The 288,358-nt window shown below is 40.8% G+C and overlaps 7 protein-coding genes and 8 non-coding genes across 18 annotated transcripts in view; 8 read left to right on the forward strand and 7 right to left on the reverse strand.

The window, feature by feature from the left end:
* The first annotated feature begins 253 nt into the window (after positions 1–253).
* Positions 254–81,437, forward strand: LOC125010409 (neuropilin-1a-like). Its single transcript, XM_047589004.1, has 18 exons — positions 254–1,080; positions 1,944–2,124; positions 28,108–28,289; positions 37,113–37,340; positions 42,833–43,003; positions 48,090–48,256; positions 59,214–59,369; positions 59,490–59,634; positions 62,767–62,942; positions 63,838–63,993; positions 66,753–66,894; positions 71,171–71,341; positions 72,021–72,059; positions 74,971–75,108; positions 76,331–76,635; positions 77,558–77,654; positions 77,793–77,828; positions 78,398–81,437. The coding sequence occupies exons 1-18, from the start codon at positions 1,014–1,016 to the stop codon at positions 78,670–78,672; spliced, it is 2,832 nt and encodes a 943-aa protein (XP_047444960.1). The 5' UTR covers positions 254–1,013; the 3' UTR covers positions 78,673–81,437.
* Positions 81,438–84,475: 3,038 nt separating this feature from the next.
* Positions 84,476–99,394, forward strand: LOC125010704 (integrin beta-1-like). The gene is made up of 15 exons (XM_047589466.1): positions 84,476–84,635; positions 88,992–89,058; positions 89,428–89,513; positions 90,334–90,556; positions 92,027–92,197; positions 92,460–92,641; positions 92,735–92,890; positions 93,016–93,111; positions 93,224–93,313; positions 93,605–93,745; positions 95,595–95,797; positions 96,314–96,552; positions 96,640–96,862; positions 98,016–98,248; positions 98,343–99,394. The coding sequence occupies exons 2-15, from the start codon at positions 88,992–88,994 to the stop codon at positions 98,384–98,386; spliced, it is 2,154 nt and encodes a 717-aa protein (XP_047445422.1). The 5' UTR covers positions 84,476–84,635; the 3' UTR covers positions 98,387–99,394.
* A 5,997-nt stretch (positions 99,395–105,391) lies between these two features.
* On the forward strand, positions 105,392–126,468 carry LOC125010703 (integrin beta-1-like). 2 transcript variants are annotated; one of them, XM_047589463.1, is made up of 17 exons: positions 105,392–105,682; positions 114,489–114,555; positions 114,925–115,010; positions 116,966–117,188; positions 117,872–118,042; positions 118,304–118,542; positions 118,636–118,791; positions 118,889–118,984; positions 119,085–119,174; positions 119,457–119,597; positions 120,268–120,470; positions 121,030–121,268; positions 121,361–121,583; positions 121,992–122,224; positions 122,312–122,478; positions 123,700–123,777; positions 125,215–126,468. In XM_047589463.1, exons 2-16 carry the CDS (start codon positions 114,489–114,491, stop codon positions 123,775–123,777), a joined length of 2,412 nt encoding a protein of 803 aa, XP_047445419.1. In that variant the 5' UTR covers positions 105,392–105,682; the 3' UTR covers positions 125,215–126,468. The 2 variants fall into 2 exon arrangements, with proteins under 2 accessions (XP_047445419.1, XP_047445421.1); XM_047589465.1 differs by lacking the exon at positions 123,700–123,777 and having other exon boundaries at positions 105,394–105,682.
* Positions 126,469–127,296: 828 nt separating this feature from the next.
* LOC125010702 (enhancer of polycomb homolog 1-like) lies at positions 127,297–154,587 on the forward strand. 2 transcript variants are annotated; one of them, XM_047589462.1, is made up of 15 exons: positions 127,297–127,679; positions 130,945–131,032; positions 140,739–140,898; positions 143,761–143,906; positions 144,425–144,631; positions 145,344–145,492; positions 145,661–145,808; positions 146,055–146,219; positions 146,774–146,863; positions 147,153–147,301; positions 147,488–147,936; positions 150,023–150,144; positions 150,231–150,369; positions 151,105–151,489; positions 152,676–154,587. In XM_047589462.1, the coding sequence occupies exons 3-15, from the start codon at positions 140,799–140,801 to the stop codon at positions 152,746–152,748; spliced, it is 2,322 nt and encodes a 773-aa protein (XP_047445418.1). In that variant the 5' UTR covers positions 127,297–127,679; positions 130,945–131,032; positions 140,739–140,798; the 3' UTR covers positions 152,749–154,587. The 2 variants fall into 2 exon arrangements, with proteins under 2 accessions (XP_047445418.1, XP_047445417.1); XM_047589461.1 differs by lacking the exons at positions 127,297–127,679; positions 130,945–131,032 and adding an exon at positions 132,644–133,117.
* Positions 154,588–163,021: 8,434 nt separating this feature from the next.
* LOC125011427 (arylsulfatase I-like) lies at positions 163,022–175,098 on the reverse strand. The gene is made up of 11 exons (XM_047590644.1): positions 174,802–175,098; positions 172,428–172,621; positions 170,787–170,926; positions 170,496–170,645; positions 169,402–169,476; positions 169,149–169,323; positions 168,635–168,871; positions 167,466–167,612; positions 166,499–166,637; positions 164,593–165,188; positions 163,022–164,521 (listed from the first exon to the last, which is right to left on the reverse strand). Exons 2-11 carry the CDS (start codon positions 172,602–172,604, stop codon positions 164,099–164,101), a joined length of 2,259 nt encoding a protein of 752 aa, XP_047446600.1. The 5' UTR covers positions 172,605–172,621; positions 174,802–175,098; the 3' UTR covers positions 163,022–164,098.
* Positions 175,099–179,546: 4,448 nt separating this feature from the next.
* Positions 179,547–200,791, forward strand: LOC125010643 (ABC transporter F family member 4-like). Its single transcript, XM_047589404.1, has 16 exons — positions 179,547–179,651; positions 181,024–181,079; positions 183,485–183,654; positions 183,901–184,026; positions 186,342–186,345; positions 187,100–187,277; positions 189,247–189,348; positions 190,390–190,486; positions 194,141–194,196; positions 194,306–194,378; positions 195,831–196,532; positions 196,630–196,762; positions 197,027–197,379; positions 199,341–199,417; positions 199,488–199,533; positions 199,682–200,791. The coding sequence occupies exons 1-15, from the start codon at positions 179,547–179,549 to the stop codon at positions 199,521–199,523; spliced, it is 2,268 nt and encodes a 755-aa protein (XP_047445360.1). The 3' UTR covers positions 199,524–199,533; positions 199,682–200,791.
* A 6,220-nt stretch (positions 200,792–207,011) lies between these two features.
* On the reverse strand, positions 207,012–207,084 carry trnaf-gaa. Its single transcript has one exon. It is a non-coding gene; the product is annotated as a tRNA-Phe (tRNA).
* Positions 207,085–221,415: 14,331 nt separating this feature from the next.
* trnad-guc lies at positions 221,416–221,487 on the forward strand. The gene has a single exon. It is a non-coding gene; the product is annotated as a tRNA-Asp (tRNA).
* A 4,381-nt stretch (positions 221,488–225,868) lies between these two features.
* Positions 225,869–225,940, forward strand: trnad-guc. The gene has a single exon. It is a non-coding gene; the product is annotated as a tRNA-Asp (tRNA).
* Positions 225,941–226,478: 538 nt separating this feature from the next.
* Positions 226,479–226,550, forward strand: trnad-guc. The gene has a single exon. It is a non-coding gene; the product is annotated as a tRNA-Asp (tRNA).
* A 10,037-nt stretch (positions 226,551–236,587) lies between these two features.
* trnad-guc lies at positions 236,588–236,659 on the reverse strand. Its single transcript has one exon. It is a non-coding gene; the product is annotated as a tRNA-Asp (tRNA).
* An 802-nt stretch (positions 236,660–237,461) lies between these two features.
* Positions 237,462–237,533, reverse strand: trnad-guc. Its single transcript has one exon. It is a non-coding gene; the product is annotated as a tRNA-Asp (tRNA).
* Positions 237,534–244,934: 7,401 nt separating this feature from the next.
* The window catches only part of LOC125011413 (contactin-associated protein-like 4), a 117,148-nt gene continuing 73,724 nt past the window's right edge, over positions 244,935–288,358 (reverse strand). The window contains exons 11-24 of one of the 2 annotated variants that reach the window (XM_047590624.1): positions 280,687–280,793; positions 278,459–278,578; positions 277,164–277,364; positions 273,589–273,751; positions 273,279–273,406; positions 272,588–272,758; positions 267,409–267,627; positions 258,737–258,976; positions 257,204–257,428; positions 255,945–256,078; positions 253,134–253,221; positions 250,177–250,395; positions 247,547–247,618; positions 244,935–246,010 (exon numbers count right to left, since the gene is read on the reverse strand). In XM_047590624.1, coding sequence (XP_047446580.1) covers positions 245,814–246,010; positions 247,547–247,618; positions 250,177–250,395; positions 253,134–253,221; positions 255,945–256,078; positions 257,204–257,428; positions 258,737–258,976; positions 267,409–267,627; positions 272,588–272,758; positions 273,279–273,406; positions 273,589–273,751; positions 277,164–277,364; positions 278,459–278,578; positions 280,687–280,793 — 2,284 coding nt within the window. In that variant the 3' untranslated portion in view covers positions 244,935–245,813. The remainder of the gene's footprint in view (positions 246,011–247,546; positions 247,619–250,176; positions 250,396–253,133; positions 253,222–255,944; positions 256,079–257,203; positions 257,429–258,736; positions 258,977–267,408; positions 267,628–272,587; positions 272,759–273,278; positions 273,407–273,588; positions 273,752–277,163; positions 277,365–278,458; positions 278,579–280,686; positions 280,794–288,358) is intronic. The other variant, XM_047590625.1, reaches the window with a different exon arrangement.
* Positions 276,069–276,151, reverse strand: trnal-uaa. The gene has a single exon. It is a non-coding gene; the product is annotated as a tRNA-Leu (tRNA).
* Positions 279,931–280,013, reverse strand: trnal-uaa. The gene has a single exon. It is a non-coding gene; the product is annotated as a tRNA-Leu (tRNA).

Here is a 288,358-nt window from a genome sequence, read left to right on the forward strand (position 1 = left end):
ACGTAGCTCACCTCCGACTGAACCAACAAATCTTCCTTGACTCAGTTTCTCTTCGTGACTTCGCACCAGAAGCGGCGTCTCGTCAGCGACTGTCCGCACCTTGAGCCAGACCCGCATGCCGAGCGCGAGTTTGCGTGCGCGTTTTTATTTATTTATTTATTTATTTATTTTTTAAACCTTCCTCCTTCCCAGTCTCGCACACACACACGCACGCACGCAGGCACGCACGCGTCGGGAGCGCACGGAGGGCGCACCGCCGGTGTCAGTTTGTTCCAGCCCCCTTTTTGTAGCGGTCGCTCGCTGCTGCTGCTGCTGGTGCTGGTGGTGGTGGTTGCGCGCGGCTGCGGCGTCTCGGAGCAGGAATTTGGGGAGTGGAAATTCCACTGTTACTTTTCACGACTCGCCTCGTATTTCTGACATTTGTGCTGCGGCGCTCGGTCAGTCAGTCAGAGAGAGAGGGAGAGAGAGACGCTGGGAGCGGAGAGAGGCGGAGACAGAGCTCAACTGAAGCTGGAGGAGTAAAGATCTGGAGAGCGGCGCTCCGATGTTCCCCGCGGTTGTTTTTCACTGAACACCGGTCAACTGTGATTTCTCTTCTTCTTCGTTTTTTTTTTTTTTTCCCCCAGTCTCCCGTTTGGAAGTATATCCATTGGCCCTGATTGGTGTCAGAAGTGAGAGGGTTCTTTGAGCGAGGATCTTGGGCGCACAATTGGCACCACGGATTTTTTTTTTTTTTCTGTGCTTTTCTCCCTTTTCCTTTCTGCGTTCGGATTATTTTTTTTTTCCCCGGAGATGATGGGAAGTTGTTCCCTGACAGACACAGGGAAGCTCCGCTGCTGAGGCTCGCAGGATGCAGGGGACCCTACAACAACCAGACCCCTCACTTTGAGACAGATTCCGGGTTATTTTTTCCTCCCTGGACGTAAACTCTTCGGACGTTCCTTCTCTTTAGTATTTTTTTTTCTTTATTATTCTAATTATTATTTCAGTTTGGGGTTCCCCATCTAATAACGATGCCTTCTGGATTGCTATTGTTCCTTTTCACCCAAGTCGTCTTGGCTGCGTCGTTGACTTACACTGGTAGGTGTTGACTGGTCTTATGAATACATGTGGCTTGACAACAGGCAGCCTGGCTGTATATTGATCCTTTTTTGCTTCATTTTGCACCATTGTTGCCTCTCACCTGTTATTCCTCGGCTCGTCGCTTTGAGGCGGAGGGCTTCAAGTTAATAATAATTGCCATAACAAATGAGGAAATTCTAAGGACATTGCAGAAAATCAACCGGAATCTGCTTATAGCGCACGCGTCCGGCTGTTCGCAGCGATAAGGAAATATACGCGCAATTCCCTTAAAACCGCCGCAGAAGCACAACAAGTCTCCGGGAAGATTTCTCCATTCAAATAGAAATATTTGAATAATATTATAATATGTCTCGGAGCTCTTCAGTCGTTCCAGGCTTGTGCCGCTGAAGCGTGATCCGGCCAATTTAATAAATCATTCATTGGGAAAATTAAATGTAATCACCCTGCCTGTTTGCTGCGGCTGCTGCTGCTGGAGGTGGAGGTGGTGGTGGTGGTGAAGCAGCAGAAGCAGCAGCAGCCAACCTCACCTTCATGGGCGTACTCGCACCTTATGGCGCTGGGATGCGGAGGAACAGCACTTTACACGCTACCGCACCTTATTCCAAAATAAAGTTTAAGCGCATTTTATGAGTTTATGCTTCTAATGTGTTATAATGCGCTAAATCCGTGCCTTGTATTTCTATTTATTTGCGGTGGAAAGTTTTTATTATCATTATTATTATTATTTTATCATGTTGCCAAGCTTTTCATAACAAAACGCGACACCTCTCATAATTAGCCTACACTTCCCATAATTCCCACTCGTCTAAATGATCAACTTTGTGTTTTTTTTTTTCTTTTCTTCTTCTTCTTTTCTTCAGGTGTGGATGATTGTGGGGGGAACATAGAGATCCACGCCGCGGGCTACCTGACCTCCCCGGGCTATCCCGGCGCGTACTCGCCCTCCCAGCAGTGCGCGTGGGTGATCACCGCCCCTGAGTCGGACCAGAAGATCCTCATCAACTTCAACCCGCATTTCGATTTGGAGGACAGGGAGTGCAAGTAAGAGTTCACTCATCTCCGTCTCTCCGTCTCTCATTTCTCCTCACACCCTCTCTCTCTCTCCCCCTCCCAATCCTGCCCGGATACAGTGGGGAACTCTGCCACCTATTGGCCAAGGAGGGGAACAGCCTCTCCCAGGATAGTGTGAGGTGTGAGGATGAGATATGGCTTTTCAGGGTGCTTGGCAATTACTTCAGAGGAAATTGGGTTTGATGGGTTTTATAATTCATATTTGATAAGGAGGGAGCGTTTGTGTTTGGCTTTTTTTTGTTTTTTTGTTTGTTTTTTCGTCACAAACTGGTCGCGGCAACTTTTGATTGATGTAAGTTTGCTCACTGTCGGGAACAGAGGAAAACGGTGTTGACTTTTCATTTGGAAGGTTTGCCTGTTTGTGTTTGGAGGAGTGAAAGCGTTTCCCGTCTGGCCGAGCGCAGGACCGAATACGATTTTTACTAAACAGTTTGAGAAGCTGCTGCTGCTGCGTTAGAGTCTCAGCGGACGCTCACAGAGAAACGGCGCTTTTATCTGCAGCTGTGCTCGTCGTTTGTCATCTGTAAACAGAATATCTGATGAACGGAGAATGAGTCTGCAAAGAATCTTGACGATTTACTTGTCAAATAATCTGAGTCCTTTCTCTTCTCTTTATGTCGGTGTTAAGGGAGGGTATTTGGGTTTGGTAACGCCACCATCATGGATCGTGAAAAGTTGTTATGACATTTTATGACTAAACAGCCTGGAAGAATCATGACAAATAGCCGCGCAGCCTCGTTACTCATCTCTCTCTGAGGTTTGCAGGACTCGGTTTGCATCATGCACGCTGAAAAAAAAAACTTGCATGTTACTAACAGACTCTCATTCCTGCACATGTCTGATGGCGCTTTGCTGTGCATCACTCTGCAAAACCCATAAACAAACCCCCCCACACACACACCATCCCTCCTCTCTGACACAGAAACACGCTCGTTTGTTTGCATCCACACAATAGTGTTGCTCTCTCTTCCATAAATAAGCCTGTTTTTTACGCCGGGCCCCCCTCTCGTCCTTTTTTTAAAAGCGCCATAAATGGCTCCTGTGTAAATCACGGCTCTGTCTCACAGATGGGGTCCTCCAATAGTATTGGATCATGTTTCACCACCGAGGGACTAATAAAGCATTAGTGCTCGGGACAGATAGTGGATATCGTGTGTCTTTTCAGTGGATTACACACCTTCTACAGCCTCCTTCTTCCAGAGCTGATGCTGCAGTGGCTTTATTTTGTGTGGTAACCCAGGGAGCTGTGTGTGAGTATGCAATAATGCTGTTTAAGTACTTAATGAAACGTCATAAATCCAGGTGATAAAAATTTTCGACGGCGGCTGGCACCCGTAGGACACCGCCGACCGAGCCTTATTGTCAACCTAAATTACTCGCTCACAGGTTAATGTGCGCGAATGAGGCCGTTGCGACGTAAAATATTAGGGTTTCGTCAGGGTTTTTATCGTGAGCTAATCGTTTTCGTATTAACTAGTGAGAGCAGATACGCTTCCGGGCGTCTGGCGGAGCTCCAGCCCTGGTGCTGAGGTCATGTGTCTTGATTGCAGTCGAGAACGTTTCCACATTAAGACGGTGACAAACGGCCCGACCACCCTGCTGCAACCTACGACGTGTCACTCGGCCGCTTTCTCGGGGGGGGGCCCCGGCTTTGCTCGATTGATTTCACTATTTGTTGTGCGAGTTTACGTTGGAAACGATGATGCGGTGCAGCTTGTAGCTCTCTGACTTGGCAGAAGCCGTGTTGTTTTTGGGAACGAGTCAAACGCTCGAAATATGGCCTGTTGAGGCGAGGACGGGGGGGGGGCTTGACTTGAGGGGCTCTTTGGCGAGACCGCAGCCCCTCTTAAAAAATTTCCTGAGATGATATCGCAGGGTTTTCATTTTGCTTACGGATGGCACAACGTCAGCACCGAGGACGTGAGGCTGCAGTCAGTCAGCGAGGGCATGACTCAATCTAAAAGTCTGAAAAGTTAGACTCTGGACAGAAAACAGCTGCTGTGCTGGACTATAATCAAGAACCAACTCTTCTATCTCATGTGGCCCGCCACCCTTTGACTTTGGAAGGGATAACGTATGTCAGGCTGACTGAACCCCCAGAGCTGGAGACCAGAACGTGGGCGTAACATGACATCAGATAGCTACTGTTTGAAAGAAACAGAAAATGATACAGACTGGAGAACCTCAGAGAAACATCCAGCGGCTTTTATCTGCGCTATTCTGGGTCATTCTTCCTGGTGTGGACACAAAACCTTCTCGTCACGTCACACTCGGGGCCGGACTGGTTCTTCTTTGTCACTTTAATCTTCTCCATGTCAAAATATCAAAAGTTACTTGGTTTCTGGTTTCAGCGCTACGTTTACTATTTAATATCTTTAGGTTTTGGGCTGTTTGCTGGATAAAAAACAAGTGTTACTCACACATCTGCCACCCACCTAGACCAGACCAGACCAGACCAGACCAGACCAGACACCTCCACCCCATAGCAACAGCAGCAGGATGCAGCCTGACACAGACACACAAACGCTTTGTCGGTGTCGATCTGGCCTCCAAATTCACTAGATCCCAAACTGATCGAGTATCTGTGGGATGATCCACTAAAACGGCCCCTCCCCTCCACACCATAGCACCCAAAGGACCCACACTAATAACACTGTGTTACCAGACTCCACAGGACGCCCTCAGAAGACCCATGTCCACTCTCTGATGACTACACACAACTATTTTGGAGGCACCTACACAACATGAGGAAGGTGGTCATAATGTTATGCCTGATTGATGTATATACTTTTATATATAAAAGCTGCAAAGATGAAGAGTCTTGTTCTCGATCCACTTTAGTTTACTTCAAATACATTCTCCTGATTCAGACTCACTGTTACTTCCTACCTTCTGACCTCCTCCATCATCAGACGACGTGCCGCTACTTGCCCATTTCTGCCGTAATTAAAATTTTGGACCAAAACGGGACAAACATGCTCCTGTTGTTGTAAAGCATGTCTGCACTTAACAAGCCAAACGGAGGAAAAACACAGCTCTGGCATCCGCGAGGAAAAACGCCGGCTACGTATCCGACGTCTGTGTCACGAAATATCTTCCCCCCGTGCAACCTCACGACCTGAGGCCTGTAATTATGATCCCTAATTACAGCATTTTTAAAAATACATATTTGTGAGGCAGGAAGTGGAAGTTTTTTTTTTTTTTTTCCTGCTGGATAGACACTGGGGAGGAGTTCTGTGCTAAATTTACATCAGTGAGGACACAATGACATTATTACGTAAAGCACTGGAGCGTAGCTTCATTTTATCTCCGACTGTCATTTGCTCAAAGTTGGAAATAAAAAGCTACTCTGAGGTTAAGTCGATGAATCAGTGGTTCACGAAGGCGTCGTACGCTTTCTGGAAAAGAGTCGGCCCGGGCGATAGTTCCGCCGGCGACCTTTTACTTCCACAAGCTCTCGAGTGACAAATTCTGCGCTCGGCGAACAGACGAGAAGCAGTAACACTTTCCCTTCAGACACATTAAGATCCGTCGGCTCGGCCTCTGCAGCCAATCTGGAGCGGCACCAGGACGAGTCTCGTCTGGCGTCGGCGTCCGAAATAGCCGACGGAGCGAATCCCCGCGGAGCTCGGTGAAATGGAGCAGAGGCAGAGGGTGAGGAACACGCGCCGGTGGCCGGATAATTTGGGACATCTTTTTAGGAGCTGGCTGAACTTGTTTCCTCCTACACGAGGCTGTCGCTGGCACAGTCTGCAACACAGACACACACAGACACACAAACACACAGGCAGCCTGAAGTTTGTGTTGCTTACAGTGCGGGATGCACGGCGACGATACAGACACTCAGCAGAACTTCGTACAGTCGCGCCGATGCACAGGAGGGAAAATCCACCTTTTCCACTTCCCTTTAGGTGATGAGTATTAGATTCAGAGATCAGACGACCGAACTCATGACACAAAATCACATAAACAAAGGTTCATTTTGGACTTTTAACCGTCTGGACGTAGCTTCACCTTTTTGTGGAAAGCGCTAACTTCAAACTGAATACCGGTTTTTAAATTCACAGGCTGATAAATAAGTGAAACTAGACTCATTTTAAATAATTCACACCACACGTTTTCCTGAATATTGGCGTCGCATTGGTTGCGTGGGAGAGACGGTGAAAAAGCAGAACGCCAGCAACAGGAGATCACTAGCCAGCTTCAAATGCCCGAAAGCAAAAACAAAAAAAAATGATACCCCCACCTTTTCCAATCATTCGGGAGTGACCCGCTCTGCGCTCTTGCTTCCTGGCCTCCCGGCTAATAATAGCACTTCTGGTTTCCAGTTTTCTTTTTAAGTGACAAACACAGACGGCTGCAACCTGCTGCTGTGAGGAGTTATTTCCTTTAACGCAGGTTCAGGACGTACGTGCCAATTGTTTGATCCAAACGGAGGCGACGTCAACCTTCACTGGTAGTTCTTCCATTGGGGTTTGGTTAGTCCCTGCTTTAATATTAAGATCATGTCACTGATAATCAGTTTATGAGGAGCAGTTCATGTTCATGTCAGGTCCTTGTTCTGACTTTGCTATTATTAGATTCGGATGCAAGTCATTGCTCTACATTCACCATGATTTTGACGCTGTGGTTTGATTCTTTTTATAACCTTCTTCTCCATGAAAATCCAGGGCTATTACTGGGTTGTTGTGTTGATCTGCATTGTCTGTGGACTTGATAAACTGTGGGTGCAGAACCCACCGAGTACAAATGAGGCTGGTTGAGGCAAAGTGGGTACAGCTGAGGAGATAATTACAGCAGTTCATCACGAAATAACCTCAGCGTCTGGACCACCCCGTGATAGCAAATAAAAGAGTATCTGAGGTTTTTCCTTCTCCCTTAAAGCACTCTCTTCCCGGCAGCGCATTTTATATTTGCAGCGTCTTGACATTTCAGGGACATAAACAGTTGAGCTCTTCATCCTAAAGAAGAGAAGCAGGAGGGAAACTGGAAGAGAAATAAACGGGGAGGGGGGGGGGTGCTATAAATTCCTCCAGACTGTCACGGAAAAGACCGGTTGCTCTTAACGGCAGCGTCCCGAGGCGAAGAGCTCCATGATTAGACAAAAACTTTCCTCAAGCGGAGACACACGGTCATAGGACCGACGTCTCACAGCCCGGAGGAGTCACATGAATGGAAACACATTCGGAGGGTGTTTGTGTTTGTGTGTGTGTGTGTGTGTGTGTGTGTGTGTGTGTGTGTGTGTGCGCATATGTCTGGTGGCCTTAGAGAACTGGATCAGGAGAGACTGAAGCACTCACTTCACTTTTCCCGTCAGATTCAAGATTAACTTTATTGTCTCCCGAGAGAGACACAGAACAAACCATACAACACAACACAACACAACAGGCAACACAACACGGTAAAATATCATCAAGGTGCCGAGAAGCGCCAGAGACATGATGAATACATTGTACAAAAATAAATAAATAAATTTAAAAACACCTTCTGCCTGACGATAACAGCATGATATGTGATGGATCACTGATTATCTTATTTGCTTGTTGCAAAGTGGCCTGTTCATAAATGAATCTTTTAATAGTGATGATCATGGTCAGTGGTCATAATGTTGTGGCTGATGGGTGTACACATGTAGATAGTCGGATAAGTGGATGATGGAAGGATTTATTTGTGGATGGTTGACGGTTGATGGATTAGCAGTTCACAGATCGATCGGCTGTTTGATGGATAAATGAATGAACGGCTGAATGAGGGACACTGGATAATATATCGACACTGTCGATGAATGAATGAATGAAAAACAGATGGATGGACGATTGAGAGAATGGATGAAAGTCGATAGACAAAACGGGAGAGCGTAAATCTGGACCGATGCCTTCACGGATGGTTGAAACTAATGGACGGACTAATGGCTGCACGGGTCAGATGGTGGATAGATGGCGCATGAATATGGAGACGGATGGAAAAAAGTGTGGACTGATGAACAATAACATGAATTGATGCCAGAATTAAAGAGGTGAACCAAACATAGGTGAATTATTTGGCAATTTAAAGATGAGAAGACGGATGGTTTGATAGATTATGTCAGGAGATAGTTGGAACTAGAATGAACGTTGTTATTAAATCACGTGTGGCTGAATTATTTGGCAACGGATGAATGATGGATGTAAAGATAACGGGATGGATGGACGGATGAATCACATGATGGCGGGCCTGATGAATCGGTGGATGAATGGATGGATAAATGGGCGGCAGGTATCCGGAGAGCGGATGGATTGCCCGGGTGATGATGTCCGGACGGTCGCGCTGCCCGTCCACAAGCAATAAACCCATCGGATGAGACGGATTCTGAATAATGGATGGACGGATAAACGGCGGCGGAGATAAAGAAGTCTGCAGGACGGTGAGGGGACGGCAGGATATGAATGCTTCAGTGACAGATAGAAAAGTCAGAGCGTGATTAAATGGGCGCATTTCTAGGTGACGGACTAACGCGATGAATGAACGATGAACGTATGGACGTACACTCGCGTAAACACGCCGTCGGCCGTTTAGCTCATGTCACCGTATCGTCTTACGTCTCAGCCTTTCATGTGCGGCTTTGGACCGAGGCGATGTTTCACCCCGTGGTCCCGCGCTCAACATTCAGGCTGACGTTTGCATTTTTTTTTTTAGAGAAAAATAGAAGAGAAGAGTCCCCTCCAGATGGTTGTGTTTTTCAATTCCACACAACAGGAAGACTGAATGTGCTGCTGTCGCAGGACGATTAGCCTGTGGCCGGCATCCAAGGAAACTTGAGGTGCGAGCCTCCGAGAAATAATTTAGTTGTTTGTTCTGTGTTTTGCAGCGACGTGTTTTTCTTCTATTTGTGTCAGTTGAAGTATAGAAGAAACCACGGGAATTAGGTCACGCGTGATCCTTGTTTGTCTTCCCGCTTGTAGTCTGAATGAGCGGTTGTAGTTTCTCGTAGGTTCTCGGGAAACTGAATCACGAGCGTCATCTCAGACTTGGAGGTTAAAGACACTGGAAACGGAGATGAAATAAAAAAAGAACAAGGAGAGTTGATCTCTGTGATGAAAAGTCAATGAAATAAGAGAGAGTGGAAAACAACAGAGGGATAAACAGAGAGATCAGGAGGCTGCCCAGACAGACTCGCTCAGGCTTCAGGCTGGTTGTCATGGTCGGTCTAATCCCGACCTCAGTGACGGACCTCTCGCTGTTTCTCCTCCTCCTCCAGCCTCAGGCTAATCTGTCACTTCTTTCCTCCACCCTCCTCTTGCTCCATCACTTTCTTTTCGCTGCCCTTCTGCCTCTGAACTCCATGTTCGCTCGTTTCATGTTTTCACCCCACTTTTTCTTGCGCTAGCCACAAAATCGCTCTCACGCTGCTCGATCGTAACTAATGACGGTGACTTTTACGCTGTTTCCCCCAGAGTTCTGTTTAGCGTCGCACACAAACTGATGGTGGAGCAAACTGGAGCTTGACATTTCAGTTGTTTATGTCTTAACTACATTATAACCAAATGTCATGTGTTAAGGATTAAAAAAAAAAAAAAAAAAAAAGCTGAAATGTAAGAATGTTAGCATAGGCTACACACCAGAAAACAACATAGCATAATTGTTGTTTGTTCTGTGGCTAAGTTATTAATTGTCCCATTAGTGACATGTCTGTTTTGGTGGCCTTAAGTTCAGGAAACACTCTTTAACTAAAGCTAATACGTCCCTTTAGCATGTAGATAGCCGCATTAGCGTTGATTTGTAGTCCTGTTTCTGATGGCCTTGTCGATAAACACTCTCTCCCTTTTAACTCCATTTTACTCCTGAGGAAAAATACATCTGTAGCTTGACATTTCAGTTGTTTATTACTTAACTACATTATCACCAAATGTCATGTGTTAAGTATTTAAAAAAAAAAAGAAAAAAAGGCTGAAATGTAATGTAAGAATATTGACATGGCTAACATGTTAGCATAGGCTACACACCAGAAAACAACATTAGCATTAATTTGTAGTCCTGTTTCTTGTGGCCTTAAGTTCAGGAAACTTTAACAAGCTATACGTCCTTACTACAATTACTTTGAATGGTACCGTAGCACACTCAGCATGTAGATAGCCATTAGCATTAATTTGTTGTCTTTTTGAGCCTTGTGATAAACACTTCCCTTTTTACTCATTACCGAGAAATACTCTCTTTAGTTGACAAATGTTCTGCCACGTTCGCCAGCTAGTTGCTACATTTGTCTTTTAGCTGTTTTAGCCATTGTTAGCTGTTGTTGTCCTGCTTATAGCAGCAGGATTATCAGAATGTTTTAAGCTAAACAAAGTTAAACCAAAATGGGAACCAATAATGTATCATGTTATATGTTCATGTTCTTGTGTTTTTTTTTTTTAAAGCAATGTCAGTGTTTTATATTTAGCTTTGAGAAACTCTTGGAAGTTGTTCACACTGATGTTATTAGAACATTTTAAGCTAGCAGCAAGTTTGGTCTTAAAGCTGAAGTGATAGACTGAACCAAAAATGTAATTTAAAGCTCAACATGCTGAACTTTTCTGACCTAAACATTTGCAGTTCCTCCTGCTGTTGCTAACATTACGAAAAACAGTATCAGTTAGCTATTAGCAAACATTTTATTTTGTGTTTGTACAATACATTTTACCGTTTAACTTTTAAATAATGTCTTCTAGGGGAAGCTACAAAATGCTGCATTAAATCCTCACCTCAGTCATAATTGATATTCTTTAATTTTTTAATGTTATTTAAGCTAAAAAGCTGGATCGGCTCATGAAAAGCTTCTAAAATGAACTTTTAACCTTCATTTGTTTTATTTCAGTATTAAAATTCACCGATACCCCCTTTAAACACACAGAGAGTCGTATTCAAACCGTTTGAAAGAACTTCTTTGACGGCTTTGTTCTGAAAGAAAAGGTTAAAAGGCTGGAAATGCAGAGTTTACTTAGCAGCAAATAGAATTATTGACTTCCAACATTTATATTGTCGGTCAGAGTCAGAACAGGGAACAAACACTGGCGAACAAATGGACTCTCACCAGCAGACTCTTGTCTTTCAGCAGCAGAGATTTGTTTAATCTGCGGAAGGGTGAACTTTGAATCCAGCTATTGTTTCTCTTACATAAGTGAATATTGTTTGGATTTGCTTTTCTAAACAATTATGGCAGCAAAAAAACTCCGTGACTCACATCGCGCGCATACGGAAACACTGATGCACGACGCGCTGCGCCGAGACATGAGACAATGGCGCACATGCACCCGCGCACACAAACAGGCGTCGCACACCCGAGTCCACAGATGCCACAGTTTGCTGCGAACGTAATCAGACCTTTTCGGTGGATCCGCAAAAACTTCACACTAAAGCGCACTCGCACTTTCACACACAAATGAAAACACATGTCAGATTAGAGCCTTAATGAGCAGATTAACGAGGAGAGAGTTTGGCAGCGAGGAGGAGGGGGAGGTGGGGGGGCGGGGTGCCCAGTTCGGAAACACAGCTGCAATCCCAGGATTTAAGGAATACACTGGCTGATGCAGTCCAGATGTCGTCAACACAAAATCCCATGCACAACAAAAAGGGCATTTGTCGGGAGTAAACACTTGGACTGACGACAAAGCTTGTTTTCGCATCTTATTAAGCTGTTATTTAATATCGTGTCAAAGCTCAGCGTGTTTATATGCACAGCGGACGTGTGTTATAATCGTGAACATGACAGATGTTTCATAAATAACGTCTGATAGATCGGTGGATCGGCCGCTTCAGGACGGTGGCTCTGCTTTTTACCCCGGGAGGCGTCACTTTTGGGATTATGTTTAATGTGGTGACTGGCTACTGTTAAATTTCACGGGGGATTAGCTTTAGCTGCAGCCACACTTCACGTCCGTCGCAGGGAAACACAATTAAGATTAGCTTTGTCTACACGGACACTTTTATTACTGCTCTAATAATCAGGATTAAAATTCAGAATTACACTACAGGTCAAAAGTTTTAGAGCAATATTTCTTTGTTTTTTGTTTTTTTGAAATGTAGCAGTTTAACGTCTCATTTTACTCTAAAATAAAAGCATAGACCAAATAAACAACTGAGGTTAAAATAAATAAACTCTAAATTCTAAACTAAAGTAATTTAACATGTGAACACAAATCAAACATTTTTATTCCCAACTTTGTTCCAGAAGTTCCCAGAAATGTGTGTAACTTCTGTAACTTCATCACAAACCAGCTCCATGGGGTTAAAGTCTAGAGACTGGGCCTTGGTCCACTCCATGTGGTTTTTATCCTGAGGTAGTTCTGGTTTAGCTTGGACTAAAGTTTTGGGTCATTATCTGTAGGATGAAGCTCTGACCAACTATACCAGAAGATACTGATCTAAAAATTTGTACGTGTTGTTTATATTCAGATAAATCCATTCGTTCTGAACGTGTTCGTCCCACCTGGGGTAAACTCCACTTTGCTCACCTTCTGCTATTGAATTAACTTAATGTTGTAGACAAAATTAGGACGTAAATCTGGAAAATGAATGAAATTTAATTGTGATTTATCGTATTTCTTAGTGTTGAAGGGTTAAATTCAGAATAATGTGGTAAATATGTAAGATATTTCTCTTTCTTTTACCAGAATTTCGTAAAATGAAACACCTTTAAATTACAGGAATTCAGAATGTGTTGTGGTTTTATTGCACGTTTCCATAATGTTAAGAAGTAAACGAAGAGACGCCTCAACCCACTTCTTTCTGTGTCAGATGCCTAAAAACCCAGCCGACCTACATGTGTCATTGTGTCCCAAATGTCACAAGACATCACTCAAACTTCAAGCAGTCAAATCTTAACGACTGCGACTGATCTTCTCCACGATTCAGCTCTGCGTTTTTTTTTTTGAAAAAAACAAAAAAAAGCTCCACGAAAACAAGATGTTGAGGCCGGGGAGCAGGTCGGCGTCAGGATACGAGGGCGGGAGGTCGGTCGTCGGGTCAAACTGTGTCTCGCACGGGGAGAGGACGAGCAGCCTGGGAGGCTTTGTGCTTCCTAAATGTGCGTGACGGTGGAAGTCAAACCGGTCATTCAGTAACAGGACGGACAATAAAGCCTTTTTTATTTCTCATCTTGTAAGGGAATGTATCTGTCTGGCTAGAGACGCCCGAGGCTGACCTCCAACATGTAGAGACGTCGGGTGGAAGATACGTGCTGCAGGCAGATGATGAAGAGATTAATGTGTGGGATGTATGAACAGCAAAAAAATAAAACATGGATTCAGCAGATACAGTGAATCAGTTTTGACGTTTTATCTCAAAACGAAATCGGGGGCTTTTATTCAGATACAAGTTGTGCCTGTTTCTGAAGCCTTGTGATTTTGTACTTTCCAGCAGAAGCCAAGTAAACGCTGGAGTGACTCTGTGTCATGAGCTCTTAATAACTTTGAATCAGGCTGCTGGGAAATAAATAAGTAAACAAAAAAAAAAAGGAAACTCAGCATGTTTTTTAAGGAATTGAATGTATTAGTCATGAGCGCATCACAGACGTGTTGTGTGTCGTAGCGTCGTGCACATTATGATGAGGGATAATACGAAGCTGCTGTGTTACCAGAGAACTGTCACGTCCTCTATTAACACATAAAAGTCTTTATTTAATCCCTGAACATGTAAAAGCCTTTATCTTTGTGTAGCTGCTAGTTGACCTCCTAAGCTAGAGGCGTTGTCACAATGTGTGGTAACGAGTGATGTTCGATACCACAGATTTCCTTTCTGATCCGATACTGGGTGAAACTCAGGCGATACCGATCTGATATCGATACTTCGTGTGATTACACCCTAATGTGTCTGGTAAACCTAATAAATAAATAAATAAAAAGTAGTGTATTTCAAATCATAGCTTCATAAAGAATACAAGACGTCAGAGTAATTTATTTATTTATTTTAAACCCTGAAGTATATTGAGGTATTTGCCTCATTTACTATATAGACCAGCTAATACATCAACAAAAAAAAACAGAGACACAATCATACACAATATGTGAAAATGCTGCTTCAAACACACAAAGGAATAAGTAAAATAATACGACCATTAAAATAAATTATTGTTTAACTACTATAAAATGAAAACTTGCAACTTACATCACCTCCAACGACTGAAGTATCTAAAGTATCAATATTTTGTTTTGAGAATCAATTTCAGAGCATAAAGACTTGGTATCAGAAGTATCGACATTCCAGTATCGATCTACACGTCATTAGCCGTCACATTTGTGTACATGAATCCTCTGTGTTGTCGCAGTAGCTACACTGTAGCCTAAACCACCTATGAGTCCCGCTAACGTGGCTTCTTTGCAGTCAAAGTTAAGGGAACTGTTCATACGTCAATCAACTCTGTCAGTTCCTCCCATTTTATCGACGTCTAATTTCACGTGTTCCCATTGACAGGCTTCATCTCTCTGGCTTCATCTATTGCAGCTTGATGCTCTCACTGTTTTATTAATTCAACTTCAACTTGGTACTGTCCCCTGTTCCTGTGTTTACGACCCTTGAGTGTCAAATTGGAGCTTTTTTTTTGTGCCTACATTTAATGTGTGATAGCAAAACGTTTCATAAACTTGAATCAGTGCCGCTAACTCTCCTATAAAGTTAAAGCGTTAGCACGTTAGCTCCGGAAACAGCTATCCCCCCAAAAGAACCAGTTTGGTGTTTATGCTTTTTATTGCCGAAAAGCTAATTCTCCAAATGGGCTAATCTCCATATAACTTGGTTTATTTTTTCAAATTTTAGTCATTAAGTCCCAGCGGCGTCAGGCAGTTCTGCTCAGCAACATCTTTCTCTCGTAATGAAGACGGTTTCTCAGCCTCCAGCTGTTTGCTCTTTATCGCTCTGTCTGACTCTCTGTCAGCTCGTTGCTCTGACTTTCTGCCGCTCGCATCTGAACAGAGCTGGGTAATTAATGTCACATGTGTTTTTTTTTTTTTTTTTTTTTTTTTTTGTGCATGCAAATGAACTTGTCGACAGCCAAAAACGTGTCAAAGTGCAGTGGAAGTGACACAGTGTTTATTGCTTTGCCCTAAACTCTCTTCAGAGAGGTGTGGACGGAGCGTCGGCTGACAAAGGGCCTTTTTCCTCCCAAATCTCTCAGGTACGAGGCCGAGGAGTTTTCCCCTTTCTCTGGATCCAGACTCGGAAACGCCCCTCTGTGTTTATTTAAGTCTAAAGTTACCCAGGCGTGCTCAGGATGTAGCAGCTGATTCAGCGTTGACACATTTTCTGTGCACAAAGGAAGAACTCGCACTTTCAAACCCTGAGAATCTTGTTTTTCTTTTAAAAGAAAAAAATAGTTAATAAGACTTTTTTGAGGGGCACGGAGAAACTTTTCTACTCTGAAGAAAAAAAAAAAAATGTCGACTTTCAACTTTTCCGCTTTGAACACCAGTGAGTTTGCACCAAATCTCATTTCATCCTTCAGGGTCCCTAAACAGTCTGTCTGAGGGTGGGGGTGAAAAAAATAAATATATATATATATATATAAAAAAAAAAAGGCATTCTCCTTCCCTCTTCTGTCGGATTAAGGTTTCCTAAATGAGAACAAATTCCACCTCCTCCTCGCCTCCGTTTTAATTTCCCAGCAGGATTGCGCTGCCGTGGCTTTGTGTCTGCACGGTCGAGGTGAAGGATGAGGATATTCTTACTTTGGCTGCTTGGCCCAATTTATTTTATTTTATTTTTTTTTTTTTCTGGGCAGCCGAGGGACTTTTTTTATTTCTTTTATTTATTTTTTTTTTGTGCTTGTATGGGTATGATCCCACTGGCTTTAATAGGATTTGCTTGAATATGTTTTTTTCCCCGTGTTCTCCATCATGATATTGCAGATAGGGAGCTTTAGGAGCGTTTATCGGTTACGGTGTCTGGGAAACAGCCACGGCCATCGGGCGACTTAAATGTGCGTGGGTGGCTTTTAGTAAAAAAAAAGTGATTATTTCTGCACGTATTTACATATTTATGTGCGAGTTCAGAGTGTGTGAGATCAGTTTTTTTGTGGGAAGTGGGACTCGTCTGCAGGTTAAAATGTGGGTTAAATTTTTAAACTATATTTACGATGAGCTGCGTTCAGACTACAGGAGACTCCTCAGATGCTCATCTCTAATTTAAAACTTGTGCACACTACTGGATCTGGAAATAACAGCACACTGGAGGATTTGACGCTGAATGAACCGCCTCATGTGAAGTCGATAGGAAGCAGATGTAGCCAGAACTTGCTCTAAGGTCATAACAATCTGGGAGAAAAAATACAGCTCCTATCAACGGGAGTACGCTAGCCGCCGTTAGCTGAGGGGCCTGGAGAGGTCCTGATAACCCCATGAGCTTCTCTGTGTCCGTTTAACTTTATCCAGAATCATGCAATTACTCTTATTAATGCAGTTCAGACGACAGGAGTTTTGAAATCAAGTTGCTTCACACACAACATTCTTCTCTCTAATCTGATTTCCATTATCGTAGCAGATCAGAGAGCAATGAAAGCACCATTTAGCCTGACCTCACGGAGAAGCTGATGTAAACTACAACTTAAGTTAAGCAACAACTTGCAATATTTATCTGATCCACACTCCAAGCTGGTTTGCCAACTTCCCATTAAAGAAAAAGACGTACGGGGGGAAACTTCTGCTTCTGCTCTTGGCTAATATTAGCTTCAAAGGCTACGACCTAACGCCGTCACATGCTCAGTGTCTCATTGGTTATTGTGGAAGTACCATTCCCTAAATATCAAACGATACCACGTGACCTGGGACGAATCTCAGCGAATTGAGAGGAGTCAATGGGGTTGGACACATCTGTCCAAACATCTGGTGGACTGGTCCGAGCGTTAGAGGAAGAGTCTGGGTTTATCTTTTACGCGGTATCTTTTCACTCGTCCAGATCACGGTGGGAAAACTGTGGTATCTGGAGACGTATCAGCGTTTGCAAGTGTTTTTAATCAGTAAGAGAGGAGTCGGTTTCTCTGAAACCTTCTTGACTGTGTGTTAAACGGGAGTTTATATCCGTCTCGACGAGAAGTTAGAAGATAATGCTGGGTGGTACCGAATACTGGTGTTTTGTTTCATCCATTATGATATGAGTTTTTAATACACCAGCATACCGGTGTGGTGAAGATGGAAAAGTCAGAACAACGAAGCAGCAGAACTAGAAAACTTGCCCCCAAAAAAGGTGCTGTTTTGGTTGTTGGGTTATTTTTTTTTAGTGTGACCCGACGTCTCTGATTTCTGGGGACAGTCCCCATTTTGGATGTTCTGTCCCCCGGCTAGAGCTGTCCCCGAAAATGTCCCAAATTTTACCTTTTTATGAATGAGGAAAAAAAAATTTGCGCGCAGACTACCATCATTACGGTAGCTGGTTACAGCGCAACCAGCTACCGTAATGATGGTAGTCTGCGCGCAACATTTTTTTCCTATATCGTGGTACTGTCAGAATTTTGTAAAATACCATGACATAGATTTTTGTGGTCATACCGCCCAGACCTAAGTGAAGACCAGAATAGTTGTGAGCTGTCCTGAATTCAGTATCTAAAGTGTATAAAGAAAGTATTTTAAAAGCAAAGCCCTGATAAGTATCCTTTAAACACCAGGTTTATGCTGTAGATCATGTTGTCCTTTGTTTGGATTAATTCAACATTATACACGTAAGATGAGTAAAATACTGTTTGAGCTTAAAACAGAATCAAATAAAGTACATATTTGGTAAAGTATTTGGGAAATCGTCAGACGACTTCTAGACAAATTGACCTTTCCAGTCCTTACTATTTGTTCCCATAACTCCCACAGTGATTCAGTGGCATCAAATTAAAGGAAAGCTGGAGAAAAGGAAACGTGATTATCTCCGAACATGACAGTCATTTAGAGAGGAATGTGAGTACTTCCGCAAATATGTTGCGTTTGCGAGCAGGGTAATGACTACGAGTATTATTCTAAATCCGGTGAATAGTGGGTGAGTAAGACAGTGAGGAGGGGATGATGTGGAGTTTTTGTGGCGAACACGGGGGAGGTGAGAAACATGAAGGGATGGATTGGTATTTGTGTGATGGCAGGTGGCATCGTAGTGTGTTTCCTGCTCACAGTCTCAGATACAAAACACACACACACACACACACACACGTACGGACACACACATACTGCATGTGTGCCATCTGCAGCCTCCCAGCGGAGCTCAGAACGTGACTGGTCAGGCCCAGTTTGTCTGCGGTAAAACACAGGAAGCGTCCGTGTCTTACGAAATCTGAACATTGTAGCCGTCAGCGTCCCACGTGTGTGTGTGTGTGTGTGTTTGTGCGACAAAAAAAGAATCTGCTCACATTTGGCTCAGATTTGGAGACAAAAGCTGCTCCCAATAAGGAAAGTCGTCCAGTCTGTTGAGTTTTTTTTTTTTTTTTTATAGAGCTGTGGGTCAGACGTGCTCTGTAGTGGTCAGTGTTCAGGTTGGGATTCTTTAAAACCAATTTACAAAGACCATAAGTGGGACTGACTGTGGCTCTGTTTGCATGTATAGTGGTTCTATGGGCATAGCATTATGACCATCTTCCTGATATTGTGTAGGTCTCCCTTGTGCCTCCAAAACCGTTGTGAGGCTGGTCTGGTCTAGGTGGGAGTTACATGTCTAAGTAACATCCACATGAATGAATTCCAGGTCCTAAAGTTTCCCAGCAGAACACTGAATTGTCAGAAAATGGTTTAAATGTTATTTACTTCTCCAGTCACTGGTCATAATGTTGTGGCTGATCCGTGTCCATCTCATCAGATCATTTTTAGAACTTCTAATTTCAGTCGATCGCAAGAATTATTGTCCATATTCATGTGTTTCGCATCATACGAAAGGTTTTAGGTGCAAATATCTTAGAGGATTCGGGCACAACCTCAGAAATCTCTTAATCACTTACTTCCTGATTCGACGGCGCCTCGTGTGACGCGTGCACATGAATGAGGGAGCTGCTCTGCAGGAGATAACTGTGGCAAACTGATGCAGAAAACAGATGGAACGTGCATTGTCCCCCGTGCAAACTGCAGCTCCATTGTATCGTCTCGCAAAGAAAAGCAGGAAGCAACAGAAGACGAGTTTACATGTGTTTTACCTGGGACTCGTTTCCAAAGAAAACAGTTTAAGAGCTTTTTTGTGCTGACACTGCGTTGCCTTACAACTGTTTCCTGAACTACAAGTACGGTGCTTGACACACTTTTTAAATCATCTAAATGTAATTGGCACAGTCGCTCTCTGTGTGCAGCCGAGTGCAGCGAGAGTCGGTCCAAGTCCTTTCTGGATGAGGTCTGTTGGAGAAATGTGGCGAGTTCACTGCAGCGCTGGATCGAACCCGTAACACCTGAGAGGTGGGCGTCTTTTGGAAGAACCCGTTCACGTCTGGAGAGGAAGGTGGAGGGCAGACGGTGTTTGCACAGACGGATGTCAGCGAAGGGAAAGGGAGGTGAACGTCTGACGGCGCTCTGCAGAAAAACTGAGTCATTCCCGGTTTTAGCTTTGCGGGAGGCAAATGCAACAATAACTCAAACAGCTCCACATAAGCTCCTTTGATACCTTCCAGATGTTGCTTTACGAAAATCAGCTGCAGGGGCAACACAACATGGCACCACCAGCATGTTAATGAGTTGTAGTAGTAGTGTGCGCGGGGAGCGGGGCGGGGGTTAGCGCTTGTAGCTCGGGACTCCAGTAGCTTGGGAAAGAGGTGGAAAGGAATTCGGGAGTGTGTGAAAATTCCCCTTCTCCATCTGGATCTGATTTATTTAAGTGGTAATCTGCCACATCCTCATTTGTGTTAAATTTGGCCAATGCGCTGTCAGCGCTACGCGGCCACCGCTATGGTCAGTTCACTTGGCACTTTCTTATAAAATCATTCACCAAACAAAGAGATGGACCTTCATGGATTTTTCTCAGGGTTGAATTGAATTATTTGTTTTTTTTGTTGTCTCTTAGGAAATTAAACACATGACAGCTATTGATTCCTCTTTGTTTAAAGTAAAGCTTTACCGCTGCTCTTTTCGGCCAAGAGTGTAGTTTAAGAACTGAAAATGTGTAAATGTTCCTGAAAATGAACTCTCGGTCCACTTCCTTTAATGTTCTGACACAGTTGCCATCACCACATTGACAAGTTGCTCCAGTTGCCTCATACATGTTGGCTAAAACGTTGAGTTGTTATTTTGTAAGTTCATACCAACCTAGCTTGACCTAGGTAGTTAATTATCAAACTGATCGCTGAACGTAATTAATATTGCTCAAATGTTGATGGTCTAATTAATTTGCTAATTAATACATTTTTTTTTTTTTTGCACAATTTGTTGTTCTGGGATTGTTTTTTCCTTTTCTACGGAAGCCCCAAGCTGCCATGCCTTCATATATTATTTGTTTCTGTTTTCCTGTGATAACGAGTTATTTTCTTCCGTTTTCTCGAGATCGAGAGTTGTTTATCTCGTTTTCTCAGGAAAACAAAGTTTGTTTTCTCAAGATCTCGACAGATTTATTTCGAGAGAGTTCCGTCGTGCTTGACCTGCCCTTAACACTGATAACGTAGTAAAATAATAGCCCAATGTAATAGGTCTGCTGTGAGGTGAGCCGTTTCTTTGGTGCTTTAATGATTAAGTGCCTGTAAATCTTGAAAAAAAACAAAGCTTTGTTTTTCCAAAATAACAAGATAGACATCACCAGATCTTGAGAAAACTGAGGAAATTAACTTGTTATCACGGAAAAACGGAAAAAAATCTGATGTGAACACATGGCCACATTAGAATAGGAAAAACAATCCCATTACAACGTACAACAAATAGTGTAACAACAACAACAGAAAATGAATTAAACCCTGGCGGGCGACCGTAGTATTGGAGGAAGTAAAACTGTATGAATTCATGGCCGCTCGAGGCTTCCATACAATTCCTCCTTATAGAATATCTCCTATTAGTCAGATCCTGTGCCTCCCTCCCCCCCAAAAAGCTGCCTACCCCTGCTCTGTACTCAATTTAACCTGATGAAGAAAACACCACAGAAAACTCACACGGCATTAGAAGCTATTGGTGTTGTTCACTCTTAAAAATTGGTGCCGTTTTTAAAACTTTTAAACGTTTACCATGGAGATTTACAGTTATTTAGAGAGACTTGGTCAAAATCTAGAGGAAGCTCAAGTGGAAGCTCAAGTGGAAGCTCAAGTGGTGTCACTGGCCGCCGCCATCTTGGCTAAACTGTATACACGCTAGCTAGCAGAGTTAGTTAGAAGTCAACTGTTTGGTATAAAATTCTATTTATTAACTTTATTTAATCTAACATACATGTGTCCATAAAATGCCACGTCTCAACTGCATCATGTTTAATATTCATCTGTCTGAACTGCACAGGCTGCTGCCGTTTGTCGCTAAATCCAAATATCCGCGTGTTAACAGTAATTTAAAGATGGACTCATTGTTTTTAATAGCATCCTGATTAAAGACAGTAGAACCCTGAAATCTCGTGGGAAACGCTGTGATCTTGTCACATGAAAAGGATTCTGTCCCAAAATGCAGTAAGACAGTTCATCTTGTTAATTAGCATATTGTCAGAGAGCTTTGTTTCAGGCTGTGTGTGAAACCGTAACAAACTCCACTAGTCAGACACATAGAGCAAAAAGCCCGAGAGCTATAAAACCCAAAGAAATGTGAGCATATCTGGTCCTTTAGGAAGCTACAGTTGTTTTTATATTTATCAAGCAGCGACCTGAAAAATGAAGCTAACATGTTATGAGGTATGGAGGTTACACATAATTAGGGGGCGTGGCTTCTTTGATTGACAGGTAGATGTCAATCAAAGCAGCCATGGTCCTATAAAACAGGTTGCTAACGGTGTTTTCTGGACGTCACCCACCTGCTTTAGCTCCACCTCTTTGATCTTCAGACAGTTAGCTCGGAGGTGGGTGGAGTCTGCCAAGATGGCGGCCGCCCTTGACACCACATTGAGCTTCAAAACCAGTCTTTAAGAAATCAGGTGACGTCACACAGGTTTTGTTTATTTTTTATTCATCTTTATGCGCAGTAAGTGATCTGGATAAGGATATGAGGACAGCAAAATGTCACAATTTATTGTTTTTTTTTATTGAAAAAGTGAATTATTATTTTTCGCCATTATTAGCATGTTATAGAGAACTCTCCTTGAAGCTACAGCAGTATTTTCATTCATCCCTTTGACCTTCCCTCGCTCTTCCTCCGACCTCCGCCGCTTGTTACTCTTTACATTTACCGTTGTGGACCTCGCTGAGGGGAGGAGTCCCGGTTACGAAGATAAAAATGTAAATTTAAACATCTGCTGCTGGGAGTCCAGACGGACTGGCGACTCTTCTGCCCTTGAGCAAGGCATTCGCCACGGACAGCTGCATTTTGGAGGGCGCGAATAGCCCGTGTGGTTAATGAGTGATGTGAGGGGAGGAGGTGGAGGAGGTGGAGGAGGTGGAGGAGGCTGCGGGGCTGCAGCATGAGACACTCTCCTTAACTAGAGTGTGAAGAGACAGACCCACTTCATTAAACGGCCTGTCTGTGTAAACACCGGCTGCCTGCAGGACTGATTGGAGTGACTGAGAGAGTGAGTGTAGCCATCTGCATGCAGCCACGCACAAACCTCCCCGTCCTCCTCCTCCTCCTCCTCTCTCTTTCTCTGTGGCTCTTATTTTATGAGCCTCTGTAAGACATGAGTGGGACATGGAATAGGAACGGTGGGGTGGGGGGGCGGGCCGGGGGGAGGAGGTTCGATGCTATGAATAAAAACGCCATCACCTAAACATCACCGCCGGCACTTAAAACTTTACAAGTGAGCACTTAAATCCAATTCTCGCTGGGCGTGTGAGCACAAGGAGAGAAGGACTCAAGAGAAGGAGGGAAAAATAAAGTTAGTTGTTTACCTTCATTTAATCACTGTTTGGGTCAATATATAACTGAGGGACTTTGAAGTCTATACATTTTCATTAAGTATTTGTTAGGAATGCATCTTAATTTCTTTAAGATAAGATTAACACCTTTAAGTAGGTGGACACAGGGATTATTTCACTTTATACTACAATTTAAGTCCCCAATGGGAACCAGAATATAAATGTTTTAATGCAAAAGAAATCTCAACGTCCTCAAATGTCTACTTGTTAATTTGTTAAATTTTCATGTCGTATCAAACTAGAAAAGTCAATAAGGATGAATAATCAAGTGTATTGACCCTTCGCTGCCAGTACACGGCGGACAAAAGTGTCTCCTTATGAAGACAACAGGTCTAAATGAGGCAGAATAAGCTGCAACAAACCTGAAACTTAATGTCCCCATATGAGGTCGCCGGGTCTGAGGAGGTTAAAAATAAGGCAAATAATGTTTTTGTGCTCATTATTATCACGTCTTTACAAAATCCTTAATTATTTATTATGGAAACAATCACCTCTTAATTAGAAAATTATTAGATATCACTAAAAATGTCAACTAAATATCCAGCAGCCACTTTCTAATTAGCCAAACAATAATAGAATGAGTTCAAAGTTTGATTTGATTGTGTTCTTTTTGTTAAGTCGAGATCATTGTGAAAGATTTTTCTTTTTTTGGCAATATATCAACCTTTAAATGGAAAATAACAACTTGTATTTGTGTCTGAGAAATCACTTTCAACTAAGTTACACATTCCACCTCAATGAAGTGTGTTAAATCCAAATCACATGACTTGCTCCAAGGTTTGTTCTTCCTCCTCCTCATTAGTTACTGAATGTAAAATAGTGTGTGAGTCAATAAATAACTTTCAGTTCACTCAGTTATGTACATATAATATTTAGAAGAATCTTTCCATTTGGTTGTAGGCGGCCATGTTGATTTTAGGCCTGAAAACATCAACTATGATACCTGTCAACTATGTTAAACTCCAAAATTCCCACAGTTGTATACTGACCTGTTTATCCTCCAAGCTTCTGAGAGCTACTGTATTTAGCTGTAAAGTGACGTAAACAAGTCAGATGTTGTAGACATCGCAGATGTAAGCGCGGACAGTTGACTGGTCTTAATATTTCTACGTTGCGTGTTTCTGTTGCTGTTGAGCACTTGAATTATTGTATTAGATTCTTCTAAAATGTGCAGATTTAAAGTACGAACACACAGAATCGACGTCAAAGAACGATAAAGTCAGTGAAGGCCGACTGTCATTCAGGTCCAGATTCAGACACTGAAAACTCTGTTTGTCCCCAGAGGCCACATGACCTGCAAAGACAACACACTTTTAAGGGACAAAAATAGAAAGACACACAGCATATACAAACAACTATGCCACAGATGTTATGTCAGACGCATACAACCAATGACCCCATGGCCTACTAAGAGGAACTCTCTCTTCATACAAACAAGTTTCAGTCTATATCTGTGATTTAAAAGAAGAACTGTGACATATACAGATGAGGTGTTACATTATGACCACCTTCTCCCTCATGTCTCCAAAACATTTGACTCATCAGAGAATGGACATGGGCCTCCTGAGGTGTCTGGAAACACAATGTTATTAGTTAGCTGGGGCTGTTCTTCATGTTTTGTTTTGTTTTTTTTTGAGTAATGTGGTCCAAAGTTTTCCCACCAGAACATAAAATTGTCACAAGATGGTCATTTACTTCTCCTGTCAGTGGTCATACTGTTGTGGCTGCAGCTTTGTTAATTCGTTCTGCATCATTAACATTGACCGAAACCTTTGCATTAAAAGCCCTGTAACAGATTGAGGAGGGAAAAGCAAATTTACCATGTCCGTCTCATCAAGAGACTCTTTGAAGACGTCCACCTAACAAGCTCTTTCTCTGTGTGTGTGTATGTGTGTGTCCATGCTAATGCTGTTAGCCACGAGGAAAGGCTGTCAGCCTGCAGTCTGAGACGAGCTAAGTGACCGCACGCGCTCCAGGCCGATCCTGCTGATAAAGTTTCTGCGGAAGCGCTGTCTGCATTTTTTGAATCTTTTCTGGTTAGATTGTAGTTTTCATGGGTATTTCACTGGTTGAAATGAAGAGGCGTGTGTGTGAATCTGTATTTCTGTGGAGTCTGAATTGGACACACATTCCATACGTTCTCACGCGAGAGCTGCCAGACTTTAGGATTTAGATTTGGTATTTAGATGTCCTGACTCGAAGTGGAAGCTGGTTTTCTTTTCTTATCGCACTGGAGTCATTTACCTTTATAAAATGGAGTTTTTGTTGCAGCCTGAAGTTTTACAACAATCCTGAAATGCCCAGTGGTGGATAATTTGTGTCAGTTGGACGTGATAATAACAAGACAGTTTTATTCCAAACTGGGTTTGGGTATTGGCAAGGACTTCATAATACGATACGATTCACGACACTTGAGTCACGATACGATACGTTATTGCAATATTATGATATCGCGATATTCTACGTAGTTCACTGAGAAATGCAGCTTAAAATCCAAGTTGCATATATGCAGATATGGACAATATTTGTTCTAATCGACTGAAATTACAGATTCTAAAATAATCTGATGAGATATATACGCAAATCAGCCATAACATTATGACCGGAGAAGTAACAGTGACAGTGACAAGTCAGTGTTGTGCTGGGAAACTTTTGGACCTGGTATTCATTCATGTGGATCTTACTTAGACAAAAAAAAACTTGAAGAACCCTCAGAAGTAGGGGTGGGTATTGGCAAGGACTTCACGATACGATACGTATCACGATACTTGAGTCGCGATACGATACATTATTGTGATATTATGATGTTGCAATATTCTACATAGTTCACTGAGCAATTTTAAATATAGCTTAAAATACACATTGTATATATGTACATCAGATGACAGTGATAATTCATTGGACAAATTGAGTCAAAAAACAATATTAATCCAAATTATCCATTTCCAATTTACTGCACTTGTACAGAAAAAGCGGTGGTGGGGGTGCAGAAGTCGTTCACAATCAGCCCAAAACATGATTTTTTCTTTTTCTTTTAAAATCAATATTAAGACATTCAAAAACAATATTGTATCGGAAGAAAAAATATCGCGATATATTGCCATATCGATATCGTTTCACATTTCATCTCTGCATTATTCAGGTCTAGAGTGGCTACAATCATTGTAATCTAATAGCAGAGGTTCCACATTGCGACATAAATCTAACCTCGAAATCTATTTTCTAGGTTGAGCTTCAAACATAACAAGAGATAAATTTGAATCTTATCGAGAAAGAGCAGATACTGCAAGGCTGAAAAGGAAACAATGTGCAGAATGCCACATAGAGATTTTTACTGTTATTTCCGCGGAGGCTGAATCATATTGAAGTCTGGATTCTTGTGTAGTCTGGTCTCTTGTGCAAATAAGCTGTGAAGCTTCTGCAGACTCAGTGATTCAACGTAGCACGAACGGATACAATCACAGGCGCATTTTTGAGTCGTTGTCAGCCTTAAAAAAATCAACTTGAACTCTTGCAAATACGTTAGAGAATCAGGTACACTTGAGACATGGCGAAGCGGACAGTGGGTGGACAGAAGGGTGTTGGCCGGTGAATGATGAGGTGCTGCAGCGGTGGTGGGAGGTCCCACTGCCACTACTGCAGAGACTGATGAAGTCTCTCGGTGGATCCGCTCACCTCATACCACCATGTGTTCATATTTCTGTTTAGAGTAGCCTCTAGTCAAATCTCCCTATGAGTCACTGCAGGTTTTTAGAAATCTGATTTTCTTTCAACTTGCACCCACACTTAACCACAAAAAAAGGTTTGATATGTTCCAGTTGGTCGTGATGGATACGGAACACATCAGCAACAATATGTGAGGTTAGAAGCATAACATTATGACCACCTTCCTAATATTGTGTAGGTCTCCCATATGCCTCCATACGCACAGTTGTGACTCATCAGAGAATTGACGTAGGCCTCCTGAGGGTGTCCTGTGCTGTCTGGAAACAGGATGTTGTTACTGGGGGGCTTTGAGGGGAGGGTCCTCTCTCTGTGGATCATCCCACAGATACTTGATCAGTTTGGGATCGAGTGAATTTGGAGGCCAGGTCAACACCTTGTGATGTTCTTCGTGTTTTTTGAGTTACTCCTAAAACGTTTTTGTGTGCGTCCGTGTCAAGGAGGCTATGGGGTGGGGGTGTCTGGTCTGGTCTGGTCTAGGTGGGTGCTACATGTCCACACAAATGAATACCAGGTCCAAAAGTTTCCCAGCAGAACACTGAATTGTCACAGGATGATTAATGTTCTTTACTTCTCTTGTCCTCTCCTTGGTCATAATGTTGTGGCTGATCGGTGTACCTATATATGTCTAAAAACACGTCAAAAAAACATCATTTTAGTTCTCTCTCTGGTTCAAGTGGCTTTTTCAGCCCTAAATATCTATTAGGGAGTTCATGATTGTCTAAGGAACATCTCCAAACTACCAAATACTCACCTGAATTTGAGAATGTTGGTCAGATTACACTTAATTTTTCCCATTTAATGGTTTTTACACACTGGAGGTGAAACATTTTTGGGGGGAGGTATTAAGATGCCTCTTGGGTGAGCGGGAAGACATCTTCAAGAACATTTCAATCAAAGTCAGTTTATATTTTGGGGGGAAAACTCAGTCAAAATCCAGCCATTCTCAGTGTCAGCGACATGGAAAAGAAAGATGACATCCTCCTTTAGTTGTGGCTTCACGCTGTGGGTGCTGTTTCTGCTTCAGAAGCCGTTTGAAACAAAGAGCATAAGGGATGCGATCAAAAATAGATATGGAGAGTTATTTAAAAATCTGTCTCTGCAACACTACGCCGTTGTCAGTTGAGGAAATGCTCAGACTTTATGGTGGTTTTTGTTCTACACAGCAAACATCCCTTCATTTCCAGCAATCTCACTTGACTTCTTATTTTCTGTGTAACCTTTAGTTCAATTAAATCACATTAAAAAAAACAGCCCTGAGCTCATACTCATTCACGGCTAACACGTTACCTCCCTCTCGTCTTCTGCAGGTACGACTACGTGGAAGTTTACAACGGCGGCGACGAGAATTCGCCCATGTTGGGGAAGTTTTGTGGGAAAATCGCGCCGTCTCCGATCATCTCCACCGGCGGTCAGCTCCTCATAAAGTTCGTCTCCGACTACGAGACTCACGGGGCGGGATTCTCCGTACGCTACGAGGTCTTCAAGACAGGTGAGCGGTGTCAAACACAACTGTTGAAATGTCTGAGCTGTATCTGGGCGGCAGCACTAAGAGGTCCTTGTACACACCTCATGGAAAACTGTTTCAGTTATAGGTTTCTAGAGATTTGTTTTTCTATGTTTGAGGCGAACAAAGTCAAACTCAATCTGTACTGTGACTGGAAGGGAAATCCAGATTATGACAAGACACCATGTGCAAATGGTTTCTGTGCACTGGATTCCAGTTGTTTCTTTTAATGCAGTGATAAATTTACTTGCGGACGGAGATATCTTCTTACAGATACCTCCGACCGCTTTTCAGATCTGTTTTTACAGTCAATCGAACAGCTCTTCACTTATTTTTTAAAATTAACTTTACAATTTAGCCACTCAGTGGCCGTAACCATGGAGACCGCTTACTGTGACATCACATACATACCCTCTATGTGTGGACGAGGCTTAACTGAGCTAGTTTTAGCTCGAAAGTTTAAGTGCTTCCATGTTATTATTAACATTTTAGGTGTAAAGTGTAGAAAATTGTAGTGGTTTAGTCAGATGTTACCAGTTCCTGGTTCCTGAAGCATATAGCAGGTCTTAAAAGTGTTCGCATGCTTATGAATTTTCAAAATTCTTGCATAAAAGTGACTCAAAACAGTTACGGGATCTGGTTTTCAGTAACTGCTGACCAGTGCTGCAAATACTTTTACCTGGAAATCACAAAAAGCATCTAAAATAAAACTGCCATGCACGAGTGAAATTTGATATTTGTTAGTCCACTTTGATGAAATCTGGAATAATCATTCTGAGAACTAAGGCTTTAAACATGTTTCTGTATACGCTTGAGGTCCAAAGTTGTCTAAACAGCTGCGGTTCAACCTCTGGTACACTGACCTCTGAGTTGTAGGCCAAATAATCTCAAAGACCCAGAATTCAGTGGAGGAGGAGCGAGTCCCAGCTGGGGCAGGATGCTAGCAGGATAGACCTACATAAACACCGACTGTCAAGGAAGGAACCCTTGCTCTTGTGTCCTACATTTGTATTTGTTCTTCTCTCTTGGGTCCACTTTGGTAACCGCCCAGAACGCCGAGTCTCCTGTGACCACTTCAATTTCCACCAATGGGAAGAGGAGAGGAGGGGGTAGCTGCAGATAAATCAGATAAAAGGGGAGCATGCGTGAGAGTCCTCTTCATTTTCTTGTTTGTACCCCAGAGACTAATAACCATTCAAAGAATCACAGGATCCAGAAATAGCAATCTCAAGGTATGTCAGTGTGCTGCTGTGAGAAACGGATAGACAAGTGCTCTTTTGTGCTTAACAGGGAGCGAAGCAGCACTACGAGGCGGGGTTAGAGGGCCGCCTCACACAGAACCTGCTCCAGGCGTTTCACTTGTCTAGTCTCAAAACTACAAAGTGAGACCGTGCGTCTTTAAAAATCTGCTCATGTCGGGCCTCAGTTCCAGGGAGCAGAGTGCAGCCGTGACTGATGAATGACAGGACGTCATTAGAGAGCCGGTGTAATAAATCTTCTAAAGTGGGTCAGCCACGTATCAGCTTAGAACGAGGGCCGGTCCAGAACATTTTTCATGTAGGTTCTTTTCAAAGGTGCAACTTCCACAAAGCTCCGGATGATTTATGTTTGAGTAACATGATCAAAACTGGGATTCATAGACTATCGTGGAGCTTGGATTGCCTCACTGTTTTCTTTTGGATAAAGCTGAAATATACTTATTTGAACAAGAGTTGGGTGACCAGACGTCCTCTTTTTTCCTGGACGTGTCCTCCTTTTTGAGACCTACAAATGTGTCAAATTCAGACATTTTCAAACGTGTCCAGGATTTTGTTCTACTAGAGCCTCAGACAAGCTTCAAACTTTGTTTTCTGGTCACCTTAAACAAGAGGACTAGATCCATGTTCACACAAATCCGATTTTTGGGTGAAACTGAATCGGTCTAGCACGGCTCTGCCTGCTGTCAATGATGGATCTGGATCTTTTGGATTTTCTTGAAAAAGAAAAACAGGAAGCCTCCTTTTTTCCATTCATGTGAACAGTCGTCCGACGTCTCATAACAACAGCATCAGTGGTGGAAAAAAGCCTGTGACGGTGCTGCATCAGATATTGGCCCTTGTTGTTGGGTGGTTAGGTCCAGTACATACTGTTGCTTCACCACTACCAGGAGCTAAAAAGAGGTGCAAGGTTGATGCACATGCTCCGCCTCTTCCTCTTCTTTTTTTGGCTGGCGTCTCTAGCAGAAACAGCGCCACGCATAGACTTGGCATATGTACTACGGTTTGCGGTTTCACAATGGAATGACATTTACAGAGAAATAGTCGACACGACACCAAGGAAAACCCGGATCATTTTCGTACATGTGGACATAACCTAGGGTGTCTGGTGATGAAAGACCACCAAGTTTTAACCTTACAATAAACCCCATAAAAAAAAATAAACAAAACCAAAAAAAACTATTGGGTTGCAACAATCTTGGTCTGGAGTCTCTCCGTTGAGAACTGATCATGCTCTGTTGGTCGGAGCTTGGACAGAAGAGTAACAGCGTACGTACAGTCAACACGTCATCTGAAGTTCACAGCGTCTCTCTGATTGGTTAAACGACTACCTAGTTGTATTTAGATGTGTTTTCTTCTCTGTAACACTTGAGTGATACGGCACAATGAAATCCAAATGGTGTTTAACCAGACTCATGTTCTAATACATCAGGCTACTCTTGCTCTGCTAAGGGTGAGAACACTGTTTCCCCACTAAGTCTAAGTTTGGGAGCTTTTCCGGAGCTTTTAATCATATTAAATCCTCCACTTTGGCAGGTTCAAAATGAGGGCAACTGTGGTCTCACTGGTTAAATGAGCTGGGTTCAACCCCTCAAGTGCGTGTCAAGTAATTTCCCCCTGGGATCTGATTCCGAAGATGCACAGACTCTCACAGAGATCAGCGGTTGACAGTGTCAAGCTCCACCCAATTCAGAGCTAATTTAAAGTAGCTGCATCCTTATTTATGCATCATTTAATCCTCAAAACAACTGAGTTATATAACATAATTCACTCCTGTACCGTTGGACACTTTCTGAGACAGTCTAAACTGGACATTTGAGGAACTTTAGCGCTTCTGCATTAGCTTTAGCTCTCAGTTACGGACGTTGCCTCTTGGAACAGACCGAGAGTGAAATAACTTTCAAAATGAAATGGGAAATTCCCCTAAAACAGAGACTGCAGGTGCCGCAGAGCTTGACTTGACTGTTGTTGTTGTTGTTGTTGTTGTTAAGCATCTGACTGCTGCTTCCTATTTGCTAGCTCCTCCTCAGCTGCAGGATGTGCTCATAGACCTTTTCTTATGCTTTACTGTATATAGCCATGTATGTTTGTCGGTTTTAATCATTGCGTGTACCCGTCTTTCTTTGTGATGCCGAGCGTATCTGCTTTCCTTTCTGTGCGCGAGTGTAACAGACAGGTGGATGGGACCTCAGGCTCATTTAGCTAATGGGCTGTTTGTCCTTGGAGGCAACAGGGGTGACCTGCAGATGAGATGGATGCTCTGGCATAGAAGAGCGGCTCTGAAACTAGGACAGGATGTGTGTGTGTGTGTGTGTGTGTGTGGTTGTGTGTCGAGGGGAGAGGAGGGGGTTGTTCATGTGTGTGTGTGTGTGTGTGTGTGTGTGTGTGTGTGTGTTGGCCTCAATATGGGTCCTCCACCTCCTAACAAGTTAAAAACAGCACTTGTACTCACTCAGGTAATCCCCACTGCCGTGTCGCCGCCTTCCTTCTCGCCACATTTAAAATCCATTACAGTCAGAGCAGCACACTGAAACTAAATGGAGCTGCTCTGGCTACAAACAAGCTTTACACTCTGCTGAGACCTCCTGCTTTGTCTCTGCGCCTCCTGCTCTCTCCATGTTCTTGTCCTTTAATTGCAGATCTTTTTTTTCTTCTTCATGCCTCCAATGGTGGATCAAAAGATGGTGGGTTTAAAATCAACATGGAAAACACAAACGTATAAGACAGCCATGCATTTTGTGAGTGGCGGTTTTGAAGTGTAGTGTGGTGGTGGCCTTGGACGTTGCCATCTTTACACTACCTGACTCCACTTCTAATCGAGAAATGAGACATGAGACATTGAGAAAGACTCCTAGCAATCTGTGAGGACACCCACCTGTCAATCAAAGGAGCCACACCATTAATTATGCATCACTTTAAATGGATATAGAGTAGGAGTGGGAAAAAATATCGATATGCCGATATCGATTCTACCACCACGTCCACCTGGCTGAGAGGAGCAGGTTTGGAGATGTGCTGTCTAATAGTGAGTGGTGACGGCGGTCGGAGCTTAAAAATATTTTATATTCTGCTTCTCCGGGATGTGTGCAAGACGGTAACCTTGGCAACAGGGTGATGGGGTTGAGGAGCAAATTGCTGTTCTGTATGTAGACAGGCTTGATCTAATTTAAACAAGATTCAAGTTGTCATCAATGGAGGAATTAGCTGTAGAGAGCATAGAAATGCAAAAAATTAATGTTAATTTCTGCTGTTAAGTTGATTTGAACATGGATTGACTCTCGTTTGGAGTCAACCTCGTGTGGCCATTGGAGGAACTGCACTTCTGCTCTATTTTTCAGCACTGGAGGCTTTGCTTGGTTTTGTTTCTAGCTAAATCTTTACCCATTACTAAAAAAACAAATAAACAGTTTTTCTGGGTTAGAAGTTAGTTCAAGAAACCAGTTTGCAAGAATAAAACTGCCGCAAGCCAAACCCAAGTTGTGTTTTCTTACTGTAAAATTCTTGTGTTCTTGCTCAGAATGAGGATGTTCTCTCACATTTAAAAGCAGCCGTTTTGCCAACTTGCTAAACCGTGACAAAAGGAGGAAGTTAGAGAAGACACAGGTTTCACACAGGAAGCAGCAGTCAGTATTACTAACTGAAGTCATCTTAAAGAAAACGAGTACATTCAGTTATCTTTTCGTATGCTCAGTCCTGGCACATGTATGCTTCTTACCTTTCTATTTTTCTGAGTGTTTGTCTGTGGCTTCATCCCTCATCTCCGTCCTTCTCTCCCTCGTCTGTCATTAGTACCAGAAAACCTCTAAACGCTGCCACGAAAAAAGCCTCGTTCAGGCGCTCGGTTTGGTTTTAAAGGTCGTCAGCGGCGGGCGAATCTCGGGACTAACGAGCGTCGGTCACATCCGCCTCCCGTAACCATGACTCCACCCTCCGCCGGCCGCGTTTCATCCGCAGACGATAGCCGAGCGAGGCCTCCCTCCTCGTCACCGTCCCTCGGAACTATATTTGTCCCGACGCCGTCGTTTTTATTGTAGGTTTTCAAACCAGAAACACATGTCGCTGCTCGGGGAGGGATCCTTCTGAGGCGACTGATTGAAGGGTCGTTGATGGACGAAAAAAGATGAAAGTGAAGCCAGAGCGGATGGACCAATGAGAGATAAGATAATGCAATAACACAGATATGCTTCGTGCCTTTGAGCAAACACTCACAACATATGTTGGCATCATTTGATGTTTTTTTGTAGGCTTTAAACTGAATTATGCACTTTAGTTTGTTTTATTTTCAAGTTTCCACAGATCAGTCACAGGTCAAGGAATGATTTATTTGTTTTTTCGTGCTGTAGGCTCGAAATTCTTTCTAGGTTATGGCATCGTTTGTTTATCCGTAGCGCACGCTGCAGTTTGTTTGATGCGCTGAAATCACATAATAGTCCGACCCCGGCTGACAGGGAGCATCACAGATCCCTCAGCCCAGATTCACGCGACCCATCTGCCCCGTTTCAAAGGCTCCGAAGTGTGCCAGCTGAGCCGGATCGAAGCCGCCGCCGTCCCTCGCTGCTCCCCACGTCCGTCCTCGTCATTTATCACGCCGCCACTTTTAATGACACCACCTGTGTCAACAGCGAGGGGTCCGCTGGAGTGTGTGGGTCCATGTTTACCGGTGTGCTCAGATAACATGCAGGTCACATCTGGCCTGGCAACGTGAAGAACACACACACACACACACACACACACACACACACACACACGGCCACGTCCAAACACATTCACTCACTTCGCGTACACAAACACTGTTCATGCCTCCGAGCGATGCTTGACCCTCGTCCACGCCTCGTGTCAATCAGTCACCGCGGTTTGCACCTCGTGTCGCTTTACGACAAGCGAGGTGCAAACTGCCGGCCGGGCTGATTGATGCGAGCCGACGCAGAGGTTTTTTTTTTCGTGAGCGATATCGACGACGACTTGTGCACAAAAACGACGGCGGTGACGTAACAGCTGCCGGCCCGGTCGGCCCGTTTGTCGTGTGCTTATACCTGGATGCATTTATGTTTTTATTTGAGTTTTGAAGTTTTGAAGGTGTAAAGGAGCACGGGATGCTTGTGAGGTTTTCAGGGAACTGCAGTGGGTCAGTAGTGTTATTGCTGTGTAGCAGAGGCAGGGTTCACACTAAAGACAGTATTTTATGAATTTAATTAATAAAAAAAAAAAAGTGAGTTGTAACTGCAGAGAAACAAAGGTCCTGTTCATACAACGTCAACATGAATCTTGAGTGATCTGACCTCAAATATCCAGCAAGTTGTTCACACACCAAGAATTAAAATGCATCTCAACATGCGTCCTTAACCACCACTTAAGATCTGTTCTCAGTACGCTCATAAACATTTTCTGAATAGAATTACTCACGGGACCATGTCCTCCTCCTCCTCTACACTAGGTGGCGATATGTGTCTTATCAGAAGGTTAATACGTCCCCCTTTCTGGACCTATTACGTCATATAATAAACCAGAGTCGTTCATGTGTCAGACCAGCGTTTCAAACAACAACCAGGTGGATATTAGCAGAACTTTTTTAATATTGTACGTAATGTGTGTGCTAGTTATAGTGCAGATAAGATGGCGCTATCCCTCAGGTGGTTCTTCTACCAGCTCTTTTTACCTTCTTCTTCTGTGACCTGCTTTGTTTGTCCTGGGATCATACGCAAGATAATTTTTGCATTATCTGGGTGTCTTAACCAGATAAGGAGAAGTCCGATTTTAGTCGGAGTAACGTGTTTACATGCACTTAAATTGTCCAGTTAAAGTCGGATTAAGGCAATAATTAGTTTTTTTTTTCACGTGCATGTAAACGTACTGAGCGACATCGTCTTTTATACATTTAAAATGAAGCTTGTGTCAGAAGTATCTAGCATTAAGTGTGTGTGTGTTCACACCAAGAACTGAATTGCGTCTCGACATGCGTCCCGAGCCACCTCTTAAGATCTGCTCTCAGTTTCTCACTCTGCATGCGAATCAACGGCGACATCATTTGGGATAGATCTGAATATTATAACAGCTGCTGCTCTCTGAAAATAACTGATCATTATCCACTGTTGTCTCAGAACAATGCACAGTGCTGTTTGTTTTGTTGCGTGTACACCCCTCTAATGGTGACATGACACAAACTGCGGAACGTAATGAGCTGGAAAGTCTCTTCCCGCTGATTGGAAGCACACAAACGCACACACACTTATTTATTTATTTACTTATTTTAACCCTGGAACCATCCACACACATAGCAATATGACAACTCTACTTCACGTGGCTGCCCAGCACGCAGAACAAGAAGACATGGATGACCCAGATGAAAGCTACAAGCCAGTCTAATAAAGTTGTTCCATATACGGCAAGCGGAGATTTGACCTTTTAAGACGAGGAAGAAGCTACAGCCTCCAACATGGTCGTAACCAGGACACTCACTTAAGTGCATAGGATTATCCATGAGCATGAATTAAAAGTTTCATTATACGTTATACACTACAAGCTAAAAGTTATAGTTTATATAACTCATGCTGTTTTTTAAGAATTTAATCCATTGTTAACAGGAACTTGAAGTTGCTTCCAAACTTTTGCCTTGTAGTGCACATACAGGAAAAAGTCCCCTGATGTTACTTTAATAATTTACTTTAATGAAATAAACAATATCACACTCATGCAGTCGAATGAGCTAATAGGGTTTGTCTGTTTGTTGACCGCGTTCAGTCTCACGCTGTCCGTCTGGGACCGTCAATAAATACCAGCCCTCCCCAGTCACAACACAGACGCAGACGGCTCCGGCTCCGGCTCCGGCTGGGGAGGGGTTCCCAATCACGGTGGAGCTCATCTGATTGGACGGAGACGACAAGAATTCAGTCAATAAAACAAATTCTTTGTTGAGTCCGAGCGGCTGAGGAGTCATTTTTCTTGCAGAAGTTTGGGAAAAACAAGGTGGAATTTCTCATCTAGAAGACTTGTTACTTCTTCTTCTTCTTCTTCAACATATATATGTTATGTGACCTTAAGAGTGATAAAGACGGTGTTAAGAGGTCAAAGCTGTAAAAGTGCTTTAAGCTGCCAAACATTTAGCCATCCAGAAAGGTCAAGAACGGATGGTATTTGGTTTATGTCTGTTTCCAAAATGTTTTTTTTTTTTTTTTTTACCACGTTAAAGACAGAAAAGGTCACAGATCTAAACTGTAGAGGATGCAGTAAACAGCTCCTAGAAAAGAAAATTACATCCTGGCATCACAGGGGATTTTTGAAATCTGATAAAAACAGCCTCTAAATGTTAACGTTGGAAATAGTTTCCTTTAAAGTTTCACTAAAGTTCATTTCATTACGAGATGGCAGCTACGAAACTTATTTGAGCTCCTATTCAAAGTGGCAGCATTGTGAGAACACATCATGAACCTCTAACCCTCCAGAGTTCACACCTCTGTCCGGGTGAGAATTAGTCACTCTGTCAAAACACATCTTGACTTTTTTTTATTTATTTTTTTTTAAATAAAAATCTCATCTATCTGGTTTCTCCTCGCAGGCCCAGAATGTTCCAGGAACTTCACGGATCCCAGAGGCGTCATCAAGACGCCGGGCTTCCCCGAGAAGTACCCCAACAACCTGGAGTGCACCTTCATGATCTTCGCCCCGAAGATGTCGGAGATCGTGGTGGAGTTCGACAGCTTCGACATGGAGCCCGACACCACCCCCCCGCCGGGCGCCCTCTGCAGATACGACTGGCTGGAGATCTGGGACGGCTTCCCTGCAGGTGAGGAGGGAGCGGAGCTGAAGCTTGGGGCGATTTTAGATGGTGATCACAAAGGAACATTTGTGCAAAAGACTAGGTGTTAAAAAAGGAAGAAAAAAAAAAGGTGGAAAACAGAGTCTGAAAAAGATATTTTTAAAAGGTAAACTGCACATTTTTGAAAGTAAATTTTGATTTTTTTTTGAAGGGCTTCATTAACTTAAAAATCTAGTCTTTCACACACTGTGAAATCTCAAGTAAAGAAATACAAAACCAAGGTTAACGCTGATTACAAATACGCAAAACGAGGGAAAATGCATGTACAGAAAAAGATACAAGTTTAAGATGAAAGAAGAACTGAAATATATCAGTAAAAGCTTTAAAAAAAAGAAAAAAGAAGAAGAAATCAGTTTCCTCAAGCAGAAGAAGTGTGAAAAGTGACACAAATGTTAAATGTCTGCTTGTTGTTTCTTTGGCTTAACTTGAATATGTTGATCTCAGAAGTACATTTTTGTAACAAGCTAGAAACAAAACGACAAAGTCAGGTTCAGCAAAATATAATTTATTATATTATTTATAATAAAAAATAATTTAAAAGTCAAGCTGCATGGTTTTGTAAGCATCACAGGAGCTTGTAATCCCCTTTCTTTCACACATGGAAACATCTCGGGAAAAAATCCAAAATAAGTTAAAAACATACTGTAAATACATGAACCAGGTGCATGTACAGAAAAGATAGAAATAAAGGGATAATTACCAGATTAAAAATAGGTAGATGGAAGAGAGAACGGGTAAGGGATGAGGAGGAGAGGGAGGAGGAGAACAAGGGCAACAAGGGATGGATGTCTTCCCTGATGGATTGAACAATGGAGCTGAGGAACAGATGGAGAAAGGCAAAGATGAGGGGGGAAGGTAAAGTGTGAAGGGACAAATATAGTCTGTGAGTATATACACTGATGTACACTGATAAAATACTGTACTCCATCTACTTAAAAGCTTACTTTTACAGGTAAGCTAACATCATATGTAAAAGTAAATTACTTACAGAATTAATGTTGTACCAACAAAGACTACTCTTGTTTGACAAAACTACAGAATAAAATGATTCAAAAAGTTGTCTTACTTGTTTTTAAGTAGATGGAGCACCGTATTATTATCAATATGGCCGATTTACAGCTAAAAGCCCTTGCTAACGGTGTTAGCTAGCAGCTAACCAGTTTTAGCTTTACCGGTTTTAGCACCGTAAGCTAACGTTACATAGAGGGAAAAAAACTGCTTACTTTAAATTACAGTCATTTGCAAACGTTAGCTTGAAATTAAATTTGAATCAAGTATTTTAAAACAACTTGCGGACATTTGTTTCACATTAAAAGTATTTTGAAGCTACTTGCTATTGTTAATTACGAATTACTCTAGTCTCCAGTTATTTTACTTATTCATTTCTACAATAATATGAGAGTATTTACATACTCTTTACATTTCTCTGCATCTTTGGCTTTAGTGAAATATTAAAAACCTTTCGCTAACAATTAATTAATTTATGCTCAGAAATTGTATGTATATATTTGGGATAAAGTCAAAGGGACGAGGGACAGAAGGATGAGAGTGGTTGAAAGAGTGAATTATATTATATTTGGTGTGTCAGATGATGCTCAGGTGTGGAGGAAACCAGGTGTCTCAGGAAACGTTCTTTCACACTTAAATTCACACTTAAGTTCCTGTAAAAGATAAAAAAAAAAAAAAAAAGGAAGCAAGTTAGAGCTTAAAGATTGTTTTCTACGCTTTGGGTATGTCTTGCGATTTATGAGTCCAAAGTCTAAGTGTGAGAATGAATGTTTGTTTGTCTCTCTGCGTTAGCCCTGGGATAGATTCATACACAATCAGCCACAACATTATGACCAGTGACAGGAGAAGTAAATAACATTAAAACCATCTTGTGACAATTCAGTGTTCTTCTGGGAAACTTTTTGACCTGATATTCATTCACGTGGAGGTTACTTAAACATGTAGCACCCACCTAGACCAGACTAGACACCTCCACCCCATAGCAATGACACACCTTGGAGGAGTGCAGGAAAAACACACAAACAACGCTTTAGGAACAACTAAAAAAAACAAAAACAAACAAAAAAAAAAACATGAAGAACAGAACAAAGCGTTGACCTGGCCTCCAAATTCATCCTCTGATGAGTCACAAGTGTTTTGGAGGAAGGTGGTCATAATGTTATGCCCGATCAGTGTATATCAGTTATAATAATAATAATTTGCGACAGCTTGCTCATTGTTCCTCCACCGACAACGTTTTTGGAAACTCGTCTCTCTCTCGCACACATTGACCGATGGAAACGCAACCTGCTCCACCCTCTGTTCACACTCCTCCTCCACCTCCTCCTCCTCCTCCGTGGCGTCGTCCATTGTTGTCTAATTAACCGTACAAGCGCGCAGATAATCGCAGGAGCCGCATACCTCGGACGCCGCCAAGGAGGAGACTGGCACGGGAAGACGAGGGACACAAAGACTGGCACAGGTGTACAGACCGTACTACACTTTTAGGCCGTGCCAGCTCACATGAGGTGCCAGGGCTTTTCCTGTCACATGATCTGTGTGTTTGTGTTTGTGTTTGTGTGTGTTTGTGTGTGTGAGCTCATTCAGGTGTGGGATGTTGAAGGCGAGCAGATAACAAAGCTCCTCTGCAGCAGGGATCAGACCAGGATGTAGTTCTTCATCTCTTCAAACGTTCCTATCTGTTCTGTTGTTGTTCTTCAAACGGAGATGATCTGTGTGGTTTTAATGAGACAAGGCAAAGAGGAAGAATCCACAGTTTTTTTCTTCTCATCTCTTTGATTCCTGCTACAAGATTTCTGTAATTTCAACCACATTGCTGTAATTTCAACCACATTTCTTTCATTCCTTCACTAGTTTCTGGCAAATTTGTTCAAATTAAAGCTACGAGTTGTGATCAAAAGCCGAATGAGCCTTCAAGCTTTTACATATGTTTATATTTTTGGTGCTTGACTCCTTATTTTTATTTATTTTACTTTTTCAGAGATATAACCATTTCATACTTGCCTGCTGGATTTTTTTTTCTTAATTTTTTTTCCTTTCTGATTTGTAGCTGATTGCATCAACTGACAGCCTCCCGGCAAAAATCCATTTCCCCGCTCCCCCTCCGATAAGGCTGGAGCGGTTCAAAATGTAATCCGTCACAGATTGTCGACTATACCTGCTTTAAACTGTAACCGATAAACGTAATCCATCAGATTGCAGGGGATCGGCGCTCCTCCCGTTTTCTCTCCGGCTGCTCTGCCTCCGGAGCTGGAGGACATTTATTTGTTAGGAAATTTTGTGACATGTGAGATTTTTCCATACGCTGCTCCTTGAGTTCTTGAGAGAGGCTGCAGATACGGTATCTCCACCAAACAGCAGCGCCTTGTTTCTCACAGATAAGAACGGGATGAAGTGGGAGGATAACTCTGGACGAGCGGGGACTCTTTGGTTTAAAGATAAATTATGCCACAGGTGATATTTGGTCTCATGATTTACTTTTAGCATCCCTTCCTCGTCCGAAGACTCATCCAGGTAGCTTCTTCAGCTCTAGATTTGAATTACCTCCACTTACAGGTGGTCGTTACAGACCCCAGTCATGTGGTTTCAGTTGTTCAAGTCATTTCAAACTGAAGAGTCCACTTGGATGATGGTGAAACGTCTTCAACTAAACCCCCAAAAAAGTCCTTTTTTAGTAATAAACCAGCACCTGGATGACTGAGAGCCTTAAAACAATTCATCTACTGCACAATTAAACTGTTTTAGCTAATTTCCAGACTCAACTTTAGCTTTGTTTGACTAAATCACTCAGTGTGTTTTTACATGCACAGCTTAATGGAGCTATGCTCAAAATTCCTTGTCCCAGTTTACATGCAACGGAGAAAATCGAATAACTGACGGGAACATGTCCTCCTCCTTCACACTAGGTGGCGATATTTGTCTTTTCAGCGGATTAATACAGCCCCCTTTTCTGGTTGACCTATTACGTCAAATAATAAACAACTGAAGTCGTTCATGAGGGAAACCAGCATTTAAAATAACAACAAGATCGATAGTAGATAGTAGTTTTTTAATCTCGTACGTAATGTACGCGCTACTTATGGTGCAGATAAGATGGCGCTATCTTGGATGTCTAGTTAAAGTCTGATTGAGGCGTATACATGCCGGACAAAATCAGTTTCCAATCACATTATCTGGGTGTCGGATAAGGAGAGCTCAGATTTTAGTTGGTGTAACGTGTTAACATGAACCAGTTGAAGTCAAATATTTTTTATTTTATTATTTTTTTTTACATGCATGTAAACGTACTAACTTTTATCATGAGGTGGTTTTACTTATACTAATTTATCTTTTCATGATTTGTCAGGTAAAGCTCGATGGCGTCACTTTTACAGCTTAGAAAATTAATAAAAGTGAATTTTATCAAGTTGATAACGTCCGTTATTTAAAACTTTGGAAGAATTTTTGTATATTTTATTCTATTCTATCTATTCTATTCTGTTCTTAAAAACGCTCCATACTTCCATCTACTAATTGACTTTTTAAGTACTTTAACTGTTACAAAACATCCACAAAACATGCAAAGTTATGTACTGTGTTGTGTTGTACTTTGTAATATTAATAATGGGTGCCAAAGAGGGATTCTCCGCCAAGAAGATCATGATAATAGTCATGATATAATTTGAATAACTCGATAGATAGATAGATAGATAGATAGATAGATAGATAGATAGATAGATAGATAGAAATGCACATAAACCAATTGGACATTTAGTTCCTATTATGAACTGACATTAATTGGGTTTAAATGGACATATTTATCTGTAATATGAAGTGAAAACCTTCTGTGGAAAAAATAGACAACAGGGAATTCTCAAAATAAAATCCATTGCTTTTTTTAAACAAATAGAATCATGGAAAGATTGATGAAAAGAGACAAAATCCTGGGGGCAAATGTCTCGGGGACTGGTTGTCTCGTTTGTTTAGCTTCAAAGGTCACAGTTTTCCCATTTTTACATGAACAGAGTATTTCCTGCATGTTTTTTTCTTTTTTTTTTTTAATCTGCTGTACTCCCTTCCTCTGTTTTCATGAAGGCTATGGTTGGACCCTAATTTAGCAGCACGCTACTTGAATCTTAAACCAGAGACAGGATGTCAAAGATAAAGTGATGGGAGGATAAACAGGACTTAGCACAACGTCCGTCTCTTTTACTGTATCTGGCCTGTAAATCATTGTGTTGGGAGAATAAAAGCGTCAGAACGAACGATGAGCGTTTCCTCTACCTGTCATCTCACCTTTATTCCTGTCTCAGAGGCGTCATGTCACTCATGTGAGGCGAGAGACGGGAGGTGACAGGAGACCAGCTGCGAACTGGCTAAAGTTTAAATCTGTTCTCAGTCTGCAAAGTTGAACTTCTTGTCACAAAAAAAAGGAAAAAATATGACTTAAATTTCTTTCCCTCCCCCATCAGTGGGTCCTCACATTGGCAGATACTGTGGCCAGACGTCCCCGGGCCGAGTCATCTCCTACACCGGCATCCTGTCCATGATCATCACCACCGACAGCGCCATCGCCAAAGAGGGATTCTCCGCCAACTACACCATCCGCGAGAGGAGCCTCCCCCCTGGACACGAGGATGAGGGTGAGCAGCTGGCTGGGTGAATGTGGAGATGTCACGAGGCATTAAGAGGAGCTGAGGCTCATTTTCAAAGTGTCCTTGAGCACGATGCACAAACTCTTCGGCTCCTCTGTGACCTTAGACCTCTCTGGTGGAAACAAGGCGAGGAGAAAGAGAGAACAGCAGCAGCAGAGAAAATCATGTTTATATCGTGTATACGAACATCTTTTATAAATTTAACATGTAAAATACGATATATTACATAGAAATGTTGCATTAAACAATCAGTTTGTTCGTCACATTAGTCACACAAACCCATCCTGACGTCACCCACTGGATTCTGAACCTCCAAACCGCCCATATTTGCAGTGTCCAAATGTGGGCGGAGTAAAGCTCACTCCGCCCACATTTGGACACAACATGAGGGTTGTGTTGGAGCAGAGCTAAAGGAGCCTTAACGTTAAGACTCGCCCACCTAACCCTCCGCTACCTGTCAGCTCAGGCTACCACCTGTCACTCAAAGCGGAAACGCCTTTAATTCTGAAGAATTTTAAACCTTAGTAAAAAAAAGAAACAAATTAGTCATCCCGTACAGTTGTCATGAATAGTGAAATAAACTATTGAGACTCAAATCGTTTTTTGTATCAGGCTGTAAACGTGGGGGTCTATTGGGGATTTGCACGAGATTCACTTGTGTTTGTTGTTAATCATGTTTTATTTGCTCTCTGGTTAAGATATATTAAAGATTTTACAGTAAATTCAAAAACGAAAGAAGTCAGTCGATCTTATTTTCTGACAGATGAAGCCTTCACTGTATCCCTGAACTATAAATATCAGAACCGAGATCTGAATCAAACCACAGAGGAGATTCTTTGGAGACTTTGTCGTCGCGCTCCGTTATTCTACTTTTTCACCTCGACGTGTTTTGAAAAGAAGACCGTTGACTCCTCTGACCTGGGTGGAATGCCTGTAGAGGTTTAAGTTATGTTGGACCGTATGGTTGTTGCACTCCGGTAACCTCGACCTCGGTCACCTCACTTTAGGAATGCGAGCGTGTTTTCAGAGGAGAGTTTCCGTAAGGTCTCGGGGCGGCTGGGGCCACTCTGGGAGAAATTAACATTTATGTTTCGCGGCTCTAAATTGATATTTAAAGACTCGTTTTAAGATTTAGGATCCAAGTGGAGGACGTGGTGGAAAATAGGGAGGAGGACTCACAAACCTCACTACACCCGAATGATTTTTCAGCAGCTTTAGTCCAAACATTATATAAATCGACTTAGAAGAAAACTAGATAAATGCAAAAAAGGTTCACGAAAGGGAAGAAAGACCAAGGAGACACAAGTTACAAAGGAGTCAGGATTGTGTATTTTGTTTGTGCAGAAGGTTCACATGAATGGCGCCATCTTGTGGAGTGGAGGTTAATAGAATAGGAAATTGATCACAAGGGGAAATTACTTTTCATTACAGCAGATCCAACTCAAAGTGTACGAGAACAAAGAGCAGTTTGGGCAATAAGAATATTTGATATATTACAATATATTACAGTCTCTGAACTGGAAATTTTTCCATAACATGTGGGTCAGAAACGTTGGAGGTGGACGGATTAGACCTCAACTCGAATTGTTTGCATGTAGTTTTAACCTTTTAAATTTAAGATGCTATTTATTTCCTATGAAGATATTTTCATCAGTTTGACCAATTTCCTGCTCGTGTCTTCTCCCGCTGACAGGTTTTACACATGAGGAGATGAAAACTGTGTTTTATTTTCCAAATAAAATATGTAAAATGCAATATTGTAAATATAGAGAGAACAATAAGTTAGTTCTTCATGTTTGAGGAGCTAACACCTGTTTTCCTTTGAATTTTACCATCTGCTTAATTGTCAGTTCTGCCACATGTTCAGTGAAATATACAGAAGTTACTCTGAGATGAATTGTGCTACAAGTCCTTGCACAAGTTTCTTTATCCTTTTGTATTCTCGTTAGCATGCAAAACCAGCTTCTAAATGCCAACAGATGTACATTTTTTTGTTCACAAACTAATGAGGAAGCAGATTTTAGGCCTGGAAGTCGTCACGAGTCCCATTTGAAGAGTATGATTCAGTTCAAAATACAGTCCAAATGACTAGATGTGGTTTTGCCCTGCTTGTTTATTTTTATTTTTTTTTTGTATGGACTTCTGACAGCCAGCTCAGCACTTAAACACGCTGCCGACCGCGCTGCGTCTTCCTGTCCTCCAGGGTCAGACTCTGCTATAAACGTCCATAGTCTGAAAACAAAGAAGAAGAAGTAATATAAAGATTTCATTCATCAAACATACCTTGTCAGCTTTTGGTTTCGACGTGGGAAGCCCTGTACACAAAACCCACGGCGCTCGAGCGATAACATCAGCTGTAAGTCATGGGAGCTTTGTTGCTAGGCAACTGTAGGCATCCTGAAGCCTCCGGGGCTAACAGGTTAGCACGCTAACGACAGGATAACTCGATGTAGGCCTGAAGAATGGTGTAAAATTACAACAAAAAACTCAATAAAATGAAAAGTTTTCTCATGAACGTAACTAAATAAATATTCTGGAGCTTTAAATTTATATACATATATATAAAAACATTTCAGATGCTTGTAATATGAGGTTCAAACACACATAACAAACAAGAAGTAGTTGTTTTACCCACATTTATTCACCAGTCAGTCTCCATCCAAACAGCTCAGTATTAGAGAAACAGACTCACACATGTGAATCACTCATTTCACCAGAGGGGTCAAACTCATCCCATTTATTATTTATTTTCTTTTTCTCCTCTGTCTTGTTTGTTTTTGCCGTGGGCGGCAGATGTGGGTGTCGTCGGCGTGTATGCGCGCGTGTGCGCCCGTGTTGTTATTGTTGTTGTTGTGCTATCTGATTTGTGATGGTGAGCGTCCATGACAATGTGATAACACGGGGAAAGATGAGGCCCGTACATGTGTCTCCGCTTTATCTTCTGTGTTACTCTTATGTGCGTTTACGAGATAAATCTGTATCTCTGCTGCTGTTGAGGATCGCCGAGAGCTGCTCCGGGGTTAGACAAAGCTGTAATTACACTACACACACACACAGGGAGGCAATTACTTTGCCCACAGACCCCCAGCGAGGCTCGCTAGATTAAATTAAAGCCACTCGTCCAACCAAATCTTTTGTAGAGTTTTTACAACCATTCTGATGCTGCAAACGGTGTTTCCAGATTAAAAGGTGCAACCCTCGGGGACGTAATCCAGCTGTTGCCGGGGGAAATATTTGAAAATAAATCAACTAATTTGAAGGTTTTTGGAAAGGAATGCAGGCTAAACATTTGACAGTGTGGCCTTAGGGTGCAGATTTCTACCCCGGGACATTTTGCTGCTCTTTGCTAACGGCCACAGAAGAATCAATAGCCGATATCCTGCGGTGAGTTTACGGCTGGGGGGCCTTTGATCAGCCCCGAAACCTCCAGCAGGGGCGTCGCTTTTTACTCCCCTCCCTGTGCTCTCACACCGAGAGGGACGAGGGACTGATGTCCGTCCCCCGTCGCACCTGCTGTGAGAGGGAAGCGCAAGGGGTCGCCTGGTGAATGGAAATGAGAAAAAAGAACAAGTTGCGCGGCTGTTGTTGGGGGGGCTGTGGATGCCGGATACTGACGCATCAGCTGGACGAGAGTGTTTTCTCATTGTCTGGCTGAGGTCTCAGGCCGCGCTCATGCCAAGGGGAAAAAAAAAGCTCTGAATTGGAGGATTTGGGCTTGAAAATTGTAATTGTGCAGCCGCTGTGATGTCGCAAGAAAACTTTCTCCCCCTATTTATTTGTGGAACTTGGAATGATGTAGTGTGTTTGTGTCGGTCTGGCAGACCCTGTGTCTCCAGACAGGCCTCCCACACACACACACACACATATTTCTTTCTGCCCCCCCCCCCCCGCAGCTCCCCTGCTGTTAGACTGGACTCTGCTGCCTCAGAGATACAGACAAGCAGCGAGATCCTGTCCAAGAAAATTCTGCTTTATAACAAGAAGGGACTGCAGGATATTTCCACTGTGCATCAACTTCCTGATAAAGACTAAAAAAATAATAATAATGAAATAGAAAATTCTTTATATGCAAAAGTGCTTATCTTGCACAAACTACCTCACTGTGTTTTTAAACCTTAGCAATTATATTATGCACCAATTTTTAGCATTTTTTAATTCCCAGTCCACATATATGCAGATTTTCTATATTCTTTCAAATTTGATATTGTATCTATTCTTCCCTAATTACTGTGATTAAAGGAAATTTCCCATAGTTGGGATAAATAAACAAAGCTTTATTAATCAGTCTAAAGATTCAACTGATTATTCATCATTTTAAGGACTTAGAGCTTATATTCTGAAGACAAGCTTATTGTTCTATTGGCTAATCAGTCAAACTCACAGTAAAAACAAGTCGGTATTGTTCAAATTATTCAATTAACTGAATTATATGACAGATTTGACAATGAGCTAATTGCTAATGACCTTTTGTGTCTTTGTAAAGTTGCTCAACTTTGGTTTTGAGGTGGTTTTGGACGTATGTTATTTAACATTTTACACTATTTTATACATGAAATCATTCATCAAATAATAAAAAGTAAAGTAAAAGTGGTCATTATACCGTTGGCTAATAGGGGCCCTGCTGGGATTAAGCTCATGTATGCGTAGATGCAGATGCATTGAGCCTCCACCAGCTCAGATAGCTTTATATCTGGGACACTGTCTAAACACACGTCCACTATTTTCTTGCACAGAAAGCAAAATTAACTTTTGCTATTCACCAAAATAGATTAATGACTCCAACTTTAGGAGCCCAGGTCTAGATTAATTCAGCCATTAGCTTTGACAACTTTAAGAACAAAATACTGAAACTCATCCAGCTAATGATGTGTGTAATAGACTTTTTAAACTCTTATTAAACAGGATGTCGGTATGATTTTGACAAACAAACCCGTCCCTCTGTGACCTGAACATTATTTTATTTTTTTTGCACGAGTATCGATATTAATCGCAGTATTATTCTTTATAACATTTTCCACAGTGTTTCTGTGTTTGAAAATATTTTGTCTGAACTCTTTCTCTCTGTGTTTGGCAGATTTCGCTTGCATGGAGCCGCTGGGCATGGAGTCGGGGGAAATTTCCTCGGAGCAGATCACCGCCTCGTCTCAATACAACTCCAACTGGTCGCCCGAACGCTCGCGCCTCAACTACCAGGAGAACGGCTGGACGCCCTCAGACGACACCGTCAGGGAGTGGATACAGGTCAGAGATGCTTTGAATGTACTTTATATTAATTATCTCACAGCTTTCTCTTATGAGAGTGGAATGGAAAGGCTCAATATGAGGATAAATACATAATAAATGGTTATAATTACACACAAAAACATGAGAGAATACATGTTATACGTTTAATACTACGTTTCCATTCCCAGTCCCACTCTGGATATGAACAACGGAAATTATGCAGCGCTGGCTCTTATTTTTAGACTCTGATCTCAAAATGAAAGTGTACTCGTTTCCCGGTGGAAAAACTGTGTTTGCACTTGACGGTGCCGCTGAGATGTTGCTCACATCTGGTCTGAATATTGTTCACTCATTTGTACCACTACTCTGCACGTTATGAGGGACACTAGATGGGAATAGAAGAAAAATAAATAAATAAATAACTAAAAAAAAAAAGCCAGCTTGCATTATTCAGTGACGCCTGCCTCTCGAGCAGAGTTGACATTTGTTATCGTCGTTGCAGCAGCATGAAAACAGTGAACACAGAAATTCCTCTTTTTCAATGTCTTATTCTGTATCTTTTGACAAGACAAAGTTTGCAGAAAAAGTCAGAGCTGTAGAATAGTTAGATACAGAGTCGTATCTGTTGCAGCCACTTTAATATGGATGATCCACAACATTATAATAGGTTAATGAATGTTTTGCTTGTATAGTATTGATGGTGTCTTATTGCATTTAATCTGAATTTACGCAGTTAGCATGCAGCTACTTAGCTTATATATGTTAACTACCTTTTACCTTTTTCTTAATTATGACTACATGTGTTATTTAACACATTTTTTATTTGATTAATCCTTTAAACCGTTTGTATTTAGCAGTTAAATGAAATCCAATAAACTTTAGCTAGCGTGTGGCCTTCTCTCAAGCTGTGGAGTGTTGTTATTAGGCTTTTAGCCCATTTTTGTAGTTGGTTTTCACATTTTACACTTTACATGTTATACTGCACAATGTAATAGGTGTGTAGTGAGCTTGTAACAAAAATGTGGGCAGTCAAAAAATCCATCATATTTAGCTAAAATGATAAGAACTGGAGCAGATTAGATTCATTTTTGAGTCATCAGACCAGATTAAAATCTTCCTTGTTCTCTTAAAATTGGAGTCAAAATACAATTAAACTGTGTCAGTGTAGGTGTGAAAATATGAAGTTAAACACAGTTAGCGTAAAGCTACTTAGCTTATTTAGGCTAATTACATTTTCACCAAGTTAGTGCTTCATTATGCCTAAATGTGGTCTAATTTAGTTTGGCCAGCTAACAGTGTAATAATCCAAATGGCATTTCACCAAAATACAGTATATATATATATATATATACACACAGAACTAAGAGGCTAAAAATAACATAAAATTAGCTTTAACTAGCTGTGTGTGGCGTTCTCTTGTTAGCATAAACTCTCTTACATTAACTTTAGTCGAGTGACCTTTGTTTTTTGTACTTTTTACAGCATTTCTACACAGTTTGTTTACAATTTAGAATGTAAACATTATTATTTTTATTAAGCTTAAATATTTTTGCTTGATTAATTGATACAGAGGTTTTAAATATTTGTGTGGTATGAATACTTTTTAGCTGCAGGACTGAGGCGGTTTTTCAAAAAAACGTTGAACAATAGCAGCCACAGTTTACACCACCCCCTGAAGAAGAATGTGGCTCATCAGATTTAGCTAAAAATCACAGGAACTAGACTCTGAGATGTTTAAATTCCTCTTAGCGCTGAATTATCAGACCGGAACAGAAATGTAGGCCAAGAAGACTGTAGGTAATTACATGTGCAGACTCAATATTGGGGGATTTGAAAGCCTAAACAATCATGTGGTTTTTCCCTGATATGGTTTGAACCAAAGAAAACAAATTAAAATATATGGACCCGCTATTAAAGTGCAGTAGGAATCCAGAGTGGCCCCATTGTCCGGGACAGGAACTCATAGAGGAAGACTCACAATGCCCCGTGCAATAAGAGCAGACCCTCACTTCCTTCCCGTGGGGGTTGGAACAGGAAGCAGACAGGAAGACGGCCTCAGCGCTGGATTAGCACAAGTGTCTCTCTATTGTCTGTCTTGGGACTTCTTTTAGCTACTGTCTCACAGCTGAGCCCTCCGGGATGCCAGGATATGAGGGGCAGTGTTTTAATAGAGGTTAATGGGTTTAGCCTCTGCATGGAGAGAGGCTAACGTTACCTAAAGGCCTCATGAAACGTGTCGTTTTTAGTTTTTTACTGTCTGGTTCGAATCATTGTCAGACGTGTCTTGGAGGAAAAGATGTTGCATTTAATGAGAAAATAGAAATTAGGTTGGAAATAACAGTAAGTGAGGCTCAGTTATTCATTGGGTCAAGTAGACAACTACTGTACTTTTGAGGCCCCAGTTGGTCAAACCTCAGGTCTGTGACGGTCACATCGTTCATCGTCCTGTAAGAAAAAGTTCTGGGGTAGATCAGACAACTTCATTTACTATAAGTGCTGCCAAATGGGATCATAAATGCAGGATTAACTTTTCTCATTTCTTTCTGTCTCCATCTTTGGTTGACCAACATCCTGACCGTCAAAAAGTTTTCAAATTTGCAATTTGAAAACTTTGCATCTGAGTCTCAATACAATATTAACAATGAATTATTGCAATGCTATCACATTTATCACATGCCAGTTCATTAGTTACACTAGTGAAAACAAATGTTGTCTAATATAAGAGTCCTGCACCACCTCTCTGAAGATAAACTTTACATTAATGTGTATTTTCAACGTTTCATTGCAAACTCTGTGCCGTTAACAATAGTATTTTATCTATGTTTTCGTTTACTGTTCGACATGTGGGTCCCAGGAACCAGGTTATTTTGTGTTTATTTAATTAAAACTTAACACAAGACATCATCTACTATATAATTAAGCTAGATGGGCCTTTGAGGGCACTAAGAGATCATCTTCTCAGCCACTTCTAACACAGTTGCCAGTACTTTACAGTAAGAAATTAAGCATTAATTTACATTTGTCCTTGACATCTCAACATGCTCCTTTCTGTACAGATTTTTAGGTTTTCTCAAATAAAAAACCCATCCTTGGATTTTGATCTAAGTTACCACAAGGTTGCATGTTTGAGTCTTAGGATATCCACTAAAATAATGTGAGGAAACACCTGGTTTGACCTTTCTTGGCTTCACCGTGCTTGTGCGAGGCCCTGCAGTGTTTCCCCGTCAGGTCTGAAGCTGCAGCAGGAGGTGACGACGCTCCTCGTACCAGCTCTTGAGATTTTCCTCGGGGACTTTTCCGTCACACGCTCGTGCCTCAAGCCCAAATCTCGACGCCACCACCTCCACGTTGGTTTGCCGTGATTCTCTGTCCTTTTTTTTGGCGGTGCCTCCTGACGGACCCGTGCCACGGTGATTTATAGCCTCTGATTCAGCGCTGTTGTTGCTGCCCCCGACTCCGTGAGGCGTTTGAGTTACGACTGGTGGTTTTTGCGAAGTGAATTTTCCATTTTATTTGATTATGCGTGCTGCGTGGCCACCTCATGGCTCGCCGTGGTTTGCCTCACGGCGTTCGATTCATCTTACTTGAAAAGAAAATTATGACTTAGTTAATTCTTGCATGCCCTCCTCTTCCTCCTCCTCCTCCTCCGCTGCAGACGCCTCTATTATTCATTTAAAGGCATTTATATTTTATTGATACTATTTTCGGGTTGCTATTCATAACGTTGTCGTGGGTGACGTTACCCGGTGGTAATTTGGACGGCGGCAGACCGTGAGCTCATTATCTGGCTTTATGATAAATCTGTAATCATATTTTTCTCTGTAGTGACTCTTTTCATCAGCACGCTGGATATTTGGAATTTAATGGGAACCCCAGTCCCATATTTCTATGCATCTAGAAATGGTTTTGCTTGAGCAACAGGAAAGTATAGATTAATCTACAAATGACCTGATCTTAAACGTGTGGCTAAAAATGGGGATAGGTGCATATTTACACGTCGTAGTGAATGGACTTGTTATTGAGAACAGTGACGTAGGTCCAGGAAAGGCTTCCTTCCCTCACTGTCTTCAGGTATTTATAGACGCCCTGCTGTTTGTCTCCAGGATCTCTTTGACGCCACCAGGAAGAGCTTAGTGTTGTGCATCTGGAGAACGCGTTAAGGCCTCTTGTGAGTGAGGTGTGTTGTTGGAGCCGGGGCAGGAGGAAACCCAAAGACAAAAGATCCTCCGGAGAACATTAAAGGGTCGCGCCATCCAGAGCAGACCTCTGGAGGAATGCCACCGCGGACTTCCCAACCTCGGGACCACTGACTCAGACTTACCCGACACCGAGAAAACAACTCGAGAGAATCATTAATCAGATTTCTTAATCAGCTGGAGATGAGAGGCCAAACGAAAAAATATGCGATGACATGCCAGTATGTCAATCGTCACTGAAAATAAAACCCGAGTTGATCTAATTAGGCTGTTCCTCATTTTGGTTTGAAACCTCGAGGCTGCTAAATCAAAGTATTGTGGCAGTGAGAACAAAATTCCTTCGTTTTCATCTGCGCCAGGGAGTCATTTAGTAATTCTACTAATACGATTTTAAGGTCACAGCGGTTATAAAAGACACATAATTAAATAAAAAGATGCAAACAAAAGCCTTAACATGTGATCTCACAGTAAGAACTCAAATGATTTTAGCTCTTTGCCTACAACTGACACACACGATAATGAGTTCTGCTTTCTATTTTTTTTGTGCGCATGCTAATTTGCTGGGGATTTCCGACAGATATTACATTCACGTGACGTATTCACACCATGAAAACCCATTACCCGACTCATGAACCTTAATTAACTTAATTCTGGATAAAAACCTGAAGGTTGTACAGGTATAGGTATCCTGCTTTCTTACTAAGGATCACGTAAACATGCGCCATGCTTTGCAGGTCTGCCGCCATTTTTGAATACACGCTACATTTACATGTTTTCCATCTTTTCCAAGCGACTTTTCTTTTCTATTCAGGCCCATGGGGATGCTAAGCTCACTAATTAAGCTGTCTAATCAGTGTATCACAGAAAGAATTTAAGAAGGTTTCCGTTTTGTTAATGCAAAGATGTCATAGAAAGACACCAAATCAGGACTTGGTAGAACTTGGGGAGATTGAGAGTGGGATGTTCTCTTCAGTTACCTGTAGCTCCATCTAAGAGAAACGACAAGAAGCAATAAGATTGAGGCTGGTGTAATGCTGGTTATCGGAATATATGTCAACCACTGACTGTATATGACGTCAGCAATAGTATTTCTTTGAAGCTCAGTGTGGCCGTCACTATCTTGGATAGATGTTTAGGATTAGAGCTATCAGCCTGAAACAACATCCTATTGTCCTATTGCCTATTGGAGTGGCCACACTCTTAAATATGCATAATCACTGGGAAAAAAAGGTAGTGAACGTGTTTATTTCTGCTTCAAGATTTAACATGAAGGTTGACTTGCTCACGGAACTAGCCCCAAGTGGCCATTAGAGGAACTGCAGTTTGCTGCTCTTGTGGTTTCAGTTAATTTTTCAGAGGTTTTGCATGGTGTGAAATGAAACTTTACTGACCAACATGGATGGAATCGCATGTTGAACAAATAAAATGGAAACAAAATGATAATCGAGTCTGATTACCAAGGTAATGCGATCATCTGTCATGCACTTCTCCACATGTCCTACCATGTCATTGTCTCGTTCCTATTTATAAAGAAAAATTATCTTTTTGTCTTAGCATGCACCCCATTGCACCCCCAAAGTCCCATACTCTTAATTAAAACCTCCGATGACAATGAATTAATTGGTTTTCTTTCTTTTACTATCACTGCTAAAGCTGTGTCCTGTTAAGATGGGAAGTCGCAGTGTATTTCTTCAGTCTCATTCAGCCACACTTTACCTGAGTTATGCCTCCATCCTGCATTTTGTTCCCGTCATTAAAAAGCTCTAAGTGCAACCATTTTCTGTGGCATAAATAATAGGCCCTGCCAAGTGTTGAGTAATTACAAGATGGCTGAGCAACTGAAATAAATAAACCTGTAAAGGATTACTGCAAATACAGAGGCTGTTCCTGTATAAAAGGGACGACAGTATCAAAGTAATCGCACATCACCTGTTAAACTATCTTATGTTTACCTGTATGAACAAAATTATACCAATCAAAGGTGAAAGGAACTTCAATATATTTCTTAAGTTTAGAGTTCTTTCTATATTTCTGATTTAAGTCATTAAAATAGCAATTCCTAGTGTCTGGTATTTCAATATCAAAGCTGTGTATCATCTTTCTATCATCATCATATAATTTATTATATAGGTCTCAATATCCAGCCATGAGTTGGCACATCAAGAGAAGGAAATTATCATTGATCAAACACATAAAAAATACAAAAAAAACAAAAACAACAACAACAAAAAATGGAACTAGGGTAACTTCACTTGTTGGGTTTCTTGAAGACATATTGAAAACTAGTTTGGTTTCTTAGAGACTACCTGAGACTTGTTGGGATTCTTGGGAGTTCTTGAAGACTAGTTGGGTTTCTTTGAGACTCCTTGAAGACTGCTTGGCTTTCTTGAAGACTTGTTGGGTTTCTCGAAGACTCCTTCAAGACTGGTTGGGTTTCTTGAAGACTTGTGGAAGACTTGTTGGGTTTCTTGAAGACTGGTTGGATTTCTTGAAGACTTCTTGGGTTTGTTGGAGACTCCTTGAAGATTGTCTGGTTTTCTTGAAGACTGGTTGGGTTTCCTAGAGAATACTTGAAGACTTATTGGGTTTCTGGGAGACTCCTCGAAGACTGGGTGGTTTTCTTGAAGACTGGTTGGGTTTCTTAGAGAATACTTGAAGACTAGTTGGGTTTCCTGAAGACTCCTTGAAGACTTGTTGGGTTTCTTGAAGACTTGTGGAAGACTTGTTGGGTTTCTTGAAGACTGGTTGGATTTCTTGAAGACTTCTTGGGTTTGTTGGAGACTCCTTGAAGATTGTCTGGTTTTCTTGAAGAATGGTTGGGTTTCCTAGAGAATACTTGAAGACTTGTTGGGTTTCTGGGAGACTCCTTGAAGACTGGGTGGTTTTCTTGAAGACTAGTTGGGTTTCCTGAAGACTCCTTGAAGACTTGTTGTGTTTCTTGAAGACTTATTGAAGACTAGCTGGGGATCTTGAAGACTTGTTAGGTTTCCTGAAGCCTTTAAGAAACTCAAACACTTGTTTCAGCTTTGTTTTTGTTTTTTGTTTTTGTTTGTTTGTTTTTGGGTATACTGTTACATGGTTGACGGAGAATCTTCACAGACTGATGTAGTAGCTTGTTTGTGTCATTTCACAACAAAATTTCCTTTGTGCCTCCTCTTTGTCACTTACAGTATGCATAGTGTATGCGGGCGATACGCCTCGTGGGAATTTAGATGCGAACAAGGCTGGGAGTGTCCACAAAACATGGTTTCCCAGTCGTCTCCCTGTCAGTCACAGGGCCCACACAGACCTGCGGGAATCTATTTTCTGCTCTTTTCCTGAAAACACAACGCTGGGGAGAAGTCAAATCACGTCCTGTGGGGCCTTCCCATGTACAGTATCAGAGCAGCAACGTCTCTATGGTAATATAATTACATACCATGTGTGACAGGCATCCCACATACTGAAGCTTTGAGTTTATTTTGGTGTGCAGCTGATAATTTCCAAACTCAACAAACAAGCGATTTAGCTCAAGTGGAAAGAAACGGCGCATCGTCTCATTTAAATCCACTTCATGCTTTTAATGCAGTTATATATGGAATTACATACGATGTTGATGGAGTATTTTCTCATTTCTGATAAGCGTTTGTATTTGTGGATGATATGAAGGTCACTGTAAGGCTTTCTGTTATCGTTGCTGCTCTCTATGATCATTTTTATTCATTTTTTATCGTTTTCCATCTTGTTTCTTGATGCTGCTTTGCTTTTTGGTGAGATAAAAAAAAAAAAGACTCAGCCCATCTGATTGAGTCTTTTTTTTTTTATCTCTCTGATTCTCTCTTTCAGCCCTCTGATCATAATTTCATGAGAGGAAGCATTCCCAAGATATGTCACCAAATCTTCAGTTGTTGTGACTTAATTCAAGAATTCCTTTGAAGAATTAAGAGATGATGATATTTGACTATTAAAAATATTCTTGGAGTTACCCCTTTTTGTGTGGTTTATACGTAAAAATCAAATTAAATAATTCCCGCTTGGAATTCTTTTCTATTTTCAGAACGTTTGGGAAGTTGTCCCTTGAGAACTGGGTCTTTGATCTCGAAGCAGGATATTTTAACTCGATTAGTCACAAGACAATAAGTTCAGTCACTCACACAATCACACAATCAAAGTGAAACATTTCCTTCACCTAACCCAGACAAAAGATGCTTGTATGGTTCGTTATATTCACAATGCTGTTGACTTAAACTAAAACACTTTATTTTTTCATCCAATAAGTTTGGTTTCACAATGGAAGTATTTAAATAAGATGAGCAAATTACAGTTACAGGTTGTAATAAAATTAGTTGGTGTGATAATTATAGAAGGTCCAGGAATACTTCTGTGTGTGTTTGTTTGTTTGTTTGGTCAATTTAAGCATCTTCTTAGATTATTAATTGTTTGTTTCTACAGTTTATCCCCCAACCTTCACTCGAAGTTCCAGTTATATTATGCACCGACCAAGCATAACATTATGACCACCTTCCTAATACTGTGTAAGTCTCCCTTGTGCCTCTAAAACTGTTGTGGCTCATGAGAGTATGGACATGGGTGTTCTGGGGGTGTCTTGTGGTGTCTGGTAACAGGATGTTGTTAGTGGGGGGGGCCTATGGGTTAAGGGGAGGGTCCTCTGTGGACTGTCCCACAGATACTTGATCTAGTGAATTTGGAGGCCAGGTCAACACCTTGTGCTGTTAGGGTTAGGGTTTTCACAGGGTTGTCATTGCTATGGGGTGGGGGTGTCTGGTTTAGGTGGGTGGTACATGTCTAAGTAACTTAGACACAAATGGAAAGTCCAAAAGTTTCCCAACAGAATTGTCACAAAATGGTAAATGTCATTTATTTCTCCTGTCGGTGGTCATAATGTTGTGGCTGGTCGTCATATTTAGTTCTTATTTGCTTGAAGTAAGTCTGGTAAAATCCACTGTCCACTGTTAACACAACCTTTTCACCTCAAGGGTTACAAAGACACACACACACACACACACACACACACACACTAGTCATTAGTGATGCGAGTGGACAAGCGTAAAATTGGATCCTGTGCTGATTCACACATCCACACACGCAAGTTATTTGGTTTGTCGTAAATGAGTTTGATGCCTCACACACACACACACACACACACACACACACACACACACACACACTCGTCTTGCGGAGGTCCTTGTTGGATCAGCGGCCCCGAGGCTCAGCCAGCAGCGAATCCCCCGACTCGACCCATCTCAGCGACGACACGTGTCCTAGATGACATGTCGTGCTCCGTGTCTTTGTGGAGACACGGCATGAATGTATATTTTAATCACATCAAAGGAAAACAAATATTTCCTGTTTAGATTCAATTTAAAACCACTTCTGGGTTTAAAATCTTGAATGACTGAGCTGATTTAAGTTGTCTGCGGCTCCCTCCCACCATAAAGCAGAGTGTTCATTACTTATAGCCCTTGTCAGCAGTTTACTCGTCGACTGTACTGACTGCAAAATGTTTCTGTGAAAGTCTTTGGCATGTGAGGGATCCCGGCGTAATTAATGAGATCTGAGCCAACATACTTGGAGTGAAACATGGTACAAGGCATGGCCTCGTTTTTGATGCGTGTATGACTGTATGAATTTTACCTAAACCTCCAGAAACAGGCTTGTTTTCAGCTTTCTTTTAACACAGTAGCACAATTTGACATTTTAAGATGTGCCTGAGACAAACAAAATCTTATGCTTGACTAAACTGGGATTAGATTAGACTCTCTAAGTGCTCTTTGACAGTAATCGTCGTGAAATGTTAAAGGCATCTGTCATCTGCAAAGAGTTCAAGCCCAACGTCTTTTAGTCTCTAGTGTGACTCACAACCCTGGAAGTCTTATGTCGAGTCTTCATTGATTATGCCTCGTTTGGTTAAACTCAATATATTACTGTTAGCTAAATATTCTAGTGTTCTAGTAATATCCCATGTGTCGACCAGTTATCCCTTAGCTTTTTGCTTTGCATTTTAGCTAATCCATGTTTCATAATACTTCGATCCAACAACTTAAACTTTGCCTTATAAAACAGGAACACATTTATATTAGGTTAACTATATGTATTTAAACCATTTATCCATTAGTTGTATTCATTTTACAATATTTGGCCAATTTATTAATTTATTCAGGTTTATAAATCTTGTTTAAATAGTTACCCGTCCAAGAAAAAAGCGAACTTGGCAAAGTTAAAACATTTGTTTAGACAATAAACCACAAAACGTCAGATATTTTGAATGAATTAACCGTTTCCTGCCAATTTTACTGATTTTTTTCCAACAACGTGGCTGTAACTTATAGCTACATACAGTATCTGGCTAATCTTTTAGGCTATTTTTTTCCCTTTCCTACTTATTCTACTAATGTCCTCTCAGCTTCATTATATACTTTATACTTTCCAACATAACAGTCTGTGAAAACTTCATGAAGGTTTTAGTATTCAGAATTAGTTTGAATGTAGCATTATTGAGTTGTATTTTATTCAGTGGGCTGCGCTAACTAACTGAAACACTTTAATCCCATCCAGTTTAACAGTGTCACAAACTACATCTTTGTAGAATGATCATCCAGTTGAATTACTACCTTTCTGACTCTGTTTCAACATGAACTGAATATTATACGTAAAATGTTCGCTTATGTTTTACCTACATGTTTGGCTAATTCACACAAGTGAATTTTTGTCATTAAACCACACTGTACTACTCCCTGACCCAACCGTTGACCTGTCTTTGCCATCGCTCATGCTTCCAGGTGGACTTGGGATTTCTCCGATTCATCACAGCCATCGGGACGCAGGGCGCCATCTCCAAAGAAACCAGGAAGCACTACTACGTCCGCTCCTTCAAAGTGGACCTGAGCTCCAACGGAGAAGACTGGGTGCCTGTGAAGGAGGGTTCGAAGCCGAAGGTAACGACGAGTCATTTGTTGCGTAGCGGCATCCATGTAGCGAGTGGACTTGACTTGAACCAGCTGAAGGAACTTCGAATGATAGTGTACGCGTCCTGTTTTTTTTTAATTTCATTTTAGATCTTCCAGGGGAACCACAACCCGACGGAAGAAGTTCACGCCATCCTCCCCAGACAGACCCTGGCGCGCTACGTTCGTATCCGTCCCATGTCCTGGGAGCAGGGCATCTGCATGCGCTTCGAGATCTATGGCTGCAGGACATCAGGTAACATTAGAAAACAATGAAAACATGACTTTTTCTTTTAAGAATTGACATTAAGATACTTAAATCCCAGTTATGTTGCAGAAATTCGCAGAAATGTGTGTCACTTGTTTGTAGAGCTCTTCACTCGTCCAGTTCATCAAAAACCAGCTCCATGGGGTTAAAGTCTAGAGACTGGGCCATGGTCCACTCCATGTTGTTTTTATCCTGAGGTAGTTCTGCTGCAGCTTGGACTAAAGTTTTGAGTCATTATCTTGCTGTAGGAGGATGAAATCCTTTTGACCAGTAGTGTGTACACACATATATATATATATATATATATATATATATACATATATTGATTTATGCCTCACAATAACTGTGTCTCGGCCTGTTGTGCTGGAGTACTTGTTTTTATATATTCCATTCATATATTTTCTTCTTAATTAACTTTCCCGTCCCCACAGGGATCATTGAAGTTTAATGTAATCGAAATTTTCTCCTTATCTAGCACACACACACATATAGTCTGTGTGCAGTGTCGGCATTTGGTCACGCATTTGATTCCTCTAATTTACATATATTTTTAATTTAGGACATTAAGCATTCGACAACTGCACAGGCATAGGTTTTTTTTTTTTTCCCCCAGCTGCGTTATTTTTTGATGTTTGTGAAAGCAAATCTTTGTTTTTTGGGGGGTTTCTTTTACCTGTTTTTATCCCTAGTTACCGTTTTTTTTTCCATATCGTAAAACAAACCGAAAAGAGAACCTCCTGCTGCTCCTGTGTTGATTTAAAATAATCGCTGCTTCCAAAAGCGAGCGCAAACTCCCGCAGAAAGACACCGTTATTCATTACCGTTGAGCGGAGGAAAGCCGTACTGCCTCATTACTCATCCTTTAGCGTTACATAAACCTCACTCCTTCATGTGCCAGGAGGGAGTGCAGATATTAGGCTGTAACTCACTGGAGTATCTGAAATGTTTAAGCTTGATCCTCATTTTGGACCAGGTGTAGTCCAAAATTCTGCATTTAATCAAAAAAAAAAAAAAAAAAAGCCAAACTCCTAACCCAAGGCGTGCATGAAATACATAAAGATGAAGTCGGTTTTCCTGTCCCCTCTGAGGACATTTGGTGCTCGTAAACTAAACAAAAAAATGCCAGAACACACACAGGCTTCACTGTAGGGGGGGGTTTCCATAAAGAACACTGATGAGCTGTATTTTCACATCAGGGAAGAATTTATCCCCAGGAGCTGTTGTTAAATGCCAGATATAACTGAGGAAGCATTTGTTGAATGCAAATATCACCCTGAGATCATGAGCGCTTGGATTTTAGGTCGAGCTTGTTGTGGATAATGGATTTGGCTCTCGATGACCAAACCATTGTTTTCAAGTATTTTTGAGTTTTTAATGAAGTTTTCATATTCCGAGAAAACTCAGATCAGCCAATTAATTATATAGCCGTTATCCCAGAATATAAAACTAAGAATAGCATCACCAGCGAGAGCAAACAGACCTGGATTTGTGTTCGACCCTCGAGGTCACGTGTCCTTCATCAGTCCACAAGTGACTTGAAACCTCCAACACGCTTCAGCGATTCTGCAGCAACTTGCCTCTTGATCGTGCGTGTAGAAAATAGTGGTAAATGTTTCCTCCTCGTTTGAATCCACTGTTGAAGAATTGGACGTTTTGTCCCAGGTGGAAAAAGTCCCTAGAGGCAAATTAGTCATATTGACTATGTAAATAAAATTAACTTACACATCCAAAAATCTTTCCATGTTTCAATGAATAAAGCTCAGTTTGAACCAAATTTGGCCGTGCACAGAAAAAACACAGCCTCTTCATTACTTCAATCCCAGATCGCCACCTGTACCTGGATCTGAAGAAGGCACCCTCCAATCTGAGTCTGGACCCAAACACAAATATGTTCCTTATATCCCCCTTCATTAATTAAGATTTATTTCAAATTAAAGTTCACACCAAACCCACAATAAATAATTAGAAGCAAAGTGTCCCAAAAACCGTTCATCTCCCCTAAACATCAATTATTTATTTGGTTTAATGTATCGTCTATTTTCCTGAGAAGTCGATTAATCTCCTGATTAACTACTAAAATAAAACAGTATTTTTCCTATAACTTTGATGAACCCATTTTAAAACAAATGGTACTTTTCAAACTAAATTCAGATTTATTGAGTGTGATTGGGACATTTTTATCATATTCTATCACTTATTAGAGTCCATTGAGTTTGGATTATTTAACACTTTAATCCTCATTGTTCTCGCATTTGTGGAAGGCGTGGTTATGACGCTCCTATTTCACCTGGCAACGATAAAATACTGTTTTCTAATTGGCTGGTTGGCCGCTGACATTTTTCTAATTGGCCGTTGATTAAAGCGGAGCAGCTTCGTCTATTCACATATAACTAATCTCTTTAAAAATCTGTATGCGGCGAGTATTATAATTTTTTCGGCGTGAGAAATGTCATGTTTGGCGTTAGAGCGTGTGAACTTATTGAAATGTGTGAGACTTGAGAGCCCTGCGTGAATTCTCCACCGGAAAGCGATGCTAACATGCTAGCAGTTAGCATCCGATAGAGACTATATTTGAGAGGATTTTAAATTTTAGTAAATATGCAATCGCTTCATTTTTCGGAGCTTTTTTTTTAGTATAAGAAAATGCAAACAAATGTAATGATTGGCTATGAGAGATGCATCTATCTGTCTCATATTCATCCTGTTGCATCGACTTAAAAAATTAAAAAATTATCATCAGCCACAAGAAGAACAAGAAGTCCTGCAAGTGATGGTCTGACTCTCACAGATTACCTGCAAAGACAGAGAGACAACCTCAAACCACTAAAAAAAAGACGCTTTCAGCATCCTATCTTCCAGCTATCATGATAAATTGTTGCACAGAGGAGAAGTGGTGCTGCAATCTCACAAAAAGCTTTTTCCTGTTCATTTCTGACAAACTCATTCCAGAGATTACGCTTGAGCCTTTAGTATATGTGAACAATGCAGCAGCACCCAGAGGGCATCGACCAAAAAAATTTGCTGACTAAAGCAGGGACAAGATAAATGTTGGCATTTCTTATCACACACATGAGTTTCTCATTCACTATTCTCTGCTTTCTCCTTTGTCTCCCTGCGCAGACTACAAATGTTCGGGGATGTTGGGGATGGTGTCCGGTCAGATCACGGACGCTCAGATCAACGCCTCGTCCTACGCCGACCGGGGCTGGGTGGCGGAGAACGCGCGGTTGTTGACGGGTCGCTCGGGCTGGACGGGGCAGCAGACCAAGCAGCCCTTCAAAAACGAGTGGCTACAGGTGAGTTCGGACTCAGGAGGAGAAAAAAACTGTTTCTTTATGAGGTTGAATCCAGGAAACATCAACCTTATGACAGACAGGGGTGAGTTTATATGAGCATGAGTCTCATATGTACTTTATTGGACTTGTGCATCAAGAAATGAGACAAAACTGCTGAAATCTTTTATACTAGCTCATCATCTGCATCAGTAATTCCCAGCGATCCTAAATGTTATTAAGATGAAATGAAGAAATGGGGACAATTATGGTTTCATTTATTTTCACATATATATATATTCATATTTAAACATATTATGTCTGTAACATTAATAGCAGCATGACTGACTACCGTAATAATTGTAGTCTGCGTGCAGCATTTTTTTTCTCATTCATTAAAAGCTAAATTTGGGGACATTTTCGGGGATATCTATAACCGGGGGACAGATCATCCAAAACGGGGACTGCCTCGTTTATTGGGGACGTCTTGTCACCCTAAAAAAATCCCCAAACAACCCACACAGCACAAGCATAAGTCTTCTCGTTCTGCCACTTCATTTTATGGACATTTCCATCTTCACCACACTTTGCAGTGATGCAGTTGCACCATGTGTGTTTAGAAGCGTTACACTGAAAATGGTCCGGTTTGACACAGTGTCTCACGGCGTAACTTTCCTAACTCTTTGTAATCAAATACACCAGTATGACGGTACATTAAAAATTCAAAAAAATACCTGTATTCAGTATGAACCGTACACCTACACAGCTCTACTCATGACCCAGATAAAGAACCGCTGATCTATGAGACCTGATGGAGATTCATGCCGTTGCTCTTCACACATATAAAACTGCTGCTTACATGTTTCCTGCAGCAGGAAAATCTGGTTTCTGCCTCTAATGAATGCTTCAACTTTTGAAGGTGGATCTGGGCCAGGACAAGATCGTGAGCGGGGTCGTGATCCAGGGCGGCAAACACCGCGAGAGGAACGTGTTCATGAAGAGGTTCAAGGTGGGACACAGCCTGGACGGAGAGGACTGGACCTTCGTCAAGGAGGACAACAACACCAAACCCAAGGTTGGTTCAGCAAGTACAGATGAGCAGGATGTGAATTAAGAGAAAAGCCGGATGAAGCCATCAGACTGGACGCTCTGCTCGCCACAAACGCCGTCTCTGGAATAAAACGCCAGGCGCCTAAATTATAGGCTGCTATTCGTGTGAGCTCAGTTTGACGGAGCGTGACTGTTGGAGGCTTTCGGCTGCAGGTTGGGTTCTACAGGGAGCGAGAGAAGTCAGTCAGCCGACTTATGGCGTATAACTAAACGCAAATCTGAGGTCTCTTTAGGTTTTTATTAGGAACATCTGTGGGCGGTGCCATTTTGAACGTCACATGACCGAAGCCCGTTAATGACCCGATACTGAGGTGGACCGAGGAACCACTCCGGCCGCTCACGGGCCATTAACAGCACCGCTAATCGTGAAAAGGAAAGAGGCCAAGATAAACAGCACCGGCTAGTAATGTAATAATACGTTTCAGGTTAACGCCACCCACAGATGATGCACATATAAATCTGAAGACAAGAACAACTCCAGGGCTTTTTGTTTTCTGCAGAAAAATAAAATAAAATAAATGAACTGTGGTTTATGTATTGAAGGAGGTGAAGGCACAAATTAAATTACACGTTCAGTGTATCGATTAAAAACTATCGGGTCTATTGCTAAATTTGAAACATAAACAGTGTTTTACAGGCCAAAAAAGTATATTTTCCCCAATGATAAGATCATAAACTTTATTTTTCAGTGTGTATCAGGTCTCTCAGGTCTTGTTAAATCACCATCTTTCCGGTTCTGCCTATTTTTTACCCCCCAAAAAAGTGTTAAAGCAGCATTTTATTCGTGTAAAACAATTTGGAGTTCACGTGTGTGACCCCCCAGATGGCGGATAAGGTAAGAAAGAACATAAATCACTTTTTTTTTTGCAGAATTAGGAGCTTTTGCTGCTGTTACATAACTGTACACTTTTTTAAATTTAGTTTTTCCTCTTAAAACAAAAACCTAAAACTCCACAATTAGACAACACAATCAAAAGAGCCATGATAGAACCATTAATATTATTTTATAAACGGATAAATATATATTTTTAGCTCTATAACTCTCTACATATAGATATAAATCTACAAAATAGGGAAAAAAGGATGAAAGCAAAGCCAGGTTTTATTCATCCTCAACGATCTTTGTCTCCAAACTTTAAGAGGAAACTCGTGTCACTGCTCTGAAGACCCAGCGCCCCCCCTCCTCCTCTGCCGGCCCACGTTGGTGCGACATCCTCCTCTATGCCTTCCAGATGGCGGGGAGGAGGAGGACGAGGCTGGCCCGTCGGACTCCCGCTGATTTACTGCAGACGGAGGTTTAGATGCTCGCCCGTCCCTCCTCTCGGCCTCTCCGCTCTGTTTCCTGTGTCTTTATAGAAAAAACCTTCTTTCGAAGACAGCGGGGGGGGGCTCAGTGAGGCCCGGGCTGGTACACGGATTAATACAGCAAAGGTCCACATGTAAACGCAAGCTCACATAGCTCTGCTTTAAAAAAAATAAATAAATCAAAATAAAAATCATGGATGGTTGCTAAGATACACTCAGAGTCCGAGTTATGGGGGATTAGTGTTACAGGATGCATTTTCTCTATAATTTGCACTGAATTAAGGAAGATCTTGCCAAAACATGTTCAGAAATCATTTGTGGAGCGCTAACCAAACTGTGCTAACTACCAGAAGACTGAACTTATTGGTCAAAGTTAACGGCTCATCATGAAAATCACGTCTAAACCTGCCAGGTTAAATGTAATAGAGCAAAATAAAATTTATTCTGCAGCTCAAAAGAGCATAAACATAAATGCAACTACAGTAAAATATGCAACTACGAAACAAAGCAGGAACATTTGCTAAAGCGTTAGCTTGCAGCGTAGATAGAAGAACCTGTAATCGGAGGAATTTGATCCTGTTTTCATTCACCAGTGAATTTGGGGATGTTCCCACAGATGTTCCTATTTAAACCCCCCCCCTCAGTCTTTTAGACCTGAAGACGCTGCTTTAGATGAAACATTGTCAAGAAACCTCTAGTTTCCCTTGTTTCAACTTTGTTTTCTTTGTTAGTTTTGTTGGATATACCATGACCTGGATGAGCAAGAACAGATATAACAACTTGTAGGCTAAAGCGTTAGCATACGGCAGAAATAGACTTCCTGGAAGTTCTTTGATCCTTTAAACACGTCATAGCTCCATTGATAGTGTCTCAGTGCAGCCTTTATTAAGTCAGACATCAGGAAACCTCAGCGGTTAAGACCAGAGAGCGTTTGGCGCTCGCTGTCCCTCCACTCAGCTCCTAGTGTGACTGTAACCATTTTCACATGCTCCGCTTCCCTGTTGGAAATACATAAAGGATGTCCTCTGGCTCCGATTTCCTGGTTTTAGTCCTTTGCTTCGCTCTCCTTTCATTTAGTCCCTTATCTAACAAAGTGCCTCATGACAAACAAAACAGATTGGATTTTGTGAAGCGTCTTGAGACAATTTGTGGTATTATTATTTGACGCTATACAAATAAAATTTGAACTGAAAAACATATAATTTCTTCTGGTCACAGAGCAACGAGCGCTGCAGAGATTCTTACTTTCTTCATGATTTATCTGTTGAAACAATCTGATTTTTAAAGAAAATAAAGCCAAAGTCCAAAGACAGAATTAGTTGCATTTAACACACATCCTTAGAAAAACAATTTAAGATATTTTCTCAGTTTTCTCAAAGGAGACATTCTTGACATGTTTCTTTGTTGTGTTTCCCTCAGATCTTTCTTGGAAACCAGAACCATGACACCCCAGAGCTGAGACACATTGGTCCACTTGTGACCCGCTTCGTCCGGATCTACCCAGAAAGAGCCACCAACGAGGGCCTGGGCCTCCGCCTGGAGCTGCTGGGCTGCGAACAGGGTGAGTAGTATTTACTGCCTTTAATCTCTCACAGGTATCATCGTTCTCCTAATCGTACAAACATTCATTTTGAAATAAAAGGTATTTATTAGCATGAATAGTAAAAACCAGAGCGGTGTGGATCAGGTGACACTGGAAAACTTAACCGCTTGCTACTTTTTAATGTCCTGATATTTGAGCAGGGTTCGACTCCTGTGGGTTTTCTGGCTTTGGCTGAAGTAGCTTTTGGTTGAGACGAAGCTGAATCACGGAAACTGATACTCGACTTCAGAGAGGGGAGAGGGAGAATCGGTCCAGAATCAGTTATTTTAATGTCGTACATTGACAGAAAAGAGGTTTTCAAATATAATAAGTCATAGTAGTTTATGTGACTCTGCTCTGTTCATCAGCATAGACTGTATATAAATATGAATGATGTGTCTCCGCTTCCTTGCACTGACTAGACTGATGCTATTTTCCCCAATTCCTCCAGACTCACTCGCATTTTTGTTTAATTACTACTATGCTCTGCTCTGCATCCACATCCTGTTTCCATAGCGTAAAGAACTAACGAAAATGAAACTCATCCAAAAAATTGACACTTGAACATTCATCAACATTATATTAATTACCTAAAATGTCAGAAACCCTCGTTGAAGAAAAAGTTTTGTGTTGCAGTGTTTTGGTTTTACTGCAGCCTCCAGCCACCGGGGGGAGCTCTACTTGCTTTAGCTTCACATTTGAAGAGCAGTTCCTCTGCTTATATTTACAGGGTTTATGATTGAGGCTAAAGAGGCTAAAACACTTCAGGAAAACCAGGAAAAAAATGTGTATTAAAAGTATCTGGGATGTGTTTGGCCTAAACAGCCATTAGACATCAAACTGTAATGAGGGAGCGAGTGTGAGGACATGAAAGGTTGACGCATGCCACAGCACAGGGCTACTATCTATCTGAGCTTCTGCAGTGGTCAGAGTTTGATGGTGTGTGGGAGAAAGATGGGGAGGAGGGTTTGACCTCTTCCAGGAGGTGCCGGAGGAACAGATGAAGGGAGGAAGTGGACTCTCTGGTGGAGGATCTGGTTGCCCTGTAGGGAGAGTGATACGATCAGCTAAAGCCGGCCAGACTCTCTGCATGGATGAGGGAGAAAGAAGAAAGATGAGAGGGAAGGGTGAAGACGGAGAAGCATGAAAGCCTTCGATCTGGTGACCTATAAGAAGTCCTGCAAACCTCACAAATCTCCCAGCAGCTAATTATCTTCTCTGTGCTGCTAAGCTAAATATTTGCAGTTGATTTACGTGTTGACAAGTGAGGTGCAGAGGAAGCTAACAAGCGGCTAGTTTTCTCCACAGCTGCTGGCATGGATGAAACGGCGGCACCGCCTGCATTTTTGTCCAAATTATAAATGTATAAAAGCGACACCGCTCCTTCAATAAAACCGGCCCACATGCAAAATTAAGGTCCAAACCCGGGCACAGAGAGAAAAAACAAAACAAAACACAAACTGCATGTGAAGTTTGATACTCTCCTCACTGATTGTGTGTGGAAATATTAGCTTCTTGTAGCTAGATGCAGAACTGTCGTCTTTGTGGTGTGTTCAGTGTTTGATGTCAGCCACATGTCTGAGCCCAGAGAGCGGTGTCTCTAGTCAAAAATAGGCAAAGAGGTGTAGCTGAGGCTGACCGCTTTAAGTCTTCATATAATTAAACAGTCGTGAATGGAGATATTTGCTATAAAGGTAAAAAAATAAAAAGAAATGTTTAAGTACGAGGCTGTAAATATGTTTATTTTTGCTTTTAACATGGAGCTCTATGGGGATTAACTCACTGTGATAAAAACATGGTGAAATTTATCAGTAAATACAGAGAGACCAGGAAAAAATGTGGATTATCACATCAAATTAAGGACAATTGGACTCGAAAATGATCTATTCGAGCTAGTATGGACTTGGAAAAGTGGAAAAGTGGACTAGTTGTTAGTTTGATTTCAGTTATGATAAATGTTGCTAAATGAAAGATGCTAACGCTAAGAGCTTTGCTGATACAATACTGTAGCGTTAAAAAGACGACAAGGAGTGATAACAAATATTCAGTTTATTGTTTTATTGTTATTTATGGTTGGAACTGAAATAGTGACTCTCGGCCGTAACTACACCAACACAACAACTTCCACAAACTTATCTGACATCCTCCAGAACATAACTTAAGAAGTAACTTAAGGTTCGACTTCATCAAACAACACCAGGTTTCTGTGTCTGGATTCCAGTTGTTTCTTCTAATGCACTGACCCACTTACTTCTCTTTTCTTTGGCAGATATCTGTAAAAATATAAAATATATCTCTGTCCACCTTTAAAATCTGTTGGTTCAGTCAATCACACAACAGCTCGTCCCCCTTTTTTTTTATTTAGTTTTACAGTTTTGATGCAATTAAAGCCTACGATTAAAGCTAATGCTGCTAATCTCCATGTTCAACTGTCACTTTTTGCCGCTCAGTGGCCGTAACCATGGAGACCTCAGTTTACTGTGACATCACAGTCATAGCCTCTATATTTTGAAGCGAGCCTCAAGTGGTTATTAGAGGAACCGTTACATGTAAATAATAATGAAGCTTTGGCCTCAAGTGCCCTTAAACGAGTCAGATTCATGCTATTAAATAAACTACATGTACTCAAGCAAAAGCTTTTTAAATAAGGTGTCAGATAACTTAGTGGCACCGTTTTGGATTTACTGAATAAAAACTCCTCAAACAGCGTCTCTGTCAATTAATCCGAGAGCCACATTTTTTCCTTAATGAGTCTCTTCCTGTTTTCACAAAAACACATAGACGCCGACTCGAGCTCGCGCAGCCACAAACGGAGAGAAACTAACGAGTTCGACAACTCGCCCGCACGTCGGCCTCAGCAGCTTAATCAGGATGTTTTGTCGTCTCTGTCTCCGAGCTCTCGAGCTCAAACTTCCAGCGCCGTTAGTCGCGAGAGCAAAACCTCCCGTCCCACTCACAGCGTTGTTCCTTTACAGGGTTTAATTATATGCAGACCATCTGTGAGTTTTACTAGAGCCTGAGCGTGCTCGCTCAAGTTCAGTTTGTTTCTTTTACATAACAACACCAGGCATCGACTGCGTGGTGGGATTTAACAAGATACAAGAGTTTATGTTATTACTCGAGAAAAAGAATGTAATAAGTCTGTTTTCATTAATGACTCTACTTTAGTTTCAGTAAATCATATCCACTCTTTAGTATCTTTAATAAATTGCTTATTATGTCAAGTCATGTCTTTGGCCTTTTTTTAGACCAAAAGGTTTGTTAATCATTCCTGCATTTAATCTGACTCAAATCATAACATATGAGAAACCACCTCCAGACTAGACACAATCTGTTTCTGTTTTTTGTAAATTTTATGCAATATTTTTTGTTGTATTTGATTAATTTCATTATTTTTTATTTTATTTTTAGAACCAAGTTATTTATTTATTCATTTTCCATTTTATTTAAATTTATTTATTTAATTATTTTCCAGTTTATTTAGTTTAGTTTATTTATTTATTATTATTTTTAACCATCTTAAACCTATTTCTTTTTTTATTAGTGGTTCTCAAGAGTGCTTTTTATGTGCTAGTGCGACCAAGCGATTTCCCTCTTGGATCAATAAAATCTATCCGAGTCTAAGATCAGCTCAGATATCTCATTGTTATTTATTGGTTTATTGGCGCCATAATTTATATCCCAGTGTTATAAACCTAACTCGAACCCTAAACTTATCCCGAGGTTGAATTCTCCAAACGAAGGGAAGGGAACAGCTGTTCAGGGGCCCCAGACCTCCAGGGCTGCACGTAATTTGATTAATCAAGAATTTGTTAGACTTTTTGCACCGTTGAAATACAATATCCCCATTGTCAATCTGTTTGTATTAAGTTTATTTCTTGTAAAGTTATGTTTTATTTATTTCTGTCTGTCCTCTGTTCTTTTCATTATCAGCAAACTGTGTCGTTATTCTGTGAATTTCTTCTAAACCAAGTCCAAAGCTCAAAGATGTTGAGTTTTATGTCATAAAGAATTGGAATAAGTAGTGTTGGTTGGTGGGGAGTCTTAGAGTGTTTGTTTAAAAAAAAACAAAAACAAAACAAAAAAAAAAATTTGAATAAACTGTCAAAATTGTTGCCAACTAATTTGCTGCCAAATGAGTAATCAACTAATTATTTCAGCTCTGGTTGTTTCCCTGATAATTATTGTTATAACTGAGCCAACAAGCAACGTATCCAACACTCAAACTGCACAACTTATCGACCTTCTGTTTCAGAAATAACGACTACGGTGCTGCCTACCACTGCCTCCACGCTTCCCATGACCACGTTCGGTGCGACCACCACGGCTCCGACCACCGTCCCCGGTACGGCGCCGACGGACTGTGAGGACGGAGAGCTGGACTGCGGCGTTGAAATCCAGACTAGGATCTTTGAGTACAATCCAGGTAAACAGCAAACACTCACCTCCCTCCCCCTCTGCACGCAAAGCAGTTGACCTCCCCGAGACCCTGCGTCCTCATATGGGGACGTTAAGTTTAAGGTTTTATTGCAGCTTATTCTGCTTCATTTAAACCCATTGTCCTCATTAGTGGATGCTTTAGTCTGACATCCAGTGGTAGCAAAGGTTATTTATTTATGCTTTTTAAAGTTTCTAGTTTGATATGAGCCAATTTAACAAATTAGCAATTTTTGTTAATTGGCAAGTACTCGTTTGTGGACGTTGGGACTTAATTGTTAACAATTCTGTTATCCATCCCGTGGCTGTGATTGCTGAAATGTCAGTCGCTGTCTAAGTACTGCTCAAATAAAAAGTACAAATCTGACCAATTAGAGTCCAAAGTCCCATGTGTTCTTGCCCTGCTTGTATTATCAAGGGTAACTTGTGTGGACCTCATGTGTCCCAAAATGTCTTTTCCTAGCATCACCAAGTACGCTGTTCATTCCAATTTTGCATTGGTGTTCAGAAAAACAAATGAATCAGATTTACTGGGTACAAAAGCCTAGGATTGATTTTTTATTTTTTTTTGTAAAGAGAGGTATGTTAGTGTTGGTGTCAGCTGTGTGGGTGGGACAAGCCTCTCTGACCTCTGACCTCACCCTGACTGTCCCATCTGTCTTCCGCAGACACCACATACAACAACCCCGTCGTGGACGTCATCCCAGGTGAGGATTACTGTCGTCTTTGTGGTGTGTTCCAGTGCAACTTACTTGTCAGCCCTGTCTTTCCCTTCAGAGTCATTTTGAAGCTCGGTGTGGTGCCTCTGGCCGGCGCCATCTTGGCAATGGCTCCATCTAACTCCAGGCTGATACAAAAATTAATTATGATTAACTTTATGCCTCGATATATTTTAAACTAGTGATTTATGTAGTGATCCACCCCTCTACAGTTTTCATCAAGACAGAAATTAGCTGTAGAGACCAAAACTGTTTATTGTACCAAGCTGTTAATATGTTTATTTCTATTTACTTATGGAGCCGACCTCTAGTGGCTATTATTGGTACTGCAGCTTTTGGCACTTGGTGTTGGTTGGTGTTTCATCTCCAGATCCCATCTTATGGCCCCAGTCTACGAGAGTAGTGGGCGTAATGAGTTTTTAATTGCCAGTCTGTTTGTATTTAGTTTATTTTTTGTAAAATGATGCCACTTTCACTTTTTATTCACTGAATTTCTTCCAAACCAAGTCTAAAGCTCAAAGATGTTGAGTTTTAGGTCGTAGAAAATTGGAATAGCTCGCAAATATCCATATCTGAGAAGCTGGTGGTGAGTCTAAAAGTCACTGCTTGTTTAAAGAAAAAGAAAAAAAACAACGACTTTGAATAAACTGTCAAAATTGTTGCAAATTAATTTGCTGCCAAATGAGCAATCAACTAATTATTTCAGCTCTGGTTATTCTCTGATAATTATTGTTATAACAGAGCAAATAAGCAACACATCCAACACTATTTTTCATACCAGGCTGTTAATATGTTTATTTCTACTGTAAAGTTGGACATTTAACATGGAGATTAACTGATTCACGGAGCCAGCCTCTAGTGGCCGTTCTTGGTACTGCAGTTTTTGGCACATCTGTTGCATCTCCAGATGTTTAGGTTTACAGGTTACATGTTTTAACATCCACGTCAGACCCAAAGTTCATGGCCTTGGTGTTTATCAAATAAGTTTTCATCTTTCATCATTATTCACAGCATTTTAAGAAGTCGCACACGTAAATAATACATGGTTTTTACTTAATGCTGTAATTTGATGGCGTCACCCCAGCTCCTAACACCTTGCGCCTCCCCAGAAATCTTACTATGTATCACAGCGACACAGACCACAAGTGCTGTGATTGGTTGATAGTAGCGTGTTTCAGCTTTAGTATTCCAGGCTGCGTTTCATCTCCGCAACTTTTGATTTGATTGTTTTGATCAGTAAAGATGGAGGGGAAAGGTAAACTGAGGAGGTTCAGAGATACAAACATTTGTATAACCCGTCTTCGGTGTAATTTTGGTGAAAGTTTAAGTCGCCATTGTTGAAATTGAAGTGGGAAATAGAAACAAAAATTAACCCAACTGGCAAAAAAGACACAGCGCCCACTAGTGGCTGGGAGGTGTTGTTACAGACTGACGAGTGTAAATGGCATCTCCTTAATTCCTTTCCCTTCAAATTCACCTTCAACAATGTGCGGTTTAAACTCATGATCGTATCAAATGTGCCTGAAGCTTAAACTTTACCGTGAGAAGCAGCAGTGTGGTGGGAAAATATAAGACGCTGCAGGTGTTCGCCATCGTGCACATTCAAACCCCATTTGGTCATTTATAGTTGTTTTTTTGTTGTTTTCTTTCCTTTCTGTCACCGTTTATCATCCCTCATGAATACGCCAAACTCAACTCTGAGAAGGGGCCGAGTGAATAGGCCCGAAAAGCTAGAAAAATGGCAGCAGTGACATTCAGACAAAGAATTAAATGGAGGGAAAAGCGGCAGCAGCAGCAGCAGGAGGAGGAATGAATAGAGATGAGATAAAGGGTGAGGAGAGAGGAGAAAGGGAAGATGGAGGTAAAAGAGAGGAGTGAAGGGAGGCACAGTGAGAGCCACGGAGGAAGAATAAAGGCCTCTTGGGTCTCAATTAGCCGAGCTGAAGCATCGCGGGAAGACAGCTCGGGGTTAGCGAGGGGGGGGGGTCATCTCTGCATCCTATTAGCTCCTCAGAAACAACATGTCCACTGTTTCGTGGAGTGCTCTGCATTTATTTGGATGCTGCGGTGAACCACTGCCGCCAGTCGACTGCTGGCACCGAGAGAAAGGGACTTGTTTTTCTTTTTTTTTGTTTTTTTGTTTTTTTTCTTCATGAGGCCACATCCGCTGATGTTGGTGGCACCCCGCCCTTCTCCGCGGAGGATCGGTTCCCCCGTCTCCGTGTCTCTGGAAGCGCTGATCCCAAACATGTGTACGCAGTGGCGTCGTTTAGCCTCTGAAGTTGCAGATCGCGGCAACGTGTTTACAGTCGCGACCGTCGCTCGTCTTTCTCGTTCCATCGGCACTTTTTTCGTTTTGGTTCCAGCTCCCGCACAATATTTAGCTTCCTGATAATCAGACAGTTTTTGCAGCTTTCTTCAGGCAGTTTCCTCCTTAATGTGAGATCACAGTTTTTTTATCCTCATCAGTAAAACTTTGGCAGACGCTCGGAAACTTGATTTAGAAATAGAACTGATCCTTTATTGATCACAGCCACATGTGTAGAGCCAGGAAAGCAGCTTCGGGGGTTTCCGACCTCTCACATAAAGGCCTTTTCACACAGAGACGTTTGTACGTTTGATCAAATTATCGCTGCTCCACTCGGTTTAAGATTCTTTTCCCTTAAGTTGACATTCTTCTTCACCAAATATACAAATAAATACAAATAAATATCACCTCCGGTTTCGAGCGCTTCATGCAAACATCAATTATCATCAACTTTTCACTGCATATTTTTAATCTGCCCTGATTTGCTTTTCCTTTCCGTGGTCATGAATCTCATATTTTAGCCTTTGAAGGATCGTGTTCCTGGTTTAGATGAGCTGAATTTGACTTGTTTGACTTTTTTTTTTGTTGCAGCTTACGTGTGGTTCGCATGTAACTTTGACTTTGCGTCGTTGTGCGGCTGGACCTCAGAGACCGGTACGGGAGCCCAGTGGCTCACCCAGACCGGCGAGTTTCCCACCGGCCCCAGAGAACCGACGCTGGACCACACAGGTACGATGCTCACCTTTGTGCTCAAGGACATATTTGCCTCTTTATGTTTTATTTTTCCCCCTCAACAGATGCTTTGGGAAAACACCGCATAGCTCCCCATGTTACTGTGCATCTGTTGAAGAGTCGCTCTGAACCCTCTTGTTGTAGAAGTATTTTTAACGAAGCTTTAAATAACGCTCTGTCGTCTCCGTGCTGCTGGGATCTGTGATAAAAACCAAACAAAACACGCGTATCGTGTGAAAAGAAATTCCCATTTGGACGTCTAACTTTGTCACTGCTTATTCCTGGATTTGTGAAGTCAAGCAGGTTGTGTCGGGCTCACGTAGAGTATTTCTGTCGTTGTAAGACTGAGAACTTTGGGTAAAAATGTCCCTTTTATCAGAACCTTGTGTTTTTTTTTAGGATATTTAGGAAACTTGAACTCAGTTTAATCACAGCGTTAATAAGCGGGTGAAAATATGTCTATTTTTATAAAACAAATACCACATTTTTACAAGTATTTTTAAGATAATCAGCAGCAATATGAAGAAAATATATATATATAAAAAAAAAGGCAACGCATTATACGCCTCGTAATTATCATTAAGCCTCATCTTTAAGCCTCCAGCAGCAGAAACAAAAACTCGACTCTCGGACGACTCGTAGATGTGAAACGGTTCAGAGATGAACGTGGAAACCTTTGACTTTTTAAAAGACGTGCAGCGCAGAGATCCATCAGCCAACCTCCGCTCTCCGTCCTTCTGAGCTCGAGTTGAGTCTGACGGACGTGATGGATGTTTTTTTTTTGCGGAGACGGCGGCAGCTCTGAAATGAATGATCTCGCCTTCGTTTCTTGACTTAACCGGAACGCAAGTAGAAAAAAAATGATCTCTCTGTGGCGTCGGGTCAGGTTTTCTCCCGAAGCGTCCTTTGTTTTCAGCCAAGAACCTTGTGGAGTCCTTGAAGGTGATTACTCTGGGAGTGAGTGAAGCTAGATACTTAACACAGATACTGAACACACTTTTACTCCCAGATTAAACTGAAATCAATCAAGTGAATCCATAATGAGCTCCTGAATGACTTTATTATGACACCAGAGGCGTGTTTTCATTCAGAATGTGCAGAAAGTTGCATTTCCTGCAGTGCTGTCACATTCTTTAACACTTTACTTTGATATTAAGTCACTTTAAAGAGTCATGACATCAGGCGTGAAGCTTACGCTGTCTTTTGCTGCCCCCCGCAGGCAGAAACGGGAACTTCATCTACATGCATCTCACGGATTCAGACGCATCAGGCAAAGCCGGTGAATATGAGGACGAGGACAGGGACAGGGTGGCGAGGTTGTCCAGCCTGCCGCTCACGGCGCCGGACACCGACCTCTGCCTGTCCTTCTGGTACTACATGTTCGGCGAACACGCCGGGACGCTGCACATCAAGAGCAGGCAGGAGGACCAGCGAGAGGAAATCCTGTGGATGGTCAGCGGAGACAAGGACGCCCAGTGGAGGGAGGGACGAGTCCTCCTGCCCCAGGCCAGCTTCTCGTATCAGGTAAAACTTACACAGGACACGTCTGCTGCCGTTCTGTCTCAGCCCGTTGATCCTGTTAAAGTGACGTAAAGAAAAAGGAAAGTGCATTCTGGGTAAAAGTTCTCCTTTCCTGCAATTGCAGCATTGCAACGTGTCACGATAGATGTGGACGAGTCACTGCGGTGATGATGAAATGATTCATGCAAAAAAATAGAAAGAAAGAAAAAAGCAAAGAATGGGGGAAATATTACGCTTTAGTATTTCTGGTTATTTCTCCGCAAATGTATAGTTTTGGATCAGCACAGAATGAACAGATAGAGGAAAGATTAAGATACAAACTTGTTGCACATAAGTATAAATGACTTGTTTTAAGCCTTTATTTAACAGGTTAGTCCCAGTGAGATCTCTTCATGATCTCTTTTACAAGGCAGCATCGACACAGTTACAGAAAGAAAGAAACAAACAAATAAATTAGTTAGATAAGATCATATTTAATTCAAACACTTGAATAGAAATGAACAGAAAAGCTTTAAATTCAGTCACAGGTATAAAGTTGAAGCTTGTTCCAAGCGTCCGGTGCAGAAAACTTAAAAACTTTCTTTCCCAGTTCTGTTCTTATTTTTGGAGAAACCAATTGAAAAAATGTTCCTTGTGTAACTCCTTGTTTCCATCTTAATTTATAAGTAAATATATATCAATGACTGAGGCAAAGAGCATGTAACAACTTACTTTGGTGAAGAGACGACAGTGATGGGTGAGGTTACAGTGTCTATGTCCCACAGTCCCTTAAATCAGCCTTTATAGTCCCCAACTAGACCAGCGCAGTCACCGCATTTAAATATGTCCTCAAACTAAAGCTTGTTATTGGTCGATTAAACACCGGTTAGTAGGTGTGTATGTAAAGCTCCTGTTTTCAGCAGATGCTTGTTGTTCGTTTGTGCAGGTGGTGGTGGAAGGTGTCGCAGACAGACGCAGCTCAGGACACATAGCAGTGGACAACATCCAAATCCTGGACAAAGTCAGCAGAGACGAATGCATTGGTGCGTGTTTTTTATTATTATTATTATTATTTATTTGTTTGTTGTTGCTTAACATAATGCTCACTCCATATTAAACTGATGGAAATAAAGAGTTGTGAGGTGACATTATTCATACCCCGTTTTTTCTTGTGGTTTCAGAACCTGAAACTCCACCGACGGAGATCTTCATCCTACGTAAGTGTCTTGACTCCAGTGTTGGTGTAATGCAGTACTTTACTTTATTGGCGTTGGTCAAGATTTTTATTCTTCTTTACACGTCTTCTTACAGTGTCAAGGCTGCAGTTCATCATTTGGCCACTTGAGGCTCCAAAAATCCCCATAGATCCCCATGTTAGAAAAAGCTAAACTTTACAGAATTATTAAACATGTTTACAGCCTGGAACAAAACACGATTTTAATCTCAATAGTTAATTTGAATATTCATTAAAACTGCACTTTTGACATTTCTTGCGTTTATTTTTTATTAAGGTTTAAAAATCTTATTCATATTTTTCTAGTATCCAAGTGTGGGTGGAGTGAAGCTTTTCTAAGACCACAGGCTCCGCCCACTGTGGGCTTCATTTTCCAGGTTCAGAATCCAGTGGGTGACGCCACGATGGGTTTGTCCATAATATAAACAGTTAGTGTGTCAGAGTAGGACAATAGTTGGTCTTAACCCATGTGGGTGCTGGAGAAAATCCAATCCATTTAACCGCGACTCCGTTTTCACTCTTTTAAATCTACTTTATTTCTTTCTCTTGCAGCCATGGACACCTTCCCGCAGGAGACCAGCGAACTCGGTGGCCCGGGCAACATGCTGAAGACCCTGGACCCCATCCTCATCACCATCATCGCCATGTCCGCGCTGGGCGTCTTCCTCGGCGCCATCTGTGGCGTCGTCCTGTACTGCGCCTGCTCGCAGGGCAGCATGACGGACAGGAACTTATCCGCCCTGGAGAACTATAACTTTGAGCTGGTGGACGGCGTGAAGCTAAAGAAGGACAAGATGAACGGACAGACTAACTACTCGGAGGCGTGAGCTGTGGGGGGGCGGGGGGAGGAAATGAGCCGGAGCTCCGCGAACTTCTAAAGGACACGTTGATGCGGCCAATCAACAGAGAGGGCTTGACGCCAACCAATGGGACGGCAGGGTGGGCCGAAAGTGAGCCGATGTAATTTTATTTCTCAGGAGCGGCAGTGGAAGGGACTGACCTGTAGGGGGCACTGTGTATAAAAAAAAAAATCTGTACAGCAAAAAAAAAAAAGAAAAGAAAAGAAGAAGAAAATTCTATTTGTTTTTCGGCGTGCTTCATTGATTTCACGTAATCACATGCTGGTGTTGAGACCAATTCAAGATGAAAGCTTATGTCCTTTTATGGAAAGATGAGATTCTTCTTTGTTGTTTTATTGTTTTCTTTTTTTTTTTTTCAGATGCCATTATTTCACAGAGAATGTGGAGTTTCGCTCTCCTGATACCTGGCCCTTTAGCCGGCCATGTGAGCGCGTGAAAGTGTGTGTCGCATTCATGTCCATCCACATATAAGGTGTGTATGAGTCCGTGTGGCTGTAGATACGTGCGTGTGCAATCACACTCGTGTTTATTTGTGTACATGAAGTGCTAGCATCTTTCTGTGTGCGCGCGTGGAGCAGGTTCTGACTTTGCGTCTAGTTCCGACAGTGCCTTTTTTTTCCTCCGGTTTTTCTGTTGCCTTGTTTTCCCATCGTCCAGGGTTCCTACAACGACACCAGAAACAAAAAGAAAAGAAGAAAAACACACTTTTCCAGACTTTTTTTAAAAAATCGTTAGCGTTCGTATTGTCCTGTCAAATATCACGTTGGGTCTTGGAGATGCCTTGATGACGGCTGCACTGACACCTACTTCAATTCTGAGTTGTACATTTCGGTTTCCGGAAAGCAAAGTTTCCCAAACTGAAGACGCGTAGGAGAACCCTGAACGCCTCATTTCCACGGCACATGACACATCCAACATATTGTACATAGGTTTTAATATATTGAGCTCCCTTTTCTATAACAAAGTCGCCAGTGCCGCAGTATCCTTTCTCGTTGGAATCGCCATTAATCTCCAAATTTGGAAAAAAGTTTGGGCAGTTTCTCTAACAAGTGGGATGTGGTTATCAGTTTGAGAACAGGACCGGGGTTTTTTTGTACAGGGTAAAATGGACAATTTCAGCATTTCCGCGGAGACACTGACGAGACGGGTCAACGCTCCTCGCTTGACACAACTGTTATAAACTGTTAACCACGTTAAGTGTGTTCAGTGTCTCTCTTCGGGAGTCTTTCATCAGGATGTGGACACTCTCTGAAAGCTGATTGTCTCAAAAAGAAAAATGATGTTTGATGTTGACTATCAGGTGACAGAAACGCTGTCTTCTTCTTAAATAGAGCAGAGACTAAAAACACAAATTCCTCCAAAAATAAACAACGGCTTCTTCGTTGGGTTTTCTTTTTTTTATTGCAAGAACATCTGCGGTATCGCAGCTGACAAAGAACGCACCAAGTTCAGAAGTGCCAAAAGACTGCAGTTCTTCTAACGGCCACTAGAGGGTGGCAAGATGGCGCCGACCGGGGGCGCCACACTGAGCTTCAAATCTGAGTTCTGTAGACGACGAGTTTCTCTGCATTTATGTTAAGTAGGTTTTGTCAAACACTATTTCTTTGAATCTACTGCACAATCAGTTCCTCATTTTCACTTTAAACTACATTATTATTATAGGAAATCACACAAATTTGGCTTTTTATCTTAGAAATTAGTTGGAAAAAAGAAAGAAAAATGGGCACGTGCTAATAACATTGATTTTTTTTGTGTTTTAGCTTTTAATCAAACATGTTTGATGATGCGCGTCTTTCGTTCTTGGCACTGCATAGATGGGACGACTGAGAAAAACTGAAAAGAATTACCTTCATTAATGCTCCTTTAAGTGGAGCAAAAAGTTATGGATTCAATTTTCCTGCACTGTGGAAAGTTAATCAGTTCTTCACATTAACAGCAGGCTTTAAAAATCTCATTAAGCTCAGTCTTAATCCCAGTAGATTTTATTTTTTTTTTCATATAGATGCACATGTTTACAGCAAAAAATAAGTTGATGACCGTAGCAGAATGTGTCTCTTAATTAAGCTCCTTCCCCTTTAACCCAGAAAGGATGCTGCAGCACTCGACGTGAAAAACAAATGTTGCACTGATATATTTAAAATTAAAAAAAAAATAAAAATAAAAAATGTGTTTATGATGTTGATTTATGAGAAGAGAGGAAGGCGGACGGATGTAGAGGACAGTGTTACCGTTGCTTCTTAGTTTTTTTTTTAAATGGTTTCAGATGAGTGTGATAATTCTGAAATGTACAATTTTACGGAGATGCTTTTCATTCTCGAAAAAGCCCACACTGCATCTCTTGGAAGCGTAACAATTTTATTTACCTGGTATACTATCACCTTGTGTTTTTGTACCGTCACTGATGTACGTGCCATGGTTTTGTTTGTTTGTTTTTTTGTTTTTTTTTTGTTATTCTTTGAGAAAGATGTTTTATTTTCAGTACCGTTTCTGTAGGTTTTTGCTGTTTCAAATCCAGAAAAAAAAAATGAAGAGGTAAAATGGACGTTTTAAAAGAAATACAAAACAAAACAAAAAAAAATGTAGAAAGCAGTGAGGCCTTACGTGACTAAAAGTATTGTTTGTACTTGGACTTTCTGGTCAGCTCCCAGACTCATCCGTCTCTGTTGTCTCAGACTCTCATCATTGACTATTACATTCCAAAGAATTGGATCAAATAAATGTTTTAAGTAAAACGCTGTGCCGACATTTCTGTGTGTTAAAGGGTTCCAAATCTCTACTCGTGTCTGTTCATAGTGAAAGTTTTATCTTATCTCATCCTTCTGAAAACTACTTTTGACATTTCGCAGCAGGAAAAACGACAAATTAAACAAAAGTAAATGATGGATCAGTTCCATTTAGTGTCCCCGTTGTGAACCTACGGAAGAGTATTAGGGCTACACATGACAAAAAAATATCAGAGGAGGTAGAGTTTTTAAAAAAGTTGAAATTTTGAGAAAAATAAGGCAAAATTTCAGAAAAAACGTTGAAATTTTAAGAGAAAAAAAAGTTGAAATTTCTAGAAAAAAAGAAAAGTAGAAAGTAGACATTTAAACCTCTGGAAATATAGTTGGTACTGCTGGCCTACTTTCAACCTTTTTATCAAAATTTCAACCTTTTTTCTTAACATGTTGACTTTTTTTATCAAAATTTTGACTTTTTTTAACAAAATTTTGACTTTTTAAACAAAATTTTGACTTTTTTTTTAAAAAAAAAAGACTTTTTTTCTCTAAGTGCATGATAGAAAAATAAATCTACCTTCTCTAATATTTGTTTCTCATGTGTGCCACTGTGTCTGATAAAGGCTGCCAGATTGTGGGAAAATCACCCTCTAGCATGCTCTTTAAATATTTCAGTCCTGAGACTGATCCAAATAACTGTTTGACCATCTTCTCCCTAAAATTTTAGCTTATCTTCATTTAAATTTCATTTAGAATTTAAAATCCTCCTCCTCACATATAACAAGTTTAAAGGCCTATCCATCCACCCTGTCTCAAAGACCTCATGGTCCCGCATCACCTCAATGGATTGCTTCACTTTCTGCAGGTTTACTTGTGGTTCCTAGAGGTTTCAGAAAGTAGAAGGTTTCAGTCGAAGGAAGTGGAACCAACCTCTTGGGTTTGGGAGGCTGACACCCTCTCTACTTTTAAAGTTCCTCCCACAGATGCTTGATCAGTTTGAAGAAATAGTACCAAGGCTTCATAATAATCTACGTCTGTCTTCAAAATTTTCAGTGCCTCAATTATTTTTCTTTTTATTTAAAGAAGTCAGATAGATTTTCAATATTTTTAACATAAATGTGAAGCACAATAACCAGTGTCATTCATTTTTTCAAAATTAATTTGTGATAGTGTTTATTTTGCAGGGAACAATCTGTGCACCACTACTGTAGACTAAGCCAGACTGATGTCATGTGACTTCATATGACGGAGGAGAAGGATAGATGGAGAAATTATGGAGTGATTTGACACTTTTTTTGTCTTAGCACGTAAATAAAAGAATCTACATATTTATGTTTTAAAGATGCAAAACAGTTTTATTGTCTTTGTGTTTGAGGAAATTATCATTGTTGTGTCTTGCCGTACCATGCTGTGCACACAAGGTGGCAGTGTTCTCCCTGCAAACCATTCCTCTATAGTACGATTCACAGTTACACAAACTCAATGAGTCACTGAGACTATGCGCTGCTGCTTTCTGTTTTGTGGCTTCACTGTAGGTGAGATTTCCGGCCCACAGCGGTGCCAGTGCACCACATTCACCTTGGTTGCCCCCACCTCAGGGAAGCACAATTCAGTTTATAACACAGTCTTCGTTACACAAAACGTCAGATGCTCCTTTTACTCTGCACACTGTAAGATATTACATGTGTTTTCATGCTTGAATTGTGAGAGATCCTGCTGGTTCAGTGTCTTAAAAGCCAACGCATTCCAACATCCTTGCATTTCCTCCTAGTAAATTGCAAACGGTCTGAACTCATATCTCACCTTTCTACCTCAGGGGGCAGGATCTTGGTCTGTGTCCCCCAGAAACAAAGTTAAAGCTGTAGAGCAGGACTTTCGAATATCAATGAACTTGGAGTAAGGAAAAAGTTACTAATGGAACTTGGGTTCTGTGAGTTCACTTTCTTCAGCTGTTGCAACCTACAGCAACAAGTGGAAGAAAAAAAAAATCACCAATGAAACCTTGCGTCAACAAATACACTTTCTTCAACCGTTGCAGCTATTGAACTAGGAGCATGAGAAAAGTTACCTATGTAACTTTGGTTCTATGAATACACTTTCTTCAGTTGTAGCGGCCTACAGCAACAAGGAGGGTATCTGACTTTGGTTCTATGAATTTACTTAATGGAAGTATCCACAAACAACACTGTAGATACAGTATATACATCTGTATATAGTGTATACAGTGAATTTGAATAGTAGTATGAACATGTAATGAGAGTAACTGGGAACGGTCACATGCTCTGTGACAGCTGAGAGTTCCTCAGAGCGACAGCGTGGGGAAAGGAACTATTTTTTTTGTTGGGTAGTTTTGGCGTACAGGAGTCTGAACAGATATTGTCTGGGGTGTGAGGGGTTGGTGGAGATTTTACCAACACAGGTCCTGGATGGATGAATGGATGGATGGATGGATGGATGGATGGATGGATGGATGGATGGATGGATGGATGGATGGATGGATGGATGGATGGCTGGATGGATGGATGGAGGAAAGGTCAGTACCAGTAATCCTCTCTGCAGACCTTGCAGCTATGCAGACTCCTCCTACAAACATTTGAAAACAAATTGTTCGCTCTCAGGAGCTCAGTGAATTCCAGTGTGGTACTGTGATAGGATACCACCTGTGCAACAAGTTTCCTCGCAACTAAATATTCCACAGGTATTATAAGAAAGTGGAAGCAACTGGGAACGACAGCAGCTCAGCCACCAAGTGTCAGGCCACGTAAAATGGTAGAGCGACGTCGCGGGATGCTGAGGAGCATAGTGCACAGAGGTCATCAACCTTCTGCAGTCAGTTGCTACGGAGGTCTTGCTTATGGCTGAAGAAGGCTTATGGCTTGCTTAGGTTGTGATCTTAAACTTTTGATCAGCTTTCTTAAGCCTTCTTAAGATCCAACGATGCAAAAAGTAAATTCTTGCAATTTTGTACCCGGTCTTAAGATTTTGATCATGTGTGAGATAGTTCTTCTTATATACTTTTTCCCCTATGTCCCTTTAGGGGCTCCGTACTTAGAGGTTCCATATTGAAGTGCTGCATCAAAAAAACAAAAAAATCAACAAAAAAAAACAGAGCCGCGACTGTGACTAAATGTGTTCGTGGGACTCTTCTACCTTACTCTGATTTATAAACTAGGGAATTTAACGTCGAATCATCAGTAAAGGCATCGTCTCAAGGTGAGTGGTGTTACTTTAACCTGCATTTGGCACATTCAAGCGGTCTTGAAGAGAGTCGTGAAGAGACTGAAAACACGAGTGGAAAGTAGGACTGGGCGTATTGATCTAAATATCGATAGTATCGATACCAAGGCCCGTGCTCGTCACAGAATTAATGTGAGTGCAGTTTCTCTCCAAATCTGTGCGTCAGGAGCTTCTCCTTATATGGACAGAGTTTGATACTCAAATCCTAGCATCACAGCAGCATCGCACAGCTGGAACTGATGCTGTCATTAAAATGCGTAGGTAACTACACGGGATACAGACTCACTTCTGTGGTGGAAAATTAATGAGCCGACATTTCCCTCTCTGTGCAATTTTTTAATATTTGTTGCTTTTGTGTACTTATTTGCTCGAGTAACCACTGTTACTGACTTTATTGTTTATTTATTGTTGTGTTGTTGACATTGTTATATTCATATTTTTGTTAAATTGTTCGTATCGTATGCAATTTAGTCAATAATGCAAACCTTTGTGAGTTGCAGTAATTCAAAAACCGCGTACTTTGACAGATCGCTGAAGATCCGCCCGGTTCTGAAGGGTTAAAAAAAAGGGGGTTAGAATAAGGCGATCATGAATACTCGTAAATTCAGTTAATTCAGAAACTAACACAATGTCAGACTATCCTATATTTTGCATTTCGTACTGGGCTGCACACACGCTCTCTCAGCTGACGGCTAAAACAATTGTATGTAGTTAAAGGGGAATTGTTTACATTTTGTACTGTTAAATTGTTTTATACCGTAATTAGTTAGGAAAAAACGATTTATTTGCCTAAATATTCGTCCTATATTTTATCATAATCGTAATCAACTAATTAAAGGCAAAATTACGAAATTATTCAATGATCATGACTTTTCAAGAAAGGTATCGGCATCGGCGATACTACCGCAGTATTTCTTTGGTATCGGATCGATACCAACATTCCCAGTATCGCCCATTCCTAGTGTGAAAAAAAAAGAAAAAAAAGGAATATAATGACTTCATTAACGGCAGGTTGTTAGCGGATAACAGATATTTATGCCCATAAAACGCCCTTTCAATATACAGGTTTTAGGAAATGTTGTCATATTTTAAATAAGCCCCGGTCGAGGAATCTTAATTTGGGCTTTATACGCAAAGTAGGCCTAAAAAAAACGACCAAAGAGCGCAGTGCGGGTGGCTAAAGAGGACATTTTAACCATGTTAGCCATCATCTCAGAATCGGAACTAACCCAGGAGCTTTTAGGAGAATATTTTGGTGGTTTTACCTTATTTGTGCTCCTAGAAGTAATTTTAATGGGGCAACTTTGAGCCACTTTAAACTCTAAGATCATAATACAGAACCCTTTACACCCATAAACCACTGAAAATGAAGTCTTTTAGGGGGTGAAACATTTTAATGTTCATAGATGGGATTTTTACCTTTAAAGTTTTAATACAGTGGCTTAAACCAGGTTTGACTAGTCATATTTAGTCATGTTAAATCCTATCATGAGCATATCTAGGTGTTTAAATTTACCTTAACAATGCTCATAGAAGTGATTTTGGTATGGCCACTTTGAACGTTGCTGTCGCTTTAAGCGCTAAAATCATATTTTAGTCGCTTTAGCTCAGTTTGTGTTCAATTAATTGACAATAATAATCATTTTAGCTGTCTTCTTCAGGTCCAAACTCCCACATACATCTAGATGTATCAAACAACTTAGGATGTATCACCGTTTGTATTACACCACAGCATTTTTAGGTGAGCAAAAGTAAAGGAACAAATAATCTTAAGGTAAATAACATTTAATATTTGGTGGTATAACCCTTGCTTGAAATGACTGCCTCAAGCCTGCGACCCATTGACATCACCAAACTGTTGCATTCTTCATTTGTGATTCCAAATGAAGCTTCTTTGAATTCTTGTGTGTTTCGAGGAGTTTCTCCCTTCAGTCTCTTCTTCAGGAGGTGAAATGTACGCTCAATTGGGATAAGGTCAGGTGATTGATTTGACCAGTCTAAAACCTTCCATTTTTTCCCTCTAAGTTTCGTAGATTTCCCACATTAACATCTAGTTGTACAAAAAGTCACGACTTGTGGACAATATCCTGACAGAGAACACAGCTGGTGTTCGCATTACGGACTTTATAAACTGTGGTCGAGGGCCCAGTAAGTCCAGGACATCTTACTGGTTAACCAGAGTCTGTTGTTCAGCCTTGCCCACAGCTGTGATTAAGAGACTGCAGTATGTAAGTGGGACAAGACTGATCTTGCCTGCCTCGCTAACTTCCTGTAAAGGAATCGTAGCCTCGGGGTGTTATTTCTCTTCCATCTTCTCTGTTGCATTTAAAAGTTTAAGCTAGTAATCTGTGTTTACCATGCTCTCACTGCAAGTGGGTTGGCATCACAATAACATAGCCACAGCACCATATGGAAGTGGGAGAATGTCTTTGATGCCACATGTGCACGCAGATAATACACTGCTCAAAAAAATAAAGGGAACACTAAAATAACACATCCTAGATCTCAGTGAATTAAGTGTTCCAGTTGAAAATCTTTATTCATTATATAGTGGAATGCGTTGAGAACAAAATAACACAAAAATTATGTAAATCAAAATTATTATCCCATGTTGGTTGGTGGCTGGAACGAGACATGATGTCCCAGATGTGCTCAATTGGATTGAGGTCTGGGGAATGGGCATCCCAGTCCACAGCATCGATACATTCATCATGCAGGAGCTGCTGACACACTCCAGCTGATCTCTTTGTCTGTACAACTTTGAGCTCTAAATTCATAATACGCTAGCTTAAACTGTGTTTGGATCTGACTTTTTTTAATTAGCTATCATCGTAAAGTCAAAATATAATAACCCAGAAGCTTTTACAACCATAGCTTGGTGTTTAAAACTAAAGTTTTGTTTAAGTTCATGTTTTTAATGCACTTAAGTGAAGTATTCATATTAAACAACATAGTTATGTACGAAAGCTGGTGATGGACCAGTTAAAATATGAAGTGATTTTCTTGTCTGCCATCACTTTGTAGCTGAGGCTTGACAATCACCTCAAAGTGCTGCAGTTGGTTTCAAATTTACGTTCCAGGCTTTAGTTCACTTGGCAAACTTTTAAAAAATATTTCCCACCCCAAAGGAACTTAAAATATTGCTAGTGTAAAGAGGTTTTTAATTGAAAGAAGCCTTATTTGACATTTTATTTTTCATTTTAAAATGCAGAAATGAGGCCAAATGAAGACTGGTAGGTATAATCCTTCTAAATGATGCTGCAACATAGACTATAACAGATCTTTGTCTAAGATGTTTTTTAGGAATCATATTCTTATGTATGCCACTAGTATAGTAGGTGGATATGTGACCCTGATCCCTTGGGCCTACTTTGAGACTGCAGACTGAATCAAAACTTCAGACTTGTCTGAAGATGATGACAAGCAGTGGACCATAACGACAAGTGGAGGATTAAGTTTCAGTCGATTTTTCGCTGTAGCTTTAGCAAGAAATTCCTCATAGCATTTGATGGGGGGGGTCATTAATTCAGATTTAATCTTTTGTGAAAATGCGGCTTATTGCTGGAGATGTTGCACAACACCAACACCCGAAGTTATCTCACTGAGTTGCTGGTGCTTTTAAGGCCTGAACATTTATGTTCATTTAATCTCTTCTTTCCGGTGATGTTATTATTTTGTCTTAACCGTTCTTAAGTGATCAACATACTGTGTAAAATTTAATTTTCACTCCTCAAGAAGGCAGTGAAAGCAAATTGCTTGGAGGAGTCAGTTGTCTTTATCCTTAAGGATGAATTTAGTCATTGCTTCATTTTCTGGAAGTTGATTTCTAATCAGCCTTAAAAGCACAGAAAGGCGCTGATGTTCATTTGACTAGGCTTACAGCCGTCTGCGAACATGACACCAGATGTATTTGATTGGGGCTGGTCAGCAGGTTAAAATCTGTTTTAAATAAGCCACAAATAGATATTTGTAAAGGTTTGAACACTGCTAATTAAAGTTGTAGAAGTTTACCACAAGATTTCTACTTCTGAAACATGTATACCAAGATCCTATGTTGGGGCCTACACCATTGTAAGCATTTACACCTGTGTACTCGTTTGTCAACGTCGTTCTGCCATTGCTCCACTAAAGCATTAATTGACTGTCTTGACTTTTTCCATTGTGTTTGCACACACCCAAGTAGTGTGATCACAGTTTTTAAGAGTTGTCTTCATGCCACATTAAACCCAACTGCAGTTTATTTTAGCTGCCACCTATTGTGCTTCTTTCTTCTTAGCATCTGTGTGTAGCTTTTGAATCCTGTGTTGAGTTATTTTGTGTTTTGTTTTACAGATGGATCTGCGGCTACTTTTAATAGCAACGCTATCAGCAGTCCTGAGTGGCAGCTGGGCCCAGCAAGGTAAGCTGTAACCGCCCCGTCTAGTTTGACTCCATTTTTCTTATCACAACTGTAAATTATTAACTAACCCTAGCGTGGTTTTCAGTGCTGCGTTTCCATTGATTTTTATTCTTTTGTATGATACAGACACAGATTTTTCTAAATATCTCCCTGGGTTTAAAGGCCATGTTGGTCGTCTTGGTTTACTCTGGGAGACTTTTTTTTATAAGATGAAGTCATGGCTTGGTGAGCTGCCTGGAGCTTTTCCCAGCATGACTCAGTTTTTGTGAACGGGGAAGGTTGTGTTTTTCTGCCAAAATCTGGTTTGAGTTAGTGGCCGAATGGAAACAAAAAAAACTGCCTTGGTTAAAATGAACTTGTCTCTTTCAGAGGGAAGCATATGCATCAAGGCCAACGCACATTCATGTGGGGAATGCATCCAGATTTCTCAGACATGTGGATGGTGCACAGATGAAGTGAGTTGAAACAGTGGAGCTGTGTTATCACATCAATAACAGTAGTCTAGCTGATAGCTTTAGCAGTGTATGCAGTCTCTGTATAGAATAATTTCCAACCCTGACACCATTGATATTTCGAATGTCTCCACATAAATAAATACATTCCGTGAATTAAGTTATTTTAAATAGTTTTTACTTTCAAGAAGAGGAACATAGATTTGTATTTCTCAGAAAATCATTGCATACAACTAGTTCTTACCCTGTACATACTTGCGAGATTAAAGAGTCCTTGTTCATGTTTGCCCTCCAACCAGAGACAAGTAAACCACAACTGCTCCATTAATTGCAAACATCAGTGCTGTTGCTTCTTGTCTTGACTGGAAACCTTTGCTGAAGTTTAATTGGCTGTCTTCAGTTCCTGATACAAATGTTCTTGTTGCAGTTGCAACCAACCACAGTATTAGAAAAGAGTGACTTGCAGGAGGTTAAAATGAAACCTCTTCTCAGTCTTCCACAGCTGGGACGTATCAGTCGCCTGCTGGTTAAAACAAATGACAAATGTTTTAGATGTTATGTTGGTCCCATCAAGAGACATTCCTACATTCGAGACATCTATTCACCTTTCCAGATGTTAGATTATATATTAGTGCTTGAGAAAATCAAATTATCAAGGCACAAATGTGATTAAGAAAACATTATGCTTGACTATGTAGATGTAAACTGAAATTTTGAGGGACATTTTTGTGATTTCCTAACACATGTACAAAGAAAACACAAGACACGATTTTCTCAATAGTGCTCTGAGTAATCCCTTAACAACCACATCTGCTTTTTGCAGAACTTCCTCACTGTGGGTGAGTCCGAGTCAGCCCGCTGCGATGACCTCGAGTCCCTGAAGAAGAGAAAATGTGATGTGGCAAAAATCGAGAACCCACGCGGAGGGATCACCATTGACGTAGACAAACCCGTTGGCGTTCGTCAGAAGGATGTGGCTGAGAAACTGGAGCCCAAAGAGATCACCCAGATACAGCCTCAGAAACTCACCCTGACACTCAGATCTGGTAAACACTGACTTCTGTCACCCATATGTTATATGATATAGTCAATATTTGGACAGTTGGCTAGTAAACCCAGCCCAAGCCTTGTCCACATATAAAGCGAATCACTCGTCCATCTACTTGTAGCTGAATGTTGGTCACTAGACTCTGGTTGCCCCTTGTTTATTTCACACCTCATGTGGTACCCAGGGAAACAACATAACATAAAAAACAATAACATTAAAATATTTCTAGTGTATGGCTGGAGATAATTCTAGGGAGGCAATGCAACGCGTAGGCTCCTATTTTTCAGTTGCTCGCCGTATATTATTCTTATTCGTCTACCGCAGTTTTTTGGTTCACTAAGGCTCCTAAACCACTTAAGCAATATAGACAATGTTATATCAAAATGTGCGTCTCGGTCGCGACATTTGTGCTGTGACTTTTCTTAATAATTGATCAAACTGAGGGAATAAGCTTATTTCCAGAATCAAACTGGGAATAAGCGTCAAAAAGGCGAGGGATTTTTCCCAAAGGCTCACATTCAAAAGTGAGAAAAAACACGAACATTCCGAAATCTACTCACTCGCTTTGTTGAATGATTGCTCGGCCATGGTTTGGAGTAGAAAAATGGTTAAAGGTTTGTACGGGGCACGACAAGTGTGGCTCTTTTTCTACAAAATGGCGTTAGGATACCTGCTGCAGTTTGGCCATGGTCGCAGTTTACGTTTTGGTGAAATTTTGGTTTAACATGGGTGTGTATCACTCCACTCTAACTCCACTCTAGTGTGGGGATTTCTCGGTTTTTAACAAAAAAAACAAAAAAACGTGTTCAAATTTGCCTGGTGGCCGCGTTTTCGAGGTACAGAGATAAAAACAACATAAAAACATAGGGATTTTTGCTGACTTTCCGATGGCATGGCTCTTATTCATGTTGGTCTTACAGGTTGGACTCCAGGCTCAGCCGGGCGAGGAGTGCACCCAGCATTGAACTTTGAACATTGAACTTTTCACCATTTGTGTGTATGTGAGAAGTCAGCTCTTTTCTCTCTCGTTATGGCGGCCACGGTTTTTGGTGTACATGCGTGGAAGAAACCATGTCTGCATGAGCTGGTTGGAGACAGGAGCTGTTGACCCCTGTAGCCATGGCAACTTCAATGAGCCACACGCACAGAGGAGCAAAACACAGTCTGGCAAAACATTATGACCCCCTCAGACATTAATAGCAATGGAGAAGGAGGGCAGATCTGACATTGGCAGAATTACATAATGGAGGCTAATTAACAGCAGCTGTGGATCTGGTTGCTATAGCAATATAATGCTGAGTCACCCAAACCACCAAAACATTATGAACATCTCAGACATTAACAGCAATGGAGACGTAGGGCAGATATGACTCCATGACCCCCCCACCCCACCACACTCAAATGTCGCCCAAAAGTCTTGTCATCCTTGTCATCCTTGTTTTGTTTTTTTATGTTTTTTTGTTTTCAGGTGAACCTCAGACTTTTCAGCTGAAATTTAGGCTCGCTGAGGATTATCCCATAGACCTGTATTATCTCATGGACCTGTCCTTCTCCATGAAAGATGATTTGGAAAACGTGAAGAACCTTGGGACTGACCTCATGAGGGAAATGCAGGAGATCACCTCAGACTTCAGGATTGGTGAGGAAGCGTCTACTCCTCTGTAAAGAATAGTGAAGAACTGAACTGCAGGCCTGAAGCTTGGTTTATACGTCCATATGTTAATCACTGCAGCGCCCAAATGTAAACGGTGTTTAGGATCATTGATTTGAAAGAAAAGAGGCTTAAACAAGGATGAGCATTGTGGACCCGTCATAGATGTGGAGCAGATGAGCCTTTTTCAGCTTTAGTTATATGTTTTTACAGTTCTGATTTAGAGCACATCCTGTTTCCCCTCCTTTAGGCTTTGGATCCATTGTAAAGAACACGGCGTTGCCTTACAGCCACTTCAGCTACAAGAACGTCCTGAAACTCACGAACCAGGGCGACGAATTCAACCGGCTGGTCAGTCAGCAGCAGATCTCAGGAAACCCGGACTCTCCAGAAGGCGGGATTGGTGCCATCATGCAGGTGGCAGTTTGCGAGGTGAGGTTTTGCCGTCACCAGTGAGGAGATTAAAGTTCGCATCCTGATTTATCTAAAACGCTGATGACCGGACCATTTTTGTCTTGATCTCAGGAGCAAATTGGCTGGAGGAATGTGACTCGTCTGCTGGTGTTTTCCACCGATGCCGGTTTCCGCATCGCTGGAGACGGCAAACTGGGCGGCATCGTCCTGCCCAACGATGGGGAGTGTCATCTGGAGAACAACATGTACACTATGAGCCACAACTATGTATGTAGTTAACCTTTTATTAGCTGGCCGAGTATGAAAACACTTATCAAGGCCTTCTTAATAGTAACAGTAGGATTATCCAAAGCTCTTATTAATAATTGTCTGTGTGTTCCTGTGTTTGATAGGACTACCCCTCCATCACTCAACTGGTCCAGAAACTCAGCGACAACAACATCAAGACCATCTTTGCCGTAACTGAGGAGTTCCAGCCTGTTTACAAGGTTTGTGTATTAAGACCATTGACCTTAATGTAGTTCACATGATGTGATTCAAAAGTTTATATTGTGTTAATGTTCTTGTTGTTTTTTTTTGTCATTTTTTTGTCTCTGACAGGAGTTAAAAAATCGTATTCCTAAATCTGCTATCGGCACTCTGTCCTCAAACTCCAGCAATGTGATCAAGCTCATTATTGATGCCTACAATGTGAGTCAGACTGGACCAGCTCCTTTTATACTGAATTCAAACTTCAGTCGTTTCATATTTTTATGCCATTTATCTTTTTTTTTGTAAAGATGAAGGACTACATGTATGCTTTCCATATCTACAGCTGTATCATAGCCTCCTAAAAAATACATAGCACTGCAAAGAGAAGGTTTGCACTTTGAGAGAGTCCTGAGCGTACAAGATTATTCAGCGACAGCTTACAGATCGTCACTACAAGTGAATCACCAATGGTGTGGCAAGTATTTGATCTTTCTTGTCTCCTTGGGGCAGTCGCTGTCCTCCGAGGTAATCCTTGAAAACAGCCGCCTGCCAGAGGGAGTGTCTATCACCTACAAGTCCATCTGTAAGAACGGTGTTGAGGGAACGGGCGAGAACGGCAGGAAGTGTTCCGACATCTCCATCGGAGACGAGGTAAAGATGAAGCTTTTTGTTGATTGACTGAGTTTAAGATTTCAAACTTGTCTGTGAAGGTTCTCAGTGCTGTAGGTTTAACCAACTGGAGTTTCTTGAAGATGTTTCATCCAAGTAGCTTCTTCGGTTCTTAAAGACTGGTGGGGAGTTGAGGTGTTGATCATCGGAAATTCAGGCAGATGCTTACCTGTTGTTGGAGGAGACTGTTTTGCCCTGTTTTCTTTCTCCAATAAATGGTTCTATAACCATTATCAGTCAGAGGCTCCAGATTCGACGGGTGAAACTTCTAGGAGACTGATGTTTAAACAGTCTTGTAGATTGATGTCAGATTATATATCTGCCAACTGGGGCAAATTTTCCAGTTTGGCATAGTCTTCACTGGATAAAAGAAGATTAAAGGAAGCCATCGTTGTCAAATTGGAAATCCTTCCCTGAAAAGGAGAGGTGGACTGAGATACACTCCTGATCAAAATCTTAAGACCAGTTACAAAATTGCAAGAATTTGCATTTTGCACTGTGGGATCTTAGGATGGTTCTAAGTCAAGCTTCAAAATGCAAGAATTAAGAAATGGAGGAAGAAACCCAAAAAAATTGAGCAGGTAATTTACTGAAAATGACAATTTAACTAAAATAGGCTGTTCATCAGCTAATCAAAAGTTAAAGACCATCGTTCAAAAAACCCGAAATCCCCTTCAAAACCGAAATGAAAGTTTCAAAAAAGGACTCAGTAATGAGTAGCCCCACAATTCGTGGTGATCACTTCAAAAATTCGTTCAGCATGCTTGATGCAAGTGTTTCCAGAAGGCTAGTGGGAAAGTTGCTCCAGGTGGTGAAGATGGCTTCATGAAGGGCATCCACTGTTTGGAACTGATGTTCATTTGTGTGAACTTTCCTCGTCGTCCGTCATCAAATGTGCTCAATTGGAATTAAATCGGGGAACATGCAGGATGATCCGAAAGAGTGATGTTATGCTCCTGGAAGAAGTCTTTTGTCTGGCGGGCATTGTGAACCGCAGCATTGTCCTGTTGAACCACCCAGTCATTACCACACAGACAAGGGCCGTCAGTCATGAGGGATGCCTGCTGCAGCATCTCCACATAGCCAGCTGCTGTTTAACGCCTGTTCAACCTGAAGCTCAATTGAAGGAAAAAGCCCCCCAGACCATCATGGCGCCCCCTCCACTGTGCCGCATAGAAAACATCTCAGGTGGTATCTCCTTGTCATGTGGCATTGAAGGAGACATTGCCTTTGAAGACGTTTTATGTTTTTGAAGCCCTTCCCTTGCAGATGCCGTCTGATGCTTATTGGGCTGCAGTCAGCACCAGTAATGGACTTCATCCGTGTCTTGGAGGACAGTCAATCGGATAATCTGACTCAGGGCTGTTGAGATTTGTTTGGGTCTACAATTTGACTATTTTGTTAAATATCTGTCAGGACCTTTTAAGAAATTCAAAATTACCGTCTTACTGCGTCCAACCTCAGCAGCAATGGCACATTGTGAGAGGTCTTGCTTATGCAGCTAAACAATCCTGCCATGCTCAAAGTGAGCTTTTTTGCTTTTGCCATCAGAAGGTCTTGACAGTGTGACTGCATGACAGAAAATGACATGGAATCCAGATTCTTGTGCATGCTTTTAAAGGCTGTAGTCTTAAACTTATGATCATTTTTGTGTATTATCTACAGAAGACGCTACTTGGATGAAAAGTCTTCTAGAAACTGTTCAAGTCCAGTTGTCTTCCTGTAGCATTTTTGGTTAACCGTCTGAACTTGTCAGGATCCTCTGCAAAAACAAACGTGTGGTTGAGAATAATAATGAGTCCTTGTGTGTAAACTCCTCTTTGCTTTCCAGGTTTTCTTCAATATCTCCATTGAATCCGAGAAGTGTCCGTTTCATGGCAGGTCTGAGACCATTACAATCAAACCTCTGGGCTTCACCGAGGAGGTGGAGGTGGTTCTGAATTTCATCTGCGACTGTGAGTGCACCAAACATGGAGAGGTCAATAGCGAGAAGTGTAACAATGGCAACGGGACCTTCGAATGTGGAGCCTGCAAGTAAGTGTTTTTCATTTCTCTTCCCACAAAATCACTCCTATTGTTTCAGACCAGTATTAATGACATGTTTGCCACCATTTTGTGTGCTTTTTTGATCTCTCTTAACCTTTTAATATTCCACTGGGTCGTATATGGGAGTTGTGTTTGAGTAAGTTTCTTCTGATTCCATTAAAAAAAAGTCATTAAAACAATCAGGTGAACCCAACGACTTCTTATTTCTCTATCTGTGTGCCAACTTTGATTAAGAACAAAACCACTTGGAATGATTCTGATTATTTTATGATAGAAACTTCAGAGTCTTGTCTTTCAAGAGAGGGCGAGACCATAAATGGTCTCGGCCTTTATGGACCATAAACCCAAAATGTTCATGAGCAGCATTCAATTTACTTTGTATTATGTCCTAAATGGGCGTTCTTTTGCAAGAAGTCTGAAATGATGAGAGGTTAATTATTCTCTGCTTGAATTGTTCATATTTGGTAACTCGCATTACATCTGAAACACTTTGGTCTGTGTCAGGTGTAACGAAGGTCGCATTGGGCGCATTTGCGAGTGCAGCATAGACGAAATGCGCACAGAGGACCCGGACGCCAACTGTAGAAAAGACACTGGCACAGACATCTGCAGCAACAACGGTGACTGTGTCTGCGGCACCTGCGAATGCAAGAAGCGGGAGAATCCTTCCGAGGTCTACAGCGGAAAGTACTGCGAGTGCGACAACTTCAACTGTGACCGCTCCAACAATAAGCTCTGTGGAGGTGAGTGTTAAAAGAAATGGCGCATTTGAAAGACTGACTTTTTTTTTGTGTTTTTGGTAAACCTTACCGTTGCCTCTGGTCTGTCAGGACATGGACGCTGTGAATGCAGGGTGTGCATCTGTGATACCGACTACACAGGCAGTGCCTGCGACTGTTCAATGGATACCACCTCCTGCCTGGCCAAGAACGGCCAGATCTGTAATGGCCGTGGTGAATGTGTGTGTGGAATCTGCAAATGCACAAACCCCAAATTCCAGGGACCAACATGTGAGACTTGTCCAACCTGTCCTGGTGTCTGTCCCGAACACAAGTGAGTCTGAAGTCTGTGAAGAATCATCCAGGTGGTGGTAGATCTGAAACAAAGGCAGCTGGACACACACATCCTCAAAGTAAAATGTATCTCTGAATGCAATGTTCTCTTTTAACTACATACAAAGCAGAGCTGAATTCAGTTCCAAGCATAGACTGTAGTAAAAGTGAACGCCATAACAGCTCCTCAAAAGTTAGAGCTCCCCCTGGTAGGCCATAAACTCCAACCCCTTTAGTTTTAGTTTAGTAATTTGACGCTTTGTAAACAGGATGTGACATCATGATGATTGATGGTCGCCACTGAGAACCACCCAGTGAATGGTAGAAAATGGTCTACAATGTTTTTCAGGCCAAGAACCCCCAACTGATGGAGAGATTAAGTAGGGACCCCCTACCTACTCTACTCTAAACTTGGCCTAGTGCTATCTATAAATATACATTATTATTATCTTTTTGCATTCAATATTAAGCTATCCCTTATCTCATCTCAACTTGTCTTCTACTACCACTTATCCTCACTAGGGTCGCGGGGGTTTCTGGAACCTGTCACAGCTGTCATTGGGCGAGAGGCGGGGTACACCCTGGACAAGTTGCCACCCTATCGCAGGGCTAACACAGAGACAAACAACCATTCACACTCACAGTCACACCTAGGGTCAATTTAGGGTCACCAATTAGCCTAACGAGCATGTCTTTGGAGATGGGAGGAAATATGTTGGATTCATGTTAATGTGTAATTATACAAAAAAAAATATACAAAAAATGTCAACCAATCATTTAGCGACCCCTCTGCAATACCACTGCGGACCCCCTAGGGGCTGCATACCCCCTGTTGAAGACCTATGCTCTAGAATATACCTGCTGATTCAGGAGAGGTCAGCTCTATATAACGGTTTGTAGCTCTTCCTAGCTTTCCAAGTCTTTCACATAGGTGCAGAGCGTATATGCACGCTTGCTTTAGTCCTCTTGGCATCACCTCAAGTTAAGGCAGTTTGGTGTGTCCCTGCCTTAAAACTCCCAGCCAGGAGTTTGCATGTGCCTCCAGTGTGTTGTATGATGCCTCCAACTTCAATTGACAGTTTGTAAACCAGATCTTTACTTAAATGACATCCACCAAACAGAGTGATTAAACATCTACATCCATGTCTCCGCAGAGATTGTGTGCAGTGCAGAGCGTTCGATGCTGGCGATAAGAAGGACACATGCGAGCAGGACTGCAGCTACTTCCAACTGTTCAAGGTCAATCATCGCAACAAGCTGCCGCAGCCCACCGACCAGTCCTTCCCCCTGTCCCACTGCAAAGAGAGAGACGCCAACGACTGCTGGTTCTACTACACCTACGCTGTCAGGGATGAAACCAAGGAGGTCTACGTGGTGGATGAGCTAGGTAGGATGGAAGCAACATGTCTTATCACTAAGTCAAGCAATGGATTTCATCAACTATTATTATAATAATTTATTTATTTTTTCCTGTGTTTTAGAGTGCCCTGCTGCACCTGGCATCTCCATCTTGTGGGGACACTGATATTGTCAAGTTCTGCCTTGATTTGTGCAGTTACTCCACTTGAAAGGGATAGGTATGTCTATGCGAGTTAAACTGGATTCCACTCATAGGACCAAACATTTTCTTCTTTACATCATCCATTTTTATTCAATTTCAGTGGTTTTACAGACTTCGTCATGAAGCATATATTATAAATAGTGTACATGTATTGTACATGCAAAATCTTATATTAACCTTGCTCTCAACAACAGGATAAATAAACAAATAAATACCTACACAGTGCATCCCTTCCCCTAAAGGTGCTAAAATAAATGTATTGGTGCAGCTAAAGTGACCTGTTATAATAATAATGTGTAGCAGACAATGTAACCAGCAAATGTGTGTATTAATGAAATAGTCTTAAAAAATATAAATTCCAATCATTTGAATGTAAGGCCTTAAAATGTCTTAAAATCTCATATGTCTTAAATACAATTTTGAAAGGTCTTAAAAATGTATTGACGATACTTTTATTTAAAGCAAACGTATGAACTTCAGTCTTGCTTTTAAATGTTTAAATTTTTGAGGACCCTATAACGTAACTACAAAACTAAAGCACCTGTGCAGCCCGGAATTTATCGAGCACAACCAGCTAGCTAGTATGCTGCTGTGTTTTTAGAGCAGAGCATAGCAGCGGAGAAAAGTTGACGGGACTCCACAGCATCACTTGAGTTTTCTTTGGCCAAGTTGTGCTAATACAACACTTACTAATAAGTAAGTTACTAACAAGCTAACAAGCTAACTGCTCAGACTGTGAGCTGAATATTATCCTTTACATTATAACCTATTGCCATACAGTAACGCTGGTTATACATGTAAAGCTGTGGTTGCTAGCAGCGCCGTGACTGAGGAGCAGCTAACCAGTTAACGCTGAGTTCTGAACAAATATTAGTTCACAATAGAGAGGCTTCTTTTGTTTTTAAGTCAGGTTCAGCATTTTGTATTCCAATGTGAAAGAACTATGAATAAATTCATATACTTTGCAAGTAATTCTGGACCTCCTTTTTGCCAGTATGGATGTGAAATGGATCTTAAATTGTATTCATTGTGGTCTTAAAAAAGTCTTAAAAAGTCTTCAAGTCTTAAGTCTTCTCTCTTGCTGTAGCTGCAAGTTCATGGCTGATTTGTTTGGTCATTCTTCTACTGGTGATCTCAGAAAGATCAGACCCTCCTGTCGCTTGGAACCATCACCCAGGTCTTGAGGGCCAGCTCAAGTGATGTCAGTGATGTTTTGGGAGCCAGAAGGCCACCGTCAGTCCTGGATCCTCATGTTGCTTTGAATCTCATCTATCCTATTGGAAAAGAATGTTTGAAAGCCAAAGCTCTCACATCGGATTGCTCCAAGGACAGTTTGGCTATCAGTAAGATGGTACCACCTTTGAACTTGGATCTGACCATGCAGCTCAAAGTACTTCTTGAGACGAGATGAAACCCCTGCTCCACATACCTCTGCTTTGACTGTATAACCTTTTTGATCCAAGGGAGTGAGTTTTGGCCTTGGATGCCACCAGCCTGATGAAAATTGGGCCCTGGTCTGACTCCCATTTCAGGTCGAGCACTGCCCCATAAGCATGTTCACTTTCATCTGAGAATGTGACTGCTAAAGGACCACCACTGCCTTGAAAGGGAGTAAGCGCTCTTGCAAACTTGATCTTGCCGAGCTCAGTGTAATCCTCAAAGAGCTTGATTGCATCTTCCCTGAGGCTGTATGGCAGTACTGTGACCCAGGTGTCTCTTATTTGGCTACTTGTGCTCTTGGCCTCTTGGAAAGCTCTTCACACCAGAATAGCTCCCTTTTGCTTTGCAGGAGTTACCAAGCCAACTGGATCATAGAGTCCTGAGACCTGACTGAAAAGCTCTCTTAGTGTCAAGGGGTTTGGCGCTTGAGCTCTGATTTGCTCTTTTAAAAGGTTTTGGCCAAGCAGTATTTTCTTCTTCCTCTTTAAGAAGTTAATTGTGACCAAGCCAAGGCCAAGTGCTTTGTTATCCTCCTCACGCATTTAATTTGGTAGGATGATGGTCTTTTCATTCTTTCCTCCCACTTTACCCAGAGAAGATACAAGGTTTGAGCTCAAATCCTCCAGCTTTGAGGATGCACTCAACATTCGCTGTAATGGTCTTCAGACAGTCAGGGTCATGAGACCTGGTTCATACCGACCACAGTGCATCTGTGCCCGGCTTCAGGACTCTACGTGTGGACATGCTCCATTGGCGTTTTCATCCCTCCCTCAGCGGACAAGGAAACAGCATGTGATGGCACAATCCATGCCGCTGTTGCCATGCAACTGGCCAAATAACGACATCACCTTACACACCGTTTTTGCCAACTACTTGCTAATTCTGTAATTTTGTTTATTTTGCTAGATAATAATTTTAATCTAATCTTATTTTATTAGATTAGATTTGATTAGAGTAGATGACCCTGGCCGTCATCAAACTTGCTCATCCATGTCTTTGTGGACCTTGCTTTGTGCACTGGTGCACAGTCATATTGGAACAGGAAGAGACCATTTCCAAACTGTTCCCACAAAGTTGGGAGCATGGAATTGTCCAAAATCTCATTAACCGGTTCCTATTCCTCGTTCCTTTCACTGGAACCAGCTGATCCACTTCCCCTCTATATGCAGACTCGTCCCCATCCTGGATGAGTCCAATGACGGTGGTGTCATCTGCAAACTTCAGGAGTTTCACAGACGGGTCCCCAGAGGTGCAGTCAAGAAGAGAGCCACACCCATTGGGCTGGGACACTTTGTGGTGGAGAAGCTCAGGGACGATGGTGTTGAACACGGAGCTGAAGTCCACAAACAAAACCTGTGCGTAGGTCCTTGCAGAGTCCAGGTGGTGCAGGATGTAGTGCAGACCCATGTTGCCATGTTGGCGTTTGCATCCTTCCCTCAGCGGATAGGGACAAGGAGACACCATGCTTTGCAGCTGACAAAACAACCTCGGACGCTGTTTTGCCAACTATTTTTGTATATTTTTTCATAATGCTAATTCTGTACATTTTTTGATTACACTTTTTTATTTTTATTTTACTTTAATCTAATCTGATTTTATTTTATCTTTCTCGTGTTTACTTTTATATGCAACGAAGCTACGGTGACAGAGTAATTTCCCTCATGGATCATTAAACTCTAAAAGTCAAAGTCTAAGTCTGTTTACCCTATAGGCAAACTGCAGGGGGTCTAGCACTTACTGATGTCCTTCAGGTGAGCCAACAGGATAATATATAAATATATATATATATATTAAAGATTAAAGATTATTAAAGATGCAAAACAGTTTTATTGTCTTTGTGTTTGTGTAATTATCACTCTCTGTTGTGTCTTGCCGTACCACGCTGTGCACGCAGGGTGGCGTTGTTCTCCCTGCAAACCACTCCTCTATAACACACAATTCACAGTTACACAAACTCAATGAGTCACTGAGACTAAGTGCTGCTGCTTTCTGTTTTGTGGCTTCGGTGTAGGTGAGATTTCCGGCCCACAGCGGTGCCAGTGCACCACATTCACCTTGGTTACCTCCACCTCAGAGAAGTACAATTCAGTTTATAACACGTCAACACGTCGAAACAGTAAACGGTGCAAAGTTGGTTCCTCTTCTCTTCACCTCAGACGCTCCTTTTACTCTGCACGCTGTAAGATATTACATGTGTTTTCATACGTATGATTGAATTTGAAGAAATCCTGGTGGTTCAGTGTGTCTTAAAAGCCAACGCATTCCAATGTTTTTGCATTTCCTCCTAGTAAAGTACAAATGGTCTGCACTCATAACTCACCTTTCTACGTCAGGGGGCAGGATCTTGCCCAAGAATGATCCTGTGGATGGGCTGGGGATCAAACTGCTTCACCTCCAGTGTGTCCCAAACAATGAAATTGGACTCTGACTCTCGTTGATTTGGGTTTTTCCCATGTTATGAATATGTGTGCGACCGGCTCTGATCACAGAGGACTCACTGTACTCTCGCTGGATGGATTATCAGAGGTATTTAGCAAGATGACTGTGTAATGATGTGAAGATGTAAACTGGAGATGGTGACTTCATGTGTGGGCCAGCTGGCAGCACCAGCTGCTGCATACTTGTCACAATTAGCCTCAGTGTTGGAAGCTGGAAATGTCCTTTTCAACATGTATGTGTGTAGTTTTTGGAAAATGAAGGATAGCAAAACAAAGTTAAAGTTGTAGAGCAGGACTTTCAAATATAAATGAACTTGGAGTAAGGAAAAAGTTACTAATGGAACTTGGGTATATGAATACACTTTCTTCAACTGTTGCATTCTACAGCAACCAGGAGTATGGAAAAGGTTACAAATGTAACTTTGGTTCTATGAGTTCTCTTTCTTTACCTGTTGCATCCTACAGTAACTAAAAGTATCTGGGGGGAAAAAAGTTACCAATGTAACTTCAGTTCTATGAATTCACTTTCTTCAACTGTTGCAGCCGAGAGCAACTAGGAGAAAGGAAAAGTTACCAATGTAACTTTGGTTCTGTGAATACACTTTCTTCAGCTGTAGCGGCCTACAGCAACTAGGAGGGTGTCTGACTTTGGTTCTATGAGTTTACTTTCTGTAAGTACCCACAAACAACACTCTAGGTAAAATGTATTAGAGAAAGGATCACAGCCTTACATAGATACATGACACCATGCATGAGTTTGCACTGACATGCAGGTCCAAGCACTGTTAGTGATTGAAAGGATTGGTCTGTATTCTTGACGATGTGCAGTAGAGGGTGAAATTTCCTCCAGGCTTGAACTGTATCACGCAAGCATGTCACTATGGCAACCAAAAAAAATAAAAAAATATTTATCAGGAACTTGCTTATTGCTTTCTCAGTTTGCAAAGGAAATGAAGCTGAGTGAGCTGAGCGAGTGACCTCATGAAAGAACAAGAAAAACATGATAAACATTGTGGTCGTACCTTAAATACAGTAGTGCAAAATATTTTATTAGACAGTATATTCACATGTGCGTGTTCCATGTTTGAGTAGCTGCTACACTGTACTTTATCTCAAAGGAAGCAAAAGAAGATGTCAACATAAAAGTAACAGGCACACATCAGAAATGTGTTCACGTGAAGTAGTGGTAAAAGATGTACTCAGATCCTTTACCTCAGGAAAAGTAGAAACAAATATTCCAAAAATGTAAATTGATTTTGTTTTCACACCTTGTATTCACATACAGGAAGTGCAATACTGTATTTCTATATAACTCAGATATAAATTAAGCTAAGCTGACATAAGTAAAGCTAAGCTAGGATAAGACTTTATTGATCCCCAAGAGCAAGCTTAGGTGTTACAGTTGCAGTGCATATAGTGCAAGTTACAAAGAACAGAATAAGGTAAAAATAATAATAATAGAACAGTATAAAAGCAAATATTTCCCAGTTTGCAACAAGTGTGTAGAGAGCTTCATGGAATGTGTTTCCATGGTTGAGCAGCTGCAGCTAAGCCCTACATCACAAAGTCCAATGCAGAGTGGTGCAAAGCATGTCACCACTGGACTCTAGAGCAGTGGAGATGTTTTCTGGGGTGACCAGTCACGCTTCTCCACCTGGCGATCTGATGGACCAATGTAGGATTAGAGGTTGCCAGGAGAACATTTTTTACAAGCAAATTATGAATATAGTGATTACCATTGCACTGTACCAAGTGTGAAGATTGGTGGAGTGGGGATTTATTATGGTGTGGGGTTGTTTTCCAGTTTCTCGGCTTGGCCGCTTAGTTCCATTTGAAAGGAACGAGGCCTAGGAACCGGTTAATGAGATTTTGGACAATTCCATGCTCCCAACTTTGTGGGAACAGTTTGGAAATGGTCTCTTCCTGTTCCAACATGACTGTGCACCAGTGCACAAAGCAAGGTCCACAAAGACATGGATGAGCAAGTTTGATGAGTCCTTATCTCAACCTGATAAAACACCTTTGGGATGAATTAAAGCGAAGACCTTCTTGTCAGGTCTTGTCAGGTCTTGGCCAGGCCTTCACCCGGCCTTCCTGTCCAACATCAGTGCCTGACCTCACGGATGCACTTCTGGAAGAATGGTCAAAAACTCCCATAAACACACTGCTAAACCTTGTGGAAAGTCTTCAAAGAAGAGTTGAAGCTGTAACAGCTGCAAATGGTGATGACGTCATATTAAACCCTATGTATGAAAAATGGGATGTAACTTAAATCATAGGTCTTCAAGAGGGGGTCTGCGGAGGTACTGCAGAGGGTAGCAAAATGTTTGGTTGCTTAGACATTTTATATATCCTACCTATTATCCTCAAGTATTACTAACACATTTTACCCTCAAGAAAATGATTTACATAAACTTGTTGACCAAGTTTTTGTGTCAGGCACTTTGTTTATTTGTTGACTATATAAATAACCCCTTGCTACCAGTGAGTTGACCTTCCCTACTAGTGTTATTTTTTCAACGATGAACATTGATTGGGGTCAAATTGACCCCAAGGATATTATATATATATATATATATAAATTTCCCTCCACAATTTTTCTTTAAATGCACATTACCATGAATCCAAGATATTTTAGTAAACGGATAAGGGCTAGCTTTGTATATTGAAAATTATAATAATAATGTATATTTATAAATAGCACTAGGCTTAGTTTAATGTAGAATACAATATAGTTGGTTGTGAGTCCCCACTTAATCAGTCTGCGGGTCCTTGGTTTGATAAAAAAAACGTTTAAAACCCCTGCCTTAAATTCATATGTGTGTAAAGGCTGGTGAGGGAACACTTATCGCAATATAGTGTGTATTTGTTTTCCTTGCAGCCTTATAAGCACAGTCTTCTTTCTTTCTTTCTTTCTTTTTACACGTATGAATTCACCACATCCGAGGTGAATACGGGTTCACGCTGCTCTCCCAGTGTGCGCGTTTGTTCCTTTGCCCTATGTGTGCCGCGGTACTTCCTGTATGGGCGGGGTCTAAAAAATAAGGGGAAGGTTTGTTGAAGTGCGGCATTGAAAAAAAAAAAAAAAAAAAAACGTTTTACCAGCAGCACCAGAGCCGCGACTGTGGCTAAACGTGTTCGTGGGACTCTTCTATCCGTTTCTTGTTTATAACCTAGGGAATTGAAGGTTAGCTCCACCCGCCTTTTTTTTTTTTTTTTTAGCAGTTTAATCGGTGGTATCTCTGTTAGCGGTGCGGGCTGTTAGTTAAAACAAAGCGGACCATCTTCAACGGCTAGTCTCCTTTTTGTTTTATTCCGTTTCAAAAAGGGGCCAAATGTTCATTTAAATCCCCCAAACCATCAGCAAAGGTATCGTCTCAAGGTGAGTGGTGTTATTTTAACCTACATTTGTCACATTCGAGCGGTCTCCCACGCGTGAAGAGGCTGAAAACACGGGTGGAAATGACAAAAGGAGTAAAAAAAAAAAAAAAAAAAGGCGAGGAATGTAATGTCTTCAGGGGCAAACTTTGGGTGTGGATTAACGGCAGCTAGTTAGCGGATAACCGATATTTATGCCCTTAAAACTCCCTTTCAACAGACAAGGTTTAAGAAATGTTGTCATATTTTAAATAAGACCCAGTCGAGGAATCTTAATTTGGGCTTTATACGCAAAGTAGGCCTAAAAAAAAAACGAGCAAAGAGGGCAGTGCGGTGGCTAAAGAGGACATTTTAACCATGTTAGCCATCATCTCACAGTCGGAACAAACCCAGGAGCTTTTAGGAGAATATTTTAGTGTTTAAAGGTTTAAAATGTTGGGTAGATTTCCCTTAGTTGTGCTCCTAGAAGTTATTTTAATGGGGCTCCTTTGAGCCACTTTAAGCTCTAAAATCGGAACACAGCCCTTTACAGACATCAAAATGTTGAAATATGAAGTTGTTTGGGTGGTGAAACGCGTATTTTTAATGTGCGTAGACAGGATATTTAGCTGTAAATCTATAATACAGTGGCTTAAACAGGGAGTTGTTCCGGCTGTGAGCTAACGTTGAACTAAACATCAAGCACGTAAAAGCTTTTACGACACACATATTGATGTTTATAACTAAATGTTGGATAAATTTACCCTATTTCTGCTCCTAGAAGTGATTTTATTGAGGCTACTTTGAATGTTACTTCAACCTTAAGGTCTAAAGTCATAATACAGAACCTTTTGAAAAGTCTTTTAGGGGGTGGAAAGCCTATTTTAATGTTCATAGATGGGATTTTTAGCTCTAAAATGTTAATACAGTGGCTCAAACCGGGTTTAGTTCGGGCTTTGAGCTTGACTAGACATATTTAGTCATGTTGAATCGTATCACGAGCATATCCAGCTGTTTAAATTTACCTCATCGATGCTCGTAGAAGTGATTTTGGTGTGGCCACTTTGAATGTTTCTTCCACTTTAAGGTTTAAAATCATATTTCAGTGACTTAAACCGTGTTTAGTTTGGACTGTTCTGGTTCTTTTAAACATTTGCACTTCTCATCAGTCTGAGTCACTTTCATGGATTTCCCACAATAACATCCAGTTGTACAAAAAGTCACGAAGCTGTGGACGATATCCTGACGGAGAACACAGCTGGTGTTCGCATTATGGACTTTATAAACTGTGGTCGAGGGCCCAGTAAGTCCAGGACATCTCACTGGTTAACCAGAGTCTGTTGTTCAGCCTTGCCCACAGCTGTGATTAAGAGACTGCAGTATGTAAGTGGGACAAGACTGATCTTGCCTGCCTCGCTAACTTCCTGTAAAGGAATCGTAGCCTCGGGGTGTTATTTCTCCTCCCTCTTCTCTGTTGAATTTAAAAGTTAAAGCTAGTAATCTGTGCTCACCATGCTCTCGCTGCACGTCCTAATTTAGTGACCTGGGAATAAATGATTACTGGCCTGGCTTGGCATCATAATAACATAGCCACAGCGCCATATAGAAGTGGGAAAACACATATGTCTTTGATGTCGCATAATATATACCAGGCCTAGTAATTGCAGACGTGAGGCGAGATGTGTCTGTAGACTGCTCCCCAGTGCATCTCTGAGTCACTTCCCTTAGTTACATTGTTGTGGTGTTTGAGAAGCAAGGAGTGTCCGGGGCAGTACGAAGGGTCACTTTAGATTACTCAACGGTAGCCTTTTACCCCCCCTCGACTAGTCGGAAGTGAGTCACTGATGATGAGTCCACCATGCAGGGAAAAGATTCAAAATGCCTGAGAAGAGGAATCACAATACACAACAAGGTTGACAGATCAGCTGTACGTGGTCCAACTTTAAAGGCGATAAACTTTATATCCAAGGTTATAAATGAAACGCAGCCTTTTAAGCTCCTTCTGGTCGTGACATTGAAACTAACCGGCATGACATCAAGCCCGACTGATTAAAACTCTGGGTTCAAGTTGGAGAGGAATAGCACACCACATTTTCAGCGGGGCCCTGTTTTCCGTGACATAGTATGGAGTTTGTTAAACTGGAATGCATTATCTCATCTTTCCGAGGCCGACTGGGAGATCGGGATCGCCTCCGTATGACGGACAAACCCCCACTCGTGTCGCACAGTTTGTTCTTCATGTTAAAATAGATCCAACTGTTTCCAGAACACGATTTTGTGTCTGTCTCAGTGTGTCGGCGTGTATAAGAACTTAATTTGTTGGATTCCCTATTGGATTTAAGATGTTAGAACGGATGTTTAACACACTTTACATGTCACAATGTTGGCATCTTGACTTTCACGTTGCTTTTGTTGGAAATGTAGAAATATAGGCTGTTAAAGGCTAATATAGACTTGTCTTATATGTATAAAAGGACGACAGACACATTTCTTCTGTGATGCCTTTGTCTCAAAAACATGGGTTGAATTGTTTTCAAATCGTTTAGAATGACAACACTTAATTAAAGCCAAACCTCGTGACAAGATTTTGGATGTATAAAGCGGATGCTCCTGTTTGTAGGTTGGGTTTCCTTTAATCGTGCTGTGTTAGCTGTTGTGAGCGAGAAGGACTTCCTGAGAAAAGCCTGCTGAGGGAGAGCAGTGTTGCCTGGGTGTGGTTTAATTAAGGAAATGGATGGGGAGTCATGCTGTGTTGTTTGTGGACCTAATAGGGCCCGAGAGTGGACTGTGACTTTCAGCAGCAGGTGTGGGGGCCGGCTGTTTGACCGACCGGGTGGCAAACTGAGCTTGGAGGTGGGGGAGGCCACTCGGTTTGTCGGACGACCAGATGACCCACCGACGCGACAACAATGCAGACTTGTGTTCAGCTCCACCTTTGATGCAGAAGATGTTAACTCTGTCGTGCAACATTCATCATTTGACCAGTGTGTTTGGCTGGTACAGCTGTGGGGCTGTCACGATTAGTCGACTAGTCAGTGATTACGTCAACCATCAAAATTGTTCACTACTATTTTAACAATCAATGTCATCGTTTACTTTTTTGAAGCTTTGTTTTTCTCTAACCTGATGTCACTGTAAAATGTATGGCCGGCAACAAAGCTTGAAAGTTTGGGGGCAGTTCACTTGGCAAACTCATATATACTCATATATCTATGAGTAAATTAGCACTTGTTATGGTCTGATGAAGGTTTTTAATTGTATTGGTTCCCAAATCATCAATCAACATCTTTTTTTCCCCCGTCCCTGTAAATCAGAGGAGTTTAATTAAAACATTTGTGTCCGTTTGTCAAACCAGAAATCAAAGTCGGTTCATCATGACTTTTAATTTTCAAGTTTCCTCATTTATTTGTAAACAAGACCATGTGTCAGTTGGTCGAATAAGTGTAGCTATAGGAGTAGTGCAGCAGAAGATAAAACCACACTTGTTTCAGGCTTAGATGCACAACATTACCACTTTCTAGTTTTCTCAGTTGTAAAAGGTTTCCTTTTTGTCTTTTGTGGTTGGAAACTCTTTTGGTTGCTTTTTTTTAAGACCTTACTATGGATTTCGAAGATTGTTCTCTAGTATTTCTTTCACATTGCATAACTAATTGACAGATTAATTAATTAAAAAAGTTGTAGTGTTCTTTGCAAGCGTTTGCAGAGAAGCAAGGCTTTTTTTTTACATATTTAGAAAGAGGAAGTCCAAACAGAAGGCCCAAATTAACCTTGACATTGGGTTTTGGGTTTGTTGTAGATGGATGCTCTTGGTTACCTTTACCATCTGGCCACAGTTACCTCTACGGCATAAGATCAAAATGCAGACATTGTACAGCAGTGTATACAGTTATAGTTAAGAGTCGACGTAATGGATTGGATTGTGTAGGGTGCAGGTGGTGAAAAAGAGAAGTAAAAAAAAGGATTACACTACCATGTTTGCGTCAGGGCAATGTGCTCTTCAGTTTTCACAGCCACACAAACCCCTTGCGCTGCAGAGTGTGGTTAACCTTGATTCGCACAAAACAAAGAACCACCGAGAAACCTGCCAGAGTTGTGGTACCTTTTTTTTTTTTTTTGCAGCTATTTAAAGTTCAGTAGGTGAGGTGATGTGTTGGTGTCTGTTCTGCTGACATGTATCTTTTAGAATAGGCACTCATGCATTTTTGCTTCAATCTTCAAATAATCAAAATTCTTTGGACAAGTTTCTTTTTTCTTTTCTATCGGAGATCGTCAGAGGAACTTGTCGCCATCGAAAACACGCACAGCAGGAAGTTCTTTACCCAGGTTTCTCTTGATATGAAGACATTTAAGGTTCACTGGGAAAAATATAAAGAAGCATGGCCCAGTTCCATATGCCTCAAACTCTTCAATTGTAGAGGAACATTTGTGAGTGTATTTGTTGAGATGTGGTCATCCAGTCTCTTAGGCAACTCTAAACGCTCACACATGTGCCTTGCTCTGCCTTTAGGCAACACCAGACGTGTCTATTCACAGCTGTATGCAGCAACAAGTCACAGACGAGTCAGGAAGGTCAGATAATCTCCTGAGTTCATAGATGTGTTTTGTTCTTGATCAGCTCTTTGACTTGACCAAACCCACATAATTGACTATGTTTCAGTCTACAGGGTAAGGGTGCATTGTTCTACCTTTAACTTTAAGTTACATTTATTAGTTATGGTAATTAGGAGTACCATGGCCACATCGGAAGGAAGTCTCCAGCCTCAGACGTTGAACGGGAAGTTAGGAACAATCAAAGTGGTATTGAATGGGTGGTGAATAAAGAAGTGGTGGTGCCACATATCTGGACAGGCTGGTGTTTGAGTGTCGAGCTGACCTTCAAGTAGAAAAAAGTGAAAGAAGCCTTATTTGACATTTTATTTTTCATTTTAAAATGCAGAAATGAGGCCAAATGAAGACTGGTAGGTATAATCCTTCTAAATGATGCTGCATAAGATGTTTTTTAGGAATCATATTCTCATGTATGCCACTAGTATAGTAGGTGGATATGTGACGCTGATCCCTTGGGCCTACTTTGAGACTGCAGACTGAATCAAAACCTCAGACTTGTCTGAAGATGATGACAAGCATTGGACCATAACGACAAGTGGAGGATTAAGTTTCAGTCGACTCTTCGTTGTAGCTTTAGCAAGAAATTCCTCATAGCATTGGATGGCCCTGTGAATTCATGTAGAATCTAAATTCCACTGAAAAGTCTGAATCTGTTTATCTCGACATGATTTAATTCAGATTTAATCTTTTGTGAAAATGCAGTTTATTGCTGGAGATGTTGCACAACAACAACACCGAAAGTTACCTCACTGAGTTGCTGGTGCTTTTGAGGCCTGAACATTTATGTTCATTTAATCTCTTCTTTCCGGTGATGTTATTATTTTGTCTTAACCGTTCTTAAGTGATCAACATACTGTGTAAAATTAAATTTTCAGTCCTCGAGTGAAAATTAAATTGCTTGGAGGAGTCCATTGTCTTTATCCTTAAGGATGAGTTTGGTCATTGCTTCATTTTCTGGAAGTTGATTTCTAATCAGCCTTAAAAGCACAGAAAGGCGCTGATGTGTATTTGACTAGGCTTACAGCCGTCTGCGAACATGACACCATATGTATTTGATTGGGGCTGGTCAGCAGGTTAAAATCTGTTTTAAATAAGCCACAAATAGATATTTGTAAAGGTTTGAACACTGCTTATTAAAGTTGTAGAAGTTTACCACAAGATTTCTACTTCTGAAACATGTATACCAAGATCCTATGTTGGGGCCTACACTATTGTAAGCATTTTCACCCGTGTACTCGTTTGTCAACGTCGTTCTGCCATTGCTCCACTAAAGCATTCGTTAGCTGTCTTGAGTATTTCTGTTTACTTAAAACAATGGTGACTGGAACTGAGTGGTTCATGTTGGAGGGGGAAATAATGAACGTTGAGCAACGGTCATTTTCACTGGAAATTACAGCAATGCCATAAAGAGAGGAGGAAGAGGGAGGAAGAATATTTCGTCTGCGTTTAGTCACCGATAAACTTGGACACAGGAAAACATTTTAGTCGAATCAGACCAACAAGAACCATCTTGATTATTTTTAATATTCTGCATTTCTAGAAAAAAGATAAAGATAATTAGTTTATAATGGCAGAAAAGCAGCAAATTTACATTTCTTTGTTTTTGTCCTTACTATGCGTATAAAAAGTGTACAAATCTCATGTTGACTAAATAGTTTACAATTAACTTTGCTTATTTCTGTTCTTATCGAGTACTCTACTTTGTGTTACTACAAGTCTTTGAGAGATCACTGGCCCACCACTCTTTCTGCTGCTGCACTGGAAAGATGCTGAGCAGCTCTGGCTATTATAACCATGACACTAACATTGAGCACCTCTGTCTTCTACAACATCACCATACAAAGTCATGGCTACTTACAGTTTATTCCTGTTTGTCTAAACATTAGTCTCTCAGCTCCTTTATTAGGACTGCTCATACACCGTGGCATCTATTGGGGCAAAGACAAGGGTTTAGAAAAGACGATGTCTAGAACAACAGTTGGTTGTTCAGTTTTGTTTATTTATTTTTAATTCATGTGTCCTTTATCAGTATCTTACCCTGGAACTGAGACAGGAAGTGACATAGGATTACATGTTTACTTATTTATAGGACAGATAAAATATTCAGGGGTGTGCCTCCAAATTTGGATTAAAAATATAACCTTGGAAGAATAACGTATTGTACAAGTATATCTTCTTTTACAAAGCCTGCTTTCTTGTTGACGTATTGACTGCACATACCAATTCTTTATTGTGTTTCACAGTTTTACCAAAAAACCAAATCTGTTATGGTTCAAGCCTCCCACTGTGTCTGCTTGAAGCTATTAAGGTTGTCTCTAGGGTAGACGTTTGTTTTTCTACCCTTATCCTTACCACAGTCTGTGAAAGAAACGCTTCCTGCACTTTTCAATACATTCTTGAGATTTCAATACATTCTTATCTTCAAGTTGTCCTTACTTACTTTTTTACAGTGCAGTGTAGATGAGGACCCAAACTTATCATCAAGCCCTAAGATTTGTACCACAAATGACTGCGACTAATGGAGACTCTGAATTCCTTCCAATCTGTCAACTCTGTGCAATTTGCTGCCCTGTGCAGGCCAAACCCCAGAGCGGTAAACAAAGCAGCTCTTTAAGAATGTAGGGGTGGAGCCGTTGGGGGAAGAAAGCCTTTGCAGTTGGAGTGGGTTTTAATTTTATGAAGACTTTTCTGTCGTGTGTTTAACTCTTGGTTAACAGCTTAGTATACATTAAGTTCTTGTTCGTGTCAGGGTTAAAAACTGGGCAGAAAGCTAATTAAAAATGTGACTACCATCATGTCTTTCATAGCTCTATGGTAGTTTAAGGAGAACTTGCATTTAAGTTGGTGACAGGGGCTCATTTTACAGGATGTGGTTGTTGTGTGGCTGCAGCATGGTACATTTTCTCACGGCTTATTTCACCTATACTTAAAATTAGCTGTGTACTTCCGTTGTGTAAACTAAAACAACAATCACATCTTTTGCCCAACACTGACAGGCAGTTTTGAGGCAGAACTGTCGATTTTGGCTGCTGTGAAAACTGAATACTTCCTATGCGTGTCTTACTTACTGGGCCATCGCACACAGAAAACTATGGTCTGGGGACTGGGCAGCCAGTCAAGGAAGTGTGTCACTGGAGTTGTGGGGGAATGGCAGACGTTCAGTCAGAGGAATGAAACAGCCTGACCAAATATGGGAATGGGAACACACCTAGCTCTTCTCTTTGTGCAGCAAAGGCTTGTAGAGAGATTTTTATCTTTGCTTAGTTCTGTTCTGTGTTGCGCGAGGGCATCGTAGGCCCGCATAATAAACCACAGCTATTCCTCTCCAGTTTGGATTTATTTTCTGTGGTCGCCTTAGCTTAAAGGATGTTGAAGTCGGTACATGTCTGCTATGAGTCATCATGAATCACTTTCAGATAAGACTTAACAACTCATGTTAATTTATAGCACCTAATGTGGCTAGAAGTTGGTGGGTGAATCAATCCTCTGTGTTGTGAATTGGTTTTCCCCTTCTGATGTACACACAGGATAAGACTGGTAGTGATGTGGCAACAAAAAACCGCAGTGTTGATGATTGATTATCCAAACCAAAAGTGGGCTATTTCAACTTTGAATTACTCTTAGCTTTCAGGTAACGCGGTCAAGTGGAGCGACTAATACAGATGAGTGTGAATTATGTGTCAATCGTTTATGGCCAGGAAACATGGACCTTGACTTTGCATGATTGTAGGGAGCTTGGAGCGTCGGGTGAATTGTTGATGGGATTTTCTTGTCAGACAAGAGAGCGGTGGCAATAAGAAGAGCTAGTTCCATTCATAAAACTAAAACTATTCTCTACTTGTTTCACTCTAAAATATTTGGGCTTTATGTAGTAATTTAAACTGTATACACTTGGAGACCATCTATATAGGAACTGTTGCTTTGAATATGAAAGTTTTACTTTAAGGCTGTGTGCTGTGTAGCTAAATTACAAAACATACTGGTTTAAAAAGATCATATAACAACATCATAACATGGTGTGCTTGGGATGAAGGGCAAATAACTACACTTTCTTGTGTTTGCACACACCCAAGTAGTGTGATCACAGTTTTTAAGAGTTGTCTTCTTGCCACATTAAACCCAACTGCAGTTTATTTTAGCTGCCATCTATTGTGCCATTCTTCTTAGCATCTGTGTGTAGCTTTTGAATCCTGTGTTGAGTTCTTTTGTGTTTTGTTTTACAGATGGATCTGCGGCTACTTTTAATAGCAACGCTATCAGCAGTCCTGAGTGGCAGCTGGGCCCAGCAAGGTAAGCTGTAACCGCCCCGTCTAGTTTGATTCCATTTTTCTTATCACAACTGTAAATTATTAACTAACCCTAGTGTGGTTTTCAGTGCTGCGCTTCCATTGATTTTTATTCTTTTGTATGATATAGACACAGATTTTCTAAATATCTCCCTGGGCTTAAAGGCCATGTTGGTCGTCTTGGTTTACTCTGGGAGACTTTTTTTTAGAAGATGAAGTCATGGCTTGGTGAGCTGCCTGGAGCTTTTCCCAGCATGACTCAGTTTTTGTGAACGGGGGAAGGTTGTGTTTTTCTGCCAAAATCTGGTTTGAGTTAGTGACCGAATGGAAACAAAAAAAACTGCCTTGGCTAAAATGAACTTGTCTCTTTCAGAGGGAAGCATATGCATCAAGGGCAACGCACAGTCATGTGGGGAATGCATCCAGATTTCTCAGACATGTGGATGGTGCACAGATGAAGTGAGTTGAAACAGTGGAGCTGTGTTATCACATCAATAACAGTAGTCTAGCTGATAGCTTTAGCAGTGTATGCAGTCTCTGTATAGAATAATTTCCAACCCTGACACCATTGATATTTCAGATGTTTCCACATAAACAAATACATTCCGTGAATTAAGTTATTTTAAATAGTTTTTACTTTCAAGAAGAGGAACAGAGATTTGTATTTCTCAGAAAATCATTGCATACAACTAGTTCTTACCCTGTACATACTTGAGAGATTAGAGAGTCCTTGTTCGTGTTTGCCCTCCAACCAGAGACAAGTAAACCACAACTGCTCCATTAATTGCAAACATCAGTGCTGTTGCTTCTTGTCTTGACTGGAAACCTTTGAAGTTTAATTGGCTGTCTTCAGTTCCTGATACAGATGTTCTTGTTGCGGTCGCAACCAACCACAGTATTAGAAAAGAGTGACTTGCATGACGTCTTCCACAGCTGGGACGTATCAGTCGCCTGCTGGTTAAAACAAATGACAAATGTTTTAGATGTCTGAGCCATGCTGAGCAAGAGAGAGACTGATGTTGATCAGTGGCAGCACACAATGGATGTAGAGCATATTTATACTTTGATATAAGATTTCTGATCTGTTGTGATGATTGGAAACAACTCGGGTTTTGTGAACCAGTGGTGTGTCGCAGTTTTGCCCATTCAACACATTTCATATCCAGGAGACGTGTCCACATTAGTGTTGGCGGCTAACTATCATTTCAATATTTCAATCAGTTAATCTCTTTAATTTTCTGAATAGTCGATTAATCCTTTGGTTACCTTACAATTAAATAATAATCATAACTTCTTGAATTCTATGAATGAGGAAAACCATTTAAACCAACTTAATGATAATATTCATTGTATCAATGTAGATCCAATTGAGAAATAACTTGATTATTGGCAAAGGTGTGTTGGGTTTAATTTACCTTAGATAAATAATACGACTATATGTGTAGAAACAACCTGGTTACCAACTTAAAATACTCTGAGAAGTAGCAATGCCATGCTAAATATTTATTTTCTTTTGCACCATCAACAACTCCTCAGTATCTTCTCAGTATAGTTGCATGAACTGGATTAGTGAGTCTTCAATGGAAAACTTATCCCTGTAAGAAAGTGCTTTTCTTACTGTAATGACTAATTTGAGTCCTTTGGTGGGCACGTCAAAACATCTCAGGGTTTGGTGTTTTTTGTGCGTATGTCAAGACAGAGCTGCATTCCTGAACTGATGATATTACAAAATAATTGCAGGTTTTAGTACAGACATGTTTGCTTGCTTGTTTTTTTTTTTTACTAGACTTGCGAGCTGTTGGACCATGACAAATGCTCTAAAACTAGGACCAAACTGAATCTTTTTCTGTACGTCATGATGTTTTCCGGACACATTCAGCCAACTCAATAATCTTATTTGCTTCTGTTAACTACGTTTTATCTGCTATGTGCTGCTACAGAGAAGAGAGAAGAGGTTTCTGTGGGTCATGTGGTTTTGAAAGCACTGGTCAAAGCCCTATTTTTGCTTTGACAGACCTCATTGTTGCAAATCCTCCTACAGTTTCATGTACTTTAATTTATATTCCGGCCTCCAAACAGATCAGCTGTTTCTGTTTGTCGTCTGCTGCTTAACAGTAATAGAACTATCACGTCCCTGAAGGAGCCTGAATGCCTGTGAACTTGAGATGTACTATCGGGCACCAGCATGTTTCATCATGTTGGTCCCAGAAGGAGACATTCTTGTACATGTACTCAACCTTTCGAGATGTTAGACTATATTTTAGTGCTTTTAAAAAAACCAAAACATTATGCTTGACTATTTAGATGTAAACTGAAATTTTGAGGGATTTCCTAATGCATGTTTGAAGAAAACGACACGATTTTCTCAATAGTGCTCTGAGTAATCCCTTAACAACCACATTTGTTTTTTGCAGAACTTCCTCACTGTGGGTGAGTCCAAGTCAGCCCGCTGCGATGACCTCGAGTCCCTGAAGAAGAGAAAATGTGATGTGGCAAAAATCGAGAACCCACGCGGAGGGATCAACGTTGACGTGAACAACCCCGTCACCGTTCGTAAGAAGGATGTGGCTGAGAAACTGGATCCCAATCAGATCACCCAGATACAGCCTCAGAAACTCACCCTGACACTCAGATCTGGTAAACACTGACTCCTGTCACCCGCATGTTATATGATATAGTCAATATTTGGACAGTTGACTGGTAAACCCGGCCCAAGCCTTGTCCACATATAGAGCGAATCACTCGTCCATCTACTTGTAGCTGAATGTTGGTCACTAGGCTCTGGTTGCCCCTTGTTTATTTCACACCTCATGTGGTACCCAGGGAAACAACATAACATAAAAAACAATAATATTAAAATATTTCTAGTGTATGGCTGGAGATAATTCTAGGGAGGCAATGCAATGCGTAGGCTCCTATTTTTCAGTTGCTCGCCGTATGTTATTCTTATTCGTCTACCGCAGTTTTTTGGTTCACTAAGGCTCCTAAACCACTTAAGCAATATAGACAATGTTATATCAAAATGTGCGTCTCGGTCGCGACATTTGTGCTGTGACTTTTCTAAATAATTGATCAAACCGAGGGAATAAGCTTATTTCCAGAATCAAACTGGGAATAAGCGTCAAAAAGGCGAGGGATTTTTCCCAAAGGCTCACATTCAAAAGTGAGAAAAAACACGAACATTCCTAAAAATAAAAACATAAAAATATTTCTAGTGTATGGCTGGAGATAATGTTCTTATCCTGTTCTAATGACAGGAAATGTTGGCATGTTGAAATGTTTTGTTCATCCTTGTTTTGTTTTTTGTTTTCATCCTTCAGGTGAACCTCAGACGTTTCAGCTGAAATTTAAGCGTGCTGAGGATTATCCCATAGACCTGTATTATCTCATGGACCTGTCCTTCTCCATGAAAGATGATTTGGAAAACGTGAAGAACCTTGGGACTGACCTCATGAGGGAAATGCAGGAGATCACCTCAGACTTCAGGATCGGTGAGGAAGCGTCTACTCCTCCGTAAAGAATAGTGAAGAACTGAACTGCAGGCCTGAAGCTTGGTTTATACGTCCATATGTTAATCACTGCAGCGCCCAAATGTAAATGGTGTTTAAGATCATTGATTTGAAAGAAAAGAGGCATAAACAAGGATGAGCATTGTGGACCCGTCATAGATGTGGAGCAGATGAACCTTTCTTCAGCTTTAGTTATATAATTTTACAGTTCTGATTTAAAGCACATCCTGTTTCCCCCTTTAGGTTTCGGATCCTTTGTAGAGAAAACAGTCATGCCTTACATCAGCACCACTCCAGCCAGGCTCATCAACCCCTGCACCGGGAACCAGAACTGCACCAGCCCCTTCAGCTACAAGAACGTCCTGAAGCTCACGAACCAGGGCGACGAATTCAACCGGCTGGTCAGTCAGCAGCAGATCTCAGGAAACCTGGACTCTCCGGAAGGCGGGTTCGATGCCATCATGCAGGTGGCAGTTTGCGAGGTGAGGTTTTGCCGTCACTAGTCAGGAAATTAAAGTTTGCGTCCTGATTTATCTAAAACGCTGATGACCGGACCGTTTTTGTCTTGATCTCAGGAGCAAATTGGCTGGAGGAATGTGACTCGTCTGCTGGTGTTTTCCACCGATGCCGGTTTCCACTTCGCTGGAGACGGCAAACTGGGCGGCATCGTCCTGCCCAACGATGGGAAGTGTCATCTGGAGAACAACATGTACACTATGAGCCACTACTATGTATGTTAATCTTTTATTAGTTGGCCTTCTTAATAGTAACAGTAGGATTATCCAAAGCTCTTATTAATAATTGTCTGTGTGTTCCTGTGTTTGATAGGACTACCCCTCCATCGCTCATCTGGTCCAGAAACTTAGCGACAACAACATCCAGACCATCTTTGCCGTAACTGAGGAGTTCCAGCCTGTTTACAAGGTTTGTGCATGAAGACCATTGACCTTAATGTAGTTCACATGATGTGATTCAAAAGTTTATATTGTCTTAATGTTCTTCTCATTTTTTTTGTCTCTGACAGGAGTTAAAAAATCTTATTCCTAAATCCGCTGTCGGCACTCTGTCCTCAAACTCCAGCAATGTGATCAAGCTCATTATTGATGCCTACAACGTGAGTCAGACTGGACCAGCTCCTTTTATACTGAATTCAAACTTCAGTCGTTTCATATTTTTATGCCATTTATCGTTTTTCTTTTTTGTAAAGATGAAGGATTACATGTATGCTTTCCATATCTACAGCTATATCATAGCCTCCTTAAAATACATGCAAAGTTTGCACTTTGAGAGAGTTCTGAGCGTACAAGATTATTGAGCAACAGCTTACAGATCGTCACTACAAGTGAATCACCAACGGTGTGGCAAGTATTTGATCTTTCTTGTCTCTTTGGGGCAGTCGCTGTCCTCCGAGGTAATCCTTGAAAACGGTCGCCTGCCAGAGGGAGTTGCTATCACCTACAAGTCCATCTGTAAGAACGGTGTTGAGGGAACGGGCGAGAACGGCAGGAAGTGTTCCAACATCTCCATCGGAGACGAGGTAAAGATGAAGCTTTTTGTTGAGTTTAAGATTCCAAACGTGTCTGTGAAGGTTCTCAGTGCTGTAGGTTTAACCAACTGGAGTTTCTTGAAGATGTTTCATCCAAGTAGCTTCTTCGGTTCTTAAAGACTGGTGGGGAGTTGAGGTGTTGAAGGTGTTGGAAATTCAGACAGATGCTTACCTGTTGTTGAAGGAGACTGTTCTGCCCTGTTTTCTCTCTCCAATAAATGGTTCTATAACCATTATCAGTCAGAGGCTCCAGATTCAATGGGTGAAACTTCTAGGAGACTGATGTTTGAACAGTCTTGTAGATTGATGTCAGATTATATATCTGTCAACTGGGGCAGATTCTCCAATTTTGCATAGATATGACTCTTCATTCAAAGCGCCTGTCTTCTCTGGATAAAAGAGGATTAAAGGACGCAATCTTTGTCATATTGGAAATCCTTCTCTGAACAGAAGAGGTGGACTGAGATATTATCAGCAGAAGAAGCTACTTGGATGAAAAGTCTTCTAGAAACTCTTCAAGTCCAGTTGTCTTCTTGTAGCATTTTTGGTTAACCGTCTGAACTTGTCAGGATCCTCTGCAAAAACAAACCAACAAAAAAAAAACAAGTGTGGTTGAGAATAATAATGAGTCCTTGTGTGTAAACTCCTCTTTGCTTTCCAGGTTTTCTTCAACATCTCCATTGAATCCGAGAAGTGTCCGTCTCATGGCAATTCTGAGACCATTACAATCAAACCTCTGGGCTTCACCGAGGAGGTGCAGGTGGTTCTGAATTTCATCTGCGACTGTGAGTGCGCCAAACACGGAGAGGTCAAAAGCAAGAAGTGTAACGATGGCAACGGGACCTTCGAATGTGGAGCCTGCAAGTAAGTGTAGGAGGGCAGGAAGACGAGCAATTAGTGATGTGGAGTGGGGGGATGATGTTGTTGTCTCTGCTTTTCATTTCTCTTCCCACAAAATCACTCCTATTGTTTCAGACCAGTATTAATGACATGTTTCCCACCATTTTGTGTGCTTTTTTGATCTCTTTTAACCTTTTAATATTCCACTGGGTCGTATATGGGAGTTGTGTTTGAGTAAGTTTCTTCTGATTCCATTAAAAAAAAGTCATTATAGGATACAACCAACACATTTTTATAAAACAAAAACAATCAGGTGAACCCAAAGACTTCTTATTTCTCTATCTGTGTGCCAACTTGGAGTGATTCTGATTATTTTATGATAGAAACTTCCGAGTCTTGTCTTTCAAAAGAGGCCGAGACCATAAATGAGCCCCAAAATGTTCATGAGCAGCATTCAGTTTACTTTGTATTATGTCCTAAATGGGCGTTCTTTTGCAAGAAGTCTGAAATGATAAGAGGTTAATTGTTCTCTGCTTGAATTGTTCATATTTGGTAACTCGCCAAACACTTTGGTCTGTGTCAGGTGTAACGAAGGTCGTATCGGGCGCGTTTGCGAGTGCAGCAAAGACGAAGTGCGCACAGAGGACCTGGACGCCAACTGCAGAAAAGACAACGGCACAGACATCTGCAGCAACAACGGTGACTGTGTCTGCGGCACCTGCGAATGCAAGAAGCGGGAGAATCCTTCCGAGGTCTACAGCGGAAAGTACTGCGAGTGCGACAACTTCAACTGTGACCGCTCCAACAACAAGCTCTGTGGAGGTGAGTGTTGAAAGAAATGGCGCATTTGAAAGACTGACTTTTTTTTGTGTGTGTGTTTTTGGTAAACCTTACCGTTGCCTCTGCTCTGTCAGGACATGGACGCTGTGAATGCAGGAAGTGCATCTGTGACACCAACTACACAGGCAGCGCCTGCGACTGTTCAATGGATACCACCTCCTGCCTGGCCAAGAACGGCCAGATCTGTAACGGCCGTGGTGAATGTGTGTGTGGAATCTGCAAATGCGAAGACCCCAAATTCCAGGGACCGACATGCGAGATCTGCCCGACCTGTCCTGGTGTCTGTCCCGAACACAAGTGAGTCTGAAGATGGTAGATCTGAAACAATGGCAGCTGGACACACACATCCTCAAAGTAAAATGCATCTCTGAATGCAACGTTCTCTTTTAACTACATACAAAGCAGAGCTGAATTCAGTTCCAAGCATAGACTGTAGTAAAAGTGAATGCCATAACAGCTCCTCAAAAGTGAGAGCTCCCCCTGGTGGCTGGCTTCAGTATAGGCCATAAACTCCACCTCCTCCATGTTAGTTCATGGGACTTGCCCAAAACTAAAACACATTTAAGTCGTTAATATATTGCTCAAGTGTCGATGTGACATCGTGATGATTGATGGTTGCCACTGAGAAAAGAAAAAATAAGTCCCCGGCCTTTAATGACATCCACCAAACAGAGCGATTAAACATCTACGTCCGTGTCTCCGCAGAGATTGTGTGCAGTGCCGAGCGTTCGATGCTGGCGATAAGAAGGACACATGCGAGCGGGACTGCAGCTACTTCACACTGCACAAGGTCAGTCATCGCAACAAGCTGCCGCAGCCCACCGACCAGTCCTTCCCCCTGTCCCACTGCAAAGAGAGAGACGCCAACGACTGCTGGTTCTACTACACCTACGCCGTCAGGAATGAAACCAAGGAGGTCTACGTGGTGGAGGAGCTCGGTAGGATGGAAGCAACTTACCTCTTCATCAAGGAATGGATTTCATCAGTGAACTATTATTATTATTATTATGTTTCCTGTGTTGTAGAGTGCCCGGCCGGACCTGACATCATCCCCATCGTGGCCGGAGTGGTCGCCGGTATCGTGCTGATCGGCCTCGCCCTGCTGCTCATCTGGAAGCTGCTCATGATCATCCACGACCGCCGAGAGTTTGCCAAGTTTGAGAAGGAGAAGATGAACGCCAAGTGGGACACGGTGAGTCGGTTACACCCAGTGTTCGGAGTAACGCGTTAAAAAAAGTAACGCTGTCATTTAAATACATTACTTTTTGCTGTAATGTGGTGATGTCACACACGTTGCAATGGATTTTAAAACTGAAATTGATTAAATGGATTAAGTTGTGTGTTTTTATACAAATTTGAGATTAGCAGAGGAGGAAAAATAAGCAGCACAAGTAATTTAAGGAAACATGTAGCTTTCTGTAGGTGTAGTAGTAACTTCAAGCAATATCGATTTCAGTATGAATACAAATAAATTCACAGTATCTCTATCACAACATGCATCAAGCCATGAGCCATAATTACACCATTATATTGTGCTGTTGTTAGCGTTAGCTTAGTCATTATTCATCACCTACTGGATGTGGAAATGAGCTTCACTGAATGTAATAAGATCTGTTGAGAACCTAAAATCCATATTTCCAGTTATTTTAGTCAAAGTAACTTAAAAGTAAAGTAATGCCTTACAATTTAAAGACAGTAATGTTATGATGTAGCTAATTACTTTGGAATTACAGTAACAAATAGATATATTTTTGAAGTAATTTGCCATCCAGGCTTCACGTCGTGGATATCTGCAGTAACATTAAAAGAATTATTTTACTAATGTGAAAAGGGCCGAGTTAAAATAATTTGGAAAAATGACTCAACATGCAGAAGCTGACTGAGGGGACTCTCCGTCACTCTCACCCCGGTCAACCACAGCGTCGTAGCACGTCTGTGTCAGTCTCTGTTCACTTGAGGAAGTGGCCTCACGCGCTCAGTGCTGCCCCTCACTGTCCACACGCTGCAACTGCACCTCCATAAAAGGCCATGAAGCGGAGGAAGAAGGGGGACGGCTGGATGACCACTGATGGAAACAACTCAGCTGCTGCTCGTTGTGAGCCAGTTGCAGCTGTCATGTTTGAAGCATTAGTCAGAACCGAAGCGCTTGTGGGAATTACTTTAATACATATTTATATTCAACATTAATTAAAGCCAAAGCATTTCTTCAAACGTGTACACGTTTAAAGCTTGAAACAGATAATAGGAAGTTAAGAAACGTTCTAATATCTTCCTTCCTTGGCTTTTTTCTGTCTTTGTGCTGGACGTTTTTTTTCCTCCTCCAGACTCTTTGTGTCTGTCCTTTCCACTGCTTTTATCTGCTTCTCTTCATTTCTCTTTCTTCTGTTTGTCATCTTCTCCTTCTTCACGTTAGCAAGGGAACCCCATTTACAAGAGCCCCATTAACCAGTTCCAGAATCCCAGCTATGGGAATAAAGCCGCCGCCCTTTAGGTCAAAGTTTGTATCACTTTGCATGTGTTTCCCGTCTGAAGAGTGCAGTTTTACACCCGTTAAAATGATTCGTAAACGTGAAATAACTGCATGTTGTTGCTTTTTTTTTTTTTATTGATGTTAACAGAACATAACAGAATAATTATATTTAGAAGTTCTTTTATTCGTTCATTTCCTGTACAGCCAATTTAGACAGTTTGAGGAAGATAAAACAGATAAAACATACATGACACAGTATGATTTATCCAAACATATACACATCTATTTTAGTCACGTTTCCCAGCAGAGAAAATAAAACATTTCCTGTTATTTTCCACTGGAACATGTCCCATGGGAACATGAACTCTGTTCGTGCTCCGTATTATTAATTCTCTTGTTTGAAAAACATGCGTCTCCAGACATTTTTTTTTTTTATTTTTATTTTTTTTATTACAGAATAAAGGTCTTAAATGTTTTAATGCTAAACGTTTTAAGCTAAATGAACATTTTGAAAACAGGATGACGTGGGGTTTCACAGGACAGGACACAGGAATTGATTAAAAAAAAAAAGGGTTTTATTTTGACTAGGTTCTGAGACATTTTCTGATGTATTAACGATGCTTTGAGGAATGCTCTCAGAAAAGTAAAAGACACAGCACCGTGCTCTGCACCTTCCCCATCACCTTCATTCATACTTTAATGACTCTGGTAGACAGTAACTAAGGATAGGGATGTTTTCTTCTACCCGGATCCGACCCCCGTCTTAGAGAATCGGCCCATTCACGTCCTGATCTGATCTTGGATGAAGATCAAAGTTAACATAGTGTGTTAGGAGAGTTTAGCTCATATCTTGTGTTCTCTACACCTCCAGAAATGTTCTGGTCATCCAACGCTACCATAAACCACCTGATCCTCTCTGGAATATATTTCACCTTTTCTCTTATTTTAAAGCAGCATTCAGTACCTGAGTGGAATTGTTTTTGTACATGGCGATCGGGATGTCCCTAACATTAACCACTACTTACTTTGCAGCTTTTAACTTTATTAAAATGGTACTAAGATTCAAACGGATGCAAAAACAAACAGAGGTCATTGGATAATCCATTGATTGATGTTACTCTGCGTCTGTAACACCAGTTTTCTGAATGTTGGATTGAAGAGATTTCTCTGATTTGCTGTTCAGTGCACAAGAAAAGAAAATGATGAAGAGGTTACAAAAGGCTTTTCTTATTTTCTGCCTCATCAGCACCACAACATGTTCGTCTAGAGAGAATCACGTAATACGTAACGTAATATTTCAGTCTCGGGTACCGATGTAGACGATGATAAGATCTCGAGCGAAGAAAATCTCAGTTACCAGACTTCATGCTCACGCTCCTGCATGGCTTTTTTTTATTTAGTTTATTTGTGAACCATGCTGTTTACTCACTCTTCTCTCTCTCCGTCTGTATTTCTCAGGGTGAGAATCCAATCTACAAAAGTGCCGTAACAACTGTCGTCAATCCAAAGTACGAGGGCAAATGATGGAGCTTGGGCTCCTTCGTGGACAACACTGTATGGAGAAGAGGATCCGGGCCGGGATGAGAGGGGAGGGGAGGGTTTTATAATGCTCACTGTTTGTTGTAGTCACCAAATGATAGCAATGCATTTTGCCACTCTTTTGTTTGTTTTACTAACTTGTTTTTTTTTTTATTATTATTATTATTTCCTATGCATCATGTGTACAGTCTGTATAAATGTGGGGGTTTATGTCTTTTTTTTTTTTTTGAGCGAGAGAGAGTGAGAATGTGTTTTGTAGTTTTTCAGGACTGGCAAGGTGACTGAAAGCCTAGCTGTGCCTTTATTTTGAAAAAAAATCGAAGCCATCAGTGTTTTGGCGGAGGGTTGAATTGGATGTTGATAACGGGGGAAGCAAGTGAAGAGTTCCTTTCCAGATTATCCCGCTGGTGAGTGGGAGACAATCAATCTGTCTCAAAAAAACAGACGAGCAAAGGTCTTGAGATTGATTTGCCCTCCGAGCGAAGGTCTTACTGTGCCTGTGATCATTTTCACCGAGCACGTATCGCTCTTTTTTTAAAACGTCTGTCTAGGGTGAACTCTTCAAATGTAGCAGGGGGAGGGGCAGCAGTGAAATGTGTACAGTACGTTTTAGGGTTCTGTGTGAAGCCATACATGTATTCACAGAACAGGCTTGAAGGTGATGTTTGTTTGAATCCATCTTGAACAATCATGTGTTATCTTTGTCTAGAAAAGGAAAAGATATTTCTATCGGGCTGCCTTTCTAGATGAAAGGGCATCGGTGTACAGTAGCGTTACTGTTCGGCTCCAGGTTTTACTTGCTTAATTTTAAAGCCAACTCAGGTCCTTAATTCTTTGCAGAAATGCCAAATACACACAAATCTGCCTTATTTGCTAATTAAAATTTGCTTATGTTGAAATGCATTGTTTTGCTCGTAGGATATGAATTTGGGGATGTCCTCCATCTGTCAGTAATTCCTCCCAACTCCGTTTTTATTGGACATGAATGGTGATCCTATCTTTCAGTGGCTGGAGAACAATGTCTGCGTCTGCAGAAATTTAGGTTCAGAAAAGGAGGTTGCATCCATCACCATTGTTTTTAAGTGCCTTTTTTTTTTCTACAACACTTTCACATTTGCAATTCTGTTTTCTGGAATTATTTATTGAATAAACCTTCAAAATAATTTACCCCAATATGATTTGAGGATCATAGTGGATTTGTCTCTAATTTAATGGTGTGTTTGCCTTAAATTTTATAGTCATTGCCAGGATTGGAAAACATTATATGATCTTGTCTCTGCAAAACAAAGGTCACCAACTCATCATCCATTCTTTAGGAGGCCAAAACATACTGTGTTTGTTTATATCAGGTTTGCAAAAGTATGATATTAAATATTAAAAGTGTTTTGTCTACAAAATGTAATGTGAACATGGTAATGGAAAAACATGGAGGTTGAGCAGGGAGGGTATAAACTCTAGCCTGTTTATATTTTGAACACTTTTGGTGCTAGTGTTGTAATGAAAGCAACATTGTTTTTAAATTGAGTTTTAAGACTTGCATTTATTAAATTTGTATGTGGTGTGCAGCTTCTTCTAAATATCAAACTTGGAGAAAACGTGGAATAAAGCTGTATTTGCTCTGAGTTGGTATACACCAAAGCTTTCAAATGTATTAGGAATGAGGTCAGACGTGAAAAACGGGTTAGACTGCTTTATATTTATGTTATGAACAATATTTGTGTTAGTTTCAATCGTTAAGTGTTATTAATTTATTTGAGACGATAGTTGCAGTCGCAGATATACTGAGAATAAAGTATACAAACGCTAAATTTACGGTAAAACAATGTAAACAAATTGACGTATAACCGCTACCTTAGCCACAAAGCTAATGCTGCTAACGCATCCGCAAACGTGACGTCGCCGACCAATCACGTTTCGCCCCGCCCCTCCCTCGTGGAAGAGTGACGCCACGATCCCCCAGTGGTCTCCGCTTCTGATTGGTCGCTGCGGCCGTCCAATCAGAGCGCGCCTTTTACAGCAAAGTTGTTAACCCCCAACAGTAGCACTTTGGTTTCCACCTCTCTAGTTTCAGCCTGGCTCCTACATCGACAAGGGAAATATACTGAGCTTTCAACGACAGATACGCTCCGTTTTTTTAATTGTTTTTTATTTTATTTTTATTTTTTTTTTTGACGCGGTGAACCGGAGAGCGGCTCCTCCTTGCCAGGACACCGGCTGACCGTTGGGGTTTTCGCTACGGGGGCGACTGGAGCAACTAGCAGCGGCTAACGTCTCCCTATGTCGTTTCTTCTTTTTTTTTACTTCTTTTTAAAATAAACTTCTGACTTGCAGAAATGTTTCTCATCCGCCTTGAAACCCTTTGCGTGTGTCGAGCGGTCGACTTGGTGAGTATTTCCCTGTTATGTTTTCAACTTGGCTCGATGTGGTCGCCTCAAATTAAAAAAAAAAAAAAAAAAGAAGAAGAAGGGGAGAAAAAAAAAGAGGCCCCTTCGTGTGATTTAATGTTTTTATTTTTATTATTTCATATAAACGCCATCAAATTCCTGGCTGGTCAGCTGGAGGCAGTACATCACCCCCTCAAAAATAATAATAATAATGATAATAATAAACAAACAGAAAAAAACAAACAGAAACACAAGTTCCTGATCACTTTATCAGCTCAGGATGTGATGTCTGTCGATTAAATGTCCCCCTTTTTTTTTATTGTGTTAAACAAAATGTTTAATCTTACTAGTTGAAAATGATGAATGCTGTTGACACATCCTGCTCGGGCTCATGAAAAGCTCTATTTTATGTGTGATTCTCTGTTGTTTTGTTTCATCATCTCGGTTGGGAAATGTGAACATTGCTGGATTATTAAGGCTTTAAAAGGGTGTGTGGCTGAACAGTGCCAGGCTGCTCCTGTGGTCTGGCACGGAACTGCTTGGCCCTGGCCTGCACGGGTCTGGATCATGCCTCATGTGCCTCCTTTTTATTATCTAACACACACACACACTTTATCAAATCAGAGGTAAAAAATAAAAAAAGAAAGCGCCTCTAAATGATCCGTAGAGGTGGATCTTGGATGGATGGATGGGTCACAGCTGGGCCCCTCATGAGTGTCATGAAGCATGTGGCTGTGGTGCTGTCATCATTGGTTAATAATTATCACCAGATACACATCCACATCTCCTCTGCGGGTTAATCTGATGCAATGTGGGTCCCGTTTCTTTGCTGCGATTGTGTGAATTCTTTGGGTATTGTTAGACAAACCACACCCACATGGCATTTTTTTTTTTTTTGTAGCATGGCTAGCACAAAGTATGTGAGCTATGAAAGTCCTCTGTTTTTTTTTACAGAATCGCACATTTCCAGGTCACAAACTTGGGAAAATATTTCAGCCTTAACTCTTGTCCTTCTGTCTGGTCCATTTTGTGCATAATTATAAAACACTGCAGGCCCTGTCCTCAAATTGGAATGATTTGCATTTTTCTCAAATTAAATAAGAATGATGAGATGTTTAGTCACTGGATTTTTAATCAGTATATCAGAATGGGATTATGTGCCATTTTAGCCACGACCTTTTAAACCACTGACCTGTGAAGTGACTAACATCGATGACCTGAACATTGCTGCAGACCAAGCACACCCCTATGACAGCGGCAAGGCGTTGTTCCTCGTATCCCAGCACCGGATGCCTCCCCTCTATAAGTGACAAATGCGCACCTGACGCTCTATTGTGATGTAAAGAAAAGGTGGTTCACCAGAAAACCGTATCCCAGGACGTCCATGGTCCAGTTCTGATGCACACGTGTCCAGTTCAGGACACTTTTCTGCAGTTTGAGCTGCAGTAGCTCATCTGTTGTGTTGGAGCTCACAAGTTTTTTCCCCTTTTTGTCCTCAAAGGTGGTGCAGCCCTTTTCCTTCCTTCCTTCCTTCCTTCCTTGGACCACTTTCAATAGGCACTGCCCACTTGCAGGCCAGGGAAACCTCGAAAGAGCTGCAGATTTGTGGATGTTCTGACCCGGTTATCTAGCCTTCCTTACACTTGTTCACCTTCCTGCTTATAACGTCAACTTTGAATACACAACATTGACTTACCGCCCAATATATCCAACCCTCTGACAGTTATCAACGATAATCGGATATTCAATGGCCAGTGGCGTAGCCTGAACTCCTCCCTGCCTTCTGGCCAGTCAGTTTTCTTGGGTGGGCTTAAAAATAATAATAATATTGGGCGTAAAATTAACAGCAATATGGTCATACATGTCATCTGACCAGCATGGAGTTGAATTTATTTACAACCAAGTGGCTCTGATTGTTTGGAGGAGTATCTGGTGAAATGTGGCCCATAGTGAAATCCAAATGGTGTGTTACCACAGTCATATTCTGATAAAAAACAAAAACAAAAAGAGTTTGGCTAAACCAGATATGATCAGTTTCTTTTTACCCGATCCAGATGGTCTGTTGACTCTCTGTAGGTTTTCATTAAGGAACTGAAAATTTAAAAACAGATGTGGCTAGTATCAACTTTACAGCAGTGAACACGGTTCCATAATATTCGTGACACTATGTTGATAGTCAGTTATAAACAGAACAAGAGTCTTTATAGAGTCACCAAATAAGGAAAAAGGTATTTATATATTACAATGTATTTGAAAAAAACAAGTCAAATACGCTCATCTTTCACTGGTTTCATGTTCCACAACGATGCTTTGCATAACGCACCAACTCCCTGGTAACGGATGTAAATGTAATAGTTGATCCTGTGTTTGCTACAATAGGACAAGAGATCCTGTGAATTAAAGCCTAAGATAAAATATAAAAGTCAACTTGTTGCTGTCATTGGACAAAGACAAGGAAAATCTCACTGTTTGACCAATCGATTGACTATAGAGGAAAACATCTGCATGTTATCTCTAGATAGATAGATTAGATTAACTAAACACATCTCACTAATGTCGTGTTATTGCCCTAAATATAAATAAATGTTAAAAGGTAGTATTGGCAGTATATTAAACCAATTTACGCTGAGACGATATTTCTACGTCCACATTAAAAGTGTCAAACATTAGCTCCTCCCACCAAAGAACTGAATAGTTTACACCAGCGACTGTCCAATAAAGAGGAATTTAATTAAACAAGAACGTACCTGGGACCAGTCAACGACCCAGGAGGCTGCAGTTGCCAACATTGAGACATTTCTCTGGATGATGTGAAATATTTGACCTGTATGTGGCGCTAGATGTCAAAATAAATGGTCCAAGTGGTATCATCAACCATTGTACTGGACTGTTACCTGTACCAGGTTGTGTAAATGTGGGGTTTAGTATGGAAGCTTTGCTGTTTATTTTTTATTTTTTTGAAAAAGCAGCATTAGTGTTTGTGAACGGTGAAAGGTTTGAGCTCCTGTGTGACGACTGCACAGACTAAACCAATAACAGGGAGTGTTGATGCACCGGTTTGACGCTGCCTGTGAACTCAGCCAGGTGTGGTCATTGGACACCTGACAATCACGATCAGGTGTTGGACGAATATATTGGCTTTGCTCCTCTATAGGCAAACCTTTTTCCTGAACCTCCCTTTTTGTTGTGTCTTTTTTTTAGTGTTTAAGGTCTGTGATGCTGTGGCTTTAATGTTCCTGTTAAATTTAACTCGTTGATTTCACAGGTCCTCATGGCGCAGTCTGAGGATTTAATGGTGGGGAGAAAACCTCTGCTGGACCCTGGATGAACACCAACTCATTCAACAGCAACAGGTAGGGACATTGAATTATAACAACACAAAAACAACAAAAAAAAAAGAAGCAACATTGTTGGTGTCTTTGGTTGTGTTTCATACTAAACCTTTAGATTATCACTACCCTATAAAAACCCATGTGGATGTGGGTTAAAGCTGATTTCACAGCGTCTTGAAAGCACCACGGTTCCAGCAACTTTGAAAACTGAACAATAAAATAAAACTACAAGGGCCAGACGTTGTTTTTAAGGTAAATGCTCAGAAAAGGTGTATTTTTAGTCCAAAAACACGCACATGCTGATGACCTGTTAGTATGATGTTTTGCCTGAAAGGCCAGAAGAGGGCGATGTTACTCAGAAGGTGAAGAGTTGCACCTGGAATATTTTTTTTTTTTTTTAATAGTGTGTTGTTGTGTTTGATTATCAGTGGATGATGTGGTTCAGTGGAACTCGGGATTTCTTTGTGCTTGTTTAGCAGGAAGTGTTGGTCTCGTTTCTCCAGTTTTCCATCAAAGGAGAAAAGAAGTCGTTTCTTGCTTTTAGTTTTAGGAGAAAGGATTTAATGGGAAGAAAATACTCGTCAGTAATGTTGAGTTAGTTGTAGTTTTTAAAGTCAAATAAGTGATTTAGGTTTGTTTGTAAAATAATATATGTTCAGAGTATAAACCTCTAATATTTTTAATTTATTTATTTATTTATTTGTGAACTTATTTAAATCTTTATGTGATCCTGTCATCATTATTATTATAAATAATTTTCTTATTGTTTTACTTTCGGTAATTAAAATGTGATTTTTTTTTCAGTTGTAAGTTATTTTCTTTTAATTTGTTTATTTTAGGGTTTTTTGTTTGTTTTTAAAATAAATTCTTTATTAAATTCTCTAACTTGTTTATATTAAAATGCGTACGAGTACAATTTTATGTACATCTAATTAACCCCATTATCTATTTTGTTGTTATTCATTCTATATGTCAGAGGGAGTAATCGTAGTATTAGAAGTAGTATTATTGTTTAAACAGCATTTCCTAACTTATATATTTTAATGTAATTTAAATACTATTTAATATTTTCTATTATTGGTGCAAAATAAAGATTGTGCCCTGTTTTGTAACTTTTTCTATAAAGATGAATAAACAGGTAGATATTCCTTTAATTTGTCTCACAGTGGGGAAATTTCAACATAATTGTCTTCTGGGAAAATAAATTTATATATATTATTCAGTATTTTATTTAAAAAAATGACCTGGTTTTTAATATTATTTACTATTCCTGTTATAATTAGCCCCATTTTATTATTGGTGTATTATTATTGAAGAAGTATTTAAATGGTTTTCACTTCCAGCAACTAATAAACTTTTCTTTATATGTTTTAGAGAGCTTAAATCAAAATATATTTGATTCATGTATGTTATTATTTTTATTTACTATTATTTTATTTTCTATATTATTTATTTACTTAGTTAATTATAAACACATATATATATATGTATATATTTTTTTTTTCTCAGTATATTTTTTTCGGCCGATATCTTGGTGTTTATTTCAATAATTTATGTGTATTTGTGCAGAGGAGTTAGTAGTTTGCAGGAAAATGCCCCCTTCCCCCCACCCCCGCAACGCGCAAGCGCCCGGGACCGCGTGGGAATGGTCGGTCCGAGAGTTGGGGGTTGGACCGCTCCGAGCGAAACACAGCAAAAGAGTTTTAAATGTCCGCCATGTTGTCCATGGCGCACTGAACCAACGATAGGGAGCGGAGCGTCGGAAAAAAACAGTCCGAGAGAGAGCGACCGAGATCCGGGCCTTCCCCCGGCTCCGCTGGCGACGCCCTAAATACAAGCTACACGTTAGATTAGAGATTAACCGCACAGAAACATCCATGAAAGCTCCACTCGGCACCGCTGTGAATATTAGGAGACCGGATAGATTTATATCGCATCTCGAGTTGTGAAAAAATGAGTAAATTGTCGTTTCGGGCGCGGGCGCTGGACGCTTCCAAGCCACTACCCGTCTTCCGTTGTGAGGATTTACCCGACCTACACGAATATGCATCAATTAACCGGGCAGTGCCGCAGATGCCTACGGGGATGGAGAAAGAAGAGGAATCGGTATGCTTTAACCGTTTATAATTTTTTGAAAATACACACTTTATTATTATTATTTTTTTTTACATAATCGCAGGCGTCCCTCTCTTTTTTTTTTTTCCTCCTGCGCAAGCTTTCACAAAATGGCCGCCAATTTTTCGGAGCAGAAACACGACGGTTTTCCGTCGCTAATGGCTCCCGGGCGGGACTCGAGCTAATGTTTGGGTAAAGTTGGGGACGCGGCGAGTCGTTTTCGGGTAAAAATGTGCGGTTTGGCCGGCACGTTTGTGCGTTAGGTGGTTTTCGGAGTACAAAGGAGTCATGTGACCCGAGAGATTCCGACATTTTGTCTCGGGTCTGTCCGGATGGGGGCCTTGTGTTGGCGTAATTGCAGAGGACCGGGGCAAGGGGGAGCTAGCGGTCTCAGATTATGTGGCATCTGTGCCACCGGCAGACAGAAATATCAACAGTGCTGCCATGCAATGGAGGAAATACAGCCTTGGTCATCTTTGAATGGATGTTTTTGCTTTTCTCAGTGTGTTGACTAGTTCAAATGATGCACATTTTTCCTTTTAATGTTATCATCTCCATGTTATTAAGTCTGCAGGGCTTAAAGTTGCAATCCAGTGGTTTTGATTTCTATTTATTGCAGCATCTGAAACTGTTGCTTGATAGTAAATACATTTGGGTTTATTATTGTGCTTCTGATATCTAATTTAATTCCACCGTCCTGAGGGGACATTATTATATATTAATCAATGAGGATGTAACCAAGAGTGCATGGGTTTATAACAGCTTTTAAATGTCTAGATAAGAACATTGTATGTATTTACCCTGGTCAGAAAAATGTGATGCTTTCATGCAAAATGTTTATGCATCTTGCAAAGGATTTTTTTTTTTTGTTACAGCAGCAGAATACGAATTTAAAAAGTTTGTTGCGTACAACAAAATGTAAACAAGTAAAAAATCCCCAAATGCATGCACTCTCATATGTACAGGAAGAATTAAACCTGATCAGACAGTGATGCAGGTGGATAAACAAACTCTGCTTCCTGCTTGTGCTGCTTCCCACAGGGATGCTGCGATTATCCTTAGGATGTAGGGGGATGTCTATAACCTGGATGCACCATGTGGGAATTTTACCATTTATTGACATAATTGGACTCTTATACATATACACTACTAAATAGAGCCTGTATATGTATATATTTATATATCGTCTTCTCCAATGACTCTGCTCTGTAGCTGACCTGCCTCTCTCTCCTGATGCTTAAATATAAGAATAGGCAGATTGGGGGGAACCACACCAGACGTCTGTGCCGGTTGCTCTTATTGTCCTGCGCTGCAGCCGGTCGGTCCTGTGGATTCTCGGTGTCAGGGGTTCAGTGTGTCAGATGGCACAGCGGGCTGGCAGACCAGCGGCACGTGGCGCTCAGGAGGATATCGGGCAGCGGGGAGGGGGGGTAGCTGTCACTTGAAAGTCTGTTGCTCTGCTCAGCTGGAGCGCTGGGGTTATGTAATCGCCGTATTATCATAAGAGGTAGGCCAAGGCCCCGCTGTGAGCCAACCACTCGGTGTCTGGAGCCGTCTGCTGGAAATGTGTTTTAAATCATAGTTGGTGGATGCTGGAGGTTGAAATAGCGCTCGGCAACTCTGGAGATGTTTGACCCACTGAGCAAGAATTTCATTTTGAGCAGCGAGTTGAATTCTTCTTGCCACAGTGGACTTCCTTGTACTTTCCGAATCGTCTCAGACCGCAGGAGAACTCGTAGGTACACTGTGTTTAGCCGCGCTCATTGAACCCAGGACTTGTCTGTTGTCACATCTCAGTCCAACATGTGGTTTTGGTAATTTGTAGACGCCGGCCGACCCGCTAAAAACGCCGTCACTGCCCGAAATTCCCCCTCAGCACGTGCGGCATTGTTTGTTTTGGGCCAGACACTTTGTCTTGTGTTTACATTTGGGTGAAAGTGAGGTCAGTGTCTGTGGCCCCGGTGGGAACCCGCAGGCATCTGTTGTGTTTGCCTCTTTGCCAGACACGGTCCTCGTACTTGACAGCGCACACACACACACGCACATTTCTGGCGGGCCACCAGTTTCTCACTGCGTGACCTTGCTGGGTGGGAATGTGGAGCATGTCACCTGCCCAGAGCCTCTGCTGGGAAATTTGAAAGTTGCCTCTGTCAGCAGTTTTGCACCTTTTTTTACTGCAAACATTTTCTAGTTTTGTGGTGCTTTGTGGGCAGTGAAGCCACATTTACACACCAGGTCCCAGGCAGATTCTTAAATGCAGCTCTGGTAGAAACCTAGAACAACTCCTGAGATTGAATTTGAGTTTGACGTCTGCAGTAAATAGAGGAGTATGAACACTGACTTTGTTATGTGCATTAGTGTAACAGTGGGAGAGAAGAAGCTGCACAGACACCAGGAAACAACAAATTTGTCGAGTGTTTTCTGCGAGTAGCGTTTCTTAAAATCCAGACACTAAAGATGTGCCGGTTTATTAGACACACTAGTGAAAACTAATCCGTTCTACTATAACAGTCCTGCACTAAATCCTCCTACGTGACTGTTACAATGTTCAGTTTATGTTGAAACAGCGTCAGAAAGGTGGGGATTTGTTATGTCGTGTTACGCACTGTTCAACTGCAATGAATTAAACACTAGTGTTTCTGATATTTAGTCTAGCCACCGACTAAAATGGTGTAACAACAAACTCGCGTTGAAACAACACACTTCAATAGTTGTATAAATCACAGCTCTGCACTGAAAGCCACAACCTTCACGGAGCTAAGATTTAGTGCAGGACTGTTGTGTTTGAATGCATTTGTTTTCACTAGTGCGCCTAATGAACCGGTCAGGGAGTGTGTGTTCCCTCTTTGTGATTAATTTGTTGCATTAATGTGCGATTGTTAGACTAAACTCAAGCTAGTATAAACACGCTGTTGGTCACCGAGTTATATTTTACCTGCCGTACAGCAGAAAGTTTCGGTTAATTTGAAGTGTTTGTAAAGTCGGGTCTATAAAAAATGAGAAGCTTGAAACACAATCTGGCAGTTTTGTTTTTTGTAACACACGTTGTCTGGAGTTATTGTTTCGATTTCCGCCGTTAAAATTTCCCACCCAGCTCAGCCGGCCGGTTAAGATCCCTCCTCTCCCACGCGGTGCGTTGACGCGGCCTTTGTGCCGCACATATCTCTGGACGGCCCCCACCAGACGATGCCCTGCAGCCGCCCGTCACGTAAAAGTGTCATTTACAGCGTCTGGGACAGTAGCTGTCAGGAGGCGAGACGGGAGGAGGTGGGAATGGGCTCTGGCTGCTCAGTGGACCTGACAGTGATCGATGTGGTCACTTAAGAGGGCTATTTCTGGACTCCTCTATGTGTTTATATATATATATATATACCCATATATATGTGACTCCCCCAGCTAATACTCTGTATTCTGACTGTTCACTTCAACCGGAGTCTATTTATTGTCAGGCAAATAGCCACGGCCTGGAGAGTAAACAAGCACATGGCTTGATTAGGGTTTGGCAGCCGATGTGTTTTCGCTACGAGGCCTCTCGGGTTTATGAGTTTTTCTCCCTCGCTGTGTGTGGACAAGAGGAAGTTGATGTGCGATAGGAACGTGGTGGTTATGCAAGCACAGATTGGGGGGGGGGGGGTCGCAGCTAATTCTACAAATGGGTTGGAAGGTTTTTTTTTCGAGTGCTCTGTGCAATTTAAAACCTCGTCCTAAGGAGCATCTCCAGTTCAGAGAGGAGCTGCTTCCTCAGAGCAGATCCCACGGCCACATGGCTTTGATGACACACAGGCCTCGGGTGTAACCGACTCTGGGCGATACAGGAAAATCAATGGGACCAGGCTTTAGTAAAAACTCTCTTTTCATATTGTTTGTTGTAGTTATTGTGAGTAATAATTAGATTTTTCTCTGAATGTAGAGATTTAAACATCTTGTATAGTTGCATTTAACTGTAGCGTTTTATATAATCAACTTTCATTTAGCTCTGTTTCCACATATAAGCTTAGTTTATCTGCATCCCAACTATGATGGTGGTGGGTTGTCCACATCTCATAGTCTTGATTTGTTCCATTCACTGGAGTGATGTGTTGTTGTATGAAAGGAGATGTATGGAACAGCATAGAGGACGCTGAACGCATCCAAGCTGCACTTTGTGTCTTCAAGGTCCTGGTGAAGGTATCAAGTACCGTGTAGCCTCGAAGAACTCGCCTGCCAAAGAATGACTTGTTTTCCACAGTGTTCATTGTTGATTTTCTGCACGTTTTCCACAGAAGCAGCACGATGAAGGTTTTCTTGAAGTGGTCACTCTTTTTTTTCTGGTCACGGTTTGGTTCCACGAGCCGCTCACGTTAAGATGAATTCACGTGAAGCTCTAAGTCGTAATTAAATTGCACTAATTGAAATAGTTTCAGTTCTGCTGCGGTCCAAGTCATTCTGAACAATAACCTGAGAAGCTGTGTTGACAAAATGGAATTAAATTAAAAGAAAATTAACTTTTCAAAGCTTGTTCTGAACCCAAAGGACTTCAAAGCCTCATATGGGAAAATTAATAGTGAGTAAATTCATCTACGTGGAAACAAATCTGCTGAATTTGTTCTTGATTATGGGGGAGTGAAACTATGATCTGCAGGGAAAAACGACACATTTGTCAAGTGTCACCAAAGGTATTCATGTGTTTAATGTCTTCAATGGATTTAATGAAGTGTTTCTGTTACTTAGCTCAGCTCACAGACTAAAACAGCAACACAATGCAGCTTCACCAGAACTACAAACCACAGCCTGTTAAATGAAAATATCGTGAACAGCCTCTTATGTTACTGTAAATAAATGTTGAATGCCGTAATCTTCATGAAGCAGGAATGTTGTCTTTATCTGATGGTTGGGCTGAGCCTGGAATTCATCCTGCTTATCAGTCATTTTTGAGAAAAACTCAAAAAACACAACCACAAATTGTAAACAAATAGTTTCTGCACACATTAACCTGTAAAACTAAATCGGAATAAAAACACAGTTTATGACAGCTGTTACCCGTCATGAAGGTTTAATGCAGGAGTGTTTCGCTGGTGTTCCTAATGATTTGGCAAAGTCAGAGTGTGTTAATAATATGATGCAAATTAGATTTTGGACGGACACTGTCACAAATCAAAGCTCAGCCTCTGTGAAGTGATCATGTGTTGGACAGATGCTAACACAAAAGAGGAGATGACTAGTGGTAGTAGTGTGTTTTTGTGTGTGTTTGCTGCACTGTTGTGTTACTGAGGAATCAAACCGCTGCCCGTTTGATAATGTTGACGACACAGACCGGCTCCAAACGAAGCCGCTTTCAACATCTCCACTCGCGTTGCACAAGAGGCAGAAGGATTGTTTTTGGCAGGAGTCTGTTGATTTTCATAACGGACCAGTTGGACTCTTTTTTTTTTTTTTTTTTTTTAGTGTTTTTCTTTTAAGACGCTTCTCGCTCTGACTCACCCGCTCGCTCCCCTGCCCTCCCTGCGATCCGTGTGTGTCTGACGGCCGCAGGGAGAACAACAACAAACACACACCTTCTTCTCTCCGGGGAGCTGCTGTACGAGGCCTCCACCAGCGCCGCTCCCTCCCGTCCCATTCAGGCCAAAAAAAAGATAAAACGGCCCACTAACAAACCAGTTAGTCAGGCCTGCAGCCTTCCCTCCTCCCGTCTTATCCTCCCCCCTCCCTCCCTCACCCGCTCAGACGCTCGCCACGCTGCTCGGTGGCAGGTAGATGAGACGAAATGACAAAACACTGGAGGCAGAAACGGTGTCGGGTTTCCCTCTGGTCCTGTGTTGTGATTGGATGAGATTCCAGATCCTTCCTGCGTCAGGAATTTCTCAAATTTCTTAAGATTTATATCGGATTGAACGTTAAAAACCTAGATTGTTATTAGTTGTTTTAATGTTTTTGTGTTGGGCTTATGTCAGATGGTGATCAAAGCTGTCTTTTTATTTTTTTCCTGTAAACTTTGAAGTTGGTTTTCCGTTCTCTTACTAAACTTTTATCTCGTCAGCCGATGTCGTGATGTCCAGGTGCAGGATGATTCACTGCTGCTGCCTGTGTTTTATTTACTGGTTTGCATCTCTTGATACACTCGGGTTTTATGTATGTGAAACGCTCATAGTTATTTCCCCCTGCGGACTCACCGTCTAATTAAAAACATCCTCTCCCACATAAATAATGTTCAGATCGATACTAAAAAGCCCATAAACTTCATCATGTTCCTCACAGACGTTTAATATAAAGTGCACAGTCTTTTCCTGAGTTTTGTTCAAATGCGCGAGTGGTTAAGATAAAAGATAATCATTCAATTAAAGTATAGCTCAGTTTACTTTGTGGAGCCGTCGGGTTCACAGCAGCAGAGTCATGATGTTTATAAGAGAAATGGAGTTAGCTGTCGATCTACAACTTTGTTTTAGCTTGTTCATAACAGTTCCTGGCAGCCTAAGAAACACACTGTGACTATTTAAAACTCACCAATGGAGTTGGTTTGTTGTTCTGTGTGTTTAAAGTGTTGAGCAGTTGGTATCATAAATGGCTGTTTGACTCTAAATCTAGAAAACAAAGCTGAAACAAAAGCAAAAGCCAAGAAAGTTCCTCCGTTTTAAATGACTCTGGGAGTCGAGGTTTTTATTGCGAACATCTGTTTGTGGTGCCCACGTAAAACTCGCATGATGTGAAGTAGGATGGTGTGAAATATGGAAACGTAAAAACTCCTCCCTTCATCACCTTCCTCATCCGAGCAAAGCAGGGATGGTTCTTTGAAAAAAAAAAAAAAATAGAGGTGGAGCACAAACACGTGACCAACATAAAGCAGCTCAGCTTTGAATGATGCACTAGTAGAAACTCTGCGTGGTTTAGTTTCATGGTTGTGTTGATGCTGAGTTTCCTGTTTCTGTGGCAGATGGTGGGTGTTAATTCCTGCTAGTAATTAATGATAGTGTAGTTACTCTGTGTCCTGAAATGTTTTACTTATAAAGAGAGTTATTTATTGCCATTTACAACGATGACATTCACTTTATTCTGAGTGTCCATTGTCCAGGACGTTAATGACGGGTTTCCTGCAGATTGACGAAGTGAACCAGATGTTTCTGGTGTTTCAGATTGATGAGTTTGAAAGGAGCCATTTGATATTTAGAGCTGTTATTTAAGTCAAGTTGATGAGCAGAACTTGTTTCATGCTTAAAGATCACTAGCTCATTCACATTCCTCTGCCCTATGCTAATGCTGGTATTTAGGAGTTTGAAAAGTTTTATTTAATTGTTATTAAAAGATACAATTTAAAAATCAAGTTATTTCCTTTAAATTATGGCCAAGAAACTGAGACAGTCGACCTTTCTCTTTGTCTAGTGGAGAAACTGCAATGCAGAAAGAGACCAAGTGACTTTAAATCCATTAAAACACACACAATCTGAAATAAACTAATGCTGTTTGTTTGCTGTTACTCTGTTAATGCAGATTTTTCCTGCTTGAAATCTCAGAAAATACACATTTAATTTTAAATGGCAATGGGGTTTTCAAGCTTTGTGACGACTGCTTTTCAAACATGTACCCTCACACCCACAACCGTCCTCCATGTGTCTCAACCTCGCGTCCGTCTCTTCTGCAGGAACACCATCTCCAGCGAGCCATCTCGGCACAGCAGGTCTATGGCGAGAAGCGGGACAACATGGTCATCCCGGTCCCCGAGGCGGAGAGCAACATCACCTACTACGACTCCCTCTACCCTGGGGACTACAAGATGCCAAAGCAGCTAATTCACATACAGCGTAAGTGGCAAATACGTGATACAGAAAGCGGAGGAAATGAGTGTGATGTAGCTTATTGAGGGACCGGGGTCGTTGATGCTGGCTGTGATATTACTCCCTTCAGTGGTTTTGAATGTGTTAAATGACACTTGGGGACTGTTGACTGTAATAGTTGCAATAAACTTGTTTTTTTTTTATTTGGAATTATTCACTTTAGGCCGTTTTGTAATATCATCTGTCGTGCATGTGGAGTTGAGAAGCCCTGAAATGACATTTAAACACAAATAATTATGAAGCTGACCTCTCATCAAGCATGTGTGTTGTGAGCCTTGACCCATGTTGTCCAGTGTTTGTCAAAGTAAATGAGTTTGTGAGATTGGCCCAGTAATGATATCACAGGAAATGAGTTTGGTGGATTGTTTAGTTCAGTAACCATGTCTGTGTCACAAGTGGTTGCCACGATTGTTTCTCAAAGAAAAAGCAATTTGCTGCCTCCTAAACGCAGGCCCCCGTTATCAGTGGAGATCTGAAAATGACAAATGTTTTATGCCGTCAAATCAGCATCAGTCTGATGTCGGGATTTTCTCTGAGGTGTCGATGGTCGGAAACCGACAGGAAATAGAGTTGGGATCATTTTTAGCTCTTAGAAGTTTTATATTTTACTAGAGTTTATTACATTTCTCCCAATATAGTTAATCCGTGTTATTTTTACTGTAAACTTCTGGCGCTGGTGAGATGGAGGCTACTGTACCCATGTTTGTCGTTATCACGCAACATGAAGTGTGTCTTTTTTTGTTTTTTAAATACTTTGACCCACACATCGTTGTTCCTTCTGTCATTGTGAGAACAGTAGCTGTGGATGCTTGATGCCTTCTAGCTTAATTTGGTTTTGCCGGACGTGGCAGCGCTGCCTGAATTAAAACACGAACGCTGCCCGGGATTCTGAAAGAGAGTGAAATAAAGCTGATTTAAATTAGTCCAACGCGGTTGGACATGACTTTGTCGAAATAAGTACAAGGCTTTAAGATGAACTAGTTGTCTGTGAGTTAACTCTAGAGTGAGTGTGATCACACTAGAACATAAGCAAAGGACAGAGTCACATCTTCACCGAAACTGCAATAATGTGTCTTATAAATCTGCAGACAAACTCAGTTTGTGTCATGATACACATTAATGATGCTTCCTGGTAGGAAAGTAACGAAAGGAAGAAAGTGGAAGCTGTAGATTGACAAACAACTATATAATTTATACTGTTCATTAGTCTCCAGTCATTCTATCTATTATAAAAGAAGGAGAGATCTGGTGTAATTTAGCTTTATAATCATCCTGAGCATCAGTCTTCATGTCCTGAGCTGCTGCCTCTGAGCACTCGTTGATTCTGGTCGTCCCACGTCTTTAATAGAGGGAATTATTTTCTTCACATAGAAGCTGCAGCAGCTTTTTGGGTTTAGCTTGACGTTAAAGTGCTAATTTCCTGAATTAATTAATTCATCGTCACATGGTCTCAGATTTATTTAGAGAGATTACAGGTTTTTACAGAACTCATGTTGTCAATGGTTTGTCAAGATTTGTGATTATTTTCAAAATACTGTCTCTATTTGGCTCATTTTCCAGGTGGCTTTGCAGCTTATATCGTCACACTTATCAAGTAAAATCAACTTTCGGCCTTTTCAGATGGAGTTGTAGCTTCTGTCTTGTCTTACTGATTGTTATTGGATCTTTACCCCAGTTTTTACCCCAGTTGTTCCACATCATGGCAGGAAACACTTTTAAGAACCTTTTAACTCTGGTTGTTTATGCTGGGACCCCTGTTGTCTACATTTTATTTGTAGGTGGTGGTTATATTATACTCTGTCTTTTCTCTAAAGGGGCATCAACATAGGAAGAGACTGTGATGTGGTATCCAGAAATTTAATGAAATGTTAAAGGCTCTTTTAAAGTACTGCAGGACACGTAAGCTGTAGCGATACACTCATCTCACGATACGATACGATTCGATATGATTTGACAGACTGACGTCATTGTCTGAAAGGCAGTTGTGTTATTATTAAAACAGCGTTACCGCTGTTTTTATTGTTAACATCAGTCCATTTTTATATCTGATTTGACAAATACCTACAAGTCTTTCAATGGTGTTGCACATTACCTGCATTTTTAATTTAACCAATCTATATTTATCATAAATGTATGTCTGACATTTAAAATAAACCAAACAGATTGAAAATTCAGTGAGTTATGATGATTTTAATCATTGATAGACCTCTACCTCTGTTCACTAATACATTAAGTAGACACTGCTTCCACCTGCCCAAGATGGCGGCAGCGTTGACGCATTGTTCCAATGGACAGAGATGGCGGAGGTGGCATCTAGTGTTTGTGTGCATATATATATTTCTTTATGTTGATTTGAAGGTTCTCAGTTTCTCAGTATGTAGAGGAGTCAGTCGTCCTCTGCTGATCGGAGCCGTTTAGTTCAGGTTGTGTCTGCGTCACTGTGGTCTTGTAACAGGCAGAAACATTTTTATAGTGAACGGTTTTAAAATGCATGAAATCAGTTGGTGACATTACACAGAAAGCAAGCATCTCTCTCTTTTTTCTTTTTAATCCAAACATTGGAGCTGGGTTGTGCACTGTGCGTTTTATGAGTCTTGTCGGCTGCTGTGGTCAGCCCATTTCAAGTTTTATTTTCTGCTTTGGTTTCATGGATTAAACCGTGACTGTGCTGCATCTCATGTATAACAAAACGCTTGGGTTCATAGAGAGTCAGCCTCTGGTATTTCAAAGTGATTACAAAGCATCTGTGGCTAAAAACCACAGATGCTTTGTCATTCTCCATGTGTCTTAAGTCACTACCAGATCAATTATTCTGACTTTGTCCTGCAGCTTTCAGCTTGGACACAGAGCAGCCAGACTACGACCTGGACTCAGATGACGAGGCCTTTGTCAACAAGCTGAAAAAGAAGATGGAGATCAGCTACCTGCAGTTTGAGGAGATGATCGACCGGCTGGAGAAAGGCAGCGGTCAGCAGGTATTCAGCAGAATATATTAAACCTTAGCTACTTGGTAGCGCTGATGTTGAACCATTTATGCTAGAACAGGGGTTCTGCAGATTCTAGAGACTCTAAAACTTGATAATCCCAATTTAAGGCATTAAAAAGACTTTAATGTGAGCATATTTTGCACTGTAAATTACATTTAATCAAGTCATAAATCCGTACGTCCATTTACCGCTTCATTCGCTTCTTCTTCAATGCGTTGAATAAGTTAGTTCAGTTAGTTCTGTTTAGTTCTTTATGAAATATAACTATTAACAGTGCACCAAAATAAAACTACTAATGTGACCTGGTAGCTTGTACTTTAGGTAGGTCTTAAACGTAACTTATAATGGTCTTAAAAGGCCTTAAAAAAGTCTTAAATTTCACGTGTTCATACCTGCAGAAACCCTGTAAGAAAGAGCTTAAAGCCCCTTTTAAAACTAATTCTCGTCGCCATCGTCGCTGCTGTGTGAACCACACTGAGAGTCTAACTCCAGTCTGTCCCTCTTAGGCTGTGAGTCTTCCTGAGGCTAAACTGCTGCTGAAGGAGGACGACGAGCTCATCAAGGAGGTCTACGACTACTGGAGCCGCAAGAGGAAAAACAGCAAAGCCAACAGTCTCATCCCCACCGTCAAGCAGGAGAAACGGGACGGCTCCAGCACCAGTGACCCTTACGTGGCCTTCAGACGGCGCACCGAGAAGATGCAAACCAGGAAGGTCAGTGTCTCTGTCGGTTATGACGGGAAATTGAGAAGAATTGATTTACATGTCTTGGTGCAAGAAATAATTTTTAATTTTAAGGAAGATGTGTTTTGTTCAGCTGGGTGCAGATAAACTGTAAACGCTGCACACGACTCATCTACCACCCAGACTGGATTCTTAATGCTTCACTTTGACAGGATGACAAAAGAAGATCGAGGCCGTTACTTTACTGGCAGAGTCTGTAGTTCCAGTAAAACATTGTGACAGAAAGTCGGTGCTTCTTGTGCAGACACTGTCACCTGACACACAGAATAGATCCAGTCTGCTTTTAAATACTTCAGACATGATCCCAGACAAGTTAGGAGACACACAAGTTCATCACTGTATGAACTTTATATTCAAAACACCAGAAATTATCCTCTGAACCCAGGAAAGGGATCAGATGGAAATCAGACTCTACACACTTAACTCCATTGAGATTTAAATGTTTAGTTTTCTGCCAACATGTGGACCTTATATTCTAGTTTCCAGCTTTACATTCTGCTCTGTTAACCCTTCAAACAACTTCAGAAATGTTCTAAGTACTCATCAAGACATTTATTCTACATGAATCAAATCTTAATCCAAACAGTAATTCTAAATGTGATTAATTTAACTACAACATGAGGCGCCTGTAGTTGTAGCTGCTGTTATTCTAAAGTGTTGATGGTTTAAACTTTGTTCTCAGAACCGTAAGAACGACGAGGCGTCCTACGAGAAGATGCTGAAGCTTCGGCGAGATCTTAGCCGAGCCGTCACCATCCTGGAAATGATCAAGAGGAGGGAGAAGAGCAAGAGAGAGCTGCTGCACCTCACACTGGAGATTTTTGAGAAGAGGTGAGTCTCAAATCATGTTGGCAACCACATAATTCATCAGATAAAACGGTGACGATGCGTCTGAATCTGTGAATAAAAACAAAACAACGTCGACTGTTGATGAGTTTGTATTTGGTGAAGATGTTCTCGGACTAATCCCCCGTGTTTTGATTTCTGATTTCTTTCCAGAAACGTCATGTCAGACTTCGGGGGAGAGGTGATGGCAGAGGTTCTGGCTGAACGGGCACTGGTGAGGCCACAGATCATTCCACTGGTCCCGCTCACCAACCAGTACCGACACCAGGACCACATGGACCTCAAGGACTACAAGTCCAAGGTGAGGCCCTTTCTTCTTTTTTTTTATTATTATTCTGGAAGAGAAGAAGAAAATTAGCCCCAATTAAAAGCAAAGCTGCTTAAAATGCAGCCCAGAAATTGAAGCGACAATACGGCCTTTTGAAAAGGTAATATTATGAATATTTTTAAGCTGTGTCAGATTAAAACTTGCCCTAAGGCAGCGCTCTCTAAAAGTGTCCTCAAAGTTCCTCTGCCGGATCATGTAACGTCTGCTCTGCCCTCGTAGCCGGAGAAGACGGAAATTCCCCGACCGAAGAGGAAGTACGAGAAGAAGCAGAAAGTGCTGCCGTTGTCGTCGGGCACCTCCCATCACGCAGGTCCTGTTGTCTTCAACGCCAAGGACCTGAACCAGTACGACTTCCCCAGCTCGGACGACGAGCCCTTCTCCCAGGTACGATCCGACACAGAAACACAACCCTCTCATCCTACGAGTGCGTATGATGGATTTAGTTGTTTTAGTTGGTAAAAATGAGTCTAAAGTGAAGCTTTTTCAAAATGTAACGATGGCGGTTTCAAGATAAAAGATGTGTTTGCCAGATATTAAAGGGAAAGATATGGAAACCGGTTTTGCCCAAAAGGATGAGACGACAGGACAAACTTGTATCTTGTATTTCCTTGACACTCCCTATAACACTTGATTACACACTAGATAAATGATTCAAGCACAGAACACATGCTGCGTGTATTAAACACGGCGTCGTAACCACTTTGCGCTGCAGCCTCCTCCAACCGTCTCCACCGATAGAATGATTTATACAGACGATGAGTTCCACCGTCCGTCCCTGCACTTTGCCCTCTGTCCTGACTCGTCCACTCAAAATTGCTAAACCACATGGTGGAAAGAAAAATGCTCCAACCCACAACCTCCAGCTTCAGAACTTATAAATCCTCCCCTGTTACTTACCTCACTGCAACATCTGACCTCTTTTCCTTTCCTGTCCACAGCTGCACTCAGGCTCTTCAGAAGCAGAGGAGGAGAACGACCCAGATGGCGTCTATGCCTTTCGCAGGAAGGCAGGCTGCCAGTACTATGCTGTAAGGAACATAACCTTTTGGCCACGGCACATTAAATTAGGCTTTAAAGGAACAAACAAACGGCCGTGTGGACATCCCACAGGGCCCCGAGGCTTCACAAGCACCTGAACTCGCAAGATCCATTTAATGCTGCTTAATGGTGTCATAATTCATCACTGTTACAGTCATCGTCCAGGCAGAAGGAATTGATTTTTGTTGTTTTTTAGAATTTACACCACAAGTAGTAACTACTTCTGTGTCCTGAGAACGAGGACGGGTGATAATGACGAGTGTCCCGTTTGCCTTTAAGGCTCGTCAGGACCGCGTGGGCAGCTGGCCGTGGTGCGCCCCCTGGGAGGACGGTTTGGCAGAAGCTCGCTTTCGCTACAGTCTCACTACGCTCACGGTGCCGCGCCGGTGCCTGGGCATGGCCCGACGGCGCGTGGGACGAGGCGGCAGGTCGGTTTAACCCCCTCCCCCTTCTTTATTTTACATTTACATACCACAGCTTTGCATGTTAGCTTTGTACATTGTTCACAGGTGGTCGTGGCCGTTGTCTTCTCGTTGTTCATTTTATTTGTCATGTTGCTGATTATAATGATGGATAGAGTGAGGACGATGTCTGACCATCCTCTCGCCTCTCAGGGTGTTGCTGGACAGGGCACACACGGACCACGACAACATTTTCCACGGACTGGACCTGGAAATGCTCGACCTGCCTCTTCCCTCTTCTCCCGCTCCTCCTTCACCTCCTCCCGCTACTACAACTACTTCACGCTCACCGGCCACCGACAAGTTTGCCAGTACCTCAGAATCAAATACCTCGGACAGAAGTTCCTCCTCCTCCTCCTCCTTCAACTCCTCTCTCCCCCCTTCCTCCCCCACTCCCACGGACCTCAGTCAGATACTGTTGAATATTAAGTCGTGCCGATGGAGGCACTTTAGACCACGGACACTACCACTACACGAGCTGGACAATGCCCACCCGCTATTCAGGAGGTTGAGCCGAGTCCTGAAGCGCCCAGTCTCTGGGGGACAGCCCTGTGGCCCTCAGCGCCCGGTGAGGGTCGTCCCTCCACCCCCACCCATTGCTGGTAAGTTGCTTAGCTGCATTCAGACTCAGATTGTGTTTTGTGTTGCATCGGGCTCTTGTTGTTGTTGTAGTAGAAAGTAGCCCCAGTGAAAAGTGTATTGGACTGAAAAGAATGGAGAGTATTCTCAAATGGTATTGATGTGTTGGAGAAGTGACAACTAGGGACGTCCCAGTCTGCACCAAAACACCAACAAACACTTACTGCAACATTTAAAGGAAGAGGAATAAAATCCTGGAAACATTGTTGAGGAGAAACATCTTCCAGAGACAGTCAGGGAGTTTATGTGAGCGTTGGATGACCAAAAACGTTTCTGGGGTAGAGAACAGAAGGTTCGAGCAGAAAAATATTTATTGGACTGAATCCAGTCGACTCTAAGAGAAGACAACTAAGAAAAGACTTTATGAATCTCAAAAATGTTTTTGTTTATCTAGTGTTGGATTGGGATGTGGTTGAATATTAAAAGATTGGTGTCGGATCGGGGAAGCAAAAAAACCTGATCGTTACATTCCTGGTAATTATTAACCATCATCCACGACGTGATAAGTGCTTCCTTGTTTTGTTCCTGGTTTCCTGGATCGTGGAGGTCATGTTTTAATCGTAGGAGCGTTGTCTCCTCCTCCTGCTGTGCCGTGGCTGTTGTCCTCCTCGTACAGCTGTTGCTTGGCATTCACGGTTTCACTTCAGCCACCTCACCCCGGCCGCAATTAAAACTGGCTCGGTGAATATATTCATGAGATGCGCAGGATTTGCTGGGGTGTGTGGACGCAGGCGTGCAGCGTTGAATACAGACGAAATGCCGCTCGTCCCCAGTGTTGTTGCTGTGAAGGGGCAGCCTGTGTCTTTATGCTGCTACAAGCTGCGTTTTCATGTGTGACCTGTTGACCAGTCACCTCGAAAAGACTGAACGGTTGTAGAAGTTTCACAAAGAAACTTACAGGCTTGTATAGAATGAACAAAAGATTTTCCAAGAAGCTAATACCTCTGTGTATTAACTACAGTGGTGGAGTTAGTCTGCAGAGAGACGGTGTAATATGTGTGAGAGCAGCGCTGGAATAATCAGCGTAGAAGTCTGATTAAATGAGAGGGAGATGGAAAGAAGAGATCGTGAAGGTGGCATGTGAGGACCAGCTGGGACTTTGAGATGAGGGGTCGTGTGAAGTAGACGTGAATGAAAAGCCTCAGAGGACGAGAAAATCAATACGGCCACAAAATAAGGCCCCGAGATGTTAATGGAAAGCTAAGAAGAAATGGATGCACAGGAGACACCAGAGAATAAATTTACTAGAGTTAATCGACAGATTTCAACATGGGACCCAGAATATTTATATATTAGTGACTTTATATGAGTTGTTGTTAAAGTGTTTTAAGTAGAAAACACCAAACTGTGCTCGATGAAGGCATTGATGATGGGAAAAAGGTCAGAGGTGACTTTATCTTCATCTCATCCAGCTCTGCTGTAACCATGACTACGTTTACATGGACAATATTTCTTCAACTCTTTCATCCAATCAAGATGTTTCTGCCCACATAGATTCCAGCTTCGTTTTTTTTTTTTTTTAATTTCTGATTATTAGTGTTAATGGAAACAAAATAACTCAAGTCAAAGGTTGCGTTGTGCTTGTGCGTTACTGTTTGTTATATACTAGTCACTTACTGGAGTGTGGTTTTTATTCACCTACAAGAAATTGAAAACTAGTTTTAAAAAAGCTTTTTTCTCCTTCATTTTCATTGTGGACTTTGAGTGACTGAGCAAATGTGTCCTCATTTAACGAAAAGAGACAATGAGTTGGAGAGAGACGCTGTATAATACACACTCAACAATGTGTGTTCTGCTTGAATGAAGGAAGATGCATCACACACACGGGGCTTTGAGTGTTTTTTTTGTTGTTGTTGTTGAAGGGTTTTTAATTTTCAAAAGTATTGTTGGTACTTGAGAATTAATGAGTTTAATTTGTTTTTGCAACAAAAACAATATTTTACACATGGGACTATTTTTTTGTTTTGTTTGTGTTTTTAAAAGTGTGTGGTTAGACGTCGGTGTGAATAGGTTTTCCAGATTTGTAACGAAAGCCTTTGTCTCTTCCAGCTTTAACAGCTGAACAGTACCAGCAGCATCAGGAGCAGCTGGCCCTGATGCAGAAACAGCAGCTGGAGCAAATCCACCTGCAACAGCAAGCCAACAGCACCGCCACTGCCAACAGCACACAGGTCAGTATCCGGCCCGACCGCAGGCGCCGTGTTCGTCTTCATCTCATCCGTCCTCTCATCAACCCGACCCCTTGTCTCCTCCACAGGGCCTGGCGAACACGTTGGACCAGGCCAGCGCTCAGTTCGCCGCCTCGGCCCTCGTCACCGCCGACCAACTCCTGGCTCTGAAATCCAAGGAGGAGCTCGCCCTGGGAGGCGGAGTCAACGGCGTCCTCTCCCCCTCAGGTATGACTGCTTCCTACGTCACCGCCGGTTTGTCTGGCTGTGACGACGAAGAAGATGAAGAAGAAGAAGCTGGTTGTCACAGCAGATGTTTTACTGAATAAAGTTTTATTGTGGATATTAATGTCTGAAGCTCATCTTACAAAAACAAAACACTAAGTTTGTTCCACCCAAGGTGGAATACAGTAACACTGCGCCAGACAAATCAAACAAAGAGGGTGAAATAATTACAGTTATAAAACCCACAATGCAGCGCAACCGAAGAGCAGATAACGGCACAAAGCAGACACCGTCGCCACGGCAACCGATGCCGGGTACAGGCGGCGGGATTCAGCAGATAACTGACAAAAGTGACAAAAAAGTAATTTTTCAATTTGAGATTTGTTCATGCCGGAGAAACCGGTGCGTCGCCCGCTCTGTCCTTCGCAGATAAAAACTGCCACAACACGAGAGTCAGATAAACGGGCGTTAAAAGGAAGTTTCTGTTCTAAATGCGTCTTTGTGAATCTGGAAAGAATAAACCGCTGCTAATAAACCGACCTTCTAGTGTGTTTCGCTTTAAAAGTTTTTTTTTAGATTCGCGCTGTGAAAACTTTAGAGTTTGATGATTAAAAACTTGATTCTCCATCTCCCGCATCCCACCAACTATCCGCCCCCTCCCCTCCCCTCCCTTCCCTCCCCCTCCCCTCCCTCCCCCTCCTCCACCTACACCACCCGCCCTCTCTCGACCCCCCTCAGGTGTCTACAAGGGCTTGAACCTCACGAGCACAGCGTCCCCTTCCCCCGCCGCCCCGGCTCCTCCCACCACTACTCTGACACCCGCCTCGCTCCAGCCCTGCACCACCACCACCACCGCCACCAGTAACAACAACGGCACCGCCCACCCCGCCAGCACCACTACCACTAACGCCGCCGCCGCCGCCGCCACTCAGGTCCTGCTGGGAAACAACAACAACAACAGCCTCCGTCTGGGGGTCCCCGCCGGCAAGCGCATCCACGCCCCCCGGACGCTGAGCTCCACCATGTCGACATCCGCCTTAAAGCTCGCCCACACAGCTACCGCCAACTGTCAGAAGCCCAAGGTCACTACGGCGTCGGCCTCGCCGCTCGACATGGTGCCCAGGTGAGAAACGACGCTACAGGGGGAAAAGATGTTTATCTTTATGAAATAATTAGAGTCACATGCTGGAAAATATTATAACGAACAGAAAACAGTGAGAAAATGATTTTATTCCAAAGCAAATTATACTTAATTAATTGATGCTGTCGTTTTAGCTGCATTAGCATTTTTAGTTGTAACAAAGTCCACATCCAAAAAAAAAACTGCTACAGAAACTCAACCAATATTTTGTTTCTGCATAAATATCTTTAAAAAAACTACCAACAAGTCAGTTATTTTTAGGACTTCAACCCTTTAAATGCCAATTTGATCACTTCAAGTCACTGTTTTTTATGAAAAGAAAATTCCATAAAACTAATGTTGAACTAGTGTTGAGCACTAAAAATTATAAATTTGACTGTTATTCTCCAAAATGAGATGCTAATGTTGCAGAATGAATGATTTTATGAAATCACGGCTGACAGATTTAAAAAAAATGTGGTTTCAATGGGAGTCAATGGGATTTTTTTTGGTGGTAAATTTTAAATCTAAAGCTACACAAAAACAAATAATGCAATCAAGTCAATATTTTGGATAATCTTGGTCACACCCAAGACTGATTTGGATACGTGCCCCAACATTAGTTTTATGGAAAATAACTTTTTAATTTGTAAAATCAATGGTCTTTCAAGTGATCAAACATTTAAAGGGTCTAAATTCTGTATCTGATTACGTAGATTTATGCAGAAAACATCGAGTTTTCATATCAGTCTTTTTCTTTATTTATTTATTTTTATTTGGATGTTTTTATCCTGAATGACTCGAGGGTGTAAATTAAACTGTTGCCTGAGGATTAAATGAAGTTGTATTAGTTTGTGTAAAAACTCTAGACCATCAAAAATAACTTGGAAAGAGCTTTTGGTTTATTCTGTTTAAACATAAGACGTTTCACGATGTTTTATTGATGTGATCATGATAGTAAAGATAGAACAGTAGCCAGTACTGTGTGTTTATTTATTTATATATGTGTGTGTATGTGTGTATATATATATAAGTAATAGAGATGTTTTCTCAATTGAAAACACTTTTTCTTTATTTCAAGCAAAAAAAAAAAAAAATCTTGAAACACCAAACACAGGCCAAGTTGAAATCTTCACGCTGCTTTTACCCGTTTAATTCACCGCCTCCTCTTTTCTTTCTTTTCCCTCAGGGAGAATCACGAACAAGACAAGCCAGCACTGAACAGTTTATCAGAGAACACAGTGGCCATGGAGGTGACGTAGCCTCTCGTCCACAGCTCGGTGGAAGCGTGACTTCTTCTGTTCTTTTTTCTTTTTCTTTTTTTTTTTTTGTTGGTGCTATGCATCATTCGTTAGTCGTGGATGCAAGAGAGCGGCGGCGGCGGAATGAGCAAGGCTGGGTTTCCATGGCAACAGTTTTGGGACTTGACTGCAATGCTCGTCTCGTAAAGTTTTTGTTTTTTTGTTGTTTTTTTTCCTCCCCATTTTCTTATTTGTTACTGTTAATAAGAGATCGTCTGTAAATTCTTAATATGGCAATTATATGTACAGTACTGCATATTTGTAATGCCCCTCCCCTTCCACGCCCCCCCCACCTCCTCCGATTCCCCCACCATTCTTGTATATAACATTACTTGAATACAGAATTGTTCATTTGTGATGTTTTGCACTCGAGATATTAAAAAAAAAACAACAAAAAAAAACGAGACAAAAAAAGAGAAGAAAAAAACGAAATTAAAAAGAGAAAACGACAAACTGCAACTGGTGCGAGTGTGAGAGTTGTACCACAGAAAAAATGTACGTCATCACATGCATGGTGCAGAACCTGCTGTTTGATCTATTTATTGTGCCGTGTTTACAAAGTTTATTTCCCCCCACCCCCACCCCCCCCCCCCCCCCCCCTTTACACCTTTTTATTTTTTAAAATCTTTTTTTTTTTTTTATACACTGTACCCCTCACCAGCCCCCCCCTCCCCTCCCTCCCTCCCTCCTCCCTGTGCTGTAGTCAGTGTTTAGATCGATTTAAAACAAAAAAAGAAAAGAAAAAATGTATTTTTTTATAAATTTGGTTTCTTGGATGTTGTGCCCCCCCCCCCCCCCCTCCACTCCCCCCCCACCTCCCTCTCCCCCTCGAGGGCGTTGTTCCCATGTGTCACGTTCAATCCACGGCGTTCACACAGATTCAGGCGCAGGGGTGGGTAGAAGATGACGAGTGTGAAGTTGTTGTAGGCATCAGTTTGTGAGTGAGTGGGTTAATGGCTCCACCAAGCTCTTCCATTCATCTATTATTATTCCTGAGACAAGTAACAAAACAATGGGGATGAAGACTCTGCTGCTTCTGACTTATCTAAGCACTATATAATTTGTTTTAATTGATAATTGATGCTGCTTTTGTATAATATATTTTTTTTTTTTTTCGGCCCTCTGGTTTGCACCAGATGGGTTTTTTGTTTTCTCAAAAAGATAATCCCCCCACATCTCCTTAATTATTATTTTTTTAAATAAATATTTTTGTATGTCCCATTTTCCTTTTTTTTTTTTTTCTTTTAAATTTCCCTCTGAAAAGACTTCATTCTTTTGTTACTTGTTGGTCTCAAAAAAATAACTATAAGGGAGTAAAAAAACTAAAATATAAAAAAAAAAACATGCAGTAACTGACATTAATTATCATTCCAGCTTCTGTATAATAAGAAAAAAATGTGTATGAATTGAAGAAAAAAAGTTTTCTCTACTTTTAAAAACTCTCCAGAAGGCTGAAAGGCCATGAACCACAAGTTATCGGGTGCCTTCATTTGGGAAAAAAGAAAAAAAAAAAAAAAATATGACAAAAAAAAAACAAATCGCTCTCTTCTGTGAAGAGTTTGGTACTGAACAAGGCTACTTGTAGTTTTTCTTTGTCTGTACCACAACCCCAATGCCCATTCCAATGGCCCAGTTGATTCATGACTTTTTGTTTCGTTTTTGTTGACCCTTCCACCACCACCACCAACACACATACATAACACAAACACACACACACACACACACACACACGGGAAAGACTAAGAATCCTCTTGAATTGTCACAAAATGAAATAAAAATCCAGGGCATTATGTGTTTTGACCAGCACGTCTCGTTTGTTTTTGTCGACTCTCGTCTTCTCGGTGTCTCTTTGTGATACGATGACGCTTGAATGTGAAAGTTTATCCACTAGTGACTAAACCTGAAGTAAAGTAGTGTCTCTGTATAAATGGATACTTTATTTTTTTATTTATTTTGTCAAGTAGAATCACTACATTGAAAGAGGAGGAATTACAGGACATGAAACAGACGACAGCCTGTGTCTGAACCAGCTTCATGTAGAGGACGAGAGTTTGTCTCCATCTGATCAGACTGAGACAAGGTGACATAAACCTTTCATCTGTTTCATAGGAAATATTAACTCTTAACAACCATGAAAACACTTGATCTGATCTTTTTTTTGGCTTTGCACAAATCTACTCTTTCTCGGAGAAAAAAAAGTCTTATTTCTTTTTTTGTCTTGTTAAAAGAATCTTCACTATTATTCACATTAATGAAGACCAGATGAACCAGGGGTGATTCTAGAGTTAGAGGTTTAGGGTGATTTAATCTCAAAGCATTGTGCCGCAGCTATTGTTTGGTTTAAAAATAAATAAATAAATTGCGTTTAAATGGGAAAATTACGTAGGAACAATGAGTTTAAATACAAACTTAACGATATAAAGGTCAGTAAATGTGGAAATGTTACAACCAGTTCAAGTATTTGGAAAAAAATGAACAATGCAGGGATGGATGTAGGCAACAATATGGGAAAATGTGGGTTTGTGTAGGTCGTGTTTTATTGAAACGAGTTCACTGTTGTGAGTCTGAGAAGTTTCCTAACGCACATTTGGTGTCACAACACCTTAACATCATCCTGGTAACACGAGGCAAGTGGGAAGTTAACTGGTGTGAACGCACCCAAGACACATTTGAGAGATCTGATGTCGGACCACATCTGGAGGTGGTGTGAGTCACGTTAGACCTCGTTCCTTTGCTGGTGTGAACCAAACCTCATCCTCCAGGTCTGAGCGATGAAGCCCATGTGCAAAAAAACTGCAGTTCATCAAGTGGCCACTCGAGGCTCCAAAATGGAGCAAATCCTCATAGACCTCCATGTTAAAAAGCCAAACTTTATCATTGAACATGTTCACAGCCTGGTACAAAAAGGCAGGCTGCCCAGGCTGCCATGTTACAGCTCATTGGTGAAACACATTTAAATGGAAACACTTTATCGAAATTTCAGAATTAATGCTTTTATTTAGCAAACCTCTATAATGGAGACGCAGCTAATGAGAAAACCTACTTGACTGGTCCTGACAAGGAGGGGACTTTTGTCTCATCCATTCATAAAAACCAAAAAGGAAAAGGCACCAGACTTTAAAACAGATTAATTAATAATACATTAGCATGTGTCCCTAAGGCAGAACCAATAAGCAGCGCTGGTTCTTGGTTCTGAAACAGCAGCAGGTTTAGATCCACTGGAGACGACGGCAGCTGTTAGATTATTTTACTGTGGCCTGAATGATGTTTATTAGGATGCAGAGAAGCTGAGGTTCAGGTCCCAGGACGGACGTTAATACGAGCTCTAATACCTTAAATTTCACACCTCTGTAGTCCGTGTTGGTGGGAGTGTGAAAAGTGGTTTTGTGTGGGTTCTCCTGACAACTTAGGTTCTGTAAATGTCCTGTCTTGCCCCAGGCCGATGGCTGATACCACCCAAAAGCGTAGTCTACGTTGAGTCTTCGTCAGGAGGGTTGTGAGACTTGGGGAGATCCAAGAAATGTGAAGGTTGTCGTCCTCTCCTCATCCTCCTCCTGGGATCAATAATCGCCTCCTTATGACACTGAGTCTTAGAAATCGCCTTAATCCCAAATCAATGGATGTTAAATGTTCTCTCTCATTCGCCGACGGAGGACGTGACTCTGTGTTTTCTGACAAGACGAAGCTGTGTTATGTTGGTGTAGGTCATGAAGTCAGATAAATAATGAGGTTTTTTTTTTTTTTTTCTCTGGCTCGAGGACTAAACACTGTCAGAAAACGACAATAACCAGCTCCTAAAGTACGAGCCCGACCTCGTTAAATGAACGTTTAGGAAAATCACGAATCTGTTTTTTTACAAATACTGTAGCCGTTTACCCGTGGCTCCCAGACAGACACTGAAGTTAACACAAATTGGGCAGGATAAGAGATGACATTTAAATGTAAATTCTGTTTCTTTCGAGGAGGGGGAGGAAGAGGAGAAGGGGAAAGTCGATAAGAGCTGTGGAGTAAATGAGCAGAGAGGCAGCCTTAACTCCTGCAGACAGATTGCTTTTACTCTGCGTCTGACTTGATCATATTTGGATCTTTGCCTGTAATTACTTGTTCCACCAACGTAGAAAGAAAGGGAAAATGGAGATGTAGAATATTTTTATTATTATTTTTTTTAGAAAAGATGTGACAGCAGCTGATATCTGTTGTTGGGAAGGTGAATCTCCAGGATAAACTGTTCTGACGCAGCACAAAGCAAAGAAATCAACTAGAGCTTGTAACAGAGAGGAAGTAGTTTGTTTCGAGTTGATGCCATTTACGTGAAGTGAGTCTGTGCAAATTTGCTTACTGTAAAAAAAAAAAAAAAACAAGTTCTTAGTAACTGTAGCCAAAAGATATTATCCTGTTTTCATTAGTTCTGTTCAATACCATCATTTTCCTTTCTGATCCGATACTGAGTAAAATTCAGACTGGTATCGCCGATACCGATCCGATACCGATACTGTGTGTAAATACACCCTGTGTCTGGTAAACATAAAGTCATCACAGCTTCATAGAGAATACAAGACATCAGAGTAATTTATTTATTTTAAACTCTGAACTATATTGAGGTAGTGGCCTCATTTACTATAAAGCAATATCCAGGTTTTTAACATTGTTATGGAATCGGTGGAGAGACAGGAAAATTATGAAGCATCTTAGCTGTGTTACAGGACTCTTTTTTTTATCATGTATGTGTTTCCAGTCAAATATCCTGATGAACTGAATCAACTTTAGTTTTTTCCTTTTTTTATTTGAATTCACAAAAGTTTCACAGCAGTAGAAATAAATTGTAAATTGGTTGTTAGCAGGTTTAGCTGAACTGAACGTTTTTTGTAACCACATTATTAAGAAGAACATGATTTTGAAACATGTTTATTGTGGACATTTTTTTCTCCTGATGAGAGAAATACATTTGCGGTCCCGTTCAGACGTTGCATTAACATTCAGCCAAGTGTCCAGCTTTAACTGCCAGTGTCCACGCCTGCTGTTAATTAATACTCGTCTCCACGTGCGTCCACAGCCACATCTTCTGATCTGATCTTAGTGTCTCTCAGTGTTTTAAAGATGAAGAGACCTGACGTGACCTTGCAATAGTTCGATGAGCGTGGGACTGCAAACACACAGAGCCTCAATGAAGAGATGTGCAGGAAGTGGTAGATGGCCGTTACTATGGCAGCACCTCCTCAGGAGCTGTTCAGACGTCTGTTACGGCTCAGTAATGTCACCTTTGTGTTACCTTAACCACAGTCGTCGTGGGTATATTTTCCCAGATGGTCGGGGATTTGCTGGTGCTTCATTTGTCTTTGGTTCAGATGATTTTTTTTTTTGATTTTTTTTACTTTTTACTTATCAGATTTGTTCTGAAGCATCCAGCATCCAGAGCAAACTTCACGGTTCCTTGCATCCATCACCAACCATAGCTCCAAATTTTGTTGTTAATAAAATGGTCGGCGCCAATGTGACCAGATGAGCTACTGTTGAACATCCTGGTACTTGTTTAGAAACACATAACACATAAAAAAAGTACAGCGACCAACAACAAGAGCATTTTTCCAACAACCTTGTTGAAAGGTGATAAATAATCACTTCTTTAGATGTTTTAGTTTCCTTTGACGTCAGCGTCGTCTTCTCCCACCGACAAACAAGAGCCTGGACACACAACTCAAAGCCAAAGAGAGCGAAGGCACAAAGACTCTTTTCACACGCCGGCCTCATTATCTGTGCTCTTTTCTTTTCCATGTATACTGACTTTATTTCCGCCGTGCTACCGTCATATCTTCATCTACGGCCGTGGCTTTCAATTACCAGAGAGAGGAAGAGTCCCAATAGAACAGCAGACACACTGAGTGGAGACTTTGTGGACTGGCTGCCTCATTAAGGCTGATGAGTCAGAGGGCAACTAAGGATGATCACGGTTGTCTACAAAGACCCGGTCGTTTTGTTGGAGTCTGATTTCTGAGCCCACTCAAACCGTGGAGTGACTCTGTCTTTGTGCTTTCATGTGGCAGTGGAGAGTCTGTCGCTCTATTAATGCTGCGATATATCCAGACGGACGCGTGCAAAGACTGTGCATTTGTGAATTAAATGTGTCCTTCCTGACAACTTCTCAAAGGTTTTAGAATTTGTCCTCCATCAATCTTGACTTGCTTTTATAATAGGTGGTTTATACTGTTGTGTTATGTTGCGGTAGCCTCGCATGCACCTCCCCAGAAAATTGACTACATGGCGTAGTGACAAAGTGCACGAAAGCTGTGATTGGTCCAGTTGCTTCTTCAAGTATGCAATTTTCAAATTGATAGTTTAGAGTCAATACAGGTGGAACATCAACGAAAAGTTAACTGAGGAGGTTCAGAGCTAAAAACATTTGTATGAATCATCTCCGGCGAAATTTGGACGAAGGTTTCACTCTCCATTGTTGAAAGTGAAGCAGACCGACACTCACAGTACCCTAAACCAAGCAGACTGATGCATGGTTAACTCTAACACATATGTAGTTTTTGCCTTAATCCTACTTTAACTGGACAACTTAAGTGCGTGTAAACACGTTACTACTAAAATCAGAGTCCTCCTTATCTGGTTAAGTCACCCAGATAATGCGACTGGAAATCGATTGTCTCCGGCGTGTATACAACATAATTGGACTTTAAACATCCAAGAAAGCCAGTCACAGAAGAAGAAGGTTAACAGAGCTGGCAGAAGAATCACCTGAGGGATAGCGCCATCTTATCTGCACTCTAAACTCTGGTCCAGTTCAAAAAGTTACAGTTTAAATTGTTATGTGACTGAATCTGGTTTGGGGTGAAAAGACAAAGCAGGTGTGAATGTTTTCATGACTTTGTCACCTTCACGTTGTTCTTATCAGTGGTTTCTAACTAGCTTACGATAAATAATTAACCATAAATAAAGACAGTTTTATGAACTCTGTAAAGAATCAAAGGCAAGTGGATTTATTGAGTTGTTCTTGAAGACCTCTGACCACTCATCCACAAGGCTTCTTCAGTTCAGTGTCTGAATTGAAAGAGAAAGCTTCCATGACCTTTGTTTGCAAACTGAAGAGGAAAATGCAATTTAAATGTTAATGGCTTTAAACATTGAACAATTTGTGTTATAATAACGTAGGAGGAGTGTCGGGAGAGGCAGCAGAAAGTGCTTTAGAAAAAAAAAGGGGGAAAAAAAGACTTTTGTTCCTCTTGGTGTTTTTCAGAGCAAGTGATGAAACCCGCTGTAAGCGTTACAAGCGTGAACCAACAAAGGAATGAAGGTAAAGGGAGAAAATACAAGAAGGGATCTTTGTTGAAAGATGTGACAGCTAAAACTAAACTAAAAGCTCACATTTAGCCCAAGGTTGGGGGGGTGAGATGGTTAAGGGTGCAACATGCCAACAGTGGTGTGTCAGACTAGTCCGACAACGTATTTCTGGGTTTCTCTTGTCAGAAATTAAACTCCCATATATATTAAAACCATCTCTGTACAAGGAGTTTACACAAGTTCACGTTTAACTTCACTTTGCAGATATGTATAGCCTGTATAAAAATAGGCTGCAACTCAGCACCATCAATGGTATTTAATATTACTCCACAGCATGTTGATAATGAAATTCGTTAATATATTCATTCAAGTTATTTATTGACTGATGTCCAGATGATTTGGTTTCTGGCAAATTTTGCTACTTCTGCTTTTTCTGCATCTAACCCTAACCACAACCCTAACCCTGACCACAACCCTAACCTTACCTCTGACCCTAACCCTAACCCTGCCTCTCTAACCATAACCATAACCACAACCACAAAGTAGCAATGATTAGCAGACAATCATGAACACCAATCCTCTGCTAGTGTTAGGGAATGTCTTTTGTGATGCAGTGCAGTAGTACATTTGGCTTCATCTTTAGTTTAAGGCCAGTTTACTACAAATGACCCAGTGGACTCCTTGGCGTCCATGTTGTTATTGTCACGCCATCAGTGACTAGTCGACCTGATGCTTAAGTGTCATGTTCCAGCACCGAAGTGGACTCGTCGGCACAGCCCCAACTGTGTAAATCTGGAAAAAGAGAAGAAACTGAAGCTCATCGTGTCAGCGCGACCACAGCAACAGAACTCAATTATGAGTTTCTGATTGTGTCAGCGGAAACTGTGTCTCCTTGGCGAGGCAATCCTAATTTCACAGCCGCCCACGGGCTCATAGTCACCCCATGTTCCCTGGAGGGGTGCGGGACGGAGAGTGGATTATTGGTTCCACCGTTAAGCATTATGTGTGACTGAGAGGGCGGCGAGGGGGGGTGCATTCATGTAAACTTGTTAATTCAAGGTGTTGAGAGATGAGAGAAGGTGAGAATGTGTGAGTGTGTCATTTATTTATGAGTTTTCTTTTTTTAAGTTGTGTGAGGAAATAGAGAGAGAGTGTTAAAGATGGTAAATTTGATCAAATAAATGATGTCGTCAGCTATTTACAGTGTAATTTAGTTGTAAAATAGTCAGGGTTGGAGTACGGATAAAGGTTGTAACAATTTACTTCTGTTTAAGATCATTTGAGAGATCACAGAGGTCATTTGGAATAACACAATTTGTGAGAATATTTTGGTGGTTGGACTCTAATGGGAAGCACCGTTTTAGAGACGAGTCGCAGATGAAAGTGGACGATGTGGTGGTGGATCAGAGGAGATTTGAGGTGGAGATTTGAGTTTAGTTGCTCTGGACAAACAGGAGGAGGTGGTGGAGATGGAGGTTGGTCTGGAGAACCAGGGACAGGGCCAGGAACAAGGTAGTCTCAGATGAAGGTAGTGGAGGAACTCTACCTACATGAAGCCTCCCATCTACCCTACCTTTACCTACCTACCTACCTACCTACCTACCTACCTACCTACACTAATACCTCTCTACCCTACCTACTACCTACTACTTACCTACTCCTACTACCTACTATGTAGCCTCCCATCTATCCTACCTTTATCTACCTACCTACTCTACCTACATGTAGCCTCCCATCTACCCTACCTTTAACTACCTACCTACCTACATACCCTACCTTTACCTACCTACATGTAGCCTCCTCCTTTAACTATCCTACCTTTACCTACCTACCTACCTACCTACCTACCTACCTACCTACCTACCTGCCTACCTACCTACCTACCTACCTACCTACCTACCTACATGTAGCCTCCCATTTACCCTACCTTTAATGACATACCTACCTACCTACATGTAGCCTCCCATCTACCCTACCTTTACCTACCTACCTACCTACCTGCCTGCCAGCCTACATACCCTACCTACCTACCTACCTACATGTAGCCTCCTGTCTACCCTACCTTTTACTACCTAGCTACCTACCTACCTACATACCCTACCTTTACCTACCTACATGTAGCCTCCCATCTACCCTACCATTAACTACCTACCTACATTTAGCTACTTACCTACATGTAGCCTCCTCCTTTAACTACCCTACCTTTACCTACCTACATACTTACCTACATGTATCCTCCCATCTACCCTGCCTTTAACTACCTATCTGCCTATATACCCTACATGTCACTACCTACCTACCTGCCAACACACCCTATCTTCAACTACCTGCCTACATACCCTACCTTTACCTACCTACCTACATGTTGCCTCCCGTCTACCCCACCCTCTACCCATACCCACCTACTTACCCTACATTTGACTCGCTGCCTAGAACTATATTAGAAACTTGAACTGAACGTATTTCCTCTCTGTGTTTTAAATGATAACCTTTTTAATGTGGTTTGAGTATTTTATCCGAGGATGTGGATCATTTCTGATTCCAACTACATCCTGAATGTCTGAGGCACTAAAAGTGTCTGTGGGTATCAAACAAGCCAAGAAGGTTGTTATTTATAGCGTTTTAATCCCAGAGGATTACATAATTCCAGTAGTGTTCAGGAACAAAAGAAGACTAAAATTATTTCTCAGTGGAAACTGTGTGAAGTAGGAGGGTGACAGCAAGCGTGAAAAATCCTGTTATAGAAAATATTGTATGTGTGAGTGCTAGTGTGTTGACTGTGGACGGTCTCTGCAGGATTATTAATATGTGGCACCCCCTAGTGGTTAAACTGATTTTGTGCATTGATGTCTTCATGACGAACAGAGGAATTATTAAATATATCCATTAAACATTCACCATGAACAGTTAATATACTGTGTATATATATGAAAACAGCATTAGATTTGTAGACTTGAGATGCCTCAAAAGATTCAAGATTTAATAGATTAAGAAAAAAAACACTTTAATACAACACACATACCCTTGATGTTCCATTAACATGTTTAAAATATAAAAGGACAGAGCCACCAATCGTTTTACTTCACCTTTATTTACTCAGGGTGGAGGAACCATTTAAAACCGTTTTCTCGGAGAACTCTGCCCCGCGCTCACACTGCAGCGCACTGTTACCGAACAGCCCCAGTTTGTTAGTTGTTGAGCAAATACACAGAAATATTTAGAGGTTAGGTGTCCTACTCAAACCAGCATCCGACTTCAAAGAGGCTGGTCGTGCCCGTAAACACTTTGCTGCAACAGTTTTGACTCCATCCCCTCGTGTTGTGTGAACACGCAAATATTTAACGACGGCTCAAAATCGTTACGATAAAAGACGAGTAGCTTTGTCATCAGGTGGGAGTGATGACGTCTGAAATACCCTCAGGTATGAGAAGGTTTTTACCTGAATGGAGAGTTCCTTATTCAGGTGTCAATTAAGTCTCAGACAATATAGCTAAAATAATTTAACTTATTATAACCACTTTTTTGTCACTTATTATCTTGGAAGATGATTAAATACAGGTATTGTTTATCCTTTATAAACTAGGTACGAGTTAAAAACATGTAAAACTCATCGTCAGAAAAGAAAAAAACTACCACAGTTTCAAGAGGCCTGTTTCAGCCACAGCAATATGCACATTACATCACAAACACAAATGTGAACTCTGAAACCGAAATGTCGGTGATATATTTATAATTATCATGATTATGCAGATTCAAAACCCTGATTTGGGGCGAATTAATTCAAATGTAAACAAGACGAAATCAGCTTCTGGTCCACTTCAGACCTAAATGTCCACACGTATCTATTCGTACTGTCATTAAAATAACATATTCAAAGAATTTTTAAAAAATTACCAAAATAAGCGCTACGTACCTCTGGAGAAAGATTCACTTAAACTTTAAGAACGTAAAGATGTGACCGTATGAAAACCACAAACAACGTTTCAAAGTTTGGAGTCTCTGACATCAGTTTCACGGCTGATCCGACATGTCAGATGCGATTGGACATCATCCCTGTGTTCAGTTTCATGAAGAACGACTTCAGCTTGCACAGTCGACACTTCTTCTTCTTCCTCTTCTTTTTGCTGTTCTTAACTTTCTTGTACACTCCGTGATATTTGGCCTCCTCGTCCTCCTCTCCGTGCACCCAGGGCACCCAAACTCCTCCGTTCTGATTAGGGTTGGCCCGGGGGTCGTCGGGAGGGAAGTAAACCGGCACGGCTGTCCGGTTGTAGTAGGCGAGCCGGCCCAGCAGCTGTTGCACCACATCTGGCCTGTGGTCGGCCATGTCCTGCCGCTCGTAGGGGTCGGCGGAGATGTTGAACAGCCAGACGTTTTTGTGGGTGGTGGATTTGGAGAATGTCAGTGAGGCCCGTTCAAGGTTCCACCAGCGACCGGTGAGAGTGGGAAGCACCTGGGAATCAACACTTCCAATTAGTAACGTTCTTTATGACCAGTTTGAAGGAAATTAAATTGTTGCGGTACCTGTGGGGGAACCCAGTCCCCGTGGCCTGGATCTCCGGTTAGTAGCTTCCAGTCTCCAACTCTGATGGCCGCCTGGACGGATGTGTCCCACACTGGCTCTGATGGCTTCAGCTCCGGGGTTGGATGGGATTTGGGCATTGGTGCTCCTGACTGGGACATGTTCTGGTACTGGTCTAAGGTCTGCTCTGACTTTAAATGTGCTTTGAGTGGTCCTGACCGTGACATGGTCTGGTTCTGGGATGCGGTCCTTCTGGACTTTGTCTTGACGCGTGATTTGCTCTGAGGCTGGTATCCGGGGCGGGATGTTCCTGACACTGATGGAGCACCGCTGGAGTGGATCTTCAGATGTAGGCTGTGGTGCCGAGCGTCGTCTTTGGTCTTGGGTTTCGGTGCAGCCTTTGATTTTGGGAGGGGCTTAAGCTTGGGTTTGGTCAGAGGTACAGATTTAGGCTTGGCAGCGTGACGGGAAAACGTCTGAGGTTTCTTAGTGGTTTTTAATTTCAACATCGACTTTTGTTTGGGTTTCTGCTTCAGAACCTTCTTCTTCTTTGGCTTCTTAAATGCTTTGTCTTTGAACGGTTTCACAGACAAGCCCCCTCCAAAAAACAAAGCAGAAACACCAGTAAATCAGGAGTGAATGCTCCGATGGTTGCAGATTAAATAACTTTTATTAAGATTCTATGTTGCTATGTAAAGGCTCTTGTGCTAACATGTCTCTGTTCATACAAGCCTTCCTCCTTTTACATATTAACTCATGTGTTAAACCCGCTGCCATTCTCAGAAAGTGAGCAGCTGTATTTCTATGTTTAAAATGGATGTAGCTTAGTTTCAAACTTCACTCTGATCTGTGTGGACAGAGACAAAGAAGTGTCTCTCTCCTTACAGTTGCCGCTACTGGTTGAGTTTGAATAACTTAAAAAAATGTAGCCCAGGGCTTTAGTGGTTTCCTTCCTGCCTTTTTGTCCTCACACTTTATAAATCACTTTTACCAAATTTCTATCTATAGATGGAAAACATGTGATTTTGTGAAACATATAAATGCCTCAAAACCCCTCAGACCTTTTCTGCATCGAAATAACTAAAAACGATTTTCACACAAGTCCTGAAAGTAGACAAAGAGGACGCAATCAAACAAATAAAACAGTATTATAATAGGCCTTTTTTTTGTTGTTTCAAGAAAATGAGCCGCTATTACATATGTGTGAGGTTTACACACAAATTAATTTCATCTCATTAGAGTCCATCTGTTCAGAAGTGAGGCTCTGGTGTCGTTCAGTTCTTCGTTGTGTTCAAAATAGAAAATGAGGGTTTTGTATAAATCTGATCTTCACAACACATGCTTGTGGAAGCGTATTGTTTATTTGCTATTGGCTGGATCCCCATTAGCTGCCCCCTCGGCGACCACTAATCCTCCTCGACAAGAGTTGTTGTTGCTCATCAGGCTGGAAAAAAACACCACTAAAGAGTTTGAAATCCACAAATAATCCACAGTCAGACAGATTTAAAACCACTGTTGCCCTCCAGAGGAGCAGTCCACCAACAAAACAAAAGATCACTCCGCAAGAAAGACGCATAATAGTGTGAGGGGTCCCAAAGGAACCCAGGGTAACTTCTCAGCAGCTGAAGGCCTCTCTCAGATTGGCTAACGTTCATGAATCCAGCATCATGTGGACACGCCAGAAGACTCAGTCTATTGTCAGGACTTGTGTGTGTGAAAATCTGCAGATGTTTTGAGTCATTTTTATGCAGGAATGTAGAATATTCTGAAGGGCGTAAATACTTTAAAGCAGCACTGTACAGTACACATCCTATATCTGTGACAGCTGAACTCCACATGCTGAAGAAAACCGAAAACTCTGTCTGTGCATTTTAAAAGCGATGAGCTTTTCTTTTCTTTTTTTTTTACCTGAGGCTGTCTTCTTCCCCGCTGGGGTTTCAGAAGGAAGTCTGTGCAGAGGGTCGATGTTGTGAAGGATCTCCTTGCGAGGAGACTCCTTACCTTCGCTGATGGTCGGCCAAACATCGAAACCGTCCAAGCCGTGGCTCTGAGCGGGAGACAAACATCAACACAAAGTCATATAAAATATAATGAGATGTCCCTGCATTCGTGCTGCCAGCAGGAATACATTTACCAGGAATAAATAATAATACATTTCCTGTGGTAATGGAGGCTGTCGACTGTCTGGATTAGTCAGTGACTGTGCTGATTGGAGCTCTGCTTATCTGTTTATCGTTGGCAGTGGAAATGTACTCGCATGTCAGGCCAACGAAGCTTTTCTGGGAGCTGTACACACACTGCACCGACATGCAAATGAAAGTAATTTATGTCTAAACCAAAACACAAAGCGTGTGCGCAGCCAGTGTTTAGAAAAAGGGGCTCTTATCACAATGAGGTCAAGAGCACATTTATCTACGTGACATGTCAGGGGAAGGCAGCTTCACGGTAGCAGTTTTAAAGTCAAGAGCGGCCACGACGGGGCTAAATGTAGACGCAGCTCCGCTTTTAATTCAAGCTAGAAAACTCAATATAAAATCTGCACGGAGAGTCAAGTTACGACAGAATTAACTGGAGCAGAGTAGAAAATTTTTGGCAAGAGAACTGGAAAAACATACAGAACCTGAATACGGAGTCCGAAAAGCCTTCTAGTAACACGAGAACTTGTATCAGTATCTCTGGTCTCATTTAGAGCCCAATAAAATCAGTAATGGACTAAAAGAAAACATCTTTTCTATTGTACTAAACTTTTATTGTCTTTCACTCCCTATGAACGCTAAGACCACAGCAACATAAAAGCGAGGCCCATAGCGTGCCACAAAATTGAGAAAAGGTGCATATAAAAGTGATATAAGAGGGGCATAAATGTCCCACTGACCTGGGTGATGTTTCCCCCGGCCAGACCCACCAGAGTGGGGAACCAGTCAGTGATGTGGAGGAGAGCTTTAGAGACTCGTCTCCTGCGTCTCAGCAGAGGACTGTGTACGAACGCCACTCCACGGACTCCGCCTTCCCAATACGTCCCCTGAAAACACAACCAGTAACTTTAAAATTGCATGTTGACATTCAAATAATCAAGACGAACAGGGGCTTTCATATTTAAGAGCGTAGTGTCTGAAAAATCTCTGAAAATGTTGCTTGAAACAAACAAAAATGTCTACTATAAAATAAAATGATCTCACCCTTGGATCTTTACCATTACTGTAAAAGAAATGTACAATTAACAAGCATCTAGGTGGAGTCGGGGACTGGCAAGATGGCGACGGCCAGAGACGGCACCTATGGGGAAACCTACGGGCCATGTCACTGACAGTTATAAGTGTTTATGTTAATAGGACCGACTCGCTTTTAGAACAAGCCTTTTTCAGACCTGCTAGCTGCTGCTTGCTTAACTTGGCTGAATCCAACTACAGAGTTTTGGGAACATAAGCTTTTACAGATGGTTGTGTATTGTACCATATAAAATAATCGTCTTAGGTCATTTTTGAATTAGCTGGGACCCAGCAGGAGTCGGGCACTGCCAAGATGGCTACAGATACCACACTGAGCTTCAAAACTGCTCTTCAAGAATTCTACACTTGCTGCGTTTCCATTAACTTCGAAGTGCGCAAAACCTAAAAATCACAATAAAAAAATAAACGGTAAAACGCCTACATTTTGAAAAAGCTCTCAGATATCTAAATATAAAACATTTCTACAGTCTATCGAAGTTTATCGCGAAAGTTCAGTGGGAACAATTTTTCCGCATTTCCCCATCGCTGGTGAATTTAAGAGAATTCACGAGACAAGACTTTACAAGAGTTACAGCTCATTTGCAAAACACCTTTCAATGGAAACACGTACAATTGTACGTGTATCGCTTTTTTTTTGTGATGGAAACTCAGATAGTGATGCTACGACGGGTTCATCCATTGGATATTGGAGACCCATTGGGGTAAAAACCTACGTAAAATAAATATCATACCCATAAACATGAATTAAAACATACAAACAGAGTTGTGTAAAAACTAGAAAATTACAGCCCGACTCCAAAGAGACTTTTTCTACCTTACGGCCTCGCAGCGGCCAGTTGCTCCCGCCTGTGAACGGCTGGGCTCCGTTGTCAGTGGAGTAGATGATCACGCTGTTTCGGTAGTATCCGTACTTCCTGAGGGCGTAGGTGACGTTTCGGACCGCCTCGTCCACGGTGGAAACCATAGCAGCAAACTTTCTCCTGGCAACATTGGCCATGTCTCGGTAAGGGTAGATGTAGGACTTGGGAGGCTGTAGAGGAGTGTGGACCGCCTGGAGGAAATCATTCATAGACTTTGTTTACATGCCTCCAAGTTCTTTTGCAGCGCTTTACTAATTCTGTAAATGTCAGCTATGTTTTGTAAACCGTCCAGACTGCAGCTTCAAGGCCCAACTATAAATACTCCTGGCATGCCTCTAACTAAGATCCAAATTCTTTAATGTGGCCTCTTTGTCTCAGAGTTTTCAGACAACTCGCATAGCGTCAATTAGCAGAGCATCAAAGCACATGTCTGGCTGTATCGAGTGACCCTTGACCCCAGAGTGATACCTGGAGGGAGAGCAGCAGGAAGAGAGGCCTCTCTGAGGGCTTGTGGGTCTCGAGGATCTTTCGAGCTCTCTGCGTGAAGAGCGTGGTGGAGTATTTTCCCTCGTGGCCCCACGCTACGCCCTCGCCCTCGTGGAGGTCGTACCCGCACAACCCCGGCCCGTCACATGACCCGTAACTAGACACAGACGAAGAAATGTGAACTACTTAACGCAACTGTAGATTTCAATATTACACATAACATTCATAAAATTACCTGTAGTAATCCACACTTCCGGTTAAAGAGCCAAAGAAACTGTCAAACCCTTTTCTGGTGGGCAGACATGCTTTCCTAAAGGAGATGTTAACATAAACATTTGAAATATTAAAAAAAACAATAACATCCACATTTGACCATTTATTTGTTTTCTATTGTATTAATTTATACAGATGTTACGAATGGACAGATTACCTATAGATATATATTACCTATTGCTAATACCAGGCTGTAAACATCTTTATTTCTGCTGTAAAGTTGAAAATTTTTGACATAAAACAATATGGAGTCATATGTAATAGCACATGCTAATAAAAGGTTCCTAAAATACTGTAGTTAGAGTAGACCAAGTTAAAAGCAAGCAGCAACTTGCAGGGCTAAAAATTAAGCCAACAAGGATCTGTAAAGAAAAGTAAACAAAAAATCATAATTCACCTCCATAATTGCCATAAAAGGAGAAACTGACTTCGTACCAGACTGTAAACATGTTCATTTCTGTTGTAAAGTTGGACATTTTAAAATGGAGGTCTACAGTGATTGACTCAATTTCGGAATAAGCCTCAAGTGGCCATTTGGGGAACTGCAGTTTCTAGGACTCAAAGTTTAACTCAATTTGTTTGCCTTATTAAATCATTGTGAACAGTGCCATTTTACACTTTGGATCTCCAGCTATTTTCACAGGATTTTACAGTTGACACTTTGGACTCTGGATTAGGTGGACTATCAATTTATGTACCTTTATAAACCAATCCAAAATTCAAACTCATCAAGCAGTAGACCCCTTCTAACAACAAATAGATGGACTATTCAAAGCAGGAATAAAACAAGTTGAATTAATAGCATTGATGTGTGTTGTCTGATAGCCAGTATTCATAAAGCAAAGCCCTGAAACTTTGGGCCAAGCAAACAGAGGTTGAACTTGACACAATTTTCTTTCTGAGCAACTTCATTATGATACCTATGAGGAAAGAGTGTCTGACGTTATTCTATTAGTTATTGTGTCTTCACCTCGTCTCTGTGCAGACCATCTTTTCACCTAGCTAGTTTTCACCAGTCGTAGCTTTGTTGGGTTGACAACTCATCCACACACATACCTGTAGAAGCCCAGGTGCCACTTGCCCACCATATGTGTGGAGTAGCCGGCCTCACGCAGCCTCTCGGGCAACGTGTCCATGTGAAATGGCAAACAGCTGGGCTGGCTGGGTCTGATGATGGAGTGCTGTAACCCTGTGTGGATCTGATATCTCAACAAATTAAAAAAAAGATAGTTAGCAAGGCTTTGCTAGTAGTAACTAAATATTTATTAAAAAAACAGTGCAACAAACACCATCATGAATACGGTCAAACTTCCGTCCGCCAGGTGGTCGGCGAAGGAGCTTCTCTACCTGCCGGTGATGAGCTGGCTGCGTGACGGGGTGCAGATGGGTTGGACATAGTAGTTTTCCAACGTCACGCCCTCCGCCGCCAGTTTGTCCAGAGTTGGAGTCTTGATGGTCGGATTGTGGTAGCCAATGTCGTTGAAGCCCTGGTACAGATTCAACAAAGAGTTTCCAATTCAGTAACGGTTTGACCTCAGTTTGCAACCACTGCCACCAAGTAAATATTGACCAAACCTTAATGGCGCCACCTTAAGGATTTCCTGAAAGCAGTTTTGAAGCTCAGTGTGATGTAGCTGGCCCAAAGCATCCATGCTTGTAATTATGTCTCACTTTAAGCCTTGATATAATTTACAGTTATACAAATAATTAGTAATAAAGTATACCAAAGAGACTGTAAACATGTTTATTTCATGCGTGGAAGTGTTCAAACCTGCAGTTTATCCAATGGCCACTAGAGGCTGTCTTTCCCCATGGACCTCCATCATAAAAATGTTGTTAGTTAAGGGTGTGGTCTCTTTGAATGACAGCTCCACCTCTTTAACCAATTCTGCATAAGCTTGGACTTAGTGGAAGTTGGGCTTTGCCAAGATGGCGACTGCCAGAGACACTACACTGGGCTTCAGAACTGCTCTTCATGACATTGCAGAGAATTGGCATTTCAGGAAGTGCAGTTTTTGGAACATCCTGGCAGACTTAATCTTCCACCTCTGCTAATTGCTTCTTGCTTTTAACTCGGCTTCTCTTGGACTTGGAGAATCTTTAGTCTGAGATAATTATAAAGTTGCTCAGAAGGAGAAACCAATAATTTTGGGTCAAGCGCAACCTTTGTTTGCTCTTCCACCTCCTCACACTTGGCCCAAAGTTTCAGGGCTTTGCTTTACGAATGCAGACAACAGTCCTCCTATTAATTCCGCTTGTTGTATTCCTACTGTCCAAATATCTGTTGATTTAAAAAAGTTGGATTAGCAGATTTGGAAAGGCACAAAAATTGTCGGACAGTCCACCTAATCCAGAGTTGGAAAGGAGTTGCGCCTGGAACTTTAAACTTTCACCTCTCAGTGTTGTATTTTCTGGAACGCTATGAGCTCTCTATGAGGCTTCTATCAACTAATAACTCAAAAAAAAAACGCAATTGTGACAACGTGTCAACTGTAGAAGGTGAAATCCTATGAAAATAGCTCATGATCGAAGGTTTAAATCAAAATAAATGGCACTGTTTAAAGACTGCAGCCACTTGAGGCTGATTCTGAAATTTGAGTCAATCACCATTGACCTCCATGTTAAAATGTCAAACTTCACAGCAGAAATAAACACATTTACAGCCTGGTACAAAGTCAATTTCTACTTTTACGACAACAACTGCATGGAGATGAATTATTTTTATTTTGTACATCATTAATGGACTGACTCACTTGTGCAGCAATATTTGACACTTCCTTGTTGGCTTCATTTTAAAGCCCTGCAAATTTCTTCTTGCTTTTCAACTGGCCCTATTCTAACTACAGAGTTTTTGGAGCCTTTTTTAACATGTGCTCTTGAGATGAGTGCGTATTGTGCAATATAAAATACTATCTTGTGTTGTAAGTGTTGTCGCCTAATCAGCATCTGGTTCTAATTTCCAATGATACGATTTAAGCTAACGAGCACCTGATCGTCGGTGAGGATAAATATGATGTGCGGCTGGTTCTTCTTCTTCTGTGCCGCCTCGTCGTTCTGACCGTTGCTTTCGTCCGGCTCCCGTATCTGGTTTGGTTTGGACCGGTGAGCCGACAGAGAGTCCAGGCTGAGGAAAACACTCAGCACAGTCAGAATAGCAGCCTGCATCGTCACAGCGGGAAACTCTGCAGGGAAGGACGAGAAGAAAGAAAGAAAAACAACATAACAATACAATACAACCAAGACTTCTACGAACATAATACCAGGGGAGAGGAGCTCAAAAAATGTTTGAGTCGGCACAAACTCACACGAGTGTGCCATCGCTGCAGAGCCGAGCGTAGATCATAAAACCACATTTGAGACGGACTTGCCAACTTGGCTGCGACTGTGATCTGAAACACATCCATCTGGTGGACAGAGAGCTGAGACTCTGAGGAGGGCTTTTTTAACCACTTACAATCCTTGGAACCGAGCAGCAGCAGCAATAAAAAGTGATGAAAATATTAGTGGAGCCCGAGAGAGTAGCTATAGACCTGGGGACCTGGTATTCTTTGGATACACACTGATCAGGCATAACATTATGACCACCCTCCTAATATTGTGTAGGTCTCCTTTGTGTCTCCAAAACGGCTGTGACTGATCAGGGAATGGACGTGGGTCTTCTAAGGGGGTCCTGGTAACAGGATGTTGTTAGTGGGGGGGTCTTTGGGTCCTATGGGTTGAGGTGAGAGGCCTATGTGGATCATCCAATCGTTCACACAGTTGGAGCAGTGGCTGCAGCCTCTAGGTTGACCAAGCCGCCAGGAGCAATTCAGAGTTTAGGTGCTTGCTCAAGGCCATGGACATGGTGAACCTTGGCCGCTTTGGTCCCAATCTGCACATCCAACCACTACTCCACAGCTCCCCAAAATAAAGCAAACCTCATCCACTACCATTGAGCTACACCCCCTGTAAAGAAACTCACCCTCAGGGAATCAAAGCCCGCGTTGATCATCCCACAGATACCCGATCAGTTTTGGGATCTAGTGACTTTGGAGACCAGGTCGACACTTTGTGATGTTCTTCATGTTTTTTCGAGTTGTTTCCGAAGTGTTTTTGTGTGTCTGTGTCAGGCTGCTGCCATCTAGGAGTGTCATTGCTATATGGTGGGGGTGTCTGGTCTGGTGTAGGTGGGTGCTACTTGAATGAATGCCAGGTCCGGTAGTTTCCCTGTAGAACATTGAACATTTACTTCTCCGTCTCTCCGCGGTTTTAATGTTCTGACTTATTGGTGTGTGTAATAATTGATATATTTAACATTGTTACTGTATGTTTAATTAAAAGCAAACAGATTGGATTGAAAATATAGACCCCAAGACACTCGAGGTCTGAATGGGGGATAGATGTGACATGAGGACCGATCAAGATCAGGATCAGTGGGTAATTATCTGGTCATTAATGGACCCCTGTGATGTCAGTTTGTGATGAGCATCACCCACATGTGTTCCTGTTTAAACCCCAACACCCCACTAGTCATTTACAGCCGAAGAAGCTACTTGGATTCAACATCTTCAAGAAACTCTAACGGTCCAGTGGCTCTTGTTTCAGCTTGTTTTTTGGATTGTTTTTTTGGATTCCAAATAAAAAACCAAGCCACAAGGAAACTGAAACAAGTCCAGTTGTATTCATTTTAGCTTTATTTTTAGATATTAAATTACCTAAATGGCTGAGAACCCTCACATAAATGCACATTGTGATGGTGCCGCAACTCAGTTTAGAGCTTAAACTGATGGTTACTGGCACTCTCGGTTGATCATTTATTCATTGTGAATACAAACCATCAACAAATTATTGCTTATCTGTGTGATTATGTGTGAATTATGTGTAAAAGAAAATAGTACGAAAATAACCCAAAGTGCCTAAGTGGAAGTCCAGGAACAACACAGACTTTTAGGTACGTTTATTAACTTGGAGCAAATGACTAATTCAGATTGAGGTGCAGCTCATTAGTCTGTGAAAGGAACGAAAAGCAACAGATTGTCTCTGTCGGTTTAATCTTTGACATGTTTACACGCTTCAAAGCCAAGAGCAGAATGTAATGTTGATTTTCTATGTAAGCATGATGATGACCAGCTGTTTCCCGCAACTGGTGACACAGTGGTGCTCATCACCGAATTCACATAGTTTGGATTTAACAAGCAACTATCAGTATAAAGATTTTTTTTTGTCAATCCTAATAATCATTATTATTATATAATAAGTGTTATTGTTGTATATCCAGATGCTACTATTTAACTCTGTGCTATCTTATGAACACATGTATTTCTAATTGAATTCTATTCCTCAGATCAGCTGTGTTATTATAAAGTCAGGCCTGAATCAATACCTCGATAAAGGATCAATGGGAGTGAACAGCTCCTCTCCCTTTCCTTTCTCTCCCTTCTCCTCCGCTCCTCGCCGCTTCCTCTCCGCCTCGGTTCAGTTCATTCTCCGCGGCTCGCCTCCTTCTTCGGCTCCGGGAAAAGTCTGGGTTCGCGGAAAAGTTTGTAGAAGACGCCGCATGTCCTCAAGTCTCCGCCGCCCGATCCGTCCTCCCCTTCGCTCTGAGAGCGTCCTCCTCGCCGCCGATGAAGCACGAACACCTCCGACGTCAAGCGGAACAGAAACGCCTTCACACTTCCGGTCTGACCCGTCACAATAAAACACTCCGGCAATTTAGAAAAACGGTAGCTAACGGCTAAAACTGAAAATTCTAATTTTAGTTGCAGACTACAATTATTGTTTATATTTTGAATAAATATGTCAAAATGAATGAAACCGTGACTTTCACTGTTTCTTCGTTCCATCTTGATAACGTTTCTTCTTCTTTTTTTTTTTTTTTTTTTTTTTTTTAAATCTCTAAACTCCAAATGTCCCCGGATTTAATTTCAGAAATCTGGTCACCTTAAGCTAAATCTTCTTTCTGTTTAAGAGACATGAATAAATCTAGCACATTTTTTGTGAATACACAAAAATTAAACACCTGCTTTGTTTCCTTAGTATATTATTGCGTTGATCCAGCTTTATACTAGCTAAATAGCTAGCTTAGCTTAGCTACTTTAGCATGAGTCAACTCCTGCTTCACCCACAATTTGAAATTTTGAATATTTGTTTACAGTAAATGTTTTAGGAGCTTTATTAAAAATAATAATGATGGACAAACAGACTTCCACAAACGACGGATGAGTTTCGTGAAGCAAATATCTGGTCGTTCACGGACACCGGTCAAGAAAGTATCGGACGGACATAAGTAAATCTTCGCAGACAGATTTAGATTGTTACCTAGCAACGTGTTGGCTAAAGGAGGCTAACTTTTAAAGAGACAGATTTAAGATTCAAGATCAGTTTATTGATCCCCGCATGGAGAGTTACAATATAACAAAGAACATATATGAACCAGACAAAGACATAAGAACAAGTCAAAATAAAATAAGGTAACACTGCTTGAATCAGCGATCTCTCAGCCAATCGGAAATTAGTATTTCTCGTTGCCAGGTGAAATAGAAGTGCGGTAATCACGCCGTCCACAAATGCGCACTTATTTTTTGTCCCTAAAGTCATACTATAAAGGAATTTATCCTTTAATTAATATGATAATACACTATCTCTAAACACGCGTAACCACTCACCCGGTCAAACAATGTCAATCCAAGTTAATTTTTTTAAGTAATGAGAAGTATGTCGAAATTGCTGGATGTAGCTAAAGGCTAACGTTACCTAGCAACCTCTTGGCTAAAGGAGGCTAACTTTTGAAGAAACACACGTTTAAGTGGCTAAACACAAACGACCAGTTTTGGAAAATCTTATCTTAACTATCCATTTCTAAAGTACTCTTTATCATTATTTTAAAGCACAACGGAGAGTTTACATCTCAAACATAATGAGAATTATGCCAAAATTACTGAATGTAGCTAACGACTAACGTTACCTAGCAGTCTGTTGGCTAAAGGAGGCTAATTTTCTAAAGAAACAAGACTAAAATCTTGCCACAAAATCATATTTTTTAATTTCACGCCTGTGTGAGTTTAAATTTGAAGGCTGAACTGATCAACATCCGGTTGCGTTGAGTTGTAACTTAACGCAGGTTTAACCGGCAGTAAAACCACAACACGGTTATTGGACGGGTTTGATTTACTTCTGTGTCTTCCTACTATGCTCTGATTATTGTGTATGGGACAGGTTTCTGTGCCTGTGTCTGCAGAGATGGAGACAGGACATCAGCCGGGGACAGAGACAGAGACAGGACATCAGCCAGGGACTGTGGCTTTAGGCTGAGGAACCATCTGGCACTCCAGAGGAAACCAGGAATTTCTCTCTTTTTATTTTTTTCTGCAAAGTACTGTACAGATGCAAAACCACATCAAGCCATCCAAAAGTAATCACGGCAGGAACTAGGTTAATCAAGAAATAAAAGCCCCTGTTTATCCTTCATAATAGTGAATGTGTAAGCCAGAGCAATTGATGAAGAAAACACAGTAAATCTTATTATTTCTATGCAAAACATAGAAATATATGGAGGAATTTAGACGAGCATGTGAGAGCGTTCGCATTAATTGGTGCAGATGTGTATAAATAACCAATAAATGCATTATTATTAACTGCTGACTGAAGATTAAGAAGTGGGAGTTACAGAAAAACCAAAATCATCTATGAATGCCCACGGTATCAGGTGTTATTTATAACACAAATCTGATTTGATAGCCATTGTTTTAAATCACATTTTTCTTATTTTATTTTGGAACAGTTCATATAAAGCATGTTGTTTCCCCAAGTAGTTTAATCTTTAGTTAAAACCAGAAAAGAGTTTTGTTTGAGATTCTTTTCTCACTCAAACTAACTGAAAAGTTGTGTATCTGTGTCAAGTTATCTTTGACATCTTATATTAAGATCAGACTTTGTTGATGCCCTATGTGGACAAGACGATGAAAAATACATGTTTGATTTTAAAAGACAAGAACACAGTAATGTAAAAATGAGAATAGAGTAAATGTACAAGTAATATTTACAGACCCACAGGGCAGAACTTAAATACCGTCAATATTAATTGAGAAAAAGAAATGCTTTGAAAATATTTAGAATTTCCAGCCGCTCTCATCTCCAGCAAAAACATGTATGTAGGTCACAAATGATACATACAGAAAACAAGAGAGAGTCTGGATGCTGAACACAGACCCTTTTATCAAGATGAAAGAACTTCGTCTAAGATCCTTTTCAAACTCTTACTGCTCTATTTATATTATTTAATGCAGCGGGATCCTCTGTCTCTGTTGGAGAGCTTCTGCGGCTGCCGCCAAGTTTCCAACAAACAAAGCGTTGAAAGAAGTAGCGTGTGATTTATCAAGGCCTGATTCACTGGCAGTGAGCAACACAGGCAGGAATGTTGATTCATTGATGGGCCTTAGTGGAGTTTATTCATGGAGGTTATTGAAGCTCAGTTCTGCCTGTACAAGGTTTTTACAAAACGTTGACACCGAGTCAAAATGTTGAATTGTGTATAAGTCTAAATCATGAGCTGCCTAGTTTGAGAATGATGGGGAATGAATTTACGCCGACTGTCAATACCGTGAGAAATGTAGTTACAATATTTACATCAAGTCAAATCTGATTTCTGTGATGAATGATGGTCAAAACAAACACTAGGACGACAGTAAGGTCTAAATGTTGACTTCCTACGTCAAAATAATAAGCTCCTTAATGAAAGAACTAGTTTACATTTACAAATAAGTTCCAGTTATGACACAAAAAATGACAAAAAAATTATCGTTTTAATTTAATTTGTTAAAAAATAAGTCAAAATTGACTGAACATCATCTGCTCTTGCGTTCAGAAATTACAAATTTCAACATTTTTGCTAATGTTTTTAATCGTTTTCCTTTCCTTTCTTGACAAAACGGACAGAAATGGAAATGACGTCAGTCTTATTTAATACAGTTTAAATTCTTTTGGTTTTTTTTGTTTGTTTTTTTGGTGCCCTCTCTTGGTGCAGTTTATCATAACACTCCTGCTTTGTTATTAGCTTTAAGTGTTCATATATAATCATTTGCCAGTTCATTAGGTTACACTAGTGAACATAAACACAATCTAATACAACAGTCCTGCACTAAATCTTATTTTTTTTTTTTTTATGAAGGTTAAACAATAGCTGAGCTGTTGTTTAACTGTGTGTGTGTGTTAACCCTCTTTGACTCTCCATTTTCTTTTCATGTGCATCCATATAGATGTAGTAACTGCCAGTTAAATGTTTATTTTAGGTTTTGCCCCTGACTGAAACCTTTAATTCCTCACTCCGATTTTATCAGTCTTTAAAACTGAGCCTCATAAGTTTCTCTTAATTTATTCCGCACCACAAACCTCATCCTCCAGGTTTTTAATTACCACCATTTTCCCACCATGTTTCAATATAATTTCAACATAATATTTGCACTCAAATGTATATATTGTATATGCGGTTCAGTCCTTGCACTATTTTTGCAATACTCACATCAGGTATGTATTTTTTTTTCATGTATTTTTATGTATATATTTATTCCAATTTCAGTGTTACTACATTTTTTGAGCTTTTCCATTTTATTTTCTGAATCTGAATGTGTACATACAAGGAATTTCACTGGGCTCACACAAGAAAAAAAAAAACACTTAAATTAGCTTAATAAGCAAAATAAAAGCGTAAGAAAAATGGAAAATAATAAATTAGACCTTCGAAATAAAATAAATTATTCATAGAAGCACATATGAACAATGAACTTGAACAGTAGTTTATACATGTAATGATACTTTCACATGCATTTATTTTCTCTTTGTGTCCGTAATGTTTTTTATTATTATTATTATTATTGCAAATGACTGTTTGTTATCTTAAAATGTGTTTAGTAATCTCTGTGCTGTGACGAGGTTGAAAATGTAAACCGTGTGCAAAACGGGGGGGAGAAAAAAAAAAAAGGAAACTCCACTTCCCATGGTGCATTTCGAGGGGGGCGTCGACAGCGTACGTGCACGCCGGATGGCGTGCGTGAAGCGAAGTGTAAATAACTCCTCGGTCCTCAGTCATATTTCACCGCTGTGCTGCTCCCCCCCGGACCCGCAGACACGAGCATGGCCTCGGAGGAAGACGCTGCTCTGCTGGTCCTCATCTACCAGCACCTGAAGGTGAACGGGTACCTGAAAGCCGCCAAGGTCCTGGAGAAACACGTCTCTCAGGTGAGAAGAAGTTTCCTCTAAAAAAAAAAAAAAAAAATCCTGACTCAGAGAATCACCCGTCTCACTCCTTCCTGTTATTTAAATTCATCACAACGTTGTTTCTTTGTTATTTATTTTAATGTATATTCTGGTGTTTCCTGAGCCGACATCTTGCATGTTATATAATGACCTGAATTAAATATAAACGTGGTTTCAGTGTGTGCTTGCATGTGTGTGCATGTGTGTGCATGTGTGTGTCTGCATGTCACTTTGTGTCGGTGTGTGTTGGAGCGTGTGGCTCCTCGTTCAGACCTCCTCATGGTGAAAGAACATTTTGTTTCAGGAGCTGCATGGTCATAAAAAAGAGGCCTGCTGCTGCGCGCTGACCCCCCTCCATTCAAAACCTCATTAGGTTTTCATCGGATTTAGCGACAAAAACGTGTTTTCTTTTTTATTTAAGTGCCTCTTTACTTGTTAACAGTTGATTTATCAGTTGTGGTGAGAATATAAAGCTTCTCAGATAAACAAAAGATTTAGTTTTGTATTTTTTATATAATTCATTGATTTATGATGAATTCTGACAATAAATGTGCATTATATCGACAGACAAATAAAACTACTCCCATTAAGTAACATAAATAACTGTTAATGTTTGAAAAGGAGTGAAGGGGAGAAGCCACATGCTTATCTGGCCCCACCCCTTGTCAGCATTAGTATGTCATTATTCAGTGTTATCTTCCTCCTCTGCTAAATAATAATAATAATGATAATAGTGACGCTGACACAAAGTTGGCTAAAAATGTTTCACACTTAACATTTCGAGAGTTATTCATTATTTCCAACCCCCAAAACTGTCAAATCCGTGTGCAGATGCAGAGTCAGGCGGCAGCCGGAGCCACGTTTTTGTCAAAGTTTGTTCATTCAGTCAAAGCGAATTAAATCTGAGCTGCGAGCATTTTTCTTGTGCGTACACGCACTAAGAATGTGTTTTCTAGGTTTTACTAATGGGCCGACTTTGGCCCGTCACAAAATTTCACAACTCAAGCTCCTCGGAGTTTACGTAAAAGCGGTTTAAAATAAAATAAAATAAAAACCTGTCTTTGTGCAATTCTAATATGAAGAGCGTGGAGTTTCCTCATGTTACTGGTTGTTTTAAATGAATCCACATCTGTGAGCTCGCGGCATCAAAGTGGCAGCATTCCTCAGGCACAGGAAATTAGGTATTTCCTTTTCATCTTCCATTTTTATTTTATTTTTTTTTTTTGTCTGGTCACAGGGATATTTTAGTTACAGATGTTCAGGGCATCACTAAAACCTGTGGAAAAACCTTCAGGACTTAGTTGGAGAAAGTTTGAAATGTACCACTTTTTTTGTGCTTTTTGCTTGTGTGCAGGTGGAGATGCCAGAGGAAAGCTCCAACCTACATGATATCTACACAGGATGGATGAAGTGAGTCCTACTGGATTTAAATGCACAATCATGTATTTATGAAAAAAAACAATCACAAGTGAGGAGTAAGTAGAGTAAGTGTGGACACGCCCAGGACATATGGAGGAGGCATGTGAGATCTGGATCACATTTTACCACATTTCTTTGGTAGCGTGAACACACAATAAATAATAATACAACACATCGGAGTCATTTTAAACTTTAAAAAGAAGTATACTGAGGTAGTGGAACTTATTTACTGTAAATCCGAGTTAATACAACAACAGAAAAACCAAACAGAGACACAATCATGTGAAAATGCTGCTTGTAACTAATAAGATCATTAAAATAAATGATTGTTTAACTATTAAGAACTACTATAAAATGAAACTCATCATAAATGTCTCGTATTCTGTGTTGTGGTTTAACTTGAGGTGTTTCACAAGGTTTGTTGTGTTGCCACGAATTAGTAGTTTAGTCACTTTCCACCATGTTCCTACATCACCTCCAATGACTGAAGTATCAAAAGTAGCGATATTTTGATTTGAGAATCGACTTCAGAGCATAAAGACCTGGTATCGGACTCTTGAGTTTTGTGCACGGCTCTAAGATAATAAACTTAGACAGACTTTAATGACCCACAAGGCAAATTAACTGGTCAAAGTAGCTTAGTTGCTACATAAAGTTGAGCCGTTATACATGTGGATAGAGCATAAAAGAAGTTCTGTAGCGTTCACTATGGAGCTGAATCAGATCTGATGGAGAACTCAGCCTTTCGATTCAGTTTGCTGATCCCACTGATGTCCTTCTTGCTGGTACTACTCCCCAAATAAACCACAGCAAAGTACCGACTGGTAGAAAGACTCTAGTAGAGTCCACTCAGGTCCTTCTAGTCCACAGCATCACTGTTGTCCCTCCTGTCCAGCCTGTTGTCCATGTGGACTCCCTGCTACTTGTAGTGGTTCTTTACTTCCACCTCCAGACCCTGGATGTGTGTGTTCTTTATGTTCCACGTTTTGTGTCATGTCAGGGTGCACACACACACAACAAACACAAACTCTCTCCTTGGCTCTGAAACGACAGTAGAAAATTCTTAATTGTTTTGAGTGTTAGTGTTTATTTTAATGCAGAGAGTGAAGCAGTGATCGGGTTTCACGTGAAGCCCAGCGCTAATACCAGGTCTGAATAGGTTTGTGTGTGTGTGTGTGTGTGTGTGTGTGTGTGTGTGTGTGTGTGTGTGTGTGTGTGTGTGTGTGTGTGTTAGCGTGTGTGTGTGTGTTAGCGTGTGTGTGTTAGCGTGTTAGCGGCTGCTGTCTGGCCTCTCGCCCAGTGCATTCTGGGATGGGCTTCAAATCCCTGCGTCCCCTGATGAGGATTAAATGGGCAGCAGATAAATGACGTCAGCTCTCTGTCCGTCTCTAAATTTACACAAATCACAGCGAGAAAAATGAAGATTTCCGCCGGTAGCTTGATTACGAGAGAAGTCAGAGTTCAGGGCCCACGTTGGTTCAACTTGTCTGATGATATGTTGAAGCTAAAGCTAATGCTTCCCTCGGAAAAGTCACACATTCCCATGTCAGGATCATCATTTACGCTCTAGTAAACATGTTGAAAGACACTCGGCACAGTTTTTCTTAAACACTCCTCCAGGTTAAACGAGGATTCCTACTTTTTAAAATGTTATTATTATTATGCCTAACCAAGCGTGGTTATTGTGGGAGGTGAGGGATTAGAAATGGGTGAGTTTGGTTCTCATGAATCGGGTGGGATCCATTGGGAGGGGACATGTGTATTTATTACTTAAACTGAATAAAAGAAAACCAAAATAAAAACTTATATTTCACAAACTAGGATTCCTAAATACAGTCGGTCTCTAAAAGACGAAGACCTGAAACATAGAAAGTTTAATACGTAATCACATTAATTATTGCAATTGATGCCTAATGATTATTCTTATTATATATGCTATAATATTCTATACTAATTTATACTATACTATAGTATACTATGCTATGATATACTATGCTATACCATGCTATACTATACTATACTAATCTATACTATACTATACTATACTATGCTATGCTATGCTATACTATACTATACTATACTATACTATACTATACTATACTAATCTATGCTATACTATACTATGCTATGCTATGCTGTGCCATGCTATGATATACTATGCTATGCTATTGTTTATTATGCTACACTATACTATGCTATGCTATTGTTTATTATGCTACACTATACTATGCTATGCTATGCTTTGCTATTCTATGCTATATCAGGCTATATACTGGAAATGGATATATATGGATCAGTAACTCTTTCGAGGTGAACATCTGTTGTTGTTGAATTTATAAGATTGTGATTGTGATTATAAGTGTATATATGTGTGTGTGTGTGTGTGTGTGTTGTAGGTTGTGTTCTTTGGCTCATCATGCCAAGCAGGAGACGGACGACTCCAGCAGCTTGAAGAAGGAAAGCATCAAACCAGAACCAGCCACCAGCGAAGAAGAGGAGGCTGCAGACACCGAGATGTCCACCAGGACGGGAGAGGACGATAAGGAGGAGGCCAAACCTCCTCTTGGTAAACTTTATTTAAGCTTAGTAGTTTTATTTTTTATCACTTTACAACAAAACATTTGTTTGTTGCATGAGTTAAACATTGAGAAGTACATTCTGAGATTTTATAGATAAAGAAATTAGTCTTATTCATCTATGTTCTGCTTTTCTTTAAATGTTTCAAAGCTTCTTTTTTTTTCTTTATTTTTTAGATATTTCTTCTGTTCATCTGGAACAAAGATATAATAAGATGTTTCCTCTCTTCTCTCAGAACCAAAGGCAGATGTTGTCGAGTCCTTGAACTCAAAGACGGAGTCTGAGGTCGTCTCTGAGCCGGACGCTGCCAACAAAGAGAAGACGACAAACTCGGACGGCGAGAGCTCCACCTCCTCCGACAGTGAAGAGGAGGAACAACAGATAAAGGAGGAGGAGGGAGTGAAAACAGAGCAGGAGGTACAGGAGCCTTAAGAATGAGTTTCTGGCTTATGAATGAAAAGAAGGAATCTGGGAAAAAAAAAAACTGAGGACACTGAAAGGAAAATGAGTAATGTTGACTCATGTCTCGACTTTTGAGCTTTAAACAATTTGCTGCTGATGTGAAGTCAGATTATTTCTTCACTCTTTATCTAATTCAGTGTTTTTTCACACCTGTTGTTGCTCTGATCGCGTGTCGTTCCCGAAACCTCCTCTTAGTGCAGCTGTTTCCCAGAACTGACAGGAGAAGTAAAAATGAGCAACATCATCCTACATCCCACCACTGTTATTGTGCAGGTCTCCAAAACTGTTGTGACTCATCAGAGAGTGGACGTGGACCTTCTGAGGACGTCCTGTGGTTTCTGGGAACAGGATGTTGTTAGTGGTTAGTGATGTGGGTTGAGGGGAGGGACCTCAGTTGATCATCATCCCACAGATACTTGATCAGTTTGGGATCAATTAATCAGATTAAAGTTACTCATCCAAGTTGCTGCTGCGTTACTATTTTTCCCATTTTACAAACTTGCTTTCTTCTTGCGTCTCGGGTTGTGACGTTTTCAGCATGAGGACAACTCAGGATTGATAACACGCAGTGACACAAACGTCACAGGAGAGAAACGAGCGCTTACGAGCTGGAAATACCACCACTGGAGTAGAGGTTAGAGGGGCTTTAAAAAACAAAAACAAAAAAAAACATTTTTTTGCATTTTTGATAAAAACATTTTATTTTATTTATTTATTTATTATTTTTTTTGGGTGGGGGCAGCAGCAGCTTAATGTAACTAACAAAGTATGCTATGCTATGCTATGCTATAATATACTATACACTATACTATACTGTAAAATATTCTATACTATACTATGTATAAATAAAGTAACTTCTACTAAAAAGGTAACTTACTTACCTTTAAAATCAAGTGATCAGTAAAGTAACTAAGTAACTTTTTACAGGAGAAATCAGCAATCACATTACTTAACTGTGGCAACACTGGTCATGTTTTTTAAGTTGTCTCTAAACACTAGGGATCGACCGATTATCGGCCGGTTTCTGTAAGTGAATGTCGGCTCCAAATATCGGTTATCGGCCTCCTTGACAACTAATAATCGGTATCGGCCCTGAAAAACCCATATCGGTCTATCTCTACTAAACTGTTTTTTTTTGTGTCAGGCTGCATCCTGCTGCCATCAAGGAGTGTCATTGCTGTGGGGTGGGGGGCGGTGTGGGGGAGTCCGGTCTGGTCTGGTCTAGGTGGGGGCTACATATCTAATAACATCTACATGAATTAATACCAGGTCCAAAAGTTTCCCAACACTGAGCTGTCACAAGATGGTCGATGTTATTTATCCTTATGTCACTTCTCCTGTCACTGGTCATAATGTTGTGGCTGGTTGGTGCATGTAGCTGCTTCCCACCTCTAGAGAGTAGAGTCTAATTAAACTAAACTAAACACTTAACTAATAAACCTTGTTCATGTCGGTGAGTGGTTGATTCTATATGTTCAGATTTTAAACGGTGTTAAACACTTTGTGGTTCTGGACGTTGTTGTTGTTGCAGCAGGAAACCGGTGCCAGCATGAAAACACACACACACATAGCTGTTGTCCAGTCACTGTAATAATGTGCTGAGGGATGGACAGTAGCTGCAGTGTTAAAATATCCTTGTGAGATACACAGTCTGTGTTGTATCTGTTAGTTTGCGGTGCTGTTATTTCTGCCGTGTGTGTTTAAGTCTCTTTTCTTTCATGGAGCCAGATAATGTTTGTTTGGCCAGAAGCTCTGTGACAGGACCGTAATCTCCCGACACAAACTGTGCGTTTGTGTCGGTGTGCGAGCGGCTCGTTGTGGTTCTGTCTGCTGCTGGTTGTAGCCGTGATTACGCTGCAGAGATGAAAATCAGTGGAAACTCTTCTGACGCGAAGCAAAGACGAGAGCGGCAACAACACGGAGGATTTTTATTAAAAGGGACAAAGATGGATTAAAAACTGATTTTCTGCTTCTTTAAATCAGAAGTGATAGAAATCTTCAAACATGGTCCTTGTACTCGCTTTGTGTGTTAGAATATTTGTTCCAATCATCACGTAACATTATGTTAGGAGGGATGTCACAATCAAGCTTTATTTTATTTTTGTTTTGCCTCAATTGTGAATAAACTCCTAAAGACTTTTCATGTTACTTGTGTTCTTCTTGGTCAAATAACGATTTTTGATTGATTTGATTTTGTGTTTGGATTTGGTTTAGTCCTGTATCCTTGATCCCCGTCCTCTACCTGAACCGTGGTTCGTATCCTCACACAGAGAGAGACTTAGCTCGGACACTGGACCGGACACAACTGTGTGTTTTGTTGAGTAGCAGTAGAAAGGTGCTAAGCTAATGTGTCGATGGTTGAAAGTCACGTGGTTGTGTGGTGGCACCAACTCTCTGCTAAGTCTTCTTGAGGTGTCGTGGACCTTACACTTGAAAATCCTACTGCTGTTGGCTAGGCTAGTTAGCTGGTGTCTTCTCGTTTGTTGCTAGCTGCTAGCTGACTGCTCAGCTAGTAGCTGACTGCTCAGCTAGTAGCTGACTGCTCAGCTAGTAGCTGACTGCTAGCAGCTAGCAACCACAGTTGGTCGTTTTTCAGATGAACTGGGCTTTTAAATGTGTTTAAACCTCAGATCTTGGCACAAGAGATTGTATCATCTTATCCTGTGTAGAATGAATGCGGAAAATGAGCAACTTACTTCTCCAAATCCCTTTGGTCTCAGTCCGATTTGTGTTGGACGCTCCGGGCAAACAGATCCAATCTACAGCAGTCTTGTCTTAAAATGACTTAAGATGATCTATTGCTAACATCTTGGAGCCAGATACCACAGCACAACTAGATCTAGAGGAGTCCAATGCCTCGACAGGTCAGGATGAGCCAAAGGGGGACCAGCACTATGTTCCTCTAACTGGTCATAATGTTATGGCTGATTAGCTTACTTCCTACTAACGTCCTGCTTGTGCGTGTCTTGCAGTCGGCTCCTGCTGAAGTGTCCACCGAGACTCCAAACGAAGCAGAGACCTCCAGCTCGGCCCCTCCTGACCCCCCTCCGGTCGATCCCAGACCACCGGCCTCTGACGGGGCTGACGAAGAAGAACCTCCGGCCCCTGATCCAGACGACGGCCTCAGACGGGGAGCGAGAGCTGAGGCAGGTTAGTAACGAGGGGGCTGAGGCGCTGCCAAGGTTTTCATATTTCTTTTTAATCAGTTTCGGTTCATTATAATTTCCACTCAGAGACGCCAACGTCAACAAATTGAGGCTTTTTTTTTTTTTTTTTTTACACGAGAAGATGATTCTCACCCGTTTTCTGCTCACATGAGTAATAGTAGATTTTATTAATGAGGAGCACATCCATCCAGCTCCACCTCACTGCTCTGAATTCTCCAGAAATGTTAATCATTTCTAACCAGGACTCATAAAAACAGGAGTAGCTGTTGATTCCTGGCTCCGCTCCCCCTCAGCTCTACTTCTCCACATCTGAAACCCATTTAGGACCGAGGCCGAGATGCATTGTGTTGTTTAGCTTCCAGTAGGAAACACTGCACAGCATTTCTTCCCTTAGTCGTCGAGGTTTTCAGACCTCTCAGGAACGTGAAGCTTTGTGATTGAATGTCACAGGTTGGTTCTTTTTAGGCGACTCAGGTACGTTTTGAAGTTGAAACTAAAAACCTAAAGTCAGTGAGAGTTAGCTGCTATAATTATTGAATATACACAGCTGCTAACATGCTGTACAGTCGTACCAGGGATGTGCAAGGAAGAAATTAGATAACAGGAGCAGCTTAGGCCTATTGCAGCATAACTAAGGGATGGTTGAGTCCATGGTTGAGGGTACAGTGGCAAAAACATGGTGAAACGTATCAGTAAATACAACGAGACCAGGAAAATGTGGATTATCGGATAAAATTAAGGACAAATGGACGAACTATGAAATAACAAATGGTCAACGAAAACTGACATGTGGTCAGAAATCAGTTCTATGGACCTGATTTCACGTCTACTTGCCTCGTAGCTCAGCAACGGTTTGATTCCCTGGTCTGTTCGTTGGGTCCTTGGGCACGACACTTAACCCACCTTTCCCCCAGGTGTGTGCTCCCTGGTGGATGTTGGTGGTGGTGGGTGGTGGTGGGCGTGGATTCACAGCCACGTTTCTGTCAGTACCACCACCAGGGTTTGACCTCGGGCCGAATGAATAAAGCATCCAGTCGCTTTGAGCATCTAAAATGGAAAAGCGCAACATATATATAATTATACTTATAATTACTTTATACTACACAGTTCCAACAGCTTTGTACTAGAGTACTCGCTTATTTGGAAAAGTGGATTAGCCTCAGTTTCACTTTCAGTTTCAGTTATGATAAATGTAGCTAAATAAAAGATGCTAACGCTAAGAGCTTCACTGAGAAGTAACGTTAAACATTATCTCACACTAAATGTGAACCACAACACCAGGTTTTTGTGCCTGGATTCCAGTTGTTTCTTCTAATGCAGTGATACATTTGCTTCTCTTTTTTTTTTTTTTTTTGGCAGATATCCGTAAAAACCTGTTTGTTCAGTTGATCGCACAACAGCTCTTTACCATTTTTTTAAATTAAATTTACAATTTTGATACAATTAAAGCCTGTGATTCAAACTAATGCTGCTAATCTCTATGTGACGGTGTCTGTCTTCACAAACTGAAGGCTCTGCCTCCCATTCTGCTTTTTAGCTCTTCCTGTTTCACGTTTTGAGTCAGAAGTACAGACTACTGCCACCTGCTGGTGTGAAGAGTTACTTCCTTTCATGCAGATGCAGAGTCCAGACTTAAATCTTTGTGCTTTTCATGACTCGGCTGTAGCTTCACAGTTTTATCTCTAAGTGACGCTGCATGAAGTATTTGTTGTTAATTAAACTCAGATCTCACAGTTCAACCTTGTTCTTTTACGTTCATGTTGATCTAAATTATTACCCACTGACTTCACTTTTATCGGCTTAACATTGTCAAACTAAACCTGTGGCTCGTTTTAACTGGACGTACCCTCCATCAGTTTGACTTTTAATACATACAGGATAAAAAATAATGAGCTGTGTGTTGTTGTTGTGATGTTTTCTGCTCTAATCAGTCTCATTGCTTCTTTCTGAAGGAGCCACAGGTCGACATGAGCGTCTCAGAAGAAGCGGCTACGTCGGATCAAACAGCTTTTCCCACTGAGTCCTCAGCAGAGGAAGGAGGCGCGGCGGCAGAGGTACAACGTTATTTAACGGTTATGTACATATCTGCTGAGAACTTGTCTCAGGAACCTGTGTTTCAACCTTTGCTGGTTTAGATCATGTGATGTTTTCAAAAAAACTAGGTCACCTGTAGCGCTGCTGTCAACTTCACTCTAAAGTGCAGTTTGACAAACCGTGCAAAACCAGACAGTTTAATTTAATAGTACAGACGTATTTGATGATACTACAGATGAATATCTCAGAGAGTTCAGAGGCAGCTGTCAAAGTAAAACACCTATAAATATACACGATTTCACAGGAAATATTTATATTTATTTTTACTATATTTAAATTTTACCTCTACACGTTCACATATGCTACCGATATTTTACTTTTTCAAATATCAGTGAGTATGTCAGTGGCTTTTATTCTAATAAATAGTATATTTATGCAGTAAGGGTTTGATTATTTTTGTTTATCATGTTTATTTCTGCTTTTACTTGTTAAAAAAAATAAAAAAATAATAATTATCACATCATATAGTTGAAGTTGTGGGTAAAAAATAAATAAATAAATAAAAAATGACATTAACATGTGGTGGATTTATAAAAACAGGCCAAACTGGTTAAGATCCCTCAGGGTTAATCTCAGGTACGTGTTTAGACACTTTAATATTTAATAAATGATGTTCTTGTCCACATCTTGTCCAATAAATCAGCTTTACTAGAAAACATCAGAAAGTCTGTAAGTTTTCATTTTATAGTAGTAATACTAGTAACTAGTAACTAGTAGTACTTAATAGTTAAACAGTCATTTATTTTAATGGTCTTATTATTTTATGTATTTCTTTTTTTAGTGCTTGAAACAGCATTTTCTCATATTTTGTGTGATTGTGTCCCTGGTTTGGTTTTTCTCAGCTCTGCTACTTTTAGGTTTATCAGACACATTAGAGTGTATTTACACAAAGTATCGGTATCGGATCAGTATCGCCGATACCAGCCTGAATTTTACTCAGTATCAGATAAAAGTCATCACTAGTTTTGGAGACTGTGTTGATGTGTTTGTTCGTCCTTCAGGAGCCCGGTCAGGACGAGGACGAGTCGTCCGCCCCAGACCTGGAAGACGAGGAGACCAATGAGAAGCTGGAGGAGAGTGAAGCCCCGCCCCCTGCAGGTATGGAGGACCAATCAGTGTTTAACCAGCAGGTCGTTGCATGAATGAATGAATTATTTTATTTATTTCAACCCAAACATTTCTGCCACTTTTTAACTGTTCCTCAGTGGACCATTAAAGTCTGTTTAAGTCTAAATCTAATGTAAATATACAAATATATAAACATACAGCTTTTAATAGACTACATACGTATCCATAGAACCTTACTCCTCCTCAGCTGCTCAGACGTCTCTGTCATTTATTATAAAACCAGATAAAATGCTTCTAAATGAGACCGAGGTTTTCAGACATGTTAAATTTTATTGATCCGCTGCTGCACAGGAGTAAAAGAAATCACTGCCAGACGGTTTAAAGGAAAATGGAACAAAACGTTAATGTCTCATTGATGTAACTACCAGCTTTTTCCTCATTATTATTTCATCTACAAATTATATTCCTGGTTAATTGGTTTCATTCTTTAACAAATGACTTCTTTATTTGAGAAGAATGAACCCTGGAAAGCAGCAAGAAATAGTCATTTGTAACATTTTCACATAAATTACGACATTATACTTTTTTTTCAGTTTAATGACTTTAATCCAAAATCAGAGCGTGAGTGAGTTTTCTCTTTATTTCAGGAGGAGAAACTCACTTTTCCTTTTTATTGGCAGAAGCTCATGTGCAGCTGAATGTTTCGATCATTTTTCTTTGTTTGACGAAAAAAAAAAGGGAAGCGAGACAAAAACCCCAGTAAGACATAAAGTTGGAGACTTTTACCTCGAAGGCTCTCGGACTCGACGCCAAAACTTGTAAAGAGCTTGAAGGATCGTTGCCAAAGCTCGGGGAAGCGGCTCCGTCTGCAGGAGTTTTGTTTTTCCACAACGTCAGTCACTTCTCACAGGGCTTTGTTGAGCTTGTCAGAGCCGCTAGTCTGAGAATTACATTCATCTGGAGCGCGGTCCGCTCATTTACACGACACTGGAAGCTAATTCACGGAGTCGGTTTTCACAGCAGACACTTAAAGTTGTCAAACACACGCGTAACTAATGGACAGAGGTTGGTTGGTGTTACTGCTTCCACCTGCTGTGAAGAGGTGTCTCCTGGGAAAGATTTAAAAGCGCTCAGAGAGTCTCTCCGCTGGAAATTAAACTATGGACGGATTTTCAGCAGCTGCTTGAAATATGGTTCATCCAACGTGTAAAGACAAATCTAAAACATGACTCCACCAGTTTTACCTGAGGACCTCCAGTAAAATCTAAATCTGTCTGTGATTTTAACCCCGTATACAGCAAATTATCTCCAAAAACATACGTCCTGTTGTGAAACTAACCCAGTATGATTCAGAATCAATGTGGTTTGACTGGTTTCACCTGGAGACATGTAGTAATGTGCAATAATTTCAGTGGTTGTGTCTGATTTTAATCCCTAGACTTCAAATTACCTCCCATTTTTCTCCATAAACAAAGGCGCCACCAGGAATATTGAGCCCCATTAAAAAAAGAAATCACAATGGGACCCCACCATAAACAAATAAAATACTATTAACATTAAAGAAAATGGATTTAAATCAAAATAAATTAAGATAATCCTCTAAAAATAATGAAAACAGTAGATTTGTGCACATATTGAAATGACTAAATGAACATTTTTTGAGGTTTTGAAATGTCGAAATAACATATCATAATAAGTATCACAACCAAATCAAATTAAAAATCCCCCAGAGCCCAGGGTGGAGTCTTCTGTGTGCAAAGTCATTCATCAAGTGTTTGAGGTCCAGCTTTCTGGCCTAATGACTTTAAATGGACATGATGATGCTCTAAGTCTGTCCTGGGGGACAATGTGACCTCAGGTTGGACCAAACCATTTCATGCAGTCACGGGGGTGGTTGAAGAAAGAAGAAATCACTCATTTTACCACTATATTTTATTATTATATTAAACATTAATAGTTTTTATGATGATGCTTGATAATTTTCTCTTGTTTTAGACCCATTTTTGTTGTTGCTATGTGGCGTCACTGTGTCCTGTGATAAAACTAATCAGTACGAGTCAGCGTCAGTGTGATTTGATGATGTGTTTTATATTGTGTCTTTTTTGTTTTTGGCTGAAACAGATTGTTAACTTTCAGCGTTTTTTGTAAAACTCTGTGTTTTACTCTAATTTACTATCCATAGTTTTGTCTCTGCTACTTTCTGCCTCATTTCACTTTGTGTCTGAGAACATTTTTTTTTTTTTTTTTAAAGATTTAGTTACTTTTCAAATTCTTATTCATAATAAAAATATATTCTTAAAAATTTAACATAATATGATGAGACGACTGATCCCAGGGGAGAAATTACCAGCGACCAACATTAATGTGTTCATTGATTTAATGGTTTCATCCGTTTAAAGGCGCGAATGCGTCATCATTATCTCGAATCCAGACTTTGATTTACAGAACATCCTTTATAATTAATAAGAAACACGAGGGAGGAAAAAAAAAATTGTGAATGAAACAAAAGTCTTGAAAAAGAAAAAACACAAAAATCACAGAGATGTTGATTCACACTGGATTAGTTTCATCACAGGACGACTGTGTTTAGAGAAATGCGGTAGGCGTTGTAATTTTTACATGTTCGAGTCACATGGAATTAACCTCCTGAGATCCCGTGTCCTCATACGGGGACATTAACTTTTGAGTTTACAGCAGCTTATTGTGCTTTATTTAATTTAAACCTGTTGTCCTCATAAGTGGACGCTTTAACCTGCCACCTACTGGTAAAGGGTCAACACACTAGTTGAGAACACGATATCTGATTTATTCCACAGATGATCACGGGACAAAAGTGGACAAGGACCAAAACCTCATCACAATCTTGGGTTGAAACTTGTTTATTTATGATTATTAATTTTTAGTTTTCTAGTTTCTACTTTTCTAGACAATGTCACTAATTAGCAAGTACTCGTTTAAGGACGTTGGGATTTCAGTGTTTGTTTTTGCTCAGCAATGTTCAGGATTTGAAATGAATAGTTTTATAGTTTGTTACACGTTGGTGACTTTATTGTTTTATATAGTGAAATAAGCCTCGTGTCCACATATGAGGACTTTTTTTTGTTTTCAAAAACTACTATTTGTTCAAGTAGTTTTTATACTTCTTAGGTCCCACTAAGTCTAATACCATGGAAATTAAAAATGCATACTGAACTAAAGCTCAGGTCTCAGGAAATTAAGATCACAGACGACCTCCGACATTATTTAAAAAAAATTACCTGAGGTCCCCAAATAAAACTAGTCCCATTCAAAAAGGGCTTTTCTAGTGCATCGATGTGAGCATCACATGTGATTTTAGGTCATTTCTCATAACAGTTGAGAGACGTACATGTGTTTTTTTTTTTTTTTGGTATCATTATTGGTTCAAAATCGTATAATTATACATTAATGACATGATAACATGAGATGTTACACATTAAACATGAGTATGAGAGCATCACTATGTTAAGTTACTTTAACTGTTTTATCTTTATTTAGAACGAAAAACACTTTGACATTCAGTTGAATCATTTTACATCAGAGTATTTTCATTTTCTCAGTAATTAAGAATGAATGAAACTTAATTTCTTTAGTCTGATGTGATGTTTGGTAAAAGTCATATAACACGTAACATGTAACGTGATGCTAAGTGTTCATGTCTTTCAGATCCCGACTGTGAATCTGAAAATCCAAAAGAGGATGATGATGATGAGGAAGTGGAGGTGTGTTTTATATATTTTTCCACGACTGTTGAACTTAAAAAGCTTCTTTAGGAATTCACCAGTAACAGGAAGTGAATCTAAACTAATCAATCATGTGTGTTTGTCTCAGAGGACGAAGGAAAGCGACTCGACACCTGAAGTGAAGCCTGACGACCAAAATGAAGAAGCTGAGCTTCAGTCAGGTAAAATAAAAACACGCTGCATAAAAGTCTGTCTTTAATTAAACCACGAGTCGGTAATAAACTCAACAAAAATCATTATTTTTGAACACATTCTACCAAACATGTTATCATTTAACTTGTGCCCTCCTCAACTTTACTACCCTCTGGACACTTTCATGGCAAAAATGTACACACATAAAGAAACTGACACAAAATCCTCATATGTCAATACTTTTTTTCTATATATTTTTTATCATAAATCACTTAAACAACTTCAGACCTGCTCAAAACTACCAAAAATTACAATAACTTTCAGGATTGCAACCTTTTAAATGCCAGTCTGAAAATACAAAGAATATTCAATGTTTTATACAAAAACAAACAAAAAAACAACACAAAAACTTAATTATTTTTCATAAAATAAACAGTAGGTGTGTGGGACTTTGGTGGTGATTGGAGTCTTGAATATGTCAAAGATTTGCAATAAAAGTGATTTGATTGCATTTGTATTTTTAATGTAGTGTCAGATTTTCCCTCTGTTTCTTTGCACATGTACATTTTTGCCACAAAGGTGAAAAATGAGAAGAGTTCCAGCAGAAATTTTAGCCACAAACTGTAACGCAGCTGTTTTTCTACTAAATATTCACAATATTCCACAACAAGTGAAAACAATACGTTAAAACTATGAATAATATAAAATATATTTGGGACTTGGAGGCAGTAGAAACACAATCTGAACTCACATGAACGTTTATAATTTTTCTGATCAGAGATCCACATCTGATAATATGTGTATGTGCCCTAAAATATCAATTTATTAAGGCAGAATAAAATGATGAACATTTATTGAGGAAACATGAACATACAAGGTATTAGTTTATAGTAATAGTTTGGTGGTTAGATCTTTGTTGATCTCTTTTTTTTCCTCCATGTTTCCTCCTGGAAACTCATCACCTGATGTTTAACCTCCTGAGACCCACGCTTTCGTTTGCATTTTTCATTTCTAGGTATTTGGGATTAATAGGACCTAGGACATATAAAAACTAAGCATCATCTTTGAACAGGACGGGATGATTTCATGGTATATTATAATATAAGAATAGAAAACTGTTTATCTTAATACCTGAGTAAAAGCAGAATTGCAGTGGAGTCCCAACGTCCTCAAACGAGTACCTAAGCTAACTAACGAGCTAATTAGCTGTAGCTCGTTACTACTGACAGAATCTGTTAAATTTGAGTTCAAACTACACAAGTTAATAAGCATTAATAAAGAAGTTTCAATTGTAAAATCTGAGGTTTTGTCCCGTGATTGGCTGTAGAATGAATCCGCTGAAATGTTCCCACATGTGGACGAAGGGTCTCAGGAGGTTACGCAGCGGTTTGGTTTCTCCTCTTAGAAATAAGACATAAAAGAAACAAACCCTTCCTTTACCATCACACCTACACTCACTGTAACATCACTTTCTGTTGTAGAGGATCCAGAAGTTTCCATCATCCTCAACATCCGAGACACAGACGGCGAAGCAGCTGAGCAGGAAACCGTAGCGCTGCTCTCAGAGGACGCGGCCGAGTCCTGCAAAAGTCCCAAGAAAAAGAAAAAGAAGAACAAAAAGGACGCGGAGACGCTCGCTGCAGACACATCGATCACAGAGACGCCGAGCACTGACGCGTCCACCGTAGATACGCTGAGTGACACTCCTCTTAGCAACAAGTCAGCCAGAAAGAAAAGGAAAGACAGAAAGAGACACGAGGAGGTGAAAGAGGAGGAGGACGATCAGAGGAAAGAGGAGGAGGAGGAGGAGGAGGAGGACGGGGTGTCTCAAGAAGATCCACCAGAGAAGAAGAGGAAGGCTAAGAAGAGGAGAAAGGAGCGAGAGGAGGTGGAAGAGAAGGAGGAGGAAACTCCAGTCAGTCCTACAGAAAACAAAATTAAAAAGAAGAAGAAGAAGCTTAAAGATGTGGAAGAAGAGCAGAGCGAGGCAGGAGGAGAAGGAGGAGAAGTGGTGGAGGAGCAGGAGGAGGAGAATCCAGCAGAGATAACAGAGGAGAAAAAGAAGAAGAAGAGAAAGAGGAAGCGGGAAGAACAGGAAGAAGAGGAGCCGCAGTCTGAAAAAGGACCAGCAGAGGGCGACGGATTCACAGAAGAGCCGACGGAGACCGTGGGTCAGGAAGAGAGTAAAAAATATCTCTAAAAAAAAAAAAAAAAATATAATCATTTTATTTCACAAAGCTCTGACTTTTAACCCGTTTCTCTTCATCTTTCCACCCGTAGACGACAACTCTTCTCCGACGTCCTCGGCCAAAAAGAAAAACCGACTCAGAAAGAAGCTGAGCCTGAAGAAGAGACTGATGATGAGGAAGATGAAGGTCGGCCCTGCAGGACAGAACCTCACAAAGAGAAAGAAGTGAGTTTTCTTTCTGTGGAATATTTCTTTTTTTATAAACTGCAACACTATGAACAAGTAGCTACAGCTACTGTGTTATGAATATGTTTATGAATTGAATCGAATTAAGTGGAAAAAGCAAAAACATCACCAAGTAATTCTGCAGAAACCAACTAAGAACCTCTCTCCTACTAAACAGATCAATATCACATAAGTTTAATTAACTCAATTCTCTAAATTAATTTATTTTATTTTATTTACATCTCTATCTTATGTTTCTTCCAGACACAAACAAATCCCAGAGGAGACGCCTCAGTCGAAGCCGAGCAAAAGAGCCCACGCTGACCAGGACCAGGAGGACCAAACACCAAAGAAGAAGAAGAAGAAAAGGACAAAAACCAACACTGAGCACGAGGAGAACTCGTCAAAGGAAAACCAGCCTCCCAGGACAAAGAAGCTGAAGGCTGAGGATCAAAGCGCCAACGAGCCGAGCGCTGAGCTGCCGCCCGACGCCGACTCGTCTACGCTCTCAAAGGAGAAGAAGAAGAAAAAGAAAACGAAGACGTCGACGGGCGAAGAGAGAACGGAGAATTCAGCTCCTGTCGCTGAGAGTCAGGACCAACCTGCCAAGAAAAAGAGTGAGATGTTCTTAACATTATCAGCTTTATTTAGAGATGGTTCTCAGACAGATATTTAAACTGGTGTATTAACGATTATAGTAACGTGATGATCCACAGGAGCAGATTAACCCTCTGAGGTCACGTTTGGTTTTACTTTTATATTTATATCTTAAAAATACACATGTAGGGCTTTTATTTATTTATTTATTTTTTAACATGTTAGACCTAAAACCATAAAAACATAAAATCTGAGTTTGAAAAAGCAACATTTTTTACAGTGAAAACCACTGTTTAATGAACCATTTTTATGATTTTGACAGTAAATCTAAATTGTAAATTTGAAAAGCTTATGCACAGATTTAGCAAACAAAGAAAGTTATTTACAAATATTTACATTAAAATGCAGGTAATGCATCAGGTGTCACATTAAACAGTGTACGTAATACATTACTTATCACTTGTTACTGTAACTTCAATGTAATTAGTTACAATACAATTACTATTTCTCTTTGAATCTAAAGGTAATACATTACTTTTAAGTTACTTTCACCAAAATAACTGGAAATATGGATTTTGCGTTCTCAATAGATTTAATTATATTCACTGTAGCTCAGGGGTCTTCAGTGTTTTTCAGGACATCAGGACAGACATTAAGTAGGGACCCCCTGCCAACTATATGTGCTCTATATTTAACTAGTTCTTTTTATAAATATCCATTATTATTAACAATTTGCATTCAATTTTAAGTTATTCAAATAATAAAGAGGCCCAAATATTATTATTTTTTTAATTTCAAACATTTGTCCCTTTACTAAAATATATTGGACTCATGTTAATGTGTCTTAAGTAAATTTAAATTTGTGGGGGAATATTAAAAAAAATAAAATATATATATATAAAAAATGTCTAATCAACCAAGGATTTTGTGACCCCCCCTGCAGTACCACCGCTGATCCCCTAGGGGGTGCAGGCCCCCTGTTGTAGACCTATGGTGAAGCTCATTTCCACATCCACTAGAAGGTGATGTAGAATGACATAATAACTAAGCTAGGCTAACGCTAACAACAGTACAACATAATGACCACAGTTATGGCTCAGTAAATACAGATACTGTAAATTTATTTGTATTCACATTGAAACTAATATTGTTAGAAGCTGCTACTATAGTAACCGAACACCTAAAGGAAGCTGCACCACGCTACATGTTTCCTTAAATTACTTGAGCTATTTCACACAGATCTTTTGGTTTCAAAGCGAACGTAACTATAATTTTATTCGTATCGTTTTCTCTGATGAACTGAAATTAACGAACGTAGAGTCCAACATCTTCTCCATCAATCAGGAAGTTAACATTTTCTCCTCTGCTAATCTCTAACTTCTATAAAAACACACAAGTTAATTAATTGAATTAATTACTATTAATACTGTAAAATTTCCCAGTTTGGGATTAATAAAGCATCAATGTATCTATTAGTATCAAGTAAAATATTACAATTATTTATATGTTACAGCAAAAAGCAACTGCATTACTTTTGTAACGTCCAACACTAGAATATAAATAATGTCTAAACATCACAAATCTCAAAACTGTTTTCTTTTTTTTCGCCGCCATCACTTCATACACAACTTTTTTTCTACCTTAGCAACGACTGACACGTCATTTTCTGATGAGTTGATGCATTTTCCACCAACATGAAAGAGGTTGTCGTGTTTTTTTTCTCTTACATGGCGACAACATTCAGGAAAAATCATGGCAAAATTGTGGCAAACAATCGACACAATTTAAAAACTTAACGTCTATAGTTTAAAGTTTCCACAAACCTCAGTGATGTTGCGTCTCGTTGCTACGTCGTCTTAAATTGGTCATGTGACCTCCAGAGGGTTAAGAACTGGTTCCGATGCACTAACACAAGATGACGTAAATGTTTTAACGTAAACACACAACAAATTCACTCATTCTGACTTCATAACGTTCACAGAGAAGAACCGATTAAAGGAGAAACTGGAGGAGACGGAGCCGGATGCAGATGTTCTCCCTCCTCCAGCTGTTTCCATGGTGAGAAACTCTCCTGAGCTGCATCAGATTCACCTGTATCTGCTGGTAACACGTGGTTTTATGTTCTCAGAAAAAGAAGAAATCCTCCAAAAAGAAGAAGAATTGATTAAATCCTGGTGAGGAGCCACTCGAGCTTTTCTATTAAAAACTTTGTTTTATTCATTTTTTTTTAGTGTTAATCCTGCTTTTATAGACAGAAGTGGTTTTAAATCTCAGTGTTTGAGATTCACTGATTATCTGTGATCTTTATTTGTTTGTCGTCAGTGTTTCCTCTGGTCGGATGGAAGAGGAGGATTATCGCACCTGAAAAAGTTATCAGACGTAACAAACAGATTTGAGGGATTATCTCACATTAGATTTAGTTTCTTCTTCTTTTCTCTGACACTGTGAATACAACAACAAAAAAAAAAACCTGCTACTGCTGTGGTTTGTTTACAAGTTTAAACCTCGTCAGTAGATTAAGCTTCAACATTTATAACTGGAAGCTCGGCTCATTAAAGCTCCATTAAACTGATTGTTTCTTTAACTGGATGTTGTTTGGAGCTGATTAAAATACAAAAACAGCAATTTTCTAAGTTCATTTTGCAAACAAGCCAAAAAAAAAAAACAAAACATGTGAGTGAAGGTGGAACCTGATGATTAATAGGTGTCAATACGCGCACATGATTATTTCTACCACACAGCGGCTCAGTCCTGCTGTAAACTGCCTTAAAAGTGATCAAACCTATGATTATATATATATATAATCTCAACAGTGAATGGCTGCGTTTACATGGACACTAATGATCAATATTAAAATATAACCTCATAATTTCTCTCTGGTTGAAGTTGATCTATTATTCTAAACATTTCTAAAGTTTCCAGGAGGAACAGTGACGACATAGAGGAAGAAAAACAACCAGTGTTTGAAAAGAGGAATGAAATGGATGTGAAATCTCGTCCGTGTAAACGCAGCCGATGTCGCGTGACTGTTATTAGGGCTGTGAACCAAACCTCAGCTGGTTTAACTTCTGTTTAGCTTTAAAAGAACAAACTGTGATAGTTTAGTGTTTGTCATTAATGTCTTTAGCTGACAAACCTTTCTCTCTTTCTTTTTTTTTTTTCCTCCTGGTTTAAAGGTAGAAAATATAGTTTTATTTTTAGTTTAGTTTTGGGGACGTGCTTCATGTCAAACTCTTCTTCTTCTTCTTTGGTAAAGCTGTGAGGTTCTAGTTTGTTTTGAACCATTAACTGTGAACCTGATCACATTGTTACTTAAATTCTGTTTCTAGTGACCAGCACATTTACACGTTTGTTTTTGTTTTTTGTTATTTTCTTATTGTTACTGTTGTGCTGCGTTCATGTTCACTATTAAAGTTTGTGGAAAACTCTGAATCTGACTCTGTTAATTACTTCATGAAGCAAACAGCGCCACCTGTCTGTCAACATCTGTTTTAGTTCTTTAAACTGACGGTAAATTAAAATAAACGTTTCCGTCTCCTTTAATCAGAGATGAAAAGCACATTGAGCAAGGGATTAAAACTTTTTAAAAGTGCATTTTAAAAGAACTTTTATATTAAATGTATGTTTAGGAATCCTTTTAACATTAAACTTTTAAAGTCAAACTTTTTTTGTTTTACATCTTTTTAGTTAATCTGTCCCAAAGTGTCCAAATTTTTGTAAATGAGCAAAAACTAGAATAAATCGTTTAATTAGCAGCAATTGATTCATTAATACGTTTAATTCCGGTTCTTCATTAGCTTTTTAATTAATTAATCAACATATTTAATGCACAATTATTTGCTTAATTTCCTGTTTTTCTCTTTAATTGTTTAAAACCTCCTGTCTCTCTGTTGATTTTGATTATGAGCTTCAGACCTCAAACTTTTACTCACCGGTCACATCAGTCTCTCCAAACTTCATAACTTTAACGATAACTGAGTTTATATGAACAAACATTAAAATAAACTTTAAGATTAATAACTCACAGTTTTGTTTCCGTGGACTTCCTGCTGTTGTGCAGTGGTAGAGTTTCTCCTGCAAAGAAGTTATCGGTTAAATGAAAATCATTTCGTTCCACTAAAGCTAAGTTACACTTCACAAAACTTTCTGGAAACTTGGTGCATTTCCACTTCTGTAGTTTAAAGTCTGTCATCCTTTGAGGGGGCCCCCTACTGGCCTGGATCCGCAAGCAGCATCAACAAACTGTGCCTCTGCACTTACGTTCTCGCCTGCGTAAAAGGAATTAACTCTTCAAACAGTCAGTATTTGTCATTCAAAAGGTAAAACAACAAGAGCTACTAGTAGCTGTGATGCTAGAAAGAGCAACAAATCGATTTAACAAAGAGAAATGGCTGAAAAGCTGCCAAACGTCAGTTTTAAGTCCAAAGGTGCAACAAGGTTTAATTAGACACTGATCCTCTGGGGTTATAGAAATATTGTGTAAACACAGTCATATCATGTCATATTATGTCACAATAATGTCTTGTGCAACAGTAAATCAATAGTCACTGAACAGTAGAGGAAACAGAGCTGAGTTTAATCACGGAAAATAGTTTAAGATGAGTGAAAGTGCCTCAGTCTGTTTCTGTGAACTTCCTGCTGTCGTGCAGCGTCAGAGTTTCTCCAGTTATTGATTAGAAAAAAAAAACATTTATGGCGTGTTTTCCATTTAAAGAAAAGTTTCCTTGCACTGCACCTTCAACTTTCCACAAACTTTTCACTGAAACGATTTTCTGTCGTCTGGCTGCTTCAGACTCCCACGCAGACACAAAGGGCAGCACAGTTCCCGAGTGACACGGCGAACACCACACAGGAAGCTCGCAACTGTGATTATACATAATTTCAGAGCAGATGCAGCAGCTGTTGTTGGCCGGGAGCGTTAAAGTGGCAGCGATGACATCTGGGGCAAAATCTATGTCTTTAATAAAAAAAACTATGTTCACTGTCTGGAGGAGAAAGTTTTCTTCGAATGTGACGGTTCTGGCTTCACTGGGTTTTTATAAGACGCCTCTAAAAAAAATAAAGTCACTCATTAATTAATATTAAGGAATAAAATATGGGCTTGAAGATTATTTAAAACTGTTTGGTGCCTTGAAGAGGTTTAATCAAAGTAGCTTCTTCAGTTTTAAATGACGACACACGACGACATCGCAGTATTTTTTGTCTCTTTCCATTAAACAGATGTAAAATATGACACATGCAGAGATTTTGGTTAAAATGAACCACTTTAACCAAAGTACTGAGCTTTTAATTTGTGATAATTTGATTTGAAAACTTAAAACAGATCATTTAAAAAATGACTTTAGTAGCTTATCTCTAAAAGATAATATTTTGTTAATTATTTGTTAATCACAGTAAAATTCATGTCTGAGTCATTTGTTGTTGTTTTTATCAAGTCATTAATTATATATTTAGTCCAAAGATCAAATTTGTATAGAAAAAAGAAACAGAAAAGGTGTTGAATAACCAGTGAATTCCTCAGTATATAAATAAAAAAGTGACTAGAAAGAAATGAATTATAAAAAAGGACCAGACACATTTAAATTGTGTTACCGATGAAAGACTATTTTTTTTTCCCAAATCCTAAAACGCATTCAGCTTTCACTCTAATATGCAATTATGTGAATTTAAATTTGAAAAATTTCATGTTAACTGTGAATGATAACAGACCTTCCACAATAAATCTGCTTTTCTCTAACATTTGTCGTCACTCTCGTTGTTTCAAACTGTGATTGATTGGATGTGTGATTAGTTTTGAGTCGTTTGGAGGCAAATGTTTTTGTGTGTGTGCTGTAAAAATACGTCGAGCTCCATTAACGGGCAAATCTACAAATCTAATGTTAATTTTTTATTTTTTTTTTCTCCCCTCATGGAGACAAATGACAGATTATCTGCGTGAATGATTGTTTTGATGCGGAAAAGCCAATTATGTGTAATTACAAGAAAACTCTGTGATGAGACTGAGAGGAAACAAACTGCTGCATCAGGGCTTTGATGGTAAAACAGTCTGAGCTTAAATCGGCGCTGAAGGACGATTGCATTAGGAAAGTTATTTTTTCATTTGCGTAAGTATTCCCCTCAGGTGAAGTGGATTTTTTTTTTCTTAGAGAGCAGAAACTCACATCGTAATGTCCAGGTAATTTAAGTGTTCGCCCATAATGAAGCTTTTACCCGAAGCAAATTCTTCTTCTTTTTCTTTCTTTCATTTTTTGTTACAGTTATTATTCATAAAAGAAGCACTTTGCTGGCGCCTGCGTTCACAGGAAAACACATTACGAACATCCTGTATGTGAATGGATTCACTGTTTTTAAATAAAGCATTTTCGGGCCTCGGGAGTGAAGCTGTTAAGACAGTGGACGGGGACGTTTCCACAAAGTGTGTGGAAAGTGTATAAAGGAGCAGAAACGTGGGAAAAGTTGGCTTAAAGATAATGCATCTGTAGGGGATTAAGATCAGGCTGCAAACAGAAAATGTTCTTTAAAATTAGTAAAAGTATCGTGGACTTCTGCTCTCGTGCAGTGGTGCAGTTTCTCCTGTGAACCAGAAAGTAATTGATCATTAAAAAGCAAATAATTATATTTTATGTGTCAATTCACATATAAAGACTCGTAACATTTAAGCCCATAAAGAATTCAGCACATGACATATAACGCGTGATTTTAACTGGTTTGTTTGTGTTGGTGATGGTGAAGAAACACGTGGCACAGTACATCATTCAACCTCCAGCTCTGTGAAAGCTTAGTGGGTCACAGCTGTTAAGTCCAAAGATGATGAACCGATAAATCCGCTCAACAGCCAAAAACAATTGTTCACTTGACTCGAGTTTATACGTCACAGCAACAACTAAACTCCCTGAGAGACGTGGCTTCGATAATGAAACCAAACTTGAGGTGTTGTAACTAGCAGAGCTACGCTAACCATTAGCATAAGACACAATCGGTGTTTGGCTTCTAACTAACAGGAGCGTGAACACAACAAATACTAGAGAAATGAAGTGAATGACTATAAGTGTGACTATAACTCCACACGTCGGCTCTTAATCTCGACTGATCGCTTGAGACTGTTTGCGCTCGATGAAGATATTGACTGAATGAAGTCCTGAGGTCTGAATCGACTAAACCGGATATTGAACGTTAATTGCTGTGTCTCATTGAATGAGCCGTGCTTTCAAAAGCTTTCTTAATTGGGCGACAATTTAATATATATATATATAAAACAAACTGTTAATGAAGTTTGGATCAGAGGAGCTGGGAATTGCTTCTGAAATGACTCCCACTGTTGTTTCCTCTCGTTTTTAAATCTTACATCTTTTTCTTTGTATAGACGAGACAGAAAGTCAGTGGAGACACTGAAGCAATTACAGGTATCGCTGTAGTTACTGATGCGTCTGCAAAAAAAAACAACACTTAGCACTTAGCTCAGCATAGGCAGCAGTGACATAAACTGAGCTTTAATTGCTGCCATTTGTCAAAATTAAATCCATGCATACACTCACAACCAGGTTTTCACCCGTTTAATATTAAATAATCAAAAGAGACACGTTGACCATCATCACACACAAAGAATTTAAATGAATTTCTCACCATTTTACAGAAACTGTCCTCATCCTGTTAAAAGCTGCCTCATTGTATTGTGACTTCTTTTACCTGTGGAGAATAAACTGGAATAATGATGCAAAGGTTGAGCTAAACGACAAATAAACAAAACTGAGATTTATTGGTGTGAAAGGACCTTAAAGTCCTCATGAAGCAGTGAGTTATGTGCTATTAGGTACAAACACAGGGAGACCTTTACCAACTAATTTTGCTGGAATGGCAACAAAACTAGATGTGCAATTGGATTTCAATCATAATTTATAGCAAACACACACAAAAAAAACATTTATTTCTTTAAATCTAGATAAAAAACAAAACACAAACCTAAATTATCAGGGAGACTCCAACGCTGCTTCTTGAACTTCTTGAACTGAGTCTGAGTTTGGGTCTAAATCCAGATCTCAAGATGCATTCGTGGACTTTTGATGTAAAGGGGCATAAAGTATTGTTGAGAACTGAATTTTTAATTTAATTTAAAGTTTTAATTTCCAAAGATGACCGATTAATAAATAAGTTGTTAAAAAAAACTAAAAAACAAGCGAACCAGTGCCTTTCGTTGATGCATTACTGCTGTAGGTGAGGATCTGTTTCTAATAAACCATTTTAAAATGACGCCTTTAAAGCGAGACTCAGATATTACATTAACCTTTCCTTGGCAGTGACATCTTTCACTACTCTGATAAATAACCGGCGAACACAGCAGCCAGAGGTGGAGTTCACGGACGCCCGCTGACGCTCTCGATCGTTCCTGCTGTTTCATTTTGATTTGTTGTTGAAAAACTCATTCAGCCCAACGAACCATAGAAGCCGAATTTCATCCCTGAGTGAGATAACTGAAAGGTGCATTGACTGGATGTGCGGTTTATTAGAGGAGCGGCTCTTTTTCTCCCGTGTTTCTTTCTTTTTTTTTTTTTAATTATGATGGCTGACCTCTCAGCAGGTGAAGAAGAACTGGGGAAAAGCCTTTGTTTCTCGTAGGCGTCGGAGGTGTTTCCAGCAGGGAGCGGTGCTGGAGTCTGTCTGAGAGACTGATGGCAGACGCCTGCTGAGGTTTGTCCCGGTGATTTGTTTGTCCTGCTGCCTGTCATTAAAGCAGCGAAGCAACGAGAAACTGTCTGTCACGAGTCCCTCTGTGGCTGGGCCGAGTTCAGCTTTCTGTCCGTTTGATCTTTTGGAGTATTCATCTTGTCCGTCATGCTGCCGACGCATCATATGGACCAAGGACACGAGTGCAATCTAGTCCAACACAATCCACCAGTGATACTTTTGGAGTTTTTGCTAGGTTGCAAAAATAAGATAGCGTTGCTGTTTCATCACAGTCTTATAGGCGGTTTAAACGACACAGGACCCTTTGCAGACCCTGGTACTGGAGCTAGGGACGGGCTTCAAGAAGATTTTATTGATACCGAGACCACACGTCGATCCAGTTCCTTATCAATTCCTCCTGTGAATTGTTGGTTGAGAAAAAGAAGGAGTTTGTGTAAACAAGAGATAAGAGCTCATGTAAGAAAACAAACTGATCGCTGGATCCTAGATCTCACCATCACTGCTCTGCTGAGACTTGAGGAGATTTGAGGCTGCGCTCATTGACTTGATGAGATTGTCGACAAATGCTTCATCATGTCGGTTGTGTGTCCTCCCTTGCTTGAAATTGTGTTGCTGCATAAATTGCATGTTGCACTGTTACAGAAGGGAAGTGAAACCACACATTTTCAGTCTCTGCCATCGCATCTTCCTTGTCGTCACGTGATGTGAACGACTTCGACTCAAAGATTTTTCTTCTTCTTTGGTTTTATACATAAATAAAATAAATCGTAATCTGTAACTGTCCCACGATCTGGAAATGACTTCCTGCTGTCTGACCCACCCAACTGTTCACAGAGTAGTGCCAAGGAGCAAATTGGAAGTTAAGTGCTTTATTCAGGAGAGTCAGAGGTAACCATGGTCATGGGCGGGGCAGGAGGTGGACCTCTAACCACTACTCCACAGCAAGAAAAGGCCTGAAGCAAGGCCCAGCTGCCGAAACCCGGGATCGAACCAGGGACCTTCAGATCTTCAGTCTAACGCTCTCCCAACTGAGCTATTTCGGCCATGTGAGCGCATTCCTGCCACCATCTGGACTGGAATGTAAAGATTCAGCACACAAAGTGTCGACAAGCATGAAGACTAACGACACTGATGAACTGAACCAGTTGGAACCAGAATCAATTATCGATGTCAATCCCAACCTCCTCAGAAATGTAACTACACATCACAGTAATACAGAGCGCAACAGATTTAATTGGTCCGCTTGGTTGTTGCATGTTTCTGCTTTAGTATTTCTGCCTGGTTCTCCATCTTTGCAATTTTTGGATTGTTGTTAGGGATTCAATTAAGATGGACCACATTTACTAAGGTTAACTGAGGAGGTCTGGAGATATAAACATTTGTATGACTTGTGTTCGGTGAAATTTTGGTAAAAGTTTTAGTCGGTATTGTTGAAAATGAAGCAGGAAGTAATAGCAAAAATTAACCCGACTGGTAAAAAAAAAAGACACAGCACCGAGTTTGGGTGGTGTTTTTACAGACTGAAGACACTGATGAGCGCACAAGTATAAATGGTTCGCACCAACATAGGCAGGTTACAGCAGCTTGGTCCCACAGTTCTCTAAAAGCGTCTTCAGGTTTTCCATATAGGCACCAAAGGACAGGATGGTTCCAGCACAGATCCACACTGTTAACTTACTAAATATACGTTTGACTAAAGTGGTCCTAACTGAATTTTAACAAGGCTTAAAGTTACGCACGAATTAGGGCTTTTTGTCCTTGCAGGTTACTAGCTTTCTGAAAACCTCACCTCCACACTCGAACTCCACCACTTTGATCGTTTTTGCCTGGAGGTGCCGCACAGAGCTTCAAATCCACTTTAAGTTTTCTCATGTTGACTGATGTCGACAGATCAAAAACACCATCAGCTCCGTCAGAGCTGGAGAGAAGCTACTTCCCACCAACATCTGCATGAACTGTTGGTGGACCTCTGATAACTGCACTAAAGTCCCTAGTTACATCTCAACGTCAAGACTCCACGAAACATACGTCCACAGTACCAACGAGAGAGATTCAAGATGTCTCTGGCTCAAAGGAGGACAGTCAGTTACTCAAAGCAGCTCGATGTCTGGACTCACTGAACCAATGAAAAACGTCACCGCTTACGTCCAAACTGAGGCATCAGCGAATGTCTTTGCAGAGCAACAAGCAATTTGAATTTCAATAATCTCTCACAGTTGTAGATTCATGGAATAATGAAGGGGAAAAAAAGGCTATTGGGTGTAAAATTTTCCATTTTTTACATTATTTTACTTCACTACGTCACAACCAGGCTCAAACTAAACAAACAGGACGACCACATGAATATCACTGCAGCTGGAGATTACGATGAGGAATCCTTCAGGGACCGACTGAACCCTGATCCAGGTTTGCTGCTGTATAAATAAATATGCTGCACAGTCTGTGTTCATGTGATAGTAACGTAGTCACACTGACAGACAGACAGACAGACAGAGCTCCCCTGAGTCTGTCATACATTACGAAAATGCCTTTGTGTGTCGCATGCATGTATCTTTAGCTTCCAGGGAATGTGAGTATTTTATCAGAGCCTCTCAGCTCTGCCGGCATTTCATTTATAGTCGGTGTGGATCATTGTCGATAATAAACCTGTTTATTTCCATCCAGCTCCCTGAATAATCCCTCAGCTACAGCAGGACGGTCCACAAAGCCAGCGGAGAGGTTTTTTTGTGGCGCGGCTGCACCTCCACGCTTTTCTACAGTAATAGTCTTTTCTCTTTACAAGCAAGATGAGATCTGGGGCTACATTTGCACCGTTGCCGTTCAACAGAAATCAATTTTACAGCGGCTGCAGCCGGACAGTAAAAACAGCAGATTGCCTCGCGCCACCACAAAGAAATGATCCAATATCAAAGTTGCCAAGGAGATACCTTTCTGTTCTGCAGAAAGTGGGATGACATATTGGACGATTTATAAAAGAAATGCAGCGTCAACAGAACAGCAGGAGCGTACTCTGCATGCACCACTGGATTTAAAAGAATAATTTGTGCTACAGAAATAGTGTAAATGTTTGCAGAGCTTTATGCATTTGGCCACAGTCACAGGAATGGCCTGAAATATACCCTGAAAGCAGGACTGTGAGGGTAAATAAAGAACTGAAAGGGAGAGGATGTGGACACCTTCATGCCTTAAGATGATTTGAAGCATTCTGTTTAAAATGTGAATCCTACAAGCACGCGCTGCAAAGAAGCCGCTTATGCCCTGGTAAATGTTATCAAAAGGAGGCACAGGAGGAGGAAAAATGAGCTCAGGAGTTTAAGAAAAAACAAAAAAAAAAAAAACAGGTTCACTTATGTTTTGCAGGAGGAGGCAGACCTGGATTAAAAGGTGGATTTGCCCAGAGAAACAAAGAGTCTTTATGTAGCCGATGTGACCGGTGTGACCACATTAGCAGTGAACATTTACAGAGGGATGTCAGCACACTCTTCAGTTCCTCTTTAATACCTAGAAAGGCTTCACTCTGCAGAGACGGGATTTTAAAAAAGATGCACAAAAATAGAGACTGAAAAAGAAATACATACATATAAAAAGATGCATTTGGGATCTAGTGCAAATCAAACATATCCACCGATAAATCAACAACTAGCGCCCCCTACCTACCAAATATGTTCTATATTAAACTCAGCCTAGTGCTGTTTATAAATATGCATTATTATCATCATTCTGCATTCTCACACACAGATTCAAATATTCTTTTTTTATTTCAAACATGTGCACCTGTAGTGTGGCCAACTGTCCTTAACATAAACATACCTGATATAAACATTGGAGTGTGCGTCGGGGGTTTCACCCGGGGACTGACCAGGCTCTCGGCCAAGTGAGGGGAACCTGACAATATGCCGCCTCGTGATTGGCTCAGCAGCGATAGGGGCGGGGCTTACTGTGTACAGATTAGATTGACAGATCTAGTGTGGGAGTCTGTGTGAAACGGTCACTGTTGAGAGAGAGTGAAGCGCTGACTGAAAGAAAACATCGTCTACCTCCATTTATCCCTCTACTAAAATATGTTGGATTCATTTTAAATAAATTCAAATTTGTGGGGCAAAATTTTTATATACATATATATATATAAAATGTCTAATCAACCAAAGATTTTTCGACCCCTCTGCAGTACCTCCGATGACCTGCTAGGGGCAGCGGACCCCATATTGAAGACCTATGAACTACAGCGACAGATCTTCAACGTTAACTTTCCCTCTGTGAACTGTGGGTGGAGACAAATCTCACAACATGTGCAAACACAGAAACACGCTGCAAGAAGCTTTAAGAACAATAAATATTAATAAGATTATCAACGGTTTGCACCTTCCCTCCACATCTAAATGTGAGACTCCTTCTGATTGTTCCATCTGTTCTGGTGGATGTGGGTATGTATATGATTTATATGATGTATAAGATGTATAAGATGTTGTATATGATGTATATGATGTTGTATAAGTTGTATATGATGAGGTGGTACATGTGTTTTTATTAATAGCGTCCATGTAAACACTGTATTGCATCTATGGGAAAAGCTAATGATGGAGGGTTTATTCTGCAGCTTTGGTTTTCTGGTGCAATCAAAGCATCAGTGGAGGTGTTTTAACATCTCAGGAGAAAACTTCGGGGGGGGGGGGGTTTACTTCCCACCTGGGAGGAAAGACGACGAGGACCTGGCTGTGTTAACTGCAGAGTGACTCCACTGTCATGTCATGATCTGATTAAACATGAAGCTTGGGGTTTATATCCATTCGAAAAAAAAGACGACGATACAAACAACTACATCTGACTCCAGAGTAAACTTCCTGATTATTTCTTTACATTACACTAAATATCAAGAATCAAAAGACTTCACTGATGAAATCTCTGTCGAGACCAGAGCTGGGTATCGTTTTAAAAATTTCAATATCGACACCAGTACCCTTAAAACAACTAATACCATTTTTTTTTTACTTCATTCAACATTAATCATGTGAATAGAAAGACGTCGTGTGTCTCGATGGAAAACCAGAACTGAATCATTTTAGCGTTTCCTGTTTTAACCAGATGTCATAGATGTGAGTTGAATATTATAACACAGGAAGAGAGACTGACCTCAACGTTTCAACCAAACAAATAAAAAGAACGAGGTCAGTTTTACAGTTAACACACTATAAATGACGAGGAAATCTGTTTGCGGAACAAACCTCCACGGGGTGGAATAATTTCCTCTGAAGGCCAAACATGATGAAAGGTGACTAACACCTCATTCAAAGCCACAAATAAAGGCAGATAAAGACAGAAAGCCTCCATCACGCTGTGTTTAAACTCGGGGATTTAAAAACCTCAGTGGCAGGACACTGACCCGGCTTTTATGTGTTTGAGATGAAACTTTTTGATAAGATAAAGTGTGTCTCTGTAAACAGGCTTCTCAAGTTTGGAGCCAAATAAATAGTTTTATTTACGACTTTAAGGACAAAAAACTCTTATTATCTTTGGGGCCAATCTGACCCCATTCACGTTTTACTTTTTTGTCCCCAACATAATGTTATTATTCATGATAATAGTTATGATATTAGGTTTTCATACCAAGTGTTATAGATAACAAGAATTATGTACTTAGAAATAAACCTAAACAATGAGAGTTTATGTTGATCTGTAGTTGTGAAGATATTCTGGATTGATATATGAGGTGATTTGTTTTTTTATTGAAGGAGCTATTCAGGTAGTCAACAAACACCTGACACATAAACATTTTTTTTTACTTTGATCATTTTTGATGTTTTAAATTGCAATGATAAAAAGTGTTAGAAAACTTTAAGGGTAATAGGAGTGAAAGATGCAGCTGCTTCTGGATTTGATTTCTGCTCATGACGTCTAATAAAGAACTACACAGATTTGAGGCAATAAAATGCAAAAAGCAAGATTTAAATAATACGTACATGAATATTAACAGTTCACTGGTTTTGCTTTAAGAAGGAAATAAGAATAAAAATCACCACCTCACCTGAACATGAGGTCGCTCTGTAGTTTCCTGGTTTACAAAGCACCGTTCTTCTTCCACCATCATTACACTGCCACCTGCTGGACTGGAGAAACACTGCAAGATTAAATCATTGTTTTGTTTGTCTCCTCCTTCTTTTCCCCTTACTCTTCTTCTACACCTCATGCTCCTTCTCTTCCTAATTCTCCTTCTTCTCCTCCTACTCCTTCTTCTTCTTCATTATCTCATCCTGCTCCTTCTGTTTCATTTCTTCCTCCTTCTCTTCTTTCTCTTCCCAATTCTTCTTCAACTCCTTCTTTCTCCTCTACCTCTTCTTCATCTCCTGTCTTTTTCTTTTACCTCCTCTTCTTCTTCTCCTAATCCTTGTTTGTTGTTTCTTCCTCCACCTCCTCCTTTTTCTTCATCATCTAATCCTACTTCTTGTTTCTTTTCTTCCTCCTTCTCCTCTTCCTAATTCTTCTTATTCTCCTCCTACTCCTTCTTTGTTGGTTCCTCCACCTCCTTCTTCTCCTCCTTCGTCTTCATCATCTCCTCCTATTCCTTCTGTTTCGTTTCCTCCGCCTCCTCCTCTTCCACCTTCTTCTTATCCTTTCCTAAATTTTCTTCCTCTAAGTCTTCTTCGTGTCTTCCTACTCATTATTTTTTGTTTCCTCCTACTCAGACCTCTGCTCCATCCTGACCACTAGGGGTGGGCGATACTGGGAAATTTCGATCCGATACCAAATAAATACAGGGCTAGTATCGCCGATAACGGTACTTTTTCTTCACTTCCTCTTAACTAATACCTGTGTAAATGTCTTCTCTTCCAATACTGATACATTTCAATAACAGCATCCGTTCCAGTTGTGCGATGCTGCTGTGATGCTAAGATTTGAGCATCAAATTCTGTCGATATCTAATTTTTACTACAGGTGAGGAGGGAGAAGCTCCTGATGTGAACAGACATGGAGAGAAGCTGAATGAACTCGGTGAGGAATTTACTGGACGTGTAGAAAAGAAACTGGAACAAAAGTATCAATCTCGTCACGCTAGTATCAATCCGATACCGATACTGGCCTTGGTATCGATACAGCCCGACCAGCTTCAGTCTCTTGGCCCTAAACTGTCAATCACCTGCAGCCGTGGATCCAACAGACCAGTCTCTCTGTTTTTCAACCTCAGGCAGTAAAACCAATTAGTGTCTGACAGCCTCAAGTTTCCAAACTCCGTTTTTATTTTCTTCGCCCTCTGACCACAAAACAATCTCGTTCATTGACCGGTGTCAACACAGGTCACGCAGAGAGGAGTCGCTGCAGGATACCTCCCTGGTTGTTGTGATTCATTTGTCTATCACAGTCAGTCCAAATCAAATCTTGTTTGTCCTTGATTGTGCGTCCGGAAAAACAGTTGTCTGGATCTCTGATGTCCTCAATCTGAAAACACTGATGTAAATTTCACAGAGAAGAAATCCCACTATGGATATAACAATCACATCACAATTAGCAGCAGTGTTTTTGTGTTTGTGAGCTTCTCTAAAGTGAGATGAGACCCGACACAAATGACCCTTGTGGAAGTGTTAATTTCCTTCAGCAGCATGTGTGCGTTTTATTTGCATATGGAATGTGTTTTATTGTTCTCTGATGAGACGTTCAGCTCAGTGACAATCAAATCGTTTCCACTTTTGATTCCATTTGGCTCAAACGCAACAGAAGACACACACACAGAGAGAGTTTCAACGAGAGAGATTAGATCAGAGGAGGTTTTTTTTTTTTGGAGAAGGAAATGTCAGCTTCATCCTCAGGGGGAAATATTTCACAATGATTTACACAACAATTTCAATCTGGACCAAAGCCGTCTCCTCTGGTTTCAGGTTCTCCATCCAGGCCAATCCAGATTATCCCAGGTCTGGACTGTGCAGACATGAGAAACTATTAAAACTTCAGTGGTAGACCAATATTTTAGACCAAATAAAGAAAGTTGTAGAGTTTATGCTGATATCAGACTCATATTCTGAAGCTTTTTCTTTCTTTTAGACTTTCTTCAAGTTCAGGGACTCATGAGGACAGTCTGTATGTTACAGTCTGACCAATTCAAATCATGGGTGCCATGTTATCGCCAACGTCCATCAATATGTAAAAGGTCCTCACTTAAATATCCCAGCGTCTACTTACTTTAAATATCTTAAATATGAGCCTGTAAAATGCTTTGTAGCCCAATCACCTCATCAGTCATGGAGCTGTGTTTACCTTCTCCTCAGTCTCTGTGTTCATCCAACACCGTTAAAAGTTTGAATTTGAATTGAGAAAAATTATAAATACTCAGAAATAGTGAAAATTAAACTGTTATTTAGTATTATCATTATAACGTTAGCATGCTGGCCTTAATAACTTACTAGTAACTGAGATAAAGTTAAATTTGTATATCTTCATGGACATAAATCACATTCACACATGGGTTTCACATTATATATGACGCTAGCTGCTATTTTTCTACGCCTTTAGTTTGGACTAGCTAGCATAAGGTTAGCACAAGGCTAGGCTAACTTCAAACTTCATTTGTAAGGCGATGTTGTGCGTTTCTGAGATCAAGGTTCACATTAATGATTATTTTTCCTATATAAAATCTTAACAAACATCAAAGACAGACATTGACACTTACCTCAGATAATAGGTAGAAATCAGTTGACATCCAGTTCTTCCTTTTAATCTTCTGTTCCCATAACTTTCTCCGTTTTTGTTCACTGGGGAAACGGTGGAGTTTCCTCTGTGTTTTCTTGATCCTGTGCTGGAGTCGTAGGCTGAGCACTGTGGCATATTTTAACTTTTAATACAACTTTATTCTCTGTTACTGCCACTTCTCTATGGGTGAATATTGGTTAGATGGATCAAACATGGCGCCCATGAAACACGTGACCAGCTCAGAACCAATCAGAATAGAGGAAAAGCTCAGACGGTCCATTCCCTACTTGGCCAGACTCTCTCTGGAAAGCCCACGTCAACAGCGCCCCCTTGTGGCATCCACAACTTTTTCAGTAAGCCTGTATATGTAAGCCTCACATGTGCTGCCTACATTTGTTTATCTGACCTTTTAGGCCACGAGTTCATAACAAGTCAAAATAAGTTCAGCAGAAGTTGACCGAAAGTTCATGATAAGTGCAACATGACACTTTTCAGGAATAAACTGCAGACGTTCGCTGTCTCACTCGACTTCCTCCTGACCTTCTCACCTCCCGTCTATGGAGAAGTAAGATGCAAGAAGTTAAAAAAACCTTCCCCCCACTCAGCATCTACATGTAGGGAACCAGCGCCTGGACTTTTATAAAACTTGTTATCACCCTATATTCAGTGTAACGTACTATCTGGGTTTTACTCTGGGTGATTGTCTGAATCATTACTAACTTCTACTACTAACTTGGAAGTTTTCAGGAAAATTATTTTATAATACATCTGAGGACGATATTTATTTTTCCAACCTCCTCTTCATTTTATTAAATCGTTGTACATTAACTTCCCCCGGTTGTTAATTTGTCTATATATTTATATTTATATTGAAGAGGAGACAGAACAAACACAGAGAAAAAAGCAGGGATGGATTTAACTGATCAGTGTCTCTGATTGGACGTCATATGAGTAAAGGGAGTTAAGAAAAAGTTGGTCGGAAAAGGACAGACGGGAGACGTTTAATGTCAGCAACACATTTAAACTGAGCTCGAGAGACAGTTTTTTTTTTTTTTTTTTCTCCTTTGAGTCTGAAATAAATGACTTGGAGAGAAGCAGGAGGTGGAAACATCACCAGGGAATCTCTCATTTGATGCAGTGAAAACAGGGAGGGAGGGAGATAAATAGACCGTCTCCTGGGAGCAGCACAAAGGAAAAAGTAGAAGTGTTGCCCTCCTTCACCTTGACAGCTTCCTCCTGCTCCTCCTCCGTGAATTCACTTTCTCCCTTCATCTGTGACGTCCACTTTTTTCCCCATCATTTTCCTCCTCCTCCTCCTCAAAGTCGACTTTTTATTTTATGGATTAATCCATTAGACCGAGTTGTAGCTTTTCTCTAGATCCATGATTAAAGAAATACAAGAACTAAAGAAATAAAAGCTGATGGTTTGCAGATATTAATTTCAGAAGCATTTACAAAACAGTTCAATATGAACGTTTTACTTTATGTTTAAACCTGTTTCTTCCACTGATTCCTTTTAATAAATGAAACCTGGACTAATCTGGAAATTAGATCATGTTTAAAGCTGGTTAACAGCTGATAAGTCAAAATAAGACTTGGCATCTTGTCTTTCTGTACTTTAGGTTAGGGGTTAGTTTAAGGCACCTTCTCTAATCACGACGGCTCCTCAGACATTATTGTTTCCTCAAAGGAACGGCTAAATCTGACTTAAGGGCAATAATTCGCATTTTCCAATTTCCTTTTTTCCCCCTTCATGTCAGAAATGCATTTCAAATCAATTTCTGATCCATTATAATGCATAATTTGCACGTGCATATGTGTACAACACAGTAAAACAATGACACTCATCAAATAAATCTAAAACATCTTCTCCCTGTTTGCATTAACCTACATTATATTCAAGTTCAATATTTACAAGTTGTTTAAGGCTTAAAGGAAAGTTTTGAAAACAAAAACATTTGAATATTTTCAATTTTAATGTTATTCTATGTTTTATTCTGCATCTTATTTCATTCTATTTTAAAAGTTCTTATATCTTACTATGTATGTATTTTATCAATTTGATGTTTTTATTTATTTTTTTATTATTTTAACTTCTCTTTTTTTACAGTGTGCATTAGTCTCTATGTCCTTTATGGTGTTGTTTGCAACACTTTCTTATATATTTCTGTTAATCAAAACGTGCAGCACTTTGAATGGGACTCACTTGTTCTGAAAGGTGCATCTGATTAATTGAATGATTGAATGATTGATTGATACAGCCAGTGGACACAATGTCTTATAAATAGCCGCTAGTCGTCCCATTTACCGCAGGTCACGAGCTGATGATGAAGCAAACAGCTCCACTCGGGTGGAGGACTCCGTCCAAACATCATGGATCAGTCCAAACCTCATCAAACAACCTGCATGTGGATCCAGGACAGAACAATCGACTGTGAAATGATTCACGCACGTGGAAACAGTTCAGCGCTCCATGACTGTAAAGAAGAAAAATAACCACAGAGTGAGACGGGAGGATAAAACGAGACAAAAGGCTGGTGAGGAGGAGGACGGGCTGACAAGGCTTCAGAGACTCAGCTGGAAGTTTATTCATTCGCTCGTCTGCAGATAGAAACATCACAGCTCCGTCCGCTCCGACTGAAGGCCTGATATCTTCGAACCGCAGCCTTATACTGGAGAGAGAGGACGAAAAAGAAAAACCAGAGAGAAAGACGCAGCCGAGGTTCAGCGGCTTAAAGTTCATTATGCAAATAGCAGGACTAAAATACCCCCACTCTGCGAGTCTAATTTCTCTTTCATGGTCTTTCTGAGTGTGGAGATGATCCATTACAGGTTAGCAAACAGCGGTGAGGTCAGAACAATCAGATTAGCGATGCATATCTGTGGAGGCTCCATTTGTTTGAAGTCTCCTCCCGTCCTCGTCTATGAGGACGGGAGGAGAAAGTGAGTAAAATCTCTGCGAATGTAGGTGAGTTATATTTTTTTAGAAGTGAATATATACTGTGATGAACATACAATCAGACACACTCTTCACAGTTTGTAAACAGTGTGATGTTTTTTGAGGGGCGGGGCTTAAATGGAGGCAAAACATCTCAAACACTGTGGCCTGTAAATCAGTCAGTATATTTCAATGGACTGTTTTGGCAAGAATGGACGAGGAAAACACATATTTTAGAGAATATATTAATACACTCACTCCCCGAGACCGTGTGTTATTTTAAAAACCTGACTCTGACAGATGGGACTATATTCACCGACCCCGACACTCTCACTCACTGGATGGACGATTTGACCAAAGGACACAGAGGGGACGAAGTCTGGTCCGTCTTTATCAAGTGAAGCCTCTCCTACAAAGATATTACAAGAAGTAAGTGGAACCACTGTGGAGGGTGACGTAGTAAATGCAACTTCAGCTCAGACACCTTTGAAACACACTACTAATGTTGTATTAGCTTGCGTTAGCATTAGCATTAACATGTAAGAAGAATCTCCCAAATAATGAGTAACTTAACGTAATTTGTCAAATCGTCCATTACTCACTGGATGGAAAATTTGACAGGACTGTCCACCGTGCAGTGGCGAGATATTTACACGAACCTAAACGAGAAACCCAGCATCTACATGAAAGAAAAAGTGAAGGCATACAAATAGTTAGATGCCAATAACAATGTCTTCAATAGACATGTACAAGATTTGCAGTAGAAGAATTTAAATGATGACCTTTGTCCATATGAACACAGAGGAAGCTTCTCCAACATTACAAGAAGTAAGTGGAACTACTGTGGACACTTGGACATCCCTGAAACACTTTGTGTTACCTAGCAGTTAGCATTAGCATTGACATGTAACAAGAACACCCTAAGTAAAGATTAACTGCACGTAATTTCAGTCACAGTTTATTCTAACCCATAACGTTATCCAGGCTGAAACTGATGATACATTGTATATATATTAATCTTGTATTATTTGTAGTGTGCACATTGTTGTTAATTGTCTCACTCCAAATCTTTCTTTTAATCACCAAAGTCAAACCAAAGTTGTCATGACTGGCAGTGACTGGTATGTGATAAAACTTCCAAGTTAGTGTTTTTGATTTTGGCTCCAAAAATACAGCAAGACTTTCACGACTGAAAGTGACAGTATTCGCCTCTAGCAGCGTTTAATTTGTAAATCATAAGGTGCAAAGTAACGTTATACAGAAAACGTACTGAAAACAACATGAAAATGCCCACTTTCCACACTGCGGGACTTACAAGCCTCAGTTTCAAATAATATCCATGGTATAAATGTTATGACGATAATTTACAATTATTCTAGGCTATTATCCGTACAGCACAGGTGGGACTTACAGTAAATTATACAGTCAGCAATTCATTTCTCAACAGGTCTAACGTAAAGAAAAAAAAAAAAGCTTTTAATTTAAATTATGATTATTCAAAGACTGGCACGGCGGCCTATTAACAGACAGTAACTCACCATATTTAGTCACATCACTAGCATGTCCGTATTCCGGTTCCCGCCTCTTGCTCCGGCCGTTGTACCGGGCTAACTGTTGCCGGGGTAACCGCCTGTTGTACCGGGCTAACTGTTGCCGGGGTAACCGCCTGTTGTACCGGGCTAACTGTTGCCGGGGTAACCGCCTGTTGTACCGGACTAACTGATGCCGGGGTTCCCGCCTGTTGCTCCGGCTCTTGCTTGGTCCACTTGTCTGACTGCTCGCCGCTGTAACTGGCTCCTGCTCCGGCTGGCGGTGAACCTGACCAGCTGCTGCCGCGGTGCCAGCCTCCTGCCCCGGCTTGGCTAACGTTAGCTGTCGGTAAACCCGGCTAACTGTCGGTGAACCCGGCTAACTGTCGGTGAACCCGGCTAACTGTCGGTGAACCCGGCTAACTTAGCTGTAGCGGCGTTAGCCTCCTGCCGCAGTCGGTTTTGCCCATAAACATGGCCGCTGAAGTTGCCCTCGTCGCCGCCTGTAGAGTCTTTTCTGACTCGTTTTAAAGTGTCTTGCAACTCTTCCTTCTTTTTGACATGTTTGCGTTGAAATGGTAACAGTTTTTTCCTCTTTGCTTGCTCCTCAGATGTGGCGAATTTCAAAAGTTTTTTTTTCCTGTGTCCTGTGGTTTGTTGGCCCTAATGTCCCTAATGATGCCTGAGGGAAAATAATTTAATTAATTAAAAATAAAATAAAATAAAAACAATAATTATTTAGTTCTTAAACATATTGATGCAACTTCAGCAGTTTAATTTTGTTTTTGTCAAAATGTAAAAGAAAGTTTCACAAAATTAAAGAAAAAAAAAGAATTAATCATATCTTTCCTGTCTATTATATTGTTGTGTAACCTTCAATGTAATGAGATTTTAACATCTTTGGATGCACCAGTGGAGGTGATTAACCAAATCAAAGAGGCGGTATATAGAAGTGTTTTTTGTGTTGTTGTTGTTTTTTTCATAACCACAGTCTTAAATGAATACAGAGTTCATACTGCACTGAAGGAAAAGTAAACAGGACAGAACAGCGAAAGTTAGAGCTCAAGCTTTGTGAAACCAATAAGATGCTGATCTTTTCTGTGAAAAAAGTCTTGAAAAGCAAAAACCCTTATTCTTGACCATGAATTCCATCCATTCATTCATTCATTCATTTGCACCCAGTGCAGCTGTGGAAAACAGCGATCAGATTAACGTATGATTCAAAAGATATGAAGCACATCAGAAGCAGCACTCATCTTTTAATTGATCTGGTATTTCATTTTGATTGCTCACACCTCAGTTTTAAATCTTGGAAATGTTACAAAAAGCTTTTCAATAACCATCACAGCCACATAGAGAAATAATTACATCAGCAGCAACCTCTGATTTTACAGTTAATTAAGAGTGCGTGGGAGTGGAGTTGAGACACACTGTAGGTACTTCTGTTTACCAACACACAGCAGATGACAGATTACCCATGAGCCTCTGGGGCCAGGCCAAGACATGCAGGCGGAGTCGTGGGTGGTCAGCGAGTTGACACAGTGAAAAAGCTGCGAGCCGACGGCCTTGTGGGAGGAGGCGGCCATGACAGACTGCAGCCTGAAACAAACATTCAACACTGGTGATTAATGGCTGCTGCAGGCTTCTACAACCACGAGGAATATGAGAGTAAATGATACCACTGGAGATGCAGGGAAGTAAACTCACATTAGAGCAGAAAAAAAAACAGGTATTAGAGGAATTTTGTTTTAGAAAGCAGAATAATTTGTTGATCCCTGTGTTTTCAGTATTGGTCTGCAGAGTCATGAGAAAGTCTGAGGAGCTGAACAGAAATGACCCAACCAGGACCGAACCGAAAGAGGTGTGACACTCCTGGGAAACTAACATAATGAAACCTTCTCACCAGAAAACACAGACCATAAAATGACTCCCCTTACATCCGATGATGATGTGAACAAACAGGGTTTAAGTAGCCAGGAAGGACCTGCCAGCTCTGTTATACAGTGTCTGATGGACAATAGCTGTTCATAACAGTTTAGCCCCATTTGAGAACATATTGTTCACTGTGGGAGAGACCGTATCATTGATACGTTATGGGACGGGGTCGTACGTTGCCCTTTAAAGGTTTTTCCACTGTAAAAACAAAAGATGTGCATTTGATTTGAACATAAATACATAAAAAAAACACTTATTCTCAGACTGGTTGGCGTGTGTTGGACATGAAGTCATATTCCTCGTTAGTATAGTGGACAGTATCTCCGCCTGTCACGCGGAAGACCGGGGTTCGATTCCCCGACGGGGAGACTTCTTGTTCCCGTGTTAAACATAGTTTTCACAACTCCCATGGGACAACATCATGAGGCAGTTGGCATGGCAACTGGTGGTCACCATGACGTCACATTCTGCCTCCTACTGTAGGAGGAGACCGTACCGTTGATACATCATGAGAACGGGTCGCACTTTGCTCCTTAAAGGTTTTTCTTCTGTAAAACCAAAAGACGTCCATTGAGTTTGTTGTGAAATGCCAATAATAATAATAATAGGATGTCTCAAAACACTGCAGAGAATTACTTTTACCTGAAAGTCATGAGGCGACCTATAAGTTTAAAGTTTTCTGAGAAGGTGTAGAAAACAAAACAACAACAACAAGAAAAAGAAGATGGAGATGGGACAAAAAGGAGGAAGCAGATAAACTCATAAATGCACTAGAACTAGTCTGAAAAGCCTTTTGATAATGTTAATCTGATCTTTTGTGCAGGTTATTTGTTTTCCACTCTGTTTTATTCTGTCTCATAAAGCTATAATAATATAATAATAATAATAGAATCCTTAAAGAAGACCAGAAAACAACCAGTAACGCTGAATGAAAGAATTATAGTGGGATGTCTGCATATGTGGTAACGGTTTGGTTTAGGGACAAATATAGAGTGAAGTTTACCCCCAATTTTTTTCATTTTTACGGAGCATCCTTTGCAATTTTATGCCTGAGGAAATGTTCCATCCTTTCCATTAGTTGTTTTTTTTTTTTTTTCCAGACTTTCTTCAGTGTTAATGGATTCATGCCTTCAAATGGGGTCATGTTATCTGTGGGAAAGTAGAAGTTTTCTGTAATGTCTGAGCTGTGACGGGATCTTAAGATGTTTTCTAAAGTGGTGGAGGTGAATTTTATAAACACATCTGAGGACAATGCTTATATTCTCAGTGACCATTTCCTTTAATTACAGTCAACTGGTCATTAGCTTGTTAAATTAAATTAATAATCCATTTGTTCGTACAGTAGTGTTAAAGCACCATTTAACGTGTCACAGAGGTCATTACACCAGAGCAACAGTGGTAGTGATGCAACAATCAACCTTCATTATGAGACATGAACTGACCTTGGTTCCTCTGGACGTTAAAAAAGCAGAAGGAGGTCTGAGTTTGTGTCGTCTGTAGACGGGAGCCCGGCTCAGATCAGATCTAATGTACAGGAAACAGAACGATGATGAAAACGGGAGCAAACACCCGGATGATGTGATGAAATGAATATGGATCAGACCTCGTTACGACCGCATGTGTTTCCCTTCAGCCATGTGTGAATTTATTCCGTCTAATTAGCAGCATGTGTGTGTGTGTGTGTGTGTTTGTGTGTGTTTGTGTGATGAGAGGAGAGGAGAGATCGAGGCGTTAAATACGCGACACTTTTCATGTGGCCACAGAGACGCGTTCGGTTTGGTGTCTCTGCCGAATGTGATTATGAAATAATGTACAGCCGGATTTGTGCCATCTGCTCGGGTGACTTCGCACGTTTTTTATAGATCAGAGGGGAAAATGAACCCGTGCGGCTGTGGACAGGGTGAAATGATGCGGAGGGACTGTGCATAAGTAATTTTTACGTATAACCGTGCGAGTGTTGACGGCAGTTATGCTCAGCAGGGTCGGCTGGAAAGAAGGTTTATGATCCACAGCTGATGAGTTTACAATCAACCCTCAGCTGCTCGTCTAGTGAGCGGACGTGCTCATCACACAAATTAACTAATTATACTGGAGGACGAACTCTGAGGATAGAAAAGCCACTGGTAGTAACTTTATAAGTTCATGGGACAAAATAGCACAAAAATAGAAATACATCATGTAGACCAACTGACAGACTATTTAGTCACCTTAGAATCACTGCAACAACTTTTTGTGCCAACTACAATATACAATAAATATAGTAATGGTAGTAGTAATCACCGATCAGCCACAACATTATGACCACTGACAGGAGAGGTAAATAACATTGCAACAATATCAATGTTCTGTTGGGAGATTTTTGCATCTTGCATTCATTCATGTGGATGTTACTTAGACATGTAGCACCCACCTAGACCAGACCAGACCAGACCAGACCAGACCAGACCAGACACCCCCTCCTGGATGATGGCAGCAGGATGCAGCCTGACACAGACAAACACACAAAAACGGTTTAGGAACGACTCAAGAAATCATGAAGAACAGCACAAGGTCCCAAAATGAAGTATTACTCTTGTTTCTTAAGTCACTGTCAACTGAAATAAATTATAATAAATCCCTCCTACCTTCATCTATTGAACTGTGGAGGACTGTTGTGGTTGATGAGCAAAAAAAAAAATCAACAAAGTACCTTGAGGGAAAAAAAGAAAAGAGCTCAATTATAGTTGATATTTGCTTAAATGTTTTCATGCAAGTACAGAACTGTGTGTGCTGCACAAACACTCAACATTTAAGATCTATATGAAATAATTAATGAACAACAGCAACAAGTTCAATGCTTCACGCTAACATTCTTGTTTAATGTAGCATTTATACTAGAAAATTCATGGGACATATATAATATCTTCCTCTTCCAAATACTAAATAGTCACCTGGCCTCCAAATTCACTAGAACCAAAACTGATCAAGTATCTGTGGGATGATCCACCACAGAGACTCCTCCCCTCAACCTATAAGACCCAAAGACCCTGAATAACAATATTTCCTTTGCAGAAAACACAGGACACCCTCAGAAGGTCCATGTATATCTCTGATGTCTGGAAGGTGGTCATAATGTTATGCCTGATCAGTGTATGTGCTAAGTTTTGGATCTTTAGACCATTCATGCAGAGCAGACCTTACTGCTTGTTACTGGTTCTCCTTACTGGGTACCAAACCCTTTGGAAACAGAATTTCTTGCATGATTATTCCATCAAAGCTTTTTTTTCTCGCGCTCCGACCATTAGATAATTTGTGACGTGGTAACAGGTGATGCTGACACACCTCTCTCTCTCGCTGTGTGCACGCAGCATGTGGCCGGATCAGTTCACCATCTGCATCGTGATGTCGCCTTTCAGGAGCCTGTTCTAGCAGCAGGTGCGGCCCTAAGCAGCTGCTTATGTTGCCTAATGGAGCCGACCGGCTTTTGTTGCTCATGTAAATCTCTGCTGATAAATATGAGGAGGGAAAAACGTCCGACTGCTCTTTGAAAGTCACCGTGCCGCAATCATCTTACCCCGACTCCAAGAACAAAAAACCCACCAGGTATGAGGTTACGCTGCCTCTCTCTTCCTGCAGATGTTCCCTTCTCCTTTCTAGAAAGCATCTCCTTCATTTCTGGTCTTCCAGCCATTTTTTCTTTCCCCGTTCTTGTCAAATTGCCTTTAGAGCTGCGAAAGCCCCGTGGAGCGTTGAGCCGTGCTGCTGCTAACTTTTATCCAAACTCCCGAGGCTGCAGCTGAAAGCAACAACAAACAGCCAAACCACAGCAGGCCTCCAGAACAAGGAAGAGACAGCGGTGGAAGTTGATGTAACAAGCTGGTTTATGGTGCAGCTGTGGATTTAACTGTGACAGAACATGAAAAGCCCTCAGCAAAAAAAAAAAAAACAAAAAAAAAAACAAAACAAAACAGGTTGTTGTTTCCCTTCCAGAGCGAGTCCTCGGAGATGTCTCGCACCTTTCTAACAAAACACTCTCACTGTGGTGATTGCGTAGAACAGAACAAGAACACGGCTGAATCATTAATTATTTAGCAACACACACACACACACACACAAAAACAACAACCAGCCTTAGGGAGAATCTCTCAGGATGAGCAGCAGAGCCCCCGACACTAAACGTGAATGAAAAGGGGGAATTAGTTTTATAAAGAGTCACAGTAGGAGCTAAGAAAAGCCAAGTCACTTCTACTCCTTTCATCGATTCACTCCCTTTACTGTTGGACACGTTTTTTTTAACAAATCATTCAAAGCTTTTGCTTTTAGAGAACTCCTCAGGCAGAACAAATGCATCACAAGGTGACAGATTAGTGACTCCTGCTAATTTCTGATGAATATCCTAATATCAGCCGGATACATAACAGTTTAAAGCTGTCATTAAATTATATATATATATATATACATGTTAAATTGGTTTGTTTTCTGGATATAGATTGACCACTACCAGTCAAAAGTTTAGATACACCTTCGCCTTCAATTAATTGAGAAGGTGTGTTCAAACGTTTGACTGGTAGTATGTATTACTATCATTAAGTTGCCTGAATGTGTTTTATTCAGTTTATTACTGGATTTTATTAATTTATGTTTGTGTGTTTTATTCTGACGTTTACATGGACACTAGATAAAAGATGCTTGCGCGCAAAAAGAAGCTAGCTACCTGCGGAATAGGTGCTGATTGGCTTCCGTTGGCATGGCAACGTTGCGGGATCACGCTCCTCGTTAGTATAGTGGACAGTATCTCCGCCTGTCACGCGGAAGACCGGGGTTCGATTCCCCGACGGGGAGACTTCTTGTTCTTGTGTTGAATATAGTTTTCACAACTCCCATGGGACCACATCATGGAGCAGTTGGCATGGCAACTGGTGGTCACCATGACGTCACTTTCTGTCTCCCACTGTGCATTTTTGGTGTAAACCAAAACACTGTAACATTTGAATTTCCCCAATGGGGATCAATACATTATTTTCTCATCTTGTATGATTTTGATCGGTAAGACATCTGTGAGGTGGAGTAAGTGTCTGTACCATAGACTGTATATAAATATGGACACAACGAGTCCCCACTTCCTTGTATTGGTCAAACTGATGCGAGTCTCCTGGGGTTTATGGGCAGCGCCATCTTGTGTCTTTGGAGCCAGAGTCTGATCAGTACAGTCCGAGAGTGGAGCCACGATAACAATGACCCGGTTACACTTTCCTAAGACTCACTCGCATTTCTGTTTAATTAATACTACACTTAATACGTATTAATACTACACGTAATACGACACAGCCCTACAGGACCGCTTGGTTTCGGTTGGCATGGCAACACTCCGTGAACGCATTCCTCGTTAGTATAGTGGACAGTATCTCCGCCTGTCACGCGGAAGACCGGGGTTCGATTCCCCGACGGGGAGACTTTCTGTTTTTGTTTTTTTCAGATAACTAACTAAACAAAAATTAGAAAACTGTCACTTGAGCTGCATCAATATTACACAAACTCCCTAAAATGACAGAGTTCACCAACATGGAGGAGGTGGAGTTTATGACCTATACTGCAACCAGTCACAAGGGGGAGCTCTACTTATTCTGGTTTCACTTTAAGATTTCTTTCTGATTGGATCAGTCTGTTGTTATTGTGGAGGTGACATGAAATGTTTTTTTGTTTTTTTTCCTGTTAATTCGTGGATACTACCGCGTCCATGTAAAAGCCATCGTCACCACTGAGTTGCATTATGGGTAATGTAGGATTTTCGCCAGTTTCTGCAAACTGAGGTAAGTAGTGTCAACTTGATTCCTTGACCCTGAGCGTCATTCTTTGTTTTTCCATCAAATTCAATATTATTTCCAAAAATCAGGACTGTATTACCAGTTCCAAATCTATAAAAGTTGATATTTTCAAAAAGTATTGGGGTAAACCGACTACAAACTTGGGCTGATTTAGTTCTTTGGAGGCTTACGATAAAATAAATAAATAAAACGTCATACAGCCAATGTTTGATAGGCATCAGAAAAGATGAGAAACTACATTTTTACTATGTTGCTCTTACTATAAAATAAGAAACTACCGTCGCTGTGGTATTGAGTCGTTCTCACTCCAAACACATTCAGACCATTAACATCACAGTTTAAAATTTAAGATCAGTTTAAAGTTAATGTTTCTTTTGTTTTTTTCCTCTCGTCTGTCAGTTCGACTCGTATGATTCTTATAAATATGTTGTTTACTACGTCTCAGCAGTGTCAACCAGAAGATAAACTCCTGCAGATTTGTCGTACGCGATGGTCAAAGCGATTCTGAATGTTGGACGCAGCGGTCGTTTTTCATTCTGATTCATCAGTGAGAAACAGTCCAAAGAAAAAAAAAAGTAAAAGAAAAAGGCGTTTCTCCGACTCCCTGGTATCTGTCTCTGTCTCACGCAGTTCACAGTAATGATCCATCACCCTCCTCTGACCTTGGGACGGACTCAGCATGACAACAGGAACAGTAACGGAGCCAAACGCGACCTTTAACACTCGCGTCCGTGTGGATGAGCACGAATATGGATCCAGGTGGGACATGAATATGGAAGAACTGGAGCTAAACAACGCGCTGATGGATACACGTAGACAGATAGTTTATTAACACTGAGGTATGATCAGTGCAGCACACGATAAACGAGGAAATAATTACTGATAAAAGATGGAAAATAAAATAAAAAGCGTGAGCTGTGATTTGATTATTGTGTATTTATATACACTTAGAGAAACAGGGTCCCGACCAGTGTTGTCACAGCTACAAATAAATAAAATAACGTTTTTATCAAAAATGCAGCATTTCCTCCACAACATACTGCTCAACCAACTTCTTCAACATACTCATTTTGCTCCAAAGTTTAGACTTAGAGACGTTTAAGGTTGTTTTTTGTTTTTTCGGCCTCTAAACTGTTCCTCTACTACTCCAGTGGTGGCTGATCCATTACATGTGAATTGTCCTCATGCTGAAAACGTAACTGGTTGCATACGTGATGTCACTTCCTGAGACGTAAGAATAAAAAAATATAAAATTGGAAAAAATAATTAGTGGTTTGGAAATAGTAACGCGTTAGATTACTGGAAAAAAAGTGATCAGATTAGAGTAACGCATTACTAAATTACTAAGTATTGAGTTACCGGTATCACATGAGACGACTGCAGCTTGAATCGATATCGATCCTTTCAGAGATATTTCAGTTTTGACATAATTTTAATTAAAACTAATGCTACTACTTCCAGAGATTCATGATACTTCAATATTTTACATCTTTCATGTCACTAGCTTAATAGAATAAAAATTACATTTCGAAGTTTTTCTTTTAGTAAGTTAATTTGTATTTTTATTGGTATTGTAGCAATATGTCAAAAATTACTAAGCAATACTATTAGGCTAACGATATCTACTTTACTATGGTTTGTTACAGCTTATACCTTTTAATTCCAATCAGCTGATGTTTTTTTTTGTTTTTTTCCCCCCACATTTTGAGCTTCTGTCAAGGATCTCCCTCACACATGGACTAATTTCATTGTGCGGTTTCAAAAGAGGTGACGCGCAAAAACAGTCTCCCAAGACCGCAGCAACATCTCTGAAAATAAACTGTCCTTAATTGCTTGTCTGGGTAAATACAGGTTAAAAAGAACGCAGGAAATGGTAAATATTAAAAAACATATTAACTATGAATTAGTATCTGAGATTTAAAATAAAATCAGAAAATAGAATTATTTATTTAAATAAACCCTTCGCTAATCAAACGTAAAGCACAAAAGGGCTGAAAACTGCAGTTCTATAAATGGCCACTAGAGGCAGCCTCACTATCCACAAACCTCCTTGGTGAAAAGATCCAACTTTACGGCAGAAATAAACATGTTTACAGCCTGATATAACAAAAACAACAAGGTCTTCATATGTTGTACTTATCTGTGTTCGTGGTAAATCCCTACAGCATCATTTAAATCCCAGTTATAAAAATGTTTCCAGCTTGGAGTAAGGTAACTAATATCTTAATTTAAGCATTATTTGCTGTTGTTGTGGGCTCCTGTTTACCACTTTTTTTCCCCGAATCTTTATTCTAAGATCACCACCAAAACGACGAAGAGAAAGGAGATTACGGAGCAGCCTCCTCCTCCTCGGGACAGATCCCTCAATCACAGCTGTTTTCTTTTTCTCTCTCTCTTTGGTTTCAATTCGTCACTCTGTACGTGGAGAGGATTTCTCACCAGCGTCCACATGATTCCTGAATTTCAATTAGCGGCCTCGGGGTGCAGGTACAGATCTCAGTTAGGTGCTTTTAACTGAAATATTGTTGCTTTTCATCCGACGCATCGACCCAATAATTCACAGCCGTGCCCCGATGCAGTGTGAAAAAGTCTAATTTGTGCTGACTTTAATCAAGGCTGAAGCCTCACGACGCTCGGGTTATGAAACAATAAAAGAAAACAAGGACGCAGACGCTTTCTAAATACCAAAATAGGCCTGGTGGGGAAATTAGTCTGCAGCTTTGAGCGTTAACTCTGCTCTCTGTGAGCAAAACAAATACAACACATACAAAAAAAAAAAAAAGTATCTGAGGTTAAATGGATCTGTTTAGAAATACATTATTCATGTGCCCTTCAGCAGACATTAAACTGGATTTAAATTAGAGTTGGAAAACATTCCTGTGGCCTCGTTGCCTGGTTGTTTGCTGAATATATTGCCCTTTTAGAAAAGGTGTCTGCAGGGATGACGGGTTCCTGCAACACTTGACCAAAAAAAATCTACTTTGCTCTAAATCCCAGCGTCGCAACAGGAACAACGCGGTTAGAGATTTGCGGCCACATTCACAGAGTTTATTTCCTGTGTACCTTGGCTTAATAAAGCTGTTTTCTGAGCGGCGGCAAAACACACAACAGATGTCGGAGTAATCCTCACCCTGCCAGACGACTGACAAAACGTCTTTGTCCCCCTCCAGGTCGCCTGGATTAGAGGTAAACTGAAGCTAAATTGAACATTACATCCTCCTATGAGAGAAGCAGCAGTGACAGGAATCCTTTTAATCTTGTGGGAATGGTGGAGGGAAAAAAAGGGGAAAAAGGAAAAAAGAAATGAAAAATTTGACAAAGTTGAAGAGAGGCAGACAATGAGGGAAGTATAACAGCAACGATGGAAGAGACAGGGAGAAAGGAGGGAAGGAGAAAGAGGAGACAATCATCGGGAGGAGAATGAGATGGAGGCCCCCGCTGAGGAGAAAATAGCGTCGCCATCTCGGTGCGTGAGATAACAACAAATAGGAGGCTTCTGGAAATGTCAGCTTGTGGGCGTGAGCGAAGGGGAGCTGAGCCACGGGGTAAATGAGAGATTCAGCGGGAGAAAGCCTCATGATATCAACTATAATGGGACGGCTAAGTTCAGACTGGTGGGGGAAGGAAAAAAAAAAAAAAAAAAGAGGGCTCCTACTGGGATCATTATATACGTGTAAAAAATGAGCTGTTGCATATAGAGTCCAAGATACCAAGGACGAATGTGAGAAATTTGGCGTCTTGAGTGAAAGACACAGCCGAGTGTAGACTTTAAGTACTGTCCCAAAAAGTTTGTAGAAACAGAAAAACGACGTAAAATCAGTTTCCTGTGAGCAGAATCCGATCTGTGTTTACACTAATGCAAAAACATAGTTCTACGTAGCTCATCGCATTTCAGGCCAAGTCACAGGTTATGTCAAATTAAGTCAAGTCAAAGGTTATATATAGATTTTGCTGCCTTTTAAAACCATATTTAAATGCAGTATCCATGCTCATATAAGGCTAACGTTAGCTAACTACATTAGCTACTATGCTAGCTAACAGGCTAGTATTAGCTAATTTACAAGCACTTGGCAGAATGGTTCTTCAAATGCCAAACAAAGTTTGACGTTGTGGACGGGCTGCAGATTTGCACGGTTTGGATTCTGTGGTTCAACGTTTCTCTTCCCGTATTTAAAAGAAAAGACATTTTGCACCTTTCCCACTTCAAGCGACATCATGATGGTCTAAGAGATTCACAGCGTGCGCTCACATAAACTTAAAGACTTTAATGATCCATGAGGGAAATCCCTTTGTCACAGCTTTGTTACTGTAACTACAGAATAAGGATTATGAACAAATATACAAAAGTAGTTGGCAAAACAGGCTAGAGATATTTACTTTATATTTCATATTTAAACTGAAGACATGAAATGAACAACAGTCAAGTCTTTGTGTCTCAAGTCGAGTCAAGTCCAGAGTCCACAACTTTTCAAGTCTAAGTCGAGTCTCAAGTGTTTTTTTGTTTTTTTTTGTCAAGTCATAAGTCGTCAAAACAGCGACTCGGCTCCAAGTCTCAATGACTCGAGTCCACGTCTCTGATCAGAGACACTGGTGGAGGAAGCGGCCATTAATAAAACATAGATAGACTTACAGTTGGTGACTGATCGCTCCCTAAAAATCAAATATAACATTAAATTTTTAGTTACATTTAAAAATATATGGGTGAGGTTGGTGTGGTGGACTGATAGATGCTTTATTCATGCCAAACTGGGAAATTTAACAGTTGCAGCGGAAAAGTACAGGCACTCACACCATACATCCTATATAACAGGAAAAAAATAAAAATCGACTATTTACACAGTATTTATACGATTATGGAAATAAGTGAGTTTAAATAAGCATAGCTCGATTAAGCTTTGCATGTAAACGCACTGACTGATCCAGGAGACAGTGGATCCACCAACACTCACCGATCGCAGCTTCCCACCCACCAACAAAGGCTGGATGGTGTTGAAGGCGCTGGAGAAATCAAAGAAAGTGATCCTCACTGAGCCTCCACCACCGTCCAGGTGTGAGTGAGTGAGCTGCAGCAGATAGACGACAGCGTCATCCACCCCCGGACTCGGCTGGTAGAGAATCTGTAGGGGGTCTAAAGACATTCTCACCTGTGGCCTTGAGGCACTCTTTGGAAAGCACATATCGCGTGTCAGTGCTCGTGCTACTGGCAGCAAGTCACCTGAACACACCATGAAGACCACGTCAAGCTGAGTCAAACATTCAACATCTGGGTGAAATTAAAACAAACAAAACAAAAAACTGTATCTTGTATAGATCTGGTCTCTCCTGCTTCATGCAGATCAGTCGGTTTATACTTTATTCACTTCATTTTCTGCATCACTGCATTGATAGACCTTACTAATGCAACATTTAGTAGAGGATGGATGGAAGATTAAGGGAAGATGGAGGAAGGAGGAGGGAAGTGATAGAGGTAAAGAGGCAGAGAGTTTAAACGAAGCACAACTTCTCCAGGTCTGCAGGGAATACTTATCAGATTGCTCTCTACAGTTTCACGGCTTCGGTTTAAGAGCACCTTGACTCTTACCACCTCTCCCCCTTAATAGGAGATAACACCGGTCTAATCTCTAATGGAAAATATATATATATATATATAAATAAAATGGCCCCTGGAGAAACACAGCTAATCTGTGACAGAGAAATACCAGTGGACGAGGACAACTTTTTAAACATGGCTGCCTGCAGCAGACAGACGCTTTTAAAAGGATTACACTCGTCTCCAAAATATTTCCTGCCCGTCCTCCACTCAGAGTAATCAGTGTTCGCCTGATACATATCAGTTATCACGGCTGAGATACCTCAGAGCTTTGCTGGCCAATAAGAAAAATGATTTTCCACGAACATATTTCAGTCTCATCTCACGAGGCTCTTATCAGTGGAGAGGATGGCAGGATCCAGGTGACCTTCTCTATTAATTAAAACCTCATGTCCGGCTTTAAATCCCTCTGACCAGCGAGTAAAGACGGTCAAAAATAAAGATATGGATCATCTGGATTTGCAGCATGTTGATTAAATCTTGAGGATTATGGAAAGGAAGCTCACGTGTACTGATACTTAGGTACAAAGATGAGATATCTTTTATTACGGTCTGCTAGTGCTGCAATACATCCACCCAATACAACAAGCTAGATGCAATGTTGTGATGACAAAAAAGTACAGCAAAGGCTCATATTTAGCAAAATACACATAATAAATAAAGTATCTATCTAGAATCCATATTTCAGAATAAATGTCAGCGCACCCATGGAACATATATTGAAGATAAGCATGAATGTTTGAAATATTACCCCATCATTCCTCCCAGTGATCAATTCCCATGAAAATAAACATTTCTTAAAAAACCCTTCAATCCCATCTCTACAATCAGTCCAAATGAAAGGCTTAATTGTCTGCCTAATCTAGTTTAAGTGACTTTTCCCAACTGAAACTGGCTAAATTAGATGGTGATTGTGATAAATACATACCATGAATTCACTGTGTTGTTGACGTTCTTACATCATAAATGCAGCTGTTTCTTTTACAACTCAAAACTGAGAATCTGTAAGGACGTTTTGGGCGATTTTCAGCCATGTTTAAATCCCCCAAACAGGAAGTGGTAGCGATACTCCATGAAGTCAAAGCAGGTAGAGCTCCCCCTGGTGGCTGGAGGCTGCAGTGTAGGTCATAAACGCCACCTCCTCTACTGTTAGTGGATGGGACTTGGGCCGAAATAAAACACTAAAATACACGTCAAATATTTATTTATTTTTTTCCAAGGATGGTTTATCACATTTTAGGTAGTTAATATAATGTTGATGTGTGTTTAAGTGTCATTTTTTCTGGATAGGTTTCGCTTTGGTTAGTTATTTGACGCTATGGAAACAGGATGTGACGCAATGTGACGCGGCCACTAGTCGCCATGCCAACCGCTCCGTAAAGCGATCCGTAGGAAGGACCGTGGGAGTTGTAAAAACAAATTTTAAAACAGTGTATAATATTAATATATTAATGATAACTTTATTGTTATATATACTTTTTTTCTAATATTTTAGGACACATTTTCCTAGCTTCAGAAATTTACTCTCAATCTTTTCGTCAACTGTAACTTAAATGAAAAACCGCCTGCTAAGATGATGCTTTCATGAAAACTCGGAAATTCTAAATTCCAACTCGGAAATTTGAAAATTCAGATATCATAACATTTACATTACAGGTTAATTCATGCCTGCATGTTTTCAATGTTTCCCTCCTCTACCACACCCGAATTGAGAAACACTGGGTTAATTCAAAGGAGATAAAATAAGTTTGGTTTCCTTCCTAACTGGTGGAGGTAGAGCAAAGCAAAGTATTAATTAAACGAGAATGAGAGTAAGTCTGGAGGAAGTGTGGTCTGGTCGTAGACACCGTGGGTCAACTCTCCAATTGTAAATATCAGACTCTGGCTCCAAACCCGTAAGATGGTGCCGCCTGTATCCCTGGGAAAATAGCGTCAGTTTGGCCAATGCAAGGAAGTGAAGACGCACCGTCCATATTTATGTACATATTGATGTTAATTTCCCTTAGGGGAGTCATCACAAAGGGATCAATGCAGTTGAGTCTAAGTATACAGGCTTGACACTGACTGGACAACAGTCAGAGGCACAGAGACAGTGTCACAATATATAGCAAGGAGGTGGAAGTTCAGTTTAATGTAAAACTTACTCAACGTAGTGACTTAAAAGCGCTGCCAAGAAAAGTCAGGTTGTCCCAAAGGACCAAAGTCCAAAGTGAGTTCAAACAAAGGAGCAGGTAATTCAGAATAATCCCCCAAAATCAACTATAAACAGCAACGAAACACTGGTACATGTACAAACGTACAAACAGGCTGATTATCCACCAAGGGACAGATGAAGTTAATGAGGGGAGGAGCATGCAGATAAAAGACACAAAATAAGACAGATGAGTTTAATCACTGTGGTGGGAAAAGACAAAGGAAGGAAATTAGATTAACAACAAAAGGTACCAACATCAGGACAGGTACAAACCCTGTGGTGTTGCCTCATCTCCCCAATGCCAATAGATCCAATGAAAGCATAAAGACAGCACTGGATCTAATATATCACTTTTAATAAAGGTCTTCCTGCAATGTCAAACCAATCTAAGATCAAATATCCATTTATTTAGTTCACCCGTTGTTTAATGAAGACTAATTGACTTTTACTGTGACTGTAAATTTGACTCGGAGCACCTCCAAGATTGTTCAGTCTTTTCCACTAATGTCAGGGACAAAGAACATCTTCTAGGTAATTATTTTTAATTGATTGTAATGAGCTGTTCAGCCGAGGCCTCTGTGTCAAACGACTGATTATTTTCTCAATTAACCAGCCCACACAAGAATTAAATGAAGTGTGTTCATTAGTGAAAGACGAGGAGAGGCGCGATAGTCGACCGACTCCTCTCTCCCACGAGCTGTAGGTGGGCTGATAATTAGCAGGACAAACTCCGCCGTCTAATTACTCCACAGACGCTCAGATTATAACTGTGGGAGGCCTGGATGATTATCACAAGTCTGCTATGAGACAAGTCATGACAATATACTGAGGGTATGGCTACTCCTTCTCAGAGGACCAGCTCACTGTTAGTCCTCGTAAAATCATCTCATGATGTGATGGATGGAGTAAGGCGCTTGCTCAGGGGCCCTCAGCTATGGACACGAGTCTATGAAAAAAGGGAGGACATATTTACTGACATACATCCATGTCCAATGACAGCTGAAATTTAACACTACGCGCTAAGCTGAATAACTTCCGGGGCACAGAAAATAGAGATATTAAAAATCTAAGTCAAAATAGTCACTGAGGCCGTTTTTTTGAATGTTGCATATTTCACCAAAAACATAAAATTATTAAATTTTAGTGATCGAAATCTGTTTTTGATTGAGATTGAAAAACGAATAATGAAATAACGATAATTTTTCTTTATTCGTTTTATTGATTTTCCCGGCTGAATTTAAATTCAAATGAATAACTACCACCTGGTTACTGTTACTCAACTGTTAGTTGAAGCTGGATATGTTTAGATGTGAATTTAAATTCAAATGAAGGACTAGCACCTGGACCGGGGAGGCAAACGGGCTACATCTCTATTCACTACTCCCACTTCTGCACAAAAGCTTCAAGTCTAATATTATTATTATATTATTATAGTTTTATGAGACAGAATGAAACAGAGTGGAAAATAAACAACCTGCACAAAAGATGAGATTAATATTATCAGAAGGCTTTTCAGACTAGTTCTAGTGCATTTATGAGTTCATCTTCTTCCTCCTTTTTGTCCGATATCCATCTTCTTTTTTGTTGTTGTTTTGTTTTCCCCACCTACTCAGAAAACCTCAAACTTATAGGTTGCCTCATAACTTTCAGGTAAAAGTAATTATCTGCAGTGTTTTGAGACAACCTATTATTATTATTGGCATTTTACAACAAATTCAATGGATGTCTTTTGGTTTTACAGAAGAAAAACCTTTAAGGAGCGACCACTTCCCATAACGAATCGATGGTACGGTCTCCCCCACAGTGGGGCCATGCCAACTGCTCCATGATGTGGTCCCATGGGAGTTGTGAAAACTTTGTTTAACACGAGAAAAAGAAGTCTCCCCGTCGGGGAATCGAACCCCGGTCTTCCGCGTGACAGGCGGAGATACTGTCCACTATACTAACGAGGAATACAACCACCCAAGGTTGCCATGCCAACCGGCCCAAGGCGGTCCTGTGTAGTATTACGTGTAGTATTAATTAAACAGAAATGCGAGTGAGTCTTAGGGAAGTGTAACCGGGTCATTGTTATCATGGCTCCACTCTCGGACTGTACTGATCAGACTCTGGCTCCAAAGATACAAGATGGCGCTGCCCATAAACCCCAGGAGACTCGCATCAGTTTGACCAATACAAGGAAGTGGGGACTCGTTATTGGGAGTCCATATTTATATACAGTCTATGGTACAGACACTTACTCCACCTCACAGATGTCTTACAGATCAAAATCATACAAGATAAGAAAATAATGTATTGATCCCCATTGGGGAAATTCAAATGTTACAGCAACACAGAAAAAAAAACAGTGACCAGAAAGAAATTAAACAGGACACTGAGAGTAGCAAACAATATCACAATCATATCATCTTTACAACAACAACAAAAGATCATCAAGCTTCAGATCTGTCTGTTACTGTTACTCAACTGTTAGTTGAAGCTGGATATGTTTAGATGTGAATTTAAATTCAAATGAAGGAATAGCACCTGGACCGGGGAGGCAAACGGGCTACATCTCTATTCACTACTCCCACTTCTGCACAAAAGCTTCAAGTCTAATATTATTATTATATTATTATAGTTTTATGAGACAGAATGAATCACAATCACAATCATATCATCTTTACAACAACAACAAAAGATCATCAAGCTTCAGATCTGTCTGTTACTGTTACTCAACTGTGGATATGCTGGATGGCACAAAAAACTTCAAATCTCCCCGTCGGGGAATCGAACCCCGGTCTTCCGCGTGACAGGCGGAGATACTGTCCACTATACTAACGAGGAGCTTGACGACAGAACAAACGACACAAGTTGCCATGCCAACCGCGCCATCAAAAACTAAAAAGTACGCAGGTTACTTGGATAAAACTGCGAATGAGTCTTGAAGACGCGTAGTCGGTTCATCGATATCGTGGCTCCAAAAAGCCACAACATGGCGCCGCCCGTATCCCTGGGAGACTGGCACCAGTTTGAGGGTTATGCGTGTTTCTATGGAGGGTCAACAAGCGTACGTCTCCATGGTTACGGCCACCGAGTGGCAAATAGTGATTTGAAAAGCGGAGATATATTTTTACAGATGTCGAAACAACTGGAATCCAGACACCGGTGTTGTGGTTCACATTTTGTGTCAGGTAACATGAATTTATGCTGTTTTTTTTTTTTTTTTTTTAATCCTAACTTAAGTCCTAACTTAAGTTTCTTCTTAAGTTACGTTCTGGAGGGCAAACTAACGTTCTTCTACTTCTTAGTAAAGCTCTTAGCATTAGCGTTAGCATCTTTTATTTAGCTACACTTATCATAACTGAAATGACCTCAAAGTAACTTAAACTAACGCTAATCCACTTTTCCAAATCCGTACTAGTTCGTGTCGATCATTGTCGAGTCCAATTCCCTTTAATTTGATTTGATAATCCACATTATTCTCACTAATCGCACTGTATTTACTGATATTATTTCACGCATGTTTTTACCACTCGAGGGGGCGTGGCCAGGAGCGGTAGTGACGTCAATGCATACCCTCTATACAAGGAAGTGGGTACAGACACTATGATATGGTCTGCAGTACGGACACTTATTCTACTTTACAGGTGTCTTACAGATCACAGTACAATCATATTATCTTTATAACAACAAAAGATGATCAAGCTGCAGATTTGTTCTGCTACAACCATCCTCCCCAATATTAGTCCTCTGTTAGTTGCAGCTGTATATATTGGTAGTTACACTGTCTGAAGTTGTTGTTTACATGTTGACAAGTAGAGTTGAATAGTAGAAGGACTGAAGTCAGCAAAATGGAGACAATGCCAGCAAGCAGGAGGAAACAGAAGCATAAATCTGTAACTGGAGAAAGGAGATAGAGGTGATGATGGGGATACGATTACAGCGGGAGCCATGGATTTTATTTCACTCGTCCAACTGATGTGACTCAAAGACGAGGATGAGCTGTCCATTAATTTACCAAACAAAGAAAAAAGATGCCAATAAAGTGTGAATTATTCATTCAGAGAGTGTGTAGTCTCTCTGTATCTACCAGAGGTTTAACAGATCGGCTTCAGTCCATTGATGGCTGAAGGCTAATGCTGCTGTAACACCAACACGCAATGTTGTAGATGGATTCAGTTGATAAATTGGATGATAGTTCTGATTTATGTAATTAACAGACATGCTACTTCCAGCCTTACTAAAAAGGAGAAGGCCATCTTGTGAACCGTTTTGAAATCGTGTTTCTATAGGAACCCAGAGTGAATAAACCAAACACTAGCTCTCGAGAGGGTTCTTCTTTGTTTGAGTTATTGAAGTGGTGTTTTTAGCTTTTTGATTGAATAAAACATGAGTCGGCACCACTTCTACAAACACTGCTGCTATGATGTTATTTTCCAGCCTGGCGACTCAAATATATCAGAGTAGGATTTAATCACAGGGAATTACAACTGATACAGGAAATAATAACATCTCTGCATGCAACTGAATGGTCCTACGACCAATCAGGGCAATTTTGCGGCCAACAAATTCACCTACTTGATTTGATTGGCTTGACAGATTTCTGCCAGGGCAGAATGAGTTACAAATGGAGTGAATCCAGAGCAGCTTTGAGGGGACATGAAACTGCACAGCTACATCGTTCACGAATCTCTTTTAAAGTGTAGCTCAAGCTGGTGAATCAACAGTGATGTCTGACATTTCAATGTGTCATCACAGCATTAAATGAGGTGGAGAATTCATTCTGCATGCTGCCAGTGACTGGTGACACCTCCCCCACCAAACACTGCAGCGTAAGAATGCTTTAGTGCTGGGATTTGTCCATTCTGGGCTCCTGTAGATGTAAACGTCTCACTCTAAACCTACGATGTTTCATTTCTGCAGATAGTTTCCTCTAAATGTTACGTACTTGTTCTTTAAATATGTATATGAGATGAAGTGGACAAATCTCGTTGTTTTCATTATCAAAAAAATAAACGACTGCACTTACACTGGTCAGGCATATCATTATGACCACCTTCCTAATATTGTGTAGGTCTGGAAACCAAATATTGTTAGTGGGGGGCTTTGAGGGGAGGGGCCTCTGTGGATCATCCCACAGATACTTGATTAGTTTGAGATCTAGTGAATTTGGAGGCCAGGTCAACACCTTGTGCTGTTCTTCATGTTTTTTTTTAGTTGTTTCTAAATTGTTTTGTATGTCTGTGTCAGGCTGCGTCCTGCTCTGGGGTGGAGGTGTCTGGTCTGGTCTAGGTGGGTGCTACATGTCTAAGTAACATCCACATCAATGAATACCAGGTCCAAAAGCTTCCAAGCAGAACACTGGGTTGTCACAAGACGGTCGATGTTATTTACTTGTCCTGTCAGTGGTCATAATGATGTGGCTGACCGGTGTAAATGCAGTTAAAGGGCTGCGGATAAAGTGCAGCTCCAAATCTTCAGCTCTAGTGTGGATGGAAAATAATCAGAAGAAGTGATCTACCTCTAACTCCATGAGTGAAATCGCCGTCACTGATGAAGTGTCGTCACATCAAAGCTCTTTTCAAACGCTAACTGAGAATGATATTATCAAGCTTCACAACCAAAAGCTGCCGGGAGTTTGAGCAGCAGCCTGAATCTTTTATCCCGCTGAAATTCTATCCCGGGCCGTGGAGATGATTTCATCCGTGTGATGTTTGATTTTTTTTTTTCTTTTGCCTTTGATATCGAAACAGATTCTGGATATCCCTGTCATCGGCTTCACAGACAGTGAGAGGAGAAATAAACGAGTGGAGCGGGGGATCACTGATGTGAGGCGGCTGTATCATCTCGTCACCTCGGGCGTCTGAGCCGTTTAAACATGCAGAGAGGCTAAGTGGCTCTTCGCAGAGAATCACTTTGACATCCTCTGCGTCTGGATGCTTCGCCGTTTTCCACATCTGCCTCACAAGTGTCAGCACTGAAAGATGTGTATCCAGTTTGAAGGGGCACATGTGAGTGCATGGAAACTGTTCTGGTTGTTGAGGGCGAAGTCTTTGCCGTGTGTCGGCTTCGTTTGACAAAGAAACAAAAGAAAAGAATCTCTCTTTGTGACGGCGTCTTCCTGCAGAGCTCTTCAGTAAATGGTTAACAATGAAAAAACAGGATTTAAAAAAAAACAAAAAGCATGTCGTTTATTTCCAAACAACCAGAATTAATCATCTGTGTTTATTTCTATGTCATGTCACTCACACGTCACTGTTTTCACCAACACTACAGTTACACTGACAACACTTCAGCTTCAGAGCAGTGCGTCGCCGCAGGGAAAACACCACTGCCAACCATGAAATTCACACCTAAGTTTTCAACAAATCCCACGAGAAGATCAACATCAACAACATCCCCAAACTTTGCGAATTTAGGCGAAAGCAGCTGCTTTCTACCCACGATGGAAATGGGCCAAGAAGTAACATTACTGGGACAGTCAGTCAAATAGTGCATTTGTTAGGGACTGTTTCACGTTTCTGGTGGCATGTAATGTAATATGTCCTGCAGAATAATTACTTTAGGCTTTTCTTTAAATTTGTGGAGAAAACTAGAGACCTGGTCACACCAGTGACTAAAATGTGACAACTTAAAGCAAACTCTTTCCAACCAAACTGCCAGGAGTTATAGATCTGGGAACGATGGAAACTGAATCGATGCAAAACATTTGTTTATTTGAAGGAACGCAGAGTTGTAAAAAATCGAGGGAACTTATTAGTTGTGTTGCACATTTATTTTTGACTATAAATGCTTCAAAATGCTGGATTAATTGACGACACACATATATTTATGTTCGCAAACAACGCCACAAGTTTGCTAAGTGATAGGTTGCTAACAGTTTGTAGCTTTGTTATTTCGGAGAGGGGTTTCTTCTCATTTGTTGCATCTTTATTGTAAACAACCATTTCCAGAAGAAGTGAATCAGCGATATTGTGACTGAGTAGCGTTAGCAGTTGAAGCTAACGGGGAGGCAGTTGACAGGCCACTGTGGAGAGGTTTGTGAAAGGGTTCCCAACTAAACGTCCAGCAGAAGATGAGTCGTCTATCTAAAAATATGAACTTCTGTTCAAACTGTTTTAAAGGCGTTAAGACAGGCGCTTGGGGATACAATATTCAGAGCTTAATAAGGCAGCTTTCCCTCTCCAAACTAACATCATTAGCCATCAGAAGTAGGGTAGTGGTGGGTCTTGGAAAACTTGGTTGAGATCCATCTGCAGCTGATGATGCATTCAAGACAACTTGGTAAAAATTACCTCCGAGTTGTCAAACTCAGAAATTACTGGTCCCAATATAAAAAATAGCTGCTGCAAATATTTTAATGTTCAACAAACGGCGACAATGTACCAAACTGGAATATAGGATTTCCGAGTTTTCATGAAGGCATCATGTAAATGTGTTTTTCTCCTTGAAGTCAGTGTTGTTGGAAAGATGGAGAATAAATTTAAGAAGCCAGGAGAATGTGTCCTAACTACAAAGGACTTAAAAATAGTAAAAAAACAAAACAAAACAAAAAAACAATACTAGTAATATTAAATGTTGGGATGTAAATTTTGCAATTTAGACTTAGAATATGATCTACAGTTGTTCTTGTATAAACTGAAACTGAATTTAAATGGTTAAATTGCTAACTTCTTCTGGCTACGCGGTTCATTTCTTCAGAGTATCTTTTTTTTATTTTTATAAAAGCTGCATGTGTGTCTCCAACTGACAAATATATTCTTATCTACAGAAAGGGGAGGGAGGCAGGACAGTCAATACTTCAACAAAGAACGAACTCCTGGGAACCAAGAATGCGAAAAAACGACAATGTGTGGACGCTGCTGCGAGGAAGGAGAGGGAAAAGGAGGAAAACAAACAAAAATATGAATAATGCACTTTGAAGATTTAGAGACTTTTGTCATTTAAAATCTCATCTGAACTTCAGGGCCTCGCAGAGGGACGATGGTGTGTGTTGGTAAACAGCTGCTGTAAATCCTCTCCTCATTCACACCCTTTGCACATTTGATGGATTAACACATGGAGTGATTTCCTTCATTTCCAGGTGTTAATTTCAAAATGTGTTTTCATCATAACCCTATCAGTATCTCAGATTATCTCCGTGCCCCATTCTCATCTTTCTGCTTTCCTCTGAATCACAATCCACCTGTCGGATCGAGGCGGATTAGCATTTAAAAAACGCATCGACTGCCTCTGCGTGCAGTGAAGGAGGTGACGGACGGCCACAGTTTTATGAAGTGTGAGCTGCTGTCAGTGTTAAAAGCTTCGCTGTTAAGAGAGGTTCCCAGCAGGCGGCGTGCAGCAGGGAGGAGAGAAGTAAAACAAGTCAAGAGCACTACCTGTATGAGGAAAATAAGAACGAATCAGAAGCTGCAGGACGTCCGTACACGATGATGTGTTTAACTGTGGATCAACGTTCACTTTGCAAATGTCACAAAATGCTACAGTGGCACGATGTCGCTGGAAGAAAGAAAATAATCCCTCATAGGAATATCTAAAACAAGACAATGCACATACCTGCAACTCATAGAAATAAAATAAACCCTTCCCAAACTCATGGCTCCACACAGGAGAGTCATCTATTCCGGCCTACACCTAAAGGTTAAAGGAAACTCAGATAACAACGTTCCCATTTTAGTCAAAGGCGATGAATGAGAATGACAAAGCCTCTTTAAACAGACTTTTCATGAACACATTTTATTTGATACCTTCTGGTGTGACCAGGCCTTTTGTCCTTTATTGTTGAGGAAACAGGAGAAAATACGCAGGTTGACCGATGATGTTGTTGTGTTGCCTGGCGACAGTTTGACGAAATGTAAAGGTTACTCACAATGACGGCTCGACTGAGAGGTGAAGCAAACGTGTGTTCTTGGATGAGTTGCACTCACACCTCACTTGTCAGTTCGTTAGGTACACCAGTGAAGTGCCTAATATTGTGTAGGTCTCCCTTGTGATTCTAAAACAGTTGTGACTCATAAGAGAATGGACATGGGCCTTCTGAGGGTGTCCTGTGGTGGGGCTTATGGGTTTAGGGTGTCTCTGTGGATCATCCCACAGATACTTGACCAGTTGGGGATCTAGTGGATTTGGAGGCCAGCTGAACACCTTGTAATGTTCTTCATGTTATTTTTTTGAGTTGTCTGTGTCAGGCTGCTGCCATCAAGAAGTGTCATTGCTATGTGGTGGTCTTGGTGGATGGTACATGTCTAATACCTCTCTCACATCGAAAATACCGGGTTGACACAAGATTTTCAGACCTGCCTTTGGTGTCCTTTTACATCGCCGTAAGTCCCGGGTCTGACTTCCCGCTGTGAGAGCTGCATGTCAGTTTTTTCCTCCCTCTCATACGTCATTGCGTCGACAATATCATCATTATACATTTAAGCACGCCGAATCTCCTCTTCTCCATGGATGCAGAGAAGCTCACGGATCTCACGGTCTTGCCACATCGCTGCCATGATCAATGAAAAAGTGTGGGATATTGCTATACTAGCTGTATATAAACACACGATTTCCTGAACATAATGCACTTATGCACTTCCATTAATGGTTGTGTGACAACACATTTGATTTGTTTGACTGAAAAAATGGACAAAAATCTCTGCCCTTCAGAGATCGGTCTCTTATAGGAGTAGACAAAAACTTTTTTTTTCCTCTTTCTTTTTGAGCTGCTCGCAGCCCTGGAGCTTCTACAATGATACAGTCTGACAAAATCAGAATGTGACAGACACATGCATCAATGTCATCGTGTAAATTAGCGGGTCGACATGGCATTTCTGTTCACATCGAAGCCGAGCCGATAAAATCCTTACATCGAGTGACTTGGCAATCGACCTGGGTCGAAAACCCTTTCATCCAAACTCCTGGGTCGACATGATGATGTCGCTGTCGTTCGATGTGAAAGGGGCTTAAGTAACATCCACATGAATGAATGCCTGGTCCAAAAGTTTCTCAGCAGAACACTCAACTTTCACAAGAAGGTTGATGGCATTTACTTCTCCTGTCATTGATCATAATATTATCCCTGATTGGTGTAAGTATGCACTTGTTTTCACTGGTGTACCTACTAACTGGATTGTGTAGCATACAGTATCCCAATGAAAGTAAAGGAGGTGATCTGTTTAAAGCTAGAAAACCCCATTCTGAACAGGGACTACTAACAACATCTGTTCCAAAAGTTTCACCTCCATTCACACCTCGAGTTTAGAGTTTTTGGAGCTTTATTGGGTCGTTTAAGTCCCAGTGACTGTGAAAAAGGAGCAAAAACAAAAAAAAAAGAGACACCAGCAAAAGACGTACCTAAGACGAACCAAAGAAGCTACTTGGATGAAATGTTTTCAAGAAAACTCATAAGTAGCCTTTGTTTTACCTTCGTTTTTTTGAGGGGGATTTGGGTACACCATGATCTGTACGACTGAGAACCTTCACCGATGTATGCCGGCTGCATGCGCTCTGATAATGTTCAAGGGTCCAAACTCACACAGATTTCCCTTTAAACAGTTTCAAGGCTCCACACTGTCACAATGTTATTCCCCCAAGGCTGCCCACATAATAAAAAGCCATTACACATGAACAAACACCAGCTCTTACAGAAGCACTCTTCCTGAGGGCCCCGGTTAAGTGTCAAACATTTGCACTTCCAATTAAGCAAACATCCATTCGGGGCCCTTGTAGAAAAGTGCCGTCAGCCAAATCATTCCCAGCGCCCTGGCTCACTGCAACTTTTCAATAAGACAGAGTGACATTAGATAGAGATTGTTGCAGCCTCAAACATTTACATTTTTTAATATTTACAGTTGTCGGGACGAGGATGTCAACACCTTCTACGTCCAGAATTGTTGTCCGTTTGAATCCGTATATACACAAAACACAGTCAAAGACAAAACTGTGTGCGCTGACTTTTTTTTTTTTGCATCCTATATTGCATCGAGCCACCGTGTTCATCAAAGTGTGTGACGGGCTCGGAGTGAGTGTCATGAGGCGTGACCAGATACGTCTGTCTGCGCTCTCGTCTCAAAAAAACAAAACAAAACAAAAAAAAAAACAAACAAAAAACATAATTTCACTGAGTATGAGTCCCATCGGTTACATGAAAAACTCTTTCGGGTTTTCACTGGAGACGTTCTGGGAGTCGGCCTGGTCGTTAAAAGGAAAATCCTGGCTGTCCTCCTGCTTGACTCCCTTCACATCCTGGTTTCGATACGTCTCTTTTCTTCGGTAGAGGAATCTGGCTGTTATCACCAGACCGGTCACAACCACAAAGATCACAACAGCTATGACACCTGCAAAGTGGAGGACGTTTACACATTCAAACACAGATGTAATGTACGCAAACTTACAAAAAATATCATGAAGTTGAATCAACATATGTACAAAAGACATCAGGGTAGCATTTATTGTTTGTAATGAACTTCATTGGCGATTTAGATGTCAAGCCTAGCATTGTAGTTGACATGCACCTCCCCAGCCACCAACGCATACTGCAAGAGCTGTGATTGGTCCACTCGGTAGTGAAGTGTTTCTGCTTCAGTATTTACAGATCAATAAAGATGGAAAAGGTTTGGCAAAGGTTCCAGTCGCCATTGTTGAAAGTGAAGCAGGAAGTTGAAACAAAAACGAGCATGACTAGCAAAAAATACACAGCGCCAACTAGTGTTTGGGAGGTATTATTACAGAGCGAGCCCGAAGTATAAATGTCTAACACTGCCGCAGGCTATGTACGAAAGTTATGGAGTCTTTGTACTGCAGTACTTTAAAAGAACCTTGAGAAAGTAGCATCAGATCATTTTGCTTTTTTTTAAATATCCCTGTTAAATGTACTTGGAAGGGATATTTCATGTTTGTATAGTCTCATCAACATCTCAGTTAATAAAAATGTAATTAAACATAAGAGTTTTTTTTTTTAATCAAAAGCCATGTTGACTCTTAGACTCTTGTATAATTGTGTAGTGTGGTAGCTAACACAATAAATAAATACATTTTATTTCCTTTTTTCCTTTTGGCAAAGCTAATCAGCTAACTGTGCTAAGTCAAGCTAAGCACATTCTTTAATTTTCCTTTATAAAAGTTGACACAAGTAAATAAGACTCTTTTTCATTAGCAAACTGCTAAATGGCTAAACACCGTAACTAAAACGTTGGCTGGTTGGTTTCTATTCCTCCTTCCATAGAGGGAAGCCAAAGCTAAAGTTTGCACTGGTTAATTATTCTACAAAACTCTGACCTCATAAGAAACTTTGTACTGATGCTTAGGATTGCAGTAAAAGAGCTAATGTGATGTATAATTGGGTGCGACAATGGACTGAAGAAGAATCCATATTGTGATTCACTTATAAATCTATGACAGCCTCGCAGCGTGTCTTCTGTCCATCTCTGGTGGCTGAGTCAGTCCAACTTCAAAAAGCAGCGAACAGAGTTTAATTTCTCAGCTGGACTCCTCTGGTCGACACATTTCTTTATCCAGAGAAAGTTTCATTTAATTGGAATTCTAAAATATGACCAAAATCAATTTTGCATTTTATTACTTTGGTTTAAAAACTTCTGGGCATTTGAAGATAACCGTGTGAAACTTTCTCCAAAAGAAAGTCTTTCCAGCAGATCTCTAATTAGTCTGGACGTCCTTTTGTGCACGAGTCCCAAAGATTTAATAGACAGTTTAAAGTCTATCTACAAACTTTATAGGAACAGTTTCAAAGTATCTTCATTTAAAATCTGATGACAAAAGTGCATTAAACTTTTTGATGGAACTCAACAAAATATCTCATCAATGCAGAATATTTTAAGGCAGAAGCAGAGCAATAAAACAGAGGGACGGAGTACCTCCGATAAGAGCCGAGTCGGTCCTGATGGCATTGACTAAAGGTTGACCTGAACCCGCTGAGCCGGACTGGTCTACAGCAGAGAAAGAGATGAGAAGGGATACAGGGGGAAAAAAGAGGGAAGCACACACGAGTGAAAATAGAAAACGAGCCGAGGAAAACAGGATTAAAAGGAAAAGAAATGAGCAAATAAACAGGTAGGAAGGATGTTTAGAAAATAGCACCATCACCATTTAGAGCACTATAGAGGACTCTATTAAACCAGAGGAGAACAAGGCCGGAAGGAAAAACTACCCCCGCCAGTCCGAATTAATTATCTCATCACCACCACGCTGTCATTCATCCCATCAACAGGGTCCACATAATCAATGAGTAAACTAATAGAAGGTATGGATTGACGTCACTGCCGCCCAGGGCCACGCCCCCTGAGTGGCAGAAACATATAACTCATATGTAGGGTCCTATATAGGGGTTGGGATTGTTGGGATTGAGCTGCCTCTATAGTGCAACCCTACATAGGGAGTAGGGGTTTAGGGAGTTTAGGATTTTAAAGGGTTAAGTTTGGCCTTGGGCCTGTGTATAACACTGGGAAAAATAGGAATAATGTCACTTCTGCTATCTCACCATATAAGGAGTTGTTTTCCGCTTTGCTGCAGCTTGCTCACAGACTAGGATACATCTCACCCCAATATTTCACACGCTGGAAACTAGAAGACTAGTTTCGGCTACACATGGAAACTCACTGACACATGAGAGGCAGCGTTCCTCCCCTCTAAGGGTGGAGCCTAGCAAGAGAAGATCACTGTGTGAGCGTTATTTGTGGCTTTTGGTCGTCTCCTACCCTTAAGGTGGATAGACTGATAAGTCTCAGCGCTGAATCAATACCTATTTTCTGTGTACCAAATAAGTAACCTAAACGTGAGAAATTGTCGTGTGATTTGTGCATAGATGGACTATCCTTTCCAAAAAGTATAAAGATCCTGGGCTGAAGGAGAGGACAATATTCTCTTTTCACCTTTTTTAAATTAATTTTACAATTCAGCCGCTATTAAAGCATATGATTCAAAAATGCTGCTAATCCACATGTGGAATCAGTGGACTTCGCTTAAAGTGACGTCTCCTGAATACCCTCTATACAGCTCCTGTTCAAATAAAAATGAGCTGCAGCCTACTCGTACATGTTGACTGTTTAAAAGGGTCAGAAATTACTGGTCAAGGAGAGGACAAAAACTTTAGTCTACAAATATTAATGCATGAGCTACGGTGATGTATCAGGGGAGCAAGGCAATTATTTTGACCACGAGAAAAATTGAACTTTTCTTTCCTTATTATTATTATTACTACTTTTTTATGTGTAGAACAACTTTATAGCCACGGCCTGGAGCAGTAATTGACCCACCTCCCCCTCTGTACATCATACTGCCACCAAGCTGCAAAGCACACAGCGCAGACTATATGACAGCTTGATTGCCCCCAGAAGAACCATGTATAGCGCTGTAATGATAAATCCTGGCTGCAGGATTTCTGTGTGCTTAATGGTTTACAACCTGTTCTGCTAGTAAATACAGTTGTAGACAAGTAATTTGCAACAACAAATCGGTTCTGAGGGGAAACATGATGCCATTTACTTTATTTAGTATTTAGTGTGTAATGTGGATTTTGTTAATATTCTCAAAAATGTTGATATTAAACTGTAAAATATTCACTATATTAAATATTCAATATTTAATTTATTTTCTAACAAATGACAAATACCACGTGCAGGAACTTTTACGGGAACGATTGGGTATTTTATGTGCCCACCATCCACCCCACGCTCCTTCCTGCAGCATCTGAACTTGTACACACGAGCAAGGAAACAAAAAGTTTTTCTGATTTAAATCTATTTTCATCAATTGACATTATTCATAAAATCCTAAGATGAACTTTTTAAATACACGCCATTTCTTGCAACCTCTCGTTAGAATTGTCTTGCAACAAGATTAGTCCAACGTGTGATGGAAGCTGCAAAACATGACAGAAGATACAAGGTCTGTTGTTGTTTGTTGTGTCCCGTCTGTAACTTTTTATGCTGCTGCTATTTTGGCCATGTCTCCCCTGAAAATGAGATCATTGGTCTCAATGTCTCAGTGAGACTAACCTGGTAAAATAAAGGTTAAATAAAAAACGTAAAGTGAATAAAAACTGAAAGCTGATTTAAATATAGCAATATCCAGTGCCTGTGTGGTTACAGTGTCCTCTTAATGTTATGTTAAAAGTAGAAGTCAGTAGACAAAACAGATTTTTTAGACTGGCTTTAGGTTAAACATTGGAACATAAGACCCTGAAAATGTCTATTTTTTATTTTTAGTTTAGTTAGTTAGTTTTTTGTTGGCCATAGAAACAAAAAACATTAACACTTTGAAAGAACATTGGTTATATAACCATGTACTGTGGTGGGAAGACATAAAAGTACTGAAAATTAAACCTGAATAAAGAATATACCATATAATGAGAGAAAGTTTGCACCGTTATCTCACCCTGACTCATGAGACGGTGGATAAATAAATAATTCCGCACATTAGAAGAATTAAACAGCTGAAAGTCTCCTTCAAACCTTTAAACCTTTAAACCTGACACCCGACCTCTTACCTGACAGGTGGTGCGTGTTCTCGGCTGCGTAGGGATTGGCTGAAGCTGCCGAGCCACAGTTGGACTGGACTAAAGGTCCGGTGATGACGACGGGGCTGGAGTCCCGGTGGAGCAGAGCTGCTTTCAGAGGACTGATGGTGTTGAACTGAACCACTGAGAGGCAGCCGGTAAAACCCAGAGACGCCAACATGGCCACGTCTGAATCCAAGTCATCGGACTCTGGAAATAAAACAGAACTCTTTGTTGTTGGTTTTGTCTCGTGCAGCCAAATAAAACTTGGTTTGTAATTCTTCAACGGATGTCGACAGTGGAGCTTTAAAAAATGTTGAGCAGCAGTGACTTTGAAATCACTGCAAAACGAGAGAAAAAGAGAGAAGACGTCTGGGTGGACGGTTGGTCGGAGGATGAAAGAGACAGATGTGTTGCGCTGGTTCCTGAAAGATATGAATATATAAATACGTTCTGGAGCAATCGCAACACTTCTGGTGCTGAGCCGACACAGAAGCACACAAATCTAGCATAAAAACCTTCACTGTGTTTGTGAGCTAAAAGAGGAAGGACTTCTTTGTTGCTAAAGCTGAGTCCTAAGTATGGAGCCCTTCACGGTTTGTAAACAATGTGATGTTTTTTGAGGGGCGGGGCTTAACTGGAGGCACAATTTCACAATTTAGTCTAACTCATAACTGATGATGTATTAGATATTAATCTTATCTGATGTGAAGTGTGGGTGTTGTTGATGATTGTCTCACTCCAAACCTTTCTTTTAATCACCAAAGTCAAACCAAAGTGGCTGGTATGTGATAAGACTTAGATTTTTTTAGTTTTGACCCCAAAAACACAGCATGACGACATTTTCATGGTTGAAAGTGATAGTGTTCCCTGTTTTGCCTCGTGACAAAGGCCATGAAGGGGTCTATAGTTTCACCACTTCAGTGAACTGTCTGCACACAGGTCGCTGGTCGTTTTAGTCTCAAAAGGTCGACTTTTTTCTCAACATTACAACTTTTTTTGGTTCAAGTGCATGAAGAAAACAAATCTACCATCTCTCTTTTTTTTTTCTCTAATGTGTGGCCCTAATATTGGTGCGTAGGTGTCACTGACACTGACAGAGTTGTAGCTTTTGTCGCTTGTAGTGTGAACGCACCATTAGGACGGAAGCAGCTACTTGGATGAAATGTTTACAAGAAACCCGACAAGTCCAGATGCCTTTTGATCCAGCTTCGATTTTGTGGATGACCGGAGAATCAACCATTTATCTTTGAACTACCAGCACGAAGAAATGTAATATTTATGGTTTGGTTTTTGGAGCTTAGATTAGCTCAAACTTTTAACCTCTAGTTTTCAGACTGGCCAGCAGCAGCAGGTTTGACCCAATAACCTAACGGACACACATCGACAGGTTCTTTGATCGCGCTTCACTTCACCCTGTTATCAGCGGCGGCTCATTGATTCTAATTAGTCAAAGCACAAAGCCTCACGCTCAATACAGCAGAAAACGTGACAATTGTGGAGCTTTACAGGCTGAATCCGTCGCTCCACTGGACAGATGTGCCCGCTCCAAATCTATCTGTCCGCTTTATTGATTTAAATCCTTCGTCGTTCACAGCGGCGTAAACAGCAGCTGTGAGAGTCGACTGTAAGCAGCTGCGTCAGTGTCGGTGTTCAGATGACGGAGAGGTGACCGCCGTTTCACCGGGACACATCTGCATGTTGATGAGAGCAGCAGGAAACACGACTGCAGCTGATACACTCTTCACTCTCAGCCTCCCTGTGTTTTCCTCAGGAGTTCATTAGTTAGGCTGATGGATGACCGGCCACGAGGGGAGCGACGGAAAATTCTCCTTCCTGCTGCTTCTCTGATCATAATCTGACTCCTTCTCGTGTGGTTTGACGGAGGAGAAGACTGATCACATGATCACAAGCCAGGGTTAAAAAACAATCAGATGGTGACAACAGAATGGAGCTTTACGTCACCACAGAGAGAAGATCTAAAGCCCCGTTCACATATAAAGTGATCTCTTCTCGGTCATTTGCCTCTGGACGTTCCTAGATAACCTTCTCGTATATTTCCTTTCTAAATGAAACAACCAGAACTCCTCTTCTTCTTGTTGTTAACTCCATCATGACTCCCTGTGTTCACCTGCCATCAGCAGTGAACTTGGTGGGAACCAAAGTCATTGGTGGTTGTTTGTTGCGTCTATCACATCACCTCAAAGTTCAGATTAGTTCATGTTCATGCTCACGTTGCATCGCACCACCTTTCTAATGATGTGTGTCCTGTGGCATCTGGTGACAGGACGCTGTTAGAGGGGGGGCTATGGGTTGAGGGGAGGCTGCCTCTGTAGATCAGAATTTGGAGCCCAAGTCAACACTTTGTGCTGTTTATCAAGTTTTTTTTTAATTGTTCCTAAACTGTTTTTGTGTCTGTGTCAGGTTGCATCCTACTGGGGATGGCTGTGTGTCGCTATGGGGTGGGGGGTGTCTGGTCTGGTCTGGTCTGGTCTAGGTGGGTGCTACATGTCTAAGTAACATCTACATGAATGAATATCAGATCCAAAAGTTTCCAAAAGATGGTTTAAATCTCATTTAACTATCCCGTCAGTGGTCATAATGTTGTGGCTGATCAGTGTCGGTGCCTTCCCAGGGGAAAAAAAAAAACTCTTTGAATTTGATCCAGATGTCGAATCATTTCTACATCTATTAAAATGAGAGATGTGATCATGACCCTCGGGCTCCTGAGCCTGAACTCTGAGAAGCATCAATAAAAACACGAGGGTGGAGGAACCTTCTCCAGATAATCTGCATAATCAGTGGGAACAGATGGAGCCACGTGTATTTCTCTCCTCTTTGCTTCGCTCAGGGTCGAACGAGGCCGAACGGCTCAGAGCTGTTATTCAAATGAGACGCTGTTTAACTACAAGAGCTTCACCTCCTCCTTTCACCTCCTCCTCACTCACCCTGAGCTCCACCCAGAACCAGAGACTTGACGGCGTTGAACTCCCCATCAGACGTCAGGTTGAAGTCTTCTCTGACATTCTGGTCAATCTGAAAGAACATACATTTATTATGGAAGGATTGTGTTTTTGTTTTGTTTAATTGGTGACTTTGGCCTCTTGTAGACATTTGTCAATGAGTCAAAGGTCAGTTTATTGAGGTTAATTGATGTCGGCCAAGTCAGGCACCATCCTGTTGTATAATATTTAAAATAAAATGCAATTTCCATTTTGTCACAAATTCAAATAAATAATTGAATAAAACAAAACAAGACCCGTCATGAGTCCAGAAAATACACATCAGGAGAGAGTTTTTATTTTTTATTTTTTAATTAACCACAAGTAAAGAGTAAAAATGTATTTCTATTCAATACTGAATCAGGAATCTCAAAACTTCAAAACATAACTGATCTTGCCTCCTGATTTCCTGTCATTCTTCACTATCACTTTCATTAAAGACTAAAAAACCCAATATATATATATATATATATATAAATATATATAAAAAGAAGTATCCTCTGAAGTTAGTGGATTTATAATATTTATTATCATGATTTTTATAGTTATCATTAGAATGGCAAAATTTATTGGGATAATTATTATTATTTTTATTTTAAGCCCATATCACCCGTCCCTACCTACCGCCGTGAACCGAGAGTCAAAGATAAAACGTGTTGGCATGGAGACGAGAGTCCCGGTTTACATGTACTGACCCATATCACACTGTGAAGGAATCACAGCTGTGGGGCCACAGATCGGTGGCCGACGGGTCTGTGTATGTTTTGGTCATTTGATTTTCTGCTCAGAAAAACATATGAAAAAACAAAAGGTGAGCGGTTATTTGATTTTAATTTTTAAAATCAAAAAATTTCAAGGTATTTTTCTTTGTCAGGGTCGAGAAACAACATCCAATTTTCATTTTCTGCATCTAAAAATAAAATAATTGGACGACATAAACAAAAAAAATCACCCATTTTTTTTCATATTGTGCAACAGGAAGTTGTCGTTTTCAAAGTAAGAGCACGTATGAGGACGGTGGTATTATATTGTACCTGTTGTTTTTAGCTAGTTCAGACTGAAGTGTCTTTGGAAGTTTTACTCTAACGTGATTTTTGACGTGGCACAACAAGGCTTTTCATCTGCAGAAATCTCTGCAGCGTATCAGAGTAATGTTCGCTAGTAGCTACTTATTTCCTGATTATATGTAGTTATTTTTAGTTTTTCAGTCACGTCCTCTTCCCTGAGACTCCTTTACTGATTCGAAAAACAACGTACTGATCCATGTCCATCAGCTTCTGTTACACAGCGCCGGCCTCACACGTGCTCTTACTTTGAAAGCGACAACTCTACGGTCGCACAATATAAAAAAAAACAGGCACTTTTTTTTGTTTCTGTCTTTTAGCGATTTTATTTATTTGTTTTTAGAAGCAGAAATGAAAAAAATGACCGTTTTTGTTTATAAAGAACAATGCCTTGAATTTAAATTTAAAATTTAATATTTTAAAATGAAAATCAAATCACTGCTTATTTTCTGTTTTTTAATATCCAATGACCAAAACATACAGGGACCCTGAGGCCTAAGCATCATCCAATTAGGATCAGCCCAAACATTAGAATTAAGGTTCTGAGGGCAAAAACCTCTCAAATCTGGTGTAAATGCGTCTTAAGTAGACATGGAGACACCTGAACCAGCCGCCTCGTGCCTCCTGTATCGCACACAGCTGAAGACACAAAAATTCAGTGCGTTGGGAACCGATAAGACGAGGGGCGCCTCATATTTCACTGGAGCCTCTGAGCGCAGTGAATCAGGAGGCGGCGCCCATGCAGGACGAGGTCACCTTGTTATTTATCTCACGCTGTTGATAATTTTACAGACTCTGCTCGCTCCTGCTTAGATAAAACATACCTCATACATCATCTGAGGCCGTTGTTAACAAGATAGGAGATCCAGATACGATTAAGACTCTTCATATTTCATCTGTGGCTGTTTTAATGCGTGGTTTGTCCCTGCTGCCCTGCCGTAGCTGCAGTGGCTGCACTGAGACTAAAGCGCTGACTGGGGCTTTATCCCCAATAGAAATATCACAATCCTACACTCCGGTACACACAGGGACTGGTTGTGTTATAGTATTCGTCCTTGAGAGACGGGCCTCATTGGAAAACATGGGGGATGAAGTTCATGTTAAGCACCTTCACACCTTGTCTACACTGGCTGGACACACAGCAGCTGTGGTTTTACAAAATGAGAACATGTAATGCATGAATTAGCAAGTAAAAAAACAAAAAAACGAAAGAACACAGACGTGGTTCAGGTCGCCTGCTGTAGGCAGATATACACTCAGTCAGACATATGTTGAAAAGATTTGTTTATCAGAAATGATGATAATTTTGCAGAACCTTCAGCCTGAGACGCTCAGAGACAGAACCACGGCAACGGTGGCAAAGTAATAATAATAATTTAAAGAAAAACAGGGAAGAAACCTTGAACTGAAAACAGAAAAAGAGGGAGGAGGAAAGAGCTGCAGGAGCAAGAAGATAAATCACACATCTGGATAAAGCATGTGTGTTTTATATATAGACATATAAAGACATAGTAGGTGACAGGTGGAGGATGAGAAGCGTAACCAGTGACTTAAAAACACGTCCTGAGCAGATAATCGACCAGAAAACTCTTCATACAATCCATCATTTACTGTAAAAAAAAAATGTAAATAATTCATGTTTGTGTGATGTCTTGATTCATTGTTGACCACGAGGCATTAAACCCGGTTTTACCTGCAGGGACACGGAGTCCGCCAGCCTCCTGACGGTAACGCCGTGCAGCTGCCCGTCGGCCAAGCTGCTCACGCCGCTACGCAACACCTCCACATCTCTGCTGCTGTCCAGCTTGTATCTCACCTCCAGCTTATCTTCACACAAAACACACACACACACACACACACACAATCATCAAACCGGGGTGTTACATTTAGATCTCGCTAAGACGGATCAAACGTTCAGAAGGAAGGATTTCAGCTGTTACATCCCAGGATCTTGGGGCAGAATATAATCCTTCAAATATAAATCTGAACATCTCAAAGTGGCTCAATTAATTAAGATTTATATATTACAGAGGATAAAATATTCTGCTACTCTAAGTGTATTAAGTGCATCTGTGAATCACGTAAGAAATATTACATAATATTACAATTACAGTTGTTTTTTTTTCCGCCAGAGGTGAAGACAAAAATGTGAGGGAATTATTGAAGACTTCCAGCTACTTCTCGGTTAATAGATGCGCCGTTTATAAGACGCCTTACGGAGAGAGACGTTGTGGGCTGAGGAGGTGTAACTGCAGCCGAGGGTAAAATGAAAATAGACGTCTTAGTGCAAGCAACAGAAAGCTCTCAGGGGGTTTAATGGGGCGCCACGTTTTTAAGAGCGTTTACCTGACGACGCGTTTACGGTCAGCACGCCGGCTTAATGCCCCGCTGTCCATCAGCTTCCTCTGAGTCATTAACACCAGAAACAAATCCATTTAGGGCTCATCTTCGGAGCAAAGTGACAATTTTTACTCGGCTCCTGGATGTTGGAAAATGTAATTCTCCGGGTTCAAAATTGTCTCGGCTTTTTAAAAGCTCACGAGTCACAACACGGCGCTGGAGTTTGGGAAAACACATCAGAGAGTTTTTAGCGGTTTTATTCAGCAGAGCAGTGACCATTAGCGGCAACATTTTCATTCCCGCAGCGACGCTCGCCTCGGTCATTAGACAGAGCAAAACAAAATAGCTGAGGTGAACCGGAAAGAGGAGGGAGGTCTGACAGATTCTGAGGAGAGGAGGCTGACAACGGGAGAAGACGTTAGGAATGGAGAGGGGAGAAGAGAAAAACAAAAAATGTAATTATAGAAGATGACAATGAGACTGCTAGAGAGAAGAAAAGCATGAGAAAAAGGAGTAATTAAAGTTCGGGAAGGACAAAAACACGATGTGAGTAATGTTGTTTAGAAGGTGAGAAAAGGAGGAGAAACTTGAGAGCATCTAAAAAGGAATCACCGTGCTTGTTGATGAGCAGGGCCAGGTACTCTCTGTAGTAGGAGCTGACGTAGAGCAGCAGAGCCGGACTCTGGTTGGTCCTGAAGCTCAGGGAGACGTTCTCTCCTCGCAGCGTCATGTCGGAGTAGATGGAGGACGGCAGGGCACTGCTGTTCCTGCTCAGCTCGTACGGCTCCTTGAAGGTGTAGCTGACGGACGTTCCCGACTTGAAGATGGCCGACACCTCTGGAAGAAGGGGAGGAGTTCTTTCTTTTAAAGAATATAAACAGTTTGATGCTCATGTGTGCAGACTTTTAGCCGTTATGGTGGAAAAAAGTTAGTGTTGCACATGTGCAGATCAATTGGAGCTCTACACTCTCAGTACGTTTACATGCGTTTACATGAAAAAACAAATTACTACCTTAATCCAACTTTAACCGGACAACTTAAGTACATGTAAACACGTCACTCCGGCAAAGATCGGAGTTCTCTTTTTGATTAAAACAGCCAGATAATGCGATTGGAAATGGATTTTCCCTGACATGTAGACTTTTTATGTACTTTTTTTTTTTCCAGAACAATGCTTGAACATGCTTAACAACTATGTTGACAGCCAGGCTGAATTTATTTCTGTTGTTGTGGACCATCTGTTTGTGCACAGAGGTATATTTTTAATATATATTAAAACTTTTAATCAGGGTTGCTGTTGATTAATTTCGATTACGGTAATCGCAAATAAATATCATTCATTCAACAGACTCCAGAAAGAAGGAAATATATCTGCACTTAATATATTTATTGTTTTAACAAAACAACTCGAAACAACTTTTTATATATTTTTTTTAACATCATTTGTCCACATTAAAGTGTCCCTATGTCCCTCATATTTACAGCCAGCATTGCCAGCTTGTCTTTCTCTTGGTTTGTCTCAAGCTAGACACCGCGTTAGCCCATGTGCTAGCAGAATCCCTGACTAACGTATGCTTGGCTTTAATGTGGTATTTATACTACTGGTCAAAAGTATTAGAACACTCTGATATTTCTTTCTTTATTTTATTGAAACGATGCAGTTTAATGTCTCATTTCACTCTGAAATTATAGCATAGACCAAAAAAACATATAACCATATAACTTTGGACTTCGATTTAACATGTGAACACACTCTTTCTAAAATGGAAATTAAATATTTTTCAGAGATTTCTTCCCAACTTTGTTGCAGAAGTTCCCAGAAATGTGTGTCAGTTGTGTGTAGGGAGCTTTGCTTTCACTCTTCTGTCCAGTTCATCACAAACCAGCTCCATCGGGTTAAAGTCTAGAGACTGAGCCATGGTCCACTCCATGTTGTTTCTATCCTGAGGTAGTTCTGGTTTAGCTTGGACTAAAGTTGTGGCTCATTATCTTGCTGTAGGATGAAGCTCTGACCAACTATACCAGAAGATACCGATGCTGTTCTAATACATTTGACGGATAGTGTATTATACTGTCACTGAGTGATAAGATCATTGTTTTTGCGTGGCCCTGGATGAGCTACAAACCGTCCTCCCGTATCTGTACCTGTTTGGCAGAAGACCCCGGTGTACGCCGACTGGCTGCAGTCGCACTGGAAGCCGTTCTCTTTCTCCACACAGCGGCCCTGGTTCTGGCAGAGCGACCCGTAGCTGCTGCAGTGACCCGGGCAGCCGGGCCGAACCCCGGGTGTGATCCTCGCCCTCTCCTCCAGGTCCAGGGTGACGCCGTTGAGCTGCAGGGAGCGAATGCAGCCTCTGAAGCCCTTTTGTCTGGACGCTGTGCCTCCTAAGAACAGAAAAACACCATAAAATGTCACACACTCTGCTAATAAACTAAAGCCAGAGTGTGAAGACCAAACTGAAGTGAGCATGGATTGAGTTTTCAGCTAAATTAGAGCTTGAACATTCAGATTTTAAACAATTTGTCTCAGCCTTTTATGTATTTCTGTTTTTGCAGGCCTGTATCATCTACATCAGATCCACATGTCGCCTCTTCTCCCCAAGAAGCTCCAAACTGTCAACGCTGCTCTCATGAAACGACACGACGATGAAACGGCAACGAGGCGACAAGCTGTAGGTGGAAGGACAAGACTTTCATCTTCTTCCATCCGCCTGTCTCCACAAATTCTGCATAAGCTCACTTCAGTGTTCTCGAGCTATTAAAGTTTAAACTCTCTAGTGTACACTCACTGTGAGATGCTCGCCGATTGTTCTCATTGTTCAAACACGACACCTCCTCTGTTTCTGCGGAGATCACACACGGAACCTCTCATTGTTGGCCTAGACACCGACTCAGCAGCTCTTTGCTCTTCGAGTCTGAAGCTGACAACTTCCTATTGTTCAGCAGCAGGTTTTCACACCAATAAATCACCGAGCGCTGTTATACTCGCTCTCTCCAGGCATCCTGTCTCGGCTCGGATACGACTCGTATGAAATATCGAACCGGCAAAGCAACACAGGATAACAAACTGGCCTCGATACTTCCTCCGGCACAAGTTCAAGAGTCCCTCATCATTTCTACCAAAAAATCTTGGCTCAACATTTAAAATTCTCTGTGAAGATTCTCAGTCAACCAGGTGATGGTAAATCCAAAAACAAAAGTAAAACAACACACAACTACTACATCCAAGTAGCTTTCAGTTTAAAATAAGTAGTGGGGAGCTACTTGTTCACCTCCCTAACCCCAGTAAGAAATACAGCAATGTACAATGAAGCCAATTAACTCGAGTTATTGTCCCAATTGATTCATCCTCTGCCTTTTATTCTGATGTGACAAAGGCCGATCTGCTAAATTCCAACTAAAATTGGTTGAGAATTCATCAAAAAGTTGAGCCACAGAGTGAGAGTGATTTTCTTTTCTTTTTTTAATCACAAATCAGGACCAAAATGCAAGGCATGCACAGGAACAGAGGAGGAAATAAAAAATTGAAAAGTCAATTTTATGTGAACTAAATGTGCTGCAGAATCAAAGGAACTAAGGCAGAACAGGTAAGACTATATGTGCACAGTTGGAACTAGACACAAGCGAAACTAATGAATGAAGGTGTAGACTATGGGTGTTTATGAATCATGCTGTTCGTATGTTCTTGAACAGTCACTGTCTAAGTACAGTTTCAAGACAAAGAACGTATCAGACCAAGTGCTCTTGCTTTATTGAGGAGGTATGTACCGTATTTGTGTTCTTAGTATTGATAAATGCAGCGACATGCCGTGCTTTTTTCACCTAGGCCTTGAATGTCCTCCATCTTTATACAAACAACCGCCCCCCCACCCAATGGGACCCTGCGCCCCCCTGGAAGTCACTTTTTCTATAGAACACATCTAATAAATAATGATGTTTCTGCTTCATTACTACTTCATTTCATTTTCTTCATTGTCATGTATCTCCACTTTACTTTCTGTTTTAGGATGGACGGAGCTCCGCACCGATGTACACCCAAACAAATGACACAAACCTAAAGCCAGAATCATAAGCCGGGTTTATATGGAGCCAAATATTCCGATAACAATCAATTTAGAAGCCCAAACTGAATGAAAATGCTCTATATAAACACTTCTATCGGAATAAACAGGCCCAAACCACACAGGGGTAAAATATTCCTTTTCCCAAACCGATTGATAGTCATGTAAACTGTGAATCTGAATGAAGTCAGTCTTGACATACATGGGCAGTGACGTTCAAGTGAGAGCTTGTTTTAAATAACAACTCTAGAACTAGACATTATCACATAGACGGCAGAAAAACAATATATAAATACAAAACTGTTTAAAGAGGTCCATTAAAATTTAATTGAAGCTCAGACAGACTGAAGCGTGGAACAAATTCAGAACCGCTGGAAAACCTTGAAGACTGGCTACTATAAGGCTAACACAATAAAAAAAGTGGATATGAGCCTGAATCAAACTGTTTAACTTTACGAATAAAAGTGTAAAAAACAATACTAACTACTGCTTATTAGACGAGAGATCTCCATCTTTAATCAGTCATGTGATGTTTTCATTAGAGATGAATGTAAACATCAAATCACAATTGATCACCTCACATGTAAACAGTCGACCTGAAACCTTCGGAATGAGGAAAAAAGTCTCCATGTAAACCTGGCTACTACTGAACATATATGTCTATGTCTATGGCCAGAATGACAGAATAAAACCAGATTAAATAAAACCAGACTACTGCAGCCAATGTGGTGTCATAAACCCAGGGGAAACACCGCCTTTTAATATGACTGTTATGACACCGCTATAGAAACCATCAACATCATATGAATCAACAAAACAGGACGTTGCATCACAGCCAGGTGTCTCATACAGTGAGATGAATGCCATTACTAATGCAAGACCAATTCAAAACACAGACAACAGGCCTCCTCTCCCTCAGTGCAGCCACCACAGTCACATACATCAAATGCAGCAGAAGTGTCAATGTCGACCCAATAATTTAGAGTTCTCCCCTGAGCCTGTGAGCTGGATGTACTGCTCCTAGTTAGTGGACTGGAAGTGGCTGACAAATCCTTTTCTGTAACTTCTGAGTCGCCCGACCTTTCTTAACGATGTCCAGCTTTTCTTGAAAAGTCCGTCTTGAAAATGGCCTTTACAGTAAATTCTCAACCAAATCCATTTCTTCTCCTCATTCAGCCATGGAAGGTGTGGAGGAATTATTTAATAGGTGTTCATGGAAAATTTTAACCAAGTCTTGTTATTCAGATAAGTTTTAGGCCTTGCAGGTATCCACAACTGGATAAATGCACAAGAGTCTGACACAAAATTGAAGGAAGTGAAACTGACTCAAATGCAAATAAGTGGTGGATTATAACAAATGAAACAGAAAAAGTACAAAATACAATATGACAGAATGAAAAAGGGTTTATAACTAAAAAAACGATGGGATGTCTCTCACCAAATTGCAGCCACAGTTCTCAGCTATTCCTTTATGCTTTACTTTATTTTCAATCAATGGACCAGATATCTTCCAACATGGTCCTACATATTTCATAGTGTATACGAGCAGAGACGTTCGATGCACCTCCAAACCTTAGAAGTGTTTCATAATATCTTAAAAACTCCAGAAGGTCAGCCCCCTTAAGTACCATTAGAAAGGTGTTAATGTAAGCATGTACCATAACTGTTAAATAGGGGATTATGGCAGGGGCCGAGGACATATCCCTGAGGAACACCCCTCTGATCAAAGCAACAAAGCAGCAGCAGCAGCAGCAGGACAAGGTTATTAGAGAACAAACCCTCCTACCAGGGAAGGATACGTCCTTCTGTATGACTTCAGCTCCAACAAGGATTACAGTTTGCTCCACATCAAATGGAAGCGCTGCTTAAAGAAAACACTTAGAGCCAGCATAATGAGGGACTTGTGAAGTGGGGATCAAAGCAAACATCAAAGTATCCAAATGCAGGTAAACTCCACCTCTGACCGAAGCAGCGCAGCCATCAATAGGACGTCGAAGAGAGTTTCAACCTCATATCCGTCAAAAAGTGCATCATCGCTAACAAGACAATTTCGATCCCTCCAGGTGAGAGTTACTGCACATATGAGACCACGTGACAGCGATTAGAAACAAATCAGTGGAATAAAGATCAAAGAGCTCCACGAGGAGATGCAGATGGAAACCTCAAAAGCTCAAAACGTGAAGAATTCAAGACGCAGACGTGAGACTGAGCTAGCCTCATCTGTGAACAAACATGAAATGAGGACATTGTCTGAAAACGCACAGAGGGGTCTGATCTGTGAGGCCTGAGAGACGGAGATCAAACAACCTTCAAAGACTTGATGCCGCACGCAGGAGAAGAACTGATCCGTGCATCAGTCTGTATCGATAATACACCAGCTAACCCATAAATTATTCACATTTGTTGAGTATTCCCCTGAGATATGAAGAACTTGTGAAGTTTAAATCTTAATAATAGACTTTTTAAGTTATTCACTAGTCAATAAATTACCTGACAATGAGCAGCAAATTCAAAGTTTGGACAGTTGTAGGTCATTATTTATCATCTTTGATAAAATGGTGCAATATTGTGAAAAAGTATTGAAAGGAAAGTATACATACGTTTTATTTTCCAGTGGCTAAATCAGCAAACACTGAAATAAAATGTGACATAATGTAGTTGAATCTGAACCAAAATTGTAATTATCTGCATGTATGTTCACATGTACAAGTAATTTGTCTTGGAAGTTGGTGCAATTAATGTAAGATAAAGAATTAAGAACATTAGAATAACATCAATCAGCCATAACATTATGACCTAGTGTGTAGGTTTCACTTGTGCCTCAGAGAATGGACATGGACCTTCTGAGGTGTCTGGTAACAGGATGTTGTTAGTGTTACATGTCTAAGTAACATCCACATGAATGAATCCCAGGTCCAAAAGTTTCCCAGCAGAAACAATGAATTGTCACAAGATGGTCGATGTTATTTATCTGATTCTGATTCTGATAAATAACATTGAGCAGAGGAGAATGGATGGAAAGAACACAAATACACAAAACCCCAACTCTATGAACAAAGATAAACGATTGCTCATAAACCTCCACAAAGGATTTTCTACATTCACTGCTGAGCTCACGTAAAAATGCTGCATCTGGGTTTTCTAGCACCTACAATGCAAACGGATTATAAATCCAGGCGAGCCAATAACACGGCTTATTAATCAAAACAATGGAATTCACTGGCTTATAAAGCGAGGCAGGATTACGACACATAAACACAGCCAACGATGACAAGTGGTTTATGAATCTGTAGCAGCAGCTGATAATTCAAACAAATCAGGTCTTGTAAATGCAATTCACGTGGTAAAACTGTTTGTAAGTTTAAATGCGCCCCTGGCGAGGCTTGTGAAGTCAAATAACTCTATATTTTGTCTAACGCACTGCAGGGAGGAACAGTTTAACAAACTGCGCGCGGTTAAGAAACTGAATCCCAGACAGATCCTGCTGCAGCTTCCCACATTTAATTAGTTTTACACATGCAGAGATTTTTACTAGTCGTGCAGAAGAATAATCACCTGGTAAAAACTGTTGAATAATAGATTTTTTTTGTGTAATTATTTAAGAAAGGTCAGCAGCAACTGTAATAGTGGATGGAACAACTTTATTAGACCAACGCTCAGTCATTAGTCACTACAGGTGAAAATTTTTAACTAATAGATATCACCATGAAACTTCTCCTGTTGATTACTCACATAAATTACCCACAAGTTTTCTATGAATTAATATTTAAATATGCAAATGAGGAGTTATCTACTTAAATATGCACTAATTTGCATGTATTTCCAGAACAGAAATGTGAATAATGGCTAAAGTGAGGTTCAAAATTCTTGTTTCACTTTGTTAACATACTAGATTTACAGGTATTTATGGAGGGGATCTCTTTTCATCACTTCATAAATCACAAAATACTGTCAGAGAAAATAAATATATAAATAAATACATAAATCAGGCTCTGGCCAATATATGAAAAATCCCCTCTGTTTAGTTCGGAATAAATCTGGAAAATAATAATATTAATAAATATTACCAACCAGCCCGGAAAGAACACAAGTAGAAAAAACATCTCTTATAAAATAAATGGGAAACTTTTTTTTTTTAACCTGAAAAAGAAAATTGTAGATTAAGTTACTCAATAAAAATGTAATTTATTTTGTCGCAGTGACGTAAATATTCATGAGAAGCCTGATTTGCAGTTAAAATACTAATGAAATTCAAGCAAAACCAGAGTTGCTTCTAAAGTATTATTGCTTTTAAATATTCGACTTCTGTTCTGCAGGCTCTCCTTCTTCCTAATCCTTAACTAATCCTTACTCAAGTTGATTTTCCTGCTTCTGCTACAACTTAATGTTTGTTCTCTCTCCACTCCGTGTTCACTAATATGAAGTGACTCCTTCTAGGAAGATATAAAAGCCCCGATCAAACATTTTCTCCCTGTAACTTCTTCAGAAAGGCTCAGAGGTCAAACGGAAATTTAACTTGAACCGATACAAAGAGTTGATGAAGCTGGTTAATGACGTTAGTTCCTAATGAACAGCTTTCAGACTCATTTACAGATTATTTAAAGACCCGCGCTGCAAAAAAATCACACCTTACCCGATATATAATCACTGCTCCGTGCTGCGCGGTCGCTTATTGAACATGATCGTTCAGTGGTCAGAAACCATCGTCTCAGCACATTTACACTCAACAGAGATGAGGAGGAGGAGACGGCGTTTGGCCCAAAACAGTTTAGCACTTTGTTCTACAGTATTTTTCGTTTTTTTCACGGGGTGTCGCTTTTGTTGTGACTGAATGCAGGACTGGTCTTTGGATCCAGTGAACAAGGGGTTTGTATTGATGCAGGGCTGTAAAACAGGAGCTGACTCAGCACCTTCCACACAGCAGGCGACAGGATTTAACCGATAACAGAGGAGCAGGACCGAGATCTGATCTGGAAACTTTAGCTCAACTGAGAAATGTTTTTTTTTATTTCTGCAGGTAAATGTCACATTAACACGAGAAACCATTTGATCAGTAAAGGTGTAATATTTATAAAATAACTATTTTAAAAGCGTCTGTCTAAATGTTCTACTATCTAATGTCAGATCAGGCATAACATTATGACCACCTTCCTAATATTGGGTAGTTTGGGATCTAGTGAATTTGGAGGCCAGTTTTCTACCTATCGATACTCGAAGCACTGTGTCAACTCTGTGTTTATTGTCAGACACTTTGGCATGTTGTCCATCAGTACATTTACACGCACAGGAAATAAACAAGTTATTGCCTTAATCTGACTTTAACTGGACAACTCTCCTTATCCGATTAAGACACCCAGATAACGTGACTGGAAATTGATTTTCTCTGGCATGTATGTAACTGGACTTTAACTGGACAATGTATGCGCGCATGCTCCACAACCACTTCGCTGGCACATGACCCGGGAACAAAAACATCGAAGAAAGAGGGTCGCAGAAGAAGAAGGTAAACAGAGCTGGTAGAACAACCACCTAATGGATAAAACCATCTTATCTGCACCATAAATAGCTCTCACATTACAAACGAGATTTTACAAGCAGAACTATTATCCATCTGGTTGTCGTTTGAAATGTCGGTCTGCTGCATGAACGACCCTTGTTTTATTATATGATGTAATAGGTCAACCAGTGAGGGGGCCGTATTAACCTGCTGAAAAGACACATATCGCCACCTAGTGTGGAGGAGGAGGACATGTTCCCGTCAGTTATTTGATTTTCTCCGGTGCATGTGAACTGGGACAAGGACCTAATTCAGAAAATCGAATTTCAAGCATAGCCAGATTAAGCTGTGCATGTAAACACACTGTACGTGCCAGGGATTGAACCACTAACCCCCTGAGCCTCAGATGCCCCTACAATCATGTACCACAACAAATCCCGCTTTTCACAATTAATCTTTTATAAATAACATAATGTATTCATATAAATATTATAGTCATACAATGATTACTTCACTTTCCAGACAAACACACCAGTAAATATTTGGGGGCTTTAATCTTTTGTGCAGATTTTATCTTTCAACAGGTCTGAATAAAGGACACGACCTCCTGTCTGCAAAACGCATAACAGAAATATTAACTGTCGTGTGATTTTATTGTTATATAATTAGGGAGAGTAACTGGTTGAACTGTTGGTGAATCAGCCTAAAAAGACAGAAGCATGAAGATATAACTCCACAAAGACTCTCAAACAAATAACAGCTGTTGATTACTCTGAGACATCTGCTTTTGTTGTTGTTGTTGTTGTTGTTGTAACGTGAACTACAACACCTCGAAATATATACATTCCTGCGAACTCTACTCCCTGTCACAGCTGGCTACACAGGATGTCATGACGGGGGGAACTGTTCAATAGCGAAGCCGTCAGGAACCAGAAATAGCTCTGGCCTTCGCAGTGCAACATTTCACAAAGTGACATGTGATGTGAACTTAAGTGGGAAGCGGAGAGTAATACCACAGGGACAAAGGGAAGAAAATAGACTAAAAGCAAACCTCGAGAGGAGCAAAGACAGAAACTATGGACTGAATTTCTGTCTCCCAGGAGAAGAAGATGTTCTTTGAGGAAATAAATGTGCATTAGGTGCAGCAGAGTGGGAGGAAATATTGAGACAGAGGAAATAAGACCTTCCACAGAAATAAAACAGACATAAAAGCGTCGCTGCTGTCAAAGAAACTGTCCACACGTGTGTCTGGTCCTCACCTATGAACAGTTGGCTGTTGAGCTGCAGGTGGAAGTGTCCGTCAGCTGGAGCCTCCCGCGTGGCCACAGGGAGTTCGTCCAGCCTCAGCGTCGCCTCCTTGACGTTGCGCTCGGCTCGAACTCGATGCCACCGGTTGTCGTTCAGCGGGACGCTCGAGTCCACATGGACCTCCAGAGGACCGTTACCAACGTCAAAGGAGAAGAGCACCTGAGTGGAGGCTGAGAGGAAAAAACAGCAGAGATAGACGGGGCGATTATGGAGACGTCTTTTCCTACTTGAACACTGAAATCATTGATCTCATTTGGCAGCTTCTCTAAAAGATACTCCCTATAATCCAGTTTCTTTTTAGCGTCGTCTCACTCTGATGTGGGTTTAAGAAAGAAACTGCAGTTCCTTAAATGGCCACTTGAGGCTGACTGTTATAAACCCACATACAGAGCTGTATATTAGAGAGAGTCTGAGCTATCCCTCTGTGCAGATTGGTTCTGAGTTGGTCACGTGTTTCATGGGCGCCATGTTAGATACATCTAACCAGTATTTGGTATCGGCGATACTAGCCCTGTATTTACTCGGCATTGGAACGAAATTCCCAGTATCTCCCACCTGTAATATTTGGAGCGTGGGCGGAGTAAAGCTCATCCAACTTGGCGACCGCAGGCTCCGCCCACTTCAGGCTTCGTTTTCGAGGTTCAGAAACCAATGACTGATGCCACAATGTGTTTGTCTATAGTATATGAAGTCAATGGGCACAGTTAGCTAATGTTATTGCTGTAATTTTCTACCCAATACGCACAATGGGTAAAAGCTACAAATCTAAAACACCGACGAAATAAAACAGAAGCTAAAGTGAAGAACGAGTCGCGAGTCCAAGCCCAAAATTTTTAGACATTACTCATATGTTCACTCCAACAAAAGGACGAGGTGGCGTCTCTGAAATAAACTCTCATCCCTCATGTTTTGGGAGGAAATGAATCACCCTGCGAGCGCAGAACAAGATGAAACAATATCCCAGAATCCTCCGGTAACTTCATTTAGAAACGTTTCTCGGGCCCGGCTGCAGTTCCACAGAGCGAACCCAGGCAGACGCCAACAGAGCAGCAGCACTCAGAGCTGAACAACTGCAGTGATTTCCCCCGAGGAGAGAGGCAGATGGAGCAGGAGTGGCTCCGTATTAGACTCCACGTTTCCCCTAAAATACTTTTTTTTTTTTTGTTTTTTTGTTTTACAACATGCAAAATTCAGCACAACACTTCAAAAACTCAAACTAAGCCTGTGAAATGGACGATGACAATGAACTAGTCACAGACACAGATGGAGGAGAGAACATCCTTGAACAAAGATGGAAATAAATGAGGGCGTCCAGGATGTTTTAGCCATGAAGGAAACAAATTATTTGTCATTTCTGTCAGTTTTAACCTGATACAAACAGTTTGTAAAAGCAACGAAGGAAAAAATTGAAGCTAAAGAGAAGAATAGTCAATGTCCTTGAGCCTCAAATCAACAATTTTTTACATTTTACTTCCTGTTAAACCAACAAAAATGTAAAACTAATTATCTTCTGAATCCCTCTTCCATCCTCCTACTCCTCTTATTCACATTGTCATTAATCATAGCTTCTATATACCCTGATGTAATATAGTTTCTATTAACCACAGTTTGGTTCTACACATGTTCTGCTGTCAACAGGAATATAAACTCACTTGCCACTTTATTAGGTACACCTGTTCAATTACTTGTTAACACAAATAGCTAATCAGCCAATCACATGGCTGGAATTTAATGCATTTATTCATGTAGAGGTGATCGAGACAACTTCAAACTGAGCATCAGAATGAGGAAGAAAGGGGATTTAAGTGACTTTGAATGCCGCTGATCTACTGGGACTTTCAAGCACAACCATCTCTAGGGTTTACAGAGAAAGGTCAGAAAAAGAGAAAATATCCAATTGGGTGGCAGTTGTGTGGAAGGAAATGCCTTGTTGATGTGAGAGGTCAGAGGAGAATGAGCAGACTGGTTGGAGACGATAGAAAGACAACAGTAACACAAATAACCACTGGTTCCAACCAAGGAATGCAGAATACCATCTCTGAACGCACAACACGTTAAACCTTGAAGAAGATGGGCTACAGCAGCAGAAGACCACACCGGGGGCCACTCCTGTCAGCTAAGAACAGAAAACTGAGACTATAGTTCACACAGGCTCAACAAAACTGGACAACAGAAGATTGGAAAAACGTTGCCTGGTCTGACGAGTTTCGATTTCAGGGTCAGAATTTGGTGTAAACAACATGAAAGCATGGATCCATCCCGCCTTGTATCAACGGTTCAGGCTGGTGGTGGTGGTGTAATGGTGGGGGGGTCATGGTTTAAATGCCACAGCCTACCTGAGTGTTGTTGCTGACCATGTCCATCCCTTTATGACCACAGTGGACCATCTTCTGACGGCTACTTCCAGCAGGATAATGCACCATGTCACAAAGCTCATATCATCTCAAACTGGTTTCTTGAACATGACAGTGAGTTCACTGTTCTCCAATAGCCTCCACAGTCACCAGATCTCAATGCAATAGAGGAACATCTGGGATGTGGTGGAACGGGAGATTCTCATCATAGATGTGCAGTCGACAAATCTGCAGCAACTGTGTGATGCTGTCATGTCAATATGGACCAAAATCTCCATGAGGAATGTTTCTAACACCTTGTTCAAAGTATGACACCAAGAATTAAGGCAGTTCTGAAGACAAAGGTCCAACCTTTTACTGGTGAGGTGTACCTAATAAAGTGGCTGAGTGATGAGGATAAAAACATTCATGTACCATTTTAGTCTTAAAAAAAAAAAGATTTTAGTTTCTCCTGACAGTCCAGATCCGTGTGCAGTATGTATTTAGGTTGGTGGACGCTGTTGTGTTTCTCCGTGGGCTTGAATACAAATGCGGTGACAGATGTGAGTCTGTCTGCTGTCGATCAAATTTATTAACGTCACACCTGCTGCACGGAAGAGATGGATGATGTATATCCGCAGAATGCATCATCATTATACGGGTGCATCTTATTAAACAATAAATCAGGCAGATTCCTGCACAAATTCCTTATTTAGTCGTCAAGACTATCGCACACCACAGAGGAAAGTATGTGGTTATGGATTCATGCTGATAATATTCTGGACAATAATGTGTTTCCAGCTTCATGGTGACAGTTCAAGACCAGTGGCTTCCTGTTTTATTATCAAATGTCTCTCACGTTAATAATGTTTTGTAGAAAATACTGTATGATACAGATTCACAGGTTATCAGAAAATACACACCGATCAGCCACAACATTATAACCACTGACAGTATGGATGTTACTTACCCACCTAGACCAGACCAGACACGAGAACATTACAAGGTGTTGACCTGGCCTCCAAACTAGATCCCAAACTGATCAAGTATCTGAGGCCCCCTATCTAGGCCCCTCCCTATAGGACCCAAAGCCCCCCACTCGCTACATCCTGTTACCAGACATCACAGGACACCCTCAGAAGACCCATGTTCATTCTCTGATGAGTCACAACAACCGGAGACCCACACAATATTATAATCAAAATGGCCCTAATGTTATGGCTGATCTTAAATCCTTAATAAAAACTAGTGTGGTGGGAAAGGATTACTTTTTATTTTTTAAAATAGAAAAGAGGGACTTAGAGGGGGGCATCCACGGCATTTTTTCCACTTTTTTGACTTCTTGATGAATAAAAACCTTCAAACTGAATTATTTTCCAGTCTCCAGAACCTTTTTTTGAAGACTTTGTGAGTTTGTTGAAGGGCCGGGTAAAGATTAATTAAATTTTGTTGGAGTTCATGCTCACTGAGTAGATCCTGCTCAGACTTGCATTGAAAGCTTTTTGGTTTGATATGGAAGAACGTGGCGACCCTGCACAGACAGACGACCCTGTCCAACACCTCTGGGATGACGCCTGTGATCCAGGTCTTATCGCTCAACATCAGTCGCTGAGCTTCAATTACCCCCAGAAATGTGCAAAACCTAAAATAAAATATTGCTATAATGTTTTTTCATGTATCAATATAATAGTTTATCACAAAAGTGCAATGGAAACACTTTTCACATGTCACTGTAGATGACACACGGGGTCATGTGACCTGGTTCATTTGAAGTCCATCTTCCTCAAAGTGAAGTCTGGCATGAATTTAAGAGAATCATGGGACACGACAAAATGAGACTTTACAAGAGTTACAGCTCTTTTGCAAAACTCCTTTCAGTGGAAACACGTACAAAGAGCAGTTGCAGCAAAGCAAACTTCTAATGTTACGTTGAGTCACATTACACCAGTTTTAAAATGTTTTCATTGGCTCCCTGTGCGCTTCAGGATTTATTTTAAGGTTCTTCTGGTGGATTTTAAATGTCTATGTCTTTAACCATATTACCAGCGTTCAGTCATCATGGCCCCTGACTGGACAGTGCCACAGAGACTGTTAATACTTTTAAAAAGAGGCTCAAGATTCATCTCTTTAATCAGGCTTTTACCTGATTTTATTTCCTATTAATTCTGTTTTATCACATTTGATGATTTTAATTCGTCCTGATTCTATTATATTACAGCAGATGTTTATTTATTAGTGTTTTACATGGATTATTTTAACATGGTTCATTTATTTACCTATTCTTAAAAGGGAAAAGCGCGTTTTAACTTATTTTATTTATTTATTTTTTATTTCTATTTATTTATTTTAATTTCTTACCACATCTTACTGATTTAGACTTTTAGTTCGCAGGTATTTTCCCTGTGGGGTTGGGGTGATCTTTGCGGTGACGCCCCTATAATTAAGAGGCTGTGACCCCCCCTCTCAGTGTGGAAAAGCTCAATATAAATAAAGTTTGACTCGATGTTGTTATGAACAGTTACATCCAGCTGCAAATATTCAGGCAGGTAGTTCGTATGTAGAGCACAAAGTTTTAAAATTCACAGTTCAAGTGGGGACAGGAGTGACTGCTGGGCTTTTATTCTAAAATAAACAATATTCTCCCTGCAGGATAGTTTCACTCCAGATTAAGTCTGTAACCTCTGGGTTTGTCTTTATTTATTTATTTTTTTAAGATTAAAACTTCCAGGTTTGGCTGACACGTCCGCTTAATCCGCGTTAAATCTCCCCCCTCCGGCCTCGGAGACGGTGCACTCACAGCTCAGCTCGATGCGGATGAAGTCCTTGATGCCCAGGTTTTCCAGGAACACGCCCGACGAGGCCGTGGTTTTAAACAGGAAGGAGATGTCGGCGCTGAGCTCCGCGTGGAAGGTGGGGAAGTGCAGGTAGGACGTCTCCTTGTCGAAGAACGCCGCGTTCCAGAAGTTCTCTGAAAGACACGAGATTAAAATGTTAAATAGGCACGAGGAAAAAATAAATAAGTAAATAAATAAACAAGTGAGACGACGAGTTCAATTAGCGATCTGCTGCGTGGGCTCGCTTGGTTAATAATGCCAAATATTTATCTATCCACCTCCGTAGATCCAGGCCCGACCGTGACTTCACTTAATCGAACGCAAGCTACTTTGATTTACCTCGTAATGGATTTAATTAGCAGCAAGTACCCGAGCAGGAAAACTTAAAGGGAAATATTAGCGACGGTTCTTCTGATGATAATTAGCTTCTAAATGAGGAGGTGATGCACCCACGGGATTCATTCATCGTGTAATTGGCAGCTGGAGTTAAACATTAAGCACAAAATTCTTTATTTCTACATCAACAGTATTAGTCATGAAGACGTGTTATTATTTGCAGCTTGATTTATTTATGAAACGGGAGCTTTTTCGTTTTCATCAGTTTCACAAAAGTTTCCTGTCATCCCCTCCATCGGCTGTAACTAGGCAACTTACTGTCTCCATGACAACGGAGCGGCCCCACCCTGTAGGCGGCCTCCGACTCCGGCCTCTGGATGTCACCCAGCACCAGAGACCTGACGGGGAGGTTCTCCTTGTGGGTGACGAGGCCCGAGTCCTCAGTCCTGCAGGAGGAAGATGAAGAGGAGGAGGAGGAGGAAGAACAAAAAAAGGAAGGAAGGAGAGGGAGCAGGAGGTGGACAGTAAGGAGGAGGGAAGATGAAGAAGGAATGGATGTTTAGAAAGCAGGTAAAGAAGGAGGCAGACGACGAAGGAGCAGAGGAGATGAAAGAACAGCTGTCCGTACCACTCCATGCGGTCGGCGTCACAGTTGCAGTAGTGTTGCAGATCCACACAGTCTCCCTGGAGGCCACAGGCACATTGCTGGCTGCCCGGCTGAGCTCCGCCCCAGTAGTTCTGGACCCGACCCGGACCGGGACCCCCGAGCCACCAGGTGAACGGAGAGCCCTCTGAAACACACAGGGAACAAAAAAAACTCAAAAACGTTCACTTTAGCCTTTAACAATGCTGAGGAGTAAAAGTGTCAACTTAACAATGAGCCAAAAAAAAAAAAAAAAGTCCAAATGTCACTTTTCCTGACAGTCACAAATATTCGTCTCAACAAACTGGAAGAACTGAGTAAAAGGTTCCCCAAACATTTTGTGAGAAATTAAAAGCACGTAGTAACCACTGCCACTAATTACTTTCATGCTAGGGAAAAAATGTATATCACGTATTTTTCTAAATTCTGACGGTACCACCGTGTATAGAATAATCCCACACTAGTAGTAAAACCGGTTTTCATGGCCCCGTGTTAACACTGATGTGGAAATCTGGAGACATTCACAGCTCGGAGATATAAATAAATAAATAAATAAATAAATAAATATATATTTAAACATATTTAAATTTAAACTTAAACATTTAATCTAGTATGTGTGTAATGCTAATAGCAGCGCGATCGGCGACCGTAACACTTGTAGTCTGCACGCAACATTTTTTTTTTTTCCTATTCATAAAACAATAACTTTCGGGGACAACTTTAGCCGAGGGACATGTGATCTACAACGGGGACTGTCCTCAGAAACCGGGGACGTCTAATTACCCTAATAAGCAAAAACAGAAAAACAACTGACACCGCAACTTTTTTTTTTTTTTTTTTTTTTCGGCAAAGTCGCACCACGCGTGTTTATTACCGCTACATTGAAAATGGTCCGGTCTGAAACGATGTCTCGTGGCGCAGCGTTCCAAACGCAAATACACCGGTATGCTATTAAAAATTCATATCATAACGTAAAAAAAATACCGGTATTTCTTATGAACCGCAATTGATTTTTGCTTACTTTGCTGACTGTGCTGACATATCAGAATGAACTGAAAGAAACCTAATTGTTCCTGGTTGTTATAGGACTTGCAGCACTTTAAAACACTGACCAAGATGAATTTGGGGGACACAAAGGCCTAAAGCACAGGTGCACTCTATTTGGAAATACAGTAATGCATATTGTGAACTAAATGGAATAGGCTGCCAGAAAATAGCTGAATGGAAAGAGTCTCCGTGTCTCTGCCTCCCAAGATGAATGCAACCTTTGAAGCACGGGGGGATGTTTGCCAGTTCCTAACTTTAACGCTGAATACATTGTTTTCACGCGGAGGACGACGGGGGTAGAAACTGAAGCAAAAAAAAAAAAAACTCTTCCGAGAGTGTGAAGGTGGAGAGGATGGAGAGAAGGTGATTGGAAAAGCCTCTGCTGAGTCGGCGCTTCTTTATTTTCCCCCCAGCGAGCAGCACCGAGTTTTCTAAATGGAACTTCTATTTCTCTGCTCGTTCTTCCTCCTCCACAGTGCTCACGATTTTCATCCATCATTTTATTACCTGCGACACACACACACACACACACACACACACACACACACAAAAGAAGTTGCTTCACCTTCTTCAACGCTCAGGTTTCTCTTCTCTTTGTAGTTGCACGGGAGAGACTGAGCCAATCAGAGGGATCTGGCTCATCCAAATTCAACATAATGAATCCTCATAAACGAGCTGATTTCATTGCTACTAAGGCAAAGCATCTTCAATATCATAATGATTCTATGTCTGAGTCAATAAAACAATCACAGGAAAACATAAACACTCAACCTAAAAGTAGCAGGAATTAAACAAACACATCGATTAGTCTGAGTCACTGGTGAAAACAAGAAGAAGAAGAAGAAAGTCCAGGCAGTGGTTTGGTTCCTCCTGGTCAAGAGGGAAGACAGTCTGCTTTCGTTAACTTTATTTAAGCCTCATTTAAGTTCTTGTTTACAGTCTTACTTATAGAGGCAGCACTGGAGGCGCTCTGGAGAAAAAAAAAAAAAGGGGATGAAATAAAACGGCAGAGCATTCTCCGCCCCGAGATAAGATTCAATAAGATTAAAAGATTAAGAAGAGAAGTTTGAAAAGCGAGACTGAGACTTTTGAGTTATTAAAGTCGCAAACGCGGGATGAAAAAAAAAAACTTTGATACAACAAAAAAACATCATTTCAACTTAACCTTGAAAAGAACTTGAAAATCCTTGAGATTCTTTAGATCTACAAATACAAAGTTAATCAAATAACAGTGATGAGTTGTTGGCGTCTGGTTATAGAAGACGAGCTTCATGTGTCCTCGTCTGAATTAGATCAGCTCAACGATGACATGCGCTTAAATCTTGATCTGAACTAAACGTCTGCTTAAAAAAAAATAGTGGAATCAAAACCACACATAAGGAGCAGACCTTCTTAATTGTGTATTCAGATGTCTTCCCTACCAGGAGTGGGGTTCGAACCCACGTGGGCTTCAGCCCATTGGAACTTAAGTCCAACGCCTTAACCACCCGGCCATCCTGGTCACACGGCTGGTACTTTTTGTCCAAATAAAAAAAACTTTACGTCTTTACTTCCTTCTTTACTTCCTTCTTTACTTATGGGTTTACTTCCTTACTTCCTTGTTTACATCCTTCCTTCCTTCTCTACGTCCTCCTTCGAGATGTTTTCGCTGTCGCTTGCCCTCTCAGTCAAAGAAAAAATGAAATAAATAAACAGACGACGCGCACAATGTCAGTTTACTTCCTTGTTTACTTCCTTACTTCCTTCTTTACTTCCTTACTTCCTACTTTACTTTCTCTGTTAGTTCCTTGTTTACTTCCACCTTTACTTCCTTCTTTACTTCCATCCGCCTTTATTTCCCTCCTTCCTTATCTACATCGTCCTTTGAGATGTTTTCGCTGTCGCTTGCCCTCTCAGTCAAAGAAAAAATTTAATAAATCAACACAGACGACGTACACAATGTCAGTTTACTTCCTGGTTTACTTCCTTACTTCCTCCTTTACTTCTGGGTTTACTTCCTGGTTTATTTCCTCATTTACTTGTTTCTTTACTAACTTTTTTACTTCTATACTTCCTTGTTTACTTCATTCCTTCCTTCCTCCTTTACTTCCTTGTTTACTTATTTGTTTACTTCCTCCTTTACTTCCTCCTTTACAGTCTTCCTTCCTTCCTTCCTTACTACTTTACTTCCTTCCTTCTTTACATCCTCCTTCGAGACATTTTTGCTGACGCGTTCCCTCTCAGTCAAAGAAAAAATGAAATAAATCAACACAGAAGAGGCACACACACACATACACAACAAAATTAACACAAGCACAAGACATAGCCTTGTGTAAATAACTACCAATAGCTACCGAAAAAAAACCCCACTATTTTTTCTGTATTTTTCCACAAAAAAATTATGCCGATCCTCTGAGACACATTTACGTTGCCACGATCTTTGAATTTTATCAGCTCAGCAAGGTCATGCATTTAAATCTCCACGTCCATCTCCATGTCTCAGTGCCAGTCAGATAAAACTACATGTGCTTTACCCAGACTGTTGAGGAGACGGGACTTCCTGCAGTGGTAGGACAGCTCCTGTTCGCAGTGCTCTGATTGGCCGATGACCGCCAGCAGCTGTTCGTCTGCAGACGAGTAGTCAAAGTGGACCGAGTGCTGGTTCACGCCCGGAGACGGTCGGACTCTGGTCAGCTCCGTGTTGTTGTGCTGGATCATCATCCATGTGTTCTCCTCTGGTGGGAAACGATCATGGACACAGTTTATATAGATCTATTTGAATATATATTATTCATACATTCTCTGTAGCTGCTTGAATATGTATAGTTAAATAATGTAAACAATGCTTAAAACCATCAAAAGATTCATTGTTTCGGGATTTAAACTGATTAAGAAACTTAATTTATCGGCACAAATTTAAAAAGTCACATTTTAGAAGCTGAATCCAGAGAATTTTCTTCAAAACAAAAAGAAAAAAGTACTGGAACATAGATGTGCAGCCGTAGGGTGCAATGAATCACCAAAACATGATGGCCTGCACTGTTAGCTTCTCCTCTGTTAATATCTGGGATTTCATCTGAAACCATGTCAGTGTGTAATATGCAGCCTTGTGATTGGCTCAGCAGCGATAGGGGCGGGGCCTACTGTTTACAGGAGGCTTAGATTGGCAGGTCTTGGCTGGTGTAGCGCTCCATTTGTCCCTTTACTGAAATACGTTGGACTCATATATGTATTTAAAGTCATTTAAATTTGTGGGGGAAAATTAAAAAATATATATATATGTAAAAATGTCTAATCAACCAAAGATTTTGTGACCCCCCTGCAGGACCTCGGGACTGTGGACCACCTGTTGAAGACCTACGAACTACACAAAGGATGGAGTCAATTAAAGGAAGGTATGAATGATAAAGTTTCCAAACCAATTATGGAAATATTTAGTCTGGCATTGTAACCACGCAGTTGATATTTTTTGTAGTAGTAGTAGTAGACAATAAAATGCTTAATAACCATTGCTAGTCATTCAATTTGTAAGATGCACAAATTTTCCCATGTGTGAACACATTATATACACAAATATCCAAGCTGTGGCTTTTATACTTTTTGAGATATAGTGTTTCTGATGAAAGATGAAAATATGCATCAAACAGCTTCAGTATTTATATTATACTGTATTATACTGTATGAATCTGTACAATTGTGTGAATATTTTAATAGTGATATGTCAAAATACTCAGTTTGCACATTTGATCGTGATTATTTTTTAGTGTGGAAGTCAAAGGGTCACACAGAGCTGTGACAGGAGGAAGGAGAGGCAGTAAAAGTGTGTCACCTGTCATGTTGCAGTAGACCAGCTGGGGTTTTATCGGCCCGCTGCCGTCCACGTCGATATAAAAGTGTCCCGACGTGTTTCCGTTGTGTTTGTACGCCTCGCAGGACGATTCGTACGCGGCTGGGAGGAAAACAATGAGATGAAGAGGAGCCATGAGGGGACGAAGACGTTCATGTATCAACGCTGACTGTGTCTCGTGATCGGACTGAACAAACCCGCAGCAGCGCCCCCGTGAAATAAAGTTGAATCCAAATGGAGATGACGGAGGAGACTGATGGGAGAGCGCGCTCGATAAATAAAACTTTATCAGCCCTGCCTCTTCTTCTTCAAGTCAAATCCATATCATGGAGTTCCCACACTCCCTCCACCTGTTTATCTCTCCTCCGCTCCACAGCCGGGGGCCTCTTATTCATCACATTCCCTCAGCGTGGGTTCAGAAAAGGTTTTCACAGAAACAGCAGCAATAAAAATGAGACCAGAGGTGAACTGTGTGGGAAAACTCTCCTCTTTCAGTCCCGAGGATTTGACTCCAGGCAGCCGGCACTCAACCAGTAAATCTCACCTGTAAGCTCCGCGGCTTTGTTTGTTTATTCGCCGTTTTAGTCACAGACGCGTACTCATTAACCTCCATCATATCACTCAAGCACAAACAGTTTTTTTTCTTTTTAATACTGTGACCTCACGCATCAGAGGGAAAAGGATGTGCAGGTGTTGAATAAGAGCTCCCAGGGGACGGTCTATTTAAAGGCAGCAGAGGCTTATGGATGAAGACACGCAGCAGTCTAACCATCACTCTGGGTGGGAGGAAGCCCACGGTTCAGATCAGGATCATAATCATTTCTAAGCGGATTTAGAGCCACAAATGCATAAGTAACAATGGATCTAAAATCGTGTTTATCATGTCTGTGAATACGTGAGAGGAGGAGTATGTTTTGGGCTCAAAAACTCCTCAAACTGCCTTTAATGTAATAAATGATACACAATTTTAACAATTTTAACATAATTTTTCATATTATATATTTCGGGATATATTTCTCATATTATTTTTTATATTTTATCATATATTAATTATTATGCGTATATTTTTATTGACATTCTGCACATTTGCTTTCGCACACATTTTTTCCACAGGGGTCAATAAAGTCTCATCTTATCTTAGAATATGTTAAACCCTCGGAGTGGTAGCTTACATTTTTAATTAATTAACCCTCCTATTATATTAAACATTTTACCCTCAACAAAATGATTTACGTGAACTTGTTGACCATGTTTTTGTGTCAGGCACTTTGTTTATTTGTTGTCTGCATAAATAACTCCTTGCTACCGTTGAGTTGACTTTAACTCTACTGTTATTGTTTGAATAATGAACATCGATTGGAGTCAGATTGACCCTTAAGGATAATAGGAGGGTTAAACATGTGCCTAAAAATAGTGGAATCAAAAGTGCTGCTGGTGTATTGTGACATCTTCCCTACCAGGAGTGGGGTTCGAACCCACGTGGGCTTCTGCCCATTGGAACTTAAGTCCAACGCCTTAACCTCTCGGCCATCCTGGTTAGTTTATGTATAATTTAACTCTACAGGCGGAGGGAGGACAGGAAGACATCTATGTTTCATTCATTCATTTTCAGTCGTTTGTCCTCTACAACAAGGCAACGTAGTAATTCTTAATTTAGTGCAATACATCCTGTTTCATCCACACATCGACTGACTATTACATTTTTTTATTATTATTATAATTAGAACTGAAGAAGATACTTGGAAGAACTTGTTTGAACATTGTTGTAGACTTTGTTTATCTTGGGCGTTTGAGGACCCACTTCTATTAACATTAATGGATGTCTGTGGTTAAAACAGAACCTGAAGCACCTACTCAGACAATACAAATAAACTATACACAAGACACTTTAGCTAAATGTTTTATTTACTGTGTATATTTTATGTAGTGATACTTTTTTTTTTTTTAAATTCTTATTATATCTTGTTCATGTATGTTCTTGTCTATGATCTTGCACCTCTTTGCATAAAATAATTTCCCTGTGGGGACCAATAAATTCATCTTGAATCTTAAATCAACCAAGTAAAGTTTCATCTGCTTTTATCTACTGTAGATGTTTCCCTTCCTCTGAGTTTAAACTGTTCATGAGGACAAACGGATCCTCGTTACGTCCTCCTCCTTTTACCTGTCCTGTCCCATCCCATCACCCCATCGTCTCCCATGTGACTCACAGCTGTGGCAGGTCGCTCCGCTGTAGCCGCTGTCAGAGCAGTTGCAGTGGAAGACGGTCCAGGACTGACTGCAGCGTCCACCGTGTTCACAGTGACTGGGAGAACACCTGATGGAGAGGCACAGAGACACATGGAGGACAGATTTAAAACACTTCTCCTTCATCTGCCACCAACAAAACTCTCACACAACACAACTTATCTAGTAAAGTTTATATCAGCATCAGAGACGACATCGTGCAGCGCTAAGACTCATTAAAGCATTTAAATTTAATTAAATCTGACATTTGCTCCCACTTTAAAACTGAGCTAACTGGCTTGCAGAGAGGGTGTGATGGTAGGTTGTGCTTTTTTTGCTTTCCACTACATCCATTTAACCTGCATGCAACCAAAGCCCACTTCAAACACGACCCCTCAGACTACAAACCAGTGTCTGGTACCAGATAGATCTCAGCATACTCACATGCTAGTTCCAGTTTATGCAGATTATTCAAAGGTTAGCATAGTTAGCTTGTAGGGCTGAGTGAAACACCGGTTCACACACCACGAGACACTGTTTCAGACCGGACGATTTTCAATGTAGCGCTTCTAAACTACACGGTGTGACTGTGTCACTGGGAGGTGTGTTGAAGATGGAAAGGTCTGAAAAATTAAGCAACAGAACGAGAAGAAAAATGTGCCGTGTGGGTTGTTTGGTTCCTTTTAGGCAAGATGATTTCTGGGGACAATCCCCGTTTTGGATGATCTGTCCCCCGGCTAAAACTGTCCCCGAAAATGTCCCCAATTTTAGATTTTTATGGATGAGAAAAAAATGTTGCACACATTGTTTTATACAATTATTACGGTAGTCGGTCGTGCTGCTATTGATGTTACAGACATAACAGTTTAAATATGATGAAATATGTCAAAATAATAATATAATATTATAACAACAAAATGCATATACGAAATAACCTCACGTAACTAAAACGAAACCAAAAAGATGACACTTGAACATGCATCAACATTATATCAGCTAAATAAAATGACAGAAAACATCCTTGGACATGTGTGTAGTGTTTTAGTTCAACCCAAGTCCCATCCACTAACATAGAGCACATACTGCAGCCTCCAGACACCAGGGGGAGCTCTACTGGCTTTGGCTCCACTTTTTAGGAACGGTTCCTTCCATATTTATACTGTCTGTGCTATATATAGACACTAAGCCTGATGGGACGGGAGAACCCGGTGAGTAGTGGAGCACACAGACTGAAAACAAGGTGAGAGAAATCACACGGGAGGAGAAAAGACAAAGACAGGAAGTACAAATAACCATGAAATACCTCAGTAAAAATACAGCTGCATTGTAGATAATACTGATAATATTAATGTGAGAATACATTTAAACTCTGAAGTTCTCTAAATTCCTAAATGGGAGCATCAATCGGACCTCAAATGCATCATCTTTCATTTCTAATAAGAGCTCTTGTGTTGAGTTGTGGGAGGTGGATAGAAAGAAAACATCCTCCTTATATTGAACGGATCCATAACATCTGAGGAATATTAATTTGAAACACCTTTCACCTTTCCTCAGTGAGATCAAAACATATTTTCATTAGATTTGTCTTTCATTTCATATAAAAGGAAGAGTATAATATTCTTTAACTTATTCTCAGACTGTTTGAAGAAGCTCCAGCTCCCAGGAGGCTTCAGCTGAGCTCTATGTCTTATTTATAGGTAAATATCATAAGGAACCAGTCAGAAGAGGAACGGAGGCACCTGGAAGACGGAGACAGGAATCACGAAAGACAATAAACGAAAAAAAAAAAAAGACAAATGATGACGTATAAATATCGGTGAACTGTGACGTTTGACAAAGAAAATGATGAAAGAAGCTTCGATTTCTATAAATGTTTCAACTGTTTCATTAAAACCAGAGATGTTTAATTCACATTAACAAGACTGGACAAGAAGGGACAGGACGGGACAAGGAGGGACAAGAAGGGACAAGACAGGACGGGACGGGACAGGACAGGACAGGATGGGACGGGATGGGACAGGACATGTCAGGACAGGTGGGAAGGGACCGGAAAGGACAGGACAAGACAAGACAAGACAAGACAGGACGGGACGGGACGGGACGGGACGGGACAGTTGGGAAGGGACAGGACAGGACAGGACAGGACAAGACAAGACAAGACAAGACAAGACAAGATGGGAAGGGACAGGACAGGGCAAGACAAAACAAGACAGGACAAGACAAGATGGGACAGGACGGGACAGGACAGGACAGGAAAGGATAGTTGGGAAGGGACAGGACAGGACAGGACAGGACAGGACAGGACAGGACAAGACAAGACAAGACAAGTCAGGACAGGTGGGAAGGGACAGGAAAGGACAGGACAGGACAAGTTGTAGTAACGTAAAACAAAACAAGACAATTGGGAAGGGACAGGATAGGACAGGACAGGACTACAGAAGGTGAGACAGGACAAGCGGCTGTGACTCAATAGGTAGAGCAGGTTGTCCATGAACTGAAGGGTTAGCGTTACCATTTACAAGACGAGACAATCTAACCATTTCTGTCACATCCTGTCTTCTGATAAATGTCCTCGTATTAAATCGTGGGCTTTTATTGTGAAATAATGGTTAATAAGTTACTTCATTACAGACATGTCCTCACATGGTTGAGCTCCATGTACCGGAGTCTGTCCGTCAACATAGAACCACTCCAGTTAAGTTAGGAGACGTTATTATTATCATACATGACCACTACATGAGCTCAGACAGAGAAGGGACAGAGAGGGGACAGAATGGGGACAGAGAGGGGACGGCAGGAGACGATGACTAACAGTCATTTCCATCTGCTGTGACAGCGGCTGCCTCCTCCACGAGACTCCACACAGGTTTACGTCACTGAATCCCGTAGAGCTCCGTGTGTTTGTGTCTCATACTGCGTCCTTCAGAGAGACGCCTCCTTATGTAAATGTTTAAGCGTGTCTTTGTCCAAACCCAGGCAGGAGAATGGAAGAGAAAACAGATGACTGCACAGAATCTCCAGCCTCCTCTTTATTTAGATAAAAGCACCGACTCAGCAGCCTGTCATCCAGCCACACCTCCATTTATCTCTATACCGCTTTAATCTGAGCGTAAGCTGCAGCCTCGCAGATAAAGCACTTAGCTTTCACTTTAAATTCACATTACCACGCTGCAGGGACACTTTATTTTTCATATGTTTAGCATGTGAGTGAGTTACCAGCAGGATTCAAGGGAAATGAGCATTGATGAAATTCATCACCGGTGTTGTACATGATCCTCAGATACATCTGTCTGACTGAGGCTGAGGGTGGAAGACAAATGGGAAGTGCCTGAAAGATGAACAAGTTGTTTTTGTTGTCCCCAAACTGTACTAGTCTCTCTTATGATTTTGTTTAAATGGATGGAAAATGTTAATTTAGAAGAAAAAAAAAACAGCAAGCCTTCTCTAAAGGCCTAAACTTTATCAAAACCACTGACTTACATTTTAATACTCTCCCATTAATCTTATTAAATTATTAAATTATCCTCTCCTTTAGCCCAGGATCTTTATACCTATGGGAAAGCATAGTCTAAGTATGTATGGATCACTCACAACTTCTCTCGTTTAGGTTATTTACTTGGCACACAGAGAAAGTATTGATTCAGCGCTGAGACTTCAGCCTATCCACCCCTAGAAGAGGGATCTAAGCAGACACAGTGGTCTTGTTCTAGCTAGGCTCTACCCGTGGTGCGGTCTTTCATTTTTAAATGAAAGGCCTTTAAACCACTCCTTACATGGTCAGGTAGCGGAAGTAAAATTCTTCATGTTTTTTCACAGTGTCATATAGGGCTGCCAACCGTCCCTGGAAAAGCAGAATTGTCCCGTATTTAGAAACAAAAGCACCCGTCCCGTATTGAGCTGAACTTTCGCACTTTGTCCAATATTACTGTGAGAGTCAAAAAATAGTTAATACTTAGTAAATTGACAATTTAAAATGAATAACAGGACGCTTTATACGAAAATTTATGGTAAACTTGTTCCCAGGTCGTGTCTTGCTCTGTGACCAATGAGCTGACAGCATATTCACACACGAGTATGACGATGCATAACACGCTCATCCCATTGCTCGCTGATAAGATAGTGGAAGACAACAACGCAGCACGCATGATGATGGGCAACAATGACAGTCGCCGGCACTGATTCACGGAGCAGCAATGCATGTGGCTAAAGTTAGGAAATTGGACTTTGAGAGAGATCAAAGAAACTGGTATCTCTCCTGTCTTTTCCCACCTTTTTAATATGGCGGCCTATGCAGCTGTGGATGTCCACACGAAAACTATAAGTCTGACAGCTTAAGCAGTGTTATAACTGCGACCATCACTAATTTTCCTACGTTTCTAGAGTGAAATTTGTGGCCTCGGGAGTGGTTTACAAAATAATTTCTTGACAGTTTTTATTTTTTATCTCCCTCTCCACTCTAGCTATCCATCTTCTCCATAAAGTAACACTGGGGGTAATTTTGCCGCGTTTTTGCCGAATAATTCGAAAACTGTTTTGCGAAAGTCTTAGAAAAGTCATAGCCCGCATGTCACGGGCATTTTGATACCTTTTATGTGTATGTGCAACCAAAACTATTGGAGTAGCGTGCCAAAAAATTGCGTAAGAATAATAATAAAATTAAGTTTGGGGAATAATATATACAAACTTATTACTACATAGATGAATAACAATATATTGTATCCACACACAAATATACAACCTTTATTCAAAAATATGCATCTAATTCAATTCAAATAGTTAGTCAAATAGTTAAAAAAACGTTTCACTCACAAGAAAAAGGGGCTAAAAATATTCACCACGCCAGGAAGGGTGAAGGCAATCGAGTTGGTTGGCCCTGCCAATGAAGCGTCCCTTATTTAGTTTTCAGAGAGTTAACAACCATAATTGTGTATATCTTACTGACTCACCTGTATATAAGGTCTCACCTGCACATAGGTTTTTATCTGTAAATATTGTCCATGCTATAAAATACATACATTGCATTCCTGCTTGATGCTAAACTGCATTTCGTTGCTCTGTACAATGACAATAAAATTGAATCTAAGCTTGAATTTGTTGCAAGCTGCACAGGCAAATCATCCCTGTTAAAATTTTGACGACTGTTTATTGAGCCCGCAATGGCGAGGCTAGCTCGCATGACGTAGCCACTTTCAGGTCAGCATGAAAGCTAAGCTAGGCTCACAGGCTCAGAGAAGAAAACTGTTTCTCAAGTTCTGGTGAGAAAAAAAAATTTATTATATTTACCTCTTTTATGTATATTTTTCGCCATTTTATTGAGTCGACATTGACGCTTATGCCGAATGACTGAGAGGAGACTATTTGAAATGTTCTAAGTGAGTTTCTTGCCTTAGTAATGGCATTCATCTCACTATATGAGATACTCGTCTAGGATGCAGTGTTTTATTGAGTTCCTGTTTTATTGCGTATCTGTATGATGTTGATGGTTTTGATAGTGGTGTCTGAACAATGGTATTAAGACGTGTTTTGAATGAGGCTGGAAGACATTGAAAGCCTAGGTGGAAAATGCATGGCCCACCACTGATGTTAGATAAGAGCTAGCTGTTAGCCCCAGTAATCTGCTCAGAGCCGTATGGATTTCATAAAAGCTGTGGGTGGGTTATCCTTAAATCTGCAGGAAAAAAGATTATAATGACAGCTCATATTGTTGAGGTTGATATAAACGTGTGATCGATGCTTTTCTAATCAGTTTGATGTGAGCTTAGAGCGACAGAGGTAACTGATAGAGGAGAACGCCAATGGTTTTTAGTGGAAATTCAGGATTCTCTGTGGCTGATAAATCATTTTAAAATACACACCGAATGCTTGCAACAGTAAGTCATAAGACACAGATGCAGTTTCTGGAGTGGTTTGAAGAAACGACTTCGTAATAACTGACGGACAGAAAGTCACTTGATTTTGTTTTCTTATTGGGTGGAAAGTCGTTATCCACATGACTCCAAAACTCTCAAAGTCGAAGCTCTAACTTTTGTCAATGTCACTCAACGTTGACAGTAAACAGATTCTCTAATGTCATTCAATATGGCGGCACCCACACAAGAGAAAGTTATGACGCTGGTGGATGAACTGGTGGATGTTCCTGCCTCTGGTTGCCAGGGCAACTCTCTTTTATATTTCCCACTCTGAATGTTTCCAAGAGAAACAAGCAGAACATAAACTGACTTTAAACTGTGGATCAACACGAGCTAGTTCAGGGGTCTTCAATGTTTTTCAGGCCAAGGACCCAAAACTGATGGAGATATATATGTTCTACATTAAACTTGGTTCAGTATTTATGAATATACATTATTATTATCGTTTTGCATTCAGTTTTATTTATTTTATTCAAATATTAGACATGTTTAAATATTATTATTATTATTTTTTTTTTATTTCAAACATGTGCATTTTTCCCTTTACTAAAATATGTCGAATTCATGTTAATGTGTATTTAAAGAAATTTATGTTTGTGGGGGAAAATTGAAAAAAAAAAAAATATAATATATATAATATATATATATACATAAAAACATACATAAAAATGTCCAATCAACCAAAGACCTATGAGCAAGTCCAAGACTGTATCAGTCACTCCCATTCATTCATTCATTCATTCATTTGATTTAAAGGATTATTTTACTTTATAAGAAGATAGAGTGTTTATCTATACCATAGACTGTATAAATATGTCTCCACTTCCATGCATTGGTCAAATGCACATCAGTTGAACATGCATCGACATTATATTAACTACCTAAAATGACAGAAACCATCCTTGAAATGAATGTGTATTTTAGTGTTTTAATTCAGCCCAGGTCTCATCCACTAACATGGTGGAGGTGGAGTGTCATGACATTATGATCTATACTGCAGACGGTCACCAGGGGGAGCTCTACTTACTTTGCCTTCACTTCTGACGGGGAGTACAAAAACTTTGGTCTCAGATTCCTGCTAGTTTGGACTTGGCATTTAAAAAACCCCCTCAGATTTCAATGCTCTTTATCAAGTTGTAGAACAGATAACAGACCGAGTAGGTTCAAATCCCACTATGGTATTTAACTTCTATTCTACATTCCCCCAAACTCTTCCTCCATCAAGTTTGACGTGGCCTCTGCTTAGATCTCTGTGTCGATTCCCTTCTGAGACTGAAGGGTCAAGTGAATTAAAACAAGGCTTCCTCAACATCGTACTCATTGCACGGCGTTGCTTTACTCAAAGGACTAGACAGAGAAACCTAAACACAGACATAAAAGCCTAATCTGAGCCGAGAGAAGCCAGAATCTGTTTCTCAGTTTTCATCAAAACTTCATATCTCCTGAACCCTAAACTTAATCACAGTGGGAGTCTACTCTGCAGAGGGAGGGAGGATTTTATTCTCTTGTTCTGTTCCAGTGAGCAGTCAGATCTGAGCTGGAGCTGAATTCTGCTGAATAATAATCGGATGAATGTAGGAAAAGGAAGTTATTTAATTAAACCCGCTGAAGCAGATTCTCTTTCTCCGGCGAAAAGTTGTGTACTTGGTGTGTGCAGCAGGATTCGTGTGTTTGTGTGAATATATCATATACGTTTGTGCTGGTTATTGCCTGGAGGAACATTTAAATTAGCTATAATTGTTTTTAC

Source organism: Mugil cephalus, chromosome 7 (genome assembly GCF_022458985.1).
Source record: "Mugil cephalus isolate CIBA_MC_2020 chromosome 7, CIBA_Mcephalus_1.1, whole genome shotgun sequence".
NCBI classification, from domain to species: Eukaryota; Metazoa; Chordata; class Actinopteri; order Mugiliformes; family Mugilidae; genus Mugil; species Mugil cephalus.

Coding starts and splice junctions, on each gene's coding strand:
- LOC125010643 (XM_047589404.1), top strand. CDS start 179,547: ATGGCCTCGGAGGAAGACGCTGCTCTGCTGGTCCTCATCTACCAGCAC. Junction 194,379..195,830: donor AGAAGCTGAGCTTCAGTCAG/GTAAAATAAAAA, acceptor TTTCTGTTGTAG/AGGATCCAGAAGTTTCCATC. Junction 199,418..199,487: donor CTCCTCCAGCTGTTTCCATG/GTGAGAAACTCT, acceptor TTATGTTCTCAG/AAAAAGAAGAAATCCTCCAA.
- LOC125010702 (XM_047589461.1), top strand. CDS start 132,965: ATGAGTAAATTGTCGTTTCGGGCGCGGGCGCTGGACGCTTCCAAGCCA. Junction 140,899..143,760: donor GCAGCTAATTCACATACAGC/GTAAGTGGCAAA, acceptor TTTGTCCTGCAG/CTTTCAGCTTGGACACAGAG. Junction 150,370..151,104: donor CGGCGTCCTCTCCCCCTCAG/GTATGACTGCTT, acceptor GACCCCCCTCAG/GTGTCTACAAGGGCTTGAAC.
- LOC125010703 (XM_047589463.1), top strand. CDS start 114,489: ATGGATCTGCGGCTACTTTTAATAGCAACGCTATCAGCAGTCCTGAGT. Junction 115,011..116,965: donor GTGGATGGTGCACAGATGAA/GTGAGTTGAAAC, acceptor TGTTTTTTGCAG/AACTTCCTCACTGTGGGTGA. Junction 118,043..118,303: donor CACCTCAGACTTCAGGATCG/GTGAGGAAGCGT, acceptor TTCCCCCTTTAG/GTTTCGGATCCTTTGTAGAG.
- LOC125010409 (XM_047589004.1), top strand. CDS start 1,014: ATGCCTTCTGGATTGCTATTGTTCCTTTTCACCCAAGTCGTCTTGGCT. Junction 1,081..1,943: donor TGCGTCGTTGACTTACACTG/GTAGGTGTTGAC, acceptor TCTTTTCTTCAG/GTGTGGATGATTGTGGGGGG. Junction 75,109..76,330: donor ACCGACGCTGGACCACACAG/GTACGATGCTCA, acceptor TGCCCCCCGCAG/GCAGAAACGGGAACTTCATC.
- LOC125011427 (XM_047590644.1), bottom strand. CDS start 172,604: ATGCAGGCTGCTATTCTGACTGTGCTGAGTGTTTTCCTCAGCCTGGAC. Junction 169,477..170,495: donor TGGCACCTGGGCTTCTACAG/GTATGTGTGTGG, acceptor CATCTCCTTTAG/GAAAGCATGTCTGCCCACCA. Junction 169,324..169,401: donor GGAAGTGTGGATTACTACAG/GTAATTTTATGA, acceptor GTCTGTGTCTAG/TTACGGGTCATGTGACGGGC.
- LOC125010704 (XM_047589466.1), top strand. CDS start 88,992: ATGGATCTGCGGCTACTTTTAATAGCAACGCTATCAGCAGTCCTGAGT. Junction 93,314..93,604: donor TCATTATTGATGCCTACAAT/GTGAGTCAGACT, acceptor TCCTTGGGGCAG/TCGCTGTCCTCCGAGGTAAT. Junction 96,553..96,639: donor CAACAATAAGCTCTGTGGAG/GTGAGTGTTAAA, acceptor CTGGTCTGTCAG/GACATGGACGCTGTGAATGC.